This window comes from Mobula birostris, chromosome 5 (assembly GCF_030028105.1).
Source record: "Mobula birostris isolate sMobBir1 chromosome 5, sMobBir1.hap1, whole genome shotgun sequence".
NCBI lineage: Eukaryota > Metazoa > Chordata > Chondrichthyes > Myliobatiformes > Myliobatidae > Mobula > Mobula birostris.
The window spans coordinates 188113301-188401658 of record NC_092374.1 but is presented as its reverse complement, the minus strand read 5'-3'; the positions used below and the strand labels follow the sequence as shown (position 1 = coordinate 188401658).

General features: G+C 44.7%; 1 protein-coding gene across 4 annotated transcripts; it reads left to right on the top strand.

Annotated features, from left to right (window-relative positions):
* The first annotated feature begins 66967 nt into the window (after positions 1 to 66967).
* On the top strand, positions 66968 to 255406 carry LOC140198142 (uncharacterized). 4 transcript variants are annotated; one of them, XM_072259106.1, is made up of 19 exons: positions 66968 to 67133; positions 107183 to 107488; positions 112674 to 112964; positions 117700 to 117990; positions 137838 to 138098; positions 139116 to 139232; positions 145184 to 145285; positions 148171 to 148284; positions 178265 to 178366; positions 179081 to 179185; positions 190519 to 190620; positions 193331 to 193405; positions 202631 to 202744; positions 219723 to 219818; positions 225006 to 225113; positions 231160 to 231252; positions 233772 to 233867; positions 248929 to 248975; positions 253674 to 255406. In XM_072259106.1, exons 1-19 carry the CDS (start codon positions 67085 to 67087, stop codon positions 253749 to 253751), a joined length of 2547 nt encoding a protein of 848 aa, XP_072115207.1. In that variant the 5' UTR covers positions 66968 to 67084; the 3' UTR covers positions 253752 to 255406. The 4 variants fall into 4 exon arrangements, 3 of the variants coding, with proteins under 3 accessions (XP_072115207.1, XP_072115208.1, XP_072115209.1); XM_072259108.1 differs by lacking the exon at positions 66968 to 67133 and adding an exon at positions 102436 to 102587; XM_072259107.1 differs by lacking the exon at positions 179081 to 179185.
* Positions 255407 to 288358: the final 32952 nt, after the last annotated feature.

Genomic DNA, 288358 nt, shown 5'->3' with positions numbered 1-288358 from the left:
GGCGTTGCGCGGGAGTGGGGCCAGACCCATCCTTCGCAGCCAGGGCGACAAGTAGAACCTGGGCACATAGTGGTACTTGGTGCCCACATACCTGGGCTCTACACACAACCTGATGCAGCCACATACGAAGCTGGCCATCAGGGTGAGGGCGACATTGGGGACGTTCTTGCCCCCGTTGTCCAGGGACTTGTGCATGGCGGTCCGTCTCACCCGCTCCATCTTGGATCCCCAGACGAATCTGAAGACAGCTCGGGTGATTTCCGAGCTGTAGGAGCGGGGGACGGGCCAGACCTGCGCCAAGTACAGCAGCCCTGAGAGCACCTCACCCCTGATGACCAGGTTCTTGCCCGTTATCGACAGGGAGCGCCCTCCCCACAGTCCCAGTTTCTGTTTCACCTTGGCAGTCCGCTCCTGCCAGTTCTTGTTGCACGCCTCAGCCCCTCCGAACCAGATCCCCAACACCTTCACGTGGTCAGACCTGATGGTGAAGGGGACGCTGGATCGGTCGGGCCAGTTGCCAAAGAGCATGGCTTCGCTCTTCGTGCGGTTGACCCTGGCCCCCGACGCTAGCTCGAACTGTTCGCAGGTGCCAATCAACCTGCGAACTGACCTCGGATCAGAGCAGAAGACGGTGACGTCGTCCATGTACAGGGAGGTTTTCACTTGGGTCCCTCCACTGCCTGGCAGCGTCACCCCTCTTATGCCCTCATCCCTCCTGATGGCTTCCACAAAGGGTTCTATGCAACAGACAAACAAGACAGGGGAGAGGGGGCAGCCCTGCCTGACTCCAGACCTGATGGGGAAGCTGTCTGTTTCCCACCCGTTGACCTGGACTGCACTACGGATGTCTGTGTAGAGCAGTCTGATCCAATTCCGGATTCCCTCCCCAAATCCCATTTTGGAGAGCACGTCCGCCATGTACGTGTGCGATATCCTGTCGAAGGCTTTCTCCTGGTCCAAGCTGACCAGGCAGGCGTCCACCCCCCTGTCCTGCATGTAGGCGATGGTGTCCCTCAGCAGCGCGAGGCTGTCTGAGATCTTCCTGCCCGGTACAGCACAGGTTTGGTCCGGGTGGATCACCTGTCCCAGAGCAGACTTGACCCTGTTGGCGATAGCCTTGGACAGGATCTTGTAGTCCACATTCAGGAGAGAGATGGGTCTCCAATTCCTAATGTCCTCCCTTTCCCCCTTCTGCTTGTAGATGAGGGTGATGATGCCCTTCCTCATGGACTCAGACATACTGCCGGCCAGAAGCATAGCGTTGTACACTTCCAGCAGGTCTGGGCCCATCCAGTTCCACAGAGCCGAGTACAACTCGGCCGGTAAGCCGTCGCTTCCGGGAGTCTTACCCGACCCGAAGGAACGGATGGAGCCTGTCAGCTCGTCCAGGGTCAGTGGCTGATCCAGACTCTCCCGCTTGCCGTCGTCTAAGACCTGCGTGATAGACGACAGGAAGTTGCGGGAGGCTGTGGATTCTGTGGCCTTTTCCTCGTACAGACCGGCATAGAAGGACTTGCAGATCCTCAGTATGTCGGTCTGCGAGGACGCGACTGAGCCGTCCTCTTCCTTAAGGTTGTGGATCACAGAGCTCCCCCTGTGCACCTTTTGGAAGAAGAAGCGTGAGCACGTCTCGTCCTGCTCCACGGTTTGGACCCTTGATCGGAAGATGATCTTGGAGGATTCAGCGGCGAGGTGCTGGGCTTGCCGGCCCTTCACCTCTCGCAGTTCCTCCCTGACATCCACCCCCTTCGACTGCAGAAGGAGAAGTTGCTGCAACTCTGTCTGGAGTTTACGCAGTTCCCTCTGCTCCTGCCTTGCCTTCTGAATACCCTTGCGGATGAAGAACCTCTTAATGTTCTCCTTGGTGGCTTCCCACCAGTGAACCGGGGAATCAAAGAAGGCTTTCAAGGTTCTCCAACCTGTGTACTCCCTCTCTAGTTCCTCGATGTTCTCTGGGGTCAGCAGCTTTACGTTCAGCTTCCACGTCCCCCTGCCTGCCTTCTGGTCCTCCCGTAAGTGACAGGTGGCTCTCAGAAGGCAGTGGTCAGAGAAGAACACCGGCGTGACGTCGGTGGACCTGACCGTGAGGGACTCAGACAGGAAGAGGAAGTCGATCCGGGAGCGGGCTGAGCCGTCCGGTCGTGTCCAGGTGGCTTGCGGCTGTGCTCCACCTGTGGGGGTGCCAAAGGCGTCGCGCAGCTTGGCTGTCTTCACCATTTCCCTCAGGAGTCTGGAGGTACTGTCTAGCCTGCCGTCGGCACTGCCGGGTCCTCCAGCCGCATCAATGGTGCAATTGAAGTCTCCGGCCAGAACGAATGTCAATATTGCAACACAGCAGCGAGAGGCTGAATTTATGTCACAAGAGGGACAACCGATATGAGAAATGAGGCATAGTTGTTAGCACAAGGCTTTACAGTACCAGCAACATGGTTCAATTCCCACCGCCGTCCGTAAGGAGTGTACGCATTCTCCCCGTGACCATGCGGGTTTCCTCCAGGTGCTCTGGTGTCCTCCCACAGTCCAAAGATGTACCGGTTGGTAGGATAATTGGTCTTTATATGTCCTATGATTAGGCTAGCGTTAAATCGGGTGTTGCTGGCCTAGAAAGGCCCGTTCCATGCTGTATCTCAATAAATTTTAAAAAGTCTGGATGAACACACACAAAATGCAGGAGGATCTCAGCAGGTCGGACAGCATCTATGGAGAGAAATGCACAGCTGAGGTTATTTCTTCCCCTCACCTACTGCTGTCTCGATTGTCACCCATATCCACCAGGAAGGAAGTTTCAAGGTCTGTGGAGCCCATCCTATCCCCATGTAAGAGCAATGCAGCTTTTTCACTCTGTCTCAGTACATGTGGCAATGATAAACCAATTCCAGTTCTATCCTGCTGTGATGTGGAAGATGGACTCTTGACCTCAACCTATCTCATCATGCTCCTTGCGCCTTATTGTCTGTCTGCACTGTACTCTCTCTGTACCATAAGCACAAAATAATCTGCAGATGCTGGGGTCAAAGCAACACTCAAAACACGCTGGAGGAACTCAGCAGGTTGGGCAGCATCCGTGGAAATGATCAGTCAACGTTTCGGGCTGAGACTCTTCATCAGGACTGAAGAGGGAGGGGGCCAAGGCCCTATAAAGAAGGTGGGGGGGAGGGTGGGAAGGAGAAGGCTGGTAGGTTCCAGGTGAAAAACCAGTAAGAGGGAAGATAAAGAGGTGGGGGAAGGGAGGCAGGGAGGTGATAGGCAGGAAAGGTGAAGAAAGAATAGGGGAAAACACAATGGGTAGTAGAAGGGGGTGGGACCATGAGGGAGGTGGTAGGCAGCTGGGGTAGGGGGCAGAGTGAAATAGGGATAGGAGAAGGGAGGGGGAGGGAATTACCGGAAGTTGGAGAATTCTATGTTCATACCAAGGGGCTGGAGATGACCTAGACGGTATATGAGGTGTTGCTCCTCCAACCTGAGTTTAGCCCCATCATGGCAGTAGAGGAGGCCATGTATGGACATATCTGAATGGGAGTGGGAAGCAGAGTTGAAGTGGGTGGCTACTGGGAGATCCTGTCTGTTTTGGCAGACAGAGTGGAGGTGCTCGACAAAGCAGTGCCCCAATCTGCGTCAAGTTTCACCGATGTAGAGGAGACCGCACCGGGAGCACCGGATGCAATAGATGACCTCAACAGACTCACAAGCGAAGTGTTGCCTCACTTGGAAGTACTGTTTGGGCCCTGAATGGTGGCAAGAGAGGAGGTGTAGGGACAGGTGTAGCACTTGCGCTTACAGGGATAAGTGCCAGGTAGGAGATCCGTGGGGAGGGACGTGTGGACCAGGGAGTCGCGGAGGGACCGATCCCTGCGGAAGGCGGAGAGGGAAAGATGTGCTTAGTGGTGGGGTCCCTGTTGTGGTGGCGGGAGGATGGGGTGAGAGCCGAAGTGCAGGAAATGGAGGAGATGCCGGTGAGGGCATCATTGATGACAGCAGAAGGGAAACAACAATCCTTAAAGAAAGAGGACATTTGAGAGGTCCTGGAATGGAAAACCTCATCCTCGGAGCAGATGCGGTGGGGATGGAGGAATTGGGAATAGGGAATGGCATTTTTGCATGTGGCGGAGTGGGAAGAGGTATAGTTGAGGTAGTTATGAGAGTCAGTGGGCTTGTAGAAGATGTCAGTGGACAGTCTGTCTCCAGAGATGGAGACCAAGAGATCAAGAAAGGGGAGAGAAGTGTCCAAGATGGCCCAGTTAATTTGAGGGCTGGGTGGAAGTTAGAAGTAAAGTCGATGAAATTGACGAGCTCAGCATGGGTGCAGGAAGCAGCACCAATGTAGTCATCAATGTACTGAAGGAAAAGTTGGGGAGCAGTACCAGAATAGGTTTGGAGCACAGACTGTTCCACATAACCAACAAAGAGGCAGGCATAACTAGGGCCCATGCAAGTTCCCATAGCTACACCCTTGGTCTGGAGAAAGTGGGAAGAGCCAAAAGAGAAGTTATTGAGTGCGAGAACCACTTCCGCCAACTGGAGGAGGGTAGTGGTGGTGGGGAACTGGTGAGGTCTATTATCCAGAAAGTAGCAGAGGGCTTTGAGGCCTTCTTCATGGGGAATGCAGATGTATAGGGATTGGACATCCATAGTGAAAATGAAGCGGTTGGGACCGGGGAACTGGAAGTTATTGAAGAGGTGGAGGGCATGGGATGTATCCCGGATGTAGGTGAGGAGAGACTGAACCATGGGTGATAAACTATGTATCCTGGATGTAGGTGGGGAGAGACTGAACTATGGTTGTCCCCCAAAACTTCACTTGTGAGTCTGTTGGGGTCATTTACTGCATCCGGTGCTCCTGGTGCGGTCTCTTCTATATCAGTGAAACCCGACGCAGATTGGGGGGGCCGCTTCGTCGAGCACCTTCGCTCCATCCACCAAAACAGACAGGATCTCCCAGTGGCCACCCACTTCAACTCTGCTTCCCACTCCCATTCAGATATGTCCATACATGGCCTCCTCTACTGCCATGATGAGGTTAAACTCAGGTTGGAGGAGCAACACCTCATATACCGTCTGGGTAGTCTCCAGCCCCTTGGTATGAACATAGAATTCTCCAACTTCCGGTAATTCCCTCCCCCTATCCCTATTTCACTCTGCCCCCTCCCCCAGCTGCCTATCACCTCCCTCATGGTTCTGCCTCCTTCTACCACCCATTGTGTTTTCCCCTATTCTTTCTTCACCTTTCCTGCCTATCACCTCCCTGCTTCCCTTCCCCCACCCCTTTATCTTTCCCCTTACTGGTTTTTCACCTGGAACCTACCAGCCTTGGCCCCTTCCCCCTTCAGTCCTGATGAAGGGTTCCGGCCCGAAATGTCGACTCATCGTTTCCACGGATGCTGCCCGACCTGCTGAGTTCCTCCAGCGTGTTGTGAGTGTTACTTTCTCTGTACCACTTTGTGCTCCGCTCTGTTATTGATTTCCCCTTGTACTCCCTCAATGTGCTTATCAGACACAGAACATTGTAGGACAGCACAGGCCCTTCAGCCCATGATTTAGTAATCTGCTCTCAGATCAATCTAACCCTTCCTCCCGACGGAGCCCTCCATGTTTCTATCATCCAAGTGCCTACCTAAAAGTTTCCTCTCCTATTGCTGAGCAATCCTACCCTAACTCTAGCCATCCTCCTGTTTTTCACATGTGTAGAATGCCTTAGCATTTACCTTAATCCTACTCACCAAGGCCTTCGCATGTCCCTTTTTAGCTCTTCCAAATCCATTCGTAAGCACCTTCCTGGCTTCCTTGTAACTCTATAGAGACCTGCCTGATCCTTGCTTTCTAAACCATAAATAAGCTTCCTTCTTCCTCTTGATTAGATGGTCTGCATCTCTTGTCAAGTTTTATGGAAATAGTTAAGATGTTATAAAAAACTCAAGCTACCACTTAAGTGAGTAACAAATTATGTATTTAAATAAAATACAGAAGAAATTAGAACACTACCAATATAGTACTATAAACCTGTGTATTAGTTCCTGATAGCTGTTGACAGAGGAATTCATTTTAAGTATGCTATCGTGTTCTTCCGGTGAACTGTAAATGAACGAAATCAGCGCAGAGATCTAATGCAGATAATGGACTGCCTTCATGCAATACCTTCGATGGTTGCATTCTCCAATTCTTCATTTTCATTATAACATTCAAGATGGTTGTCGATACTGTCACATTTTTTGGTAGTTCTGAACCTGGTGAGGTTGTGAAATTGTTTCATTTTCACTCCCGGACATTTCAGGCATCTCCAAGCCTGAATGCTTGAAACAGCAATGAGCAAAACAGTTCTGAATTATCTTATTGCTTATTTCTCACCAACTATCAGTGTTAAAAATCACTGATGCAACTGGCACATGCAATTGACGTTATTTAAAAACTGTTCACTCTAAGCACAGTGCCACGCAATCACACGCGACTAATGTTAGTTAGAAACTGTTCAATGTCTCCTATCCTAATTCAGTGGCATAATGTCCCAAATAAATGAAGGGAATCCCAGCTACTTTCTTGATTAGTGTCCGCTCTTTAAGAGCTGTCCCAAATAAGTGGTTGTTCTGATTAACTGATGATACGATTAACCAGAATTCACTGTATTTGTTATTGAGAGCAGCCACAAGGAAACTCTGCACAGTATATATATTCGCTTTCTATCTTCTGACGGTCACCCAGCGACCTGCTTCCTGCAAATTGGGTGTGACTGTCTCCCTGTAGCCCCTATCTATCAGCTCCTCATTCTCCTGAATGATCTATAGGTCATCCAGCTCCGGCTCCAGTTGCCTAACGTTGTCTGTAAGCAATGGCACCCAAATACACATCTCACGGACGGAGCAATCGGAGAGAATGGAGGTGTTCCAGATCTCCCACATCTTGCATGAGGAGGGTACCACTTCCCTGGGATCCATTCTCACTACTCCAGCTGGGCACAAATAGACAAAGAAAGAAAAGCCTGACAGAAACTTCAAGTTAGCCTTTACTCTCCTCTCTCAAGCCTCAGCTCCCCACTCTAACCATAAAGTATCATTGTACAGTCAGTAGAAAGATTACTTTGTCAGTTTGTGAATCTAGTTCCACTGTGAACCAGCAGCCTGCAATCGCTGTCTTTGATAAACCAGTCAGTTCTCTTCATTCACCAGGTGTTTATTTATTTCATTGACAAATTCTCCAACAGCGAATATTTGTATTTCAAATTGTGCGGGAGTGATTTGAGAGTGTTTTAAGGGCAAATTACCATTCAGGACACAGGAATGGTTTACACACTCAGTCAAGACATCGTCAGCTCCTGGGTACTCAGAGGCTCCATCTTCCTCTCACCCCAACCCTCCCCTCTCCACTGACACCCCCAGCCTCCCCCCTCTGATCCCAGCTCTCATCCGTGCTGGGTCTTTACCATCCCCTCCGACCTTCAACTGTCGGAGGCAGAATGCTCTGTCCTCAGTAGGGGCCTCACCTTTCTCCCCCTTCGCCCACACCTCAGCGAGTTCCGTGTTCGCCATGATGCGGAACTCTTCTTCCACCGTCTCCGTCTCTGAGCCTACTTCTTCGGCAAGGACTCTTCCACCCCCACCGATGACCCCTTCTCCCGTCTTCAACCCTCCTCTCTGGTCTTCTGCCTGCTCTGGATCTCTTTATTGCTAACTGCTGATGGGACATCAACCGTCTTGACTTCACCGCACCTTGTTCCCATTCCAACCCATCGATAAGCGGGGTGCTGTTGTAGTCTGGCGTACTGACCTCTACCTTGCCGAGGCACAGCAACAACTCGCGGATACCTCCTCTTATTTACCCCTCGATCGTTACCCCACTAAGGAGCACCAGGCCATTGTCTCCCACACCATCACCGACTTTATCCGCTCAGGGGATCTCCCATCCACTGCTACCAACCTTATAGTTCCCACACCCCGCACTTCCCGTTTCTACCTCCTACCTAAGATCCGCAATCCTGCCTGTCCTGGCAGACCTATTGTCTCAGCTTGCTCGTGCCCCACCGAACTCGTTTCTGCATACCTCGACACGGTTTTATTACCCCTTGTTCAATCCCTTCCTACCTATGTTTGTGACACTTCTCACGCTCTTAAACTTTTCAATGATTTTAAGTTCCCTGGCCCCCACCGCTTTATTTTCACCATGGATGTCCAGTCCTTATATACTTCCATCCCCCATCAGGAAGGTCTCAAAGCTCTCCGCTTCTTTTTGGATTCCAGACCTAATCAGTCCCCGTCCCCCCCCACCACCACTCTGCTCCGTCTAGCGGAATTAGTCCTTACTCTTAATAATTTCTCCTTTGGCTCCTCCCACTTCCTCCAAACTAAAGGTGTAGCTATAGGCACCCGTATGGGTCCTAGCTATGCCTGCCTTTTTTTTGGCTTTGTGGAACAATCTATGTTCTGTGCCTATTCTGGTATCTGTCCCCCACTTTTCCTTCGCTACATCGACAACTGCATTGGTGCTGCTTCCTGCACGCATGCTGAGCTCGTTGACTTTATTAACTTTGCCTCCAACGTTCACCCTGCCCTCAAGTTTACCTGGTCCATTTCCGACACCTCCCTCCCCTTTCTAGATCTTTCTGTCTCTATCTCTGCAGACAGTTGATCCACTGATATCTACTATAAGCCTACTGACTCTCACAGCTATCTGGACTATTCCTCTTCTCACCCTGTCTCTTGCAAAAATACCATCCTCTTCTCGCAATTCCTCCGTCTCCGCGCATCTGCTCTCAGGATGAGGCTTTTCATTCCAGGACGAGGGAGATGTCCTCCTTTTTTAAAGAACGGGGCTTCCCTTTCTCCACCATCAACTCTGCTCTCAAACGCATCTCCCCCATTTCACGCACATCTGCTCTCACTCCATCCTCCCGCCACCCCACTAGGACCAGGGTTCCCCTGGTCCTCACCTACCACCCCACCAGCCTCCGGGTACAACATAATATTCTCCGTAACTTCCGCCATCTCCAACGGTATCCCACCACTAAGTGGACACGGGAACGGATAACATGGACACTCGGTCGGGACACGGGAACGGTTTACACAGACAGTCAGGTCACAGAGATGGTTTACACAGATACTCAGTCAGGACACAGGGATGGTTTACATAGAAACATAGAAAACCTACAGCACGATACAGGCCCTTCAGCCCATAAAGCTGTCCTTACCTTAGAAATTACCTCTCTTCATTCACCAGGTGTTTATTTATTTCATTGACAAATTCTCCAAGAGCAAATGTTTGTAATTCCATATATAACCATGTAACAATTACAGCACGGAAACAGGCCACCTTGGCCCTTCTAGTCCATGCCGAACTCTTACTCTCACCTAGTCCCACCGACCTGCACTCAGCCCATAACCCTCCATTCCTTTCCTGTCCATATATCTATCCAATTTAACTTTAAATGACAACATAAAATGTGCCTCGACCACTTCTGCTGGAAGCTCGTTCCACACAGCTACCACTCTCTGAGTAAAGTTCCCCCTCATGTTACCCCTAAACTTTTGCCCTTTAACTCACAACTCATGTCCTCTTGTTTGAACCTCCCCCCACTCTCAATGGAAAAAACCTATCCACGTCAACTCTATCTATCCCGCTCATAATTTTAAATACCTCTATCAAGTCCCCCCTCAACCTTCTATGCTCCAAAGAATAGAGACCCAACTTGTTCAAACTTTCTCTGTAACTTAGGTGATGAAACCCAGGTAACGTTCTAGTAAATTTTCTCTGTACTCTCTCAATTTTGTTGACATCTTTCCCATAATTCAGCGACCAAAACTGTACACAATACTTCAAATTTGGCCTCACCAATGCCTTGTACAATTTCAACATTACATCCCAACTCCTATACTCAATGCTCTGACTTACGTACGGGGTCTTTCTTTTTTCGTATGTTAAATTTAAAATGGCTTCTTTGTTATGTTATACTGGGTAATGCTTCTTTGTTATGTTAAATGCTGAGAAAGTCTCCAGCTAGACAGTTGCTTGGGTAAAAAACAGACAGCAGGGTGCTATTAGCCAATGGGTGGTCATGTATCATTTTGATTTTGGATGATAATGCTGTCTCATGACTGGGAACGGGGTTTTTGTCGGGGAGTTGGAGGAGAGACGGGGAGGACGGCGGACGTGCGGAAAGGCTCCGGTCGATCACTTCAGGTGGTCCCAAGCCGTGAGTCAACAGGATCCGGGTGGTCGTCAGGAATCGATTGACCTCCAACGGTTGCGCGCCAAGAACTTGGACTTTGATAAGTCTTGGCGCCTTTTTTCATTACTTCCTTTTCTGTATCGAATTTATATTAATGTCATAGACTTAATAATATCTATAAAGTGTACTTGGTAAAACGTACTGGGTGTGCTGGCTGATGATTGATGTTTGGGATTGATTCGGGCAGCAACCGACTCCGTGGGAAGCGTTCAGGCAGGTGCTGGGTGGGATTTCCCCTAGACATATACGAGCCAAAATAACTGAGCGTTACACTTATAAAGGCTAGCATTCCAAAAGCTTTCTTCACCACCCTATCCACATGAGAGTCCAACTTCAGGGAACTATGCACCATTATTCCTAGATCCCTCTGTTCTACTGCATTCTTCAATGCTCTATCATTTACCATGTATGTCCTATTTTGATTAGTCCTACCAAAATGTAGCACCTCACGTTTATCAGCATTAAACTCCATCTGCCATTTTCAGCCCACTCTTCTAACTGGCCTAATTCTCTCCGCGAGCTTTGAAAACCTACCTCATTATCCACAACTCCACCTATCTGCATACTTACTCATCCAATTTACCACCGCATCACCCAGATCATTAACGTACATGACAAATAACACTGGACCCGGTACAGATCCCTGAGGCATACCACTAGTCACTGGCCTCCAATCTGACAAACAGTTATCCACCACTACTCTCTGGCGTCGCCCATCCAGCCACTGCTGAATCCATTTTACTACTTCAATATTAATACCTAACGATTGAACCTTCCTAACTAACCTTCCATGTGGGACCTTGTCAAAGGCCTTACTGAAGTCCATATAAACAACATCCACTGCTTTACCCTTGTCAACTTTCCTAGCAACCTCTTCAAAAAATTCAGTAAGGTTTGTCAAACATGACCTTCCACACACAAATCCATGTTGACTGTTCCTAATCAGACCCTGTCTATCCAGATAATTATATATACCATCTCTAAGAATACTTTCCATCACTTTACCCACCACTGACGTCAAACTCACAGGCCGATAATTGCTGGGATTACAAATTGTGCAGGAGTGGATTTGTGAGTGTTTTAAGGGCAAATTACCATTCAGGACACAGGAATGGTTTACGCAGACACTCAGTCAGGACACAGGAATGGTTTACACAGACACTCAGTCAGGACACGGGAGTGATTTATACACTCAGTCAGGACACAGGAATGGTTTACAGAGACACTCAGTCGGGACACAGGAATGGTTTACGCAGACACTCAGTCAGGACACAGGAATGGTTTACACAGACACTCAGTCAGGACACGGGAATGATTTACACACTCAGTCAGGACACAGGAATGGTTTACACAGACACTCAGTCGGGACACGGGAATGGTTTACAGAGACACTCAGTCGGGACACGGGAATGGTTTACACAGACACTCAGTCGGGACACGGGAATGGTTTACAGAGACACTCAGTCGGGACACGGGAATGGTTTACACAGACACTCAGTCGGGACACGGGAATGGTTTACACAGACACTCAGTCGGGACACAGGAATGGTTTACAAAGACACTCAGTCGGGACACGGAAATGGTTTACACAGACACTCAGTCGGGACGCGGAAATGGTTTACACAGACACTCAGTCGGGACGCGGAAATGGTTTACACAGACACTCAGTCGGGACACGGGAATGGTTTACACAGACACTCAGTCGGGACGCGGGAATGGTTTACACAGACACTCAGTCGGGACACAGGAATGGTTTACAAAGACACTCAGTCGGGACACGGAAATGGTTTACACAGACACTCAGTCGGGACGCGGAAATGGTTTACACAGACACTCAGTCGGGACACGGGAATGGTTTACACAGACACTCAGTCGGGACACGGGAATGGTTTACACAGACACTCAGTCGGGACGCGGGAATGGTTTGCACAGACACTCAGTCGGGACGCGGGAATGGTTTACACAGACACTCAGTCGGGACGCGGGAATGGTTTACACAGACACTCAGTCGGGACGCGGGAATGGTTTACACAGACACTCAGTCAGGACACAGGAAAGGTTTACACCAAAACCCAGGCAGGACATTTCTGCCCCACTCTCGGTTAAAATGACATCTGCCCATCATCTCCTCGACAGACTGGCAGCCTCCTCTACTGTTACGTGGAGGCTCGACGTAGATTCGAGGAACAGCACCTCATATTCACCTTGATAGTTTCCAGCCTGATGGCATCAATATTGATTTTTCATCTGCTGGGCACCAGCCCTCTGGTTTTTTAAAGGGATGGGGTTGGCAAGCCCCATGCCAAACCCCTCCTTTTGCAGTCCCAGCTTGGGACCATCCATGGCAGAGCTTCCTGAAGGATTCTGTCTCTATTTATTTATTGTATTTACACCATTTGTCTTCTTTTGCACTAGTTTGTCAGTCTTGTAGAGTTTCTCATTGATTCTGTCGTATTTCTTTGTCCTACTGTGAGTGCCTGCTAGAAAATGAATCTGAGGATATAAAGCTTGTGACCTCCCCTCCCAATAAACCCGAGATAGCAACAGACAAATGTCAGGGGTTGACTTAGTCTTATTTAATTGTAATTTTCTTTTTTTTTGTTCTAATTGTGTTCTTTCTTGTAAAAATGATGTTTATGTTTAATATATTTTCTCCTTGTGAACACTGCTTATATCATGTATCAGTGCTGATGTTGCAAGTGAGTTTTTCATTGCAGCCGTGCACAGTTGATGATCGAATGGGTGAGAACTCAGAGTGTGGGTGAAGGTCATGAAGCAGCAAATGGCAGAAAGTATTGATAAGGTCTACTGTTAAGGACAGGGGAAAAGAAATGATAGGAACTGTAGTTGGTCATTCAGCCTGTGAAACTTACTGTCATTTAATCTGACCATGGCTGATAGGCTTCAGGCTTCATCTGATTTTTTGTATATTCTGCAATCCCTAATCATTCAGAGAATCATCTATTTCCTCTTTAAAAGGCAGAGTCTCCATTACCCTTTGGGGTAGAATATTCCAGAGAGTCCCTGCCTTCTGTGAGAAGCAATTCCTGTGTACCTCGGTGTTAGATGAATGGCCCTTAAACTTTTAACAGTGTCACTCTGTTTGAGATTCTGTCACTAGAGGAAATAACTGAACATTTTCCTTGACATGCCCAGTTCTTCTACCTCCAAGGAATATATATGCTCTGTCCACAACTGGTAGGAATTCTGGGTGGCCAAGCATTTTAATTCCACTCCCCATTCCCATTCTGACATGTTAGTCCAAGGCCTTCTGTACTGCCATGATGAGGCCACTCTCAGGTTGGAGGAACAACACCTCATATTCCGTCTGGGCAGCCTCCAACATGGGGGCATAAATATCGATTTCTATAACTTCTGTTAATTTTTCCTCCTTCCACCTACTTTCTCTTTCCATTCATCATTCTAGCCCCTTCTCCTCATCTACAGCCTCCCTCTGGCACCCCTTCTCCTTCCCTTTCTCCCACCATCCACTCTCCTCTCCTATCAGATTCCTTCTTCTTCAGCCCTTTACCATTTCCACCTACCCCTCCCCAGATATCCCACCCTGCAAAAACTCATTTCAGGGAGGTAGCACCATCAATTTGCGGGAGACTTCCGGGAGAGGTGGGATGTCTGCAATAGAGTAGCTCCTTAGCAGCTAGCCAGCTAGTTTAAATAACGTTAGCTATGCTAATGAACTAATGACATCTGTTAAACTCACCTCAACACGTCTTTTACCATGGGCAATAGAAAAGACACTGTTGCAAACAGTGCAGCGAACAACACTGTCATTATTTTTGACCCCTATTAGGCAGGGGTACACTTTAGTGTAGTCTGGGGTGACCTACGCTTTATATTTTCTATTTTTCGAACACGCTGCCATGGCGCGCGTGCTCTCTCGCTCTCGTGGTCTCTCTCATGCTCTCTCTCTCTCACTCGCTCTCAAAAAAATTGATTTCCGGGGCATTGTATAAAATTTGTGGGCATCAGGGAGCCACTGTTAATATGCAGGAGACTCCTGGAACTTCCGGGAGAGATGGGATGGCTGCCTCCCAGCTTCTCACTTCATCCCCACTCCCCCAACTTCCCCTCACCTGCCTTTGCATGTTACCTGTCAGCTTATACACTTTCCTTACTCCACCTTCTTCTTCTGGCTTCTTCCTCCTTCCTTTACATTCCCGATGAGAGTTCTCAGCCCAAAATGTCAACTGTTCATTCCTCTCCAGAGATGCTGCCTGACCTGCTGAGTTCCTCTAACACTTTATGAGTATTGCTCAGGATTTCCAGCGTCTGCAGAATCTCATGTGTTTAGAATATGGATGCAATATACAGTATTTAGCCATTGGCAATAGGATAAGCATCTCTTATCAGGAATTAGCCTAGTGAATTCCTTTTGGAATGCCTGCTATACTGAAACTGGAGGCACGGTATGAGTGAAAGGGTTATTACAGTGAACTTGGGTCTTTTGATATAGAATGGGCAAATCAAATTAGTGATAATAATACAGATCAATTCTACCAAAGGTACGGTAGTGTAGTGGTTAGCACAACGCTTTACAATACAGGCGACCCAGGTTCAATTCCTGCCACTGCCTGCAAGGAGTGTGTACGTTCTACGCGTGACTACGTGGGTTTCCTCTGGGTCCTCTGGTTTCCTCCCACAGTCCACAGCTGTGTTGGTTGGTAGGTTATTTGGTCATTGTAAATTGTCCTGTGATTAGGTGAGGATTGAATCAGGGGATTGCTAGGCGGTGTGACTCAAAAGGGCCAATTCCACGCTATATCTCAATAAATAAGTAAATAAACCCTTTGGGTATTGGTAACATGTATAATTATATAGAAACCTGTAGGTCAGAAACCTTGATAGTTTTGTACTTCATCTCTGAGGAAGTCCAGATCACCTTTTTGGTTCAGAATTTTAGAACTTTAAGGTTTATGGGCCAAAACCAGGCAAATAGTATTAGCTTTAGACAGGCAACATGTGGAGATGAGATAATATGATGAATTTATGCACATCTTGGACGAGAATTTGAAGCATTAAAAAATCCAGTATCTGCAGTACTTTATTCTTTAAATGGTTAGTGTGGAGAGAGATAAACCAAGGAGTCAGAAAGGGACCAATATTTCTGAACTGCTGAAAGGAAGAAGGGAGGATGTGCCTGATGGAATTTTGCTGGAGCTGGTGGAAATTGTGAAGGATGTGGAGACCAGTAGGTGGAAGATGAGGAGCAGGATAGTTTCAGTAGCTGCTGTCTTCATGGGTCAAGCAATATTACATGAAGACCCAATTGTTTTCAGGCCAGAGGTGATTATAGGCAATTAGTTACTCCATGTGTGACGGCGGAGGGATTGTGAATGGGGAAAATGCTTACAGATTTTCAAAGGGTACTATGAGATCGTCCTTTACTGCTGCCAGTCCTGAAAAAGAGTATTAATAGTCTCCGATTACCAAACATAGAAGGTGACTATCAGAGATTGAAAACAGAAGCTCATTCTCAGTCCTCCAACTGTTTATCACTGTCTCTTTGCCTGTACAATATATGATGGTGGCTGTTAAAATTGCAAGTGGGTGGTTCGTATTTGTTTGGAACAATGGTAGAATAAGTGAGATTTGGGAGGATAAAACAGATTAACAACCCTAGAGAATACAGAATCTTTTGAATTCTCTCTCTTGAGGGTGGTGGAGGCCAATCATTAGATATATTTGAGATGGAGATAGTCAAATATTTGAAAGCTCGAGGAATTGAGGGGAAGAATGAGGACCAGCATAGATCAGATATAATAATATTGAATGGTGCTGCAGGCTTATGTGGCCTGGTGGCCAACTCCTACTCCTGTCTTCTTGTGTCAGAGCCTCAGCATTTCATCAGTAGGGTTTGCCAATGTTCATGATGATGAAATTTCCCACTGTGATTAATAGAGAGATGAGTGGAAAATGGATCACTGGGACATTCAAAGAAGTGGTAGATCATTTTAGAAAAATCAGAGAATTTAGCAAAACTGTCAAAGAAGAAGAGATTTGAGATAGATCAAGCATAAACATGTTTAACCCTGGGCTAGGCTTGCAGGGTTGACTGGCCTACTCCTGCTCCCATATTCTTGTTAATCATTCTCTTGAAAGGTTGGTCAGAGCCACTCAAGTCTCTGGAGTGGGATTCGAACCAATACTGACCAAAAGGTAAGTGTGTTGCCGGAACCCCATCTGGTCTGCATCTTTGGTATAAAGCTGGTGCCTGTGAGAGGGTTGCAGATTGTCAGTGAGTGAACACCAACCCCGCCACCCAGGAATCCCATAAAGGTTTAAGCTCCCTCTTCTGCCGAACATTACAACTGTGAAGGAGGCCATTCACCCCATCATGTTCATGATAAAGCAATTCCATCAGTTCCATTCCACGACATATTTTCCCTGTAACTTATACCCTCTTACATGCTCCATCAACTCCCATTTGACTCTGTTGCTGATTACCTACACTAGGGTCTATTTACGGTAGCCAAATACCTATAATACGGAAGGAAATCAAAACACCCTACACAGTCACAGGAAGAACATGCAAACTCCACATTGACAGCACCAATAGTCAGTATCAAACTCAGTCCCTCAAACTGAGGCACAGCACCAACTGCTGCTCCACCATCTTCATTACCCACTGTTTAAACTCATGGACCATTATTCTTTGTTTCCTCTCGGTTACTGTTGAGGGACCTTATCAGCTTAATTAGGTGATATTTCAGAGTCAGAAACAGGTCCTTCAGCCCATCTAGTCTGTGCTGTACTGTTAATCTGCCTAGTTTTATTGACTCTTGCCTTTCATACCCCGTTGTCCATGTACTTATCCAAACTTCCCTTAAATGTTGCAATTGAACCTGCATCTACCACTTCCACTGGCAGCTCCTTCACTCTCACCACCCTCGGAGTAAAGAAATTCCCCTTAAATAGTTCACCTTTCATCCTTAACCTATGACGCCTAGTTCTTGTTTCAGCCAGCCTCAGTGGAAAAAAACCTGCTTGCATTAATCCAATCTACACCTGTCATAATTTTGAATCATCATCATCATTATGTGCCGTCGGATCTGGGCGATCATGGTCTACACGACCATGATCGTTCTTGGCGAATTTTTGTACAGAAGTGGTTTGTCATCACCTCTTCTGGACAGTGTCCTTTACAAGACGGGTGACCCCAGCCAATCTCTCTTCGGAGATCGCCAGTGGTCGCATAACCGGGTCTTGTGATATGTACCAGCTGCTCCTACGACCATCCTCCACCTGCTCCTATGGCTTCGAGCCTGGAGATGAGGGCAGAGGCTAAGCAGGTGCTGCACCAAACCCAAGCTGCAGGCTAGCGGAGGGAAGGAGCTCCTTACACCTCCTTTGGTAGAGACGTATCGCCACCCTGCCCGGCAACCTCACACTCTGGAGGAATCACTCAATAGATTGGGAGTTTCGGCGCTCGGACATGTTGTCGCTCGCAATCCATTTTGCACTTACTGTATTTAACTTGAAAGGTGAGAGGTCGAGGCGGACACGGAACAGAGACTAAGGGACGGTTCACACGGACTCGGGGAACGGAGACGAGGATACGGTTCACACGGATACGGGAACGGAGACGCGAACAGGGTTCACACGGGCTCGGGGAACGGAGACACGGACACGGCTCACACGGACTCGGGGAACAGAAACGCAGGGACGGTTCACACGGACTCGGGGAACGGAGAAGCGGACACGGTTCACACGGACTCGGGGAACGGCGACGCGGACACGGTTCACACGGACTCGGGGAACGGCGACGCGGACACGGTTCACACGGACTCGGGGAACAGAAACGCAGGGACGGTTCACACGGACTCGGGGAACGTAGACGCGGACACGGTTCACACGGACTCGGGGAACGTAGACGCGGACACGGTTCACACGGACTCGGGGAACACAGACACGGCTCACACAGACTCGGGGAACAGAGACACGGACACGGTTCATATGGACTCGGGGAACAGAGACGCGGACGCGGTTCACACGGACTCGGCGAACACAGACACGGACACGGTTCACACGGACTCGGGGAACACAGACACGGCTCACACAGACTCGGGGAACAGAGACACGGACACGGTTCATATGGACTCGGGGAACAGAGACGCGGACGCGGTTCACACGGACTCGGCGAACACAGACACGGACACGAACGGTTCTCACGGACTCACAGCAGAGAAATTCCCGGCCCAGCGCAGGGAACCACACCGCCGCCTGGGGCCAAAATGGCTCCTGAAGAAAAACGGTCGCCGCCGAGAAATTGCCAGTGCGCATGCTCCAGGGCGCTGTCGGTCAGTCGGCCCTCGCGGCTCATTTGGTGAGTCGGGGAGTGTCGCTGTAGATCGGGAGCTTCATAGAAATAGGTTTCTTTACAAATTGTGTGGCATGGAGCCCTGTCTGAATTGTGTCACGTTCGGGCACCATCGGGACCTGAGCGATGGTTTGACCAAGTCGATGTGGACCTGGTTGGTCCTCTCTCCCACCCCTGCGGTTTCACACATCTTACCATGGTGGACCGACCCACCAGGTGGCCAGAGGTTGTCCCTCCAGTGTCGACGACAGGTGCCGACACGGCTCTGGAGTTCATTAACACCTGGGTCGCTCGGTTGGGCACCCCATCTGATATTCCTTCCAACCGCGGTCCCCAAATCATGTCAGACCTCCGGGCCACAACGGGAATGTTCTCGACGGTCGGGAGTCTCTGATGATGTGGGGAGAAGCAGAAACATCTGGTGGAGAATCCCGCCCTCCTGAAATCCCGGCAGTGTCAGTCAGAGGTTGGTGTCCGTGATATTGTCCCCAATTGCCCCTGGTTTAGTGTCAGAGTCACAGGATTATGGAGCAGTGCAGTCTGTCTGTGTTTTGGGGTTTGAGGTCCCAAGGTATTTATCACTAGTAGGAAGACAACTAGATACAGTACAGGGTGGGACCAATCATAATTATATAACGTTATAGATCACTTTTTAATCGAGATTATGTAGTTGAAAGTGCTTTACAGTGGGATAGAAATACAAATATGAAAATAAACTAAAAACTAAACATGAAAGTTAAAAAAAGATGTTAGTTAAAAGCAAAGTTAAATGAATAGGTTTTGACCTGGCATTTAATAGCATCAATTGAGTCTATACCCCTTATAGTTTTAGATATTGAATTTTGCATTTTAGGAGTGTAGTTCAAAAAAAGATTATCTGACATTTATCTTTTGATTATTTAAATTAGAGACTGGCACAAGAAGATCAGAGAGGTTGAGCAGGATTATAAAACGAAAATGATTCTGCGATGTACTCTGGTCACTGACCATTGAGCGCTTTATAAACAAGTAAGAGAGCTTCAGAATCAATTCTCAAAGATACAAGAAGCCAATGCAGGGTAGGTAGTCTAGCCGTGATATGTTCCCTCCATCCTGGTTTTGGTTAAAAGTCCAGCAGCAGCATTCTGAACGAGTTGAATTTGACAAATTGCTTTTGAAGACTAGTAAAAAGTGCAATGCAGTAACCTAGTCTATTCGATATAAATGTGTGAAATAGTTTTTCAGAATCATTACATGACTACTGCATGAACCTTTGCAATATTTTCTAGGTGTAGAAATGCTTCTCTGATCACTTTCATTATATGGTATTTAAAATTCAAATCTGAACCAAGGATAAATGAGGAATCAGAATCAGGTTTAATATCACCGGTCTATGTCGTGAAATTTGTTGTTATGCGGCAGTATACATTGCAATACAAAATAAACTAAATTACAGTAAATATGTACGTATGCTAAATAAAATAAATAGTGCATAAAGAGGGAAAAAGAGCAGTGAGGTATGTTCATGGTTTCACTGTCCATTCAGAAATCAGATGTCAGAGGGGAAGAAACGATTCCTGAATTGTTGAGTGTGCCTTCAGGGTTCAGTACCTCCTCCCTGAAGGTAGAAATGAGAAGACATTATGATCTGGGTGATGGTGGTCCTTATTGCTGGATGCCACCTTTTTGACACATTTCTCCTTGAAGATGTTCTGCATGCTGGGGAGGTGAGTGCCCATGATAGAGCTGATTGAGTTCATAACTTTCTGCAGCTTGGTTCAATCCTGTGCAGTGATCCCCTGCCATATCAGACTGCGATGCAGCCTGTTAGAATGCTCTCCACAGTGCATCTATAGAAATTTGTGAATGTCTGGTGATAGAACAAATCTCCTCAAACTCCTAATGAAATATACCTGTAGCTGCTGTTATGCCTTCTTGGTAACTGTATTGATATGCTGGTCCCAGGATAGATCCTCAGAGATGCTGATGTTCAGGAACTTGAAATGGCTCACTTTTTCCTCTACCGATCCCTTGATAAGGACTGATGTGTTTGCCCTCGTCTTGCCCTTCCTGAAGTCAACGATTAATTCTTTGGTGTCACTGACTTTGAGTGCAAGGTTGTTGCTGTGACACCACTCATCCAGCTGATCTGTCTCACTTCCGTCTGCCTTCTTGTCACCATCTGAGATTCTGCCAACAATAGTTGTGTTGTCAGCAAATGTATAGATGTCATTTGAGCTGTGCCTAGCCGCACAGAAATGGGTGTAGAGAGAGAACAAGTGCTTGGAGGCAGTGGATGTGGGTGAGGTAATGAATATGTTGTGTCAGTTTTTATCAAAGAGAAGGATGTGGAGGATAGTGAGGTCGTTGTGGGACTTGTTAGTATGTAAGGACATTTTGAGATAAGGAAAGAAGTGATGCTGGGCCTCTTGAAGGGCATTCAGGTGGATAAATCCCCAGGTTATTGAGAGAGGCAGAGGAGATTGTTATGCCTTCTCTAGCCACAGGCAAAGCCCCAGAGGGCTGGTAGTAGCTAATATTCTTCCTTTGCTCAGGATGGTAAGTCGGGATCATTCTGGAAATTGTGGACTACTGACTCCCCTAGCACTGGCAGAGAAGCTATTGGAGAAGGTTCTTAGGATAGGACTTCTGAGCACTTGCAAAATTGTGGCCTAGTTAGGGACAGTCAGCATGGCTTTGTGTGGAGCAGAACATGTTTTACTAACTAAGACTGAACTCTCTGAGGTGCCACAGCTGATCAGTGAAGGTAGAATATTAAATCAAAGGTTTCAAAGGTACATTTAATGTCAGGGAAATGTATACAATGTACATCCTGAAATTCTTTTTCTTCGCAACCATCCACAAAAACGGAGGAATGCCCCAAAGAATGAATGAGAGTTAAATGTTAGAACCCCAAAGCCTTCCCCAGCTCCCCCTCCCACGCGTAAACAGCAACAAAGCAACGACCCCCCTCCCCACCAGCAAAAAAAAGCATCAGCAGCTCCCCCCACTGAGCACTCAAGCGTGCAGCAAAGCATCAATAAAGGCACAGACTTGCAGTACCCCAAAGACTACTCATTCATCCAGTAATTAGACATACCACAGGCTCTCTGTGTCCCTAATGAGGGAAAAAGTGGTGTCCCCATTTCACAGCAAGAGGGAAGACATAACAAACAACTCACTGATTTACGATGTTAAAGTCTGTTGCGTCACTTTTTCTGATCTCCATGCCCTAAGAACTTGGGTCTGTGGGCACACAGCCAGCAGTGAACTCGCTGCTTACGATCTTCCGTCTCCCATGACGCACCAGACGGTGGCACCGACTTCGAGTCCACCTGCCTCCAGGGTCATGATATCCTGAGACTCTGAAAGTACACTAGTCTTTCAGGCCATGTCCTTGGTATATCGAATAGTAGCCAGTCATGAGACCTCGAGAGTGGGTCCCGTTCCCGCGAAGAACCAAAATCAGCGTGTAACTCCAGGTTAGGGTCTTCAAAAGAACCCTGAAAGGGAAAAATAGAGATATTAAAGATAGAATTAGAGCTGAAAATGCTAGCAAAGGAGTCGCTGTTAGGCGCCATTGTCCTAAGCTCCGCCAGCTGTACATGATGTCTACGTGGAATTTACTAAGGCATTTCACTATGTCCCTCATGGTGGCTCATCTGGAAGATATGGATGCATCATATGGTGACAGTCACTTGAATTCAGAATTGGCTTGCCTATAGAAGACGGATGGCAGTGATTGTTGGTGTTCTGCGGGGATCTGTACAGGGACCTCTGATATATATAAATGACTTGGATGGGTGGATTACTAAGTTTGCAGGTGGCACAGGTTTGTGGTGTTGTGGACAGTGAAAAGATTGCCAAGAGATACAGTAAGATATTGCAGATCTGCTGTTGTGCTGCTGTGCAGACTTTACTGGCTACGTAGGGAGTTCACAGCTGTTATCATCACAGCGGTGTACATTCCAGCACAGGCCAATACTAAACTGGCTCTTCAGGTTATATAAAAACAACCAACGGAGGAACATCTGGAAAACTTCTGAAATGCCTGCTTTGCTGCCGCTGCTACTGTGTGGTAACCGGAATCTCCGGAGCAGAAGGCTCTGAATCTTCGGCTTTGCTTGTTTCAGTGGCCGAGGCTAGGTCGAAGGTTCTCAGCAGAGGATGGCGCTCGGGAGGCTGTATCGGAGGGGCTGGTCGGAGGCTTGAAGTTTTCAGATGGACGGACTCAGTGTCGGCTGCTTCCAAGGCATCGGCAAGTTGACGGTCCTGGAGGTTTATGGCAGGGAGTTTCTCCCTTTTGCTGCCTGCTATCGGGGACTCGGGAGTCGATCGACTCGGGGACTTTGAGACGTTTTTTTTACCGTGCCTATGGTTTGTTCTTCATCAAATTATGGTATTGCTTTGCACTGCTGTAACCATATGTTATAATTATGTGGTTCTGTCAGTGTCAGTCTTTGGTTTGTCCTGTTTTCTGTGATATCACTCCAGAGAAACATTGTATCATTTCTTAACGCATGTATGTGTTTCTAAATTACAATAAAAGCGGACTGAATGTTCTCATAATCTAATCTAAATGTAATGGGGAAGTACACAATTAATGGTTGGACCTTTTAGCAATATTGATAAACAGCAAGATCTTGTGGACCAAGATCATAGCTCCCTGAAAGTGGCCACAGAAGTTGATAGAATACACACAAACTGTTGGGGAACTTGGTAGGTCAGACAGCATCTCTGGAGAGGAATAAACTGTCAACGTTTCAGGCTGAAATCTTTCATCAGGGCGAGAGAGGAAGAGGGAAGAATGCAAAATAAGGAAGAGGGAAGGGAGGGGCTACAGGCTGGTAGGTGTTAGTGAAACCAGCTGAGGGGGAGGGTAGGTGGGTGATTGAGCTGGGATGAAGTGAGAAGCTGGGAGGTGGAAGAGGTAAAGGGCTGAAGAAGAAAGAATCTGATTGGAGAGAACAGTGGCCCATGGGAGAAAGGGAAGGAGGAGGGAAGAGGAGCCAGAATAGGGAATGGATAAAGAGGGAAGGGGGAGGTGAAGAAGGTGTATGCAATATTCACTTTTATTTCTTGAGGGATTGAGATCAAAGTCAGGAAGTTATGTTGCAGCCTTAGGCTGCGTGTGGAATAATGCATTCGATTCTGGTCGCACCAATATGGGAAAGACATGGAGGCATTAGAGAGAATGCAGAAGTGGTTTACCAGGATACCGCCTGGATTTGAGGGCAGGTGCTACAAGGATAGTTTGGACAACTGGAATTCTTTTCTCTGGAGTAGAAGGGGCAGAGGGAAGACCTGACAGAAGTTTGTTTATGAAATTGAGCACATAGATTGAAAGGACAGCTGGTAACGTTTTATCAGGGTTGAAATGTCTGTGAGTGCAAGCATTTGAAATGAGAGGAGGAATGTTTTAAGGAGAGTGGTGGATGTCTAGTGTTCTCTGTCAGGGTGGTGGTGAAGATGGGTAATATAGGTACATTTAAGAGACTTCTATATGGGTATATGAATATGCCGAGAATGGAGAGATAGGGATCATGTGGAGGTAGAAAGGATAAGTCTAGTCAGATGTCACAAACTTAATTAAGGGCCTGTTCCACTTCTTTACAGTTCTAGAATCTCAGTTCTATGTCTGGATGTCACCAGCAGTACCTGGATTTATTGGGAAGCTGGATTGCCATCCAACACCTTATATTCCGTCTGGGTAGTCTCCAACCTGATGGCATGAACATCGACTTCTCCAACTTCTGCTAATGCCCCACCGCCCCCTCATACCCCATCTGTTACTTATTTTTATACACACATTCTTTCTCTCACTCTCCTTTTTCTCCCTCTGTTCCTCTGAATATACCCCTTGCCCATCCTCTGGGTCCCCCCCCCACCTCCTTGTCTTTCTTCCCGGACCTCCTGTCCCATGATCCTCTTGTATCCCCTTTGCCTATCACCTGTCCAGCTCTTGGCTCCATCCCTCCCCCTCCTGTCTTCTCCTATCATTTTGGATCTCCCCCTCCCCCTCCAACTTTCAAATCCCTTAATCACTCTTCCTTCAGTTAGTCCTGACGAAGGGTCTCGGCCTGAAACGTCGACTGCACCTCTTCCTAGAGATGCTGCCTGGCCTGCTGCGTTCACCAGCAATTTTTATGTGTGTTGCTTGAATTTCCAGCATCTGCAGAATTCCTGTTGTTTGCCATCTGTAGCTGATGTCTGTTTTATACATAGAGTACAGTCGACCTTCACTAATCCGACTACCTGTAATCCAGTTCCTTTGATAACCCGGCACTGATTTCAAATTTTTTGCGCAAGTGTAATTTCAAATTTCCCGGGCCACCGTACCAATCTGCTGCACATTGTTTTGGTTGTGCTAGATCTGTTCACGTGTTGGCGCGCTCTTGTAAGCACAGACAGGGGATTCCTGGTTGTTTTCCTGAATTTATTAATATCATTGGCTCTTTTTTAGCCCCAAATATGAGCCCAGTGAGTAAAGGAAATGCATCTCATGCTGTGAAGCGAAAACACCGCACATTATTCATTAAAGGTTTAACTCTTGAAAAAACTGGACAGTGAAAAACTTGTGTGAGTGTTACAACATTGGCTCTTCCACAGTATACGATATAAAGAAACAGAAAGAAAAAACTGCTACTTTTTTTTGCTGATAGTGGCTGAAAGATGTGCGTAAGAAAAACAAGGAAAGATGGAAGAAGTTCGGAACTAGATAATGTGCTGATAACGTGGTTTAATCTTTGTGTAAGTGAAGGTGTTGAACTATCTGGAGCTAATTCCTGTACATTTACCTGTACCCTTTATTTTATCTGTGCCTGTACAGTATATCACTTTATTAAAATTTCACTTGCTACTCATTTAATATTTCTGTTTCATTATTATCTAACTTGTACTGATTTACATGATATTTTAAAGGTATGATGAGGCGGTTAGCTATTGCTTAATGTGATGCTTCTGTAATTCGGCATTTTCACTAATCCAGCCCTCCTCAGGTCCCAATGGAGTCAGATTAGTGAAGGTCGACCTGTACCTAGTAAGGCTCTGAGAACCTGTGCCAACCAACTGGCGGGAGTATTCAAGGACATTTTCAACCTCTCACTGCGATGGGCAGAAGTTCCCACATGCTTCAAAAAGGCAACAATTATACCAGTGCCTAAGAAGAATAATGTGAGCTGCCTTAATGACTGTCGCCCAGTAGCACTCACATCTACAGTGATGAAATGCTTTGAAAGGTTGGTTATAAATAGACTGAACTCCTGCCTCAGCATGGACCTGGACTCGTTGCAGTTTGCCTATCGCCGTAATAGATCAACGGCAGTTGCAATCTCAATGGCTCTTCACACCGCTTTAGACCACTGAGACAACACAAACACCTATGTCAGGATGCTGTCCATCGTCTATAGCTCGCATTTAATACCATCATTCCCATAATCCTGACTGAGAAGTTGCAGAACCTGGGCCTCTGTACCAACATCTGCAATTGGATCCTCGACTTCCTAACAGGAAGACCACAATCTGTGCAGGTTGGTGATAACATCTCTTCCTCGCTGACGGTCAACACTGGTGCACCTCAGGGGTGTGTGCTTAGCCCACTGCTCTACTCTCTATATACCCATGACTGTGTGGCTAGGCATAGCTGAAATACCATCCATAAATTGGCTGACGATACAACCATTGTTGGTAGAATCACAGGTGGTGACGAGAGGGCATACAGGGGTGAGATATGCCAACTAGTGGAGTGATATCACAGCAACAACCTGGCACTCAATGTCAATAAGACGAAAGAGCTGATTGTGGACTTCCGTAGGGGTAAGATGAAGGAACACATACCAATCCTCATAAAGGGATCAGAAATGGAGAGAGTGAGCAGTTTCAAGTTCCTGGGTGTCAAGATCTCTTAGGATCTAACCTAGTCCCGACATATCAATGCAGTTGTAAAGAAGGCAAGACAACAGCTGTACTTCATTAAGAGTTTGAAGAGATTTAGTATGTCAACAAATACATTCAAAAACTTCTACAGATGTACTGTGGAGAGCTTTCTGACAGGCTGCATCACTGTCTGGTATTTGGGGGGGGGCGCTACTGCACAGGACTGGAAGAAGCTGCAGAGGATTGTAAATTTAATCGGCTCCTTCCTGGGTACTAGCCTACAAAGTACTCAGGACACCTTCAAGGAGCAGTGTCTCAGAAAGGCAGTGTCCATTATTAAGGACCTCCAGCACCCAGGCCATGCCCTTTTCTTTCTGTTGCCATCGGGTAGGAGGTACAGAAACCTGAAGGCACACATTCAGTGATTCAGGAACAGCTTCTTCCCCTCTGCCATCCGATTCCTGAATGGACGTTGAACCCTTGGACACTACCTCACTTTTTTATTATATATCATTTCTGTTTTTTGCACAATTTTTAATCCATTCAATATATGTATACTGTAATTGATTTAGTTATGTATGATTTTTTATATTATGTATATATTGTGTATTGCATTGAGCTGCTGCTGCTGAGTTAACAAATTTCACGTCACAGGCTGGTGATAATAAACCTGATTCTGATGCTAAATGATCATGTGTTAAGGGAAGGAAAGGATCTCACTCTCTTGAGATCCATTATCAACCTGTTTTTCCCAGTCAACCTGCATGTTATAATCTCCGATGACTACCATAACATTTTCCTTTTGACACTCCTTTTCTATTTCCTGTTGTAATCTGTGGTCCACATCCCATCTACTGTTGGGAAGCCTGTATATAACTGCCACCAGGGTCCTTTTACCCTTGCAGTTTCTTAACTCAACCCACAAGGATTCAACATCTTCTGATCCTATGTCACATCTTCCCACTGATTTGATGCCATTCTTTATCAGCAGAGCCATGCCACCCCCTCTGTCTACCTTCCTATCACTCGGATACAATGTATAACCTTGGTCATTCAGCTCCCAACTACAGCCATCCTTCAGCCACAATTCAGTGATGGTCACAACATCATACCTGACAATCTGTAATAGTGCAGCAAGTTCATCCACCTTATTTCTTATATTCCACACATTGAGATATAACACTTTGGTTCAGCTTTCGCTAGCCTTTTTGATTTTGCATCCCTAATGCACTGATACTCACCCTGCTGGCTGTAATTTTGTCGTATCATCTGCCTGCCCTTCCTAACAGTTGGACTGCGTGCTACCTTTGCTCTTTTACCATCTGTCCTATCCTGACTCCTTTCATTCTGGTTCCCATCCCCTTAAACCCTCCCCAACAGTTCTAACAAACCTGCCTGTGAGAATATTGGTCCTCTGGTTCAGGTGCAACCGACCCTTTTGTACAGGTCATATCTCCCCAGAAGAGATCCCAATGATCTAAGATTCTGAATCCCTGTCCCCTACACAACGTCTCAGCCAGATCATCCTGTTTCTACCCTTACTAGCACATGTCACAGGTAGCAATCCAGAAATTACTACCCTGGAGGTCCTGCTTCTCAGCTTTCTCCCTAGCTCTCTAAGTTCTCTCTTCAGAACCTCATTGCTTTTGCTTCCTATGTCATTGGTACCAATTTGTACCAAGATATCTGGCTGCTTTCCCTCCTCTCTAAAATGCTGTGGACGTATTCCCGAGATGTCCCTGAATCTGGCATCTGCGAGGCAACATACCAGCCCGGTGTCCTGTTCACTTCCACAGAATTTCCTGTCTGTTCCTCAGTCTATTGAGTCCTTTATCACTACCACTCTCCTCTTCTTCCTCTTTACCATGGATCTATGCTTGGTGCCAACAACCTGGTCTCCGTGGCTTTCCCCACAACTGTATACTTATTCTTGCGACAGGAGGCCACAGGAGTGCTCTGCACGAGCTGTCTATTCACATTTCCTCTTCTCCAGCGACTTGCCTCCTGCAACTTCGGGGTGACTACTTCCCTGTAACTCTGATCAATTATCTCCTCACTCTCCCGTACAAGCCGAAGGTCGTCTGGCTGCTGTTCCAGAAAACCTATCAGAGCAGCTGGATGTACTTCTCACAGTTGTAGTTCCCTGGGAGAATCTGGGTCTCCCAGGACTCCAGCATTCGGCTTGAAGAACACACAACAGTCATTTACTACACTAGGCGCAGCAAGAGAGAGGATAAAAGGAAATCTTAACAGAAACTTACCCAGAGCCACCACCTCTTCCGAGCTGAAGCCTCTTTTGAACCAAAGCCTGATACTCCCACTCTCACCACTAGCCTACTCCCAACAATGGCTTGTTCTTTCTGTCTGATTGGGCCTCCAGAATGTCCAAATGCCTGCGAAGCTCTCCTTTTAAACAAATGTCGCCAACCTGCGAGAAGCCTCGTCACTGTGTTCTGCTCCTGCTGCTGATTGGACCTCCGGAATATACACAGACAAACTACAGAGTACCTGTCATTTCCACATGGGATGCCTATGGATTAGTAAGTTATCAAATATAGTGTTTCCAGAGGGAACCAGAAGATGCTTTTGGTCCCTCCCTGGTCTCTCCACTTGTTGCCAATGTGTGAGAGCTCTCTGAACCTCCTTCAGTCCAATGCTTGAATGTCTGGTCCAGTTCTGAACTGGTTGATTGCCTCATGTTAGGACACTGAATATCACAATGAACCTGACCAAGCCCGGGTTCATTTTTGTTCACTGCAGCACTTCATTGATGCAAGATTTGAATAAATTATGTAGATTGTAACTCAGGGGGATTACTACCATTACAGAGGAGGCACAGGAGCCTGAAGACACACATTCAATGACTGACGAATAGCTTCTTCCCCTCTGTTATCAGATTTCTGAACGGTCCGTAAACCCATGAAGATGTCCTTACTATTTTTGCTCTCTTTTTACACAACTACAATAGTATATTTTGTTTATTGCACTGTACAGTTGCCACAAAACAACAAATGTCACAACATATGTCAATGACAATAAACCTGATTCTGAGGATTTCAAATGGTTTTACTTTCTTTTTTTTTTTAGAATTGGTGTTCTTCCAAGCTGGTATCTTTAACCTGGTATCCTTTCTTGGCATTTCTGTCAGCAATTTGATTCCAGGTAAGTGCTTGAACATTCTGTATTTACATGAAATGATGTACTTGGTACTGAGCAGACTGATAGAACGAAAGTATCTGTCAGAAGATTGTGAGCTGCTTCATCTGCACCACAAACACATACAGTCCTTGGTCCTCAGCTGAGGACTGGGAAACCTGCTGGAGGTATCTGAATGTCCATTTCAGTTTACATCTCTGTTCAGAATAACTGGCCACATAAAATTTCAGACAATTATAAACAAGTTATGGAAAGCCAGATTATATTTCTGAACATCCAGGAGATATTTAATGAAACAAACTGAATCACATGGAAGTCATGTTAGGGTACGGTCATTTCAGTATAATTTGCAGGGTCTCTAATTAACAGGATTTGACTTGTTGAAGAATTGAATTTTAGCTGTATGTATCAGATTAGATCAAGTGATGGAATTAAAGGGTCAGGTAACCTTGTTTCCAGATGACGCAAGGATAGGTGACATTGTAAGTAGTGTAAATGGCAACATTAAATTGCAATGAAAAATAATGAATGCAGCAAATAAATAAATATCTCTGGCGAACTCAGTGGAAGCAAGTTTGAAGTCATTCACCTTGGACTTTGAGGAATAACTATTTTCTGCACCTTTCCATTCACACCTTCTTCACCTATACAGCAGGTGTCACAGTCGGAAGTGGAATTGGAATGAGTGAATCAGAGAGGAGTTGCTGCGGAGGATTTTCAGAGCCTGCCCACCTGAACCAGGAGTGAGGTTCAATCGATCTAAGTGTTGAGCCAATTTGGAAAGGTTGAAAACGGCCTTGGTCTGGGTTGTTGGGTTACAGTCCAAGAGTGCATCACTGTGGTGGGGCCTGGGTCCTAAAGCAGTGGATAACCTGGTGTTTGGGTGATTTAAACACCGGCCCAGGTAGACTGAAAAGGCAGAGTGTCAGGACCGATTGGGTCAACTTTGCTTGCTCTTGCGCAACACTTACTCCTCTCTGCGGTTCTGAGGCTGAGACACTGCTCCAGCTCCTACACGCTTTGTGTCTGTAAGCTTCGCAGTGATTGCTCCATTGTGTGCTGAACTTGGACTGAGGCTATGGTCTATCCGGCTGCTCCAGGCATATGGACTCAATTTCGTTTGAATGTAGGTGCTTGCTTTTATTGTTTGCATGATTTATGTTCTTTTTCCTCTTTCTCTGTGCACTTGGTGTTGGTCTTTTTTAAAATAGGGTTCTTTCAGGTTTCTTGCTTTGTGGCTCCCTGTAAGCAGGTGAATCTCCAGGTTGTATAATTCATGCATTCTTGGTAATGCACTTTGAATCCTTTGAACATTTTGAAGGGATTGCTATCTTCATGATTCCCTGGTCTGATTGTCTGTCCTTCACATCCACTCTTTTTCAGACATTTTCCTATCCAAACAGAGGAAATGCAAACCTTGTCCTTTCACTTCTTCCCTTTCCACCATTCAGACAGATCTTCCAGGCAAAGTAGTGATTCACTTTCACTTCTTCCAATTAATAGGACTGTATTTGGTGTTCACGATGTGATCTCCTCTACCAAACGCAAATTGAATAATCGGTTTGCAATGCACATACGTTCAGGCTGAAGGAACAACCCTGAGCTCCCCCTTGTCTGTGACTTTAGTTCTTCATCACATTCCCAGACCTGCCCTTCTTTCTGTGGCCTCCAGTAATGTTACAAGCCCAATGTAAGGTTTGAGGAACATTATCTCAGAGCATGCCATAGCTTTCTGGACTCTGTATTGAATTCACTATCTTTAGATAACTTGCTTTCTCTTTTTACCTTTGTCACAACTAACCATTTCTGCCCGTTGTCCATCTGACATTGCTCATGTTTTTTTTGTGTTTATTAACAAGGCATGTCCTACAGCCCCATTACTTGTGATGTGTGACACTGACAAAGAAGCTTTATGTGCATCTAAATGCAATAATAACTCGGCTTATCAGAGATATTCCCTTTGATCCACCCACCCCTGCCCCACTTTCTCTGCTATCAAGAAAGCTGTTCTGCCCGTTCTGATATTGTCTCGGATCTGTAACGTTAACTCTGTTTGACTTTCCACAGATGTGTCAAACTGCTGTGTGCTTCCAGCATTTTTAATTTTTATTAAAGACAGAGCTGATAGATTCTGAAACTCAGCAGTGATCCAATACCCATGGGGGAGCAGAGATTCTAATTATTGATTAATATAATGTAATGAATGGATATTGAAAGTCATCAAAACTGAAGGAAAAGCAAGTTCCGATGAAGAAATTCGGACTGTACAATAGGATATGGATAGATTCAATGAGTGATAACTCAGCACATGGAGTTTAATACAGGAAAGTGTGAGGTGAAGCCCTTGAGTAAGAGGAATTCTTATGTTAATGAGAGGAATTGTAAATGAGTGACTTGCTGAGATGTTCTTTTAAAGGAATCACCAAAGTTCTTGTGCAGCAAGTAATTAGGAACTGGAGAGACCAATTCGCCTTTATTTGAAGGGATTTGGAATTTGTTACAGTTGTGGAGAGGGAAGTATTTCTACAGTTGTGCAGTGTGCCCGGGAGTACACTTGGTACTGTGCACAGTTCTGGTCCCCTTGTTTAAGAACAATTGCACTGATACTGCAGGCAGTCCAAAAGTCCAGGGTAATTCCTGGAGTGAGTGGGTTTTCCCACCATGAAGAGCTAAGAGGTATTTGAAGCAAAGGTGAAAGACTAGGGAATTCAGGATTGTGTAGAACTGGAACAGAGGAGATGAACCCGGGGGCAGATCAGTTCCAATTGTACTGAATGGTTGGTGTTCCTCTCTGCACCTTCTGGGCCAGCTCGATTTGAACCCGAGACTACTCACCCCGAAGTCCGGTGCAGATGCCACTGCACCACCAGCTGGATTTGTCTTGAATGGTGGGATACACTTAAGGATCTGAGTGTCCTACTTTCCTCTCATTTCTTGTGTTTTTTTATCTTCTTGCAAAAATACAATAGATTATGGTCCTTAACACAAGAGATTCTGTATATACTGGGAATCCAGAGAACTACACACAAAATGCTGTAAGAACTCGGCAAGGTCTGGAGGCATCTATGGAAGGGAATAAAGAGTCAACTTTTTGGACTACCCTTCAGGACTAGAAAGGAAAAAGGAAGAAGCCAGAATAAGGTGGTGGGGAGAGGGGATAGGTGAAGCCATGTGAGGGGGAAAGTGGGTGGAGGAGGGGTGACATAAGAAGCTGAGAGGTGCTAGGTGGGAAAGGCAAATGGGTGAAGAATGAATCCAATAGGAGGGTACAGTAGTCCATGAGAAGAAGGGAAGGAGGAGGGGCACCACGGAGAAATGATAGGCAGGTAAGGAGAAGAGAAGAGATGAGAGGAAAGCCAGAATGGGGAATGGAAGAAGAGAAAAGGAGGAGGGGGAAGAAATTACCAGAAGCTGGAGGAATCGATGTTCATGCCATCAGGTTGGAGACAGTATGAACATTAATTTCTCCAGCTTCTGATAGAGGGCCATCTCAACACCAGAAGGAGCACCAGTGCAGATTATTGGCAGCAGGTAACGGAAATACTGACTGAAGAAGAGTGAGTAAGTAGTCTATTCTCATCCAGCGTAACATTTCAGTGGCTTGTTAACCCAGCACAGCAGGCAGCCATTTGGTGCAGACCAGAAGTCACAGGTTGACAAGACTGGGCAGTGATTAGCACATCCCTTCCCTGCAGGAGATAAAGGGAACAAATTGGTTGTGGTAATAATTGGCAGCTCTCTTGGTCATTTTTCTGGTGCATTGTTGCTTGTTTGCTTATTTGAATTTATTTGTAATTGCAGGTTTTTACAGGAAGGGCACTGTAACATTTGCTGTTTCAATTGCAATTGTGGTGTTGTTTCCCACCTAAAAATTGCTGGTGAATGCAGCAGGTCAGGCAGCATCTATAGGAAGAGGTACAGTCGACGTTTCGGGCCGAGACCAATTTTTATGTGTGTTGCTTGAAATTCTAGCATCTGCAGATTTTCTCGTGTTGGTGTTGTTTCCAGTGGCTTTTATTTCAAATGTGTTTTTTTGGTGGGAAAATATTTTGGTACGAAGGTAAGTGTTATTGTCTACACTTGTGTTTAAACTTTAGGCATCTCTCCAAGGAAATTGCAGTTAATTTTAAAAGAAAAATCACCCTCACTGAGACGTGAGGGATGAAATTCCCCTGTATTTTTGCCCAGTTGTGGAGTGGTGTTTCACAGTGACACCACTGCTGGGACGATTCCAGACTCACCTCTGACCTGGTGTCTGAGATGGTACTTGAGGGTAAAATGTCTCAACTCAATTGTGTTACACACATGATGTTGTCAAAGGTGCTGTGACTCATGATGTAGAGGTGAGGAGTGAGGGACCACTCCTCACTTCACACACGTGGCTCCTCCATGGAGAGAGTCAAGAGCACCAAATTTCTGGGAGTGCACATAACAGATGAGCTTACCTGGTCCCTCATCACCACCACTTTGTTCAAGAAAGTACAGCAGTGTTTCCACTTCCTGAGGAGATTGAGGTGAGTGAGTCCTCCCCACACACCCCACACGATAACCACTTTTTATAGGAACACTATCCAAGGTGTCCTGACCAGCTGCATCTCTGTCTGGTACGGGAATTGCAAGGCGTCTGACTGCAAGTCCCAACAAAGGATTGCTGAGAGGCTCATCAGGGTCTCTCTTTCACCCATTAGAGATATTTATCCAGTGTGTTGTGTGCACAGGACCTGTAGCATTGACTCTGATCCCTCCCATCTGTTCAATAAATTTTTTGACTCCGTACCATCAGGCAGGAGGTACCGTAGCATTAGAACAAAAACTGTTAAGATAAGAAACAGCTTCTTCTCTCCCAGGCCATAAGTTTTTTGATCTTCCTGCCACCACCGAGGTCTCATCATGTATGAGACACCAGTAGTATTATACTGTTTACTTTGTAACTCATATTATATAGTAGCTTTAAAAAGTATTCACCCCCTATTTGGAAGTTTCTATGATTTACAAAATTGAGTCACAGTTTATTTAATTTGACTTTTTTGATACTGACAGGAAAGAATCTTCCATGCCAACATGAAAACAAATTTCTACAAATGAGTCTAAATTCATTACATTTATTAAACACAAAATAATTGATTGCATAATTACTCACCCCATTCAAGTCAGTGTTTAATAGATGCACCATTGGCAGCAATTACAGCCTTGTCTGTGTGGATTGGTCTCTATCAGCACTGCGCATCAGGACACTGCAATTTTTCTCCATTCTTCTGTACAAAACTGCTCAAGCTCTGTCAGATTGCATGGGGATTGTGAGTGAACAGCCCTTTTCAAGTCCAGCCACAAATTTTCAATTGGATTGAGGTCTGGACTCTGACTTGGCCATATCAGGACATTAACTTTGTTGTTTTTAAGCCATTCCTGTGTAGCTTTGGCTTTATACTTGGGGTATCTTGCAAGATAACAAACCTTCTCCCAAGTCACAGTTCTCTTGCAGATTGCATCAGATTTGAATTTAGAAGCTGAGGAGTAATGTTGCAGCTATATAGGACCCTGGTCAGACCCCACTTGGAGTACTGTGCTCAGTTCTGGTCACCTCACTACAGAAAGGATGTGGAAGCCATAGGAAGGGTGCAGAAGAGATTTACAAGGATATTGCCTGGATTGGGGAGCATGCCTTATGAAAACAGGTTGAGTGAACTTGGCCTTTTCTCCTTGGAGCGACGGAGGATGAGAGGTGTATAAGATGATGGGAGGCATTAATCGTGTGGATAGTCAGAGACTTTTTCCCAGGGCTGAAATAGTTTCCACAAGTGGACACAGGTTTAAGGTGCTGGGGAGCAGGTATAGAGGAGATGTCAGAGGTAAGTTTTTTACTCAAGAGAGTGGTGCGTGCATGGAATGGGCTGCCGGCAATGGTGGTGGAGGCGAATACGATAGGGTCTTTTCAGAGACTTTTGGCTAGGTACATGGAGCTTAGAAAAATAGAGGGCTATGGGGAAGTCTAGTAATTTCTAAGGTAGGGACATGATCGGTACAACCAAAGGGCCTGTATTGTGCTGTAGGTTTTCTATGTTTCTATGTTTGTCTATGAAAGGTGCTGTGAAATTGGAGAAAGACACTGCTGCCCTTCTTCACAGGATATTGGCTGAATTTTTCAGTTCATGTGGACATTAGCCTTCTGTCCAAGAGACAGCATTCTCCCCTCTTATGACCTTGATTTGGTTACAGATACAGTTATTCAACTACTTTGAATTGGAGACTTCCAGAAGATGTAAGAATTGCCATTACATCGATCTTGGGACTGGTGCTTTCTACAGCATATGCTATTATATTCATGTGCTGGTCATGGAAAGGATCTCCAGGGACCTGATATTGTCTAATTTGCATTTCAGCAGAAATACCAAGTGACTCATGTTGACAAAATAAACTCCTCCCACACACCCCACCCCCATCCCCACAGAGTCTCTGGATTCCTGTGGCATCCAGAATGCAATTGTCCTACATGATTGACAGGTTGAGATACGAAGTGGTGACACAGAATATCTGGAGTCATTTTGGAGTCAACTCTGATCCGACTGCAGAGGGAGCTTTGGGAGAAGTGACCCTGACGAGTGAGTGTCAATTCATTCGTGATTGACATATCATGCTGTCAAATCATAATATAACACCAAGTTAGCTTCAAGGTGAGGATGAGGAAAAGGTGCCCCTTGATCCTGAGGGCTGTGAGATGGGTGACGACAGTCTACTCTAAAGTTGCAAAGAGTTGGATATGTGGGGTTCCCTCCTCACACTTGACTGGAGCTTGGTGAGTTCCTCCCTAAGCATTGGCTCTTCAAGTGACTCTGGAACAGCTGAAGAGCAAAGATGCATATATCAGGATGCTCCTTATCAATTGCAGCTCAGAACTTAATAACCATAAGACATAGGAACAGAATTAGGCCATTTGGCACATCGGGTCTTCTCCTCTGTTCAATCATGGCTGATCCTTTTTTCCCTCCTCCTCAACCCCAGTTCCCAGCCTTCTCGCTGTAACCTTTGCCATTTCTAAACAAAAACCGATTAACCTCTGCCTCAAATACACCCAATGACCTGGCCTCCACACCTGCATGTGGCAACAAATTCCACAAATTCACCATCCTCTGGCTAGTGAAATTTCTCTGCATCTCTGTCTTGAAAGGGTGCCCCTCTATCCTGAGGTTCTATCCTCTTGTTCTAGACTCTCCCACCATGGGAAACATCCTTTCCACATCTACTCTGTCAAGGCCTTTCAACATTCAAAAGGTTTCAATGAGATCCCCCCTCATCCTTCTGAATTCCATCAAGTACAGACCCAGATTCAATATTCAAAAGGTTTCAATGAGAACCCCCTCATCCTACTGAATTCCATCAAGTACAGACCCAGAACCATCAAACGTTCCTCATATGATAACCCTTCTATTCCTGAAATCATCCTTGTGAACCTTCTCTGGATCTAGACACTAGACACTAGAATACTACAGCACAGTCCGGGCCCTTCGGCCCTCGATGTTGTGCCGACCCATATATTAATTCAAAAAAACGTACTAAACCCACAGTACCCCATAACCCTCTATTTTTCTTTCATCCATGTGCCTGCCCAAGAGGCTCTTAAATACCCCTAATGTTTTAGTCTCCACCACCAGCCCTAGCAAGTCATTCCAGGCACCCACAAACCTCTGTGTAAAAAAAACTTACCCCGATGTCTCCCCTAAACTTCCCTCCCTTAACTTTGTACATATGCCCTCTGGTGTTTGCTGTTCGTGCCCTGGGAAACAGTTACTGGCTATCCACCCTATCTATGCCTCTGATAATCTTGTAGAACTCTATCAAGTTCCCTCTCATCCTTCTACGCTCCAAAGAGAAAATTCCCAGCTCTGCTAACCTTGCCTCATAAGACTTGTTTTCCAATCCAGGCAACATCCTGGTAAATCTTCTCTGCACCCTCTCCATAGCTTCCACATCCTTCCTATAATGAGGCAACCAGAACTGAACACAATACTCTAAGTGTGGTCTCACCAGAGATTTGTAGAGTTGCAACATGACCTCTCTACTCTTGAACTCAATCCCACTATTAATGAAGCCTAGCATCCCATAGGACTTCTAAACTATCCTATCAGCCAGCGCAGCGACCTTGAGGGATGTATGGATTTGAACCCCAAGGTCCCTCTGTTCATCCACACTCTTAAGTAACCGACCATTAACCCTGTACTCAGCCTTCTGGCTTGTCCTTCCAAAATGCATCACCTCACACTTATCCGGATTGAACTCCATCTGCCACTTTTCTGCCCAACTCTGCATCCTGTCTATATCCTCTTGTAACCTTTGACAACCTACAGCTCCATCCACAACTCCTCCAATCTTCGTGTTGTCCGCAAACTTACTCACCCATTCTTCCGCCTCTTCGTCCAGGTCATTTATAAAAATCACAAAGAGCAGGGGTCCCAGGACAGATCCTTGTGGCACTCCACTAGTCACCGAACTCCAGGCAGAATACTCTTCTTCCACTACTACTCTCTGCTTTCTTCCTATAAGCCAATTTTTTATCCAAACAGCCAAGGTTCCACTGATGCCATGCCTCATGACTTTCTGAATGAGTCTCTCGTGGGGGACCTTGTCAAATGCCTTGCTAAAATCCATGTAGACCACATCAACCACCCTACCCTCATCAATTTTTTTTGTTACCTCTTCAAAAAAATTCAATTAGGCTCGTGAGGCATGACCTTCCCTTCACAAAGCCATGTTGACTATCCTTGAGTAGACTGTACTTCTCCAAGTGCTCGTAGATCCTATTCTTAAGAACCCTTTCCAATAGTTTGCAGACCACCAACATAAGACTCATCGGTCTATACATCCCAGGATTCTCTCTATTAACTTTTTAAACAAGGGAACTACATTTACCATTGTCCAATCCTCCGGCACCTCTTCTGCAGCCACAGACAATTCAAAGATCATAGCTACTGCTCCAGCGATCTCTTCTCTCACTTCCCACAGCAACCTGGGGTATATCACGTCCGGCCCTGGGGACTTATCAATCTTGGTGTTTTTAAGAAGATCCAACACTTCTTCCTTAATCTCCACATTCTCCAGCACACAGGCCTGTTCTATTTCGACCTCACCCTGGTCAAGGTCCTTTTCACTTGTGGGTACTGAAGCAAAGTGTTCATTTAGGACCTCCAATTCATTTAGATCCTCTCCAATGCCAGCATATCTTCTCTAAATGAAGAGCCCAAAACTGTTCACAATACTCAAGGTGAAGCCTCACCAGTGCTTTTATAAGCCTCAACATCACATTCCTGCTCTTGTATTCTAGACCTCCCGAACTTAACCCGTTCTTTAACAGATTTGACATTGTGGCCCCTGCCCATACCCCACATGAGCCATCTGTTGTCGACTCCAACCAACACGTAATCCACTCTCCCCTCCTACCCCTCCTCACAGTCCCCCATCCTGCTCTCATGACCATACCCCTTCCCCACACGAAACCACCACAGTGGGCTTCACTTCTGAACAGGTGAGAAGATTGCTGAAATGTCTCAACCCAAGCAAGGCTGTAGGGCCGGATGGTGTCAGTACCAGGGTGCTCAAAGCCTGTGCCCTTCAGCTATGTGGAGTACTTCGCCATGTCTTCAACCTGAGCCTGAGGCTCTGAGGGTTCCTGTGCTGTGGAAGACGTCCTGCCTCGTCCCTGTGCCAAAGACGCTGCGCCCCAGCGGCCTCAGTGACTACAGACCGGTGGTATTGACCTCTCACGTCATGAAGACCCTGGAGAGACTTGTTCTGGAGCTGCTCTGGCCTATGGTCAGGCCACACTTAGATCCCCTCCAGTTTCCCTACCAGCCCTGACTAGGAATTGAGGATGTCATCGTCTACCTGCTGAACCGTGTCTAAGCCCACCTGGACAAGCCAGCGAGCACCGTGAGGGTCATGTTTTTTTGACTTCTCTAGTGCGTTCAACACCATCCGCCCTGTTCTGCTGGGGGAGAAGCTGACAGCGATACAGGTGGATGCTTTCCTGGTGACATGGATTCTTGATTACCTGACTGGCAGACCACAGTACATGTGCTTGCAACACTGTGTGTCCGACAGAGTGATCAGCAGCACTGGGGCTCCACAGAGGACTGTCTTGTCTTCCTTTCTCTTCACCATTTACACCTCAGACTTCAACTACTGCACAGAGTCTTGTCATCTTCAGAAGTTTTCGGATGACTCTGTCATAGTTGGATGCATCAGCAAGGGAGATGAGGCTGAGTACAGGGCTACGGTAGGAAACTTTGTCACATGGTGTGAGCAGAATTATCTGCAGCTTAATGTGAAAAAGACAAAGGAGCTGGTGGTAGACCTGAGGAGAGCTAAGGTACCGGTGACCCCTGTTTCCATCCAGGGGGTCAGTGTGGACATGGTGGAGAATTACAAATACCTGGGGATACGAATTGACAATAAACTGGACTGGTCAAAGAACACTGAGGCTGTCTAGAAGAAGGGTCAGAGCCGTCCTGAGGACACTGAGGTCCTTTAGTATCTGTCGGATGATGCTGAGGATGTTCTACGAGTCTGTGGTGGCCAGTGCTATCATGTTTGCTGTTGTGTGCTGGGGCAGCAGGCTGAGGGTAGCAGACACCAACAGAATCAACAAACTCATTCGTAAGGCCAGTGATGTTGTGGGGATGGAACTAGACTCTCTGATGGTGGTGTCTGAAAAGAGGATGCTGTCCAAGTTGCATGCCATCTTGGACAGTGTCTCCCATCCACTACATAATGTACTGGTTGGGCACAGGAGTACATTCAGCCAGAGACTCATTCCACCGAGATGCAGCACAGACCGTCATAGGAAGTCATTCCTGCCTGTGGCCATCAAACTTTACAACTCCTCCCTCGGAGGGTTAGACACCCTGAGCCAATAGGCTGGTCCTGGACTTACTTCCTGGCACAATTTACATATTTACATATTACTATTTAACTATTTATGGTTTTATTACTATTTATTATTTATGGTGCAACTGTAATGAAAATCAATTTCCGCCGGGATCAATAAAGTATGACTATGACTATGAATGCTAACATGGCATTTGCCTTCCTCATCACCGACTCAACCTGCAAGTTGACCTTTATGGTGTGCTGCACAAGGACTCCCACATCCCTTTGCATCTTAGATTTTTGGAATTTCTCCCCGTTTAGAAAATGGTTTGAACATTTTTTTCTACTACCAAAATGCATGACCATGCATTTTCCAACATTGTATTTAATTTGCCAATTTCTTGCCCATTCTCCAAATCTGCCTAAGTCTTTCTGCATCCTACCTGTTTCCTCAACACTACCTGTCCCTCCACCAATCTTCGCATCGTCTGGAAACTTGGCAGCAAAGCCATCTATTCCATCATCTAAATCATTTAAATACAGCATAAACAGAAGTCACTGGCAGCTAACCAACCAGGATCCTTTTATTCCCACTCGCCGCCTCCTACCAATCAGCCAATTTTCTAACCACGTTAGTAACTTTCCTGTAATACCATGGGCTCTTAACTGGGAAGCAGCCTCATGTGTGGCACCTTGTCAGAGGCCTTCTGAAAGTCCAAATATACAATGTCCACTACAACACCTTTATCTAACCTACTTGTAATCTCCTCAAAGAATTCAAACAGATTTGTCAGGCAGGATTTTCCCTTAAGAAACAATGCTGACTTTGTACTATCTTGTCCTGTGTCACCAAGTACTCCATCACCTCATCCTTGACAATTGACTCTTAACATCTCCCAACCACTGAGGTCAGGCTAACTGGTCTACAATTTCCTTTCTGCTGCCTTCCTCCTTTCTTGGAGAGTGGAATGGTATTTGCAATTTTCCAATCCTCTGGCACCATGCCGGAGTCCAATGATTTTGAAAGATCATTTCTAGTGCCGCCACAATCTCTAATTCTACCTCTTTCAGAACCCTAGAGTGCAGTTCATCTGGTCCAGGTAAATTATATACCTTTAGGTCTTTCAGATTTTTGAGCACCTTCTCTCTTGTGATAGTAACTGCATCCACTTCTCTTCCTTCACACGCTTACGACATCATGCATACTGCTGGTGTCTTCCATAGTGAAGACTGATGCAAAATTCTCATTTAGTTCAGCTGCCATCTCCTTGTGCCCCGTAATTATTTCTCCTGCCTCATTTTCTAACGGTCCTATATCCACTCTCATCTCTCTTTTATTCTTTACATACTTGATATCCACTTTGATATTATTTCCTAGCTTGCTTTCATATTTCATCTTTTCCCTTTTAATAATTCTTTTAGTTGGTTTCTGTAGGTTTTTAAAAACTTCCCAATCCTCTATCTTCCCAATAATCTTTGCTTGTTGTATGCCCTTTTTTGTTTTTACATTAACTTTGACTTCCCTTGTCAGCTACAGTTGTACTATTTTACCATTTGAGTATTTCTTCATTTTTGGAATACACATGTCCTGCACCTTCCTCATTTTTCTCAGAAACACATGCCATTGCTGCTCTGCTGCCATACCTGCCAGCAGCTCCTTCCAGTTTATTTTGGCCAGCTCCTTTCTCATACCACGATAATTTCCGTTACGCCACTGAAATACTGTTACATCAGACTTTACTTCCTCCCTGTCAAATTTTAAGTTGAACTCAGCATATTGTGATCACTGGTTCCTAAAGGTTCTTTTATCTTAAACTCCCTAATTGCCTCTGGTTCATTACATAACACCCAATCCAGTATAGCTGATCCCCTAGTGGGCTCAACGACAAACTGCTCTAAAAAGCTATCTCTTAGGCATTCAACAAACTCAGTCTCTTGAGATCCATTACCAACCTGATTTTCTCAATCAACCTGCGTGTTAAAATCTCCCATGACTACCATAACATTACCCTTTTGACTCCCCTTTTCTATTTCCTGTTGTAATCTGTGGTCCACCTCCCAGCCATTGTTGGGAGGCCTGTTTATACCTGCCATCAACGTCCTTTTATCCTTGCAGTTTCTTGACTCAACCCACAAGGATTCAACATCTTCCGATCCTATGTCACATCTTTCTACTGATTTGTTGCCGTTCTTTACCAGTACAGCCACAAAACCCTTCTGCCTACCTTCCTATCCCTCTGATATAACGTGTAACCTTGGACATTCAGCTCCCAGCTACAACCATCCTTCAGCCATGACTCAGTTATGGCCACAACATCATACCTGGCAATCTGTCATCATGCAACAAGATCATCCATCTACGCGCGTATCGATACAACACCTTGAGTACTGTATTTGCTATCCTTTTTGTTTCTGCGTCCCTAATGTTTGCAGCTTAATGCTGCAAAGTCCCATCACCTGCCTGCCCTGCCTGACAGTCTGACTGCACGCTATCTTTACTTTTTTACCATTCATCCTATCCTGAGTCCCTTCACTCTGATTTCACCCCCCCCCCCACCAAGTCAGCTTAAACTCTCCCCAACAGCTCTAACAAACCTGCCCATGAGAATATTGGAATATTGGTCCCCCTCGGGTTCAGGTACAACCTGTCACTTTTGAATAGGTCATACCTCCCCAAGAAGAGATCCCAATGATCCAAGAACCTGAAGCCCTGCCTCCCGCACCAGCTCTCAGCCACACAATTATCTGCCAAATCATCCTATTTCTACCCTCACTGGCACGTGGCACAGGCAGCACACCAGAAATTACTACCCGGGAGGTCCTGCTTCTCTAAATTCTGTTTTCAGGACCTCGTTGCTTTTCCTTCCTATGTCATTGGTATCAATATGTACCTAGACATCTGGCTGCCCCCCCTCCCTCTCCAAAATGTTGTAGACACGATCTGAGACATCCCTGACCCTGGCACCTGGAGACATCGTCCCCTCAAAACTCATCAATAAGCTCCAAGACCTTGACCTCAATACGGTCTTGTGCATTTGGATTCTGGATATCCTCACCTGTCGATCCCAGTCAGTTTGGACTGGCAAAAGCAGCTCCTCCATGATCTCCATCAACACAGGTGCACTACAGGGCTGTGTGCTTAGCCCTCTGCTCTACTTGCTTTACACCTTTGACTGTGTTGAGGCACAGCTCCAACACCATATTCAAGTTTGCTGATGACACCACTGTTGTGGGCTGTATCAAGGTGGTGATGAATCAGCATGCAGGAAAGAGATTGCAAATTTGGCATAGTGGTTTCAGAACAACAACCTCTCACTCAATATCACTAAGACTAAGGAACTGATTATAGTCCTCAGGAGAGGGAAACCAGAGGTCCATAAGCCAGGTGAAGGAAATTAGCAACTTCTACTTACTGGGTGTTACGATTTCAGAGGACCTGTCCTGGACCCAGCATGTAAATGCAATTGTGAAAAGCACGGCAGCACTTTTACTTTTGTAGGAGACTGTGGATATTCAGCATGACATCAAAAACTTTGACAAATTTCTGCAGATGTGTTATGGAGAGTGTATTGACTGGCTGCATCATGGCCTGCTATGGAATCACCAATGCCCTTGAACAGAAAGTCCTATGAAAAGTCATGGATTCGGCCCAATACATCATGGGTAAATCCCACTCAACCATTGAGCACATCTACATGAAACGCTGTAGTAGGTGTGACAACAGACCGAATTATCAGAAGATTGATGCCGATAAGAGGACAATGGGGGAACATTCAGAAATGTTAATGGGGGATGAGAGAGATTCACGAAAAGGAGACACAGTTCCGAGTATTGTCAAGACTGGTTGCTTTGAACCTGAACTGTTTGAAGTTTGATGGACAGGCGATACCCCAGCAGGGGGATAAAAGGGACAGGTTCGCTAAGGCAACGGACACACTACGACACCACGAGGTAACAAGACCCTGGAAGCAGTGTGCCCCCACAAGTTGGTGGGAGTTTTGGAGGTCTGGTCGCGGGACCAGCCATAGACGCACAGGGTGGAAAGGTACGGTTGGCGGGAACCTGGTGTGTGTGTCCGCCCTTGCCTGGGTGCCGGATTCATCGCAGAAGAATGATCGTATCTGGAATGGAGGGGGTCACAGTCGGTGCCCTCAGAAGACATTACAAAGGGCTTGCCCGAAAGCTAACTGCGAGGAATATCGAAGGTCTGTTTGGAATCCGATTTGCATATTCATTCGCTCTTTCTCCCTCCCCAATGGCACAACAGTGATTACTGCGAACTGAACTAAATTGAACTGAACTCTGTGTCACTTGAGACTGATCATTTTACCCCTAGACTGCGACAGAGCTTGATTGATCCTATTATCCTAGTTCTGTATACATGTGTGTTTTATCATTGCTAACCTGTTGCATTTATATCCTTATGATTGAGTACTGTGTTGCTTATTTCTTTAATAAAACTTTCTTAGTTCCAGTAATCCAGACTCCAACTAAGTGGTCCATTTCTGCTGGTTTGGCAACCCAGTTACGGGATACGTAACACAGGAAAGCAGCATCCATCATCAGAGATCTCCACCACCCACCCCATGCTCTTTTCTCGTAGTTGCCATCAGGTAGAAGTTACAAGAGCCTAAGGACTTGCACCACCAGATTCAAGAGCAGTTAATACCTGTTATAGCTGCTATTCTATTGATTTGTTGAGTATGCATGCAGGAAAGTGAATCTCAGGGTTGTACGTGGTGACATTTATGTGTCTGATAATAAAATTTACTTTTCACTTTGGACTTAACTGACCAGAATTTGAAGGGAGTGTTCCCTCCCACAACCCTGGCAACAATTTTTCGAATACGTATTTGCAGTTTTTTTTGATACCTCAGATCCATCTTTCTATCTGGTGTTTTCAACAGAGACAGTTAACTCATTAGAACACCACCATTTCCCAGTCCTGAGCAGGTTATAAACTGTCAGTTTTCCAGACATTGTTGCTCTTTCCTTGCTAGTTAATTCAAGGACTGTAGAAGACAAGCAGTTGTGGTGGTGGCGACTGAATATTTGTAACATTGTGGCTCTTGTCTTCATCCTCATTGCCCTCATTTGCTGGATTGTGTCTAAAGGTATGTGCACAAATATTCTTAAATTACATTAAAATGGTCTCTATGGTGCTCGGTGCAGGAATGGAATGAGTATCTCAGTCAGTACATTGTGAGCTGCTTTATATGGAACATCAGCACTTGCAGTCCTCAGCCCCACAGTCTATAGCTGGGGACTGGGAGACCTGCTGGAGGTTTGACCCAATATAGACACTGTAGGTTATAGAAGGGGTATCCAGACTTTTTGAAGGTACTTGATAAACTCCCAAAAGTGAACCTGGTGGAAGTGATCCACCAACCCTGTGTGGTCTGTGTTCATCAAACAATAATGTGTCATGGACACATACACAGTGTCAGTAAAGCAGCCAGTGGGATGTGGGTCTTTAGACCCAGAGTACCGGATACAGGGGAATAGGAGTTGTGCTACAGACATCAGAGCTCTGGTGAAACCACGTCTGCAGATCTGGGCCACACGTCACAGGAAGGACGTATTGGTCTTTGAGGGAGGACAGTGAAAATTTGCTGGAACGTTAAATTACATGCAGAGATTGCAGAAACCAGGGATGCACTGGATGGTTTGGATGTGAAGTAATTACAGTTTTCAGGATGTGAACAGTGACTGACAGCTTGATTAGAAACTGTTTCTGCTGATCAAGGTGTTCAGGACTTGGAGACTTCAGTGCACCCAACCAGCCCAACAACAACCATTGATTCTGCTGGTGTTGTTTTGTTCCCCTTCACCCAGCTCCTTCAGTTGACTCTGCTGATCTCCATTTCAGTGAGGTGTGGATTTCCCAGAGCTTCATCTGGACCCTGGGATTCCAGTCCCAGTCCCCACCCCACAAATATCAGTCACTTTATCCATGTGATGTTGTCTCACAGGTCACCCTTGGTCCTTTTGAACAGCTCAGACTCTCAGTCACCTGCTCCTGTTCCAGGTCTGTGATCATGTGCTGACCTCGAGAGCCTTCTGAGTGTGTGTCACTGGTCCAGCTATGACCAGTAAATGGAACGTCAGTCTCACCAATCACCATCTCCATGACTTTTAAATGCCTGTCACTTGGTTATAGCTTAACAATAACAAAATAGTAATGACATCGTGAACACGGGGAGGCTGGTTATTGTCATTGGGTTAGTATCCTGGAGTTCCATAGAAGTGTTACCATGAGAACAGCAGAGGTTCCCAAGGGAGACTCACCCGCACCATCTGAGGAGAAGCAGATGTGGATATGATCGAGAGAATATGGCTGGTATAAGAGAGTGGAGAGAGAAGGTGCAGATCAAACTCTGGCAGGTGATGGATGGATCCAGGTGAGGAGGGATAATGGTCAGATATAGGAGGGGAGAGTGGGGTTTGCAACAGAACGAGAAGGTGATGGGTGGAGATGACAAAGGGCAGAAGGTGATTGAATCTGATCAGGGAGAGAAAAGTGGAACATGGAATAAATAGATTGAGATGGGGAAGGCAGATGGGAAGAGTGGGAGAGGGGAACCTGTCGGGGTGGTATGTGTGTATGTGTGTGATGGACAGATGGAGGAGTGGGAGAGGGGAAAGAGTTATCTGACTGATGGAGAATGAGGAGAGAGGGAAGGACTACCAGTATTGAAGGAGGAGAGAGAAGGTAGTGTTAGCATTTGCCTTTTGCAGTGTAATTACTGCTGACTGTGTAGCTGTTATAGATGACATAACCTTGGATCTTGGTGTATGGGGAACTTTACAGGTTTTGCATGTTTACCCCTTTCTAGGAATTAGTTTTGTGTTTGCATTTGATAAATTAAATACATTTAAACCAAGTCTCTTTCACAGTCAGTTGGCAAATAAGCATCTTATTTATGGCAGAGAATGAAAATCAAAAATATAATCTGCAGATTATAGAATCTGAAAATGCTGGAAACATTCATCAGGTCAGTCGGTGTCTGTGGACAGAGTTCTGAGGAAGAGTCTTTGATCTGAAACATTGCTCTTTCCTCAGATGTCCTGCTTATTCGTGGCCCTTGCATGGTTGGTTAGGTAGCTAGCACTAACTGTGGACTAAGAGGACAAGAAAAAAGGCTGCAGAGGCTGCAACCATGACCTGTAGCCAAATAGAACTGTCATAGTTTGTACAGGCTATTCAGCCATGGTAGATATGTCCTTAACACAAAGGGTATGCTGTCTACCCTGTGCCAAGGTCAGGCAAATCTCATGGTAACTGGAGAAGGATGGGAAGGGAGGGAGTAAATCTGGTTGTTGTGGTTCATGTTGCAGCAAGTGATCAGAACCAAGTTGAAAGCAAGAATTTGAGCTTTGCAGTGTCTGGATTATAACCCAAGCCATGTGTAAATTGACAGGGAAGCAGACAGGCCAGGGAAATTGGGAAAAGGGGTACCTTTTCATATACACTGCCACCAATGTTGGGATGGTAAAAACTGTACCAACTGGATAGAGTCCACCTAAGGTGGGACCTGTGTTGTAATGGATGGGAGTGGTGGTAATTGTGGAGTTGGCAAAGGCTATAAGTAGTAAGAAACGGGAAGGGATTGACAAGAAACGAAGTATTCTAAATACAAACAGAGCAGAAGTGAAGGATTACTGGAGTTTAAAAATGGTTAAAAATAAGATGAGAGGAAATCCTGTTCTAAATGAATGAAACATTCTGTTCAGCAATGCAATGCCTGGAGAAATTCTGCACTGGGAAAAACCAGAGGTGGCAGTAAAGGAAAGGGGACATGGACTTGAACTTTGCAGAGTATAGCAAGCGTAGAGAAAGTGAAGAGGCAGAGTAGTGCTGTTTATCAAGAACAACATGAAGGGAAGATGAAAAAGTGATAGAAACGAAGAAACATAGAAAATAGGTGCAGGAGTAGGCCATTCGGCCCTTCGAGCCCGCACCGCCATTCAGTATGATCATGGCTGATCATCCAACTCAGAACCCTGTACCAGCCTTCCCCCCATACCCCATGATCCCTTTAGCCACAAGGGCCATATCTAACTCCCTCTTAAATATAGCCAACGAACTGGCCTCAACTGTGTCCTGTGGCAGAGAATTCCACAGATTCACCACTCTCTGTGTGAAGAAGTTTTTCCTAATCTCGGTCCTAAAAGGCTTCCCCTTTATCCTCAAACTGTGTCCCCTCATTCTGGACTTCCCCAACATCGGGAACAATCTTCCTGCATCTAGCCTGTCCAATCCCTTTAGGATTTTATATGTTTCAATAAGATCCCCCCTCAATCTTCTAAATTCCAATGAGTATAAGCCTAGTCGATCCAGTCTTTCATCATATGAAAGTCCTGCCATCCCAAGAATCAAACTGATGAACCTTCTTTGTACTCCCTCTATGGCAAGGATGTCTTTCCTCAGATTAGGGGACCAAAACTGCACACAATACTCCAGGTGTGGTCTACCATTCGCCTTTTTCACTGCCTGCTGTACCTGCATGCCCACTTACAATGACTGGTGTATAATGACACCCAGGTCTCGCTGCACCTCCCCTTTTCCTAATCGGCCAGCATTCAGATAGTAACCTGTTTTCCTGTTTTTGCCACCAAAGTGGATAACCTCAAATTTATCCACATTAAGCTGCATCTGCTTTGAATTTGCCCACTCACCTAACCTATCCAAGTCACCCTGCATCCTCTTAGCATCCTCCTCACAGCTGACACTGCCGCCCAGCTTCGTGTCATCCACAAACTTGGAGATGCTGCATTTAACTCCCTCATCTACGTCATTAATATATATTGTAAACAACTGGGGTCCCAGCACTGAGCCTTGCGGTACCCCACTAGTCACTGCCTGCCATTCTGAAAAGGTCCCATTTATTCCCACTCTTTGCTTCCTGTTTGCCAACCAATTCTCTATCCACATCAATACCTTACCCCCAATACCTTGTGCTTTAAGTTTGCACACTAATCTCCTGTGTGCCACACCCACTGGTTCTCCCCTATCCACTCTACTAGTTACATCTTCAAAAAATTCTATGAGATTTGTCAGACATGATTTTCCTTTCTCAAATCCATGCTAACTTTGTCCGATGATTTCACCGCTTTCCAAATGTGCTGTTATCACATCTTTGACAACTGACTCTGGCATTTTCCCCACCACCGATGTCAGGCTAACTGGTCTATAATTTCCCGGTTTCTCTATCCCTCCTTTTTTAAAAAGTGGGGTTACATTAGGCACCCTCCAATCCTCAGGAACTAGTCCAGAATCTAAAGAGTTTTGAAAAATTATCACTAATGCATCCACTATTTCTTGGGCTACTTCCTTAAGCACGCTGGGATGCAGACCATCTGGCCCTGGGGATTTATCTGCCTTTAATCCCTTCAATTTACCTAACACCACTTCCCTACTAACATGTATTTCCCTCAGTTCCTCCATCTCAGTGGACCCTCTGTTCCCTACTATTTCCGGAAGATTATTTATGTCCTCCTTAGTGAAGACAGAACCAATGTAGTTATTCAATTGGGCTGCCATGTCCTTGCTCCCCATAATCAATTCACCTGTTTCTGTCTGTAGGGGACCTACATTCGTCTTAACCAATCTTTTTCTTTTCACATATCTATAAAAGCTTTTACGGTCAGTTTTTATGTTCCCTGCCAGTTTTCTCTCATAATCTTTTTTCCCCTTCCTAATTAAGCCCATTGTCCTCCTCTGCTGGACTCTGAATTTCTCCCAGTCCTCAGGTGAGCCACTTTTTCTGGCTAATTTGTATACTTCTTCTTTGGAATTGATACTATCCCTAATTTCCCTTGTCAGCCACGGGTGCACTACCTTCCTTGATTTATTCTTTTGCCAAACTGGGATGAACAATTGTTGTAGTTCATCCATGCAATCTTTAAATGCTTGCCATTACATATCCACCGTCAACCCTTTAAGTGTCATTTGCCAGTCTATCTTAGCTAATTCACGTCTCATACCTTCAAAGTTACCCTTCTTTAAGTTCAGAACCTTTGTTTCTGAATTAACTATGTCACTCTCCATCTTAATAAAGAATTCCACCATATTATGGTCAGTCTTACTCACGGAGGCCTCTCACGACAAGATTGCTAATTAACCCTTCCTCATTGCTCAATACCTAGTCTAGAATACCCTGCTCTCTAGTTGGTTCCTCGACATGTTGGTTCAAAAAACCATCCCGCATACATTCCAAGAAATCCTCTTCCTCAGCACCCTTACCAATTTGGTTCACCCAATCTATATATAGATTGAAGTCACCCATTATAACTGCTGTTCCTTTGTTGCACACATTTCTAATTTCCTGTTTAATACCATCCCCAACCTCACTACTACTGTTAGGTGGCCTGTACACAATTCCCACCAGCGTTTTCTGCCCCTTAGTGTTATGCAGCTCTACCCATATCGATTCCACATCCCCCCGGCTAGTGTCCTTCCTTTCTATTGCGTTAATCTCCTCTCTAACCAGCAATGCTACCCCACCTCCTTTTCTTTCATGTCTATCCCTCCTGAATATTGAATATCCCTGAATGTTGAGCTCCCATCCCTGGTCACTCTGGAGCCATGTCTCTGTGATCCCAACTATATCATATTCATTAATAACAATCTGCACTTTTAATTCATCCACCTTGTTACGAATGCTCCTTGCATTGACACACAAAGCCTTCAGGCTCGCTTTTACAACACTCTTAGCCCTTATACACTTATGTTGAAAAGTGGCCCTTTTTGATTTTTGCTCTGGATTTGCCGGCCTGCCACTTTTACTTTTCACCTTTCTACTTTTTGCTTCTACCCTCATGTTACACCCCTCTGTCTCTCTGCACTTGTTCCCATCCCTCTGTTGTGAACTAACCTCCTCTCTCCTAGTCTCCTTAATTTGATTCCCACCCCCCAACCATTCTTGTTTAAAGTCACCTCAGTACCCCGCACAAATCGCCTCGCTAGGATATTGGTCCCCCTAGGATTCAAGTGTAACCTGTCCTTTTTGAACAGGTCATACCTGCGCCAAAAGAGGTCCCAATGATCCAAAAACTTGAATCCCTGCCCCCTGCTCCAATCCCTCAGCCACGCATTTATCCTCCACCTCATTGCATTCCTACTCTCACTGTCACGTGGCACAGGCAGTAATCCCGAGATTACTACCTTTGTGGTCCTTTTTCTCAACTCCCTTCCTAACTCCCTATATTCTCCTTTCAGGACCTCTTCCCTTTTCCTACCTATGTCATTGGTACCTATATGTACCACGACCTCTGGCTCCTCACCCTCCCACTTCAGGATATCTTGGATGCGATCAGAAATGTCCTGGACCCTGGCACCAGGGAGGCAAACTACCATCCGGGTCTCTGGACTGCGTCCACAGAATCGCCTATCTGACCCCCTTACTATCGAGTCCCCTATTACGACTGCCCTCCTCTTCCTTTCCCTACCCTTCTAAGCTACAGGGCCGGACTCTGTGCCGGAGGCACGGCCACTGTCGCTTCCCCCAGGTAAGCTGTCCCCCCCCCAGCAGTACTCAAACAGGAGTACCTATTGTCAAGGGGCACAGCCACCGGGGTACTCTCTATTACCTGACTCTTCCCCTTCCCCCTCCTAACCATGACCCACTTGTCTGCCTCCCGTGGCCCCGGTGTGACCACCTGCCTGTAACGCCTCTCTATCAACTCCTCACTCTCCCCGACCAGACGAAGGTCATCGAGCTGCAGCTCCAATTCCCTAACGCGGTCCCTTAGGAGCTGCATCTTGGCGCACCTGGCGCAGATGTGGACGTCCGGGAGGCTTGGAGACTCCAGGGCCTCCCACATCCGGCACCGAGAACAACAAACTGCCCTCACACTCATACTGCCCCTCTCCTCAATTAACAACAAAAAATGAATACCAAACCTTCCTCACCTCGCCGGTTTCCGCCTAAGCCCGTTGAGCCAAAGCCCTTAAGCCTTCACTCTGCTCCCGGCTCAGTCCGCTGCCCGCAAACTCCACTGCCCGCTGTCTAAGGCTCTGTTCCTTTTAAATCCTCCGTGCTTCACTGCCCGACGTCACACGCCTGCACAGTCCCGCCTCTCTGAACGCCGATGGAAAAAAACCCGAAAAATTCAAAAATGGCTTTCTCCGCACTCCCGCTCTGATTCTCAGACTTCCTTCTTCGAATTCGATGTCAGTGTTGGTGATGAGTCCAATTCCTCCCTCCTCACGATACCCTCCCCTCAGCGATAGGTGGGACTGGTGCAGGAAGGGACGTCTCCATCTCCTGCAGTGGTGGATATTGGAAGACGTCTGGGCCCAGTTGGTGCTTTTTCTGCTTCTGCCCATTGGTCACTGTAGGGCAGTGTGAAGGATTAGGGGGAGAGAGGTCTGATGGCAGGGGGAGTGTTTCCATACATCAGCACATTGTGCCAGTTTGGAAGTGGTCAAACAAAGTTATCGGGGTCATAGGTTATATGTTAATTGATTTTACAATTAATAACAGTTTTATCAGTGATAAATTGAGAGCCTGCAGTGTATTCTCACATTTGAAGGTGGAATTCTGGACCAAATGTGAATCACTAAAAGATGCTTGAGGGGTGTGACAGGGCTTGAATGCCATCACCTCCTACAAAGCAAAACCAAGCAACATAGATGATATAAGGTTATTGATGAGCTCAATGTCTTTTATTCTCGCTTTGACCAACAGAACACGTAAGCACCTTTACGAACTCCCACAGCCTCTGACAACCCTGTGAGATTATCTTCAGGAGAATGAATCTACAGAAAGCATCTGGCCCAGACAGGGTACTTGGCCAAGTACAGAAGACTTGTTCTGATCACCTGGCTTGAGTGTTTACTGTAGTTTTTAACCTCTCACTTTGGCAGTCTACTGTTTCAAGTAGGTTTCAATCACACCAGTGCCCAAGAAGAACGTGGTGACCTGCTTCAATAACTATCGTCCAGTAGCTCTTATATCCACTGTGAAGAAGTGCTTTGAGAGGCCGGTTATGAAGCATATCAGCTCTTGTCTGAGAAGTGACTTCCGACACCACCAGGTTTAAGAACAGTTATTACCCCTCAACCATCAGACTCCTGGACAGGCATGGATAGCTTCATTCACCTCAATACCAAACAGATTCCACAAACTATGGATGCACTTTCAAGCACTCTGCAACTCGTGCTTATTTCATTTGACAGTTTGTCTTCTTTTGAATTGGCTGTTTGTCTGTTTTTGTTTGCGTGTAGTCATTCATTTATTTCTTTGTTCACAAATGAATCTTAAGTTAGTAAATGGAGACATACATACTTCGATCATAAATTTACATTGAACATTAACTTGTTGCTTTATTTCATAAATACCATTGGACATATGACTGCGTTAAATGTACTTTTAAACTGGGATTGGGTGTGGGGAAGCAATGTGAAATTACTCAGTGGGTTCACTTCTGTGCATTTCAGATCAAAGCTGCAAAATCAACATTCCAATATGGATCCTATTGGCCACACCAGCGGTCACTTGTGATAACATTATCTAGATTCTTTCCAGTTTGCAGTAACTATCAAAATCAAAGCATTTTCTAAAGGACTGAATCACTGAAAACTTTCCCTAATCTCACTATATTTAAGCTTTTAAAGGGAGCAGTTGTGAGGTATTCTCCAGCACGTTATCAAGTCTGTCCCACATGGTTGCTGTCAATTGGGAATAGATCTGGCCCAGATTTTGCTGGATTCTGCTGGAGGTTCTGCACAGAGATGCTGGGATCTTGCCTTCGGCGACTTGGTGGGGTTTGGGACCCCTGCTGGACTGTGGAACTCCAGAACTTTCGGGTGGAGTTCAGATGATTTCTTTCTGTGCCTGCAGGGAAATTATTCCAAGTCATGGGAGTTGTGTATAATTTGAAAGGTCAGGATCTGATTATGGATTGTCTGTAAGGCCCTGCGTCTAATCTGAGGAGATGGCAAAGAAGACTGATGAGGGCAATGTGAAAGATGTTCTCTGTATGGACTTTAGTCAGCCATTTGAAACATAACACACATGAGATCCAAGGTGATCCAGCTAAACAGATCTAAAATCAGCTTGTTGACAGAAGGCAGAGGTCATGTTGGAAGAATTTTTTCTGATTTGAAGTCTGCACCTACTTGTGTACAGTAGTGAATAGTTGTAGTACTTCTGCACTTTGTGGTATATATTAATGAATTAGTTGTGAGGTATGATTAGTAAGTTTAGAATGAGAATTGGTGGTGTTGTGGACGGTGTGGAAATTTTCCAAGTCTGTAATAGGATATGGATCAGTTGGAAAGTCGGTTAGAGCATTAGCAACTAGAACTGAATCCTGACAAGTACAATGTCGTGAATTTTGTCGAGTAGAAACAGGTCTTGGACATCTACGCAACATGATAGAAATGTTGAGCAGAGAGTCTGAGGAACACACGAAATGCTGGAGGAACTTAGCAGGTCAGGCAGCAACTATGGAAATGAATAAACAGTTGATGTCTCAGACTGAGACCCTTCATCAGGACTGGAAAGGAAGAGGGAAGAAGCCAGAGAATGAAGTAGGGGAAGGGGAAGGAGTACATGCTAGAAGGTGATATCTGTAGCCAGGTGGGTGTAGGAGGGGGATGAAGTAAGAAGCTGGGAGATGCTAGGTGGAAAAGTCAAAAGGTTGGAGAAGGAATATGATAGGATACAAAAGGAATGACAGGTAGGAGGGAATGGCATCTTTTCTGGAGACGACGTAAGATGAGATATAGTCAAGGTAGCTGTGAGATTCGGTAGATTTATAAAAGATATCTGGAGACAGTTTATCCCCAGAGATGGAGATGGAGTGATTGAGAAAGGACAGAGGTGTCAGAAATGGACCAAGTGAATTTAACAGCAGAGTGGAAGTTGGAGGCAAAGTTCCAAGTTCTTAGTTCTCTTAAAGAGGGAACATTGGCTGATAACGTGGAGAAGCATGTACATGGTATGCTTGTCTTCATAATTTGGACCATAGAATATGAGCATTGGGACACCAAGTAAGGTCAGAAATGGACAAATAGGCCAGATGAATTCATGGCTGAGGAGCTGGAACAGGGTGCAGAGGGTCAGGTTTTTGGGTCATTAGGATCTCTTCTGTGGATGGAGGCAACCCATAGACTAAAACCAGAGAGGGTCAATATCCTTGCAAGAATGTTTGCTGGTGGGGTGGAGCTCTGAGCAGGAGCAAGACATGGGATAAATAAATCCCTCACCATCCCGTCAAAGCCAGGACATATATCCTAGAGTGACTTGTCCAGAACCAGATACAAAAATCCAGTTGGACGCAGCAAATGTGGATAAAGATTCAACACCGATTTCCTTATTATTATGCTTTAGATTTCATTTGTAAACCTCAGGTTTGTGTCTGTCATTTTAAGATCATTTTAATGAATTTCTGAGTGTTGTTGATATATTGCTAGCAAACAGCAAAAGGTAAATTTTCTTTCTAACCGTTCTTCACTGTCCAAAGCTTTATCCATTGCCGTGTTTTCATTGTGTTGTGTACAAAACCACCCGATTTCCATAACTGTACAAGGAATGCATGAGTTCCAGGGTGAATTCCTACTTGTAACAACAGGGCATAAATAATGAATCGGAATCCTTATTCAGTCATGCAAAAGTGAAAGAATGTAAAAAGTAAATGCAGAAACTGTGTTGCTGAAGCTCAAACTTCAGGCTTTCAAACATAGTTTGTTTATTGTCATTCAACCATGCTCATGTAGACAGCTAAATGAAACATCATTCCTCTGGGACCAAGGTGTAAAGCGCAGTACATATTGTCATGCACAGCACTTATCATTACAATTTATAATTTAAAGAAGTTCATATGTTTTCTCAAAGGTTGGAATCTGAAATACTAAGACAGTAAGATCTACAGGAAGACGTTTCATGCGCGGCATTGCTGCCTTCCTTACCTCCAACAGTGTGGCAGGGTTATCACCCAGGGACCACCATTCATTGACGTTTTGCTCTTGGTGGCGGAGCAGTGACCGAGACTATCTCCCTGCCATCCTCTGCAGCTTTCGGTGAGTTTAGTTGGTCCCCCAATATCAGCCAACTCTGGTGGCCCTCCTGAGCCTTGCTCCAGTCACCACCATATTGTGGAGTAATTTTGTTCTAATGCAACAATGCAGCCTTAGCATCCTACCTCCTTGGGGTAGATGATGGTCCTCCAGCCAGTTTCCTTACACTCAGCTGCCAGGTCTAAGTACTCAGCCTCTTTTTCTCCTGGGCAGCTCCACTTCTTCCTCCCATGGGATGATTAAAACAATGAGAGGAAATGCCTTGATAGCCATGGACCACAGTACTATGTCTGGGCACAGAGATGTGGTGGTGACTTCCAATGGGAACTGTAGCTGTCTGCCAAGATCTGCCCTCATGTTCCACTTCTTTCCTGTGGAGAGAAGGCCTGAAGTAGCTCTTGGGTGGGTGCATTCAGCATTCTTACTAGTTTTAATAAATGAGATGAGTTGTTGACCCACTGGGGAAAGGCTGCATCTCACATCCTGCCTTCAGGTCATTAGAATCTACACCAGCTTCTTTAGGACCTGCCACCTGTAGCACCCTTGAGACAGGACAGTCTTGCATCCTGCCAGGATGTGTTGGAGGTTGGCATTGGTGGTATCAATCAGGGGGCAGCTATCTTCACTGCCGAGCCACTGGTGAAGATTTTGGGGGCAGGGCAAGGTATCTGATGAGGAAGCTGAGTCTGGCTTGAGGGACCTTCCACAGGTCAGAGCAGCTGAATGGTGCCCTTCCATGTGTCCAACTTCCCTGGTGGCCCTGTGCCACTGCCTTCACCCTGTAGTGCTTTTGCTCTGTCCTACCATGGCTTTCCTCTCTTCCTACAAGGCCTTGGACCAATTACGTGCCGTTTTCCCCCAGCCGAGTCTTCATGTCCAGCCTGGACTCTGCTGACAACCTCTTGGTGCTGCAGCCTGCTGATAGCCTGGTCTACTTCAGCTTGAGCTTTCCATTTGTGCTGGTAGGGATTTGGACCTTGGCACTCCTCATCAGCAGGTTGGTGGACTTCTTCAGTCAAGTTTCTCCTGCTCGTACACCAGGCAGATGGATCTCAGTGGCAGCTACCGCATGTTCTTCCCAGTGTCCGAGAAACACCGCAACAGCCCCAGCATTTCCAGGTGTACGAGTTGGCTATCTCATCCATCCTACTGGCTGATGAGAGGATTTTACACATTTTCAGGGGCCCTGTCATCCAGAGTAAACTGGTAGCCCCAGTCTTTATAATTCCCGAGTAGCTGGCTCTGGTTGATTCTGACCAGGCCCTCTGTGAGCTGTTTCTGTGCTGCTTTTCCCATCCGCCTGTCAGCTCTGCAGTGTACTGCCTGCCAAGGCTCTCGATGGGCTGTCTAGCCAACAATGGGATTTCTTCCATCCCTCATCAAAGTTGATGTTGTCCCTTCTGACCCCTTTTTGGAGGGATGGGCTTCGCAACTTAGAGGGCTTGGCCTTCATCCTTGCCGATGTCACTGGCTGGTCCAGCCTCTTCGGCAGTCTTCTTGTGCATGCAGCCATCTGAAGGATACTTGTGACATCATCCATGCAGCTTCTTAATGGAGGAAGCCTCTGTGCTGATTGGTGCTTTATCCCTATAACCACCTGCCTTGCTCCAATAAGGATGATCTCGAAGGCTGCCACGAACAGGATGGGAGAGATGGAACACCCCATTGTAATGCCAACTTTGAGCTGCTGCCACCCTGTTGTAAAGTTTTGAAAAGAGAAGCCCATCCTGGAGGTCACTGAAGTATTTGGAAACCAGACCTCTAATGCATTTGGCAATGTAAAACAACACCTTTGCAAATTTGATGAGCTGGTGAGGCACAGATCCGTAGGGCATTCCCAAGATTCTGCCACACAACATGTAGGTCACCTTTCTCACACTTGACTCGTTGGATCTGGTCCCATCTCAATGATGCATGTTCCACAGAATCCGGGAAGCCTGGAACTCCTGCCTTCTGGCAGCTGGTGCTAATTTATCCATTGTGTCGTATTGTGTATTCATAATTTATAAAGGATATTTTGTTCATTACAGATTGAAACAAATCACAGAGTGAAGACAATAACCAGGTATTTTTTATAATAATTTCTCTTGCTTTTTAGTGTTGTGTTTCAAGTATGGTTTGATAAGTTCACTGATACCCTCTCCCTCTCTTACACTCACATCTCACACTGTCCATAAAATCCTCTGTAATTACAACTTGCAGACTCCTACACACTGTTGCACCCAGAGGAAACCTTTGGGGCCATTTTTGGCAATTGTGTAAGACATGGTTAGAATTTACATAATTATAATTTCTCTTCCTATTTCATTGCCTCCATGTCCGGTCATATTCTCTATATAAATTATGGACATTTATTATCCTTACCAAACCCCAGCCCCACCCCTACCCCTCAGTCTGGAGTTGCAGAGTGTGGCTGGTTTGGTGTCCTCCTTTTGCATCACTTGTTCAGTCCAACTTGCTGCCTCTGTGGTCTGTGTCACTGTGGTTTGAATCTGAAGGGTCATCATCAGGTAATTGGCACCCTCATTGCAGACAATATAAGGATGGAGGGGCAGGTGGTATTGAGGAGGCAGGGTGTCTGCAGAGAACTTGGACAGATTGGGAGAGTAGGCAAAGAAGTGGCGGGTGAGATACAGTGTTGGGAAGTGTATGGTCATGCACTTTGGCATAAAGGTGTAGACTATTTTCTAAACAGGCAGAAAATTCAAAAATCAGAGGTGCAAAGGGACTTGGGAGTCCTTGTGCAGGGTTCACTAAAGGTTAACTTGTAGTTTGAGTGGGTGGTGAGGAGGTAAGTGCATTGTTAGCATTCATCTCGAGAGAACTAGAATATAAAAATAAGGATGTAATTCTGAGGCTTTATAAGGCATTGCTCAGAACACATTTGGAATATTGTGTGGACAGTTTTGATCCCCTTATCTAAGAAAGGACGTGCTGAAAATAGAGAGGGCCCAGAAGAGGTTTGCAAGAATAATCCCAAAAATGAAAGGGTTAACACATTAAAATCATATGATGGTTCTTGGCTTGTACTTAGAAGAATGAGAGGAGAAATCATTGAAATATTGTATATTAAAAAAGCCTGGATAGAATGGATGTGGAAAGGATGTTTCTATTGTGAGAGAGATTAGGACCAGAAGGCACAGTGTCAGAATACAAGGGATCTCTTTAGGAAGAGATTTATTTAGCCAAAGGGCAGGGCATCTGTGGAATTCATTACCACAGACGGCTGTCATGAAGCTGAATCCAAAAACTTTCAGCTAGTTTAGAATGGACATGACAGCTTCGTTTGCTGATCCCACCTCAAGGGTAAGTTCTCATCACATTCTCTATCTTCCTGCTTTTCTCAAGCTTTAATTAAGCTTATCCTGGTTGAGAGGAACGTTGCCACCAATCTCTCTTTTCTTGGCTTCTGGAGAGAAATTTTCACCCTGACAATCCAGCCACACTGTCCTTAATGTTGGAATTCAAGGTCTGGGTTCCATAAATAAAGGGGCTCTGCCCACCCCAACGTCCCATTCACCCAGAGGTTACAGGAACTTACCAACACAATCCTGACCGACATTCATAAACCTGAACGAAGGAGGCTGAGGTGGCATAACTATGGGATACAAAATTATCAGTGGCACAGATAGGGTCAACAATCCACATCTTTCTTTTTTTGCCCCCAGGATAGTGATGACAAAAGCACGTTGGGATGGGTGAAGTGAAAGATTTTCACAGAGGGAACCATTCAGCCTATCGAGTCTGCCATTTTAGCATGGCAAATTTATATTCCTCTCAAACCCATTCCCTAGCCTCCTCCGCATACCATTTAACTCTCATCAGTCAAGAACTGCTTTAAGTATACTTAATGACTTGGCCTCCATAGCCATGCATAACAATGAATTCCACAGATTCGCTACCCTCTGTCTAAAGAAATTTCTCCTCATTTCTATTTTAAAGAGACGTCTTTCTGTTCTGAGGATGTGGCCTCTGGTCCTAGACTCCCCACTATAGGAAATATCCACTCTGTCAAGGCCTTTCAATATTTAATAGGTTTCAGTGAGGTCCCTCCCTCATCCTTTGAAACTCCAGTGAGTAAATCCCCAGAGCTGTGCTTGGGACATACATGCTACCATTGGAGATGGTGGAGTTGGACATGATAACTATATTTACCGAGCATCTAGGCAGGCACCTGAATAGGCAAAGCGCTGGAGGATTAGGGCAGAGCAGTAGAATGGTCAGCAGGGATGTGTCGGCCAAAGGGCCTCCTTCTTTGCTTTACTACTCTAACTCCAATAGAGGCAGTCACATGTGCCTGAACTGCTTTACCCCTGGAGGTTGAATTTCTGTCCTCAGGAGCCGCTGATCTCTGCCTCATCTTGCAGTTTGCCGTTGCCTTGTGCTCGGCCTTAAACCTGAGAGTCGCATCGGTCCCTTGCAAAAGGAGTGTGTCCTTTGCGTTGTTGTGCACCAGCCTGTCCAGGTTCTGAGCCACTGGAGATAGTCTTGCTCTCCTTTCCTATCATTTTGGCTTCCAGTCACGATGTAGAAACATTTCCAAAAAGCTGGAAGGATGCAGCTGAGAGCTGTCGACCTCTTTTCAAAGACTGGCCCCCAACATGACCATATGACCAAGCAGCTGTGAGATCTTGAATTGAATTGACTTTATTACTTGCATCCTTCACATACATGAGGACTAAAAATCTTTATGTTATGTGTCCGTCTAAATGTGCAATGTGCAATCATAGTAATTTATAATAAATAGAACAGTCAATGTAACTTAGAACTACACTCAAATCAGCATGAGTTAATCAGTCTGAAGGCCCAGTGGAAGAAGCTGTCCCGGAGCCTGTCAGTCCTCGCTTTTATGCTGCAGTACCGTTTCCTGGATGGTAGCAGCTGGAATAGATTGTGGTTGAGTGACTTGGGTCCCCAGTGATCTTTCGGGCCCTTTTTTCACACCTATCTTTGTAAAGGTCCTGAATCACGGGAAATTCACAACTACAGATGTGCTAGGCTGTCCACACCACTCTCTGCAGAAACCTACGATTAAAGGAGATACAGTTCCCATACCAGGCAGTGATGCAGCCAGTCAGAATGCTCTCAGTTGTACCGCTGCAGAAAGTTCTTAGAATATAGGGGTCCATACCAAACTTCTTCAACCATCTGAGGTGCTGTTGTGCCTTTTTCACCACACAGCTGGTATGTACAGACCATGAGATCGTCGGTGATATGGATGCTGAGGAACTTGAAGCTGTTCACCCTCTCAACCCCAGATCCATTGATGTCATTATGGGTTAGCTCCTGTAATGCTGCAAGAGCTGTTTCACTGTTTTATTGCATTCATATCTTCTAATCATTCTAATCATATGTGCATTCTGATCTTTTAAACACAGAACAGGACAGCAGAGCAACAGGGCATTCAGCCCGCAATGGTGTGCCAATCCAGGTAAAGAGCAATCAAAAACATCCAAACACTATGTTGCAAACCACTTTTTAAAATACTACTTTTTATAAGGTTTGTACTTTTTAAGAATCTTGTGTATTGTTCACACTGACTGGCAGAAAGCAGTATAGCAGCTAAACTGACGGTTTATTACCTTCAACCAACACACATCAAAGTTGCTGGTGAATGCAGCAGGCCAGGCAGCATCTCTAGGAAGAGGTACAGTCGACATTTCAGGCCGAAACCTTTCGTCAGGACTAACGAAGGGTCTCGGCCTGAAACGTTGACTGTACCTCTTCCTAGAGATGCTGCCCGGCCTGCTGCATTCACCAGCAACTTTGATGTGTGTTGCTTGAATTTCCAGCATCTGCAGAATTCCTGTTGTTTGATTTATTACCTTGTTCATTTTTCATTGGCTAAGTATTACCCATGTAATGTAATTGTTTTAATTATGTAGCCTATTAACTAACTTATCACTGTCTAATATATTTTCTTTATCTTAAGTGATAGATTTTTCAGAAGCGCTATCTTTATTCTTTATTCCTTTGTCTTACATCCCTTAACATTAATTCCCCTCTTAGCATCGTTTCTCAGCTCTTTATATAGTTTGTTTAGCACTTGTATGTTTGCTTGCACTCTAAACTAAACTGAAATCTTAAAATTAAGGATGCTCGCCATTCTTGACTCCCGGAAGAACTCTTAAGATCAGAAATTAAACAGAGATCCAATAACTAATCCCTATGACCAAGGCTAGATGGAGGGGTAGGTAGTGCTGAGGAAGCAATGCGATTGCAGCAGGACTTAGACACAATGGAATAATGGGCAAAAAGGTGGCAGATGGAATACGGTGTTGGGAAATGTATGGATAAAGCATTTGGTAAAAGGAACAATAGTGCAGAGGGACTTTGGAATCCTTGTACAAGACTCCCAGAAGGTGAATTTACAGGTTGAGTGTAGTAAAAAAGGCAAATGCAATGTTGGTATTTATTTCAAGCGGAATGGAATATAAAAGCAAGGAGATGATGCTGAGCCTTTATAAGACACAAGTCAGGCCGCACATACAAGTATTGCCAAGTTTTGGTCCCCATATCTCAGAAAGGATGTGTTGTCATTGGAGAGGTTCCAGAGGAGGTTCACGAGGATAATTCTGGGAATGCAGGGGTTAACATATGAGGAGCGTTTGGCAGCTTTGGGCCGGTACTCACAGTAACCGGCCCAAAGGGAAATCTCATTGAAACCTACTAAATGGTGAAGTAACTAGATAGGGCGGATATGAAGAGGATATTTCCTATGGTGGGGGTTTCCGGAACTAGAGGGCACAGCCTCAAATTCGAGGGTTGACCCTTTCAAACAGAGGTAAAGAGGATTTTTTTTAGGCTGAGAGTAGTATATCTGTGGAATGCTGTGCCGCAGACTGCGGTGGAGGCCAAGTCCATGCATATACTTAAGGCGGAAGTTGACAGTTTCCTGATCGGTCAGGGGACCATAATACATGGGGTTGAGTGGGATCCAGGATCAGCCATGATGGAATGGTGGAGCAGACTTGACGGACTGAATGGCCTAATTCTCCTACTATTTCTTATGGTAATATCTTCATTCTGAATGAAGGATATAGTTATAAGGGAACAGCACGGTAGCATAGCATTCAATGAGCAAGTAGTTAATTTTGTTGAAGATCTGAGTACTTATGGTGATATAAAACTGCCAAGGAAGAGGAGACCACATCAATCATACTGAATGGTGGGGCAGGCTTGATGGGCCGAAGGACTGACTCCTGCTCCTATTTTCTTGTTACTCACCAACTTGAAAAATCGACAGAGCCAATTCTGTAAAGGGTCTGTTCGTCCTCCCCATGGAATGCGTGGGTTTCCCCTGGGTGCTCCAATTTCCTCCCACGGTCCAAAGATATACGGGTAGGTTAATTGGTCATTGTAAATTATCTCATGGTCAGGTTACGGTTAAATTGGAGTTGTCAGGGGTTGCTGGGGTTGTGACGCTCGAAGGGCCTCTTCTGCGCTGCGTCACTAAATAAATAAATAAATACATCTCTCGACTGTTTCTCAAATTTACGACACTTTGACTCAGAGATGAGTGTGCTGCCCATTGAGCCACAGGTAACCGGAGCCCCATCTGGTCTGTATCATTGAGAGAAGAAAGGGGCTTGATTTGCTGTTGTTCTATTGTTGCTTGTGTTAGTCATAGAACACTACAGCACAGAAACAGCCCCTTCAGCACATCTAGTCCATGCGAAACCATTAATCTGACTAGTCCCATCGATCCGCTCCCAGACCATAGCCCGCCATACCCGTTCTATCAAGATACCTATCCAAATTTTTCTTAAATGTTGAAATTGAACCTGCATCCACCATTTGTGCTGGCAGCTCATTCCATAGTCTCACTATCCTGAGTGCAAAAGTTCCCCCTCCTGTTCCCCTTAAACATTTTTTTTCCATTTACCCTATTTAAAATCCTAACCTAATCAACCTTTCCCTATAACTCAGGTCCTCACGAACAGGAATGTCTTTGTTAATTTTTCCTGTACTCTTTCAATCTTATTTACATCTTTCTTATAGGTAGGTATCCAAAACTGCACATAATACTTAAAGTTAGGCTTCACCAATGTTTTAAACAATTTCAACATAACCCGAGTTCCTCCAGCATTGGATGTGATGCTTAGATTTCCAGCATCCGCAGATTTTCTCTTGTTTGTGATCCCAACTGCGGTACTCAATACATTGATTTATGAAGGGCATGTGCCAAAAGCTTTCTTTATGACCCTATCTACATGTGCAACCACTTTCAAGGAATTATGGATCTGTATTGATAGATGCTTGTTCTGTTGCAATCCTCAGAGTCCTACCATTCACCGTGCAGGTTCTGGATGGTCCTCACAAAGTGCAACACCTCATACTTGTCTACATTAAATTCCACCTGGCATTTTTCGGCCCACTTTCTGGTCAGATCTAGCTGCAAGTTCTGATAGTCTTCCATACAATTCACTACACCCCCAATCTTTGTGTCATCCCCAAAATTGCTGATCTAGTTAAGCACATTATCATCCAGATCGTTGATGTAGATGACGACAGCAATGGATTCAGCTCCGATCCCTGTGGCACACTGCTAGTCACAGTCAGAGACACAACCACCTACTACCACTCACTGGCTTCTCCCATGACGCAAATATCTAATCTAATTTCCCACCTCATCTTGAATGCCAAGTGACAATCTTCTTGACCAACCTCCCATGGGGGTCCTTGTCAAATACCTTGTCAAACCCACAACTTAGGGGAGATGTGAGCCTGTACCTCAACTCAGAATAAGGCAGACATTGTTGTATTTCTGGCCAGGATATTTTACTGTGGGATGCTGTCACTGAAGTCAAGAAAGTGGTTGGAGGATGTCTCTTTACGGCACATATAAGGTACAGAAATGTCCTGCCTCGAAAGGAGCAATAGCTGGCTGTCCTTCAGCAGCTCCCACCACCGCTGAAGGACACAGAGAAGTTTGGTGTAGGAAATTATTAAAACCCATTGACTTGATATTTTGTATGTACATATTCTGGATATTCAAAATATTTCATATTCTAGAATGGCTCCTGCAGACAGAATGGAAACAGACATGACCTATTTACAGAGTAGTTACTGGCATGATTAGAGCATTGGCTGATTAGAAGGATGCAGTGAGTGGGACCCTTTTCTGGTTGGCTGCCAGTGACCAATGGTGTTCCACAGAGGCTGGAGTTGGGACCGCTTCTTTATGCACTGTATATCAATGATTTAGATGATGGAATAGATGGCTTTGTTACCAAGTTTGCAGATGATACGAAGATTGGTGGAGGGGCAGGTAGTATTGAGGAAACATGTAGGATGCAGGAGGACTTAGATTAGCAGAGTAGGCAAGAGAGTGACGAATGACATACACTGTTGGAGAATTATGGTCATGCACTTTGGTAGTAGAAATAAATGTGCGGACTATTTTCTACATGGAGAAAATCCAAAAACCTGTGATTGAAAGGGACTTGGGAACCCTTGTGTAGAACACCCTCAAGGTTAACTTGCAGGTTGAGTTACTGGTGAGGAAGGCAAATGCAATGTTAGCATTTATTTCAAGAGGTCTCGCATACAAGAGCAGGGATGTGATACTGAGGGTTTATAAGGCACTGTTGAGGTCTCACCTTGAGTATTATGAACAGTTTTGAGCAATGAAAAGATATGCTGTGATTGGAGAGGGTTCAGAGGACGTTCACAAGGATGATTCCAGGAATGAAGGGGTTATACAGGAAAAGTTTGATAGCTCTGGGTCTGTACTTGCTGGAATTTAGAAGGATGGGGGTGGGAGGATCTTATTGAAAGCTTTCAAACGTTTAAAGGACTAGACAGAATAGATGTAGAAAGAATGTTTCCCTTGTTGGGGTGTGTAGGACAAGAGGACACAGACTCAGGACAGAGGGGTGTCCATTGAAAACAGATGCAGAGAAATTTCTTAGCCAGAAGAGGGGGAATTTATGGAATTTATTACCACAGACAGCTGTGGAGACCATGTTGTTGGGTATACTTAAGGCAGAGTTCGATAGGATCTTGATTGAACACAGCATCAAAAGTCAGGGGGAGAAGGCCGGGGAGTAGGGCTGAGGAGGGAATAAAAGGATCAGCCATGATTGAATGGTGAAGTAGACTCGACGGGCCTAATGGCCTAATTCTACTCTTATGTCTTAGGGTGGCGTTATTTAAGTGAGACGGAAAGTAAGGAAGTCCTGAATTGTGAACCTTGACATGAGTACTTTGGATAATGATGGGACATATCATGTACACAATATTGACATGTTGGAATTCTCTGTTTCCTGCGTTGAAGTGTGAATTTTCTAGATATTACGGGGAACTAAAGGATGTATGGCCACCGTACATCAGGCATGATATAACTGAATGGCAGAGCAGGGTCGAGATCTTTTTTTCTAATAATATACTGCACGTTGTCCGAATAAGACTGAATTTAGTATTTCAATTTCACATTGAGTGTGCACCACACCTCGAGTTTGACGTTTACCATTTCCTTTTGCTGTAGATTCCGGTTAGCTCGATCTCCGTCAGTCGGTGTCCCGGTCCTGGAGGGTTGAGGATCCCGGCTTATTCGAGGTGCCGGTCGGAGGAACCTGAGACTCTGGAAACGTCCCTCAATAGACTGGGAGTTTCGGCTCCTGCTCGGCACTCAGACATGTTGTTACTCGTTCTCCAGTTCGTGCTCGTTGTGGTTAACGCGAAAGGTGAGGGGCCGGGATTCGGGAGGGTTCACAGAGACGTGGGAAGTCGGGAATCGGGACGGTTCATAAAAACATGGGAAAGTGGGATTCAGGGACGATTTACAGAGACGTGGGAAGCTGGGACTCGGGACGGTTCATAGAAACATGAGAAACCGGGATTCAGGGACAATTCCTCGATCCTGTGCTCGGAACCGTTAACTTCCGCGATGCCCGGCGCAGTGCGTATGCTCCAGACCGCGCCAGTTCCGGGTTTGGGGGGCCGCAAACACGATGTTGGGCTACTGAATGAGGGTCTCGGCCGTGTGGCACTCGCTGTGAATGGAGTGGGGATGTTGGGGAATAGTACCGGTTCCGGTAGTGGGGAGGATAGGAGGGTTGGCGGCAGGAGGTCGGAATGAAGTTGAATTTAGATCTGGAAAACGGAAAAAAAAAGAGAAACAATATTGGAATGATTTCAAGTGGTGGAGAGGAAGGGCGGGATATTTTGGAAAATAAAGAAGACTTCAGGGTATTGTTTAAATTTGACCTGGAATAGCCTTCTATCAATAAATTTAACTAAAAAGTTAAAATCGGCCAAAGAGAATACAGGTCCGTCCGAAACCGTTCAGCAGGACTACTCTTTTTCATAGATGCCATGCCTTGCAAAAAGTTAAACCAAACTTTTATAAGTTATTACCAGAGAACAGAATGTGAAGTCAGAAGCAATACGCCAGCATCATACTTATCTTACTAAAGATACATTACTAATTGATAAAATGAAGTTTGTGATGTTCATAACAAATGTGGTGAATTGTACTGCTCAGACATCTGGTGGCACTGAGAAAATTAAACTTGTTCTGGAGGTCTCTGAAAATAACTGATAACGGATGTTACGCGGGAAACTGTAAAATGAAGCTTTGATGGGGGGTGGGGTATTTGTATTTCTCTCCTTGTGAAGTTACATAATGGGCTTAAAATATTGCAGTGGAATGCAAGAAACCTGATTTCGAATGGTTAAGACTTTAAGAAATTTATTTGATTTATCAAATTCACCTGATATATTTTTTCGGGAAATGTGATTGTTACACATTTAATTTTTCCTTCCAGGATTATATTGTAACATAGGGAAGTGATCATTTTCCTATATTTATAAGCTTGTATTTGGATCTATATAGGAGATGGAAAGCCAATTTTAGGAGGTGGAATTTTGGTAAAGTAAATTGGGAGAAGTTTAAGATTTTAAGTGATGAACGTCTGTCAGGGCTGAATGTTGAGGATGATGTGGATTTCTGCAATGAAAGGTTATGTCACATTATTCATTAAACTGCAGTGGAAGTTATACTTATTAAAAAGGGTATTTAATAGGAGAAAGGTTGTACCATGATGGATTAGAGAGTGTGCAGTGGCAATTAGGGAGAGAAGTAAGGCATTTAAGAAAGATAAGTAGTATCACTCTTCAAGTGACCTTATTAAGTATAAGCGGGCACAGGCTGTGGTGATGAAAGTAGTGAAGGCTGTGAAAAAGGTTTACTGGAGGTCTTATTGTGATAGTATTGGAAGGGATATTAAACTTGGAGATGTCTGGGGAATGATTAAAAAATGGGGCTTATTCATTGGGCTAATAACATTCCAGTATTGATTAAAGTAAGTAATATGATTGTTACTGAAATAGAATTGAATTACGGCTCAGTCATTTGCTGCAATTCATAATCAAGATAATTTAAGTGAAGTGTCTAAATAATGTAGGGATGAGGTTCCAAGTGAATACCCTGATGTGTTGGAAGCTAGCTGTAACAATGATAGTATTAGTGATGTTGTTGGTGTGAATTTAAGAAAGCTATTAATAGTACAGATCAGACAGCTCCAGGAGAGGATGATACATATTATTTAATGTTTTAAACATATGCCCGACAACTCTCAAGATAATATTAAAAATTATGAACCACATTTGGAATTTAGGCCATTTTCCCTCCTCATGGAAAATGGCAGTAATACCTATTCTAAAACCTGGAAAACTCCCGTTGGATCCTTTTGTTATAGACCAATACCACTTACATCCTACTTGTATAAATTTATGGAATGTATTTTGGAAAAAAGACGGTACAGCATTTTGTCAGAGCAAATTTTGGAAGGGTAGAATGACATTGGATTTAGTTTTATGTTTGGAAGATAATATTAGGAAAGGACAGGTAAACAAAGAAGTTGTAATAGTATTTTTTGATATAGAAAAAGCATATGATGTGTTATAGAGGGGATGGCATTTTGATTAAATTATGGAAATCAGGAGTGAGAGGAAGGCTATAATTTTTTTGAATTTTTTATTTGGACAGTCTATGCAGGTAAGGGTAGGAAAGTATAATGTTGGATTAGGTTCGCAGGTCCAGCAAGTGAGACAGGAAATGCACTGATTTTGAATTGGTATATTAATCATTTATTTACAAACAGTAAAAATTCAACCAAACGTTCATGTTCCCCAAGTTACAGATACTGCAAACCTGAATACTCAACAAACATATTTAATTAAAAGTTCACGTAGAGTATACCTTCTCAATCATCATGTGCACCTTTGCTGAAACAAAGGAAGACGAGAGAAAGCAACACACATCAAAGTTGCTGGTGAACGCAGCAGGCCAGGCAGCATCTCTAGGAAGAGGTACAGTCGACGTTTCAGGCCGAGACCCAAATCTCTTACTAGCTCTTTCTTCAGTTAGTCCCGACGAAAGGTCTCGGCCTGAAACATCGACTGTACCTCTTCCTAGAGATGCTGCCTGGCCTGTTGCATTCACCAGCAACTTTGATGTGTGTTGCTTGAATTTCCAGCATCTGCAGAATTCCTCGTGTTTGCGTTTTTAAAAAGAAGAGAGAAAGTCCCTTTCACGTTAGGGAACTGGAGCAGGAGCTAGATGACCTGTGGATCATTCGGGAGAATGAGGAGATTATAGATAGTAGCTACAGGGAGGTTGTTACTCCAAAGGAGCAGAGCACAGGAAATTGGGTCACTGTCAGGCGATGGAAGGGGAAAAGGCAGGCAGAGCAGGGTTCCCCTGTGGCCATTCCCCTCAACAACAAGTATATTGAATTGAATACTGTTGGGGGGGGAATGACTTACCTGGGACAAGCTGCAGCAGCTGGATCTCTGGCACTGAATCTGGTTCTGCAGTGCAGAAGGGAGGGTGGAAAAAGAGGAGAGCGGTAGTGATAGGGGACTCGATAGTTAGAGGTACAGATGGGAGGTTCTGTGGTCGTGACAGAGAATCCAGGATGGTTTGTTGCCTCCCGGGTGCCAGGGTCAGGGATGTCTCTGATCGCTTGCATGACTTTCTGAAGTGGGAGGGTGATCAGCCAGATGTCGTGGTGCACATCGGTACCAATGACATATCAAGGAAGAGTGAGGAGGTCCTGGAGAGTGAGTATAGAGAGCTTGGTAGGAAGTTGAAAAGCAGGACCTCGAGGGTGGTAATGTCAGGATTGCTACCTGTGCTACGTGCCAGTGAGGGTAGGAATAGGATGCTCTGGAGGATGAACAAGTGGCTGAGGAACTGGTGTAGGGGGCAGGGTTTCAGATTTCAGGATCATTGGGACCTCTTCTGGGGCAGGTGGGACCTGTACAAGAGAGACAGGTTACACTTGAACTACAAGGGGACAAATATCCTTTCAGGGAGGTTTGTTAGTGCTATTGGGGAGGCTTTAAACTAGATTTGCAGGGGATGGGAACCAGAGTGCCAGAGCTGACAATGGGGTTGGGGTGAAAATAAATGATGTTAAGAGTTCAAGCAAAGCCACAAATAGAAAGGTTGTGAGTGGTGGTAAAAATCTTCTGAGGTGTATATATTTCAATGCTAGGAGTATTGCGGGGAAGGCAGACGAGTTGAGGGCGGATTGACACGTGGAATTATGACGTTATAGCAATTAGTGAAACTTGGCTACAGGAGGGGCAGGACTAGCAGCTTAATATTCCAGGGTTCCAATGTTTCAGATGTGATAGAGGCAGAGGAATGAAAGGTGGGGGGTAGCATTGCGTGTCAGGGAAAATGTTACAGCAGTGCTCAGACAGGACAGATTAGAGGGCTTGTCTACTGAGTCCTTATGGATGGAGCTGAGACACAGGAAAGGTATGGCCACATTAGTGGGATTGTATTACAGACCACCCAATAGTCAGCGAGAATTGGAGGAGCAAATCTGCAGAGAGATAGCAGGCAACTGCAGGAAACATAAAGTTGTGGTGGTAGGGGATTTTAATTTTCCACATATTAATTGGGACTCCCATACTGTTAGGGGTCTAGATGGGTTAGAGTTCATAAAATGTGTTCAGGAAAGTTTTCTAAATCAATATATAGAGGTACCAACTAGAGAAGATGCAATATTAGATCTCCTGTTAGGAAACGAGTTAGGACAAGTGACGGAAGTGTGTTTCAACTTGATCATGGACAAGGATAGATCTGGTCCTAGGGTTGAGGTTCTAAACTGGAAGAAGGCCAAATTTGAAGAAATGAGAAAGGATCTAAAAAGCGTGGATTGGGACAGATTGTTCTCTGGTAAGGATGTGATCGGTAAGTGGGAAGCCTTCAAAGGAGAAATTTTGAGAGTGCAGAGCTTGTATGTTCCTGTCAGGATTAAAGGCAAAGTGAATAGGAATAAGGAACCTTGGTTCTCAAGGGATATTGCAACTCTGATAAAGAAAAAGAGAGAGTTGTATGACATGTATAGGAAACAGGGAGTAAATAAGGTGCTTGAGGAGTATAAAAAGTGCAAGAAAATACTTAAGGAGGAAATCAGGAAGGCTAAAAGAAGACATGGGGTTGTCTTGGCAGTCAAAGTGAAGGATAATCCAAAGAGCTTTTACAAGTATATTAAGAGTAAAAGGATTGTAAGGGATAAAATTGGTGCTCTTGAAGATCAGAGTGGTTGGCTATGTGCGGAACCAAAAGAAATGGGGGAGATCTTAAATGGGTTTTTTGCGTCTGTATTTACTAAGGAAACTGGCATGAAGTCTATGGAATTAAGGAAAGCAAGTAGCGAGATCATGGAAACTGTACGGATTGAAAAGGAGGAGGTGCTTGCTATCTTGAGGCAAATTAAAGTGGATAAATCCCTGGGACCTGACAGGGTGTTCCCTCGGACCATGAAGGAGACTAGTGTTGAAATTGCAGGGGCCCTGGCAGATATATTTAAAATATCGGTGTCTACGGGTGAGGTGCCGGAGGATTGAAGAGTGGCTCATGTTGTTCCATTGTTTAAAAAAAAATTGAAAAGTAATCCGGGAAAGTATAGGCCGGTAAGTTTGATGTCGGTGGTGGGTAAGTTATTGGAGGGATTACTAAGAGACAGAATCTACAAGCATTTGGATAGACAGGGACTTATTAGGGAGAGTCAACATGGCTTTGTGCGTGGTAGATCATGTTTGACCAATCTATTGGAGTTTTTCGAGGAGGTTACCAAGAAAGAGGATGAAGGGAAGGCAGTGGATGTTGTCTACATGGACTTCAGTAAGGCCTTTGACAAGGTCCTGCATGGGAGGTTAGTTGGAAAATTCAGTCGCTAGGTATACATGGAGAGGTGGTAAATTGGATTAGACATTGGCTCAATGGAAGAAGCCAAAGAGTGGTAGTAGAGGATTGCTTCTCAGAGCGGAGGCCTGTGACTAGTGGTATTCCACAGGGATCAGTGCTGGGTCCATTGTTATTTGTCATCTCTATCAATGATCTGGATGATAATCTGGTAAATTGGATCAGCAAATTTGCTGATGATACAAAGATTAGAGGTGTAGTAGACAGTGAGGAAGGTTTTCAAAGCTTGCAGAGGGATTTGGACCAGCTGGAAAAATGGGATGAAAAATGGCAGATGGAGTTTAATACAGACAAGTGTGAGGTATTATCAGGGAAATGCTTATCAGGGAAAGTGAAGAGGTGATAGACAGGAGCTACAGGGAGGTAGTCACCCCTAGGCTACAGGGGTCAGAAAACTGGGTCACTGTCAAGAGAGGGAAGGGAAATGCCGGATAGTGGAGAGCACACCTGTGGCTGTCCCCCTCAGCAACAAATATCTTGTTCTGGATGCTGTTGAGGGGGATGACCTGACAGGGGACGCCCACGGTGACTGGGTTTCTGGCACTGAGCCTGGCGCTGTTGTGCAGGAGAGAAGCAGGGAGAAGAGGAATGCGGTAGTCGTAGGGGATTCCATAGTCAGGGGAACAGACAGGAGATTCTGTGGGCCTGATAGAGATACCCACATGGTGTGTTGCCTCCCAGGTGCCAGGGTACGGGATGTCTCGGATCGGTTCCTGAATATTCTGAAGGGGGAGGGTGAGCAGCCAGTTGTCTTGGTACATGTTGGTACCAATGACACAGATAGGACGAAGGAGGGGGTCCTGAGGAGAGATTTTCAGGAGTTAGGAAGGAAGCTGAGAGGCAGGACCTCCAGGGTAGTAATCTCGGGATTGCTACCTGTGCCACGTGCCAGCGGGGGCAAGAATAGTAGGATCAGGTAGATGAATGCGTGGCTGAGAGACTGGTGCAGGGAGCAGGGCTTCAGATTCTTGGATAATTGGGATCTCTTCTGGGGGAAGTATGACCTGTTCAAAAAGGACAGATTACACCTGAACCCGAAGGGGACCAATATCCTGGCGGGAAAGTTTAACAGAGCTGTTAGGGAGGGTTTAAACTAATTTGGCAGGGGGATGGGAACCGGTATGACAGAGCGGAGGAAGGGGAAATCAGAAATAAATCTAAGATAGTGAGCAGTAAAGATGCCAGGAAAGACAGGCAGGTGATGGGGCAAATTTGTAGCCATTGGGATGAGTTGCAGTGCAATAAAGTTGCAGGGAAATCAAAGCGAAAAGTACCAAATACTGGTCTTAAGGTATTATACTTAAATGCACGCAGCATAAGGAATAAGGTGGATGATCTTGTTGTACAGCTACAGATTGGCAGGTATGATATTGTGGCCATCACTGAGACCTGGCTAAAGGATGCATGTCTCTGGGAGCTGAACGTCCAAGGATACACGGTGTATCGGAAGGATAGGAAGGTAGGCAGAGGGGGAGGCGTGGCTTTATTGATAAGAAATGATATTAAATCATTAGAAAGAGGTGATATAGGATTGGAAGGTGCAGAATCTTTATGGGTTGAGCTAAGAAATAGCAAGGGTAAAAGTACCCTGATGGCAGTTATTTATAGGCCTCCAAACAGCTGCAGGGATGTGGACTACAAATTACAACAGCAAATAGAAAAGGCTTGTCAGAAGGTCAATGTTATGATAATTATGGGTGATTGTAACATGCGAGTGGATTGAGAAAATCAGGTCGGCACTGGATCTCAAGAGAGAGAATTTGTAGAATGCCTGCGAGATGGCTTTTTAGAACAGCTTGTTGTTGAGCCCACTAGGGGATCGGCTGTACTGGATTGGGTATTGTGTAATGAACCGGAGGTGATTAGAGAGACTGAGGTGAAGGAACCCTTAGGAGACAGTGATCATAACATGATTGAGTTCACTGTGACATTTGAAAAAGAGAAGCCGAAATCTGATGTGTCGGTATTTCAGTGGAGTAAAGGAAATTACAGTGGCATGAGAGAGGAACTGGCCTAAGTTGACTGGAAAGGGACACTGGCGGGAAAGAAGGCAGAGCAGCAGTGGCTGGAGTTTATGCGAGAAATGAGGAAGGTGCAAGACAGGTATATTCCAGAAAAGAAGAAATTTTCGAATGGAAAAAGGATGCAACCGTGGTTGACAAGCGAAGTTAAAGCAAAGGAGAGGGCACACAAGGAAGCAAAAATTAGTGGGAAGACAGAGGATTGGGAAGTTTTTAAAACCTTACAAAAGGAAACTAAGAAGGTCATTAAGAGAGAAAAGATTAACTATGAAAGGAAGCTAGCAAATAATATCAAAGAGGATACTAAAAGCTTTTTCAAGTATATAAAGAGTAAAAGACAGGTGAGAGTAGATATATGACCGATAGAAAATAATGCTGGAGAAATTGTAGTGGGAGATAAGGAGATGGAAGAGGAACTGAACAAGTATTTTGCATCAGTCTTCACTGAGGAAGACATCAGCAGTCTACCAGTCACTCAAGGGTGTCAGGGAAGAGAAAGTACTCAGGAAGCTGAATAGTCTAAAGGTAGATAAATCTCCTGGACCAGATGGAATGCACCCGCGTGTTCTGAAGGAAGTCGCTGTGGAGATTGCGGAGGCATTAGCGATGATCTTTCAAAAGTCGATAGATTCTGGCATGGTTCTGGAGGACTGGAAGATTGCAAATGTCACTCCCCTATTTAAGAAGGGGGCAAGGAAGCAAAAAGGAAATTATATACCTGTTAGCTTGACATCGGTGGTTGGGAAGTTGTTGGAGTCGGTTGTCAAGGATGAGGTTACAGAGTACCTGGAGGCATATGACAAGATAGGCAGAACTCAGCATGGATTCCTTAAAGGAAAATCCTGCCTGACAAACCTATTACAATTTTTTGGGGAAAATACCAGTAGGCTAGACAAGGGAGATGCAGTGGATGTTGTATATTTGGATTTTCAGAAGGCCTTTTACAAGGTGCCACACATGAGGCTACTTAACAAGATAAGAGCCCATGGAATTAGGGGAAAGTTACATACGTGGATAGAGTGTTGGCTGATTGGCAGGAAACAGAGAGTGGGAATAAAGGGATCCTATTCTGGTTGGCTGCTGGTTACCAGTGGTGTTCCACAGGGGTCCGTGTTGGGGCCGCTTCTTTTTACATAAACGATTTGGATTATGGAATAGATGGCTTTGTGGCTAACAACAGGAATTCTGCAGATGCTGGAAATTCAAGCAACACACATCAAAGTTGCTGGTGAACGTAGCAGGCCAAGCAGCATCTGTAGGAAGAGGTGCAGTCGATGTTTCAGGCCGAGACCCTTCGTCAAGACTAACTGAAGGAAGAGTGAGTAAGAGATTTGAAAGTTGGAGGGGGAGAGGGAGATCCAAAATGATAGGAGAAGACAGGAGGGGGAGGGATAGAGCCAAGAGCTGGACAGGTGATAGGCAAAAGGGGATACGAGAGGATCATGGGACAGGAGGTCTGAGAAGAAAGGGGGGGGGGGACCCAGAGGATGGGCAAGAGGTATATTCAGAGGGACAGAGGGAGAAAAAGGAGAGTGAGAGAAAGAATGTGTGCATAAAAATAAGTAACAGATGGGGTACGAGGGGGAGGTGGGGCCTAGCGGAAGTTAGAGAAGTCGATGTTCATGCCATCAGGTTGGAGGCTACCCAGACGGAATATAAGGTGTTGTTCCTCCAGCCTGAGTGTGGCTTCATCTTTACAGTAGAGGAGGCCGTGGATAGACATGTCAGAATGGGAATGGGATGTGGAATTAAAATGTGTGGCCACTGGGAGATCCTGCTTTCTCTGGCGGACAGAGCGTAGATGTTCAGCAAAGCGGTCTCTCAGTCTGCGTCGGGTCTCGCTAATATATAAAAGGCCATATCGGGAGCACCGGACGCAGTATATCACCCCAGTCGACTCACAGGTGAAGTGTTGCCTCACCTGGAAGGACTGTTTGGGGCCCTGAATGGTGGTAAGGGAGGAAGTGTAAGGGCATGTGTAGCACTTGTTCCGCTTACACGGATAAGTGCCAGGAGGGAGATCAGTGGGGAGGGATGGGGGAGACGAATGGACAAGGGAGTTGTGTAGGGAGCAATCCCTGCGGAATGCGGGGGGGGGGGGGAGGAAAAGATGTGCTTAGTGGTGGGATCCCATTGGAGGTGGCGGAAGTTACGGAGAATAATATGTTGGACCCGGAGGCTGGTGGGGTGGTAGGTGAGCACCAGGGGAATCCTATTCCTAGTGGGGTGGCGGGAGGATGGAGTGAGAGCAGATGTACGTGAAATGGGGCAGATGCGTTTAAGAGCAGAGTTGATAGTGGAGGAAGGGAAGCCCCTTTCTTTAAAAAAGGAAGACATCTCCCTCATCCTACAATGAAAAGCCTCATCCTGAGAGCAGATGCGGCGGAGGCAGAGGAATTGCGAGAAGGGGATGGCGATTTTGCAAGCGACAGGGTGAGAAGTGGAATAGTCCAGATAGCTGTGAGAGTCAGTAGGCCTATAGTAGACATCAGTGGATAAGCTGTCTCCAGAGACAGAGACAGAAAGATCTAGAAAGGGGAGGGAGTTGTCGGAAATGGACCAGGTAAACTTGAGGGCAGGGTGAAAGTTGGAGGCAAAGTTAATAAAGTCAATGAGCTCTGCATGCGTGCAGGAGACAGCGCCAATGCAGTCGTCGATGTAGCGAAGGAAAAGTGGGGGACAGATACCAGAATAGGCACGGAACATAGATTGTTCCACAAACCCAACAAAAAGGCAGGCATAGCTAGGACCCATACGGGTGCCCATAGCTACACCTTTAGTTTGGAGGAAGTGGGAGGAGCCAAAGGAGAAATTATTAAGAGTAAGGACTAATTCCGCTAGACGGAGCAGAATGGTGGTAGAGGGGAACTGATTAGGTCTGGAATCCAAAAAGAAGCGTGGAGCTTTGTGGCTAAGTTTGCTGATGATGCGAAGATAGGTGGAGGGGTCGGTTGTGCTGAGGAAACGGAGAGTCTGCAGAGAGAAGTGGATAGATTGGAAGAATGGGCAAAGAAGTGGCAAATGAAGTACAATGTTGGAATGTGTATGGTTATGCACTTTGGCAGAAGTAATAAACAGGCAGACTATTATTTAAATGGGGAAAAAATTCAAAGTTCTGAGATGCAACGAGATTTGGGAGTCCTTGTACAGGATACCCTTAAAGTTAACCTCCAGGTTGAGTCAGTGGTGAAGAAGGCGAATGCAATGTTGGCATTCATTTCTAGAGGAATAGAGTATAGGAGCAGGGATGTGATGTTGAGGCTCTATAAGGCGCTGGTGAGACCTCACTTGGAGTACTGTGGGCAGTTTTCGTCTCCTTATTTAAGAAAGGAAGTGCTGACGTTGGAGAAGGTACAGAGGAGATTCACTAGAATGATTCCGGGAATGAGAGGGTTAACATATGAGGAACGTTTGTCTGCTCTTGGACTGTATTCCTTGGAGTTTCGAAGAATGAGGGGAGACCTTATTGAAACATTTCGAATGTTGAAAGGCATGGACAGAGTGGATGTGGCAAAGTTGTTTCCCATGATGGGGGAGTCTTGCACGAAAGGGCATGACTTGAGGATTGAAGGGCGCCCATTCTGAACAGAAATGCGAAGAAATTTTTTTATCCAGAGGGTGGTGAATCTATGGAATTTGTTGCCACGGGCAGCAGTGGAGGCCAAGTCATTGGGTGTATTTAAGGCAGAGATTGATAGGTATCTGAGTAGCCAGGGCATCAAAGGTTATGGTGAAAAGTTGGGGGAGTGGGACTAAATGGGAGAATGGATCAGCTCATGATAAAATGGCAGAGCAGACTCGATGGGCCGAATGGCCGACTTCTGCTCCTTTGTCTTATGGTCTTATGGTATTGCACTTTGGAAGGACAAACCGAGGTAGAACATACAGGATAAATGGTAAGGCACTGAGGAGTGCAGTAGAACAGAGGGATCTGGGAATACAGATACAAAATTCCCTAAAAGTGGCGTCACAGGTAGGTAGGGTCATAAAGAGAGCTTTTGGTACATTGGCCTTTATTAATCAAAGTATTGGGTATAACAGCTGGAATGTTATGATGAGGTTGTATCAGGCATTGGTGAGGCTGAATCTGGAGTATTGTGTTCAGTTTTGGTCACCAAATTACAGGAAGGATATAAATAAGGTTGAAAGAATGCAGAGAAGGTTTACAAGGATGTTGCCGGGACTTGAGAAACTCAGTTACAGAGAAAGGTTGAATAGGTTAGGACTTTATTCCCTGGAGCGTAGAAGAATGAGGGGAGATTTGATAGAGGTATATAAAATTATGATGGGTATAGATAGAGTGAATGCAAACAGGCTTTTTCCACTGAGGCAAGGGAAGAAAAAAAACCAGAGGACATGGGTGAAGGGGGAAAAGATTAAAAGGAACATGGGGGGGGGGCGCTTCTTCACACAGAAAGTGGTGAGAGTGTGGTATGAGCTGCCAGATGAGGTGGTAAATGCGTGTTCTTTTTTAACGTTTAAGGATAAATTGGACAGATACATGGATGGGATGTGTATGGAGGGATATGGTCCGTGTGCAGGTCAGTGGGACTAGGCAGAAAATGGGTCGGCACAGCCAAGAGGGGCCAAAAGGCCTGTTTCTGTGCTGTAGTTTTTCTATGGTTTCTACGTGCCCAGGATATTTGAAACTGGACATCAGGCATCCAATGGGAAAGCAGCTTCTGAACTAACCAATCGCTACGGAAGCGACTTTTGACAATCAGACTGAGGCGCACCCCCACAGGACACTCCACCCCTTGAAAGTTGCGAACGTGATGATCCAATTAAGGGAATTAAGGGTTATGGGGATGAGCTGAGTTTACGGACAGATCAGCCGTGATCTTATTGAATGGCGGGGCAGGCTTGATGGGCCGGATGGCCTACTCCTGCTCCTATATCTTATGTTCTTATGTTCCATCCCGCATTTTCAGCTAAAGGGACCGTATCTGGGTTTCTGTTTCTGCTATACTTGGGTGTTGACTGTTGCTACCCCTGATGCATAACCCACTCACAGTAATTCCAATGGTCCTCTTTTCCTTCTATTTTTGACCTGTTTAAACTCGCTTCTGCTTCGTTGTCTCCCAAGAAGTTGAGCAAATAATTGTTTCATTGTAGGTGAGCACCATTATTTCAGTTAGATTAAAAATTACCTGCATCTGTTGGCACCCTAGAAGTGAAGGGACAAATTCTCCCGTATTCTCTGACACTAATCCTACCCCTTTGTATTACACTGGGTCTCACTACGTTTAGACTCTAGTGTAGGTTCAATTATCTGTAGGTATGGGAGAGGGATTTTTCTAATAGTTTTGAAATCACAGAAACGGCCTGAGCTCTGACAGAAACTCTTTCACTGAGTAGTATATCCTCCTGTGGATAGTTCATAATGATGGAAGCAACCTTCCAGAAATGCTTGGTGTGGTCATCCTGATTGATAAACCTCTTGTGTAGATCATTGCCCTAATCAAAATTCACATGAGTGTAATCCCACAGAACTGTAATCTTACCGTGGCCATCATTACATGAAGGCTGCTCAATAATTGGACCTACAGGTAGACAGGGTTGTAAAGAAGGCTTTTGGCATCCTGGCATTCATAAATCAAAGTATTGAGTATAGGAGTTGGGATGTTATAATGAGGTTGTATAAGACATTGGTGAGGCCAAATTTGGAGTATTGTGTGCAGTTCTGGTCACGATACTATAGGAAGGATATCAGTAAGATTGAACGAGCGCAGAGAAGATTTACTAGGATGTTGCCGTGCCTTCAGGAGTTGAGTTACAGGGGAAAATTGAACAGGTTAGGACTTTATTCCTTGGAGCGTAGAAGAATGAGGGGGGATTTGATAGAGGTTTACAAAGTTATGAGGGGTGTAGACAGAGTAAATGCGAGTAGGCTCTTTCCACTTAGATTAGGAGAAATAAACACGAGAGGACATAGCTTAAGGGTGAAAGGGGAAAGGTTTAGGGGGAACTTCTTCGCTCAGAGAGTGGTGGGAGTGTGGAACAAGCTGCCATCAGATGTCGTAAATGCAGGCTCACTCTTAAGTTTTAAGAATAAATTGGAAAGATACATGGATGGGAGAGGGCTGGAGGGTTATGGACTGGGTGTAGGTCAATGGGACTAGCGGAATAACATTTTGGCACAGACTAGAAGGGCCGAATGGCCTGTTTTCTGTGCTGTAATGTTTATGGTTCTATGGTTCTAAAGACTGACTTATGATTATTCCTGCTGGGATACTGGATAATGTCACCTCTAGAAATTTATTGTATACGAACTGTACCTTTGTGCTTTCTGGAATACCTAAGGTTTGTCCATGCATGTCAAGCCATCTACCCCTAAGACTAAGGAGCTGGTGGTAGACCTGAGGAGAGCTGAGGTACCGGTGACCCCTGTTGCCATCCAGGGGGTCAGTGTGGACATGGTGGAGGATTACAAATACCTGGGGATACGAATTGACAATAAACTGGACTGGTCAAAGAACACTGAGGCTGTCTACAAAGAAGGGTCAGAGCTGTCTCCATTTCCTGAGGAGACTGAGGTCCTTTAACTCTTTTCTGTGCCAGGCCTGGGTTGGGCAGCGTAACTTGAAGGGCCAATTCCACACTGTATCTCAAGAAATAAATAAACCCTTTGGGTGTTGCAAGGACGTGGCTGCGGGGGGAATCCAAGTGCTGGACACAGGCACGGAGGCAGGATCGAGAGGTGTTAGCACAGTCGCGAGCGTGGAATAGGTATTCGATAGAGTCTTAACACGGAGACAATGTTCACGTAGAGAATCCAGGAAAGTGATGCAGAACTTAGAAATGACAGTCCTAAAGAACGATGAAACAAGGTTACTCATACAAGAATCGACCAACGAACTGGCAGCTCCTTGTTGTGATTACAGGGTTGTTATCCTTTTTATCTGATGGAACTGTGATTAGTGGAACTGGGAATGATTGGGAGTAGATGAGGGGATTGAGGCCCAATTGCTGAGATAATAACAAAGTGGGGGATTGCCAGACAGGGCCATGACAGTTGGTATTGGTAACATGTATTAATTACATAGAATCCTGCAGGCCAGAAGCCTAGAGAGTTTTGTACTTCATCTTTGAGGAAGCCTGGATCACCTTTTTGGTTCAGAATGTTAGAAGTTTAAGTTTTATGGGCCAAACACAGGCAAATAGTATTAGATTTAGATCAGCAACGTCTGGAGATGGGCCAATCTGGAGGATGAATTTCTGGAATGTAGACAAAATTGTTTATGAGCATTTCTGTCAATCTTCACAGAGATTACAAGAAGCTAAGGGAGTGAATAATTGAAGGAAATTTGTATTAATAAATAAAAACAAACTGGACATGTAGAAATAGCAGTCACAGTGAAGAACTGGTGCTGGCAAAAGTAGTGGAATTGAAATGTGATAAATTCTAAGACTCGATGACCTAACTTCAATAGTTTGAGAAAGGTAATTATGAAAAAGGTGGATTGTGTTTCTGGTTTTCGAGTCTTCCATGAATTCTGGATGGCTCCTGCAGAGTGGAGGGTGGGAAATGTGAACACTCAAAGAAAGAAGGGAGACATAAAGCAGGAAACGATGGAGGTGTTGACTACAGTAGAAGGAAAATGTTGGAATTTGTGACAAAGGATATGAACCATTTGGAAAGGAATAAAAACAGAGAATGTTGGTAACTTATGAGACTAAGTTTGTTAATGTGACAGTTCAAAGCAGATCATGCCTCTCTGTCTGTGTTATGTGTCACTAATCACAGGGCTAGTGCTTACCATGACCACCCGACCAAGCTGTCTTAATAGAGAGAAAAACAGAGCCAAATCATAGATGGATGACTGGTCGAAATGGCCAGTTCTGATACAGTCAGCAACAAGTTACCAAACGTTGGGGAATTCAATATTGAGTCCGGAAGGTTGCACTGTGTAACACTGTGCACTCATTGTAACAGGGCGGGAGGCTGTAGACATTGAGGTCAAAGTGGATGGAGTACTGAAGTGGTAGGCAATAGGGGGTCAGAATGGCTGCTCTCTGTGGATTGAAGACGGGTGATCCTAAAGGGATCACACAATGAGCTTTTGATTTTCCAGTGTCCAGCACTGAATGCAGTCACTCAATTGGGGGAGGTACAAGTGAATCACTGATTCACCTGAAAGATTGCTTGTGCCTCTCAATGATGGGGATGGAAGTGGGGGAAATGTACACTGCATACCCTGAGGGTGCAGAAGAAAATGTCATAAGATAGCAAGTGGTTGGTGAGATAAAAAAGCAGAAAATGCTTGAAATACTTAGCAAGTCAGGCAGCATCTCCAAGAAGAGAACGTTTCAGTTTGAAGACTGACTATTTCAAGCATTTTTTAAAGATTTCCAGCTTCTGCGGTACTATAGTATTTAAATGGTTAGTGTGAACAGAGGTAAGACAAGGAGTCAGAAAGGGACCAATATTTCTGAACTGCTGAAAGGAGGAAGAGAGGATGTGCCTGATGGAATTTTGCTGGAGCTGGAGGGAATTGTGAAGGATGTGGAGTCCAGTGGGGTGGAAGATGAGGAGCAGGATAGTTTCTGTAGTTCTGTCCTCATGGGTCAAGCAATATTACACAGAGACCCAATTGTTTTCAGGCCAGAGGTGATTATAGGCAATTAGTTACTCCATTTTTGATGGCAGAGGGATTTTGTATAGGGAAATGCTTGCAGATTTTTCAAGGGTAGTGTAAGATCGTCCTTTACTGCTGCCAGTCCTGATAAAGGGGAGTAGTAATAGAAACACAGAAAACCTACAGGACAATACAGGCCCTTGGGCCCACAAAGTTGTGCCGAACATGTCCCTACCTTAGAAATTACTAGGCTTACCCATAGCCCTCTATTTTTCTAAGCTCCATGTACCTATCCAAAAGTCTCTTACTAGACCCTATCGTATCCACCTCCACCACCGTTGCCGGCAGCCCATTCCACGCACTCACCACTCTCTGCATAAAAAACTTACCCCTGACATCTCCTCTGTATCTACTCCCCAGCACCTTAAACCTGTGTCCTGTTGTGGCAACTATTTGAGCCCTGGGAAAAAGCCTCTGGCTATCTGCACGATCAATGCCTCTCATCATCTTATACACCTCTATCAGGTCACCTTTCATCTCCGTCACTCCAAGGAGAAAAGGCCGAGTTCACTCAACCTGTTTTGATAAGGCACCTTCCCCAATCCAGGCAACATCCTTGTAAATCTCCTCTGTACCCTTTCTATGGCTTCCACATCCTTCCTGTAGTGAGGTGACCAGAACTGAGCACAGTACTCCAAATGGGGTCTGACCAGGGTCCTATATAGCTGCAACATTACCTCTGCTCCTAAATTCAATTCCACGATTAATGAAGGACAATACACCGTATGCCTTCTTAACCACAGAGTCAACCTGCACAGCTGCTTTGAGTGTCCTATGGGCTCGGATCCCAAGATCCCGCTGATCCTCTACACTGCCAAGAGTCTTACCATTAATACTATATTCTGCCCCACTCCTCCCTGTCTGATAGTGATTGGAAGTGCAGGGTGGAGACAATGGTGCTGTTGGTAGCACAGGCTCTCCTTGGTGTTATGTCAGTGGGAAATCTTCGGAGGGAAGCTCCGCATCATAACCATATCCAGTCGACTTATCTGCTAAATCATTCCAATCCCTATCTCCACATTCATCCACCTCCCCTCCTTCAGATCCAAAAGCACATATTACTCCTCTCTGTGCAGCAAGTTGGTCCCGCAGATTTTGTATTTGCTTTAAACACTTTGCATGATCCCCGCTGTTGCTTTTCTTTTCATCTACAGATTTCTCTATCACATTTTTAGCTGCTTTTAAATCACTCCACTGTTTCCTTAATTCCTCCAGCTGGATGGCTTCCTCCTGTTTACTCTTTTCTTTACCCAGTTTCTCACACTTACCTGAAACTGGTGCATACTCACCATCCATCCTTCTCTGCATCTCTACCTCAGCTTTTCTTTAACGTTTTCTACCTCCTCACAAAGCCTTTAGATTTCCTGTTCCAATATATCTCACGCGGCGTCAGATTTGTGTCGACTTTCTATCAAATCCTCAGTCAGACAGGCTACTGCTACTGGATTTTGTGATCGGTTAAATTCCTTGTTTGAAACTTTACCCTGAGCAACGTTGAAAAGTGCTTTGCCAGTGGTTTTCCCTTCAGCGCTGGTGTGACGAGCATTCTCCCTGGGTCTCTGGAGAGGGTTAGCACAGCCAGTGCACTTGAAGCGTCTGCTTTTCTATTCATTCCTTGACAACTCAAATGTTGCATTTCAGTGTTATTGGCTATGGGTCATCTGACTGACCTTCACCACCTTCTTACTGACTCTGGTCCAAGCTGGCATGCATATATTGCCCTTTTCTGTTTGGAAGAAAGGGTCCTGGCGAAGGGTTTCGGCCCAAAACGTCGACTGTACTCTTTTGCTAGATGCTGCCTGGCCTGCTGAGTTGCTCCAGCATTTTGTGTGTGTTGCTGGGGTTTCCAGCATCTGCCAATGTTCTCTTGTTAGTGAAATGTGTTGGCTACGTTCACAACCAACACAACCTCAGGATGTTCTGGGGCCGCCCACAAGGGTCACCACACATTCCGGAGCCAACACAGCATGTCCACGATATCCAGCAGAACAACACAAACAACAACAACAGTAACAGCATCAAAACAAAACTACGACAACAAAACAAGCCCCTTTCCCCCTTCCCACCCACTCATACACACCGGACAGGCTGTGTCTGGGTCTCCAACCTCCAGTCCCTGTTCTGTACTTACAGACACACAGACTATGAGTGTGTGAAAGAGAATAAACTGTGCAAATACAAAACAAAAGAAATAATAATAATAAATAAATAAAGTGTTGGCGCGTGGTGAAGTGGTTAAGGCGTTTGTCTAGTGATCTGAAGGTTGCTAGTTCGAGCTTTGGCTGAGGTAGCGTGTGTGTGCCTGAGCAAGGCACTTAACCACACATTGCTCTGCGACGACACCGGTGCCAAGCTGTATGGGTCCTAATGCCCTTCCCTTGGACAACATTGATGTCGTGGAGAGGGGAGACTTGCAGCATGGTTATTTCTTAATTATTTATTATTATTATTTCTTTTGTTTTGTATTTGCACAGTTTATTCTTTTTCACACACTCATAGTCTGTGTGTCTGTGAGTACAGAACAGGGACTGGAGGTTGGAGACCCAGACACAGCCTGTCCGGTGTGTGTGAGTGGGTGGGAAGGGGGAAAGGGGCTTGTTTTGTTGTCGTAGTTTTGTTTTGATGCTGTTACTGTTGTTGTTGTTTGTGTTGTTCTGCTGGATATCGTGGACATGCTGTGTTGGGTCCGGAATGTGTGGTGACCCTTGTGGGCTCCCCCAGAACTTCCTGAGGTTGTGTTGGTTGTGAACACAGCCAACATATTTCACTAAGAAGAGAAAATCCAACAACACACACAAAATGCTGGACCAACTCAGCAGGCCAGGCAGCATCTAGGAAAAGAGTACAGTTGACGTTTCGGGCCAAAACCCTTCCGCAGGACCCTTTCTTCCAAACAGAAAAGGGCAATAAATGGATGCCAGCTTGGACCAGAGTCAGTAAGAAGGTGGTGAAGGTCAGTCAGATGACCCATAGCCAATAACACTGAAATGCAACATTTGAGTTGTCAAGGAATGAATAGAAAAGCAGACGCTTCAAGTGCACTGGCTGTGCTAACCCTCTCCAGAGACCCAGGGAGAATGCTCGTCACACCAGCGCTGAAGGGAAAACCACTGGCAAAGCACTTTTCAACATCGCTCAGGGTCAATTTTCAAACAAGGAATTTAGCCAAAAACAAAAGCCAGTAGCAGTAGCCTGTCTGACTGAGGATTTGATAGAAAGTCGACACAAATCTGACGCCGAGTGAGATATATTGGAACAGGAAATCTAAAGGCTTTGTGAGGAGGTAGAAAACGTTAAAGAAAAGCTGAGGTAGAGATGCAGAGAAGGATGGATGGTGAGTATGAACCAGTTTCTGATGAAGTGTGAGAAACTGGTTAAAGAAAAGAGTAAACAGGAGGAAGCCATCCAGGGAGCTAAGAGCCAGGTGGAGGAATTAAAGAAACAGTGGAGTGATTTAAAAGCAGCTAAAAATGTGATAGAGAAATCAGTAGATGAAAAGAAAAGCAACAGCGGGGATCATGCAAAGTGTTTAAAGCAAATACAAAATCTGTGGGACCAACTTGCTGCACAGAGAGGAATAATATGTGCTTTTGGATCTGAAAGAGGGGAGGTGGATGAATATGGAGATATGGATTAGAATGATTTAGCAGATAAGACGATTAGATATGGTTACGATGAGGAGCTTCCCTCCGAAGATTTCCCGCTGACATAACACCAAGGAGAGCCTGTGCTACCAACAGCACCATTGTCTCCACCCCACACTTCCAATCACTATCAGACAGGGAGGAGTGGGGCGGGAAATAAAAACAGGAATATAACATACACTACACCGCTTGGGGTTCAGCAGTTGAGGGATATTGCGAAAGATATCAGGACATATATCAGAATCAGAATCAGAATCAGGTTTATTATCATTGGCATGTGATGTGAAATTTGTAAACATGGCAGAAGCAGTTCAATGCAATACATAATCCAGCAGAGAGAGAAGAAATAAAACATAGTAATAAATAAATGAGTAAATTAATTATATATATTGAATAGATTATTTAAAAAATGTGCGAAATCAGAAATACTGTATAGTAAAAAAGTGAGGTAGTGTCCAAAGCTTCAACGTCCATTTAGGAATCGGATGACAGAGGGGAAGAAGCTGTTCCTGAATCGCTGAGTGTGTGCCTTCAGGTTTCTGTATCTCCTACCCGATGGTAACAGTCAGAAAAGGGCATGCCCTGGGTGCTGGAGGTCTTTAATAATGGACACTGCCTTTCTGAGACACTGCTCCTTGAAGATGTCCTGGGTAATTGGTAGGCTAGTGCCTAAGATAGAGCTGACTAGATTTACAACCTTCTGCAGCTTTTTCGGTCCTTACAGTAGACCTTCCATACCAGACAGTGATGCAGCCTCACACATCAAAGTTGCTGGTGAACGCAGCAGGCCAGGCAGCATCTCTAGGAAGAGGTACAGTCGACGTTTCAGGCCGAGACCCTTCGTCAGGACTAACTGAAGGAAGAGTTAGTAAGAGATTTGAAAGTGGGAGGGGGAGGGGGAGGGGGAGATCCAAAATGATAGGAGAAGACAGGAGGGGGAGGGATGGAACCAAGAGCTGGACAGGTGATTGGCAAAAGGGATACGAGAGGATCATGGGACAGGAGGTCCGGGAAGAAAGACAAGGTGGAGGGGAACACAGAGGATGGGCAAGAGGTATATTCAGGGGGACAGAGGGAGAAAAAGTAGAGTGAGAGAAAGAATGTGTGTATAAAAGTAAATAACAGATGGGGTACGAGAGGGAGGTGGGGCATTAGTGGAAGTTAGAGAAGTCGATGTTCATGCCATCAGGTTGGAGGCTACCCAGACACAATATAAGGTGTTGTTCCTCCAACCTGAGTGTGGCTTCATCTTTACAGTAGAGGAGGCCGTGGATAGACATGTCAGAATGGGAATGGGATGTGGAATTAAAATGTGTGGCCACTGGGAGATCCTGCTTTCTCTGGCGGACAGAGCGTAGGTGTTCAGCAAAGCAGTCTCCCAGTCTGCGTCGGGTCTCGCCAATATATAAAAGGCCATATCGGGAGCACTGGACGCAGTATATCACCCCAGCTGACTCACAGGTGAAGTGTTGCCTCACCTGGAAGGACTGTTTGGGGCCCTGAATGGTGGTAAGGGCGGAAGTGTAAGGGCATGTGTAGCACTTGTTCCGCTTACACGGATAAGTGCCAGGAGGGAGATCAGTGGGAAGGGATGGGGGGGACGAATGGACAAGGGAGTTGCGTAGGGAGCGATCCCTGCGGAAAGCAGAGAGAGGGGGGAGGGAAAGATGTGCTTAGTGGTGGGATCCCATTGGAGGTGGTGGAAGTTACGGAGAATAATATGTTGGACCCGGAGGCTGGTGGGGTGGTAGGTGAGGACCAGGGGAACCCTATTCCTAGTGGGGTGGCAGGAGGATGGAGTGAGAGCAGATGTACGTGAAATGGGGGAGATGCGTTTAAGAGCAGAGTTGATAATGGAGGAGGGGAAGCCCCTTTCTTTAAAAAAGGAGGACATCTCTCTCGTCCTAGAATGAAAAGCCTCATCCTGAGAGCAGATGCGGTGGAGACGGAGGAATTGCGAGAAGAGGATGGCGTTTTTGCAAGAGACAGGGTGAGAAGAGGAATAGTCCAGATAGCTGTGAGAGTCAGTAGGCCTATAGTAGACATCAGTGGATAAGCTGTCTCCAGAGACAGAGACAGAAAGATCTAGAAAGGGGAGGGAGGTGTCGGAAATGGACCAGGTAAACTTGAGGGCAGGGTGAAAGTTGGAGGCAAAGTTAATAAAGTCAACGAGCTCTGCATGCGTGCAGGAAGCAGCGCCAATGCAGTCGTTGATGTAGCGAAGGAAAAGTGGGGGACAGGTACCAGAATAGGCACGGAACATAGATTGTTCCACAAAGCCAACAAAAAGGCAGGCATAGCTAGGACCCATACGGGTGCCCATAGCTACACCTTTAGTTTGGAGGAAGTGGGAGGAGCCAAAGGAGAAATTATTAAGAGTAAGGACTAATTCCGCTAGACGGAGCAGAGTGGTGGTAGAGGGGAACTGATTAGGTCTGGAATCCAAAAAGAAGCGTAGAGCTTTGAGACCTTCCTGATGGGGGATGGAAGTATATAGGGACTGGACATCCATGGTGAAAATAAAGCGGTGGGGGCCAGGGAACTTAAGCCTGTCAGAATGCTCTCCGCGGTGCATCTATAGAAGTTTTTGAATGTATTTGTTAACATGCCAAATCTCTTCAAACTCCTAATAAAGTATAGCTGCTGTCTTGCCTTCTTTATAACTACATCAATATGTTGGGACCAGGTTAGATCCTCAGAGATCTTGACACCCAGGAACTTGAAGCTGCTCAATCTCTCGACTTCTGATCCCGCTATGATAATTGGTATGTGTTCCTTTGTCTTACCCTTACTGAAGTCCACAATCAGCTCTTTCGTCTTACTGATGTTGAATGCCAGGTTGTTGCTGTGGCACTATCCTACTAGCTGGCATATCTCACTCTTGTACGTCCTCTTGTCACCGTCTCAGATTCTACCAACAATGGTTGCATCATCCACAAATCTATAGATGGTATTTGAACTATGCCAAGCAAAACAGCCGTGTGTGTACAGAGAGTAGAGCAGTGGGCTGAGCACACACCCCTGAGGTGCACCAGTGTTGATCGTCAGCGAAGAGGATATGCTATCACCAATCCCCACAGACTCTGGATCCCTGGGGATGATCCTAGGGAACTCTTCCATGAAGTTAGTTACCAGAAAGCAATACACGGTCTCAGTAATGCCAAGGAAAGGAGATTGATTACAATGTGCTTGTATCTGAACACTTTGTCAGAAAGACTGCGCCATGCTGGGGGAACAAATAAGGAGTTAGATAATGTGGTACTGACTGTTCTGGGTAATAACAACGGGGACCCAATATATGATTTGTGTAAATGTTACCAGAGGAAAGGAGAATTACGCATTTGCATCCTCTCTGTGGATGGTGTTTCAAGGGATGTATGGATCAACATTAGATCGAGATCATTTCGAACCAGAACCCTACAGACAGGTGGATAAGTACATTAGTGTCTCATATCACCAACAAATCTAGAAAGATGTTGGAACTGTTTGATCCCAGTGACCCTACACACACTGAGGCAAGGGTACTGAGGAAAATGAATGGAGCATGGCAGAAGGATGTACAGGAATAATTCAGAGGCAGCTAAAGTGTTTTCACTTCAAGAAAATACACAGGGTATCGTGTGGGGTAATGCAGTTCAGGGTAGAAGCCAGCAGAGAGATTGTAAAAGGGAAGCAACACAGTGCTGGATTTCCCCTGCACCCAACTGAGGAAGTTGCTGTTGGGGGCAGGGATATGCTGAAATCTGCTGTTTTAGATGTGGCAATGTGGGCCATTGTGCCCGGAACCCAACAGCGGACAGTTCGTATGATCAGAATCCAAACAAAATCAGTCATTGGTGTTACTGATGGGTCAGAACATGTTGGAATTTTGGTTAATGTGGGGATTTCATGCTTTAAACTTGTTGAATGTTGTTTACTTGTGCATAATTTATAACTTCAACATTTCTTTGTTTACAGTCTTAGAGTAACACAGTTCCTCAATATTGTTGGATTATAACTGAATATATTTGGTAATGATTTAACCCTCAAGAAAATAAGATTTACAGAAATGGTTTAAGCTGTCAATGGTTTGCATGTTTTAATTATGTGTAGTGTGGCCACATGTGAGTTCACTTGTGAGGGAGGGAGAGAGACTGAAAGAGAGTGAGTAAGTGTGTGTGTGTGTGTCTGTCTGTCTGTCTGTCTGTCTGTGAGAGAGAGAATGCAAAGGCTGTTTTGAAGAGGCTGTTCCTTTAAGAGGTTGCATCAATGTGTTATGTGACAGGGACACCCACCCAGCAGTTTTTCCCCCCTTTTCTCTTCGGTCCTTTGAAAAATGTGTGAAAACTTTTCATGGAGAGAATTAACTGCTTATTCTAAGATTTTCAATTTCTAGCAAAGATTCGGAGGGATGAACAGTTCAAACATGGATTCCGAATATGAGATGCCCATATTTCAGAGGGATATGGGCATTCAGGAAAACTGTTGATGAGCGGACAGTTAAATTTGGAATTAGAATTTAACATCTTGGAAAGATTGGAATACTTGAGGAGCAGCGATATAAACAAGAGAGTATTTGCAGATGCCAGAAATCAAAGGAATACACACAAAATATTGGAAGAGCTCAGCAGGCCAGGCAGCATCTATGGAGAAGCGTACGGTCGATGTTTCAGGCAGAGACCCTAGTTCAGGACTGGAAAAAAGAGATGAGAAGTCAGGGTAAGAAAGTGAGGGAGGGGGATGAAGAAATACAAGGTACTGTAACAGGTGATGGGTGAAACAGGGAGAGGGGGAAGGGTGACGTAAAGAGCTGGAAAGTCGATTGGTGAAAGAGATAAAGGGCTGGAGAAGGGGGAATCTGGTGAGAGGATGGAAAACCAGGGAAGAAAGAAAAAGGGGGAGGAGCACCAGAGGAAGGTGATGGGGAGGTAAGGTGATAAGATGAGAGAGGAAAATGGGAATGGCAGACATGCCACTTCTCCCGGAAGTTCCAGGAGTCTCCCGCATATTGATGGCAGCTCCGTGACACCCACAAATTATATACCATATCCTGGAAATTGATTTTTTTTGAGAAGGAGATCGAGAGCAAGAGCGAGAGCGAGCATCCTGATTGGTCTCTCTTTGTGCTAAGTAGACCTATCAGTTTTCTCTCTGGGTGGGCATTACAGTCGACCTCTGTCTCCCCATCAGTTCGGTTTCGTGTCCTGCACTGCCATGGCAGAGTGTTTCAAAAAAATATATAAAACACACTTCACCCCAGACTACACTAAAGTGTAGCCCTGCCTAATAGGGGTCAAAAATAATGACAGTGTTGCTCGCTGCACTGTTTGCAACAGTGACTTTTCTATTGCCCATGGTGGGTTAAAATGTAAAAGACATGTTGAGGTGAGTTTAACAGGTGTCATCCATTCACTAGCATAGCGAATGTTATTTAAACTAGCTGGCCAGCTGCTAAGGAGCTACTCTATTGATGTCCTACGTGATGACGCCAAACTCCCTGTAGACGTGCTTAAAGTTGTAATAGAATAAAAAAAAGACTCCATGATAAAGATAGCGGAGTCAAGGGATATGGGGAGAAGGCAGGAACAGGGCACTGATTGTGGATGATCAGGCATGATCACAGTGAATGGCAGTGCTGGCTCGAAGGGCCGAATGGCCTACTCCTGCACCTATTGTCTATTGATAATATAATATAATGTAAGTACAGAAATAGCAAAAAACTCTGCCTGCTCATCACCCAAGACAGCAGCTATCGTGAACGCGGCACTGGAACCTGAATGTTCAGAGGATCAGTACAAGTTCGTCCGGACAGATAAAAGGCCAGACAGTATTTTGGTTGATGAAAGCAACGATATCATGTGTGAGAAGGAATGTGCCATTTTAGCCGGGTACTAGAATGAAACACAGGATTAGGTAACAGTTGGATTTGAAGACATGTAATGATGCCAAAGCTGGAAACATATTCAACCTCATTGCATCATCCATGCATGACAACCTTGAATTGTCTACTTGTGTAGGATTTAGCAGTGACAACTGCAATGTGATGATTGGCAAAAACAACTCTGTCTTATCAAGAGTGAAAGCACAGGCCCCTCATATTTACAGAGTTGGCTGTCCAAGTCACCTGGTCAACAGCTGTGCCAAAACTGCTGCGAAGGAGTTCTCAATGCCACCTGAAGAACTGCTCGTTGACATCTACTACTACTTTGAGAAAGGTTCCAAACGAAGAGAAGAGCTAAAACAGTTTCAAGAGTTCTGCAATGTTGCCCAGCAGAGAGTACAAAAGCATTGTCCTACACACTGGCTTTCTTTAGGAAAAGGTTTGGACCATCTGCTCCACCAATGGCCAGCCTTTCTTTCACATTTTGAGTCAAAGAGTGAGAATCAGAAGTCATCTCATATTCAGAAGAGGCTGAAAGACCCCCAAATGAAAATATACACATGCTTTCTCCATAATGTCACACAACGTTTTGACAAATTCAATTTGAGTTTTCAGAACAAGGCACCTATCCTCTTCAAGTTGGATCAGAGTGTGGAAGAGCTCCTGCAGGACACAGCAAGCAGATTTATTGAGCCAAAGGTATTGAGAGAACAGAACATTCAGGAGATAGATGTGAGCAACCCTGAAATTCACCACCCAGATGAAGAGCTTTTTACTGGGTACCTGGCAAGGAGGCAGTTGCTAAGCGAGGAAGCACAAGAGATCCCCCCTTACAAGACAAAGCAGTTCTTCAAAGATGCCAGAGCATTCTATGTCAGGTGCTTTCAAAAAATCTTGGAGAAGTTCCCAATGAGAGACCAAATCTTGTGAAAAATCTGTCAGTGGTCAATACAGAGAGGTGAAACCAGACCAGATTTTGACTTTGGCAGACAGATTTCCAAATGTGATCAAGGCAGATGCTAGAGAACAGCTCCACTTGGAAGTCCTGGATTATGGCTCAACTAACCTTGAAGGACTGGTGCCAAACTACAAAAGTTTGCCAGTTGATGAGTTCTGGGGGAAGCTGTCCAAAGTAAAACCTGTGAGCACAGGGCAGCTGAGATTCAAAGAGCTCTGCTAGTTGATGAAGCTGCTTTTGGTGCTGCCAAATTCTAACTGTGATGTGGAAAGGGCATTCAGCATGGTGCGTCACATTAAGACAGAATTCAGAAGTCAGCTGCCTCACAAAACACTTGCGAATCTGATGTCTTGCAAAATTAACAAATTAATTGACACAGACTGCTCTGAGGTTGAGACTTCTGGCAAAATGCTCAAATCTGCCAAGCAAGCCACATCACAGTACAAGGAAAGTTTCCAAAAGAAATAGAAAAGCTATTTGCATTAGCGTTTAGCTATTAGCATTGAGACTGCCAACAAAATACTCAACAAGGAATATATATGTGTGTGTGTGTGTGTGTGTGTGTGTGTGTTTGTGTGTGTGTGTAAATAGATTCAATATGTGATAAAATAAATTGTTGTGTTCTTTCATAATCAAATATCCTGTATACATGCACCCTTGGAGGTCGACCCAGGGGGGGGTGCATATGGGGTTGTAGGGGGCGCGGTGCTACCTCCCTGAAATGGTGGTGATACCTCCCTGAAATGAGTTTTTGCAGGGTGGGATGTCTGGAATGGGGAATGGCGAATGGCGAAGGGGGGCAGCAGTTACCGTAAGCTCGGGAAATTGATGTTCATGCCATAAGGTGGGTGGCTACCCAGATGGAATATAAGTTGCTTCTCCAACCTACGTGTCACCTCATCGCAGCAGTAGAGGAGGCCATGGATTGACATGTCAAAATGGGAATGGACAGTTGAACTGAAATGGGTGGCCACCGGGAGAAACCACTTTTTCTTGCATAGATGCTCAGCAGAGCAATCTCCCAATCTACGTCAGGTCTCACCGATATATAGGAGGCCATGCTGGGAGCACCAAATACAGTGGATGACCCCAGCAGACTCACAGGTGAAGTGTTGCCTCACCTGGAAGGACTGTTTGGGGCTCTGAATGGTTGTGATGGAGGAGGTATAGGGGTAGCTGTAGCAATTGTTCCGCTTGCAAGGATAAGTGCCAGGAGGGAGTTCACTGGGGAGGGATGAATGGATGGAAAGCCCCTACCCATTCTGTGCTCTGTTACGGTATATACTTGCAGAAGAAAAGAGAAAAGAATATGGAGTTATAAAGGTGAAATTGAATAAATATAGAAATAATCATAAGATATTGATTACCGGTTATATTTTGGTCCATTTTGCTGAAAAGGAGGTGTTTAGTTGCTATTCTTAGACCAGGAAAAGAATAAAATAATTAAAATTCTTGTTTAGACCTTAAGAGCATAACACATAGGAGCAGAATTAGGCCATTTGGTCATCAAGTCTGCTCTGCCATTTCATCATGGCTGATCCATTTTGCTCTCAACCCCATTCTCCTGCCTTCTCCCCATAATCTTTTATGCCCTGAGAAATCAAGACCCGATCCATATCTGCTTTAAATACACCCAATGACCTAGCCTCCACAGCTCCCTATGGCAACAAGCTCCACAGATTCACCACCCTCGGGCTAAAGGAATTCCTCATCTCCATTCTAAATGTCTGTCTTTTTATTCTGAGTCTGTGCCCTGTGCTCCTAGATTCCCTCTGACTCCTAGATAGGAAACATCCTCTCCTCATCCACTCTATCTCTGCCTTATTAACCAAAGGGGAGTCATTTTTATTTATGGTTTTAACAACTGTATCTATGAAAGTTGCAGCAAGGCAAGGGTTAAAATGAGGTGCTGACAGAACAGTGTGCAGACATTGTAGAGTTACTGAGCTGAACGTGGTTCCCCAAGCAAAACTCAATCCTTGAGAGCCCAGCTCCTCTTTGCTCAGTGTCTTTGCCACACTGGGAACCAAGGCCACCAGGTATACCAAGACAAGATACAGATAAAAACAAAGGCACACCAGCAATTGGACAGTGATTTTACTAATTCTAATGTATTATTGGCCTTTAACATGTACATTTTACTGGTTATTAGTACCTGAAATATGTATTATGATTGGAATTTAAATATGCAAATAACAGGATTCAGAAGAGTATTAGGTTATTATTGGATCAATATCTGTATAAAAATCATCAATTTTGAGCTGAGACTTCAGAACAGTTTAAAGACCCTGACTGAGCTCTTCTCCTTGTGCACAAGTAAATAAAGTGTGATTGTCAAACGAGTGCAATTGTAAAATACCTGTCCAATAGCCCATGTGTGGATGTCTGAATGAATTTGACATGGGATGTGTAATCATACAATTGTTCACTATTGTCTACTCCTCAATGTGAATATTACATGCTATTTGTAAATCAATGAGATATTTTGTCATTGTGTTTATTTCCCGTTTCACTGTCAGATATAAACATTTCATTGGAACTGATTTTTCTTTTTACCAAAATAAATGCAATGTTTCACACAGATCCAATCAAAACATTGCACAGTTGTAGCGAGACCACCTTACTTTTTTCTTACGTTAAAGGTCAAAATCATTTTGCTTTTTTTATTGTTGTATTTCAAAATTCACTTTGTGTTTTGTTTCTGAGGGTGTCTGATCTCCTTCAACCTGAATATTCATTAGCCTCACTCCATTTGAAATTCCAATGTGGCTATTCTTTTATCATATTCCAAACTCAAGCCAACTGTCGTAGTTTCACAACTGATTTTTAAAACTTAAAAATAAATATTCATAATACAACATAGATACAAAAAGATTTGTTGCACAAAGAGTACTGTAATTTATTTTTAAATTCTTAGTATCATCTATTCAATGTATTCGGTAGTTTTAACTTCTCTTAAACAATAGCACCACCACGACTGATGTGGCCCTCGGTGATATTCAATGTTCGAGGGGCTTTCTCACCCAACTCTGCCCCTCCACATGTGGTGGCAGAAGGAATTTAGACTGTGATCTTTCCCCACAGAGCCTTTGCATTGTCTGCACTGATCCTCAGCACATACTCCCACAGCCTGGAATATATCAGTCAGAAGCATTCCTTTACGGAAGCATTGTTGAGGATCCTGACCACCCATCCCACAATCTCTTCGACCCACTACTGTCAGGAAGGAGGTACAGAAGCCTCAGGACTAGGACTGCCCGACTGGGTAACAGTTTTGTGGAGGACAATTAAGCTTGAGAACTAAGGGTTAACAGAATCATGAGGATGGCATAATAAGAAACAGAATGGGTTGAACTTCCTTGTACTAATTTACAATAGATCATTTCATCAATGAGACATCGATTGTATAGGTGCTAATCGTCTGAGAGGCAACGTGATTACTGGTGCTTTTGGTACTCTGGTCAATGAGAAACCGATTGGATAGGTGCTAACTTTGTGTAATTTTGCTGTGCTGGACACCAACATATTTCTTGCAGACCAAAGACAAGGATCCTTGCATCTGACTCTATCTCGCAATCGTTAAAGAGGTGGAAGACCATCTCTTCCCCACCACAGATGTCCTGAGGGCAGTGTACCATGGGGATTAGATACCATGTACCAGCCAAGCGGTGTCTCAGTACGTGGCAAGTTCTGGTGATGAGGCATTCTGTGAGATGGTGCATACAGTTTGCTTGGGAAACTGACCCACAAGTCTCTGCCCAGTAGTGTCTGTAGGACATTCCATACTGACCACCGCCTGATGGACTTGTGCTCAGAAGCGTTTCCTTGGAAGAATTCTTTCACAAAGGACAGGTCGTGCGGCAACGTCCAGCTGACTGTGACGATGTACGTCAACAGGACCAGACCAGTTCTCTGCAACATTATGGACAAATAAAACCTCAGCACAGGGTGACACTTGGTGTCCATATACTTTGCTTCTACACACACCCTGATGCAGCCACAGATGGGAACAGGTTATACCTGTGCCAAGTACCACAGCACTGACAGAACATCAGACCCTGATGGCTAATTTTTTTCAAGTTACTGACAGAGAACGCCATTTCCACAAAGCCAGTTTTTCAAGTCAAGTCGCTTTTTATTGTCATTTCGACCATAAACTGCTGGTACAGTACACAGTAAAAACGAAACAACGTTCCTCCAGGACCATGGTGCTACACTAGACTACAGACCTGCACAGGACTACCTAAAGTGCACAAAACAGTGCAGGGCAGTACAATGTATTATAAACAAGACAATAGGCACAGTAAAGGACAAATTACAATATAATAATAAATGATGTAGATGTCAGTCTAGACTCTGGGTATTAAGGAATCTGATGGCTTGGAGGAAGAAACTGTTGCCCAGTCTGGTTGTGAGAGCCCGAATGCTTTGGTACCTTTTGCCAGATGGCAGGAGGGAGATGAGTTTGTATGAGGGGTGCGTGGGGTCCTTCATAATGCTGTTGGCTTTATGGGTGCAGCATGTGGTGTAAATGTCTGTAATGGCGGGAACAGAGACTCCGATGATCTTCTCAGCTGACCCCACCATCTGCTGCAGGGTCTTGCGATCCGAGATGGTGCAATTCCCAAACCAGGCAGTGATGCAGCTGCTCAGGATGCTCTCGATACATCCTCTGTAGAATGTGGTGAGGATGGGGGGGGTGGGAGATGGACTTTTCTCAGCCTTCGCAGAACGTAGAGACACTGCTTGGCTTTCTTTGCTATGGAGCTGGTGTTGAGGGACCAGGTGAGATTCTCCGCCAGGTGAACACCAAGAAATTTGGTTCTTCTAATGATCTCTAAGGAGGAGCCGTCAATGTTCAGTGGAGAGTGGCCGCTCCGTGCTCTCCTGAAGTCAACAACCATCTCTTTTGTTTTGTTCACATTCAGAGACAGGTTGTTGGCTCTGCACCAGTCCGTTAGTCGCTGCACCTCCTCTCTGTATGCTGACTGATCGTTCTTGCTGATGAGACCCACCATGGTTGTGTTATCGGCGAACTTGATGATGTGGTTTGAGCTGTGTATTGCTGCACAGTCGTGGGTCAGCAGAGTGAACAGCAGTGGACTGAGCACACAGCCCTGGGGGGCTCACATGCTCAGTGTGATGGTGTTGGAGATGCTGCTTCCAATCCGGACTGACTGAGGTCTCCCAGTCAGGAAGTCTAGGATCCAGTTGCAGGGGGAGGTGTTCAGGCCCAGCAGTTTCAGCTTTCCGATCAGGTGCTGAGGAATGATTGTGTTGAACGCTGAACTGAAGTCTTTAAACAGCATTCGAACGTATGTGTCTTTTTTGTCCAGGTGGAGGGTGGTGGCGATGGCGTTGTCTATTGAGTGGTTGGGAAGATACACGAACTGCAGGGGATCCAGTGAGGGGGGCAGCAGGGTCTTGATGTGCCTCACGACAAGCCTCTTGAAACACTTCATGATGATGGATGTGAAAGCAATGGGACAGTAGTCATTGTGACAGGACACTGAAGACTTCTTCGGTACGGGGACGATGGTGACCTTGAAGCACGTTGGAACGACGGCGCTGCTCAGGGAGATGTTGAAGATGTCAGTGAGAACATCTGCCAGCTGGTCTGCACAACCTCTGAGCACTCTGCCAGGAATATTGTCTGGTCCAGCAGCCTTCCATGGGTTGACCCTGCATAGAGTGTTCCTCACATCGGTCACGGTAAGACACAGCACCTGGTCATTGCAAGGAGAAGTGGTCTTCCTCGCCACCACGTTATTTTCCGCCTCGATCCGAGCATAGAAGTTGTTCAACGCATCTAGGAGGGAGGCATCACCAGCACAGGCAGGTGGTGTTGTCTTGTCCTTGGTGATGTCCTGAATGCCCTCCCACATGCGCTGCATATTGCCGCTGTCCTGGAAGTGGCTGTGGGTTCGCTAGGCGTCTGCACGCTTTGCCTCTCTGATGGCCCGAGACAGATTGGCCCTCACTGTTGTTAGGGCTGCCTTTTCGCCTGCTGTGAAGGTGGAGTCACGGGTCCTCAGCAGCGCATGCATCTCCGCGGTCATCCATGGCTTCCGGTTAGTGCGTGTAGTGATGGTCTCGGACACCATGACGTCATCAATGCACTTGCTGATGTAGCTAGTCACTGATGCCGTGTACTCCTCTAAGTTGGTGGAGTCGCCATCAGTTTCAGCCTCCCTGAACGTGTGCTAGTCAGTGTGCTCAAAGCAGTCTTGAAGAGCAGAGATGGCTCCTGCTGGCCTGGTTTTCACCTGCTTCTGAATTGGTCTGGAGCGTCTGACGAGCGGTCTGTATGCTGGGATTAGCATAACTGAGTAACTGAGGTGGGGGCAGGGCTCTGCCTGGTATGCATTGGGAATGTTTGTGTAAACAAGGTCCAATGCGTTTGCCCCTCTCGTTGCAAAGTCCACATGCTGATGGAATTTGGGGAGCACTGACTTGAGATTCCCGTGGTTAAAATCTCCGGTGACAATAAACAGACCGTCAGGGTGTGCGTTCTGCAGTTCACTAATAGCTCCATACAATTCACAGTTCGCCTCCTTAGCATTAGCGCTGGGGGGAATGTACACACCGACTATAAGGACAGTGGTGAATTCCCATGGTAAATAAAATGGTCTGCATCTAACACTAGCGACGAGCAGCAACTAAAACCAGCACAGAGTTCTTGCACCATTCCCTGTTGATGTAAACACACAAGCCACCACCGCGAGCCTTACCGCACAGAGCTGCATCTCTGTCGGCCCGAAACAAGGCGAGCCCGTCTAGCTGAATGGCAGCGTCTGGAACTCTGATGCTAAGCCATGTTTCCATGAAATCAAAAGCACAGCAGACTCTGAACTCCCGCCGAGTAGTCTGCTGGAGTCGGATGTAGTCCAATTTATTGTCCGGGGAGCGGACATTGGAGAGCAGAATGGACCGGAGAGCCGGCCGGCTAGGGTTTTTTTTTAGTCTAGCTCGGACCCCTGCCCACTTGCCACGCTTCTGCTTCCTCGCACACCGCTTACGACGTCTCCACTCCCAGCCACCGGCATCAGGCGACTCCGAGGACCGTAGGCCTGGTCCCTGAAGCAAGCCAAGGTTGCGTAGCTTCTCCAGCAGGTAACCATTCCTCATGAAGGTTTGTTGTTGGGCAATTTCTGTACTGTAGCAGTGTCTGGCAATGGTAGATATGAACATCGGTTGCTCTGCTGTCCATGTGCAATTTAAAAAATTATGCCCTAGTTTTAAACAAAAATTAAATTAAAGTGACCCCAGGTCCGGAGAGGCCGCTGCTGCCTCCCGCAACATCGCCTTTTGTTTTACCGTCCCAATCTGCTCCAGCCATGTTTCAGCAACTCCAAACAAGATGCCCGGCTCCTTCAGGCCGTCAGACCTGATGGTGATTGTGACATTCGATCGGTCCAGTGACCTCGCTCTGACCAATGATGGCGATTCAAATGGTCATAGATGCCGGTGAGTTTGTGAACTGACCATGGATCTGAGCACAATACAGTGACATCATGCATGTTGAATGAGGTTTAGACCGGGGTACCTCCATTGCCTGACAACAACACCTCTCTTTTCCCTTCGTTCTTCCTGATGGTTTGCCAAAGTATTCTATACAGCTCACAAACAGGGGAGAGTGAGCACCCGTGCCTGACACCTGAATTGATGGGGACGCTCTCTGTTTCCCACCGATTGATTTGGACACACTACATATGTTTGTGTGGAGCAGTCTGATGCAAATCCCAACTACCCCAACCCATTTTGGGGAGCCTTTCTATTATGATCCACCCCGCATCAGCAGATGAAGTCCTGAGAGATCAGCAACAGAGATCTCTGAGTTTTTGATCACGGTTTCTCCCCTTCCATTGTAAACACTTGGGCTATTCTCCAGTTCATCTGGATATGCAAGATGGAGTGAGTTTGACAGGTTGCATTGCATAATTCCCCAGAGAAAGTTGCACCAAATGTTGCCTTCATCCTGATGACCACCTTTGTGTGTGGCTGCATCAAGTTGTGTGTGGATCTAAAGCACGTGGACACCGAGTGTCAATATGCTGAGGTTCTATCCGTCACTGGTGTTGTGGCGGATGGGTCTGCCCTGTTCTCCGGACACATACACACGCGAGCAGACATTCCACCCTGCAAAAACTCATTTCAGGGAGTTATCACCACCATTTCACGGAGGTAGCACCCCCCCCCCGCGCAACACCATATCCGCCCCCCCACCCCCGTCAACCTCCAAGGGTGTATGTAATAATTTGTTTAGTGATTTTGTCTAATCTGTAAACCAAGTTGGGTATATGCAGCAAATGTGACATTAAAATATGTACTGAGATCTGTCATTAATATGTTCCATTGTTCTTTCCAACTTTTGAAGTTTCTTATCCATTTTCTCCTGTCTTTTCATAGGTTTATCATAGCACATCTTCATGTCTCTAAGCTCTGTTTTTAATCCTTTTAATTCAGTCAATACTTGCAATAAAGCCTTCCCTATGTCTCCATCGCATCCTATATTTTCAGTCTCTTCTAGTTCTTCCTCCTCCTCTTCATCTGTATTCTCTGCGGAATCCAATTCTGACTCTGAGTCACTTTCCCTTGCAGTGGCTGTCAGTTCTTGTAGTTTGAGTTGTATCGATTTGCGCATGCCTACTTCTTTGCGCATGCGCAATTCCGGCATCTTCTTCCCAGGGACCGCTACCGCCGCCGTTGCTCCCTGTTCTTCTGCGCCAGAGATGAAATGTGTCTCCTCTGAAGGAGATCTAACCTGAGTCCGAGGTTCCATTACTGCAGTAGGCCCTTTTTCCTTCCCATCTTGCGGCAACTTCACAACAACAGGCTTCTTCTGTTGCGGTTTGCAAGGCATATCGTAAAATGGTCTTGAGAAGTTTATAAGTAGTTTTCGGAAAGTATTTGTTAACTTTGCTTTGTTTAAACAGTACTTTGCTGATTTTTTACGGGAGAGCTGGATTTACACATCTCAATCCCACGTCATCACGTGATGTCCCCCAGGCTATGGTCTGTTTGTATGGTGCAATGTGGCTTAATGTGCTGGATCTGAGGAGTGGATATGGCCAGATCCCGATGAGTGAAGCCGATGAGGAGAGGACAACCGTTATAGGTTCCCTAGGATTCTTTCAATCGGAAAAGATGCCCCAGGGCATATCCGGAGCCCCTGCAACCTGCCCACAGGGCCTGAGGAAGACTGTGGGGGATGTGGAGGTGTTTAGAGTTTTGGCGTATGTGGATGACCGCCTGGAGTTTGGATTTGCCTTGGGGGATGATGATGCGAGGCGAGTGGCGAAGCCCGGGCGACAAAGAGTTAAAGAATTAAAACTTTCTTTGGACGAGTGCCAGGTCTGGAGAAAGAGGCAGTTCAGGGAAAAGCGACTGAAGCGAAGTGTAAAATGTGGAGGAGTTTTTGGCCAGAGGAGTTTGGTGCAATCTGAGAAAAATGACCCGACATACCAGTTGAACTTCCTGGTGTTGGAACAGACGGTGGTGGACCTGGGGTTGGAAACCCAGGTCGTCAATCAGAATGAGACACTGGGGAGAGAGGGGATTTGCACCGCTGAACTGAGCGCTTAGAAATGCAGGCTTGGAGACTAAGTGCCGCACTTTTGGAACAAACTTTGAAGACTTAGAGTCCACGCTCGTCAACGTGGAGACGGAGAACTGGAATTTCAAGCAGAAACTGCGGCCACTTACTGATCAATTAATCCAGAAAAGATTGGAAGAATTACAAGTTGGGGAAGATCAAGGAAGTGTTCTGCCTAAGGCCAACAGAAGACTGAGAGCCCGGAGAGGGGAGTTTGACTACACTTCCGAGGAGGTGAAGCAATTGAGGACAGATCTCGGAAAAGGGAAGCGGACGCTTGAAGGGAACCTGAAGATGACCATCGACAGTTTAAATGAAGTGGAAAAACTGCAAGTTGACCTGGAAGAAGTCATCGGGAAGAAAAAGCTGGGGATAAGTTCAGTGAACACTAAACTGAAGGCTGAATATCCTTTAACTGCTGCTTTTCAGGTCGGGGTGGAAGAAGCAGGTGGGGTAACTGCGTCCCAGATTGAGATGGCCAAGAAGCGTGAGTCAGAACTGCTGAGACTGTGGCAAGAGTTGGAGGAGTCCAAGAAGAAGCTGTCGTCTCGATTACAGGAGGCTGAAGAGGCTGCAGAGCCAGCCCAGGCCAAGTGCTTCAGTTTGGAGAAAATCAAACAGCAGCTACCGATCAGGGAAATGATGAAGAATACAGATTCGAAGGATGATGTGCTGGGCATGTGGTAGATGCTGCCTTTTGCTAACTTCCCGTTGATTGAGGAAGAGACCTTTGGCCCTTCTCCCACTCTGTCAGGTGTAGTGGGAAGGGCTAGCTGTGGGCGTCCTGGGCTACAACAGGACCCGGAAGGAAAAGAGGCGGGGCCCCAGACACGGGACGGGGGCTCCAAGTTGCAGTGGAGGCATGAGTGAGGGATTGAGAGGGGAGTTGGCAAGCAGACCCGAGGTATCCCTGTAGTGTTCGAGCCTTAAGTGTTTAGGTGAGGGGGTACGGAGGTCTTGGAGGATTAGGAAACTCCCAGATAGGTTGGCCTATGTAGCACCCATGGGACCAGGCGTGAGGTCCACTGTTTGGGAAGCAATGTCACTGTGTGCACCTGGATTGGATTTTTGTGTCTGCAGGAATGGTTGGCGAGTTATTTAGAAGTCATGAGGTCATGACTTTATTTGGTGGGGGGAGGGTGTACAGGGTTTCTTCTTTTATGCTACTGGCTAGGTGTTGGTACAGCAACTGACCCAGTGGGAAGTGTCCAGGCCGGTGCCGGGCGGGATTTCCCCTCGACATATATGAGCCAATAAAGCAGAGCTTTACATTTGGGAAATTAAAATCTCCCGTCACGACAACCCTGTTAGACCATAAGATATAGGAGCAGGAGGAGGCCATTTGGCCCTTTGAGTCTGCTTCGCCATTCATTCATGAGCTGAACCAATTCTTCCAGTCATCCCCACTTCCCCTCCTTCTCCCCATAGCCCTTGATGCCCTGGCTAATCAAGAACCTATCTATCTATGCCTTAAATGCATCCAATGACTTGGCCTCCACAGCCACTCGTGGCAACAAATTCTGCAGATTTACCACCCTCTGACTAAAGTAATCTCTCCGCATCTCTGTTCAATCCTGAAGTCGTGTCTTGGACTCCTCTACCATGGGAAATCACTTTGCCACGTCTAATCTGTTCAGGCCTTTTAACATCCGAAACTGTTATTACTGGATCGTTCCAGAATCTATCTCCCTATCAGCTCTTCGATGTCCCTGTTACTATTGGATGGTCGATTAAAAAAAGACCCAGTAGATTATTGACCCATTCCTGTTTATAAATTCCACTCATGACTTGCTCCTTTTCTGCAGCTGTGACACTATCTCTGATCAGCAGTGCAAGGCCCCATCTCTTTTGTCTCCCTCCCTGTCCTTTCTGAAACAACTGAAGCCTGGCAGTCTAAGTAGCCATTCCTGACCCTGAAACATCCCAGTCTCTGCGATGGCCACGACGTTATAGCTCCAAGTACTGATCCACACTGCAAGCTCATCTGCTTTGTTCATGATGCTTCTTGTATTAAAATAGACACATCTCAAACCATCTGAACACATCCTTTCTCTATCACCTGCCTATCCTCTGTCTCACACTGCCTACAAGCTTTCTCTATTTCTGAGCCACCGCCACTTCCTCTGTCTCTTCAGTTCAGTTCCCACTCCCCAGCAATTCCAGTTTAAACTCTCCCCAATAGCCTTCGCAAACCTCGCAGCCAGGATATTAGTCCCCCGGGATTCAAATGCAACCCATCCTTTTCGTACAGGTCACACCTGCCCCAAAAGAGGTCCCAATGATCCAGAAATCGAAATCCCTATGGTCTGCTCCAGTCCCTCAGCCACGCATTTATCTTCCACCTCATTCTATTCCTATACTCAGTGTCACGTGGCACAGGCAGTAATCCCGAGATTACTACCTTTGTGGTCCCACTTCTCAGCTTTTTTCTTAACTCCCTGTAGTCTGTTTCCAGGACCTCCTCCCTTTTCCTACCTATGTCGTTGGTACCAATATGTACCACAACCTCTGGCTGTTCACCTTCCTGCTTCAGGATATCGTGGATAGATAGATAGATAGATATACTTTATTAATCCGGAGGGAAATTTGGTTTTGTTACAGCCGCACCAACCAAGAATAGAGTGTAGATATAGCAATACAAAAACCCCAAGAGTCAAACACCAAAATGCAAAACTATGCCAGATGGAAAATAAGTCCAGGACCAGTCTATTGGCTCAGGGTGTCTGACCCTCCACGGGAGGACCTCCACGGGAGGAGCTGCACGTTCCATGACCACAGGCAGGAACGACCTCCCGTGCCGCCAAGTATCGTATCACGGTGGAATGTGGCCGAAGTCCAACAGTCAAAAATTCAATATCCAGTCTGCAAACATGTTCCTCGATCATAATATACCCCGGATTGCACCATCCTTTGTTGTTGCGATCAGAAACATCCTGGATCCTGGCTCCTGGGAGGCAAACTAACATCTGTGTTTTTTTTTTTCCTACGTCCTGTGGCAAAGAATTCCATGGATTCACCACTCTCTGGGTAAAGAAATTCCTCCTCATCTTCCTTCAATCCATGGTTGAAGAAGTTTGGTATGGATCTCCAAAACCTAAGGACTTTCTGCAGGGGCACAATTGATAGCATCCTGACTGGCTGCATCACTGCCTAGTATGGAAACTGTACTTCCCTCAATCGCCAGAGTGAGTGGTGCGGACAGCCCGGCGCATCTGTAGATGTGGAGGGCACGTAGTTTTGAGGAAATAGGGAGGCTACAGAAGGACTTAGACAGGTTTGGAAAATGGGCAAAGAAATGGCAGATGGAATGTGGTGTCGGGAAGTGTATGGTCATGCACTTCAGTAGATGAAATAAAAAGGTTGATAATTTTCTAAATGGCGAGAAAATGCAAAAATCTGAGGCACCACAGGGATTTGAGAGACCTTGTGCAGGATTCCCTGAAGTTTAATTTGCAGGTTGAGTCTGTAGTGAGGAAGGCAAATGTGATGTTAGCATTCATTTTGAGAGGACTAGAATATAAAAGCAAGGTTGTAATGTTTGCAATCAGAACTGTGGGAATGATTGTACTAAACGCTGAGCTGAGGCCAATAAACAACATCCTGACAGAAATATTAGTATTGTCCAGGTGACCAAGGCTACAGATCAAGTTGCCCTACACAGCTTGGTCCTGAAACTGCAGTAAATGTCCAATAACATCTGTTCATGTAATATGACTCCTCTGCTGTAATTGTCTCACTTTCACCTGCTCTACAGTTTAAATGACTATATTTTCTTTTTATTCTAATCAGCTGAAAGGGAAGAAGTGGTTGGTGTCCTTGGTTCATCAGTTTTACTGGATCCTGAAATCACCGTTGATTCCAGCAAGAATGATATCCTTTGGACTTTCAAAGCCAGCAACAAAAGCCATGATGTTATTTTGATGCACATCCCAGGTCACGCCACATGGGAACCAAGTGAACAGTTCAAGGACCGTTTACAATTCAACGCTTTGAGTGGTGCTCTGACGATAAGCAGATTAAATGCCAGTGACCAAGGAGATTACACCTTCACTGTTGATGAGAAAGAGTTGAAAATAATGGACTTGCTTGTCATTGGTAAGAAGTTTCAGATATTTGTGATTTAGTGTGTGATTTATTAACGGCAGAATCTGCCACAGAAACTATGATTTGTGATTTTTATTTCCATCACAGTCTAAGTAGGATAACCTCTGCTGTGACTCATCAACTGAGTCATCGAGAGACATTGAAGCTGGTGATATAAAAACAGCAGAATTTCTGCAGAGAATCTGATTCTCCTCTCATCACACAGTCTTACATTTTTTTAAACACAAGTGATAAATGAATAAACACAATTTCAATCGCTATAATTACCTACCAACCTCTAACATTTTGAATATTTTTAGAATTATATATTTACAATAGTCATACATCCCACCTAGTAGAATCCTTTTGAAAGCTTCAGAGCACAAACTCCAAACACCCAAAATACATCTCTTTTGTTAAAGTGCTGAAGGATGGCTCTCTGAATACAGAACTGGCCAGTATATTAACTATTGCATTGAACTGCTGCTGCTAAATTAACAAATTTCACGTCACATGCCGGTGATAATAAACCTGATTCAGATTCTGACGAAACAGACCTGTTCTGAATGATGCATTGAGACAGGGATACACTTTGACATTGTGCTAAAGCAGACAATGGCCACTTAACAACGTCCCTGATCACACCCTGAGGATTTAAATGACCACCAATCAACATGAACATTCATGTATTGTCTTCCCCTGGGGCAGAATCAGATTGTCCCAAAAGCTTCAAAACCTGGGCCTCTATACCTCCCTTCTTGACTTCCTCACTGGGAGACCAGTCAGAGTGGATCAGAAATAACTTCTTCATCCTGCTGACAATCAACACTGGAACACGTCTGGGATGAATGCTTAGCCCACTGTTGGTGACAAGGAGGCGTACAAGAGTGAGGTAGATCAGCTGGTTGAGTGGGTGACAACAACAACCTTACACTCAACGTAAGTAAGGCCAAGGAATTGATTGTGGACTTCAGGAAGGCAAAGTCGAGGGAACACTCCCCAGTCCTCATCAATGGATCAACCGTGGAGAGGGTGATCAGTTTCAAGTTCCTGTGTGTCAACACCACTGAAGATCTGTCCTGGGCCGTACATAGTGATGCAATTACAAAGGAGGCACAATAGAGGTTATATTTCGTTATGAGTTTGTGGAGTCTTGGTATGTCATCAAAGGCTCGTGCAAATTGCTACAAATGTATGTGGAGAGGATTCGATCTGGTTACATCACCGTCTGGTATAGAGGGGCCACTGTTCAGGACTGAAAAAGCAGCAGAAGGTTGAAAACTCATAATGGGCACTAACCTCCCCGATCGAGGACACCTTCAAAAGGCGATGCCTCAAAAAGACGGTACCAATAATTAAGAAGCTCTCTTAACCCAGGACATGGCCTATTCTCATTGTTACCACCGAGGATGAGATACAGGGGGCTGAAGACACACAGTCATATTTTTTTTTAAAACAGAGAGTAGTGAATCATTATGAGTTTGTGGAGTCTTGGTATGTCATCAAAGACTCACGCAAATTTCTACAAATGTACGTGGAGAGCATTCAAACTGGTTGCATCACTGTCTGGTATGGAGGGGCCACTGCTCAGGATCAGAAAAAGCAGCAGAAAGTTGGAAACTCAGCCAGCTCCATCATGGGCACTAACCTAGTATCAAGGATCCTTCTAAAGGTGATGCTTCAAAAAAATGGTATCCATCATTAAGGAGCCCCATCACCCAGGACATGCCCTCTTCTCAATGTTACCATCAAGGAGGAGGTACAGGAGCCTGAAGATACACACTCAGCATTTCAGGAACTGTTTCTTCCCCTCTGCCATTAGCTTTCTCAATGGACAATGAATTCATGAACACTCCATTACCTTTTTTTTGCTCTCTTTTTGCACTATTTATTTAATTTATTTTTTAATATACACTTTAATTTATTGCTTTTTATTATTATGTATTATAATGTACTCCTGTAAAAGCACAAATTTCATGACCTATGTCAGTGATATTAAACATGATTCTGATTTGATTCAATGATTATTTTCAGTCGCCTTAACCTGTCAGTTGAAGGTGGAGGGGCAGGTAGTGTTGAGGAAGCAGTGAGGCTGCGGGAGGACTTTGACAGATTTGGAGAGGTGTCAGATGGAATACAGTGTCAGGAATTGTACGGTCATGCACTTTGGTAGGAGAATTAAAAACATAGATTATGTTCTAAACGGGGGAAAAAAATCAAAAATCTGAAGTGCAAAGGGATTCGGGAGTCCTCGAGGACTCCTGAAAGTTTAATTTATAGGTTGAATTGGTGGAGGGGATGTTTGCATTCATTTGAAGAGGACTAGAATATAAAAGTAAGGATGTAATGCTGGTGCTGTATAAATTACTGCTGAGGCCTCACTCTGAGTATTGTGATTACCTTTGGGCCCCACACTTAAGAAAGGATGTGCTGACGTTGGAGAGGGATCAGAGGAGTTTCACAAGAATGATTGCTGGAATGAAAGAGTTATCATATGAGTAGTGATTGAAGTTTCTGGGCCTATACTCAGAGGAATTTAGAAGAATGGCGGGGCAGGGGGGGATCTCATTGAAACCTATTGAAAGTTGAAAGGCCAAGATGGAGTGAATGTGAAGAGGATGTTTGCTTTCGTGGGCGAATCGAGGACCAGAGGACACAGCCTCAAAAGAGAGGGATGTCCTTGACGGCTCAGGCTGAGTGACCTGGACAAGAAATGTAACTCAAGAAATAATCATAGACACAAAATTGGCATCTTTGAATGTGAACAGTGTGAAGAGAACAGTGTGATGTGTCAATGCCTTACAGTAACTGGCCAATGTGAGTTTTTTACAGGAAGGTGGGCAAACACACTCTGCATCTACCAGAGTTGGTTGTGATGGTGGCCCCATGGTCTGTCTGTGTGTTTGGGGGCAACGATTGACATCCTTTTGGCTGGGAATTCTGTTACAGGGTGACACCTTCTCAATTACACCCAAGTCAGAGAGGTGGTTGGGGGGGGTGGCTCCTTGTGGCATACATAATGTACTGAAACACTCTGCTCTGGTTAATTAACACGTACACCTCACCCGTGCGGAGCGAGAGACTGGCCATCCTCGAGCCGCTCCCACCACTGCCGGTGACGTCACAGCTGGTCATTCTGGTTGGTGACTTCAACTGCATCATCGATGCAGCTGGTAGTGCCGACAGCAGGCTGGACAGCACCTCCAGATCCCTGATGAAAACAGTTAAAATAGACAAGCTGCACAATGCCTTCAGCACCCCTTCAGAAGGATGGTGATGGTTTACCGACTGAGTTGTACTCGGCTACGTGGGACTGATGGGCCCTGAACCTGCTGGAAGTGTACAATGCAATACTTCCAGCTGGCAGCACGTCAGACTCCATGAGGAAGGGCAGCATTCCCCTCACACGAGCAAAACAGGGAAAGGGGTGACATCAGAAACTGGAGACCCATTTTACTGTTGAATGTCAACTACAAGATCCTGTCCAAGGTCATCACCAATTGCGGCAAGTTTGTTCTGATTCACCTGACCAAACCTGTGCTGTACCTGGTAGGAAGATCTCCCCCACAATCTCCATCAGCACAGGAGCACCACAGGATCTGTGTGCTTCACCCCTGCTCTACTCACTTTACACTGACGACTGTGTGTCTAAGTACAGCTCCAACGCCACTTTCAAGTTCGCTGACGTAGACTGAGACAAATGTGATAAATCAGCCTCTACTTCCTCAGGGGTTGGCAAAGATTCAGCATGACATCTCAAACTCTGACAAACCTCTATATGTGTGTGGTGGAGAGTATATTGTCTGGTTGTGTCACAGCCTGGTCTAGAAACACCAATGCCTTTGAATGGAAAATCCTCCGAAAAGTATCAGATATGGTCCAGTCCATCATCAAGGAAATCCCTCCCAACCACTGAGCGCATCTACACAGAGTGCTGTTACAGGAAAGCAGCATTCATCATCAGGAACTCCCACCATCCAGGTTGTGGCCTCTTCTCACTGCTGCCATCAGGAAGAATTACAGGAGCCTCAGGACTCACACCACCAGGTTCAGGAACAGTTACTACCCCTCAACCATCATCAGTCTCTTGAACCAAAGAGGATGACTTCACTCAACTTCACTTGCCCCATCATTGAAATGTTCCCACAAACAATGGACTTGCTTTCAAAGACTGTTCATCTCATGCTCTTGATATTTATTGCTTATTTATTGCTATTATTTTTTTTTATATTTACACAGTTTTTGTCTTTTGCACATTGAATGGGGGTGGTCATTCTTTGATTCATTCGTGTTTATTGTAGTTACTGTGAATGACCACAAGAGAATAAATCTTATTGTTCTATATGGTTACATATATGTACTTTGCTAATAAATTTACTTTGTATTTTGAACTTTGAATGATTGCCTGGACTGGACTGGGAAGATAAAACTGAAATTGGGACTGTGGGGAGGGCTCTCTCTATCAATATCTGGGAAGAACCTGGTCATCAGGTGTGAGGGGCTCTCAGGCTGCTGTACTTGGTGCAAGTGTTGCCCATATCCCGCTCCTCCAGCTTGAGAATCCATCGAGTTGTTTTCAGGTTCATCTGGGGGTCTGAGATGGAGTGGGTGAGGCGCAGATCATAATACGCAAATCCCTGTATAGTGGGAGCAAAAATTTACCCGATGTCACCCTCACCCTGATGACCATCTTCATGTGTGGCTGCACCAGGCTGTGTGTGGAACCTAAATACACGGGCACCAGGTACCACAATGTGCTGAGGTTCTGCCTGTCCCCTGTGTTGCCAAGGTGATGAAACTGAGGGATGTTCCTGAAAAGGGGATGAATGAACTTCAGAGAAATCTGAAGGTGAGGCAATTCAGCTTCCTGAGAGATGGAGAATAGAGAAATTTGAAGCCAGTGAATTGACAGTTTTGGAGCCAGTGTAGATCAGAAGCACTGGGATCAGGCTTGAACAGGTATAGTGTGAGAGTGATGGATCAGCCAGAGTTGATGAGGGGTTTGAGGTGGGAGGCTGGGCCGGAAAGAATTTTCACAACAGTCTAGTCCAAAAGTCAAGTTCCTGTAACCCCAGTAAAGAGTGGCACAATATCCATTCAGTATTATGTTCTCATTTGCTGTAGTTTCACAAAGTTCACTATTTAGGTGTTTCACAGCCACCACATTTTAAATGAGTACAATTGATTTTATTAACAGATAAAGTTAAAGAAGAGGTTGGTCTCCTTGGCTCATCAGTTTTGCTGGATCCTGAACTCAAAGTTGATCCGAGCAAGAGTGAAATAGTTTGGACATTCATCAGCAGGAACATTTTGCATCATGTCCCAGGTCACGGCTCAGTGGAACTGAGTGACCAGTTCAAGTTTCGTCTGCACTTTGATACTTCTAATGGTGCTCTGACTGTGAATGGAGCAGAAGATGGTGATCAAGGAGATTACACCTTCATTGTGGATGGACAAGAGCTGAGAATAATACAACTGCGCCTCTTCGGTAGGTAGCTTTATGTTTCATAGAATGTACAACATCGTTCAGGCCATTTGGCCCACAATGTTATGCTAACCTTTTAACCTATTCCAAGAAACATAGAAAATAGGTGCAGGAGTAGGCCATTTGGACCTTCGAGCCTGCACCGCCATTCAATTGTCATCATGGCTGATCATCCAACTCAGAACCCTGTACCGGCCTTCCCTCCATACCCCCTGATCTCTTTAGCCACAAGAGCCATATCTAACTCCCTCTTAAATATAGCCAATGAACTGGCCTCAACTGTTTCCTGTGGCAGAGAATTCCACAGGTTCACCATACTCTGTGTGAAGAAGCTTTTCCTAATCTCGGTCCTAAAAGGCTTCCCCTTTATCCTCAAACTGTGACCCCTCGTTCTGGACTTCCCCAACATCGGGAATAATCTTCCTGCATCTAGCCTGTCCAATCCCTTTAGGATTTTATATGTTTCAATAAGATCCCCCCTCAGTCTTCTAAATTCCAGAGAGTGTAAGCCTAGTCGATCCAGTCTTTCATCATATGAAAGTCCTGCCATCCCAGGAATCAATCTAGTGAACCTTCTTTGTACTCTCTGTCTGGCAAGAATGTCTTTCCTCAGATTAGGGGACCAAAACTGCACACAATACTCCAAGTATGGTCTTACCAAGGCCTTGTACAACTGCAGTAGTACTTCCCTGCTCCTGTACTCGAATCCTCTTGCTATGAATGCCAGCGTACCATTCGCCTTTTTCACCACCAGCTGTACCTGCATGCTCACTTTCAATGACTGGTGTACAATGACACCCAGGTCTCATTGAACCTCCCCTTTTCCTAATCGGCCACCATTCAGATAATAATCTGTCTTTCTGTTTTTGCCACCAAAGTGGATAACCTCACATTTATCCACAGTAAATTGCATCTGCCATGACTTTGCCCACTCACCTATCCTCTTAGCATCCTCCTCACAGCTAACACTGCCGCCCAGCTTCGTGTCATCCGCAAACTTGGAGATGCTGCATTTAATTACCTCATCTAAGTCATTAATATATATTGTAAACAACTGGGGTCCCAGCACTGAGCCTTGCGGTACTCCACTAGTCACTGCCTGCCATTCTGAAAAGGTCCCGTTTATTCCCACTCTTTGCTTCCTGTCTGCCAACCAATTCTCTATCCACATCAATACCTTACCCCCAATACCATGTGCTTTAAGTTTGCACACTAATCTCCTGTGTGGGAGCTTGTCAAAAGCCTTTTGAAAATCCAAATATACCACATCCACTGGTTCTCCCCTATCCACTCTACTAGCTGCATCCTCAAAAAATTCTGTGAGATTCGTCAGACATGGTTTTCCTTTCACAAATCCATGCTGACCTTGTCCGATGATTTCATCGCTTTCCAAATGTGCTGCTATCACATCTTTGATAACTGACTCTAGCATTTTCTCCACCACCGATGTTAGGCTAACCGGTCTATAATTCCCCGGTTTCTCTCTCCCTCCTTTTTTAAAAAGTGGGGTTACATTAGCCACCCTCCAATCCTCAGTAACTAGTACAGAATCTAAAGAGTTTTGAAAAATTATCACAAATGCATCCACTATTTCTTGGGCTACTTCCTTAAGCACTCTGGGATGCAGAACATCTGGCCCTGGGGATTTATCTGCCTTTAATCCCTTCAATTTACCTAACACCACTTCCCTACTAACATGTATTTCCCTCAGTTCCTCCATCTCACTAGACCGTCGGTCCCCTACTATTTCCGGAAGATTATTTATGTCCTCCTTAGTGAAGACAGAACCAAAGTAGTTATTCAGTTGGTCTGCCATGTCCTTGTTCCACATAATCAATTCACTTTTTTCTGTCTGTAGGGGACCTACATTTGTCTTAACCAATCTTTTTCTTTTCACATATCAACAAAAGCTTTTACAGTCAGTTTTTATGTTCCCTGCCAGTTTTCTCTCATAATCTTTTTTCCCTTTCCTAATTAAGCCCTTTGTCCTCCTCTGCTAGATTCTGAATTTCTACCTGTCCTCAGGTGAGCCGCTTTTTCTGGCTAATTTGTATGCTTGTTCTTTGGAATTGATACTATCCCTAATTTCCCTTGTCAGTCACGGGTGTAATACATTCCCTGATTTATTCTTTTGCCAAACTGGGATGAACAATTGTTGTAGTTTATCCATACGATCTTTAAATGCTTGCCATTGCATATCCACCGTCAACCCTTTAAGTATCATTAGCCAGTCTATCTTAGCGAATTCACATCTCATACCTTCAAAGTTGCCCTTCTTTAAGTTCAGAACCTTTGTTTCTGAATGAACTATGTCACTCTCCATCTTAATGAAGAATTCCACCATATTATGGTCACTCTTACCCAAGGGGCCTCTCACGACAAGATTGCTAATTAACCCTTCCTCATTGCTCAATATCCAGTCTAGAATGGCCAGCTCTCTAGTTGGTTCCTCGACATGTTGGTTCCAAAAACTGTCCCGCATACATTCCAAGAAATCCTCTTCCTCAGCACCCTTACCAAATTGGTTCACCCAATCTATATGTGGATTGAAGTCACCCATTATAACTGCTGTTCCTTTATTGCACACATTTCTAATTTCCTGTTTAATGCCATCCCCAACCTCACTACTACTGTTAGGTGGCCTGTACACAACTCCCACCAGCGTTTTCTGCCCCTTAGTGTTATGCAGCTCTACCCATACTGATTCCACATCCTCCCGGCTAATGTCCTTCCTTTCTATTGCATTAATCTCCTCTCTAACCAGCAATGTTACCCCACCTCCTTTTCTTTCATGTCTATCCCTCCTGAATATTGAATATCCCTGAATGCTGAGCTCCCATCCTTGGTCACCCTGGAGCCATGTCTATGTGATCCCAACTATATCATATTCATTAATAACAATCTGCACTTTTAATTCATCCACCTTTTTACGAATGCTCCTTGCATTGACACACAAAGCCTTCAGGCTAACTCTTACAACACTCTTAGCCCTTATACAATTATGTTGAAAAGTGGGCCTTTTTGATTTTTGCCCTGGATTTGCCGGCCTGCCACTTTTACTTTTCACCTCACTACTTTTTGCTTCTACCCTCATTTTACACCCCTCTGTCTCTCTGCACTTGTTCCCATCCCCCTGTTGTGAACTAACCTCCTCTCTCCTAGTCTCTTTAATTTGATTCCCACCCCCCAACCACTCTAGTTTAAAGTCACCTCAGTAGCCCTCGCAAATCTTCCCACCAGGATATTGGTCCCCCTAGGATTCAAGTGTAATCCGTCCTTTTTGTACAGGTCACACCTGCGCCAAAAGAGGTCCCAATGATCCAAAAACTTGAATCCCTGCCCCCTGCTCCAATCCCTCAGCCACGCATTTATCCTCCACCTCATTGCATTCCTACTCTCACTGTCGCATAGCACAGGCAGTAATCCCGAGATTATTACCTTTGCAGTCCTTTTTCTCAACTCCCTTCCTAATTCCCTATATTCTCCTTTCAGGACCTCTTCCCTTTTCCTACCTATGTCATTGGTACCTATATGTACCACGACCTCTGGCTCCTCACCCTCCCACTTCAGGATATCTTGGACGCGATCAGAAATATCCTGGACCCTGGCACCGGGGAGGCAAACGACCATCCGGGTCTCTGGACTGCGTCCGCAGAATTGGCTATCTGACCCCTTACTATCGAGTCCCCTATTACTACTGCCCTCCTCTTCCTTTCCCTACCCTTCTAAGCTACAGGGCCGGACTCTGTGCCGGAGGCATGGCCACTGTCGCTTCCCCCAGGTAAGCTGTCCCCCCCAACAGTACTCAAACAGGAGTACCTGTTGTTAAGGGGCACAGCCACTGGTGTACTCTCTAGTACCTGACCCTTCCCCTTCCCCCTCCGAACTGTGACCCACTTGTCTACCTCCCGTGTCCCCGGTGTGATCACCTGCCTGTAACTCCTCTCTATCACCTCCTCACTCTCCCTGACCAGACAAAGGCCTTTGAGCTGCAGCTCCAGTTCCCTAACGCGGTCCCTTAGGAGCTGCATCTTGGCGCACCAGCGCAGATGTGGAAGTCCGGGCAGCTTGGAGACACCAGGACCTCCCACATCTGGCACCGAGAACAGCAAACTGCCCTCACACTCATACTGCCCCTCTCCTCAAACAACAACAAAAAAATGAATACCAATCCCTCTTCTCCTTGCCCGTTTCCGCCTAAGCCTGTTGAGCCGAAGCCGTTAAGCCTTCACTCTGCTCCCGGCTCAGTCCGCAGCCCGCAAACTCCACTGCCTGCTATATAAGGCTCTGTTCCTTTTAAATCCTCCGCGCTTCACTGTCCAATGTCACACGCCTGCGCAGTCCCGCCTCTCTGAACGCCGATGGAAAACAAAACGAAAAATTCAAAAATAGCTTCCTCCGCTGTCCCGCTCCAACTCTCAGACTTCCTGCTTTGAAGCCAGTGAATTGCAAGTTCTGGAGCCAGTGTAGATCAGAAGCACTGGGAACCGGCTTCAACAGGTATAGTGTGAGAGTCTTGGATCAGCCAAAGTTGATGAGGGGTCTGAGGTGGGAGGCTGGACCAGAAAGAATTTTCACAACAGTCTAGTCCAAAAGTCAAGTACCTGTAACCCCAGTAAAGAGTGGCCCAATATCTATTCAGTCGTATGTTCTCATTTGCCATAGTTTCACAAAGTTCTCTATTTAGCTGTTTCACAGCCACCACATTTTAAATGAGTTCAATTATTTTTATTAACAGGTAAAGATAAAGAAGAGATTGGTCTCCTTGGCTCATCAGTTTTACTGGATCCTGAACTCAAAGTTGATCCCAGCAAGAGTGAAATAGTTTGGACCTTCATCAGCAGGAACATTTTGCATCATGTCCCAGGTCACAGCTTAGTGGAAATGAGTGACCAGTTCAAGTTTCGTCTGCACTTTGATACTTCTAATGGTGCTCTGACTGTGGATGGAGCAGAAGATGGTGACCAAGGAGATTACACCTTCATTGTGGATGGACAAGAGCTGAGAATAATACAACTAAACCTCTTTGGTAGGTAGCTTTATGTTTCATAGAATGTACAACGTCATTCAGGCCATTTGGCCCACAATGTTATGCTAACTTTTTAACCTATTCCAAGAAAAATCTAACCCTTCCCTCCCTCATAGACATCCATTTTATTTCCATCCGTGTGTTTATTCAGGAGGTGATTGGGTACAGAATTCGCCATAGTTGTATTTTCCAGTAGAGGCTAAGTTGGGTGACTCACCTGATAGAATAAACACGGAGGTGTCAGATATTGAATGCAGCCGCCATTCAACCCCCATCACTGTGATGTACCTGTCATCCCAAGGAGGAGCCCGTTCGGGATTTGATCCAACATTCATTTCTGCACTGGTGGGATGAGAGAAGAAGAGCTGTTTGTCAAACCTGAGCTTGGGTTTTCTGATGGGGAGAACAGAAGGAAATGGTTGTGAAGTGAGAGTGTGGATGGATAGAAAAGGTGGAGAAATGGAAAAATTAGCAAGAGAAGGGATGGGAGGGGAGAGAGGTACAAAATGCTTTAGATTAGTGTGGGATTAGGCATGACATGATGAAAGAAACTTCAATAACAATGATAATAAATAAAAGATAAAATTTATTTATCGTGCACTTTTCACACAGATGATGCAGTTCAAAGTTGCTGGCAATGGGCTAAAAGTTCAAATATGAAAAATAAAATAAAAATAAATATAAATAAAAGACAAAAAGATGTTTGTTGAAAGTAAGGTTAAATAAATAGATTTTAAGCTTTCATTTAAAGGTGTCAACTGAGTCTGCATCCCCTATAGGTTTAAGTATTGAATTCCACAGTTTAGGAGTGTAGTTCAAAAAAGATGACCTGCCTATTTTCTTCTGAGGGAGATTTTTTTTTAAATTGAAGAGACCGGTGGCAGACAACCTGAGAGCCTGAGCAGGATTATGAAAGGAAAGTGATTCTGTGATGTACTCTGGTCACAAACCGTTAAGTGTTTTAAAAACAGGGAAGACAAGATTAATATTAATTTTAAAAGATACAGAAAGTTCCTGGAGCTTCCAAATTCCACCCCACCAAATTTTTATTGGCATGTTTATGTGGGATGAAGCCATTCTCCGCACAGTGAAGTCAGCGATGTATTGTAATAAACTTTCCCATTGTGTTTATGTGATAAAGCCATTGTCTGCACTGTGATGTCGGCAATGTATTGTCATAAACTTTTCCGTTCTGTTTGGTAAATCCAGGTACTGAGATAAGGACTAGAATTTTGGGAAACTGACCAGGGAGGAAGATGGAGGATATAAAAAGAATTAAGATTGGTGTCTCTGTTTATGTTTTTGAAATCCATACAATGCTCACAATGATCACATTAACCTTATTGTTTAAACTCTGATTCTGACATAAACATTCAGCCCCAGGTGAAGGTGATCAATGAGAAATATTTTGATCCTGGCTGACAAAAAGGCAACAAACCTGAGGATGTTCTCTGAAGTAACAAGAGCAGAATCTTACTGAAAATACTGAGATGTCAGGGTATCGATGTTCCCTGTGTAGATGGGTCACTGGTGGGTCAAAATGCACTAGTGGAATGAGAGGGAGGGGGTAATTCCACAGCCTATTAAATGTACACCTTCCCCTTCCTCCTGAGGTGCCGTGTCTGATGGTTTCCATGGCAGTGCCTGTTTCATTGATTTCTATGTCTGTTCCTCATGACAAAAGTCAGTAAAGTATTTCCATGTGTGGGGCTGCTCTGTCCCACTGGGAAAACAGCAAGAGTTCTTGGAGCTGGTGGTAATTCTGGGATGAAAGGTGGTGATGAATCAACATATAGGAGGGAGACTGAATATCTGTCTGAGTGGTGCCACAGCAATAACCTCTTCCTCAATGTCAGCAAGACCAAGGACCTGATTACTGACTTCAGGAGGAAACCAGAGGTCCATGAGCCATTCGCATCAGAGGATCAGAGTCGGAGAGGGTCAGCAGCTTTAAATTCCTTGGTGTTATCATTACAGAGGACTTGTGCTGGGTGCAGCAGTTAAGTGTAAAACGCAGAAGGCACAACAGAGCCTCTACTTCCTTAGGAATTTGCGGAGATTCATGTGACACCTGAAAATCTGACAGACCTCTGTAGATGTGTGGTGGAGAGTATATTGACTGGCTGCATCATAGCCTATGGAACCACCAATGCACTTCAACAGAAAATCCTACAAGAAGTACTGGATACAGCCCAGTCCATCATGGGTAAAACTCTCCCCACCATTGAGCACATCTACATGGAGAGTTGTTGCAGGAAAGCAGTCTCCATCATCAGGGACCCCCACCACACATTCAGAAACAAGTTTTGACCCTCAACCATCAGACACTTGAACCAAAGATGAAGTTATGAGGGCAGACTAGCCAAAAATATAAAGCAGAATACCAAAAGCTTTCTCAGTTATATAAAGAGTAAAAGGGAGGTGAGAGTTGATGTTGGTCCACTGGAAAGTGATGCCGGTGACATAGTAAAGGGAGACAAAGAAATGGCAGATGAACTTAATTGGTACTTTGTATCTGCCTTCACTGTGGAAGACACTAGCAGTGTGCCAGAGGTCCGTGAGTGTCACTGCTATTACAAAGGAAAAAGTGCGCGGCAAAGTGAAAGGTCTTAAGGTGGATAAATCACCTGGACCAGCCGGACTATATCCCAGAGGCCTGAGAGAGGTTGCTGAAGAGATAACAGATGCATTGGTCGTGATCTTTCAAGAATGACTTGATCCTGGCATGGTCCCAGAGGACCAGAAGATTGCAAATGTCACTCCACTCTCTAAGACCATAAGATATAGGAGCAGAAGTAGGCCATTTGGCCCCTCGAGTCTGCTCTGCCATTCAATCATGTGCTGATACAATTCATCGAGTCATCCCCACTGCCCCTGTCTTCTCCCCATACCCTTTGATGCCCTGACTAATAACGAACCTATCTATCTCTGCCTTAAATACACCCAGTGCCTTGGCCTCCACAGTTGCTCATGGCACAAAATTCCAGATTTACCACCCTCTGACTAAAGTAATTTCTCCGCATCTCTGTTCTAAATGGATGTCCTTCAAACCTGAAGACCTGCCCTTTGTCCTAGACTCCCCTACCATGGGAAATATTTGCTATATCTAATCTGTTCAGGCCTTTTAACATTCAGAATGTTTCTATAAGATAATCCCTCATTCTCCTGAACTCCAGGGAATACACCTCAAGAGCTGCCAGATGTTTCTCATACGGTAACCCTTTCATTCCTGGAATCATTTTCGTGAATCTTCTCTGAACCCTCTCCAATGCCAGTATATCCTTTTTAAAATAAGGAGCCCAAAACTGCACACAATACTCCCAAGTGTGAGGGGATCCTGAAGTACCCCTATTAACTGTGCTTTTGAAAAGAGAGAGAGAGAGTTATTTAACACCGAATTGTTTGTGTGTGAGAGAGAGAGAGAGAGAGAGAGAGACACACACAAAGACTAACTGGTTGGACTGTTACTTCAAAGCACGAGAAAGAACTGGTTAACTTTTGAATTTCTGCTGGAGTTGGAGACAGCACCGAGCAGCTCGTAAGTTGCTATGGTGACCGAAGGCAGTGCAATTTAATGGACACTCGATGTTATGATTTTTGGCAGGTTGTTGATACTTCAAGGATTTTTGCCTGCTTGCATTTCTTCACAAAGGAAGGAGGGATTACTTGAATGACAGGTGGTACCCAGTACGGTGAGATAAAATGGGAGGTCAGATGATACAGACCTCAGACACATGTTCTGGACACTGAATGAGCACTGTTGAGCCCGCAGAAAAAGTGGGCTTTGGAGGATCGATCATTTGGATCGATCCATCGCTCTTGCAGTGAAAAGAGGAAAGGGGTTGACTGGTGGGGAGTTGTCCATGTGTCCACACTCACCTGGGAGATAGCTCCACCACAGAAAACCATTCCCCTTTGTTAAAGTCACAGTCGGTGACTTTGAAAGGATTTTGAAAGACAGCGAGAAGATCGATGGCATCAGCTCACCTGAAGATTCAAATCTCTCCCTCTCTCTCTCCCTCACTACTCAACTCAATACCATGAACTGAACTGAGCTGAACTTTACTCATCATCATAAGACTGTATCTTTTTACCCCTAGAAATAAAGAAGCTTGGTTTTTCATACATATATTTCCCCACTTACTGATATACTTATATATATATATAATTATTGCTAACCTGTTTGATTTATCTACATTTATATTACTGTATTGTGCAGTTACTAATAAATATTATTAGTTTATAGCAATACTGGACTCCAAAGTGTTTTCCATCTCTGCTGGATCTTTATTCCCGTCATGGGGTTCGTGACATAAATTGGGGGCTCATCCGGGATATGAATAAATTGGTCGGGAGGCTGGTTTGAATTGATTGGGAAAAATCCCTTTTGATTTGGTTGTGTGGAAAAACAGCAGAAATGGATGTTAGGGACTTTCTGAAATCACCAGACCTGGTGACTTTGAAGTTAACTAAAAAGGATGATGTGCGGGACATTGCTAAAGAATTGAGAATTGAGGTAGAGAAGGGTATGACTAAGGTAGAAATTCAAAGAAAAATAGTTGAATATTATATTTCGACGAAGCAGTTTACTGAGGATGTGTTGAAAATGTTCGTGGAAGGCAAACCTATTGAGGATGAGCTTCAGCTTCTGTTGGAAAAATTAAAGATGGAGCAATTGAAAGTAAAACAGTTCAAGAGAGAGGCTAGAGAGGCAGCAAAACAGAGAGAAGAGGCAGAAAGCCAGAGACAGCTCGAGAGGGAGAAATGGCAACGTGAAGTTCACGTGGCAGAAAGACAGAGACAGTTGAAAAGGGAGAAGATGCAGCAAAGAGGTTAGTGTCAGACCCTGATGATCTTTGCAGCTCGGAAGGGCTAGTTTTGTGTGATGAATTTAAAAGGTGTGTTCCTGATGATGTAAGAGCAGACCCAGATGCAGAGGATGCCGCTTCCCTGCAGGGGTCTGATAAGAAAGCAGATGAAGAAGTTTTAACCCACAAGGTTGAGCTTACTCCAGAAAGAATTTGCCAGAGAATAGCTGTGAGGTTCGGGGTGACTTTTAATTTGAAACTGGGACAAGTGATGACAGCCCAGAAGAGGCAGCTGTTCCGATTGATTGTGTTCAGGTTGTGGAAGTACCCGTGAGTTCACAGGATTCTGAACCTTATGGTAAAGCTCAGTTAAAGTTGGAGGTGTCTGACTTAGTTGAAAAGGAATGCAGTTTTTGTGTGTCAGATGATCTTGATTCAGTGAATAAGGGGTTAACCTTGGTACCAGTGGAATGTGGGGATTCTCAGTTACTTGTATTAGACCGTGTTTTAAATGCTGGTGAGGTCAGTGTTGCTGAAAATAATGGGAAAAGTGGTGTTCCTGGACTTTTGGATAAAGTGCTGGAAAAGGTTGAATTGGTTGCGTGACCTTTGACCCTGCTTGCTGGACAAAGGCCTGCTGAGGAAAGATGTACTGCTCTGTTAAATTTTGTTTGGACATTTGAGCATCTGCAAGGTCATAATGTTATTCAGTGTAATGTTGTGGAGAAGAAGGACGAAGTTTGTTATGGTTTTGGAGTGGATGTTGCTATGGAAGCAAGTCATCGTGAAAGTCGGAGAAAGGTGATAAAGAGATTGTTTGGCCTCTTTCATAATGTATACATGATTCTCATCAGCCTGATGATGGTGCAGAGTTTGGTAAACGATGGAGGCACGTTGACACCTCTCCAAGATAAAAGTGTTTCAGTAATTCAGGTGATGAGTAAGCAGCCAGTTGAGGCCTATGATAGCAAAACCAGAGGTTTAGATTATAATGATGTGTCACAGACTTTTCTACCTTCCAGATTTCAGCCGGACTTAGAGGGTAGTACAGCTGATAAGAGTAAGGTATATGAGAAAGGTTTGTCTTTATTGAGGAAGGAATTTATAGAGGAACAGAAGCGAGATTCTAAAATGGTGGCTTTAAAGGAGATATCTCTCACAGGAGTGGAGGTTCAGAGAGAGTCAGTGGGATATTACCTTAAAGATGAGGTGTTGATGAGGAAGTGGAGACCAGCCACAGTGCCTGCAAGTCATGTGGTGGTTCTGAAAGTTTACAGAGCTGAGATTTTAAACATGGCTTACAGAATGCCTTTAGGTGGGCCTCATGGAGTGAGAGAGATGGTGAATAGGATTATGAAGGAATTTTACTGGCCTAGTTCAAGGAAGGATGTTGTGAATTGTAACAGGATTTGCCATACCTGTCAAGTTGAGGGGAAATCTAATATGGTTATTCAGGTAACACTACTTAAACCGATATCTGCTTTTAGTGAATCTTTTCCTAGGGTCATAGTGGATTGTGTAGGCCCATTGCAAAAGACTGCAACTGGTTATCAGTATGTGTTAACAATTGTGTGTGCTGTGTCTAGGTCCCCTGAAGCAGTGTCTTTTCAAAACACCGAGGCCAAGACTGTGGTAACAGCATTCAGTAAGTTTTTCACACTGGTTGGTCTGCCCAGAGAAATTCAATTTGACCAGGGCAGTAACTTTACTTCGGGAACATTCCAGCGGATAGTTATTGAAGTGGAAGCTAAGCACATGGTGTCATCTACATATCACACAGAGTCCAAGGGAGCCTTGGAACGGCTCAACTCAACTGTTAAGACCATGATTAAAGCACATTGTGTGAGAAGAGGAAAAATTGGGATGAATATTTCCTGTTGGAGATTCGATTCAGAAGGTATTGGAAGGTAGTTTGTTGGAACCTGTGTTCAATTACAGGCCAGAAGGACCTTTGACTCTACTCAGAGAACTATGGTCTGATTTAGAAATATGTGTCAGTGTGTTTAGTTATGTTTTCAAACTCTGGAAGAGATTTAGTAAGCTTTGCGTCCTTGCAAAGGAAAGTTTACAAGATGGTCGAGTCAAAATAAGACACTTATTTGCTAGAATTGCAGCTGGGAGAATTGCTATGGAACAAAATGGAGTCATGGAATCTGATAATGGAGTGGAAAAGCATGTTTACCCACTGAATCTAATCTCACTGAAATGTCAGAATTCCATTGTTTTGAAAAATATTACTGATAAGGTCCATCAGTTGGATCCTACACAGCGAAAACAAATGAAAGGACTAATTGGCATTCTGAAATGGTGCACAGGTGCAGTGCATCACGTCATTATGAATCCAGCCCAGCCTGTGAAACAGCATCTCCACAGAGTGAACTTTGAGGAAAGTAAAGTTGAACAAGGAATTAGAAACAAGAAAGAACAAAGAAAGAGAATAGATTACTGTATTGAAAGAGTGGGGAAGGCTAAATACCTTACTAAGATTGGCTTTGACTCGAGAGATTCTGGCAGTTTTGGCAATTGGTCTGTACAATCAAGTCAATCAAGATTTGAATAGATCAGCAGTAAGCTGTTAATTAAACAATCAAGATTTGAATAGCTCGGACTCAGCAGAAAGCAGCTGAGTGGGCCAGTGAAGGAGTGGAGCTTTGAGGCTTTGACTCGAGAGGCTTCGACAAGAAGAGGCGGAGGGCAAGCTAGCTCACAGTTAGTTTTTACAATGTCTCCTGAGACGGTGATGTGCCTCTCATGTGAGATGTGGCAGTCTTGGGGGAACGCCCCTCTCCCGCAGAGTCACATCTGCCAAAATTGCATACGGCTGGGCGATCTGGAAGACCGTGCAAAGAATCTGGAGCAGCAGCTGGATGACCTTCGACTCATAAGGGAGAATGAGGCAGTCATAGATGAGAGCTACAGGGAGGTAGTCACACCTAGGCTGCCGGAAGCAGGTCGTTGGGTGACAGTCAGAGGGGGGGAAAGCGAAGGTGAGCAGACAGGTAGTGCTGAGCACCCCTGTAGCCATTCCCCTGAATAATAAGTTTACCGTCCTGGATACTGTCAGCGGGGACGACCGACCAGGCAGGGCCTCCGGCACTAAATCTGACCCAGTGGTGCAGAAGGGTGGGACGGAGAAGAGGAGAGCCGTTGTCGTTGGAGACTCTATAGTCAGGGGAGCAGACAGGAGATTTTGTGGACGTGAGAAGGGTGCCAGGGTCCGGGATGTCTCTGACCGGGTGCACGACATTCTGGTACGAGAGGGAAAGCAACCAGAAGTCGTGATACATGTTGGGACCAACGACATAGGCAGGAAGAGGGATGAGGTCCTGAAGTGTGAGTTTCGGGAACTAGGCAGAAGGCTGAAGAACAGGACCTCAAGGGTGACGTTCTCAGGATTGCTGCCTGTGCTACGTGACAGAGATGGTAAGAATTGGAGGAGATGGCAGTTGAATGCATGGCTGAGGAGTTGGTGCAGGGAGCAGGGTTTTAGATTTTTCGATCATTGGAATCTCTTCTGGGGAAGGTGGGACCTGTACACATTGGATGGGTTGCACCTGAACTCGAGGGGGAGCAATATCCTTGCAGGTAGGTTTGCTAGCATGGTTCGGGAGGGTTTAAACGAATTTGCGAGGGGGATGGGACCCAGAGCGATAGAGCAGTGAAAGAAGTGCATGGAGTAAAGCCAGATCTAACATACAGAGAGGCTTTGAGGAAAGAGAAGCAGAATAAATGGTGTAAAGACAGTAAGGTAGAAGGGCTGAAATGTGTGTACCTCAATGCAAGAAGCATCAGGAACATAGAACATAGAATAGTACAGCACAGTACAGGTTCTTCGGCCCACAATGTTGTGCCGACCCTCAAACCCTGCTTCCCACATAAGCCCCCACCTTGGATTCCTCCATTTACCTGTCTAGTAATCTCTTAAACTTCACTAGTGTATCTGCCTCCACCACTGACTCAGGCAGTGCATTCCACGCACCAACCACTCTCTGAGTAAAAACCCTTCCTCTAATATCCCCCTTCAACTTCCCACCCCTTACCTTAAAGCCATGTCCTCTTGTATTGAGCAGTGGTGCCCTGGGGAAGAGGCGCTGGCTATCCACTCTATCTATTCCTCTTATTATCTTGTACACCTCTATCATGTCTCCTCTCATTCTCCTTCTCTCCAAAGAGTAAAGCCCTAGCTCCCTTAATCTCTGAAGATAATGCATACTTTCTAAACCAGGCAGCATCCTGGTAAATCTCCTCTGTACCTTTTCCAATGCTTCCACATCCTTCCTATAGTGAGGTGACCAGAACCGGACACAATACTCCAAGTGTGACCTAACCAGAGTTAGGAACAAAGGTGATGAACTGAGAGCTTGGATACATACATGGAATTATGATGTAGTGGCCATTACAGAGACTTGGCTGGCACCAGGGCAGGAATGGATTCTCAATATTCCTGGATTTCAGTGCTTTAAAAGGGATAGAGAGAGCGGAAAAAGGGGAGGAGGGGTGGCATTACTGGTCAGGGATACTATTACAGCTACTGAAAGGGTGGGTAATGTAGCAGGATCCTCTTTTGAGTCAATATGGGTGGAAGTCAGGAACTGGAAGGGAGCAGTTACTCTACTGGGGGTATTCTATAGGCCCCCTGGTAGCAGCAGAGATACAGAGGAGCAGATTGGGAGGCAGATTTTGGAAAGGTGCAAAAATAACAGGGTTGTTATCATGGGTGACTTTAACTTCTTTAATATTGGTTGGCACCTGATTAGTTCCAAGGGTTTAGATGGGGCAGAATTTGTTAAGTGTGTCCAGGATGCATTCCTGTCACAGTATGTGGACAGGCCGACCGGGGGAATGCCATACTAGATCTAGTACTAGGTAATGAACCGGGTAAGGTCACAGATCTCTCAGTGGGTGAGCATCTGGGGGACAGTGACCACCACTCCCTGGCCTTTATAATTATCATGGAAAAGGATAGAACCAAAGAGGACAGGGAAATTTTTAATTGGGGCAGGCGAATCATGAGGGTATAAGGCTAGAACTTGCAGGTGTGAATTGGGATGATGTTTTTGCAGGGAAATGTACTATGGACATGTGGTCAATGTTTAGAGATCTTTTGCGGGATGTAAGGGATAAATTTGTCCCGGTGAGGAAGATAAAGAATGGTAGGGTGAAGGAACCATGGGTGACAAGTGAGGTGGAAAATCTAGTCAGGAGGAAGAAGGCAGCATACATGAGGTTTAGGAAGCAGGGATCAGATAGGTCTATTGAGGAATATAGGGAAGCAAGAAAGGAGCTTAAGAAGGGGCTGAGAAGAGCAAGAAGGGGGCATGAGAAGGCCTTGGCGAGTAGGGTAAAGGAAACCCCAAGGCATTTTTCAATTATGTGAAGAAAAAAAGGATGACAGGAGTGAAGGTAGGACCAATTAGAGATAAAGGTGGGAAGATGTGCCTGGAGGCTGTGGAAGTGACCGAGGTCCTCAATGAATACTTCTCTTCGGTATTCACCAATGAGAGGGAACTTGATGACGGTGAGGACAATATGAGTGAGGTTGATGTTCTGGAGCATGCTGATATTAAGGGAGAGGAGGTGTTGGAGTTGTTAAAATATATTAGGACAGATAAGTCCCCGGGGCCTGACGGAGTATTCCCCAGGCTGCTCCACGAGGCGAGAAGAGATTGCTGAGCCTCTGGCTAGGATCTTTATGTCCTCGTTGTCCACGGGAATGGTACCGGAGGATTGGAGGGAGGCGAATGTTGTTCCCTTGTTCAAAAAAGGTAGTAGGGATAGTCCGGGTAATTATAGACCAGTGAACCTTACGTCTGTGGTGGGAAAGCTGTTGGAAAAGATTCTTAGAGATAGGATCTATAGGCGTTTAGAGAATCATGGTCTGATCAGGGACAGTCAGCATGGCTTTGTGAAGGGCAGATCATGTCTAACAAGCCTGATAGAGTTCTTTGAGGAGGTGACCAGGCATTTTGATGAGGGTAGTGCAGTGGATGTGATCTATATGGACTTTAGTAAGGCATTTGACAAGGTTCCACACGGTAGGCTTATTCAGAAAGTTAGAAGGCATGGGATCCAGGGAAGTTTGGCCGGGTGGATTCAGAATTGGCTTGCCTGCAGAAGGCAGAGGGTGGTGGTGGAGGGAGTACATTCAGATTGGAGGATTGTGACTAGTGGTGTCCCACAAGGATCTGTTCTGGGACCTCTACTTTTCGTGATTTTTATTAACGACCTGGATGTGGGGGTAGAAGGGTGGGTTGGCAAGTTTGCAGAGGACGCCAAGGTTGGTGGTGTTATAAGTAGTGTAGAGGATTGTCAAAGATTGCAGAGAGACATTGATAGGATGCAGAAGTGGGCTGAGAAGTGGCAGATGGAGTTCAACCCGGAGAAGTGTGAGGTGGTACACTTTGGAAGGACAAACTCCAAGGCAGAGTACAAAGTAAATGGCAGGATACTTGGTAGTGTGGAGGAGCAGAGGGATCTGGGGGTACATGTCCACAGATCCCTGAAAGTTGCCTCATAGGTAGAGAGGGTAGTCAAGAAAGCTTATGGGGTGTTAGCTTTCATAAGTCGAGGGATAGTGTTTAAGAGTCGCGAGGTAATGATGCAGCTCTATAAAACTCTGGTTAGGCCACACCTGGAATATTGTGTCCAGTTCTGGTCACCTCACTATAGGAAGGATGTGGAAGCATTGGAAAGGGTACAGAGGAGATTTACCAGGATGCTGCCTGGTTTAGAAAGTATGCATTATGACTAGAGATTAAGGGAACTAGGGCTTTACTCTTTGGAGAGAAGGAGGATGAGAGGAGGCATGATAGAGGTGTACAAGATAATAAGAGGAATAGATAGAGTGGATAGCCAGCGCCTCTTCCCCAGGGCACCACTGCTCAATACAAGAGGACATGGCTTTAAGGTAAGGGGTGGGAATTTGAAGGGGGATATTAGAGGAAGGTTTTTTACTCAGAGGGTGGTTGGTGTGTGGAATGCACTGCCTGAGTCAGTGGTGGAGGCAGATAAACTAGTGAAGTTTAAGAGACTACTAGACAGGTATATGGAGGAATTTAAGGTGGGGCTTATATGGGAGGCAGGGTTTGAGGGTCGGCACAACATTGTGGGCCGAAGGGCCTGTACTGTGCTGTACTATTCTATGTTAAAAAAGGATACTGGAGTGTTCCTTTAACAGGCAGGGCTAAAGAGATATCAGCATTTGTGACACTGTCTCGACTGTATGAATACAATGTTTCACACTTCGGGATGAAAAATGCTCCAGGGACATTTCAAATAATGGTCAATTCTGTGATTGGAGGGTTAGAAAACACAGTTCATAACAATGATTTAGTGGTCTGGACAGACATGTGGGAAGAGCATATTGCAGTGATAGAAAAACTGTTTGACAGAACTTTGCTGACATCGCTCTCCCCCTAATAAAACTCCTAGGGAAGACTGAAAGATTTGTATGCAGTGAGTTTTGCCAGGAGGCATTTGAACGTCTGAAAACCATCCTGTGTTATCATCCTGTGCTCAAAGCACCTGATTTTTCAAAACCATTCTCGATAGCAACAGACACTAGTGACGAAGCTGCTGGGCAGTACTGTTACAGGAGGGTGTGGGTGATATTGAACACCCAGTAGCTTATTTCTCAAAGAAATTTAATGTGCACCAGAAAAATTATTCAACTGTTGAAAAGGAGTTATTGGCACTTATTCTGGCCTTACAACATTTTGAGGTTTATACTTGTCCTGCTCAAAGGCGCCTTGTGATTTACATGGATCATAATCCATTGGTGTTTTTAACTAAAATGAAGGATAAGAATAGAAGGTTGTTAAATTGGAGTCTGATGATTTTTTACCTGTATTATTTCAAACTCTATAATTTACAGTTAGTCAATTTTTTTTTGTGTGTGACGGGATTCTGAAGTATCCCTATGAACTGTGATTTTGAAAAGAGAGAGAGAGAGTTTTCTGCTGATCAGCCAATGCTTCACCCATGTTAGTAACTTCCCTATAATTCCATGGGCTCTTATCTTGCTTAGCAGCCTCACGTGCAGCACCTTGTCAAAGGTCTTCTGAAAATCCAAGTACACCACATCCACTTCATCTCCTTTGTCTACCCTGCTTGCAGTTTCCTCAAAGAATTGCAGTAGGTTAGTCAGGCAGGATTTCCCTTTCTGAAAACCATGCTGACTTTTGCCTATCTTGTCATGTGCCCCCAGATACTCTGTAATCTCATCCCTAACAATCAATTCCAACAAACTCCCAACCACTGATGTCAGACTAACAGGTCTATAGTTTCCATTCTGCTGCCTGCCACCCTTCCTAAATAGCAGAGTAACATTTGCAATTTTTTAGTCATCCAGAACAATGCCAGAGTCGTATCAATTCCATCGGGTGCAGGAGTTCTATCCACCCTCAGACCATTAAGCTTCCTGAGCACCTTCTCAGTTGTAATTTTCACTGCACATACTTCACTTCCCCGACACTCTTGAATGTGCGGTACACTGCAGATTTCTTCCACTGTGAAGACCGATGCAAAATGCACATTCAGTTCCTCTGCCATCTCAGCATCTCTCACTGCAATAGCTTCAGTGCGTCATTTTCAATTGGTCCTATATCTCCCCTCAACTCCCTTTACCATTCTATGTACTGAAAAAAGCTTTTAGTATCTTCTTCGATGTTAGTTGCCAGCTGCCTTTCATAATTCATCTTTTCCTTCCTAATGACCTTCTTAGTTTCCTTCTCCAAGTTTTTTAAGAGCTTCCCAATCTTCTATCTTCCCACTAGCTTTGGCTTCCCTGTATGCCCTCTCTTTTGCTTTTAATAGACAGTAGACAATAGGTGCAGGAGTAGGCCATTCAGCCCTTCGAGCCAGCAGCACCATTCACTGTGATCATGGCTGAATCTAAATTGTCTACCCCATATTCTTAAACTGTGACCTCTGGTTCTGGACTCGCTCAACATCGGGAAAATGTTTCCTGCCTTTAGCATGTCCAATCCCTTAATAATCTTATATGTTTCAATAAGATCCCCTCTCATCCTTCTAAATTCCACAGTATACAACCCTAGTCGCTCCATCTTTCAACATATGACTGTCCCGCCATCCCGGGAATTAACCTCGTGAACCTACGCTGCACTCCCTCAATAGCTAGAATGTCCTTCCTCAAATTTGGAGACCAAAACGATACACAATACTCCAGGTGTGGTCTCACCAGGGCCCTGTACAACTGCAGAAGGACCTCTTTGCTCCTATACTCAACTCCCCTTGTTATGAAGGCCAACATGCCACTAGCTTTCTTCACTGCCTGCTGTACCTGCATGCTTACTTTCAGTGACTGATGTACAAGGACACCTAGATCTCGTTGTACTTCCCCTTTTCCTAACTTGACACCATTCAGTTAGTAATCTGCCTTCCTTTTCTTGGCATCAAAGTGGATAACCTCACATTTATTCACATTAAGCTGCATCTGCCATGCATCTGCCCACTCACCCAACATGTCCAAGTCACCCTGCATTCTCATAACATCCTCCTCACATTTTACACTGCCACCCAGCTTTGTGTCATCTGCAAATTTGCTAATGTTCCGTTTAATCCCTTCATCTAAATGATTAATGTATATTGTAAATATACATTAACGCGTGGGCATGTGGCCAAGTGGTTAAGCCATTGGACTAGCAACCTGAAGGTCGTGAGTTTGAGCCCCAACCGAGGCAACGTGTTGTGTCTTTGAACAAGGTACTTAATCACACATTGCTCTGCGACAACACTGGTGCTAAGGAGTTTGGACCCTAATGCCCTTCACTTGGATAACATTGGTGTCGTAAAGAGGGGAGACTTGCAGCATGGGCAACTGCTGGTCTTCCATACAACCTTGCCCAGGCCTGCACCCTGGAGAGTGAAGACTTTCCAGGTGCAGGTGCATGGTCTCGCAAGACTAACGGATGCCTTTAATTGTAAATAGCTGCCGTCCCAGCACCGAGCCTTGCGGTACCCCACTAGTCACTGCCTGCCATTCTGAAAAGGACCCAATAATCCCTACTCTTTGTTTCCTGTCTGCGACCAATTTTCTATCCATGTCAGTACCCTATCCCCAATACCATTTGCTCTAATTTTGCACACTAACCTCCTATGTGGGACCTTATCAAAGGCTTTCTGAAAGTCCAGGTACACTACATCCACTGGCTCTCCCTTGTCCATTTTCATAGTTACATTCTCAAAAAATTCCAGAAGATTAGTCAAGCATGACTTCCCCTTCGTAAATCCATGCTGACTCGGACCGATCCTGCCACTGCTATCTAAATATGTCGCCATTTCATCTTTTATAATTGATTCCAGCATCTTCCCCACCACTGATGTCAGACTAACTGGTCTATAATTGCCTGTTTTCTCTCTCCATCCTTTCTTAAAAAGTGGGATAACATTAGCTACCCTCCAATCCGCCGGAACTGATACTGAATGTATAGAATATTGGAAAATGATTACCAATGCGTCCACGATTTCTGGAGCCACCTCCTTAGGTACCCTGGGTTGCAGACCATCAGGCCCTGGGGAATTATCAGCCTTCAGTCTCATCATTTTACCCAACACCATTTTCTGCCTGATGCGAGTTTCCTTCAGAATAGGAATAAGGAACCTTGGTTCTCAAGGGATATTGCAACTCTGGTAAAGAAGAGGAGAGAGTTGTATGACATGTATAGGAAACAGGGAGTAAATAAAGTGTTTGAGGAATATAAAAAGTACAAGAAAATACTTAAGAAGGAAGCGGTGACTAGTGGGGTACCGCAAGGCTTAGTGCTGGGACCCCAGTTGTTTACAATATATATTAATGACTTGGATGAGGGAATTAAATGCAGCATCTCCAAGTTTGCGGATGACACGAAGCTGGGTGGCAGTGTTAGCTGTGAGGAGGATGCTAAGAGGATGCAGAGTGACTTGGATAGGTTGGATGAGTGGGCAAATTCATGGCAGATGCAATTTAATGTGGATAAATGTGAAGTTATCCACTTTGGTGGCAAAAATAGGAAAACAGATTATTATCTAAATGGTGGCCGATTAGGAAAAGGGGAGGTGCAACGAGACCTGGGTGTCATTGTGCACCAGTCATTGAAAGTGGGCATGCAGGTACAGCAGGCGGTGAAAAAGGCGAATGGTATGCTGGCATTTATAGCGAGAGGATTTGAGTACAGGAGCAGGGAGGTACTACTGTAGTTGTACAAGGCCTTGGTGAGACTACACCTGGAGTATTGTGTGCAGTTTTGGTCCCCTAATCTGAGGAAGGACATCCTTGCCATAGAGGGAGTACAAAGAAGGTTCACCAGATTGATTCCTGGGATGGCAGGACTTTCATATGAAGAAAGACTGGATGAACTGGGCTTGTACTCATTGGAATTTAGAAGATTGAGGGGGGATCTGATTGAAACGTATAAAATCCTAAAGGGATTGGACAGGCTAGATGCAGGAAGATTGTTCCCGATGTTGGGGAAGTCCAGAACGAGGGGTCACGGTTTGAGGATAAAGGGGAAGCCTTTTAGGACTGAGATTAGGAAAACCTTCTTCACACAGAGAGTGGTGAATCTGTGGAATTCTCTGCCACAGGAAACAGTTGAGGCCAGTTCATTGGCTATATTTAAGAGGGAGTTAGATATGGCCCTTGTGGCTACGGGGATCAGGGGGTATGGAGGGAAGGCTGGGGCGGGATTCTGAGTTGGATGATCAGCCACGATCATAATAAATGGCGGTGCAGGCTCGAAGGGCCGAATGGCCTACTCCTGCACCTATTTTCTATGTTTCTATGTTTCAATGAAATAAGGAGGGCTAACAGAAGACACGAGGTTGCTTGGCAGTCAAAGTGAAGGATAATCCAAAGAGCTTTTACAGGTATATTAAGAGTAAAAGGATTGTAAAGGATAAAATTGGTCCTCTTGAAGATCAGAGTGGCCGGCTATGTGCGGAAACGGAAGAAATGGATGAGATCTTAAATGGGTTTTTTGCGTCTGTATTTACTAAGGAAACTGGCATGTAGTCTATGGACTTAAGGGGAACAAGTAGTGAGATCATGGAAACTGTACAGATTGAAAAGGAGGAGGTGCTTGCTGTCTTGAGGAAAATTAAAGTGGATAAGTCCCCAGGACCTGACAGAGTGTCCCCTCAGACCTTGAAGGAGACTAGTGTTGAAATTGCAAGGGCCCTGGCAGATATATTTAAAATGTCGGTATCTACGCGTGAGGTGCCGGAGGATTGGAGAGTGGCTCATATTGTTCCCTTGTTTAAAAAAGGATCGAAATGTAATCCGGGAAATTATAGGCCATTAATTTGACGTTGGTGGTGGGTAAGTTGTTGGAGGGAGTACTAAGAGACAGAATCTACAAGCATTTGGATGGACAGGGACTTATTAGGGAGAGTCAACATGGCTTTGTGTGTGGTAGGTCATGTTTGACCAATCTATTGGAGTTTTTCGAGGAGGTTACCAGGAAAGTGGATGAAGGGAAGGCAGTGGATGTTGTCTACATGGACTTCAGTAAGGCCTTTGACAAGGTCCCGCATGGGAGGTTAGTTAGGAAAATTCAGTCGCTAGTTATACATGGAGAGGTGGTAAATTGTGTTACGCATTGGCTCAATGGAAAAAGCCAAAGAGTGGTAGTAGAGAATTGCTTCTCAGAGTGGAGGCCTGTGACTAGTGGTGTGCCACAGGGATCAGTGCTGGGTCCATTGTTATTTGTCATCTATATCAATGATCTGGATGATAATGTGGCAAATTAGATCAGCAAATTTGCTGATGATACAAAGATTGGAGGTGTAGTAGACAGTGAGGAAGGTTTTCAGAGCCTGCAGAGGGACTTGGACCAGCTGGAAAAATGGGCTGAAAGGTGGCAGATGGAGTTTAATACAGACAAGTGTGAGGTATTGCACTTTGGAAGGACAAACCAAGGTAGAACATACATGGTAAATGGTAAGGCACTGAGGAGTGCAGTAGAACAGAAGGATCTGGGAATACAGATACAAAATTCCCTAAAAGTGGCGTCACAGGTAGATAGGGTGGTAAAGAGAGCTTTTGGTACATTGGTCTTTATCAATGAAAGTATTGAGTATAAGAGCTGGAATGTTATGATGAGGTTGTATAAGGCATTGCTGAGGCCGAATCTGGAGTATTGTGTTCAGTTTTGGTCACCGAATTACAGGAAGGATATTAATAAGGTTGAAAGAGTGCAGGGAAGGTTTACAAGGATGTTGCCGGGACTTGAGAAACTCAGTTACAGAGAAGGGTTGAATAGGTTAGGACTTTATCAAATCCCCTCTCATTCTTCTATGGTCCAGGGAATAGAGGTATATAAAATTATGATAGGTATAGATAGAGTGAATGCAAGCAGGCTTTTTCCACTGAGGCAAGGGGAGAAAAAAACCAGAGGACATGGGTTAAGGGTGAGGGGGCAAAAGTTTAAAGGGAACATTGGGGGGAGGCTTCTTCACACAGAGAGTGGTGGGAGTATGGAATGAGCTACCAGATGAGGTGGTAAATGCAGGTTCTTTTTTAACACTTAAGAATAAATTGGGCAGATACATGAGTGGGAGGTGTATGGAGGGATATAGTCCATGTGCAGGTCAGTGGGACTAGGCAGAAAATAGTTCGGCACAGCCAAGAAGGGCCAAAAGGCCTTTTTCTGTGCTGTAGTTTTTCTGTGGTTTCTATGGAAGATTTCCCTTCACAGCTCCTTCAATTGTCACACCTCGGCTGACCTCGAACGTTAACTTGGGCTCTGACTTCACTTGTCAGCTATGGTAGTGTCCCTCATCCATTCTGATTTCGAATATATCTGCCTTGCACTTCCCTCATTTTCACAGAAACTCTAGCCATTACTGCTCTGCTGTCCTTTGTACTAGTATCCCTTTCCAGTCAATTTTGGCCAGTTCCCCTTAAGGGAGTAAGAAGGCAAAAGAAAAGGATACTGTAGTCCAGTTTGACTAACCTCAGTGGTTGGGAACGTGTTGGAGTCTATTATTAAGGATGAGGTTTTAAGGTATTTGGAGACTAATGGTAAAATAAGTCAAAGTCAGCATGGATTCTGTGAAGGGAAATCTTCCCTGATAATTTTGTTCAAGTTCCTCGAGGAAGTAACAAGCAATGTGGATAAAGGAGAGGCAGTGGATGTCATTTGCTTGGATTTTCAGAAGGCATTTGATAAGCAACCACAAATGAGGCTGTTTAACACAATAAAATCCTATGGTGTTACAGGAGAGATTCAGCAATGGATAGCAGAATGGCTGACAGGCAGGAGGCAGCGAGTGGGGAAAAAGGTGCCTTTTCTGGTTGGCTGCCAGTGATGAGTGGTGTTCCTGGGGGTGGGGGGGGGGGGTCGGTATTGGGACTGCTACTTTTCACATTGTTTGTCAGTGATTTAGATAATGGATTGATGGCTTTGTGACAACGTATGCAGATGATAGGAAGATCATTGGACGGTTAGGTAGTGCTGAAGAAGTAATGTGCAGCAGGACTTTGACAATTGGAAGAATGCGTAAAAAAGTGGCAGATGGAATACAGTGTTTGGAAATGTATGATAATGCATGTTGGTAAAAGGAACAATAGTGCAGACTATTATCTAAACAGGGAGAAGTTTCAAACATCACTTCCTGAGCCTCTCATTCATCTGTACCATTATCCCATTCCTGCTCTGACTGGCACGTCTATGAACTTGCAAATGAACATTTAAAACAGAGATGAAACAGTTTTGAGTTTTTGCTTCCACAGCTTTGAAGAAGATCATTTGGAATCTTTGAATATTTTTGAGGCAGAGGTAGATGGATCCTGGATAAACAGAAAGGTGAACTGTTATCGTGGGAGATAGGAATATCTACCATCAGGTTCGCTGTGATCTTGTACAATGACAGAGCAGGGTCGAGGTTTAAATGGCTTTTATTTCCATTGTTGTGCATATATTTGATGTGTTGAACCGACTGTACTTTCGTACCTTTATTCATATCGGGTGCAATGTCACATGGTAAGATTGCATTCTACATCAAGATAGGAATATCATGGTTTCGTATTCTCTCCTTTAGATGAGCTGTCAGAAGGTTCCATATTTACCAACGTTGAATCACTGGGTTTGACGGTCAAGCTCACCTGTGATGTCATTGGAGATTCGAATGTGTATCGGTGGCAAAAGAATGGAGGGGAAATCTCCCAGCGTCACCAACTAACAGATGAAAACAGTACACTTGTTATCCCAAGCGCTTCATTTGAAGACTGTGGAGTGTACGCCTGTATCACAACCAATCCTGTCAGCTCCATCCAGACAAACTACACCTTAATGTTGGGAGGTGAGCTTCATTCATGAATGACATTTTGCAGTTAGCATTTAGACCATATGGATGGCCTATTGAATACAGCCGATGCAAATCAGTGCAGTAGCAGAGAGAGGCAAAAGCTGAATTAATTGGGTTCACGGAATCACAGAATAGCTATCGCAGAGAAGAAAGTCATTCAGCCATTTAAGAATAGATTGGTTTGATCACCCAGCAAACAACTGAATCCTGTTGCTCTGTCCTCTCCCCACAGCTCTGTAAATTCTTTCTTTCAGTTACTTATCCAGACCTCATATGAAATTACAGTTGAATATCCCTTCACTATTCCTGACAATGAACTCTAGACCCTGTCCACTACGGTGCATAAAAAAAATCCCCAAGATATTATTTGTTCTTCTCCCGAAGGGCCTGTATTGTGCTGTAGGTTTTCACTTGGACTTTCTTCCTCTTTATGCCTTTTTTATCATGAAGGCAAAGATCCTATCTTTGTCAAACTACTTTTGTAACCCTTTCTACAAATCTCTTGTTGGTGTAACCCTTTTAGAATTGGCTCCTTTGTATGCTCTTCTCATTCTTCCGACTCTTGGGATGGGATAAATAGGCAGATAATGCACTTCACCGATCAATTAGAACAAACTGCCCACATGTGCATTTGTGTAGCAGCCCCTAACATCAGCTGGAAAGTAGCACCAGAGTGTGTGGTGACACTTGCAGTCTGCCCTGCCCTCAGCACATCCTCAGGTTGTGCTGGTTGTTAATGCAAACAATACATTTCATTGTATGTTGTGATATAGATCTGACAAATAAATGAATCTGAATAATCCATTCTTGACTGGTATAACGATGCATTGTGATTAATGATTCTCAGAGTAGAGTCATTTGGTGTCAGCCTGGGTCACAGATCAGTGAGATTAGACCGGGGTTGGAACATTCCCTTCTCAGCAGGAAATTGTGGAACATTATGGTTTTTGCATCGTTTGTCATTCACTGCCCAATAGATGTTTAATGATTTGAATTTAATTTGAATTTTAGGGCTTTCCCTCAAGGACATTATAATGATTGCTGTATTGACAGCAGGACAGGTGATTTCTGCACCATCTCTTCATTCAGCCATATTGCCGGACCAGTGGAGGTGGAAAACCCTCAGAGGTATCTGTCATTGATTAATTTGCTCTTCAATGAACTTTCAGGCACCACCCAGTAAACCTGAATGAACTTTAAAATAAACAAGGGAAAATGTGGGAAATCAATTCACCACTAACAACTTTGCCCCCACTTCCCCTCTGTCACTGTGACCTGTGGGGTGAAATTGCCCATTTTGTCCCAGTTTTGAAGTGCTTTGCAGTGACACGGAATACCTGAAACAGTCCTGGAGTCACTTCTGACCAAACTGCACAAGATATTTGGGAGAAGTGGCCATGAAAAGTGTTGTCTTCATTCACTCATGTTTTCACCAAGTCTGTTTAGGGGTGGGACTGAGGGAAAGATGCCCTTTCATCCTGATGGTGGCTGTGCCTTTGGAAACAAGGACCTCTTTCACATATGCGGCAGAGTTGTGAAAGGAGTTCTCCTCTCCATCTAGTGTCAGGGGGTTTGAGCAGTTGTATCTCAGACCTGCTGGTGAGTGTACAGTACATGTGGCTCTTTCTTTCAGATTCAGTGGCAATTTCTCTTGGGTGTTTGTAAAAGTTTATTTTCAAAGAACCTCTCTTTCCAATGTAGTTTTCCACATGGAACACCTCTGTCTCCCAGAACCAAAGAAGATGCAACACTTGCTTTATTACCTCTTCCCTTTCCCCATTCCTGGCACACATATAACCCCTCCAGGTAAAGCAGTGAGTGACTTGTACTGAAAATTCTGTGTCGTCACAGCACATTGGAGAAACCATTGCAGGTTGTATGACCACTTTGCAGAACACCAAGGATAACAGTGAGCTTCCAGTTGCCCATCACTTTAGTTTTCTCTCTGATTTCCCGTCTTTAATCTCTTCTCCAGTTCCAGCAAAGCCCATTGAGGAGCAGCATCCCTTATTCCACACTGAGTCCCAAGAGCTGCAATAATGAATTCATCAATTTCAGATAACCAGCCATTACAGTTTATGTTAGAACTGACCACTTCTGACACAAGATCAGAGTGTCTAACCATAACTCTGTTTTCCACTCTCCACAAATACAGAAATGGAAATCTAGGATTCTTTTTTCTTCCAGATTTCCAGCAACTACAGTGTATTGTACACCATTGTTTTTCTTTCTCTCTTGTATTTCTCAGGATTTCTCTCACTCCTCTCTGTGACTAGAAACATCAAGTCTCTACACAAATGCTGTTTGTACTGCTGAGTACCTACAGCATTTTCTATGATACACTCAGTTATTCCTTGTACCTAATAAAGTGGCCACTGAGTGTGTGTTCATGGTCTTCTGCTGCTGTAGCCCATCCACTTCAAGGTTCGATATGTTGTCTGTCAGAGATGTTCTCTTGCACACCGCTGTTATAACACGTGGTTAGTTGAATTACTGTCACCTTCCTGTCAGCTTGATACAGTCTGGCCATTCTCTGACAAAACATTTTCAGCCTCAGAACTGTCACTCACTGGATGTTTTATTTTGCATTTTGGACCATTCTCTGTAAACTCTAGAGACTGTTGTGCATGACAATCTCAAGAGATCAGCAGTTTCTGAGATACTCAATCCACCACATCTGGCACCAACAATCATTCCACAGTCAAAGTCACTTGGATCACATTTCTGTCCTATTCTAGTGTTTGGTCTGAACAACAGTTGAACCTCATGACAATGTTTGCATGTTATTATGCATTGAGTTACTGCCACATGATTGGCTGATTAGATATTCACATTAATGAGCAGGTATACAGGTGTACCTAATAAAGTGGCCACTGATTGTATTTCAGATTCTCAACACGTGGGGGTTTCCAGTCACTATATTGTCTCGGACATACTCAAGGCATTGTGTTCAGCTCCAGTCACCAGGCAACCGGATGGATTTGAATTACCAGACAGTGACGTTGCCATGGCTGAGCTGCAGGATTTTGCTTTTATTTAAATGCAGAGAGGTGACAATGGGAGATTCCAAAGTCGGAGGATCAATATCTGAGGAGAAGAAACCATTAACAATGTCAGTTAACATTTGCCCTGGAAGAGGAGTTGGAGTGAATAAGATTAATTGAACAAGAAGGGGCAGGATTAGAATGGGGATGGTACATCAAAGTTGAAAGTACATTTATTATCAAAGTATGTATACGATATACAACATTGAGATCTGTCTCCTTACAGGCAGCCACAAAACAAAGGAACACAACAGAACCCATTAAAAAGAAGACTGTCAAACACCCTATGTGTAGAAAAAAATGCAAACAATAAAATTAAACAAATAATATTCAGAACTGAAGTTGATGAAAGTGAGTCCACAGACACGAAGGCTGACACAGACACATAGTGGCTTTGTAGATAAACTGAAATTAGAACTGAGATGGGACAGAATCCAGTGAGAGAGAGATGCAATTTCAACACCAGGGCAACAGGAACATTTGGGAACATTGATCCAGTGGCAAAGGGATGGGTGAGAACCACAGAGGCAGGTGGACAGTCTCAGTCACACCCATCGATGGGCATCTATCATGTTGTTGGAAGCAAAATTTCAGAGACAGGAGCAAATCAGGGATTATTCTTGCAATTTTGGTTAAACTTTGAACAAATAATTTAATGATTGGGAGGAAGATCGATGATGCTGAATCAGGTGCCACTGGATCTGATGGTTTAAAACAGTTCTCACGCAGCTACTGTGCTATACAAAATGCAAACCAGCCACAGCCCTGCAGACCTGTGCACCATGCTGCCTTCATCTTATGAGAGACAGCGCACCACAAGAACAAGTTTATCTATGCCTGCTCATGCTGTTTCTATTCCTGATGCGAGAACCTGCACACTGAATAGAAGCTAGCTTCACTGTGCTATCAGAATTTGGAACAGCCTTCCAGATGCTGTGGTTGGAAACATCTGCAACGATGGGGTCCAAGCCTTCAAGAGTTGAGTGCACAAACACCTATCATCTCTGGGAGGGAAGTCTATCATGAAAGGGACCAGGATGGCAATGCTTGGTTGTTGGTAGGTAGGGTTAATACCGGACTTTCAAGAGCACTTGTGAGTTATGTTCTGGCTGGACTTAGTCCTTAAACTGCTGGAGAACAGTGCGGAAAGTACAGGCGCTGTTTTCTCCCGGTAGGGATTAGTTTTTAGTTCCAAGTGCTCCTGCCACGTTTTGTCACCCTGCAACCTTATCCTTCAATCTCTTTGAATTATGGAGGACAGTATGTGTATAATTGTCTCTCTCTAGCAGACCTCATCATCATCATTCCTACTATTGTTCAACGTTTCTTAATTGTACACATGATTTTTTTTTGTTCTATCGCTGAGCAGTAGTGAACCATTTTATTGGCCTATCAGAGTTCTCTTTGAGAACTAGTTGACTTGATCAGCATTTATGATCTGGCTATTGATCATGATTGCACTTAATTTTTTTTAAAAAAGGACATTTACTGTTAAGTCTTTTACATTTGGGGAGATAATAGACAATAGGTACAGGAGTAGGCCATTCAGCCCTTTGAGCCAGCACCACCATTCACTGTGATCATGGCTGATAATCCACTATCAGTATCCAGTTCCTGCCTTATCCCCATAACCTTTGATTCCACTATCTTTAAGAGCTCTATCCATCTCTTTTTTGAAAGCATCCAGAGACTTGGCCTCCTCAGCCTTTAGGGGCAGAGCATTCCATATATCCACCACTCTCTGGCTGAAAAAGTTTTTCCTCAACTCCGTTCTAAATGGCCTACCCCTAATTCTTAAACTGTGACCTCTGGTTCTGGACTCACCCATCAACAGGAACATGCTTCCTGCCTGCAGCGTGTCCAATCCCTAATAATCTTATATGTTTCAGTAAGATCCCCTCTCAGCCTTCTAAATTCCAGAGTACACAAGCCCAGTCGCTCCAATCTTCGACATATGACAGTCCTTGTGAACCTATGCTGCACTCCCTCAAAAGCAAGAATATCCTTCCTCAAATTTGGAGACCAAAACTGCACACAGTACTCCAGGTGTGGTCTCACCAGGGCCCTGTACAGCTGCAGAAGGACCTCTTTGCTCTTATACTCAATTCCCCTTGTTATTAAGGCCAGCATGCCATTAGCTTTTTTCACTGCCTGCTGTACTTGCATACTTGCTTTCAGTGACTGATGTACAAGAACGTGTAGATCTCGTTGTGCTTCCCCTTTTCCTAACTTGACTCCATTTAGATAATAATCTGCCTTCCCGTTCTTACCACCAAAGTCGATAACCTCACATTTATCCACATTCAACTGCACCCGCCATGCATCTGCCCACTCACCCAGCCTGTCCAAGGCACCCTGCATTCTCATAACATCCTCCTCACATTTCACACTGCCCCCCAGCTTTTTGTCATCGGCAAATCTGCTAATGTTACTTTTAATTCCCTCATCTAAATCATTAATATAAATTGTAAACAGCTGCGGTCCCAGCACTGAACCCTACAGTACCCCACTGGTCACGGCCTGCCATTCCGAAAGGGACCCATTAATCGCTACTCTTTGTTTTCTGTCAGCCAGCCAATTTTCAATCCATGTCAGTACTCTGTCCCCAATACCATGTGCCCTAATTTTGCCCACTAATCTCCTCTGTGGGACTTTTTCAAAGGCTTTCTGAAAGTCCAGGTACACTACATCAACTGGCTCTCCCTTGTCCATTTTCATAGTTACATCCTCAAAAAATTCCAGAAGATTAGTCAAGCACGATTTCCCCTTCATAAATCCATGCTGACTCGGACCAATCCTGTTACTACTATCCAGATGTGCCGTAATTTCATCTTTTATAATTGACTCCAGCATCTTTCCCACCACCGACATCAGGCTAACCGGTCTATAATTCCCTGTTTTCTCTCTTCCTCCCTTCTTGAAGAGAGGGACAACATTAGCCACTCTCCAATCCACAGAAACTGATCCTGAATCTATAGAACATTGGAAAATGATTACCAATGCGTCCACAATTTCTAAAGCTACCTCCTTAAGTACCCTGGGATGCAGACAATCAGGTTCCAGGGATTTATCAGCCTTCAGACCCAACAGCCTATCCGACACCATTTCCTGCCTAATATAAATTTCCTTCAATTCATCCATTTCCCTAGGTCTTTTGGCCACTATTACATCTGGGAGATTGTTTGTGTCTTCCCTAGTGAAGACAGATCCAAAGTACCTGTTCAACTCGTCTGCTATTTCCTTGTTCCCCATAATAAATTCACCCGCTTCTGTCTTCAAGGGCCCAATTTTGGTCTTAACTATTTTTTTCCTTTTCACATACCTAAAGAAGCCTTTACTATCCTCCTTTACATTCTTGGCTACTTTACCTTTGTACCTCATTTTTTCTCCACGTATTGCCTTTTTAGTTACCTTCTGTTGCTCTTTAAAAGTTTCCCAATCCTCCGGCTTCCCACTTGTCTTTGCTATGTTATACTTCTTCTCTTTTATTTTTATACTCTCCATTACTTCCCTTGTCAGCCACGGCCTCCCCTTACTACCCTTAGGATCTTTCTTCCTCTTTGGAACGAACTGATCCTGCACCTTCCGCATTATTCCCAGAAACACTTGCCATTGCTGTTCCACTGTCATCCCTGCTAGGGTATTGTTCCATTGAACTTTGGCCAGCTCCTTCCTCATAGCACCATAGTTTCCTTTGTTCAACTGTAATACTGGCACTTCCGAATTTCCCTTCTCCCTCTCAAATTGTAGATTAAAACAATCATATTATGGTCACTACCTCCAAATGGCTCCTTTACCTCGAGGTCCCTGATCAAATCCGGTTCATTGCACAACACTAAATCTAGAATTGAGATGAGATGGAGTGTTTGCCATTGGTAACAACTGGGGTGAGAGAGTAACAGTTAAAGTGGGTCAATGGTGGGATTGTGATTGCTCCCTGGGGAGCTAGCATTGATTGATGTCCAGAATGGCCTCCAATGTCATAATCACTGTGCATTGTTAATGGCTTTCATATTTTTTTTTATTTCTCCACAGGACGTCTGGGATACAGATTTTATTTTCTAAGCCTGTGGATCTGTAATACTTTGTCACTTATCGCCATGTACATTGTGATAATGTATTGGTTTGTGGTTGCAGGTACGTGACCAATACTCTTATGATTCACAATTGTTTAATTCAAAGTTGCTTAATATATTTTCCTTGTACACAAATGTTAAGGAGAACAGAGTAATTATTATTCTGGAATGATGCAGCTAAATAATATTTTAATAATAATAATGATGATATTCTCTTCAGAACTCGTGGTACTGAGGTGAAGACAGATCAACCCTAATCCCGAGGGGCTGCTGATGTGCTGGATTTGATTGAGGTTTAAATGATATCACAGTGTCAGCACACAGAGACCAGTAGTTTATTGTCTCTGGGTTAGTTTCCTGGAGTCTCTGCCCAGTTACCATCATGAGAAATTCCAGTGGGACGCTCAATATCACCCTCTCAGGACAAGCTGAGGGGAGTAACTACAGGACCCACGTAGCGTAAACCAGTGCGACGGAAGTGTTGCATTTTCAGAAGTCTGGTCTTGGCCATTTAAACAAGTGACGGGGATTTCAGACGGTGTTACTGAGGCTACATTTACTCACTGAGAGGAGACCATGGCAGGTAGTCAGGAGTATTTCCAAGTTCCAGTCTAATGACACTGCAGTTTCCCGACAGGAGGATGTTGCACAGGGAATGACATCACCAGTGTTGTGGATGTGGAAACCCCATTAGGGTGTGAGGATGACCACTGTACACAGCACACTATTGAATTTCTGTGGAGGGCATTTCCACTCTGGAAAAAGTAAAACACTGAATCAAAACGGTGCTTTGTAAGGGAATTTCTGTGGTAACGTTTCTCAGTCCCAACGTGTGGAAGTAGCTTCTATGTACCATTAATACCTTGAAAACTCCAATTACACCTGAGTAAACTGCAGGGAATGCAGTTCTAATCTGTGTAATCTCTCATAATTTAACACTCCAGTACACCTCTGCCTTTGGATGAGACATGAAACCAAGCAACCATTTATGTTCCCTGGGAGAACATAATGGATCACCTGGTGCTATTTCCTAAAGAGCAACAAAGTTCTCACCAGTATCGAAGAAAACAATTCTCACAACCAGCATCACTAAAGCAGATTTAGCTTGGTTGTCAGAGGCAGAGGTGGCAATGGCTGACAAATAGTGTACTGCAGTGATTGGTGCTCAGTCCTCTGTTGTTTGTCATTCACGTTAACGATTTGGACAAAAATGTAAGTGACACGATCAGTAAATCCATGGACAACAGCAAAATTGGTGCGATAGTGGACAGTGAAGAAAGTTGTTGTCTAAGTATAGAACAAGACCAAGATCATCTGTGTCAGTGGGCATAGGAATGGCAGATGGTAATTAACTTAGGACAAGTACATAGTTCCCTGGAAGTGGTGACGCAGACCGACAGGATTGTAAAGAAGGTGAACGGTGTGCTTGCCTTCATCGGTAGGGCATTGAGTACAAGGTTGGGACGTCACGTTACAACTGTACTATCTTTAGTCAGACCACACCTGGAGTATTCTGTTCCAATCTTGCAGACATAAATAAATATTACATAAATGAATATTACATAATCAGAATCAGGTTTATTATCACCAGCATGTCGTGAAATTTGTTAACTTAGCAGCGGCAGTTAAATGCAATATATAATATAGAAGAAAATTATAATTGTAATAAATAAATAACTAAATCAATTACAGTATATGTATATTGAATAGATTAAAAATCATGTAAAAAATGAAATATTATATGGTAAAAAAGTGAGTTCGTGTTCAAGGACTCAATGTCCGTTTAGGAATCGGATGACAGAGGGGAAGAAGCTGTTCCTGAATCACTGAGTGTGTGCCTTCAGGCTTCTGTACCTCCTACCTGATGGTAACAATGAGAAAAGGGCATGGCCTGGGAGCTGGAGGTCCTTAATAATGGCGCTGCCTTTCTGAGATACTGCTCCTTGAAGATGTTCTGGGTACTTTGTAGGCTAATACCCAGGATGGATCCGACTAAACTTACAACCCTCTGCGGCTTCTTTCGGTCCTGTGCAGTAGCCTATCCCCACCCCTCATACCAGACAGTGATGTAGCCTGTCAGAATGTGATTAGACTAGAAAGAGTGCAGAAAAGATTCACCAAGATGGTGAGCAGAGTTAAAGTTGATTTTCACAGTGGCTCCCATTCACAGAATTTGTCTGAATTGTTCAGTCTATGTACATCAGTGAATAGATGTGCAGAGTCAAAGCAGCTGTCAGAAACACTCCTGTTTCCTTCCTCTGTTCACCATCTGATGTTCCAACACAAACATCTGGAGTGATGGAGCTGGTGACAGTGACTGACATGTCTGAGTGTTCGATGAATGCCATGTACAGCTTTTTCTTCTCTGATGGACTGTTGACCACATCATGAAATGAGGGAAATTAGGTTGTATTCACACTGAAAGCAGCCAGTGAGGTATTTCCACCAGTGAAGAATTGGTATCGAGCTCCAGTTATGAACAGCAGACTGTACGGAAACTGGTCAGAATTGGAATGAAAATTTCAGCAACTTTCTGTGAAATTTATGGGCTTCTCCATAATCAACTGTTGTGGATGTTTTGACAAAGAAACTATGGACCATAATGAGCTCTAAGGTCTGACCATTGGAACCAGAGGGAGCAGCCAGTGCAGAAATTGGCAGCAGGTGATATGTAAAGACTGGGCTGGAGACCCACGTGGAAAATAGAGTGGGCACCGTGAATTATTCATTCATACCTGACATTGCAGTTCAGTGTCTTGTGAATCTATACAGGGTTTGCTGGTGCAGGTCTGGGTCACAGGTCGGCACACTGGGTGGGAATTGGCAAGTTCCCTTCACTGGGACATCAGTGTAAGAGTTTGGTTGTAGCAACCACTGGAAGTGTTCATTGACATTTCTCTGGAGCTTTGTTACATGTTTGCTTATTTGATTTATTTTTAATTGCAGGCCTTTCACCGCTGGACTTTGTAGTGGTTGCTGTGATGATCATAGGACTGCAGCTTTCTTCATTTTATATCAATGAACTTCCATATGAGACCGAGATTTGGGAATTACTGAAAGGTATCTGTCATTGTTTAATACACACTTGGTATGAATTTTCAAGCAAGTGAAATGTGACATATTTTCAAAAGAAAAAGATATCAAATTAAATCTCGTCTGAATTATCAACACCCTGTCCCAACTCTTCCAATCCTATACATTTGGGTGAAGTTGTCCTGTTCATTCCAGTTATGAGCTGATGTTTTGTGGTGTCACAGAATGCCTGGAGATATTTGGGAATTGTCTCTGAACTGACTCCGGAGGGTCTTTAATAGAAGGGACCCTGAGAGGGGCTGACTCAATCCATTTGTGTTTCACATTGTGTTCAACTTCAATGTCACACAAAATCAGTTTGGAGCTGAGGACCGAGGGAAAGGTTCTCTCATGATCCTGATAGTGGCAAGGTTGGGAAGGAGTAGGACTCGTCTCCCTTGTGTCTCTGTTGGATACTTACTACAACATTTTCATTCAACAGCAGCTTTCAGCTCTGTGGCTTTTACCCCCAAGTTCCTTTCCAGCTTATAAAACATCAAAATATTGTTATTCCTTCCTCATGTCCTCATTCAGGAACTTCCTGGAATTCCACTTCACAATTAAACTTTCAACACAGATTATAGTTCAAGAATAGTTGCAAATCTACATCTCCTGGCATTAATATAATGAAAAGTACTGTGAAGCTTCAGAGGCAAATTGCAAAATAATATGTCAGCAAGTCACAGGGAACAATGATGATGCAGGTGACCCTGGACTGAACATAGAGTTCGGTTTGAAAAGAGGAGCACAAGTGGAGAGTTTCAGACAGAGAAACTCAGAGTTTGGTCTTTGTGGTAAATCAAAGCACACACACCAGTGGTGGAGTGATGAAGATCAGGAGTTCACACGAAAAGAGTCAGAGAAGTGAAGAAATTTCAAATGCATCTGGACTAAACTGTTGTAGAACTGGGTCAGGGAATGTGAGGTATAAAGATTTAGCAGGTCATGAGAGCACAAATGAGATTTTAATTATTAGGCTTAATAACAGGACACCTAAAACAGTAAACGTCAATATGGTTTAGTGAGAGGGAGATCATGTTTGATCTATTTATTTGCCTCTTTTGCAGTAATAACGTGCTGTGGGTAAAGGTGGATCTGGTGTGTTTAGATTTCCAGTGAACTTTTACTATGGTGTCATCTCAGAGGTTATCGTGGAGAATGTAAAACAGGAAGAAGACAGTTGGCATAAACCATAGAAACCATAGAAACTACAGCACAGAAACAGGCCTTTTGGCCCTTCTTGGCTGTGCTGAACCATTTTCTGCCTAGTCCCACTGACCTGCAAACAGACCCTATCCCTCCATACACCTCCCATCCATGTATCTGCCCAATTTATTCTTAAGTGTTAAAAAAGAACCCGCATTTACCACCTCGTCTGGCAACTCATTCCATACTCCCACCACTCTCTGTGTGAAGAAGCCCCCCCTAATGTTCCCTTTAAACTTTCCCCCCCCTCACCCTTAACCCATGTCCTCTGGTTTTTTTCTCCCCTTTCCTCAGTGGAAAATGCCTGCTTGCATTCACTCTATCTATACCCATCATAATTTTATATACCTCTATCAAATCACCCCTCATTCTTCTACACTCCAGGGAATAAAGTCCTAACCTATTCAACCTTCCTCTGTAACTGAGTTTCTCAAGTCCCGGCAACATCCTTGTAAACCTTCTCTGCACTCTTTTAACCTTATTTATATCCTTCCTGTAATTTGGTGACCAAGACTGAACACAATACTCCAGATTCGGCCTCACCAATGCCTTATACAACCTCATCATTATATTCCAGCTTTTATACTCAATACTTTGATTAATAAAGGCCAATATACCAAAAGCTCTCTTTACGACCCTATCTACTTGTGACGCCATTTTTAGGGAATATTGTATCTGTATTCCCAGATCCCTCTGTTCTATTGCACTCCTCAGTGCCTTACCATTAACCCTGTATGTTCTACCTTGGTTTGTCCTTCCAACGTGCAATACCTCACACTTGTCTGTATTAAACTCCATTTGCCATTTTTCAGCCCATTTTTCCAGCTGGTCCAAGTCCCTCTGCAGGCTCTGAACACCTTCCTCACTGTCTACTACACCTCCAATCTTTATATCATCAGCAAATTTGCTGATCCAATTTACCACATTATCATCCAGATCATTGATATAGATGACAAATAACAATGGACCCAGCACTGATCCCTGTGGCACACCACTAGTCACAGGCCTCCACTCAGAGAAGCAATTCTCTACCAACCACTCTTTGGCTTCTTCCATTGAGCCAATATGTAATCCAATTTACCACCTCTCCATATATACCTAGCGACTGAATTTTCCTAACTAATCTCCCATGTGGGACCTTGTCAAAGGCCTTACTGAAATCCATGTAGACAATATCCACTGCCTTCCCTTCATCCACTTTCCTGGTAACCTCCTCGAAAAACTCCAATAGATTGGTCAAACATGACCTACCACGCACAAAGCCATGTTGACTCTCCCTAATAAGTCCCTGTCTATCCAAATGTTTGTAGATTCTGTCTCTTAGTACTCCCTCCAATAACTTACCTACTACCAACGTTAAACTCACCGGCCTATAATTTCCCGGATTACTTTTCGATCCTTTTTTAAACAACGGAACAACATGAGCCACTCTCCAATCCTCCGGCACTTCACCCATAGACAGCAACATTTTAAATATTTCTGCCAGGGACCCCGCAATTTCAACTCTAGTCTCCTTCAAGGTCCGAGGGAACACTCTGTCAGGTCCCGGGGATTTATCCACTTTAATTTTCCTCAAGACAGCAAGCACCTCCTCCTTTTCAATCTGTACAGTTTCCATGATCTCACTACTTGATTCCCTCAATTCCATAGACTTCATGCCAGTTTCCCTAGTAAATACAAACGCAAAAAACCTATTTATGATCTCCCCCATTTCCTTTGGTTCCGCACATAGCCGACCACTCTGATCTTCAAGAGGACCAATTTTATCCCTTACAATCCTTTTGCTCTTAATATACCTGTAAAAGCTCTTTGGATTATCCTTCACTTTGACTGCCAAGGCAACCTCATGTCTTCTTTTAGCCCTCCTGATTACTTTCTGAAGTATTTTCTTGCACTTCTTATACTCCTCAAGCACCTGATTTACTCCCTGTTTCCTATACATTTCATACAACTCCCTCTTCTTCTTTATCAGAGTTGCAATATCCCTTGAGAACCAAGGTTCCTTATTCCTATTCAATTTGCCTTTAATCCTGACAGGAACATACAAACTCTGCACTCTCAAAATTTCCCCTTTGAAGGCTTCCCACCTACCAATCACATCTTTGCCAGAGAACAACCTGTCCCAATCCACGCTTTTTAGATCCTTTCTCATTTCTTCAAATTTGGCCTTCTTCCAGTTCAGAACCTCAACCCTAGGACCAGATCTATCCTTGTCCATGATCAAATTGAAACTAATGGTGTTATGATCACTGGAACCAAAGTGCTCCCCTACACAGACTTCCATCACTTGCCCTAACTCATTTCCTAACAGGAGATCCAATATTGCATCCCCTCTAGTTGGTCCCTCTATATATTGATTTAGAAAACTTTCCTGAACACATTTTACAAACTCTAAACCATCTAGAATCCTAACAGTATGGGAGTCCCAATTAATGTATGGAAAATTAAAATCCCCTACCACCACAACTTTATGTTTCCTGCAGTTGGCTGCTATCTCTCTGCAGATTTGCTCTTCCAAGTCTCGTTGACTATTGGGTGGTCTGTAATACAATCCCACTAATGTGGCCATACCTTTCCTGTTTCTCAGCTCCACCCACAAGGACTCAGTAGACAAGCCCTCTAATCTGTCCTGCCTGAGCACTGCTGTAATATTTTCCCTAACCATCAATGCTACTGTCCCACCTTTCATTCCTCTGCCTCGATCACATCTGAAACATCGGAACCCTGGAATATTAAGCTGCCAGTCCTGCCCCTCCTGTAGCCAAGTTTCACTAATTGCTACAACATCATAATTCCACGTGTCAATCCACGCCCTCAACTCATCCGCCTTCCCCGCAATACTCCTAGCATTGAAATATATACACCTCAGAAGATTTCTACCACCACTCGCAACCTTTCTATCAGTCTTTTCTGGGTGTCAGGATGTAAAAGTGGGCTGCCACTGTGTTTGGTTCTGGGAACAGAGATTTTCATAATTTTCTGTAATGTTCCTGCTGTGGGAGATGAAGGTACCAATGATATGGTGGTTAAATTTGGCGCAAGCATAAGTAGGAAAGTAAATTGTGATAAGGACATATGGAGGGTCGAAAGTGATGAGAATGGGCAAATCATTGACAAATGGAGTTGTAAGGTGGCAGAATGTGGAATTGTTCATTTTGTCAGGGAAAACGAAGGAGCGTATAATTGAAATAGGGAGAGGCTGCAGATGCAGAGGGAGCTGGGTTTACTGGATATCATTCGCAACTGGCTCAATTTCAGGTTCAGCAAGTAATCAGAAAAGGTAACAGAATGTCACATGTATTGTAGAGTGAACTGACTCTACAAGAGTTAAAATTGTCTTCAGTTAAATAGGACACGTTCAAGTTTATTGTCATCTGACTGTACATAATACAAGCAAATGAAACAAATATTCCTCCAGACCACGGTGCACCCACAAAACACATATCACTCACAGCACAGGAAACAAAATATTACCACAAATACATTAATAAAACACAATTCAGAGTGCATGTAGTGTGCAGCACAGGTAAACAGTAAACAGCTTGCTGAGGGTGAGCAGTTTCAAGTTGCTGGGTGTCAGCATCTCTGAGGATCTATCCTGGACCAACATCTTGATACAATTACAAAGAAGGCACGACAGCTGCTATATTTCTTGAGGAATTTGAGGACAGCTGGTATGTCACCAAAGACACTCACAACTTTCTACCGATGCACTGTGAAGAGCTTTCTAACTGGGTGCTTCACCGTCTGGTGTGAGGGGTCACTGCACAGGGTCGGAATAAGCTGCAGAAAGTTGCAAACTCAGTCAGCTCCATCATGGGCACCAGCCTCCCTGGCATGCAGGACATCTTTTAAAGGCAATGCCTCAAAAAGACAGCATCGACCATTAAGGCCCCCCATCACCCAGAGTATGCCCTCCTCTCGTTAAGATCAAGGAGGAGGTAGAAGATCTGGAGACACTGACGTGAAGTTTCAAACCAAACTTGAATCAACGATGGGATCCTCGAGAGCTGTGGCAGGGTTTGAATGCTATCAGCTCTCATAAAGTTAAATCAAGCGACATGGGAGACAGCAGAGCTTCACTTCCAGATGAGCTCAGTGTTTTCTCTGCTCACGTTGACGATCAGAACATGCAGGAACCATTGCAAACTCCCACATCCCCCGATGATCCGATGATCTGAAGTGTGGGTTGCCATCAGAAGGGTGAATCCCAGGAAACTGTCTGGACTGGACTGGGTAACTGGCCATGTACTAAAATGCTGATCAACTGGCTGGTGTGTTCACTGAGTTCTTTAACCTCTTGCTTTGGCAGTGTGTGGTACCACCTGCATCAAGCAGGCTTCATTTATATTGGTGTTTAAGAAGATCATGGTAACCTGCTTCAATGTCTATCGCTCAGTTGCACTGAGATACGTCGACAGTGATGACGTGTTTTGAGAGGTTGGTGATGAAACATATCAGCTCCTGCCTGAGAGGTGACTTGGATCCACTCCAATTTGCCTTCCGGAGCAACAGGTCTACAGCAGATGCCATCTCATTGACGCTTCACTTAATCCTGGAACATCAGGACAGCAAAGATGCAGACATCAGGATGTTCATTATTATCTACAGCTCAGCATTCAATACCATCGTCCCCTCAAATCTAATCAATAAGCTACAAGACCTTGGCCTCAATACCTCCCTGTGCAATTGGACCCTTAATTTCCTCACTTGTAAACGTCAGTCAGTTCGGATTGGCAACAACATCTCCTCCAAGATCTCCATCAGCACAGGTGTACCACAGGGCTGTGAGCTTAGACCCTGCTCTACCTGCTTTACACTGATGACTGTGTGGCTGAGCACAGTTCCAATGCCACATTCAGGTTTGCTGACAACACCACTGTCACAGGCCAAATCAAAGTGTTGATGAATCAGCATACAGGAGGGAGACTGAAAATCTGGCTGAGTGGTGTCATGACAACAACCTCTCACTCAATGTCAGAAAGACCAAGGAATTGATGACAGACTTCAGGAGAGGGAAACCAGAGGTCCATGAGCCAGTCCTCATCAGAGGATCAGAGGTGGAGAGGGTCAGCAGTTTTAAATTCCTGGGTGCTACTATTTCAGAGGATCTGTCCTGGGTCCAGCATGTAAATGCAATTCTGAAGAAAGCCTGGCAGCGCCTGTACCATTTTCTCAGCAGTTGGCAGGGATTCAGAATGACATCTGAAACTTTGACAAACTTCTATTTCTAACATTTACACTCCTACAGATGTGTAGAGGAGAGTATATTGATTGGCTGCATCATAGCCTGGTATGGAAATACTAATGACTTTGAACGGAAAACTGGACAAAAAGTAACGAATTCATCCCCGTACATCATGGGAAAAGCCCTCTGAACCATTGAGCACATCTACATGAAACACTGTCGTAGGAAAGCAGCATCCATCATCAGGGATTCCCACCAACCAGGTCATGCTCCCTTCTCACTGTGGCCATCAGGTAGAAGGTACAAGAGCCTCAGGACTCGCACCACCAGGTTCAAGAACAGTTACTACCCCTCAACCATCAGGCTCTTGAACAACAGAGGATAACTACACTCAACTTCACTTGTCCCATCTTGAAATGTTCGCACAACCAATGATCTCTCTTTCAATAACTTTGTCTCATTATCTCATGTACTTGTTATTTATTTGCATTTGCACAGTTGTTGTCTTCTGCACTCTGGTTGATCTTTCATTGATCCTGTTATAGTTACTATTCTAGAGAATTGCAGGGCAGCACACAAGACAATGAATCTCAGGGTTGTATATGGTGATATTTATGTACATTGATAATAAAATTGACTTTGAACTTTGAACAAATGACACTCTGTTAAGACCCTCAGGATTTTCACGTAGAACAGTACAGCACAGGAACCGGCCCTGAGGCAGAGTGTCTGTGCTGAACATGATACCAAATCAAACTCATCCCTTCTGCCTGAACATGATCCATATTCCTTCATTCCCTGCAGATTCTTCTGCCTGCCTGAATGCCTTTTAAATGCCTCCCCCACCCCTGGCAGCCCAGACACTTGGCACTCTGTAAAATAATTTGCCCTGCACATCTCCTTTAAACTTTTACCCATTGACCTTCAAGCTACAGCCTCTAGTTTTTGACACTTCCACCCTGGGAAAAAGACTGACTGTCTACCCCATCTACTCTTCTCATAATTTTATAAACTTCTGTCAGGTACCCCCCCCCCCCCCACAACCCCCCAGCCTCTAACACTCCAGAAAAGACAATCCGAGTTTGCCCAACCTCTCTTTGTAGTTCATACAAAGATTCAAAGATTCAAAAAAACTTTATTGTCATTCTAACCGTACATCAGCTCTGCAGGGCAAAATGAGGCAACGTTTCCCAGGAGCAGTGCAATCATAACATAACAAATGCAACACTAAATAATAAACATAACAATAAATAGTAAAACACAACAGTCACATGTCAGTTAAAATCAAGTTATAAGTGTCCAGTGCAAGTTAAAAGTGTCCAAAAGCAGAGTCAGGTGGAGCAGCTATTTAGCAGTCTGACTGCCTATGGGAGGAAGCTGTTTAGTAGCCTTGTGGTTTTAGTTTTGATGCTCCTGTAATGTTTGCCTGATGGCAGAAGAACAAACAGTTCATGGAGAGGGTGTGAGGGGTCTTTAATGATGTACCGTGTCTTCTGGAGGCATTGACTCTGAAAGAGGTCTTGGACAGAAGGTAGGGAGACCCCAATAACCTTCTCTGCTCCCCTAACCACCCTCTGCAAGGCTTTTTTGTCGACAGCACTGCAGCTGGAGTACCAGGTTGTGATGCAAAAGGTCAACACACTCTCAACCACGCCTCTGTAGAATGTAGTTAAGATGTTAGTGGGGAGTGATGCTTGTTTAAGCTTCCTCAGAAAGTGCAATCTCTGCTGGGCCCGTTTCACAATCCCAGTGGTGTTCCTGGACCAGGTGAGATTGTCCGAGATCTGCAGGAAAGCTGATGAAGGCAAGGCAGTGGATGTGGATGTTATCTACATGGACCTTAGCAAGGCATTTGACATGGTCCCACATTGGAGGTTGGTCAGAAAGGTTCAGACACTTGGCTTTCAGGATGAGATAGTATATTGATTGGACATTGGCTTTGTGGGAGAAGCCAGACAGTGGTTACCTCTCTGACTGGAGGACTGTGACTAGTGGAGTGTCACAGGATCAACACTGGGTCCGTTGTTTGTCATCAATATCACTGATCAGGATGATAATGTGGTTAACTGGATCAGTAAATATGCAGATGACACCAGGATTAGGAGTGCATGGTAGGGCACTGAGAACAAAGGGATCTGGGAATACAGGTCCATAATTCATTGAAAGTGCTGTCATGGGTAGATAGGATCATAAAGAAAGCTTTTGGCACATTGGCCTTCATAAATCAATGTATTGAGTACAGGAGATGCTTAGGTTGAAGTTGTCTAAAACTTTGGTAAGGTCTAATTTGGAGTACTGTGTGCAGTTTTGGTCACCTACCTGCAGGAAAGATGTAAGTAATTTCGAAAGAGGACTTTTCATTATATTAATGCCAGGAGCTGGATGCTTTGCTACTATTTTTGAACTATAATTTGTGTTGAAAATTTATTTCCGCAGAGATCGGTGCTGGGTCTGTTGTTGTTTGTCATCTATGTCAACAATCTGGTTGATGATATGATTCACTGGATCTGTAAATTTGCGGCTGACACCAAGCGTGGGGGTGTCGTGGACAGTGAGGAAGGCTATCATTGCTTGAAGGGGGATCTGGACCAGCTGAAAAATGGCAGATGGAATTTAATACAGACAAGTGCTGGGTGATGCACTTTGGGAGGACCAACCTGGGCAGGTCTTACACAGAGAATGGTAGGGCACTGAGGAGTGTGGTAAAACAAAGGGCTCTGGGAATACAGGTCCAAAATTTATTGAAAGAGGTGTCACAGTAAGGGAGGGTCATATAGAAACCTTTTGGCACATTGGTCGTCTTAAGTCAATATATTGAGTACAGGAGTGGGATGTTAGGTTGAAGTTTTATACGAAATTGGTGAGGCCCAATTTGGAGTACTGTGTGCAGTTTTGGTCATCTACCAACAGAAAAGATGTAAATAAGGTTGAAAGAGTGCAGAGAAAATTTGCAAGGATATTGGAGGATCTGAGTTATAAGGAAAGATTGAATAAGTTAGGACTTTATTCCTTGGAACGTAGAAGTTTGGGGGGGAGATTTGACAGGTATACAAAATAATGGTGGGTATAGATAGGGTAAATACAAACAGGTTTTTTCCACTGAGGCTGGGTGGATTGACAAATAGAGATCATGGGTTAAGTTTCAAATATCAAAGTTTCAAAATGCATTTATAATCAAAGAATGTATCAATTATACAACGTTGAGATTTGTTTGCTTACAGGCAGTCACAAAGAACCCAATTGAAGAAAATGAGACCAACTCCCCAGTGCCCACAGAGAAAGAGAAAAAGAAACACCAAAACAAATCATATAAACAAGAGAAGCAAGCAACAACAACAGCATTCCCAACCAAATTGAGTCTTTAGATCCAAATCCCTGGAACAGCCCAGAGTAGACCCAAAGCCTCAGTATTCACTTCATCATTTTAACAGGGTAAATAGCTGTAAAGTTCACAGACACAAAGCACAGCAACCAGGAGCAGTCTCACAGCCTTAGCATCGCGGAGAGAGAAACCCCCAGACTATCTAAGCCGGTGTTTCAATTCAAAGTACATTTTGTTATCAAAGTATGCATACATCATACAACCTCGAAATTTGTCTCCTAACAGGCAGCCATGAAACAAAGAAACACAAACACTAACCCCATACATTTGAAAAAAGTCTAACACCCAATGTGCAGAGAATAAAAAAACACGTTCATAAGAAAGTAAAAGAATATATTAACCCACAAAAAAGTCCTTTGAACCTCTGAACCTCAGTGGTTGAAGTTGTTGGAATTAGAACCTGGGCCCTCCTACTGGTGAATCACTACGGACCTAGATTTAGTTGCCGAAGAAGCCATTCTCGACCGCTGCAATTTGGCTCAGTGCTTAGAGCGATCCATCCTCATACCCGGGTTAGTTAGATGGACATTGGAACTCCTCTGACCCGTCTTCTCCCCTCCGAATCATTCACTCCAACCAACACAGCTCCAACTCCAAGTGCGTTGATTTTACAGCGCACATCCCGTGAATTTGCTTTGCCTTCACTCACTTCCTCATTGCTTGCGGTGGTAGTTTACCACAATTTATTTAAAATAGGGTGTTATTAACAATGGTTTTAATTGAATTCCTTTGCTTTCGAACTGCTAGTGAGCTGTTTCGTGCCTTTGGTAGCACCATCTTAAACTGGAAAGGTGAAAGGTGGAAAGTTGAAGGTGAAAGTTTAAGAGGAAACTTGTTCATTCAGGGAGTCGTGAGAGTCTGCATCGAAGTGCCAGCACAAGTGGTGCATGCGAGCCCGATTTCAATGTTTAAGGGAAGTTTGGATAGATACATGGATGGTAGGGGAATGAGGGCTATGGTCCAGGTGCAGGTCAGTGGGAGTAGGCAGTTTAAATGGTTCAGCATAGACTAGATGGGCCAAAGGGCCTGTTTCTGTGCTGTACTTTTCTATGACTCTATAGGTCCTGGCAACATCCTCAATTCTCCTGTGCACACTTTCCAGTTGATGGCATCTCTCCTGTAGGAGGGTGACCAAAACTGCTTCACTACTGTAACAGGACTAGGAACCCAGACATTCAAGCATCAAATTTGCCACTGACTTAGGAGATGCTAACAAGGATTTGTGAATGGGAAAGGTAGGCTGGTGATGGAGAAACTCAATTACAATGATCGTGGGAATCTTGAAGTTGGGTGTGGGCTGTGGGGGGAGTGGTTAGTGGTTGGTCTATGAGAGGGGTAATGTTAGAGGTTTAATAGGTGGAAGATCACTCCTGTCAAATTTGCTAACATTCAGTGCTGGAAGAGAAATTGGTAATGAATGGAAGGTATGCTTCAAGGGTAAGTTTAATGTGGGGAGGTAGTGGGATAAAATCGAGACTGAGATAAAATTCCATGATGGGCAGCAAGGACAATCTGGATATCTGGATAGCAGTAACAAGATCGGTCCGAGTCAGCATGGATTTACGAAGGGGAAATCGTGCTTGACTAATCTTCTGGAATTTTTTGAGGATGTAGCTATGAAAATGGACAAGGGAGAGCCAGTGGATGTAGTGTACCTGGACTTTCAGAAAGCCTTTGATAAAGTCTCACATAGGAGATTAGTGGGCAAAATTAGAGCACATGGTATTGGGGACAGAGTACTGACATGGATTGAAAATTGACTGGCTGACAGAAAACAAAGAGTAGCGATTAACGGGTCCCTTTCGGAATGGCAGACCGTGACCAGTGGGGTACCGCAGGGTTCAGTGCTGGGACCGCAGCTGTTTACAATATATATTAATGATTTAGATGAGGGAATTAAAAGTAACATTAGCAAATTTGCCCATGACACAAAGCTGGGTGGCAGTGTGAAATGTGAGGAGGATGTTATGAGAATGCAGGGTGACTTGGACAGGCTGGGTGAGTGGGCAGATGCAGTTTAATGTGGATAAATGTGAGGTTATCCACTTTGGTGGTAAGAATGGGAAGGCTGATTGTTATCTAAATGGAGTCAAGTTAGGAAAAGGGGAAGTACAACGAGATGTAGGTGTTCTTGTACATCAGTCACTGAAAGCAAGCAAGTACAGCAGGCATTGAAGAAAGCTAATGGCATGTTGGCCTTCATAACAAGGGGAATTAAGTATAAGAGCAAAGAGGTCCTTCTGCAGTTGCACAGGGCCCTGTTGAGACCATACCTGGAGTACGGTGTGCAGTTTTGGTCTCCAAATTTGAGGAAGGACATTTTTGCTATTGAGGGAGTGCAGCATAGGTTCACAAGGTTAATTCCCGGGATGGTGGGACTGACATATGTTGAAAGATTGGAGTGACTGGGCTTGTGTACTCTGGAATTTAGAAGGCTGAGAGGGGATCTTATTGAAACATGTAAGATTATTAAGGGATTGGACATGCTGGAGGCAGGAAGCATGTTCCTGCTGATGGATGAGTCCAGAACCAGAGGCCACAGTTTAAGAATAAGGGGTAGGCCATTTAGAACGGAGTTGAGGAAAAACTTTTTCACCCAGAGAGTGGTGGATATATGGAATGCTCTGCCCCAGAAGGCTGTGGAAGCCAAATCTCTGGATGCTTTCAAGAAAGAGATGGATAGAGCTCCTAAAGATAGCGGAATCAAAGGTTATGGGGATAAGGCAGGAACTGGATACTGATTGTGGATGATCAGCCATGATCACAGTGAATGGCGGTGCTGGCTCGAAGGGCCGAATGGCCTACTCCTGCACCTATTGTCTATTGTTTATTGACAAAGAGGAAGGAGAGAGACTGATGAATAGTCTGAAGCACAAGTCTCCATAGAGACAGGAGACTGATGAATAGTCTGACCCACAAGTCCCCACGAAGCCAGGAGACTGATGTCACTGGGATCAGAACGAAAAACAAGTTGCTGGAGGAACTCAGTGGTTTGGCAGCATCTGTGAAGGTAAAGGGGTTACACACACAAAATGGTCCTGCCGAAGGGTTTCGGCCTGAAACATTGACTCTACTTTTTTCTGCCTGGCCTGCCGAGTTCCTCCATTAATTTGTGTTTATTCCTCAGATTTCCAGCATCTGCAGATTTTCTTGCAATGGTCCCCCTGGCAATTCCCCACCTTACTATTTACCTCAGGAATTGGGCCTCAATCCCCTCGTTTAATTTCCAATCATTCCCAGGTTCCACAAACTACACACCCTGCTTTCCATCAGAAAATGCAGGATAAAGGCCCTGTGATCACAACAAGGAGCTGCCAGTTTGTTGGTTGACTCTGGTGTGAGTAACTTTGTTTCATTGTTCTTAGGACGGTCAGTTCTAAGTCTACCATTGCTCCTGGATTCTCTCCAAACGCAAGAGTTTGGGTATAGACTCTCCTGGAAACAGATTCTACATTCACTACAGCAATAACACTGGGATCAGCAACACAGTCCCCTCGAGAGCCATATGTACCCAAGCCCGAACCCTAGGCTGGGGACCCAGGGAGGTGCCGGGCCTTCCTGTTACAATGCTCTCTGGTCTTTGAACTGCAGCCATGTACCTACACTTCCGATAAATCCAAGATTGCGTACATCACGGGGCTGTTACGAGGGGGTGCCATGGCTTGGGAACCACAATATGGGATAACCGACCAGAGGTTTGTTCCTCCTTCCCCTCCTTTGTTGCTGAAATGAGGAAGGTCTTCGAACAACCCATTCGCGATAAGGAAGCTGCTAAACGCTTGCTGACTCTTTGTCAGAGTTTGCGAAGCGTAGCAAGGTATCCCATCGAGTTCCGGACCTTAGTCGCAGACTCAGGGTGGAATGACGAGGCCCTACAGGAGGTGTCTTGACAGGGTCTCTCGGACAAGGTCAAGGATGAACTGGCAGCGAGGGACGACCCGGACTGTCTGGACTCTCTGATCCAGGATACAGCAGCCAAAAGGGAGGGCTCACCAGTGAAAAGGGGGCCTTGGTGAGCCAGACGATACTCCCTTCAACCCCCCCAGACTCGGATGCAGATCCCGGCTACCATGAATTACTAACGACTGTCCCTGTCCCTATCGAATTCGGTGGATTCCGGTGCTGAGGGCAACCTGCTGGACGAAGAGATAGCCAACCAGGCTGGAATTCCTTGCGAGCCGCTAACCATCCACCTGGAGGCCTGGGCCCTGGACGGAAAACTGCTGGCTCAGGTGACCCACTGTAAGCCCTGACATTGATCCTATCCGGCAACCATCGGGAGGAGGTACGATTCAGTCTCATTCATTCCCCTCAAGTCCCGGTAGTTCTAGGGTATCCATGGCTGACCTAACACAATCCCCACATCGACTGGTCTACTGGGAGGATAGCCAAATGGAGCCAGTCTTGCCATGCCAACCGTCTGAGGTCAGCCCCATCTCCCAGGGAAGCTACCACGACCCTTCCTGTCCCGGAGCCCTTCGATTTGTCCCGAGTCTTCACAGAATAGTGGGAAAAATGAGGACCGGAAGACCTTTAAAAACTTACAGAAAGAAACTAAGAAAGTCATTAGGAAAGAAAAGATGAATTGTGAAAGGAAGTTGTTGATTAACATAAAAAAGGATACTAAGAGTTTTTAAATATATGAAGAGTAAAAGAGTGACAAGGGTAGATATGGGACCGATTGAAAATGATGCTGGAGTAATTATAATGGATAACAAAGAGATGGCGGAGGAATTGAATGAGTATTTTGCATCAGTCTTCACAGTAGAAGACATGAGCAATATACCTGATAGCCAGAGGTATCAGGGAATAGAATTAGGTACAGTCAAGATAACTAGAGAGAAAGTGCTTGGGAAGCTAAGTGGACTAAGAATAGATAAGTCTCCCGGCCCGGATGAAGTGCACCCAAGGGTTCTGAAGGAGGTGGCTTTGGAGATTTTGGAAGCATTGGAAATGATCTTCCAGGAATCAATAGACTCTGGCATGGTTCCGGAGGACTGGAAGGTCGCAAATGTAGTTCCGCTATTTAAGAAAGGAAGGAGGCAGCAAAAAGAAAATTATAGACCTATTAGTCTGACATCGGTGGTTGGAAAGATATTGGAGTCAATCCTCAAGGACGAGGTTATGAAATACCTCGAGGTGCATGACAAGATAGGCCGAAGCCAGCATTGTTTCATGAAGGGAAGATCCTGCCTTACCAACTTATTGGAATTTTTTGAGGTAATCTCGAATAAGATTGACAAGGGAGAGGCTGAGAATGTTGTGTATTTGGATTTTCAAAAGGCCTTCGATAACGTGCCGCATATGAGGCTGCTTAATAAGATGAGAGCCCATGGAATTATAGGAAAGATATTGGAATGGGTGGAGCATTGGCTGATAGGCAGAAAGCAAAGGGTGGGAATAAAGGGATCCTATTCTGATTGGTTGCTGGTTATTAGTGGCGTTCCGCAGGGGTCGGTGTTGGGGCAGCTTCTTCTTACGATGTATATCGATGATTTGGATTATGGATTAAATGGTTTTGTGGCCAAGTTTGCGGATGACACCAAGATAGGTGGAGGAGCAGGAAATGTTGAAGAAACGGAAAGGTTGCAGAAAGACTTAGTCAGTTTAGGAGAGTGGGCAAAGAAATGGCAGATGAGATACAATGTTGACAAATGTACGGTTGTACATTTCGGAAGAAGAAATAATCGGGCAGATTATTATTTAGAAGGGGATAAAATTCAAAAATCGGAAGTGCAAAGGGACTTGGGGGTCCTCGTGCAGGATACCCTAAAGGTTAACCACCAAGTTGGATTGGCGGTAAGGAAAGCGAATGCTATGTTGGCATTCATTTCAAGAGGAATAGTGTATAAGAGTAAGGAGGTGTTGATGAGGCTCTATGGGGCACTGGTGAGACCTCATTTGGAATACTGTGTGCAGTTTTGGGCCCCCTATCTTAGAAAGGATATACTGATGTTGGAGAGAGTTCAGAGGAGATTTACGAGGATGATTCCTGGAATGCAGGGGCTAACATATGAGGAGCGTCTGTCGGCCCTTGGATTGTATTCATTAGAGTATAGAAGAATGAGAGGGGATCTCATAAAAACGTTTCGAATGTTGAAAGGGTTGGACAGAGTAGATGTGGAAAGGTTGTTTCCCTTGGTGGGTGAGTCCAGGACAAGAGGCCATAGTCTTAGAATTAGAGGGTACCCAGTTAAAACAGAGATGAGGAGAAATTTTTTTAGCCAGAGGGTCGTGGATTTGTGGAATTCGATGCCACATGTGGCTGTGGAGGCCCGATCATTGAGGGTGTTTAAGGAGGAAATTGACAGATATCTAATTAGTCAGGGTATCAAGGGATATGGGGAAAAAGCCGGAAATTGGAACTAGATGGGTGAATAGTTTAGCTCATGGGGGAGCTGCAGAGCAGACTCGATGGGCCGAATGGCCTACTTCTGCTCCTTTGTCTTGTGATCTTGTGAATACCATGACCTGGGACATGCATTCAGTAAACAATCGGCCCTTTCCCTACCTCCGCACCACCCATATGATTGTGCCATCGACCTTATCCCCGGGGCCTCGCTAGCCCTCAGTTGCCTTTTTTTAAAATACTTTATTTTCAAAATTTTCAAAGAACAAAACAATGAAATCAATGAAAACATACCAGCTCAGACATGTATAAAAAAGAAATAAGCAAAAAAAAAAAGACATGACATCAGAGGGATGCCTATTATACAAAGTGCTCAAAAATACTAAACATTAAATCTCAGATGAGGGCCGTGAGAAATCAGCTGGGGGGAAATTGCTCATCCGCCCCCGGTCTCATCTAGGTAGGCAAGAAATGGATCCCAGATAGCCGGAAATTTTTTAATTGAATTGGTTCTCGAGAACCTAAGTTTCTCCATCTGCATGACTGAGATCATATCAGCCATCCATCTCCGAAAGGAAGGGGGAGAAGGTGATTTCCTTTCCCTCAAGATAAGTCTTTTGGCAACAATCATCCCCAGCATCAGAGACTGTTGTATGGCTGCAGGGAAACAAATAGTAGATTGCGAGCAGCCAAATATAGCGAGACCGGCTTCCAAGGGGAAGGATCTTTTATAGGCCTTTGAGTACCAGTCGAATATTTTGGACCAAAATCCAGTCAGTAATGGGCAGAACCAAAAAGTGTGTGACAACATGGCCTCCGTCCCTTGGCATCTATCACACATTGGCGAGACAGAAGGGTAAATCCTGTTCAATCTAAGTTTAGAGTAATGGAGACGGTGGACAACTTTAAACTGGATCAGTCGGTGCCTGCTGTTAACAGAGCAAGCCTGTATCATAGACAAACACTTATCCCAGCCAGCTTCAGATAATTCAATGCCCAACTCCTTTCTCCAGGCATCTCTAATCTTCACAGTAGACGCTACAGTGCAATTATCAAACAAACATACAAACTTAGAAATGAGATGCCTGGAGTCAGGAGGGTTCTTTAAAATATCAAAAAACATATGTTTCCCTGGAAGGATTTCAAAATTACAAATCTTAGATTGAATGTAGTGTCTAATTTGCAAATAACGAAAAAAGTACAAATGAGGCAGCTCAAATTTCTCTTTCAGCAGACTAAATGTTGCAAACCGTCCCTTTATGTACAGGTCTTCAATAGAAACTTGACTCTTCTCCCTCCAAGCATGGTAGGTTTTATTTGACCATCAGGGTAGAAAGGAGTGATTCAAACAGATTGGTGTTTGTACAGAGGTCTCTTGTAAATTCAGAACGCTCCTAATCTGATTTGGAATTCCGATGGAATTTTTCAAAACAATATTCAAACTTTTTGAAGTCCCAGGCCTCTCTAACTTGGAGAACAGCATGGCTGGCAAGGAGGAATTGACAACAGAGTTAGAGTTCATACATAGCCACAAGGGAGCCCCAGGGGCTAGGTTATCCGGAGCCCCCCGTTGCCAAAACATTAAAGCCCTAGCATTGACAGCCCAATAATAGTGTCTAAATACAGGTAATCCCAGTCCTGTTTCAGACTTGGGCTTTTGTAAATGAATTTTTGAAATCCTGTGATTCTTATAATTCCAGATATAAGACAATATTATGGAGTCCAATTCTTTAAAGAAAGCTGATGTAAGAAAAATGTGGAGATTTTGACAAAGATTTAGAAATCTGGAAAGGGAAACCATTTTAATTGAATTTATATGACCATTGAGACGCTCTATTTGGGGCATGTATTGTTTCTTGAACAGAAGGAAGATATAAAGTTGCTGCAGGCTCTTTTCGCGGCAAGTAAGAAATCAATCACTAGAAAGTGGCTAAATCCAATATCACCTACATTAGAAGATTAGCACGAAATTATCTTGGAAATATTTGAAATGGAAAAGTTGACTTACTCACTGAGAATTCAAAAAGAAAAATTTTATCAAATCTGGAATAAATGGATTGAATATATAACCCCAATGCGAGCAGACTTTAGATGACTCTCCTAATGATTTATACTGTTCTTCTCATCAACACAGTAATATTGCTAACGTAAGCACCCCTGGTCTAAATGTTTACTGTTTTTGTTTTCTTTTGGAAAATAGAGAATTAATACAAGTAAAGGAAAAGATTTGGGTAAGGGATAAAAAATGATAAAATTATGTAAATAAGTACATAGGGATTGGATAATTATGTTTTGGGGCAGGAGCAAGTATGAACAAGTTAGGATATAAACACCTACAAATGGTTGTTACATAGGCTTACATACAACATTTTGGACCAGAAGAAATGATCCAGAAGAGATATATGGAAACTATTACTAATCCACTATTATTACTATTTTTCTTAACAATTAATACCATTACTTAGCCTAATAGATTAGAATTTCCATTGTACATAATTATCTATTTAAGTGTCTAATTTCTTTTTATATCATCTCAATGTGTACTTAAGAATGTATAAATAATTATAGTTTTATACATAGAAAAAAATGGAAAAGGTTACACATGTGAAAAAAGTACATGATACTTGTGAATTCCTTATCCAAATAAAAATAAAATTGGAAAAAAAAGGGAAAAAAAAGAATTTATATGACCAATCATGGACAGAGGTAGGGTTTTCCAACTTTCTATATTCTGTTTAAGTTTTGAAATAAACTGCGCCAAGTTTAATTTGAATATTGATTTAGGATCTTTGGGGATTGTCAAGCCTCAGTAAAGTGATCTTTAGCTACTTTGAACGGGACACTTTCCAAAAAACCCCGCGTGTAGTCATTAGAGAGGGGCGCAAAGTCACTTTTTGTCCAATTGATTGAGTATCCCGATAGTCTGCCAAAAGAGGTGATTAAATCTAGAAGAAGAGGGACTGACTTTTGTGAGTTTTGTAGGAAGAGTATCACATCGTCAGCATATAAACTAATAAGTGTTTCAATACCTCCCACTTTCAAACCCAGAATGTTTGGGTGACTTCTTATCTTTAAGGCAAGGGGCTGTGCCGCGACGGCACAAAGGGCCGGCGAGAGAGCGCCCCCTGCTGGACTGAACCGTGTAGGGGAAACAGAGCTGAATTGTCACCATTAGTTATGATAGAGCACATGGGGCTGGCAGATATCAGTTTTACCCAAGATACAAATGACTCGCCGAACACAAATCTGTACAGTGACTCAAACATGTAAGGCCACTCAATCTGGTCAAAAGCCTTTTGTGCATCAAGGGATAAAATTGCTGCTCCACTAGCTTTCCCATGATCAGCATATATAGTATTAAGGAGGCATCTGACATTGGAAAAGGAGAACCTACCCAGGACAAATCCTGTCTGATCAGGATGAATGATAGATGACAAATGCTTATTTAGTTGGTTAACCAGCATTTTAGTAATTATCTTTCTATCGGAATTCTGGAGTGCAGTGGCCCTATATCTGGCCGGGTCTGTTTCTTCTTTACCTTTCTTTAAAATGAGGGAAATGTTAGCCTCGTACAATGTCCTAGGCAAGGCTTTATCTCTCTTAAAGCAAGATATCATTCTGAGGAGAAGTGGGGCAAGGATGTCACAGAATTTCTTATAAAATTCACAGCCAAATCCATCTGGCCCAGCAGCTTGCCGGACAGAACAATTGATACTAGAACATACGATCATCACAGCGATATTTGATTCTATGCTTCCTGCTTGCTGGATTATAAATCGATAGTAAATATTAAAAATTTAAATTATAAATCATAAATAGAAAATAGAAAAATGGAAAGTAAGGAAGTGCGAAAAAGCCGAGAGGCCGGTCTGGATATTTGGAGGATACGGCCCAAATCTGGGTCAGGATCCGTTCAGCAGTCTTATCACAGTTGGAAAGAAGCTGTTCCCAAATCTGGCCGTATGAGTCTTCAAGTTCCTGAGCCTTCTCCTGGAGGGAAGAGGGACGAAAAGTGTATTGGCTGGGTGGGTCATGTCCTTGATTATCCTGGCAGCACTGCTTCGACAGCGTGCGGTGTAAAGTGAGTCCAAGGACGGAAGATTGGTTTGTGTGATGTGCTGTGCCGTGTTCACGATCTTCTGCAGCTTCTTCCGGTCTTGGACAGGACAACTTCCATACCAGGTTGTGATGCACCGGAGAAGAATGCTTTCTACGGCGCATCTATAAAAATTAGTGAGGATTTTAGGGGACAGGCCAAATTTCTTTAGTTTTCTCAGGAAGTAAAGGCACTGGTGGGCCTTCTTGGCAGTGAACTCTGCTTGGTTGGACCAAGTCAGGTCATTTGTGATATTGACCCCGAGGAACTTAAAGCTTTTGACCTGTTCCACTTATGCACCACCGAGGTAAATTGGGTCGTGCGGTCCGCTACTCCTTCTGAAGTCAACAGCCAATTCCTTCGTCTTGCTGATGTTGAGGGATAGGTTATTGTCTTCGCACCATGCCACCAAGTTCTTAATTTCCTCTCTGTACTCAAACTCATCATTACCCCAGATACGGCCTACAATTGTTGTGTCATCAGCAAACTTATATATTGAGTTTGATGGAAACTTGGCTACACAATCATGGGTGTACAGTGAGTACAGCAGGGGGCTGAGTACCCAGCCTTATGGGGCACCGGTGCTCAGAGTGATTGTAGAGGAGAGATTGTCCCCTATTTTTACAGCCTGGGTCCTGTCTGTGAGGAAGTTAAAGATCCAGCTGCAGATCTGAGTGCTAAGGCCCAGGTTCCGGAGCTTAGGAATCAGTTTATTTGGAATGATGGTATTAAAGGCAGAGCTGTAGTCAATGAAAAGGAGCCTTATCTATGTGTCTTTTTTCTCCAGGTGTTCTAAGGAGAAATGTAGGGCCAGAGATGTGGCATCTGCCGTTGCCCTGTTGATCCAGTAGGCGAATTGCAAAGCGTCAAGGTTGACCGTTAGGCTGTGGTTGATGTGTGCCATAACCAATCGCTCAAAGCACTTCATACCAATTGATGTCAGAGCCACAGGTCGATGGTCATTCAGGCATGCCACCTTGCTCTTCTTCGGCACTGGGATTATCGTTGCCTTCTTAAAACACGAGGGAATCTTAGACTGAAGCAAGGAGCAGTTGAAGATGTCAGCAAACACTCCAGCTAGCTCGCTTGGACAGTCCTGGAGAACCCATCCCGGGACGTCATCTGGGCCTGTCGCCTTCCCTGGATTTATCTTCAGGAAGGCCCTTCTAACGCCCTCCTTGGTGACGATGAATCTCGATGTCACCAGGTCCGGTTCATTCGGAGGGAGCGGGACGATCCTCTTCTGTTCGAATCTTGCGTAGAATACGTTAAGTTCGTCAGGAAGAGAAGTGCCACAGTTATTGATATTCCCAGCCTTTTCTTTGTGCCCAGTGATCTCACTTAGACCCTGCCATAGTCTATTGGCATGTCTCTGGTTAGCCTGGGCTTGGCGCCCTTAATGGCTTTCCGGAGTTCATTCCTGGATTCTGTGTAGCGACTGGTATCCCCAGACCTAAAAGCCGCAGCTCTAGCCTTTAAAAGGGCCTTGACCTCATAATTCATCAAGGGTTTCCGTCTAGGGAATACCTGGATCGTCTTGCGAGACACACATTCCTTCCGTGCATTTCCAAATAAAGTCCGTGACAGCTGAGGCATACTCATCGAGGTTAGCTGCCGAGTCCTTGAATACTAACCAGTCCACCGATTCAAAGCAGTCACGGAGGACCTCATCCGTCTCCTCCGTCCAACGGAACACCACTTTTGACACCGTGACCTCACGCTTCAGTTTCTGTTTGTAAGAGGGGTGGAGGAGTACGGCCTGATGGTCCGATTTTCGAAGTGAGGTCGTGGGACGGAATGGTAGGCATCCTCGACTGCTGTATAGCAGTGGTCAAGTATATTCTGGCCTCTAGTCGGGCAGGAGACATGTTGTTATCACTTTGGCAGTTCCTTTCTGAGGTTGGCCTGGTTAAAGTCCTCGGCTGTAATGAGCAAAGCCTCCGGATACCTGGTCTCAAGTTCACTGATGTTCGCATGCAGTATGTTCAGAGCACACTCCACGTCCGCCTGCGGAGGGAATGTAGACCGCTGTCAGTATGACCGAGGTGAATTCCTGTGGCAGATAGTAGGGACGACACTTCACCGACAGGTGTTCCAGGTCCGGGCTGCAGGAGCTTGTCAGTGCCACTGTGCCCGAGCACCACGCAGTGTTGATCAGTAGGCAGACACCACCTCCCCTCACCTTGCCCGAAGACGCCGCGCGGTCCATCTGATGGATCGAGAATCTCTCCGGTCGGATGGCACAGTCGGGGGTGGCAGGGGAGAGCTGGGTCTCGGTGAAACAGAATACACAGCAGTTCTTCATCTTCTGCAGTAGGTAAGTCTCCCTTTAAGATCGTCCACCTTGTTCTCTATGGCTTGCACATTTGCTAGTAGGATGGTGGGCATAGGGACCCTGAAGCCCCTCAGCTTCAATCTGGCCAGCAGTCCAGCTCTTTTCCCACGCTTCCTCGGTAAATAGTGCATCTTTCCAGGTTTCCATCGATGCAGTATGTTGTTGTCAGCTCTTTGAGGTTGGTGGACGCATCCCGCGGGGATCGATCACCAGAACTTAATGGCAGAAGTTATTTCTTCCAATGTGAAGTCAGAATCTAAGTCCTCCCTAGCAGCGTCACTAAGTTTCGGCATTACAGAGAATCAAAGACGTCATTGAGTAGCATTGCATTTAGAGGTGTAGAGTTCACTGTAAAATTCTTTAAAACAGTCATTTATCTCCCTGGGGTTAGTTAACAGGGTACCCGCCCTCGATCTAATGCAAAGAATTGACCTTAGGGCCTGGGGTCCCCCGAGCTGCCACACCAGGAGCCCCTCAGGCTTGTCACCCATTTCGAAATGCTTTTGTCTTAATTTTAAGAGGAGGTTATTTATTTGACTACCCAAGATACAATTGTACTCATATTTAAGCTTCATGATTTTATTATAATCTTCAGAGGATTTCGAAGCCTGGTATGTCGCTTCGAGGGTTGGGAGAGTATTCTCAATCTCTAATAATCGCCCTTCTCTCCCCCTTTTAGCAGCGGATTCATATGAAATTATATACCCATGAATTACAACTTCTAATGTCTCGCAGAGTGTGGAATCTGACACCTCGCTGTTATCGTTAATTTCTGTAAAATCTTTTAATCTGGTGGTGATATATTCTATAAATTTCTTATCTGCGAGTAGGGAGCAGTTAAAACGCCAGGAGTAGATTCGTTTGGAAAAGGAGAGATTTCGGGACATTGTGAAGGGGCTATGGTCAGAAATTAATCTATTATGATATTTTGTATTGGTAACATGAGATATTAAATGAGCATCAACCAAAAAATAGTCTATTCTACTATAAGATTTGTGAACATGAGAATAATAAGAATAATCCTTGTCGCTGGGATGTTGAACTCGCTAAATATCTACTAAATTCCTAGATCTAATCAAATTATTTCGGACCTGCACTGACATGATATTTGAGGGCAGGCGGGAGGACAATCTATCTAAATATGGATTCAGGTAGCAATTCAAGTCACCGCCGATTATTATATTTGAATTACTGGCATCTGGAAGTAAATCAAAAACTTTCCTAAAAAAATTTGGCTCGTCTGTGTTTGGACCATAAATATTAAGGAAGGTTAGTGGAAACGAATTAATGGTGCCAGAGATCATAATAAACCTGCCGAGAGGATCTGTGGTCATGGAAGTGAGTTGAAATGGAATATTTTTCCTAAAGAGGATAGCCACACCACAGGCATGAGAAGTAAATGGTGACTGGTAAACCTGTGATATCCAGCTAGACCTCAATCTGCGCTGCTCAGTTACTTTGATGCGGGTTTCCTGTAGAAGAATCACATCTGCAGATAGAGATTTGAGTTGTCTAAGAACTTTATCCCTCTTAACAACATGACCAAGGCCCTTAACATTCCACGAGACTATCGTAATATCTTTACCCCCCCAGCTGCTTCCTACGCAGGGCCTCTGCATATGAGAATAAAAAAGAGATTAATAGAATTGAGCACTAACACAGTAAACAATGCAAAATAACTGGCAGCCTCATAAGAACACAACATACACCAAAAAAACATGTCTGAGCCATAAACAAAAACAACACACACCCTAACCCGCCCCAACTTCGTGTCTCCCTGAACCAGACACATAGTTCCCCATTTCCATCCCAAAAGGAGCTGCTGGGCAGGTAACTAGCATTACACAATTATCACAAACCCCCTCTCCAAGAAAATTTATAACACAAACTATATAATACCATTAAATAAATGCTATTAGGGCTGGGAAGAGTTATCCAATGTCCACACCTGAAACTGAACATTCATGACACCGACTCATAACCCTTATAATAACAAAAATATTTAGAACGTTCTCTGCAATTAAATCCCAGTGCGGCATATAGCATTGCAAAGCTCCATATAACAAGCAAGTCCCTCCCCTTATCCCAATATGGAAACCGGCACAAATATAAGCTGAATAAACAGTGTCCATATATCTACTCCCTTTTTCATGCATTATTCCTTTCCAAGAATTGTGCTGCTTCTATCGGGTCATCATATACTTTATACGCTCTTCCATCTTGATGATAAATATACAGCCTAGCCGGATACCGCAGGGTGTGCTTGATTCCTCCATCACGCAGAGTTTGCAGTGCATCACGAAAGGCACAACGTTGAGTCATCACCTCTTTAGTATAGTCCGGGAAGATCAAGACCTTATTTCCCTTGTACTCCACGGGTTGTAGTCTGCTGCGGTGCAGGATCAGCTCTTTCACTTGAAAGTGATGGATACGTGCCAAGATGATGCGCGGTTTAGCGCCGGCAGCCGGCTTCGGATGGAGAGAGCAATGCACGCGATCGACTTTAACCAGATACAGGAAATACTGTTCCCCGAGCAACTTGAGAATCTGTCTGGAAACAAATTCATCCTCCTTGCCCTCTTGTATCCCTACAATCTTAATATTATGTCTCTGGGGATGAGCCTCTAGGTCATGCACTTTAGCTTCAAGCTGGCTATTTTGTCTCATTAGCTCTGAGTACTTAGCTTCAAGCTCTTGCACGCGAGCTTCAAGGTCACTGGTGGTTAGTTCTTGATTAGCCACACGGGCTTGTAAATCAGCCTGGGAGGCCACAAGCGCCTCAAACTTGGTCTCAGAAACATCAAAGCGGTTGTTAATGCCGCGCAGAACTGGCTCAGAAATCTCCTGACCCAATTCCTTGCACGTGGCGTAAGTTTTATCCGGCTGTATCTCAAACACGGAGACGATCTTTACTGACCCATTGTTAACACAAACTTCGGTAGTTTGGCAGTCGACGGTTTATTTGCCTTCGGCATTGTCAAACTTTTCCAGGCACTTAGTTTAGACATACACTGTTGGCCTATGAATGAATAAAACCCGGTATAATAGTAACTTTATCGAGGCCTCGGAGAGGAGCACTGACCAGACACGTCTAATCCATACGCATGCACACTAGCGCCCCTACCAGTTGCCTTTTTAACCTATCCCGACCAGCGGGAGAGGCCATGAAGAAGTATATTAGCGAGTCCCTCGTGGCGCGCATTATCAGACCTTCATCTTCCCTGGTAGGCGATGGTTTCTTCTTTGTAGAAAAAGGGACGTGCTGCTTCGTTCTTGCATTGATTACAGAGGCCAAAACAGTAGAACAATTAAGAATAAGTACCCTCTACCCCTCATTAGTTTGGCTTTTGAACCACTGCATGGAGCCACCATCTGCTCAAAGCTGGACCTTCGTAACGTCTACCATCTAGTCAGGGTGAGGGAGGGGGACGAGTGGAAGACTGCCTTTAATACACCTCTGGGCCACTTCGAATATTTGGTCATGCCGTTTGGCCTCACCAATGCTCACGCCATTTTTCAAGCCCTAATCAGTGACATACTGAGGGATTTTATTAATGGGTTCGTATTTGTTTACCTCGATGATATCCTGATATTTTCTAGCACCCCCCAAGAACACGTTCACCATGTCCGTCAAGTCCTCCAGAGACTGTGGGAAAACCAGTTATTTGTGAAGGCGGAGAAATGTGAGTTCCACGATCCTTCGGTCAGCTTCCTGGGTTATATCATTGAGAGCGGGCGGGTGAGAGCAGACCCCGAGAAGATCCGGGCAGTGGAAGAATGGCCTAGGCCCACGACCCACAAACAACTTCAACGATTCCTGGGGTTTGCAAACTTCTACCGCCGATTTATCAGAGACTACAGTTGAGTGGCAGCCCCCCTTACCCGGCTTTCCTTGCCTACTACCTGCTTCTGCTGGGACTCCGAAGCTGACTCGGTGTTCACCGACCTGAAGAGGCGTTTCACCACCGCTCCCATCCTGGTCCATCCGGACCCAGCCCGTCAATTCATTGTTGAGGTGGATGCCTCTGACTCCGGGATAGGAGTGGTCCTGTCCCAACGATCAAGTTCAGATGAAAAGCTTCACCCCTGCGCCTTCTATTCTTGCCGACGGTCCCCCGCCGAGCGGAATTACGACGTGGGGAATCGGGAACTGCTGGCCGTCAAACTAGCATCGGAAGAATGGAGGCACTGGCAGGAGGGGGCAGAACAACTGTTTGTGGTGTGGACTGATCATAAAAACCTGGGGGATATTCAGACCGCCGAACGTTTGAACTCTTGCCAGACCCGTTGGGCATTATTTTTTGGATGGTTCAAGTTTTCCCTCACATACCGTCCAGGGTCCAAGAACGGGAAGCTGGACGCGCTCTCCCACCAATACGACTCCAAGGCGGACACTTCCAGCCCAGGGACTATCCTCCCACCATCCTGCGTGGTTGCAACCCTCACTTGGGAGATCGAGTCCAAGGTAAAAGAAGCCCGATTGGACGACCCCGACCCAGGCAATGGACCTGGTGATCGCCTATATGTGCCTGTTTCTGTCAGGTCTCAGCTTCTCCAGTGGGGGTACACATCTCGGTTCGCCTGCCACCCCGGGAGTGATCAGACCCTAGCGCTCCTGAAGAAACACTTTTGGTGGCCGTCCATGGAGGCGGACACCCGTTCCTGTGTCTTGGCATGCTCCATCTGTGCCCAGGGAAAAGCCTCTCATCGGCCACCTGCGGGTTTACTTCATCCTCTACCTGTCCCTGGTCGCACATCGCCCTAGACTTCGTCACCAGTCTACCCCCTTCCAGCGGAAACACCACTGTCCTCACTTCTCCAAGGCGGTGCACTTCGTAGCCCTCCCTAAACTCCCTTCCTCTCAAGAAACCGCAGATCTTCTCGTCCGTCACGTCTTCCGCCTCCACGGAATCCCCGCGGATATCGTCTCCGATCGAGGTCCCCAGTTTGTCTCGCAGGTATGGAAGGCATTCTGTCAAGCTTTAGGTGCATTGGTCAGCCTGTCATCTGGCTTCCACCCCCAGACGAACGGGCAGACGGAACGGGTCAACCAGGACTTGGAGGCGATGCTAAATTGTGTAACAGCAAACAACCCGTCGACCTGGAGCGACCACCTCCCGTGGGTTGAGTACACCCACAACTCTCTGGTGAGCTCTGCCATTGGGAGGTCTCCCTTCGAGTGCTCCATGGACTACCAACCCCCGCTGTTCCCGGCGCATGAAGAGGAGATTGTGGTACTGTCGGTTCAGGACCATATCGATCAGCGCCTTAAGATTTGGGAGGAGACAAACATGCCCTACTTAGATCAGCAAATCGCAATAAAAAGACAGCTGACCGACACCGGACTCTGGCGCAGGAGTATCAACCTGGGCCGATGGTGTGACTTTCATGCAAGGATATCCCGCTCAAGAACGAGCAGAGGAAACTTGCACCTGGCTTCCTGGGACCATTCAAGGTTGAAAGTGTTATCAATCCCGCAGCAGTCAATGTAAAACTGCCAAGATCTATGTGCATCCACCCGACTTTTCATGTTCCCAGTTAAAGCCAGTTTCCGTCAGCCCCTTGTGTCCCCCGGCTGAGACTCCCCCACCTGCCCGTATCATCGACAACCATCCAGCATACACCGTCCAATGACTACTGGATGTGCGCAGTCAGGGTAGGGGTTTCCAACACCTGGTAGACTGGAAAGGGTACGGTCCAGAAGAGCGTTCCTGGATCCCCCGCTTCTTCATCCGAGACCCTTCCCTCATCCAAGACTTTCATCGGGACCATCCAGACAGGCCTGGAGGATCGCCTGGAGGCTCCCGTTGAGGGAGGGGTACAGTCATGGTCCTTCTGGCAATCCCCCACCGAGCTATTTACCTCAGGAAATGGGCCTCTATCCCCTCGTTTAATTTCTAATCGTTCCCAGGTTCCACTAACTACACACAACTGCTTTCCATCAGAAAATGCAGGATAAAGACCCTGTGATCACAACAAGGAGCTGCCAGTCTGTTGGTTGACTCTGGTGTGAGTAACCTTGTTTCATGGTTCTTAGGACTGTCAGTTCTAAGTCCAGTATCACTCCTGGATTCTCTCCAAATCCAACACTTCGGGAAAAGACTCTCCTGGAAACTCGCTATGGCAATAATGCCTTCCGTGTTCTGCACTTGGGCTTGTGTAACATTTCTCTTGTCTGAGGTAAAGGGGTTGTCAATATTTCAGGTTGAGCCCTGATACAGCTTGTTTTATTTTTACACAAGCATTCACAGTTTGGTTCATATTATTGAAAAACATCAAATTGATGACCTGGGGGACAACTTTGGATTCTAGTTCATCTTCAAGCAGTTCAGTGGGCAAGAGCTTAATCTTTTTGTGATTAGTTAAACCAGTTTATCAGACAGGGTGTTCAGGTCTGTTAATCCTGAGTGTTTAGTAATGGAAGCCCATGGGCAGTGTCTCAGGTGAATGAGTTGTAGTTATAATGGGGAAAAGGGATCTGGTGATATGAAGAGGGTTTGATTCAACACCTCAGTAATTCCTGAGATGTGGGTGATAAGCTTGGGAATGTGAAAGAGCACTTGTGAGGAAATTGAGAGAAATTCTTTTTCAGTCATGTGGGGTCTGAAGAAGGTGAGAATTTAGGTGGTGGGAGCAAAATAAGAAACCAGCTCCCCACCGCCCCACCTTTCTTGAGAGCAATTGGAAATGAACAAAAACCACTACAAGAGAGGTGTCCTTGGATCTTGTGCACTGCTCACCACTGGATGTCCTGGACAACCTCTCCCCTTATCTGTATTAAATATCCCAGCATTTGGACAGTTCAGCCTGTACCCTTGAGCTGTTTAGTTTCAATGTTGGAATAAGCCACTGCCTGATGCTGTGAGCAGCTGTTCCAGTCCTCGGCATCAGACAGGATTCACAGTCAAACAGTGTAACGTCAGTGTTACAGCTGGGGTTGGTTTTTGTTAACACTGGCAACTTGATGTCAGTCTCAGCCCTTGAGATCATGAGGGAATACAGCAGAGAATATCGACAGTGGGCTGTTGCCTTATCTGCTGGACATGTCCAGAGGGAAGCTGCAGTGTATCTGTTTCCACATGCACAGTCAGTGGCTGAGGGTTTATCTAAGTTATCAAATGTAAAACAAATCCTGGTAGCAGCCACAAACTGTGTTTTGTGTCTCTCTGAGCTCCCCATTTGCTGCAGTGGTGAGTGAACTCCTGAACCTCCTTCAATCCAAAGCTCTGACATCTGATCCATTTCAGAGTTGTTTGGATTGCTTGATGTTTAGGACATGCAATAACATCACCAATCGAAACAACCCTGAGTCAGGCTCTGTTACCTGGGACATTTGTCCATTGATGCATGTGTTAAATCATTCATATTGTTTGGATATCAAATGTTATAAATTTCTTATTATTTTTGAAAAGGTTCTCAGATGATCAGAATTTGGAGGATATTGAAAGCCGTCTGTGATACTGTCCTCATCAATTGTTTCATCGTTGCCTGGATCGTCAACGCTACGATTTTTGGTATGTGGTCAAATAAACTCATATGAAAATGATGAACTCAGTGCTCTGCAGGGTGGTTGGAATGCATTGAGTATCTCAGTCAGTACATTGTAAGATGCTTTATCAGAACCACCAGCAGCTGCAGTCCTCAGCCCCACAACTGGGTGCAGGGAAAGCTGCTGGAGGGTCAGACAGTAATGGCCAAACATCAACAGTTCAGAACCACCAGAAACACAGCACAGGTCAGTTGAACACATGCAGGTCAGATAAATCACTGGAGGGCACAGAGGTAAACCGCACTGAGTGATGGAATTTGGGTGATTCAGTGACTTTCCAGTGGAATTGTTGTGGATGTCAGGAGAGTCAAACCATGGACCGTGTGGGATGGCTGGCTGCAGTGTAGTGCACTCCTCAAGGTGTGGCCATTGGTACACCAGAAGATGCAGCCAGTGCAGAATATTGACAGCAAGAGACCAGGATAGATTAGACTGCAGGGAATAATTCAGGTCTGGAATAACAGGTCAGCATGTTGTCATCCCACATCGGAGGCCAGGCAGAGTCAGTTGGTTCAGTCACGTAGACAAAGTTCGCAAGCCTGGCCAGAGGTTGTTACGTTTCCTGCCCTGTGGAGATAAGTGGAATAGTTTGGTTCTTTGCATCAATAGGCAGTTGTTATGGTCATTTACCTGATGAATTGTTACAGGTTTACTCATTTGAATTTGTTTTTAATTACAGGCCTTTCCACCACGGGAATTGTCAGTATCGTCTTGTCAATCGTACTGCCAATTGCATTCATTTCAATTTGGATGTGTCGGTCCATTAAAGTGTTATTGGGCGCAGGTATCTGTCATTGTATTTTCACACTTGTGTATCAACTCCAGTCACATCTCCAAGTAATTTTAGACTCATTTTAATAAAAAGATAGAAAAGAAAAGAAACTGAATAATCCTCACCTCCATCAACCCCTCTGGAATCCTGTGTCCTGTGGGATGAAATTGTCTGACCTTTTTCCCAGGTATGAAATTCTGATTTACAGTGTCACCACAGTTGGAATGATTCTGGAGTCACCTCTGATCTGACTCCAGAGGGTCTTTAGAAAAAGTAGTCTTGAGAGTAACATGTCTCAGCTCACTGGTGTTTGATGCATGGTGTTGTCAAATTTCAGCATTATATCAGGTTGGTGTCAAGGCTCCCAATGATGGTGAGGTGAGTGAGTGAGTGTTTGGGGCCTTTCTCATCCTTGATACAGTTGGGTGTGGGAAGGCCTGTCCTTCAGGCTGTTAATAATCTTGCTTGGATATTTAATTAAATATTCTCATTTCAGACTGATACAGCTAAAAAGCACAACTACTTCCAAGGTCAGTACAGTCAACAAAGATGTCTTAATGCATTTAAACTAACTATCGCTGCTTAAAATTGACAGAAACAACTCTGATTGTGGATGGAAGCACCCACAGAGGAAGCGTGGCTGTAGATCGGGGTTACAAGTGCTTTTAAGAAAACAGGGTTTTAAACTCTCGATACTGATGATCTTGCTGGTGAACCTGCAGTCTCTGGTGAACAAAATTGATGATCTCAGAGCCAGGGTGCTGAATCAGAGGGACATTAGGACCACGTGTGTCCTTTGTTTCATGGAATCCTGGTTAACCCCTTCTGTACTGGATGCAGCGATTCAGATTGACAGGTTTGCTATACACCATCAGGATAGATCTATAGAGACTCTGAAAAGCAGAGGTGGAGGAGTATGCCTCATGATCAACTCCTCTTGGTGCACAAATGTATCAGTGCTGTCCCAGTTCTGCTCATCAGACCTGGAATATCCAGCAGTTAAGTGTCGTCCTTTTTACCTACCACAGATCATCTCCAGAATCATTTTGGTAGCAGTATACATTCCACCTCAGGCCAATGTCAGTCAGTCTTTAGATGATCTGAGCAATGGGATCAACATGCACAAAACAGCTCATCCTAATGCCTTCACCATTGTTTTGGGAGATTTTAACCAGACCAGTCTGAAAAAATCACTAAGCAATTACCATCAACAGATCACCTGCAATACCAGAGGAAACAACACACTGGACCATTGTTACACCACCATCAAGAATGCCTACCATGCTATTCCACGCCCTCACTTCGGGAAGTCTGATCACCTGGCTGTACTTCTACTCCCTGAGTACAGGCAGAGGCTGAAGACTGCAGCACCAGCAGTGAGGACCAAGAAGGTACGGACAAGAGAAGCACAGGAGTGCCTACAGGACTGCTTTGAATCGGTGGACTGGACTGTATTCAGGGATTCATCTTTGAACCTGGATGAGTAAGCTGCAGTTGTTAGCAACTTCATTAAAACCCGTGTGGATGAGTGTGTTCGTACAGAGACTTCCTGCACATTCTCAAACCAAAAGCCGTGGATGAACCAGGAAGTACGTTGTCTGCTGAAGACTAGATCTGTGGCATTCAAGACTGGCGATCCAGACCTGTACCAGAAAACCAGGTATGATTTGCGGAGGGTTATTTCAAGGGTGAAGAGACAATTTCGAACGAGGTTGGAAGGGACATTGGATGCATGACGTCTCTGGCAAGGTTTGCAAGATATTACTTCCTACAAAGTGAAACCCAATAGTATGTGTGGTAAACCATGTATATATGTTGTGACGGGATTAACTGCCTGGACACGCCCTCTGCTGACAGCCTCTGTGGCTCCTCCCACAGATTCCTGTATAAAGGATTCGCCTTGCTCCTCTCCCTCAGTCCGGGGGCAGGTACTCATCATGGAGGTCCTGTTTTACAGCTAATAAAAGCCTTTTGGTATTTCTCAGTCTTTGGAGTCATTGAAGGTGCTTCAATTTTATTAGCTGTATACTTTAAAGCATGGAACACACTCTGAGACCGGAAAAATTAGATCTCGATCCGCAGACACCAGAAGCTGGAAATGCTTTCGAACTCTGGCTGGCCTGCTTCGAAGCGTACCTAGAGGAGATTAAAGTGACCGACCCCGTAGCAAAGCGCAGAGTTCTACTCTCCAGGGTCAGTCCACAGGTCTATTCGCTGATCAGAGACCAGCCGAGCTACGACGGCGCTCTGAGTGCCCTCAAGAACCAATACCTGTGGCCGATAAACAGCGTCTATGCTCGGCACCGCTTAGCCACTCGGCAACAATGCTCCGGGGAATCGAGTGCTGAGTTCGTCCAGGCGTTACAGATGCTCGTGCGGGCCTGCAATTGCGAGGAGCTGACGCGGCGGAGCATGTAGACCTCCTAGTGAGACGCCTTCGTCACGGGGACCAGGTCAGTGTATGTGCGCCAGCGGCTGTTAGAAAAAGCTGATCTTACCTTAGGTTCAGCGATCAAAGTGGCCGACATACTCGAGGCCGCTCTGCATAACTCTGAGGCCCTCCAGGCACGCGATCCCCCGATGAGCTTGTGGGCCCCGCAGACCCCGCAAGCCCCTGGCAAATCGACCTTGGCTGCCGCCAGTCGCAAGTCCCCGCAACCTGCCAGCGAATCGACCTTGGCTGCTGCCAGTAGTGAGTCCGCAAAGTGCTACTTCTGCGGACTGGAGAAGCACCCCCAGAAACGCTGCCTGGCCCGAGATGCTACCTGCTCCAGCTGTGGAAAGAAGGGCCACTTCGCGAAGGTGTGTAGGTCCAAACCGCGAGCGGGATCGAGCAGCGCCGCGTGCGAAACATGGGGGTCACCTTCTGCCCTGCTGCCATCTTCCCTGCATGCCGCCACCACGTGCGAGACATGGGAGCGGCCATCTTGGTCAGCACCACCTCCCACCGCCTACGACCAACGGGTGCTCATGGGGCACCGCACCGCGCTGAACCAAGACAGCGACCCAAACCTGGCTTCTGTGACCCTCGACCAAAGCGCTCCCCACCAGCTCGCCAGGTCAATGATGGACATCCTGGTGGAGGGGCACAGGACAAGATGCCTGTTTGATACAGGCACCACGGAGAGTTTTATCCACCCGGCCACGGTGCAGCATTGCGGACTCGTGATACGGCCGGTAAGCCAGAGGGTCACCATGGCTTCCGGGTCACATACAACAGACATCCGGGGGGGTTGCGTAGCGATGCTGGTGGTACAGGGCACTGAATATCGAGACTTTACATCACTGGTTATGCCTCAACTGTGTGCCCCTGTGCTATTGGGGCTCAACTTCCAGAGCCACCTGAAAAGCGTGACAATGAAGTATGATGGGCCTCTCCCAGCAATCACTGCGGTAAATCCCCAGTTTTGTAGAGATACGTCACATACCCCGCTACTGACCACACACACACACCGACCCGCACATCCCACCCAACATCATGCCAACTGCCGTACTACTGATGCCACTTGCAGCCTCTCCACCCTCAGGATCCCTCCCCCACCGCTGTTCGCCAACCTGACCCCCGACTGTAAACCTGTGGCAACTAAAAGCAGGAGGTACAGCGCGGGGGACAGAGCTTTCATTAAGTCGGAGGTGCAGCGGCTGCTCAGGGAGGGGGTCATTGAGGCAAGCACAAGTCCTTGGAGGGCGCAGGTGGTCGTTGTTCGGAACGGGCAGAAGAATAGGATGGTCGTGGACTATAGCCAGACCATCAATAGGTTTACGCAGCTCGACGCGTACCCTCTACCCTGCATCGTGGATATGGTCAATCAGATAGCACAATACGAGGTGTACTCGACCATAGACCTAACATCCGCTTACCATCAGCTCCCCATCCGCCGGGAGGACCACTCTTACACCGCCTTCGAGGCGGACGGCAGGCTTTATCAATTCCTGTGCGTCCCCTTCAGTGTCACGAATGGTGTATCTGTCTTCCAGAGGGTGATGGACCGGATGGTGGACCAGTGCCAACTGAAGGCCACGTTCCCATATCTGGATAACATCACCATCTGCGGTCACGACTGACAGGATCATGACAACAACTTCCAAAAATTTCTCCAAGCGGCCAAAGCTTTCAATCTCACCTATACCAAGGACAAGTGTGTGTTCGGAACCACCCGACTTGCTATCCTTGGATGTGTCGTGGAGAACAGAGTCATTGGCCCTGACCCCGACCGTATGCACCCCCTGTTGGAACTCCCTCTTCCCAATACTCTCAGAGCCCTCAAAAGGTGCCTGGGCTTCTTTTCATATTACGCCCAATGGGTCTCTAAATACGCAAACAAGGCCCGCCCCCTGGTCAAGTCCACCACATTCTCCCTCTCAGCCGAAGCCTGCGCGGCCTTCAGCCGCATAAAAGGGGACATTGCCAAAGCAGCAATGCATGTGGTGGATGAGTCCATCCCCTTCCAACTGGAGAGTGACGCCTCCGACTTTGCACTGGCTGCTAACCTCAACCAGGCAGGAAGACCAGTGGCGTTCTTCTCCCGTACCCTTCAAGGCCCTGAACTTAAGCACTCCGCGGTGGAGAAATAGGCGCAGGCCATAGTGGAAGCTATTAGGCACTGGAGGCACTATCTTGCCGGCAAAAAGTTTACCCTGCTAACTGACCAGCGCTCAGTCGCATTCATGTTTAATAACCAACAGCGGGGCAAAATCAAAAACGATAAAATTCTGAGGTGGAGAATCGAACTCTCCACCTACAACTATGACATCATGTACAGGCCTGGGAAGCTCAACGAGCCCTCCGATGCCCTATCCCAGGGAACGTGCGCCAGCGCGCAGATCGACCGGCTATACGCCCTACATGTAGATCTTTGTCACCCGGCTTTTCCACTTCATGAAAGCCCGGAACCTGCCTTACTCCCTTGAGGAGATCAGGACGATGACCAGGGACTGCCAAGTCTGCGCAGAGTGCAAACCGCACTTCTACCGACCCGAAAATGCTCCACTCATCAAGGCCACCCACCCCTTTGAACGACTGAGTGTTGACTTTAAGGGCCCCCTTCCCTCCACCGACCGCAATGTGTACTTTCTTAACGTTATCGACGAGCACTCGCGGTTCCCCTTCACCATCCCCTGCCCCGATACCACTACCATGTCAGCTATAAAAGCCCTGCGCAAGCTCTTCACTCTGTTCGGATACCCATGCTATATCCACAGTGACAGAGGGTCCTCGTTTATGAGTGACAAGCTGCGCCAATACCTGCTGGCTAGGGGAATTGCAACTGGTAGGACGACAAGCTATAATCCCCGGGGGAATGGACAGGTGGAGAAGGAGAATGGCACAGTGTGGAAAGCCACACTCTTAGCCCTCAGGTCAAAGGGACTGCCGGTCTCCCGCTGGCAGGAGGTCCTTCCCGAGGCACTCTACTCCATCCGCTCCCTGTTATGCACAGCCACCAATGCCACCCCTCATGAGCGGCTCTTTTCATTTCCCAGAAAGTCGACCACTGGGACCACCCTACCAATTTGGCTGACGTCCCTGGGGCCAGTGCTGCTCCAGAAACATGCGAGAAGCAATAAATACTCCCCGATAGTCGAGAGGGTTCACTTACTTCATTCGAACCCCCAGTATGCCTATGTGGTTTTACCTGATGGGCGGGAGGACACGGTCTCCATCCGCGACCTGGCGCCCGCAGGAGCACCAGGCCCCTACCCTGAACACTCCGTGGTGACTATTGACCCCGTACCCACCGATATATGTACCCACTAGACACCGTGCACTCCAAACCCTACACAGACACCACACAACACTCCCATACCGGGCGCGACGCACACACATGAGGGATTAACAGCGCCTAACGTGCTGGCACCTCAAGTCAGGCCGGAGCCAGCACAACCACCGTCGCCGATGCAATCACCACCAGTGCTACGTAGATCACAGCGACGGACTCGACCGCCTGATAGACTAGAGCTGTAAATATATTTGTTTTAAATATTGTCAGTCACTTCACCCTGCGGGACTTTTTTTTAAAAAGGAGGGGTGAATGTGGTAAACCATGTATATATGTTGTGATGGGGTTAACTGTCTAAAAAACGCCCTCTGCTGACAGCCTCTGTGGCTCCTCCCACAGATTCCTGTATAAAGGGTTCGCCTTGCTCCTCCCCGTCAGTCTGGGGGCAGGCACTCATCATAGAGGTCCTGTTTTACAGCTAATAAAAGCCTTTTGGCATTTCTCAGTCTTTGGAGTTATTGAAGATGCTTCAGTATGAATGGCAGCAATGCTTCACTACCAGATGAACTCAACGCCTTCTATGCCTGCTTTGAAAGAGAGAACACAACTACAGCTGTAAAGATCCCTGCTGCACCTGGTGACCCTGTGATCTGTCTCAGAGGTTGATGTTAGGCTGTCTTTAAAGCAAGTTTAAACCTTTGCAAGTTGGAAGTTCCCGATGGAGTAACTGGTAAGGCTCTGTAAACCTGTGCCAACCAACTGGCGGCAGTATTCAAGGACATTTTCAATCTCTCACTGCTATGGGCAGAAGTTCCCATTTGCTTCAGAAAGGCAACAATTATACCAGTGCCTTAGAAGAATAACCTGAACTGCCTTAATGACTATTGCCCGGTAGCACTCACATCTACAGTGATGAAATACTTTGAGAGGTTGGTCATGACTCGACTGAACTCCCACCTCAGCAAGGACCCGGACCCATTGCAATGTTCCTATTGCCACAATAGGTCAACAGCAGATGCAACCTCAATGGCTCTTCACACGGCTTTAGACCACCGAGACAACACTAACACCTATGTCTGGATGCTGTTCATCGACTATAGCTCAGCATTTAATACCATCATTCCCATAATCCTGACTGAGAAGTTGCAGAACCTGGGCCTCTGTACCAACATCTGCAATTGGATCCTCGACTTCCTAACAGGAAGACCACAATCTGTGCGGATTGGTGATAACATCTCTTCCTCGCTGACGATCAACACTGGTGCACCTCGGGGATGTGTGCTTAGCCCACTGCTCTACTCTCTATATACCCATGACTGTGTGGCTAGGCATAGCTCAAATACCATCTATAAATTTGATAATGATACAACCATTGTTGGTAGAATCTCAGGTGGCGATGAGTGGGTGTACAGGAGTGAGATATGCCAACTAGTAGAGTTGTGCTGCAGCAACAGCCTGGCAGTCAATGTCAGTAAGACGAGAGAGTTGATTGTGGACTTTCGGAAGAGTAAGACGAAGGAACACATACTAATCCTTATAGAGGGATCAGAAGTGGAGAGAGTGAGCAGCTTCAAGTTCCTGGGTATCAAGATCTCTGAGGATCTAATGCGGTCCCAACATATCGATGCAGTTATAAAGAAGGCAAGACAGTGGCAATACTTCATTAGGAGTTTGAAGAGATTTGGTATGTGAACAAATAGACTCAAAAACTTCTATAGATGTACCGTGGAGAACATTCTGACAGGCTGCATCACCGTCTGGTATGGAGGGGCTACCGCACAGTACTGAAAGAAGCTGCAGAGGATTGTAAATTTATACAGCTACATCTTGGTTACTAGCCTACAAAGTACCCAGGACATCTTTAGGGAGCGGTGTCTCAGAAAGGCAGCATCCGTTATTAAGGACCCCAGCACCCAGGGCCTGCCCTTTTCTCACTGCTACCATCAGGTAGGAGGTACAGAAGCCTGAAGGCACACACTCAGCAATTCAGGAACAGCTTCTTTCCCTCTGCCATCCGATTCCTAAAAGGACATTGAACCCTTGGACACTACCTCACTTTATTTTTAATATACAGTCGGCCCTCCTTATCCGTGGGGTCCGCATGCATGGATTCAACCAACCGTGGATCCGGAAAACCCGGAAGTTCTCTCTCCAGCACTCGTTGTTTGAGCATTGTTCGCCTTGCGTCTTGTTCTGTCGCGACTTTGTTTCTGTGAAAAAATGGCTCCTAAAATGCAATTAAGTGGTCAAAGCAATTCCTCAAGGGCTTAGAGGGAGCGTAAGGTGCTATCTCTCGCCGAGAAAGTAGAAATCTTAGATCTTTTGAAAAGTGGTATGTCACTTGCTGAAGTGGGCCGTAAGGTCAGTAAGAATGAATCGAGCATTCGCACCATAAAGCAGAAAGAAGCTGAAATTCATGGAAGTGTTAGTGCTACCCCTACAATGGCAAAAATGGCCTCTCTGGTTTGTGATAAAGTGCTTGCAAAGTCTGAGAAAGCAGTAAGTGTGTGGCTAGAGGACATGTCACAGAAGCATATCGCCATTGATGGCAAAATCATACGTGAAAAGGCACTTAGTCTCTATGAGCTCTACTCTGACGGGGTTGAGGAGAGCAGGAGTAAGGGATGGCTGGCTTGCTATGTAAAGCACTACAGCCTCAAGAACTTACAGATCACGGGAGGATCGGGATCGGCTGATGCCGAGGCAGCATCAGCGTTCCCAGAAGAGCTCAAAAACCAAATTATTCCCCGAACAATCCAGTATAACAGCTATGAACATAGCAATTACATTGTATCAGGTATTATAAGTAATCTAGAGATGATTTAAAATGTACGGGACGATGTGTGTAGGTTATATGCAAATACTACACCATATTATTTAAGGGACTTGAGCATCCACATTTTTTGGTATCCGCGGGGGGTCCCGGAACCAAACCCCCGCAGACAAGGAGTATTGCATTTGTTTTTTTTTTGCACTAATTTAATCCATTCAATATAGGTATACCGTATGAAGTATACTGAATAAGATTTATTTATTATTATTTATTTTCTTCTATTTCATGTATTGCATTGAATTGCTGCTGCTAAGTTAACAAATTTCACATCAATGTCAGTGATAATAAAACTGATTCTGATTTCAATGACACCTTCCAATCAATTAATGCAAGGGAACACCACCTTCTCCCTCTTCCTCCTCAAGTTATAAACCATTCAAATTTCAAAATATTGCATTCCTTCTTCATGGCCTAACTTTTGCAAGTCCTGGCTGAGTTCACTTTGAGAATAATTTAACCACACAGACTATAGTTATCCAAGAATAGTCCCAGTAACTACTGGTGTTTGTAGTGTAAATGTTCTCTGCTGATTCACAGACTAATTACCAAATGAAGTCTGTCACTGAGAGACAGGAATCAGGAAAAGGGCAGATGACCCCAGGTTTGGTCAGGGAGTTGTGTATTTAAGAAGAGCTTAATGGATTAGGGAGGGATAGAGAGCTTTAGTGGGGGTAAATTCAAGATAAGGGTCAAGACAGCTCAAAGCACAAAGTGATGAAGATCAGGTTGTCTCAGGTGGACAGGAGGAAAGGGATGCAGAAATACAGAAAACTTGCAGACTGAGAGAGATGGGGAGGAGAAATGTAAAGTCAGAGGGTTCTGAAAGAACAGATCAGCATTTTAATAATGAACCATTATCTGAGGGAGAACCATGTGGGGCAGTAAACTGGATACATTACGATCACCAGGGAAGAGGTACTGAGCACATTGTCAGAGCTTCCATCTGCCGAGTCCCTGGTCAAGATGGACTTCATCCTGGGGTCTAAAAGAACAAACTAGAGTTATAATTTATGATCAGTATTAATTTTCTCAAGTTCTCTTGATTGGGAGAAGGTTCCATTAGATTTGAAATCCATTTGACACTCCTCAGCCCTCTTCCCTAAATGGTCTAAAATCCCCCTGCAACCCACAATAGCTGCCCTCACTATCAATGACAACACCTAATTTTGTGTAATATGCAAACTTATTGATCAAGCCTTGCATTTTTGCATCCAAATCACTGATAAAAATATCAAATAACAAGAGTCCCTACACTGATACCTGCATCACACCACTAGTCACCAGCTTCTATAATGGAAAACAATTTTCTACCTCGGAGCCAATTTTGAAACCCCCTGGAATGCCCTGGATTCATGTCAGGATCATGTCAAAATAGATAACATTCATTGTCCTATCTACCTTTTGGTTAGTTCTTCAAAAAAAAAAACTCTGAACGACTCATCAACCATGACTTCCTGTACATGAAGCTATGATGTCTCCTCCAAATCAGATTTTGTCTAATGAAATCCTGGTCGATCCCATTGCTCAGAATTCCCTCCAGTAACTTCCCCACCACTGATGTCAGGCTGATCAGGCTGTAGTTCCCTGGCTTGTCCTTGCTGCCCCTCTTAAACAATAGACCAACAACCAGCATCATCATGAGAACAACAGAGATTCCAGTGGGAGGCTCACCATCCCCCTGTCAGGATAAACGGACAGGGAATATCTGTGGCTTTACCAGCATCACCCGCATTCTCAGAACCAGTGTTGTTGAAGTGTTGCACAATGAGAGATCTCCACTTTTGGATGAGACATTAAACCAGAGTCCCATCTGCCTTCTTCAGGAAGGTGTAAATGATCCTTCGGTGTTATTTCCAAAAGAACAAAGGATTTCTCCCCAGTATCGGAAAAACGTTGCCAGCTTTTACATGACTGTTTGTTCAGCCTTACTCAGTACAAACTGAGTCTCATTCCCTCCAACAGTGACTGCACTTAAAGTACTTCATGGTCTGGGCCAGAGACTGGTAACAGATGCTGTGAGGTTACAGGTTCTGTTTCTCACGTGGAGGAGTTCACTCTGCCCCCTGCTCACAGGGGTTGGCTGAATATTTCAGTTCCTGTGTGACATCATTGAAACGATATGAAGAATGTAAAGAGCTGTCAGATATTCTCCTGTTCCTGGTACGATGCAACATCAGACCCTGATATCTGAAATAAAGTCGCTGGTGACAATCAGTCTGATGTGCAGGTGGCAGTCAGCTGTCTGGGTATCAACCTGCCCTTCACAAGGAGACTTTCTCTCCTCAAATGTGCCCCTGATCAGATTGTGGATATCAGCCAGAGCTCCTCTGTCTAAATGAGTAGGAGAACTTTTGTGACAAAATGTGGAATCGAGCCAGAGATTGAGAGTTTCAGTGACTTTCCACTGAAATTGTGGGGTAACTCCATAACCAATTATTGTGGAATTTGGGAAGATCAAATCCTGGATCATGTGGATCAGTGCAGTGCACTCCCAAAGGAGTGACCATTGCAACACCAGAAGGAGCAGTTGGTGCAGAATATTGGTAGGAGGTGACCTGGAAAGATTGGACTGGAGATCTCTGAGGACAACTGATCAGGGCTCGTGAATTGTCTGTTCTAGGTTTCCCACCTTACAGGACATGCAGTCAATAAGACAGGGCAGAGATTGGCACATGCCCATCCCTGCAGGATGAAAATGGAACAGTTTGGTTGTTTGCAACATTGTACAGCTGTTATGGTCATTTCTCTGGTGAATTGTTACATGTTTTCTCATTTGAATTTATTTTCACTTGCAGGTTATTCCATCAAGGACGTTTTAATTTATGTGTTGCAGATGTTGCCATTGGTGAATGTTATGCTTCTGGTTTACTTGATCTACAAGAAGAAGTTTTATAGAAGTATGTGACTTTACCTTTGTCTATAAGCTCCAGTTATCTCTCCAAGTAATTTGTGACAAATTTTAACAAAGACATTAATGAAATGAAAACTTGAAAATTATCCCCCTTCCCCCACAGAACCCACCCACCCTGACAAACTGTGACCTGTGGGATGAAACTGGCATCATCTTTCACCCAGTTGTGAAGTGTTGCTTCACAGTGATCCCATCTCTTACCTGACTCCAGAGGGATCTTTGGAAGAAGTCGGGTTGAGAGGAAGCTATCTCTGCTGTCTGGTGTTTGACAGGTGGTGCTGTTCAACTTCAAAATGAAATCAGCTGAGGAATGAGAGACAGAATCCCCTTTATCCCAGTGATGGTGAGGTGTTTGCATGATAGGTATCCCTCTGATTCTCGATAGAATTCAGTGTTGGGAGGCCTCTCACCGATCTTTCCTGGATATTTGCAGTAGTTTTGTTTTCAACAGCACCTTCCAGATAGTCAGCACAAAGGAACGCGTTCCTTCTCTTTCTCTCTAAGTTGTAAACTATCCAGGGTTCAAAATATTGACATTCCTTCATCATGGCCTAATTCAAGCAAAGCTTGGTTAAGTTCACTTTGAGATCTACTTCACCATACAGACTAAAGTTGTCCAAGAATAGAATCAATGTTTATACAGTAAGTGCCCCCTGCTGTTTCACAGACTAATTACCAAATGAAGTCTGTCAGCAAGCCAAGTAAAGCAAGATACGGGCAGATGACCACAGGCTTGGTCAGACAGTGGGGTATCAAAAAAAAAGCTTGAAGGATTAAGGAAACGTGGTGAGCTTTAGTGGGGTAAATTCAGAGGTAAAGAGCAATTTGCTGAAAGCACAAAGACCCTCTCTCACTGGTCCTCCTCTGTGTAGGGCCTCTGCCCCTTCCCTCTTTAGTCCTGACGAAGGGTTCCAGCCCGAAACGTTGACTGATCGTTTCCACGGATGCTGCCCGACCTGCTGAGTTCCTCCAGCGTGTTGTGAGTGCCACACAAAGATCAAGCTTGCTGAGAAGGAGAGCATTAGAACAGAAATATAAAGGTTTATAGACTGCAGAGAGGAAGGAGGAAGCAAATTGTAACGTCAAGGAGGTTTCTGAAAGTATTGATGAGCATTGAGCTGTAATCTGAGTGAGAACCAGTGTAGAGCAACAAATCTGAGAAAATTACAAACACCAGGGAAGAAACACTGAGTCAATTGTTGGAGCTGCCATCTGACAAGTTGGACATCTGGATAGACTTCATCCTGGGTTCTGAAAGAGGCAGCTAATGACACACTTCATGCAGCAATTTAAATGTTCTCCCTATTCAGAACAGTTTCCATTAAATTGGACAATAGCAAGCGTGATTGCTTTATACAAAGGTACCAAGAAACGACAGGAGAGTATGGGTGAGGGTGATGTGTGGATGTGAAACTTGGCAAGGAGATGGGGTAGAATATAGAGACAGATGAATCTGGAGACAGATACAATTTTCAGTACTGGAGTGATGTGTAACATTTCGAAGGGTTGATCCTGTGGGCAGATTGAAGGAGCAGAGACAGATGTATGATCTCAATCACAACCATCATGACATCCTAATAAGTTGCAGCAAAAGTTAAAGGATGGAACATCTGTCATTTATGCTATTTAGCGGCAGTGTCAGAGTATTTAACGACTGAGATCTTGGAACTGACCGGCAACGCAGCTCGCGACAACAAAAAGACCAGGATCATTCCCCGCCATCTCCAGCTCGCTATCCGCAACGATGAAGAACTCAACAAGCTGCTGGGTGCATTATAAAAATAATACATTATTTTTACATTCAGGATAATCTTTCAGCACGTCTACATAAAATGTTCCAGCATGTGGACTGTTCAGCCTGCACCCGTGTGGAGTTCAGTTTTCAATTTGAACCAGAACACTGTCCGATGCTATTGAACAGCTGAAACAGTGATGTTCTGATTCTCTGCATCAGAACAGGCAATACTGTCAGACATGGAACTCAGTCACTGGCAAAATGTTGTTAATTGCAGTCCTCCAGGTCACTGGGATAATTCAGCAGAACTGATTTACAGTGGCCTGATATCCCATCCACTGGATGTATACACGGACAAACTACAGAGTACCTGTCATTTCCACATGGGATGCCTGTGGGTCAGTAAGTTATTTCCAGAGGGAACCAGAAGATGCTTTTGGTCCCTCCCTGGTCTCTCCACTTGTTGCCAGTGTGTGAGAGCTCTCGGAACCTCCATCAGTCCAATGCTTGAATGTCTGGTCCAGTTCTGAGCTGGTTGATTGCCTCATGTTAGGACACTGAATATCACAATGAACCTGACCAAGCCCGGGTTCATCTCTGTTCACTGCAGCATTTCACTGATGCAAGTTTTGAATAAGTTGTGTAGATTGTAACTCAGGGGGATTACTACCATCAGGGAGGAGGCACAGGAGCCTGAAGACACACATTCAATGATTTAGGAATAGCTTCTTCCCCTCTGTCATCAGATTTCTGAACGGTCCGTGTACCCATGAGAATGATCTCACTATTGTTGCTGTCTTTTTACATAACTGTATCCTCATTGTAATTTATAGTATATTTTATTTATTGCTCTGTGCTGTTGCCACAAAGCAACAAATTTCATGACGTATATCAGTGATAATAAACCTGAGTCTGAATTCTGATTCTGAGAATTTCAAATGGTTTTAATTTCTTTTTTTAGTGTGGTGGAGCACCTCCGCTAGTTTCTTTAACCTGATATTCTTACTTGGCATTTCTGTCAGCACTGCGATTCCAGGTAAGTACTATAACATTATTCTGTATTTACATGAAATGATGTACTTGGTACTGAGCAGAGGGACAGAATGAGGTGTCTCTGTCAGAACATTGTGAGCTGCTTCATCTGGACCACAAACACACACTGACCTTGGCCCCACAGCTGAGGACTGGGAAACCTGCTGGAGGTTTAAAATATTTGAATGTCCATTTTAGTTTAAATCTCTGTCCAGAACAGCTGGCCACACAAAATTTCAGACAGGCAACAATCTACTACCTGTCGTCTGTACAGAGTCCATGAAGTTGATGCCATTTTGCCTTGCTTCTATAGCCTCTGTGTCTGTCTGCTGAGTAAATACAGATGTAAAATATGCATTTAAGATCTCCTTTATCGTTTCGGGCTCCACACATGTATTACCATTCAGATCTTCCTGAGGACCAACTTTGTCACTTGAAATCCTTTTGCTCTGAACATATCTGTAGAATCCCTCCGGATTCTCCTTCACCTCGTCTGCTAAAGCAACCTCAAGCCTTCTTTTAGCCCTCCTGGTTTCTTTCTTAACTGTTCTCTCATTTCTTATACTCCATAAGCACCTCATTTGTTCTTACCTGCCTGAACCTGCAATGTACCTCTTTCTTTTTCTTAAACAAGGCCACAATATCTCTGAAAACCAAGGTTTCCCATACCTGTTATCTTTACCTTTTATTCAGACAGGCACATACAAGCTTTGTACTTCCAAAATTTCATTTTTGAAGGCCTCCCACTGACCAAGTGCACATTTGCCAGAAAACATCCTGTCCGAATCCACACTTACTAGATCTTCTCCTTTACCATCAAAATTGGCCTTTCTCCAATTTAGAATCTTAACCTGCAGACCAGACCTATCTTTCTGCTTATTTTCTTCAAAACTAATGACATTGTGATCACAAGATGCAAAGTGTTCTCCTACACACACTTCTGTCGCCTTTCCTATCTCATTCCCTAACAGCAGATCAAGAATCACACACTTTTGTTGGGAGTTCTAATACTGATCAAGAAAGTTTCCTGAACAGATTTGACAAACTCTATCCAGTATGGTCCTTTGACACTATGGGAGTCCAAGTCAATACAGTTAAAGTTAAAATCAGCAACTATAACAACCTTATAATTTTTGCAACAGTCTACGGTCTCTCAATAAATTTGTTCCTCTAAATCCCACGGACTTTTGTATGATCTGTAATGTGCCCCATTAACGTGTTCACACTTTCCTTATTCCACAGCTCCACCATAATGCCTCACTTGATGAGTTCTCCAGTCTGGCCTGTCTAAAGACTGCCAGGATATTATCCTTGACTAGTAAAATATCCCCTCCTCCTTTAATCCCTCCCTCTCTGTTGTGTCTAAAACAATGGAACCCCAGAATATTGAGCTGCCAGTCCTGCCCCTCCTGCAACCAAGTCTCCCTAATGGCTACAATACCATATTCCCAGGTGTTGATCCATGCTGTGAGCTCATCTGCCTTTCCTACGGTGCTACTTGCATTGAAGTATACACAGCTCAGGACATCAGTTGCACCATGCTCAGCCTTTTGATTCCCGTCTGTCCCCACAACCTCTCCACTATATGTTCTGACACTCTGGTTCCCATCCAGATGCAACTCCAGTTTAACAACTCCTCCCCAACCCCGTGCAGCACTTACAAACCTTCCCACTAGGATAGAGGGCTGTAGAACAGAGGGGTCTGGGAATAATGGTGCATAGTTCCCTGAAGGTGGAATCTCATGTGGATAGGGTGGTGAAGAAAGCTTTTGGTATGCTGGCCTTTATTAATCAGAGCATTGAGTATAGGAGTTGGGGTGTAATGTTGAAAATGTATAGGGCATTGGTAAGGCCAAATTTGAAGTATTGTGTACAGTTCTGGTCACTGAATTATTGGAAAGGTGTCAATAAAATTGAGTGAGTACAGAGGAGGTTTACTAAAATGTTACCTGGGTTTCATCTCCTAAGTTACAGAGAAAGGTTGAACAAGTTAGGTCTTTATTCTTTGGAGCATAGAAGGTTGAGGGGGGACTTGATAGAGGTGTTTAAAATTATGAAGGGGATTGATAGAGTTGACATGGTTAGGCTTTTTCTATTGAGAGTGGGGAAGATTCAAACAAGAGGACATGAGTTGAGAGTTAAAGGACAAAAGTTTAGGGGTAACATGAGGGGGAACTTCTTTACTCAGAGAGTGGTAGCTGTGTGGAACGAGCTTCCAGCAGAAGTGGTTGAGGCAGGTTTGATGTTGTCATTTAAAGTTAAATTGGATAGCGATATGGACAGGAAAGGAATGGAGGGTTATGGGCTGAGTGCAGATCAGTGGGACTAGGTGAGAGTAAGAGTTTGGCACAGACTAGAAGGGCCGAGATGGCCTGTTTCCGTGCTGTAATTGTTATATGGTTACTGCATATGGTTATAGGATATTAGTTTCCCTCCAGTTCAGGTGTAAACTGTGACTTCTGTACAGGTTCCAATTTCCCTGGAAAAGAGAGCCCAATATTCCAAGAATCTGAAACCCTCCCTCCTACACCACCTCATTAGCCATGTGTTCAACTGTATAATCTTCCTATTTCTGGCCTCATTAGCACATGGCCTGAGTAGCAATCCTGAGATCACAACCCTGAAAGTTCTGCCCTTCAACTGAGCACCAAACTCCTGAACTCACTTTGCAGAACCTTTTCACTCTTCCTACCTACATGGACCACGACTTCTGGCTGTTCACCCTCCCACTTCAGAATGCTGAGGACTTAATCCAAGATGTCCTGGATCCAGGCACCCAGGAGGCACCATAACATCTGGGAATCTCGTTCTTGTCCACAGAACCTCCTTTCTGTTTCCTAACAAATGAATGCCTTATCACCCCAGAAGGCTGTGGAGGCCAAGTCTCTGGATACTTTCAAGAAAGAGATGGATAGAGCTCTTAAAGATAGTGGAATCAAAGGTTATGGGGATAAGGCAGGAACTTGTTACTGATTGTGGATGATCAGCCATGATCACAGTGAATGGCGGTGCTGGCTCGAAGGGCCAAATGGCCTACTCCTGCACCTATTGTCTATTGTCTACTGACCACAGCTCACCCCTTCTTTCCCCTTCCCTCATGAGTTACAGAGCCAGACTCAGTGCCAGAGTCCTGACCGTTGTGACTTTCCTCTGCCAGGTCATCCCCCCAAAAGTATCCAAGTGGTGTACCTGTTGTTGATGGGGATGGCCACAGGGGTACTCTGCACTGGCTGTTTAATCCCTTTCCCTGTCCTGACTGTCACCCAATTTCCTGTGTTCTCCACCTTAGGTGTAACTAATTCTCGATATGTCCTACCTGTCAACCCACTCAGACTCCCGAATGATCCGGAGCTCTTCCAGTTCCAGCTCCAAGTCCTTAACACAGAGTGTGAGAAGCGGTAGCTGGAAGTATTTCTCACAGGTGTAGCCATCAGAGAGACACTGGAGGTCTCCCTGCCTTCCCACATCCAGCAAGAGGAGCGTTCCACTATCCTGTGTGGCATTTCTACTGTTCCTAACTGTGCAACCATAAAGAAGGAAAAACAATAAAATGCGGGTGAAAAGAAAACTCTACCTGCAGCTTTGTTTTGCTTTCTTTGACTGAAGCCTCTCCTCACTGAAGCCTTGAAGAGCTAAAGCCTCAAAATCTCCACTCTAATTCTGACCACTTCAGTGATGGCCACTCCACTAGCCACTGCCTTACTCTAATTTGTTCTTGCCAATTAATCCTGAATTCAGGTTGGGTGCTGCTCAAAATACCAAACTGTCCTGAGTCACTGCATTTTCTGCACAATGGGCGAACGGGAGTGAACTATGTCTTCTCAAGCGTCCAATCTCTCCAATAGAGCGCTGCTCAAATGAATATCTAAATGTCATTCTCCCTGTTCTGAGAGTGTCTTGGACCTGCAATATTAACTCTGTTTCACCTTCCACAGATGCTACACAAACTGCTGGGTGTTTCCAACATTTTTGTTTTTATTAAACACAGAGCTGATAGATTCTAAGTTGTAAATATCTAAAAGCACCAGTGATTCAATACCCATGGGAGAGCAGAGTTTCTAATTAGTGATTAATATAATGTAATGAAACGATATTGAACTTCGTCAAAACTGGAGGAAAAGCAAGTTCCAATGAGGAAATTCGGACTGTACAATAGGACATCGATAGATTAGTGAGTGGGTGACAACTCAGCACATGGAGTTTAATACAAGAAAGTGTGAGGTGGAGCCCTTGAGTAAGAGGAATCGGACTATTATGTCAATGGAGAGGAATTGTAAATGAGTGAATTGCAGAGGGATCAAGATAAAGGATTCACAAAAGATCTGGTGCAGCAAGTAATTAGGAACAGGAGTGACATATAAGCCTTAATTGCAAGGTGTTACGTAACCGGCAACAACGAATATTAATCGAGACAGGTTTTATGAAAACAACCAAACATTTATTAAACACATATAAGCGAAAAGGGGGAAAAAACAAAGTAAAACTTTAACCGGAGGTTAAACAGGTACGCAGCCGTTCATCAACTCCACTCGGCTCTGGTTCTTAAAGCGTTAAATGCGAAAACAGTTCTTAAAGCGATACAGTCAGATACAGTTCTTAAAGCGATAACTTCAAAAGTCCAACAGTTTTACACATTCAATTGGGAGAGACTTCTCTGGAGAACGATTTCTTCACCAACGCACCTTTACTGCTGGTTCTGTCCACAGGATTCCCGATGCCAAAAATAAACAGTTTAAATCGACTGACCTTAAATTCCTTTTAGAGAGAGAGAGCCTTTGTGCATGAACTCATTGCGCTATTGCAAGAGTTATCTCAATGCAGGTTCTCTTCAATGAAGACTCAATAAGGTCGATCCTTTATTAAACTGCCAAACAATGCCGACTTCTCTCAATCCTTCACTTTGATGAATTCTTCACTCTCCCTTCAAAACTGTCGGAATTGAGTAAATTGGCACTTCCAGCCACAAATTTCCAGTTCAAATACAATATCTTGTAAGAGAACGCACCTTCCGTTTTAAAAATGAAACTGCGTCACAAAAACAAACACGCACCAGAAACAGAGGCACAACACGTTCTACCTGGAAATCTACAAACTCAAAAACCCGACTGCGTCACCGGAGACAACGCTTATATAGTCACGGGGGCACATGTCATCATGTGACCTCACATCAGCGGGAAAGTCACATCAGATGACCTCCAAAAGACCATTACAGCATTCTCACAAAAAAAAACAGATCTCCTTGAGCATGTAACAAAGGGATTTGTAGTTTAGAGATGGGGAAGTATTGTTACAGTTGTACAGAGTGTTGGAGAGTTCACTTGGTACTGTGCACAGTTCTGGTCCCCTTGTTTCAGAACAATTGCACTGACACTGCAGGCAGTCCAAAAGTGATCCATAAGGATCATTCCTGGGATGAGAGGCTTTTCCCACCACAAGCAGTTGGGATATATTTAAAGAAGAGATGGATAAATATTTGAAAGATTGGGAAATTCATGATTGTGTGGGACTGAGACAAAAGAGGAGATGAGGTCTGGGGCAGATCAGCTCCAATTGTATTGAACGGTGGGGCAGGTTTAAGGAGCTGAGTGACCGACTCCCCTCTTATTTTCTTGTGTTTTTATCTTCTCACAAAAGAACAATGGATTCTGAGGTGTATATATTTCAATGCGAGGAGTATTGCGGGGAAGGCGGATGAGTTGAGGGCGTTGATTGACATGTGGAATTATGACATTATAGCAATTAGTGAAACTTGGCTACAGGAGGACTGGCAGCTTAATATTCCAGAGTTCTAATATTTCAGATGTGATCGAGGCAGAGGAATGAAAGGTGGGGGAGTAGCATTGCTTGTTAGGGAAAATATTACAGCAGCGCTCAGGCAGGACAGATTAGAGGGCTTGTCTACTGAGTCCTTATGGGTGGAGCTGAGAAACAGGAAAGGAATGGCTACATTAGTGGGATTGTATTACGGACCACCCAGTAGTCAACGAGACTTGGAAGAGCAAACCTGCAGAGAGATAGCAGGCAACTGCAGGAAACATAAAGTTGTGGTGGTAGGGGATTTTAATTTTCCATACATTGATTGGGACTCCCATACTGCTAGGGGTCTAGATGGTTTAGAGTTTGTAAAATGTGTTCAGGAAAGTTTTCTAAATCATATATAGAGGGACCAACTAGAGGGGATGCAATATTGGATCTCCTGTTCGGAAACGAGTTAGGACAAGTGACGGAAGTCTGTGTAGGGGAGCACTTTGGTTCCAGTGATCATAACACCATTAGTCTCAACTTGATCATGGACAAGGATAGATCTGGTCCTAGGGTTGAGGTTCTGAACTGGAAGAAGGCCAAATTTGAGGAAGTGAGAAAGGATCTAAAAAGCGTGGATTGGGACAAGTTGTTCTCTGGCAAAGATGTGATTGGTAGGTGGGAAGCCTTCAAAGGGGAAATTTTGAGAGTGCAGAGTTTGTATGTTCCTGTCAGGATTAAAGGCAAATTGAATAAGAATAAGGAACCTTGGTTCTCAAGGGATATTGCAACTCTGATAAAGAAGAAGAGGGAGTTGTATGAAATGTATAGGAAACAGGGAGTAAATCAGGTGCTTGAGGAGTATAAGAAGTGCAAGAAAATACTTCAGAAAGTAATCAGGAGGGCTAAAAGAAGACATGAGGTTGCCTTGGCAGTCAAAGTGAAGGATAATCCAAAGAGTTTTTACAAGTATATTAAGAGCAAAAGGATTGTAAAGGGTAAAATTGGTCCTCTTGAAGATCAGAGTGGTCGGCTATGTGCGGAACCAAAGGAAATGGAGGAGATCTTAAATAGGTTTTTTGCATCTGTATTTACTAAGGAAACTGGCATTAAGTCTATGGAATTGAGGGAATCAAGTAGTGAGATCATGGAAACTGTACAGATTGAAAAGGAGGAGGTGCTTGCTGTCTTGAGGAAAATTAAAGTGGATAAATCCCCGGGACCTGACAGGGTTTTCCCTCGGACCTTGAAGGAGACTAGTGTTGAAATTGCGGGGGCCCTGGCTGAAATATTTAAAATGTCGCTGTCTACGGGTGAGGTGCTGGAGGATTGGAGAGTGGCTCATGTTGTTCCGTTGTTTAAAAAAGGATCGAAAAGTAATCCGGGAAATTATAGGCCGGTGAGTTTAACATCAGTAGTAGGTAAGTTATTGGAGGGGGTACTAAGAGACAGAATCTACAAGCATTTGGATAGACAGGGACTTATTAGGGAGAGTCAACATGGCTTTGTGCGTGGTAGGTCATGTTTGACCAATCTATTGGAGTTTTTCTAGGAGGTTACCAGGAAAGTGGATGAAGGGAAGGCAGTGGATGTTGTCTCTATGGACTTCAGTAAGGCCTTTGACAAGGTCCCGCATGGGAGGTTAGTTAGGAAAATTCAGTCGCTAGGTATACATGGAGAGGTGGTAAATTGGATTAGACATTGGCTCAATGGAAGAAGCCAAAGAGTGGTAGTAGAGAATTGCTTCTCAGAGTGGAGGCCTGTGACAAGTGGTGTGCCACAGGGATCAGTGCTGGGTCCATTGTTATTTGTCATCTATATCAATGATCTGGATGATAATGTGGTAAATTGGATTAGCAAATTTACTGATGATACAAAGATTGGAGGTGTCGTAGACAGTGAGGAAGGTTTTCAGAGCCTGCAGCGGGACTTGGACCAGCTGGAAATATGGGCTGAAAAATGGCAGATGGAGTTTAATACAAATAAGTGGGAGGTATTGCACGTTGGAAGGACAAATCAAGGTAGAACATACAGGGTTAATGGTAAGGCACTGAGGAGTGCAGTAAGACAGAGGGATCTGGGCATACAGGTACAAAATTCCCAAAAAGTGGCGTCACAAGTAGATAGGGTCGTAAAGAGAGGTTTTGGTACATTGGCCTTTGTTAATCAAAGTATTGAGTATAAGAGCTGGAATGTTATGATGAGGTTGTATAAGGCATTGGTGAGGCTGAATCTGGAGTATTGTGTTCAGTTTTGGTCACCAAATTACAGGAAGGATATAAATAAGGTTGAAAGTGCAGAGAAGGTTTACAAGGATGTTGCTGGGACTTGAGAAACTCAGTTACAGAGAAAGGTTGAATAGGTTAGGACTTTATTCCCTGGAGTGTAGAAGAATGAGGGGAGATTTGATAGAGGTATATAAAATTATGATGGGTATAGATAGAGTGAATGCAAGCAGGCTTTTTCCACTGAGGCAAGGGGAGAAAAAAACCAGAGGACATGGGTTAAGGGTGAGGGGGGAAAAGTTTAAAGGGAACATTAGTGGGGACTTCTTCACACAGAGTGGTGGAATGAGCTGCCAGATGAGGTGGTAAATGCGGGTTCTTTATTAACATTTAAGAGTAAATTGGACAGATACATGGATGGGAGGTGTATGGAGGGATATGGTCCGTGTGCAGGTCAGTGGGACTAGGCAGAAAATGGTTCGGCACAGCCAAGAAAGGCCAAAAGGCCTGTTTCTGTGCTGTAGTTTTCTATGGTTTCTATGGTTTCTATGATTGTGGTCCTTAACACAAGAGATTCTGCAAATACTGGGAATCCAGAGAAACACACACAAAGTGCTGGAGGAACTCAGCAAGTTTGGCAGCATCTATGGAAAGGAATAAAGAGTTGATGTTTCGGACTACACTTCATCAGGACCAGAAAGAAAGGGGAAAGAGCCAGAATAGGAATGTGGGGGGAGGGGAAAGAGTGCAAGGTGATAGGGGAAGCCATGTGGAGAGCGAGGTAGGTGGGTGGGGGAGGGGTGAAGTGAGAAGCTGGGAGGTAACAGGTGGAAAAGGCAAATGGCTGACAAATGAATCCAATCGGACAGGAGAGCAGTCCATGAGAGGAATGGATGGAGGAGAGGCAGGGGCTTCTGACAGTGAACTCATCAAGGTTTGGCCATCTCAACACCAGAAGGAGCACCCAGTGCAGAATATTGGCAGCAGGTAACAGGGAAATAGTGACTGAGGAAGACTGAGTAAGTCAGTCTATTCTTGGCCGGCGTAACATTTCAGTGGCTTGTTAACCCAGCACAGCAGGTAGAGTCAGTTGGTGCAGACCAGAAGTCACAGGTTGACAAGACTGGGCAGTGATTAGCACATCCCTTCCCTGCAGGAGATAAGGGGAACAAATTGGATGTGGCAACAATTGGGAGCTCTCCTGCTCATTTTTCTGGTGTATTGTTGCATATTTGCTTATCTGAATGTATTTGTAATTGCAGGTTTTTACAGCAAGGACACTGTAACGATTGCTGCGTCAATCACAATGGCGGTGTTGCTCCTAGTGGCTTTTATTCCATTTGTGTTTTTTTCGTGGAAAACAGTTTGGTATGAAGGTAAGTGTTATTGTCTACACTCGTGTTTAAACTTCAGGCGCCTCTCCAAGGAAATTGCTGTTAATTTTAAAAGAAAAGTTACTCCCTCCCCCCACCACCACCACTCTGTATCACTGAGACATGAGGGATGAAATTCCCCTGTATTTTTGCCCAGTTGTGGAGTGGTGTTTCACAGTGACACCACTGCTGGGACGATTCCAGACTCACCTCTGACCTGGTGTCTGAGACTGTACTTGAGGGTAAAATGTCTCAACTCAATTGTGTTACACACATGATGTTGTCAAAGGTGCTGTGACTGGTGATGTAGAGGTGAGGAGTGAGGGACCACTCCTCACTGCACACACGTGGCTCCTCCATGGAGAGAGTTAAGAGCACCAAGTTTCTGAGAGTGCACAAAATTGATGATCTTACCTGGCCCGTCATCACCACCTCTTTGGATAAGAAAGCACAGCAGCACCTCCATTCCTTGAGGAGATCGTGGCTAACCCCCACCCCCATCCCCCATGATAACCAGTTTTTACAGGACCCCAATCGAGAGTGTCCTCACCGGCTGCATCTCTGTCTGGTATGGGAATTGCAAGGCATCTGACTGCAAGTCCCAACAAAAGATCACAAGTGTTGCTGAGAGGATCACTGGGGTCTCTTTCACCCAGTAGAGATATTTATCAGGAGTGTTACATATGCAGGGCACTTAGAACTGTCAGTGATCCCTCCCATCCGTCCACTAATCTTTTTGATCCCCTACCATCAGGCAGGAGGTACCGTAGCATTAAAACAAGATCAGTTAGGATGCGGAACAGTTTCTTCCCCCAGGCCGTAAGACTATTGAACTTCCTGCCACCACCCAGGTCTCATCATGTATGAAGCACCAGCAGTGTGAGACTGTTTACTTTTCAGTTATATTATATATGCATCTTGTTATTTGTTAATTTATTTGTGGTGATATTACTTTGTGTTATGCACGTGAGTTACATGTACTGTGTTGTGCACATTAATCCAGAGGAAAGTGGTCTCATTTGATGGTATGCATGTATACGGTTGAATGACAATAACTTTAACTTGAAAGTTGCTCGTTGATCCTGATGAAGGTGAGGTGAGAGAGTGGTAAAGTCCCTCCTCATCACATGGATTTCAGCAAAGTTTTGTTAAAGATCCTCATGGCGCACTCAAGAAACTAAATGTCCATGGGATCCAGGAAAAGATGGTGTTGGAATAAAAATTGGTTCAGAGGGAGGAAGCAAACAATGAGGATCAATGGGAGTTTCAGTGTCTGGAGGGACATGTGTGGTGAGTTAAGCAGGGCTCAGTAATAGGTCCTTTGCTGTTTAAGGTACTCGTCAATGATTTGAACTTGAATTGAGGAAAACGATCAGGAAGTTTCCCGTTGATCACAATATTAGCAGTTTGGTGGACAGTGAAGAAGAAAGGTCTGGGTCACAGGAAGATATCGGTGGTCTCCTTGGATACACAAAAGAGGAAATGGAACTCAGTCTGGAAATGTTTACAGCAGTGCTTTTGGAGAGGGCAAACTAGGCAAAGGAACAAACAGTAAACAGAAGACTAAGGCATGGAGGGGAACTGACAACTCTCAATGTTCATGGGCACAGATCCCAGAAAGATGGGTTGCTAGGTTACCTGGTTTCTGTCAATTGCAGTAGCATAAGAGTGGTAGACTTGATGTAGATGTGGAGAGAAATGGTTTCAAGGAGAAGTAATCAGGAATGGACAGCTGAGAGAACTGGCATAGATGGGCTGAACGGCCTTCTTCCATGTGGTAAGGAAAGTGGGGTCTTGCCTTTTGTTTTGTGCACAGAGCTGGTGATGGGAGATGTGAAAGGGTGAGGAACAATACCTGAGGAGAGGGAACGATTAGCAATGGCATTAACATTGGAACCAGGAGAGGAGGTTGGTGATGAACAGGATCTAACAGAAGGAGGGTTGAGCATGAAAAAGAAATGGTTAGAATCCAGACTCAATGCAATTTCAACACCAGGGCATCGAGGGACATTTGGGAGGGTTGGTCCAGTGGGCAAAGGGAAGTAGGGAAACTACAGGGGCAGATGCACAGTCTGAATCCCAGCCATTCATGGGTTCAGTGCACATTGTTAGAATATTTCAGCATGGTGAATTGTGGAAACAGTGGTGAATTAGGGGTTCTCTTTGCATTTCTGCACAGTCTTTGAATGAACAATTGGTGAAGGAGAGCAGGACCTGATGATGCTGAATAGGGTGCAGCCAGATCTGACGATGGACGGTTAAAGCCATTTTTCACTAAGGACACACCCACACTTGCATCTCTCATTTGAGGGAGTGCAGATGGAGGCTCCACCACAGCAGACACTCAGATGAGGGATTAATGTAGGTTTTCAGAAATAAAATGAAGTGAGGCATTTTATGTTTAACGAAACCCGTAACACATTTTATTGAACTCCCAAACCAACACACAAAAACGTGCTAAAACTCTTTACATAATAATGTCATCTCGTCAGACCATCATCTCAAAGTGAAACCACAACTCAGTGTCGATGGTTGTGAATTATGTACATTTCTGCCAGTCATGTTACCCTACACAGGCCCCTCTGGAATTAACTAAAACCAGCATTGGGAGCCTGTCTGAAGCTGGGATCAGCAGCCCGGCTCGGGTCCTGTGCCCGTTCAGAGGTGATGGCAGGGGCATGGCCGTGGAATACTCCAAATCTCGGTGGGCTGGGTTAAGGCGATCTTCTGAAATATGTTCCGGTTTATCCCTCTTATCAATGATCGAAGTCTTTTCCCTCCATTCCAAAATGCAGAATGGGCCATTGTAAGGGGGCCTAAGGGGATGTTGGTGTGCATCATGGCGGACAAAAACAAACGAGGTGGAATGTAGGTCAACAGGAACCCAAGAGTGATTTATTTTGTAGCCTGGGAAAAATTCACACTCAGGACAACAAATACCTTTTCGGGTCTTTAATTCCTTTATCTGTTTCAGATATTTTAATGCTGAAAGAGGGTATCAAAATAAAACAACAAAATGAATTTAAAGAAATGCACAGTTCCTGCTGTTACAATCTCAGTTTAACTTCAGTCCACACACTTGTGTGTCAATGAGTTACATATGCAGTATGAAAATAAATTAAACAAAATATACAAAACCAATACGGTGGTGGCAATTCTAAAAAAAACAATGCAAACAACATCAGAATCCCACCAACGCTGTACCTTGTACATAACATTGAAAATATCAATAAATACATCTCATCATAATGAAGGTGTATACTCACTTTGGCACACACGTGCTTAACTTCTAAACATGTACAGACTGGACCCTGAAACAAATTCTCCTCACTCACACTACTCAGCCGATGAGGAACTTCGCACAACCATGCCATCCTGTGCCAATACCTTACTCACGAAAATCTGGGAAAAGCAGCTCCCAGCACTCGATATTTGTCTTTGCAGAACATTGTTAACTCTTCTTTCTACTCCACAGGTGCATAATGACGTCACTGTTTTCTCTTAAAGGCACAGGCAGCTATTTTAGTGCTACCAGAGTGAATGCACAAGTTCACTTTTAACAATACAAAATAATATTCAGCAATCACCTGGTTACATTCTCCCCTGCAAACAGGTAAGCATCCTCATTTATTCGCTCACTGCAAAGGTATTTTTAACCTCTTTAACTGCTTCTCTGAATGGAGCTGAACCTGGACGAGCCAGTATCTGTGACACTGCTGCAGGACTTATGGAGGCCACATTTCGGACTGACCTTGGTTCGTGATGTGGGTTAGAGTGCTGTCCAGCGTTTACTCTTTTACTCCTGTGGGGTACTACAACAGGAGGACCACCAACATCTGACCCTGTATCATCAGTCTCAGGCACTACAGTCTCAGTTCCAGACATTTTTACAGTCCCAGAAGATATGCTGCCAAGGCTGGAGTCAAGATTCTGTACACCCTGTTCTGACACACCTTCTACCAATATGACCTCATTCTCTAAATCCTCAGAATCTGATTCATGTCCCGAGGACATGAGTTTATCATCTCCTTCCAGGAGCTGGGGTGGGAAGGGTCTCTCAGGGCCTGATGTCTACCCTGTTCACCCTCTTGATAGGCCCTCCCTCCAAAGGTTCCACAGTGTATGTGCTGCCTAGTACCTACACCAGCCTGTAGACAGTTGATTTCCAAGCATCCTGGACCTTATTACGGCATAATGGTCTGTTCCTGAGGTAAACCGGTGTATTTATATCAATCTTAGGAAAATGAATTTTATCCTCCAGAAAGGCAATGCTGAACAGTCGGTAATAAGGGGAATATCCGGTGGTGGCGTGAGGCGTCACATTATACACATACACTAAAGGCTAATTTATACTTCTGCGTCAAATCGACGCCGTAGGTACGGCGTCACTGCAAACCCTACACAGAGCCTACGCGGATCCCTACGCCGTAGCCTGACGCACACTTCTCCCAAAATGTAACTACGCATCGCAGCAACTCACACCACTACAATCGTGATTGGTCCGCATGTAGCATTGCATTTCCTCCTACCCTGCAATAGCTTCCCATTGAGCGACTGAAGGGCAGGGAAGGAACTCCGGCTGCAATGCTTTCCATAAAGCCTTACAGACCTCCGAAATTATGGAGGACATATTTTGCTTTTACGATAAAAGACGCTCACTTTAAACTTGTTTACCCTGAGAAAGACTACCATGACCATGAAGCCTTGCACGGGCAGGTGTGTGCGCATGCGCGCGCTCCCGATCGCAGAGTGACACAGACACACTAACGCACAAGTATAAACGCTCACAACGCGCATAGGCCACTTGCGTAGGTTATGGCGTTCATTTGGCGCACAAGTATAAATCAGCCTTAACTCGGGTAGATGCTCTGGCCAACTGCGTTTCTTTTCTGGAGACAACGTAGGTAACAAGTCATGCATCATCCTGTTGAAACACTCACACTGAGTGTTGCCAGTAGGATGATGGGGTGTAGTACAGCTTTTCTTTACCACGTACAGTTTGCAGAGCTCAGCTACGCCTTCTCTTTTGAAGTTACGGCCCTGGTCAGAATGCAACCTCTCAGGAACACCGTACTTCATAAACCATTCCCTCAACAGCACCTTTGTTGTGATATCGGCCTTTTGATCCTGAGCTGGGAATGCTTGAGTGAACTTTGTAAAAATGTCTGTGACTACTTAGACAGTCTCACACCCATCAGCTGCCGGTTCAAGCACAGTGAAATCTACAGCAACAACTTTGAGCTGCTGAGAAGCAAGGAATGATTTCATGGGGGGACAGATCTTAAGGCATCTTAGTTAGCACACAATGCGGATAATTTTTCATCCACCATGTCACATCCTCATGCATGCCCACCCAAACACATCTGCTTCTCAACAAGTGTGGAGTACACTCTATGCCTTGATGGCCCATAGAGTCATGTACAGACCCAAACACTTTACTCCTCAAGCTGATAGGTAACAGAAGCTGATAACACTCCCCATGCTTCTCATCCTCAAATACACGATACAGTAACCCCTTACGCTCCTGATCAATACGTGGGAGTGGGAACGCATCATTATTGGTCTTAAGATTCAGTCTCCAATAATCTACACAGTCTTATGCTGCCATCAGTCTCCACTATGAAAGGGTGTGTGAAATTGGCAAAGCTGAGGATGGGTGAAATGGCTAGTTTTTCTTTGAGCAAGTCAAAGGCACTTTGACATTCTTCTGTCCAAGACTGTTTTAACCGCTGGTTTGTTTTACTCGGACTCCCTGCATTAAAACACAAATTCACTACATCATGCAGCGGACCTGCAATCTTTGAGAATCCCTGAATGAGCCGTCTATAAGAACTGCAAAAGCTGATAAATGATCTGAAGTCTTTGACTGTAGATGGTACTGGCCATTGCTGAACAGCCGAGACCTTCTCGGGATCTGTGCCTATCCCCTTGGTTGATACCTGGTGTCTTAAGTTCTTAACCTGCTGACTGCAGAAAATGACATTTTTCCAATTTCACCTTCAGACCAGTTTCCTTGAGGTGCTGAAGCGCAGTGTCAAGCCTCTCCAACTGTATCCCTGGAGAGTCTGTGAATACATCAGAATATCATCCAGATACACAAGCATAATTCGGAAGACTAAATTATTCATGGTTGCCTGCATGGGTCCTCGGAAAGTCACCAGCCCATTGCAGACCCAAATGTCATGTGAAGATATTCATATATGATTCTGAGATCCACCCTGCGGATGCGCTGGGACACACTATCAGTGATGTAACCTGGGGTCAGCGGGTGTTTCGGGTCTTTCAGCATCATACACCCTTACCCAGGCCACCCAGCCGGTGTTGATCAGACCCCAACTTGTGTCCCAGCAGCATTGCCCCACGGATCACCCCTCCTGATCCATAACCATCTGGAGGCTACAGGTGAGTCATACGCACTATTGCTCTCCTGAATCACACTCTTCTTTGAGCTGTGCACTTTCAGTTCACTGTACTGATTGGGCGGAACGTGACGGTGTGGCTGTGAAATGGGCTCGTTATCAATTAACTGAATTTCATGCTTCACCTTGTCAGTGTACCCAAGGCCTTCATCTTCAACAGCGAAGATATCCAGGTACTTATCCAGTAATGCTCTTAGCTGTGCTTGTTGTTCTTCATTACCCCAATGTCGAGCTTGTTTAGAATTGACTTTAACTTGTGGTTACTACCCTCCTCCTTTACACCAACTGTCACATGTTCAATGCCAGCTGAGATCCACTGAAATCTTACAGCACATTGCTGATCACTATCTACACACTCTAATTTTGACAGTATACCCAGCCGGGTCCTGGGTGAGAGCCATACATCCTCTTGAGAGAGGTTTAAAACCTGTACTGATACTGTACGACTACGAGAGTCAACGAGCATGGGAATAACTATTAGACCACCCGGTAGAGGGGTGTTAAGTGGCTGAGGTAACATCTTATGGTCACGACCAACATCTCCAGTGGCCTTCCTAGCCACAACGGTAACTACAATTCAGCAGGTATGTGCTCAGTATCTTTTCCTGATACTCGGACTACGGCTTTCTTTTCAGTAGTTCACATCTGCACTTTCTGGAAATCATCTCTCCAGCCAGAATCCAACTTTCCTTCGAGAGTGGTGTCAAATCCTGTGTAGACAAGTTGACAAGTAGACAAATTGTCTACATTGGCTTATAATGTTCATGCCTACAATGCATGGGACGGGTTGTTCAGTGCTAACAGGATCCCTGACAACTGGAGAGCCACAACTGGGTATCTTCATGGCCATCGCTTGAACCTCCAGCTCTAGATACCCAAGGTAGGGAATATCAAGACTGTCAGTGGCTGTTAACCTAAGCCAGCCAGCAGTGGACAACATATCCTCATCCTCTCCATTCAAGTGTTCTGGAAAGAACTGCTCAGTCAGGGTGCTCACTTGACTACCTGTGTCTTACAGACAATGGACAGTGACACCTGATATCTGAAGCACAACGACAGTACATGGTCCTCTGGCACGTTGCAGCGACTGGTCACGGGACGTCTGTACATTATCTGTGAGGTTGTCCCGAATTGCCCGACTCACAACGACCTGAGGGCTGGAAGATGCCGGCTCTACGTCCCTCACACTTCACTTCTGTGGGCAATTTTTGACCACATCACCCCACCTGAGACTGGAAACATATTGGTTGCCCATCCTCTGTGAATCTCGGCTGCAGCTTGGGCCTACTGCTAATAGCATATGTAACACCTCTCTGTACAGTAAGATCTTTCACTGCTTGAGTCAACTCACTAGTGGCTTTGCCCTGCTCTGCGACTACTTTAAGGACATCGTCTAGAGTGACAGACTTGGATTCCTGAGCTTCAGGAGGTGAGCACTGTGCCTGGCTACCGCCACACTTTGACTTTACAGTCTTTGCGTTTCCTGAGGACTCTTAAAAACCACAGATAGAATAAAATAGAATAGAATAGAATATCTTTATTGTCATTGTTGTGGAGCAATGAAACACAGTTTAGCAGCTCAACGTTTTGCAGCATGACAAAGAATATATACATAAAATAAACTCTAAAACCTCAGGAGTGCAGTCCAAAATTAATAATATATGGATGGGGGGGAGGGGTAGGACTATTGCACACCTGCCATTCCTGGAACTGTGATGCATTTAGCTGCCGCCGTCCTAGGAGGGGGGCAGGAGAAGGGAAGGGGGTGTTATACATTTCACTGCTTGTGGGTAGAAGCTGTTAAGGAGTCTCTTTGTTTTCATCCTTAATGCTCTGTATCTCTTCCCAGAAGGTAGAGGGGAAAACAGGTGATGTCCAGGATGAGTAGGGTCCTTTGAAATACAAGTAGCCTTCTTTTGGAGTCTGCCAGTATAAATGTCTCTGAGGGAGGGTAATGTTGTGCCAATAACCCGCTCTGCTACCCTCACCACCTGCTGCAAGTCCTTCCTGTTCTGTTCTGTGCAGCTGGCAAACCACACTGCATAGCAATACGTCAGGAGGCTCTCTATAGTTGTCCGATAGAAGTTGATCAGCAGCTGATGAGGGAGGAGAGCGTGCTTTAGCTTCCTTAGGAAGTAGAGCCTCTGTTGGGCCTTCCCCACCTGATAAGAGATATGGGCAGTCCAGGTGAGGTCAGCCGAGATGTGGACGCCGAAGAACTTGAAACTCTTTACTCTGTCCACCTCTTTCCCGTATATGTGCAGAGCAGAGTGCTCGACGCGTTTTGATTTCCTGAAGTCTACCATCAGCTCCTTGGTTTTTGTGATGTTCAAGTCCAGGTTATTATGACAACACCATTCTGTCAAATGCTGTACCTCCTCCCTATAGGCTGTCTCATCACAGTCTGATATGATACCTATTAGGGTGGTATCGTCAGCAAATTTGACAATGGTGTTGGTGGAGTGAATGGTAGAGCAGTCATGGGTGAAAAGAGAATCGAGGATGGGGCTGAGAACACATCCCTGTGGTGTACCGGTGTTCAGGATGAGAGTAGATGATGTGTGTTCTCCCATCCTGGCACTTTGGGGTCTGTTACTCAGAAAATCCAGTATCCATGAGCACAGTGAACTGCCAAGGCCCAGGTTGCTCAATTTCTGCACCAGTTTATAGGGGATGACTGTATTAAAAGCTGAGCTGTAGTCCACAAAGAGCATTCTTACATAGGTGTTATCCTGATCCAGGTTTGTAAGGGCTGTGTGGAGAGCTGTGATGACTGCATCCCCTGTCGATCTGTTTGCACGATATGCAAACTGGTATTTATCAAGGTCAGCAGGTATGGCAGACTTAATATAAGACAGTATGAGTCTCGCAAAACATTTCATGATGATAGGAGTTAGAGCAACTGGGCAATAGTCATTAAGGCAGTTCACTGTACTTTTCTTTGGTATGGGTATTATTGTGGCTGACTTAAGGCAGGTGGGGACTACAGACTGTAGTAGCGAGAGGTTAAAAATGGTAGTAAATACTCCCACTAGTTGATCTGCTCAGTCCTTACGAATCCTTCCGGTGACTCCATCTGGGCCAGCTGCTTTCCTCGCATTGATTCCGCGCAGGCGGATCTGACCTGGTGTTGGTGTAATTGTATGGGGTTATCCTTCTCTGTTAGTGCTGACTGGATGCCAACTTCTCCATTCTGGCTGTCAAAGTGAGAAAAGAACTGGTTCAGAGTGTCTGGCAGTGTCCTACCTGAGGAGTTTGTGACTGTCCTTGTAGCCAGTAAGAGTCTCCTCTTGCACTTCTAACTTCGAGGACCCAGGGTTATTCCGCACAAATCGGTGGAGCTCCCTTCAGGGGAAGGATCTCTGATCCCCTCTATAAATTGATCTCCGAGCACCACCCTTTCATTGGCCAGAGCATCGGGGGAACACTTCAGTTGGAAGTTAAGAGCTTGGGCTAGGACATGTGAAAACTCTCTATGTCTTTACCCTCACACTGTTTGTGACTATAGAAGCTATGCAACAGCTGGGGTGCACTATGCTTGTCTCTAAAAGCCTCCCTGAGATAGGTGAACAAGTCATCAGCCTGGTCTTCACTGCACATCAGTGCTTCTTCTAGAGCTGCACCCCTGAGCAGTGCCATAACAAAATCATACTGATCCTGGCCAGTCTAATTTCTAGCATGAAGTACACAATTGATTTCTTCAATAAAGTCATCAACAGACCCCCATCTTTCTCAGCCCCCCCCCCCCGGTAAATGGAGCGATGTGTCTTTCCCTTGCAACGTATACAAAGGACCTTTTGATTAATTTATCAACAGTTGCCATTGTTTCCTTGTGCCGACCATGCATCTCTCAAATTTGTTCATTGAAATCAGGTTCAGTTTGCTCATCCTCTGAGTGTAACATTATGAAAATGCAAGTCCTTAGAAGGTCTGCACAACAAGACTGGAAAAGGGGTTGCTGACATCTCCTGCAGAAAACACGATGACTTCACGGCCGCAGTTGCTCTGGATCACCGTCACAGTTCTACATCCTGGCTTCAGTCCCTGATAACCCAACCCGGCTTCAAGACTCTACCATGGTCTCCATGTGACACTGTCTCATGGGAATGACTGTCCTGTCCTTCACCACTACCCTGTTATGTATTGTATATTGTACTGCATACAAAAATCAAAAACCCTCTAAACTGGCTTGGAATTACCCCACTGCTGCTACCAAATTTTGTAGCCTGGGAAGAATACACAATCAGAACAACAAACACTTTTTCAGGTCTTTAATTTCTTTATCTGTTTGAGATACTTTAATGCAGAAAGGAACTATCAAAAGCTTAACTTCGGTCCACACACTTGTGTATCAGCTAGTTATGTATGCAGTATGAAGATAAATTAAACAAAATATACAAAACCAATACGGTAGTGACAATTCTAAAAAAAACGATACAAACAATATTGGAATCCCACCAACCCTGTACCTTGTACACAACATCAAAAATATGAATAAATACATCTCATCTTAACTAGGAGGTATATAAGCCATTGCAGTATGAATAAAAGTATAGCCTAAGACACAATTTTATACAAGACTTTGAAAAAACATTCTCTTACTAAGTGACATGATCAGGCACAAATATAGGCCTAACATGTGAAATCTGTACCTGTTTTTTTGCTGCATAAATACTCATTTCTGGGTCAAACTTGAGAGAAGCACAACACAGATTTAACTTCAACTGAAATCAAACAATCTCTATTCTTGCTCGTATTGCTTGTTAAACACGGAAAAGCTTGCTGACACATGTAAAAAGTTGAGAACTGCAGCAAAATGTTCATTGCTTTCCTATGAATGGCAGGATACTCTTCATTTCACAGAAATCCAGAACTTGTCCAGAGGCAGACCAGTAAATCTCAGCTTGAGTGCACAATCAGAAGGCATCTCACAAAATTCCTCCTCTTCTCTCAAAGTCAAGTTCTCAGGCTGAGCAGAAGATTCAGAGAAAGAGTCCCTCACCCAGTCATACACTTGTGTTGAATGGGAGGAAAAATACTGTTCAATTTTGTTATTCCAGGGGGTTTTCGTAAGACTCGAGACTTTCTGATCCTTGCTCACTCTCAAGCCCAAGCAGCATTGGAAGTATTTCAAGATTTCTGTTTGCAACATGATTTTTCCAGATTCAGTTCCTTTTAAATCCAAAATTTTTGTCAGATTAAGTCAAAACATTTTCTCCAGCACCCTGCAGAGACTTGTTCAACTGATTCATATGATGAAAAATGTCTGCTGAGTCGGTTAGTTTCTGCAGACATTCTTCATCGTCAAAGCACTCAGTAAAATCCTGCCCTACTATTTTCTTGCATGTACTCCTGTAATTCACCTTCCAGCTCAGACATCCTGTTGAGAACTCTTCCTCTGCTAAGCCACCAGATTTCTGTATGTGGAGGAGATCGGTGTGCTCCTTGTCCAGTTTTTCACACTTTTTTAAACATTCTCAAGTGAACTGGTCTTTGTTTAATAAAGTCAACCATTTTTGAAGCATCATCCAGAACTTTTTCATTTCATCTCCAAGAGTTTTTGACATCAGCGCCTCTCTGTGAAGAAAGCAGTGTGCTGTGACACCATCAGGATTGTCTTTGTTTCAAGAGAAATGAAACCCCTCCTGGAGCCATCGAGGGCACCATCAGTACAGACGCCAACACGGTTCCTCCAAGACAGACCTTTTGTTTCCAGATACGAAGACAAACATTAAATATATCTTGGCCTTTGCTTGTTTCGGGCAGCTCTTTGCAACAGAAAAAGTTTTCTTGAATTTCACCAACATTTGCAAATTTTACAAGTGCTACAACATGACATTAATTGGTTAAATCTGTTGTCTCATCACCCTGGATAGAGAAGCTGTTGTTTTTCACTTTGTCACACAAAACCTCTTCAGCATCAAGTCACATGTCATCAACACGTTGACTTATCATATTGTTTGAGGGTGGCAGCCTTCTCACCCGAACAAAATCCGTGCTAGAGCCCATTCTCGAGCTACTATTTATGGACAACTGTGCTCGTCTCACTCACACAGAGGACATGCTGCAGGCTGCAGTCACTCAGTTCACCAAGGCTGCAAGGGCTTTGGGGTTAACGGTCAGTCTGAAGAAAACAATGATCCTCCAACAGAAGCCCCCTCGTGGGGTTTACAACCCATCTCAGATTGTCATTGACGACCCCCCTCTCACCACGTTTGAGCAGTTCACCTACCTGAGCAGTGTCATATCCAGTGACGCTACGGTAGTGAGGGACGTTGACAATCGACTTGCCAGAGGTAGCAGTGCCTTCAGATGCCTCGAGAAACGTGTGGAAGAACACCAGCTGTGTCTGTCCACAAAAATCCAGGTGTACAGGGCTGCCGTCATCACAACACTGCTATACGGCTCCGAAGCCTGGGTCTTGTACCGCAGGCAAATCCAGTTGCTCAGGTACTTCCATCAGTGCTGCCTTTGCTCCATCGTGGGGATCAACTGACTGGATCGTGTCTCCAACAATGAGGTCCTGGAGATGGCTCAACTTCCAAGCATTGAAGCCACTTTGCTGCTCAGGCAGCTCTGCTGGCCAGGCCACACGTCTCACATGGACAACTCCAGGTTACCGAAAGCTGTACTCTACAGAGAACTCCCTCAGGGAAAGAGAGATCCCCGTGTCCTGCACAAGAGGTACAAAGACCAACTTAAGCAGCAGCTCTCTCAGCCAAATATCGAGGTCAATGAGTGGCGGCAGCTGGCTTGTGAGAGACCGCTGGGGAATGCTGATCCACGGTGTAGCCAAGAGTTTTCAGGAATCTAGAAGATCAACTGCTGAAGAGAAGAGGAGAGCAGGAAGGAAGCAGTAAGTTGTTTGTCACAGTCTGGGCTCAATGGAACAGGACAACGTGGATCACCGGTCCATGTAAAACCCATTGATAAATAGCTTTCATTGTAGAGACGGTTTGTGTCTGTTGTTGCACTAGTGCAGTGAAATGACTCAACAAATTGTAATTCAGAAATCACCACAATGGAACATCAGACATGTCTGTAAACCACAGGGGTTAGTAAAATATAAAAATGGGTGAGTCCATTCAATGTTCTGAAAACAAACTTCACGCTGTTCATCAACCTACCATCCTCCCCTCCATACAGTACAGGACTCAGCATTTATCAGTCTTCCGTCCTCCCCTCCGTGCAATACAACGCTCACTAATTATCAACCTACAGTCCTCCTCTCCATGCAATACAGTTCTCAACAACTGTCAATGGCCAAATAAACACAGCCCTACTCTGCACTGCCACACTGGGCTGAGAGACCTGGAATGAGATTGCTAACGTGTCTGCTCGGTCACTGCCCACCACTATGAGTGCTAGCATCACACAGTGCACGGAGTTCAAATAAACAAAGTTTATTTTTTCAATCACAAACTCTCACGGAGCCCCGGTTGAGAAAGCCTGGAATAGATGGCTTTGCTGCCAAGTTTGCAGACGATACAAAGATTGGTGGAGGGGCTGGTAGTGTTGAGGAAAAAGGAAGGGTGCAGAAGGACTTAGACAGATGAGGAGATGGACAAGAGAGCGGCAAATGAAATGCAATGTTGGAAAATGCATTGTCATACACCTTGGTAGTAGAAATAAATGTGCAGACTACTTTCGAAGCGGAGAAAATCCAAAATTCTGAGATGCAAAGACCCTTGGGAATCCCTGTGCAGAACACTCTAAAGTTTATCTTGCAGGTTGAGTCAGTGGTGAGGAAGGCAAATGCAATGTTAACATTCATTTCAGGAGGACTAGAATATAAGAGCAGGGATGTGATGCTGAGGTTTTATAAGGCACTGGTGAGGCCTCACCTTGAGTATTGTGAACAGTTTTGGGCCCATCATCTTAGAAAAGATGTGCTGGCATTTGAGAAGGTTTAGAGGAGGTTCACAAGGTTGATTCTGAGAATGAAAGGGTTATCATATGAGGAACGTTTGATGGCTCTGGGTCTGTACTCGCTGAATTTAGAAGGATTTCGAATTTTGAAAGGCCTTGACTGTCACGGTCCCGACCGTTAATTCCCCATGTTCTCCTAATTCTCGTTGATTGTGGCACACCTGATTCTCATCTCGACCTGCAGCATAAATACCCTGGCTTTGCATCCACTCATCGCCAGATCATTGTATCAGCCAGTGTGGTAATTTACGTTCCTGGCCACTTAGGATTTTGTATTCTAAGTTTTACTTCAGTACCGAGGTTTACCTGTGTAACTCTGTCTCTCTGTGCTAAGATAGGTATTGCCTGCTGCCTGTCTCCTGTTTACCGTTCAGCTCCAGCAACACCCAGTGTCAAGAGATGTTTTGCCTGCCTCCTGCTTTTCCATTCACCCTCCTGTTTGCCGTTCAGCTCCCACCACGCTCACGCCCTCGTCTGTATCCTAACTCTATCTCCGTGCCAGTGTCCTGCGTTTGGGTTCGCCCGTTCTTTGCAAAATAGACAGAGTAGATGTGGAAAGGATGTTTCCCATGGTGGGGAAGCCTAGAACAAGAGGGCACAACCCCAGGATAGAGGGGCATCCATTTGAAACAGAGATCTGGAGAAATTTCTTTGGCCAGAAGATGGTAAATTTGTGGAATTTGTTAACACAGGCAGCTGTGGAGGCCAGGTCGTTGGTTGTATTTGAAGCGGAAATTGATAAGTTGTTGATTGGTCACGGCATTAAAGGTTACAGGGAGAAGGCCAGGGAGTGGGACTGAGAAGGTTTAAAAAACACTATATGTCCGACAGAGTAAACAGCAGCACTGGGGCTCCACAGGGGACTGTCTTGTCTCCCTTTCTCTTCACCATTTACACCTTGGAGTTCAACTACTGCACAGAGTCTTGTCATCTTCAGAAGTTTCCTGATGACTCTGCCATAGTTAGATGCATCAGCAAGGGAGATGAGGCTGAGTACAGGGCTACGGTAGGAAACTTTGTCACATGGTGTGAGCAGAATAATCTGCAGCTTAATTGTGAAAGAGACTAAGGAGCTGGTGGTAGACCTGAGGAGAGCTAAGGCACTGGTGACCCCTGTTTCCATCCAGGTGCTCAGTGTGGACATGGCGGAGGATTACAAATACCTGGGGATGCGAATTGACAATAAACTGGACTGGTCAAAGAACACTGAGGCTGTCTACAAGAAGAGTCAGAGCCGTCTCTATTTCCTGAGGAGACTGAGGTCCTTTAACATCTGTCAGACGATGCTGAGGATGTTCTACGAGTCTGTGGTGGCCAGTGCAATCATGTTTGCTGTTGTGTGCTGGGGCAGCAGGCTGAGGGTAGCAGACACCAACAGAATCAACAAACTCATTCGTAAGGCCAGTGATGTTGTGGGGATGGAACTGGACTCTCTGACAGTGGTGTCTGAAAAGAGAATGCTGTCCAAGTTGCATGCCATCTTGGACAATATCTCCCATCCACTACATAATGTACTGGTTGGGCACAGGAGTATATTCAGCCAGAGACTCATTCCACCAAGATGCAACACAGAGCGTCATAGGAAGTCATTCCTGCCTGTGGCCATCAAACTTTACAACTTCTCCCTTGGAGGGTCAGAACCCTGAGCCAATAGGCTGGTCCTGGACATTTCATAATTTACTGGCATAATTTACATATTACTATTTAATTATTTATGGTGCAACTGTAACGAAAATCAATTTCCCCCGGGATCAATAAAGTATGACTCTGACTATGACTAAAAGAATTAGCCATGATCGATTGGCAGAGCAGACTCGATGGGCCAAATAGCCTAATTCTGCTGCTATGTCTTATGGTCTTGGAGCCTTCTAAACAAAAATTACTGAACACATCAGTCTGAATGAATTAAAATATCTGGGTGAAGGAAAAGTGTCCCTTGAATCTTATGGTGAACAGTCCCTCAGACGTGTATCACTGGTTCCCAATGGACTTCCTGGACAACCACTACCCTTATCCATGTTAAATGTCCCAGCATTTGGACAGTTTAGTCTGCACTCCCATTGAGTTCAGTTTTTTTCTTGGGCCAGAACACTGTTTGAAGCCTTGAGCATCTGGGTGTGGTGATGGGTCAGTCCTCAACAAGAGAACAGGCTTCACAGTGGAACCTCAGTGCTGTAGCTGGGGCTGGGTATTGTCACCACAGGCAGGACCAGATCAACTGAAACCTTCACGATCTCTAGAATAATACGAAGCTGATTTGTAGTGCATCGTTACCTCATCTTCTGGATATGTACACAGGGAGACTGCAGTGTATCTGCCAATTCTGAATGTGCAGACACTCGATAAGGGATTACAGAAGTTATCAAATATGTGCTTGTTTGTGTTTTTCTGTTGTTTCCTGGATTCTCTGCTTGCTGCCAGTGTGAGAGAGATCCCTGGACTTTCTTCAGTCCGGTGTTCTGATTTCTGCTCCATTTCTGAACTGGTTGGGTTTCCCTGTGTTTAAGAAGCCTGACTGACTCAGGGTCCATTTTCATTACCAAAAACACATTGTAAATTGATGGTTATGTGAAATAATTTGTGTAGATCAGTTACTATGGCTTTCAAACTGATTAATTTTCATTTATCCAAAGGAGATGAAGATAAATTTCAAAGATGGATGCCTCTCAGTAATATTGGTTTTCTCATTATCATCGTCATTGCTACAATTTTCTGGATGGCGTTTAAAGGTATGTACTGAAATATTATTCTGTATTTTCATATAAATGATGAACTCGGTTCTCTGGAGTTTGGTTGGAACAGAGAGAGTATCTCAGTCAGGATGTTGTGAACTGCTTTACCAGGACCACCAGCACCTGAAGTCCTCAGTCCCACAGCTGAAGTCCTTTCCCAGAGGGAGATCTGCTGGAGGTTTAGACTTTAATGGCATTTCACCGATGCTCATGGAACTGAAGACAAAATGTTGACTTGAGCAGACAGTTGCCTCAATGGAACAAGGCAGAGTGAAGGAATAATTTACAGGAGATATGTGGCTGATGTTGGGGGAATGTGACTAATGGTGTCCTGCAAGGATCTGTGTTTCGATTACAACTTGTCTCAGATTGACCGAGGAGTGACAGGTTGCATGACCACATTTCCCAATGAAGCAAGAAGAGGAAGCAGCTCTGTGGTCAACAGGGATTAATAGATGGAAATGTGACTAATGGTGTCCTGCAAGGATATGCATTTAGATTACAATTTGTCTCAGAGTGACTGAGGGTGGGGACAGGTTGCAAGACCACATTTACCAATGAAGCAAGAAGTGGTAGCAGCTCTGTGATCAACAGGGATTAATAGATGGAAGAGAGCAAAACCAGGGATACATGCCACTCTACAGCCAGACTAATTCATGTGGGCATCAGGATTCTAACATGTCCTTCATAGGTCTTGGAAACACAGAGGAATTTTGAGTCCCAAATTACAGGAAGGAGAAATTGGTGTTTAAGGATTCTGGTTTATGCTTATTGAGCAGAATTTGCAGAAACGAGGGCTGTGCTGAATGGATCTGAGACAGTTAAAGGGTGAAATAGTTAAATTTTACAAGAAGTCAAATTTTACAAGAAAAAGAGCTTTGACCAGCAGCCAATCCAGACATCAGAAGTTTGGAGAGGAGGGGACATCAATCTGGTTCACTTCTCGAGGATAAAAAGGCAGCAGCAGGTCACAGTTTCGTGACCAGTCGCCAATCAGTGTTTGGGATTGATTAGTAAGAGCAAGTTAAATGAAGGCAGGGACAAGCACAGTGTCCATCGTCTCAGTGGACATAGAGTGGTGGTCTTGAGACTTTAGCTCTTCGAGGTTTTGGCTCCTCAATGAGAGGCTTCACTCAGATAAGACAATGAAAAGTCAACCTTAAGTATTTTTTTCTTCTCTTCTTTATATATTCCCAGTTAGAACGGTATAGATGCCAGGCAGGATAGTGAAATGCTTCTCTTGCATGATGTGGGAAGGCAGGGAGACCTCCAGTGTCTCTGGTGACTACAACAGGGAGAAGTGCATCCAGCTGCAGCTTCTAACAAACCGCGTTAAGGAATTGGAGCTGGAACTGGATGAATTCCAAATCATTCATGAGGCTGAGGGGGAGAAAGGACATATCAAGAGGTAGTTACACCCAAGATGCAGGACACAGGAAACTGGGTGACAGTCAGGAAGGGGAAAGAGGTTAAGGAACCAGTGTAGAGTACCCCTGTGGCCATCCCCTTCAAGAACAGATATATCACTTTGGTGAGACAAATACAGAAGGGATGGTTTGTACCTGAACTGGAGAGGGAAGATTTGTTAATGCTTCATGGTGGGATTTAAACTAGAGTTGCAGGGAGATGGGAACCAGAGTGCTAGAACAGTTGGTGGAGAGGTTGTGGAGACAGATGTTGGCAAGACCACAGATAAAGATTTGTGTTTCAAGAAATTTCAAGAAAAAAATATATATCAAATACGTTATACTGAATCATACGTAAAAACTCCTTACCCTATATTAGAACATAGAACATAGAAAAGTACAACACAGTACAGGCCCTTCAGCCCACATTGTTGTGCCGACCCTCAAACCCTGCCTTCCATATAACCCCCCACATCAAATTCGTCCATATACCTGTCTAGTAGTCTCTTAAATTTCACTATTATGTCTGCCTCCACATATTCATACAGATTAATTAATCACAAAATTGAAATATAGTCATTATTATAGAAAAATTATCTAGCCCACTACCAAAACCGAAGCTGATTAGTGAAGAAAAAGAAGGAAGAGAAAAAAGTATATTATTAGCCATCAGCTGTGCTTCAACAGCAAATCAAAGGTTTTGAAAATAATTCAAAAAAGGGTTCCCACATTGTTTGAAAGTCTTGTTTAGGTTCAGAAGTTGAACACCGAATCTTCTCTAAATTTAAACATGACATTACATCACGTAGCCATTGAGCGTGAGTAGGCGAGACTACTTCTTTCCATTTAAGCAAAAGCGCTGTCCTAGCCATAAGAGAGATAAAAGCTGGAAGGTGCAAATCAGCTGACTCCAAAATAATATCCTTCCCTACAACAATATCAAATAGAGCAGTCAAAGGATTAGGCTTAAAGTTTACTTTGAAAAGTACTGAGAAGGTTTGAAATACTTCCTTCCAATATTTTTCAAGACTAGGGCATGTCCAAAACATATGAATGAGCAAAGCTTCTCCATTATTACATTTATCACACTGAGGAGATATATCGAAATAAAAGCGAGACAACTTATCTTTGGTCATATGGGCCCTATGGACCACTTTAAATTGTAGAAGAGAGTGGCGGGCATGTAACAATGAAGTGTTAATCAATTTGAAAATTTCTTTCCATGTTTCCTCCGAAATTGAAGTCTGTAAGTCTTGTTCCCTATGATTTTTAGTTTTATCTAAAGGGGCACTTCTCATTCCCAGCAACCAATGGATCTATATCGGTAAATATTAGATATAGATCCATTATAAAAAGGTTTCAAAGTAAAAGTTACATCTAATAGGTTCTTATCACGACTTTTAGGAGATGTACGGATTTGAGACCGTAAAAAATCTCTAATTTGTAGGTATCGAAAAAAGTGAGTTTTAGGTAAGCTATATTTAGTTGACAATTGCTCAAACAAAAGGCCACATCGGTCATGGAAGGTTTAAAAAAAATTAGAAAAAAGAGGACTTAAAGAGAAAATCTCAATGAGCCAAAGTATTTTCGGAATTGTACCCATATCCTCAAAGTATGTTTAACTACCAAATTGTCAGTTAACTTACTCAAAGACAAAGGAAGTGAGGATCCAAGAATATAACTAATCGAAAATTTATCAACAGAGATAAAGAAACCCACATCGGATAATCGTCACAATCAATGTAATATAACCAAAATGTAGTATTACATATATTAACTGCCCTATAATAAAAACGTAAAATTCGATAAAGCTAGCCCTCCATTCTTGTTAGCTTTCTGAAGATGAATTTTGTTTAGTCTAGAACACTTATTTTTCCATATATAAGAAGATAAAATAGAATCCAGAGAATCAAAAAATGGACAGAAAGTACAAAACAATGAGGTGCGATGGGACTTGAGAGTCCTTGTGCAGGATTCCCTGAAGGTTAATTTGCAGGTGGAGTCTGTGATGAGGAAGGCAACTACAATATTAGCATTTATTTCATGTGGACTAGAATAGAAAAACAAGGAGGTAATGTTGAAACCTTATGAAGCACTGATGAGTATTGTGAGCAGGTTTGGGCACCCTAGAAAGGATGTGCTGAAACTGGAGAGGATTCAAAGAAGATTCACGAAAGTGATTCCAAGATTGAATAGCTTGTCATATGAAGAACGTTTGATGGCTCCAGGCCTGTGTTCACTGGAATTCAGAAGGATGAGGGGTGACCTCATTGAAACCTATCGAATGGTGAAAGGCCTTGATGTAGTGGATATGGAGAAGATATTTCTTATAGTGGGAGAGTTGAAGACCAGAGGATACAGTTTCAGAATAGAGGGGAGTCCTTTTAGAACGGAGATGAGGAGGAATTTCTTCAGACAGAATCTGTGGAATTCTTTGCCACATGCAGCTGTAGAGGCCAAATCTTTATGTATGGCATATTTAAGGAAAAGGTTGATAGATTCTTGATTGGTCAGGGCATGAAAGGATACAGGGAGAAGGCAGAGATTGGGGCTGAGAGGAAAATTGGGTCAGCCGTGATGAAATGGCAGAGCAGACTCGATGGGCCAAATGCCTAATTCTGCTCCTATATCTTATGGTCTTATGGTCTGAATTAAAGATCACGGGGAGATAGAGAGTCCTGCTGCTACTTGAGGGCATCTGGGACTGGGAAACTTGGGGCAGGAAATTTAATTGCAGAAAATTGGTTTGTTCCAGTGTTTTCCAACTGGGAATCCCTTTTCCTGGGGTGAAAAAGGAGTAACACCCACTGTACAAATGTAACCGGGCACTGTGGGTGCTGGTCACCCTCATGCCCATCATTTCCCTGTCAGGGACACGTGATGTCATTCCCTGTGCAACACTCCCCTCTAGTGGAACTGCATGGTAACTGCATCATGTGTTTTTGGCCACCCCTGTAACAATTGGTTTCACTATCGCAGCTCTGAACTGGGGGATCTCCCGCTATTAATTACTGACCTTCATCCCTCAGGGCTCCCGAACACCCTGACAACAACCATTTATTCTGCCGGTGCTGATTTTCTTTCCTCCTCCCTCCATTCCTTCCTGTGACTCTGCTGATTCTCTCTGTTTTAGTTTTCCCATTTGAGTGAGTGCGGTGTAGATTTCCCAGATCTGTATCTGGATCCCAGGGGTTCTGGTCTCAATCCCCGTCCCCACAAAGCCTCTGTAACACTGGCCATGTGGAGCTGGGTCATTTGTCAGCCATGAACAGTTCGAGGGACTAAATCACCTGCTCCTGGAATTAAAACCTGAATCTGCTGGGAATCCTCAGCAAGTAGCAGGTGAAGCACGGACAAGAAATAGGTTGCAGGGAAATAGGGGGGTGGTTGGGAATGGGGTTGATCAGATTTGCTCTGAGAACTGACAAAGTGTCAGTGACGTCCCTCTGTATCGTGAGGAAATATGAAATCAGCATCACTCATCAGCTTGTCGGTTTCTGTCACACTGCTTTTTGTTCAGCCTTGCTCAGTATAAACCACGTTCCACATTCCCTCCAACACTGACTGCACGAGATCATTGGCAGAGATCTGCTCTTGAACAGAGTGTGATGAAAGGTGCTGTCAAATTGGAGAAGTTCACTGCTGTCCCTCTTCACAGGAAATTAGCTGAGTTTTTCAGTTCATGTGGGCATCAGCCTTCTGTTCAAGAGGCAGCATTCTCTCCTCTTATGACCTTGATCTGGTTACAGATACAGTTATTCAATGTTTTTAATTGCAGGCCTCGGACGAGAGGATGTAGGAGTTGCCGTTACATCGATGGTGGGACTGGTGTTTTCTACAGCATATGCTATTATATTCATGTGCTGGATAAGGAAAGGATCTCCAGGTACCTGTTATTGTCTAATTTGCATTTCAGCAGAAATACCAAGTGACTCATGTTGACAAAATGAACTCCTCCCACACACCCACCCTCATCCCCACAGAGTCTGAGGATTCCTGTGGCATCCGGAATGCAATTGTCCTTCATGATTGACAGGTTGAGATATGAAGTGGTGACACAGAATGTCTGGAGTTGTTCTGGAATCGGCTCTGATCCGACTGCAGAGGAGGTTTTGGGAGAAGTGGCCCTGAGGAGGGAGTGTCATAGAAAAATATGACACAGAAACAGGCCTGTCGGCCCATCTAGTCCATGCCAACCCATTTAAACTCCCATTGACCTGCACCAGCACCATAGCCCTCCATACCCCCAACCATCCGTCTACCCATCCTGACATCTCTCTAATGTTGAAATCGAGCTTGCATGCTCCACTTGTACTGACAGCTTCTTCCCTGCTCTGACGACTTTCATGTTCCCCTTAAACTTTCACCTTTCACCCTTAACCTGTAAACTCTTGATAATAATCCCACCCGACATCAGTGGAAAATGCCTGTTTGCATTTACTCTGTCTATACCCCTGATAATTGTGTGTGCCTCTGTCAAATCTCCTCTCAATACTCTACATTCCAGGGAACATAATCCTAACCTGTTCAATCTTTCCATGTCACTCAGGTCCCTCAGAGTGTAAATTTCCTTTGCACTCTTTCAACCTTGTTTACATCTTTCCTGTAGGTAGGTGACCAAAACTGCACGCAATACTCCAAATTAGTCCTCACCAACGTCTTATACAACTTCAACATAGCATCCCATCTCCAGTACTCAGCACTTTGATTTATGAAGGTCAATGTGCCAAAAACTTCTTTTTGATCCTATCTACCTGTGACTCCACTTTCAATGAATTATGGACCTGTATTCCCAGATCCCTTTGTTCTACCACACTCCTCAGTGCCCGACCGTTCACTGTGTAAGACCTACCCTGGATGGTCCAACCAAAGTGCAATACCTCACACTTGTCTGCATCAAATTCCATCTCACATTTTTCAGCACATCTTACCCCTTCCTCATGCCACCCTACCAGGGATAGGGTCCCTCTTGTCCTCACCTACCACCCCGCCAGCCTCCATGTCCAGCGCATAATTCTCTGGAACTTCCATCATCTCCAACAGGATCACACCACCAAGAACATCATTCCCACCTCCCCCCCCTGCACATTTTCTGCTTTCCGCAGGGATCGGTCCTATGCAACTCTCTTGTCCATTCATCCCTCCCCACTGATCTCCCTCTTGCCACTTATCCTTGCAAGTGGAACAAGTGCTTCATCTGCCCCTACCCCTCCTCCCTCACTACTATTCAGGGCCCCAAACAGTCTTTCCAGGTGAGGTGACACTTCACCTGTGAGTCTGTTCGGGTGATATACTGTATCCGGTGCTCCCGGTGTGGCCTCCTTTATATCGGTGAGACCAGACGTAGATTGGGAGCCCGTTTCACCGAGCATCTACGCTCCATCTTCCAGAGGAAGTGGGATCTCCCAGTGGCCACCCATTTAATTCCACTTCCCATTCCCATTCCGATATGCCAATCCATGGCCTCCTCTGGTCCATTTAATTCCACTTCCCATTCCCATTCCGATATATCAATCCATGGCCTCCTCTAGTCGTGTTGAGGCCACACTCAGGTTGGAGGAACAAGACCTTATATTCCGTCTGGATAGCCTCCAACCTGATGTCATGAACATCGATCTCAAACTTACGGTAATGTCCTCCACTCTCCTTCACCATTCCCCATCCCCTTTTCCCTCTCTCACCTTATCTCCTTGCCTGCTCACCGCCTCCCTCTGGTGCTCCTCTCCCCTTTTCGTTCTTCCCTGGCCTTCTGGTCTCTCCTATCAGACTCGCCCTTCTCCAGCCCTGTATCTCTTTCACCACTCAACTTCCCAGCTCTTTACTTCATCCCTCCCCCTCCCAGTTTCACCTATCACCTTGTGTTTCTATCTCCCCTTCCCCCACCTTTTAAATCTACTCCTCATCTCTTTTTCTCCAGTCCTGCCAAAGGGTCTTGGCATGAAACGTCAACGGTAGTTTTTTCCATAGATGCTGCCTGGCCTGCTGAGTTCCTCCAGCATTTTGTGTGTGTTGCTTGGATTTCCAGCATCTGCAGCTTCTCTCTTGTTTACACCTGCAATGAACTTCCTTTTTTTGTAACCAGGCCTCAATATGTCTAGAAAACCAAGATTCCCTACATCTGTTAACTTTACCTTTTATTCTGACAATCACATAAAAGGTTAACACTTCCAAAATTTCATTTTTGAAGGTCTCCCACTTACCAACTATGCTTTTGCCGGAAAACAGCCTGTTCCAGTCCATACTTGCCAGATCCTTTCTGATACCATCAAAGTTGGCCTTTCTCCAATTTAGAATCACATCCTGTGGACCAGTCCCATCTTTTTGCAAATTTGCTTTGAATCGAATGGCATTGTGATCACTAGATGCAAAGTGCTCACCTACACAAACTTCTATCACCTGCCCTGTCTCATTCCCTAAGAACAGATTGAGCACCGCACATTCTCTCATTGGGACTTCTACGTACTGACTAAGGAAACTTTCCTGAACACAGATGACAAACTGTAACCCATCTTGTCCTTTTACACTGTGGGAGTATCTGTCAATATGTGGAAAGTTAAAACTACTTTCTTTGCAAAAGTCAACGATCTCTCCGCAACTTTGTTCCTCTAAACAGTTTCAGAGTTTGCTTACGGTAACGTTTACCACACCCCACGTCCTCATCCTCTGAGTCCGTACAGCATTCAGTGGTTAGGTCCTTTTCAGCTCGTTCCGCTGATTGCTTCTCTGCTCTTCTCCTACTAGGTGTAGGGTCCATGTCAGGCTTTCAGTCAACACGTACCTCCTGCCCTGGAGGTAAAAGGTGATTCCAATGGAGAATGTTGACAGGGCCATTCCCGGCTTCTGGCTTCACCCGGAAAACTGGCACATTTGGCATCTGGCTGTCCGCTATGTAAAGTGTAGACACCCAGTTATCAGCCAACTTCCTCCAAATAGATCAAATGCAGGACTCTTCAACCTCAGGCTTCATTCGGGGCCAATAAAACAGATCTCGGACCAATCTGTAGGTCTTGTTGTTAAAAAAAATTACTTGTAAGGATGATTAGTGAGGCACAGAGAAATCTGTATTTACTGACAAGTACCTTTATTGTTTAAACTAACAAGAACGTGAATTCATACACTAAATAACTTGTGTGCCCACCCGCTAAGTACCCCTGACTTTCCTCAACAGTCAAAGAATAGCAAAGGTATTACCTGGCAAAGGAGTTTACGCTGGCCAGGCGTTCCTCATAGTCCTGATTCACTCACCACGTCTTTCACATAGGGTTGCTCACGCTTGTATCTGCGATGGTTGTTCTTCAAAGTTACTGCTACCAGCACACACAAAGCATCCACTTTTATATCAATTCCTATTCAATTCAAATATCACATTCCAGTGTCATTGGCCACAGGTCATGTTTCTGTTCTTTAACACCTTGTTATTGGCTGTGCTCCAAGCCAGCACCAGTTTATTCCCTCTTCCCATCAAGTGACAGTTGATAATTTATGGCTTTTTGTTCTCAATCAGCAATGAGCTCGAATCACTTCAGGCATGCATCAATGCCAACATTCAGAAACTGCATGTTATATCCAATCAAAGAACATCTCACAAATAACTTCTTATTTGGAAATGATCTCCAGTCCAGCAGATTACCTGAAGTATCATTGTGTCTTATTCAAAACATTGATCAAGCCCAGCATGTCAAACTCACAAAATGGAGAATAGAGAGTCTTCACAAAATGGCAGCCTCCATCCCCAAGCATGCGGGCAGGAACAAAGGCAAATAGTCTGTCTGATTCCACTGTCCTTGATTCCTTGAATTGACTGATTTGTAGATTGTCATTCTTTCTGGCCAACAGTCTTGTCAAACCCCAAGTAACCAGAATCATCATGAAGCGACTTCAACACAATCCTCTGATGCTTCTCAGGCAAAACCAACTAGGAATGCTGAGTCCTGTCTGGAGGAGACATGACCCTGTATAAAACCTGGTTCCTCAACTCCCTCATCAGTAGGGGTATGGTAGGGTGTTTCATCTTTTCAGCTTGGCCCATATCCCCTTCTGCAACAGATGACCAAGTGACATCTATACAAGTGTTGTCTCACTGGGTTACTGCCAATTCCACAGGACTCAAGGCAGGCAACTGCTTTGTATCCAGAGCTGTCAAGTGGCAATAAGCTTGTGGAATGGCACAACCGGAAGCTCCCAAATGATCCACAGCTCTATCCTGCCACAGCCTTGCTGCTCATTTCCCTGTGGTGGAAAGCTGGCACATTGCTTTAACACCAGAGGCAGGAACACACTCCCACCCTCTGTCCATTTCCAGCACCTCATGTGACCGTCAGGACCATGACTCCACATCAATGTTCTGACTTCCCAGCCGATATTTCAGGCTGAAATCATAAACAGAGAATGCTGCTGACCAACGGTGACCTGTGGAATCCAGCTTCGCCAAGGTCAGGATTGTTGTCTGTCCCCACCTCCGACTTGGCACCATATAGATAGTCATCTAACTTATCCACCACAACCCAATTTGTGCATAGGGTAGTTTCGTTCAGAGGTGACAGACTCCAGCTGATGAAAACAATGGGACTCAACCCTTTGCCCTGATCCTGATATAGAACACCCCCTAAACCCTCGGGGTTGGCATTGGTGTGCAGGACATATGGCAGCTGGGGCTTTGCAAAGCTCAACACAGGTGCTTTAGTCAGCAACTCCTTCAGCAGCTGAAAGGCCTCTTCATATTTTGCATCCCATCTTTCTCCAAAAGGCTCCAAGATAAACATTACCTTCTTCTCCTCTCGTTCTCTTCCCTTTATTCCCTAAGGGAGGGTAACCACACAGAAGCTGATTCAAAGGCTGGCTTACTTTGGAGTAATCCTTCACAAATCTCTGGTAGTACCCACAGAATCCATGGAATACATGTAGAGTTCTCAAATTCTTGGGCCTTCGCCATGTGGTCTCTGCCTTGACCTTGGACAGATATATAGTTATTCCATCCTGAGACACTATGTGCCCGACGTAATTGACTGACATCTTGTAGAACTGGCAATTGTCCAGTGACAGTTTTAACCCTTCAGTTTTCAGGCGGTCTAGCACCTTCAGTAGTCTCGTCTTGTGCTCCTCCAGTGTGGACTCGAGCACTATGAGATCATTCATATACACCAGTACCTCAAGCAAGTTCATGTCCCTACGGTCTTCTCCATGAAATGTGCACAGTGTTGGAGATCATATTTTCCAAACTCTGGGTGTGTCCCTTACCAACGGCACCAACTCCTCATCTCTGATCACCAGTAGAACTTCCCATTTGGACTCCTTTGAATCATGCCTTCCCGTTGGATCAAATCCTGCAGCTGCCTCTCCCGATCCTCTCCTCTCTCCATCTCCCGCCAAAAGACCAGGAACGCCACCAGTGTCCGTCACAAATCTCTCTCCACCCAGCTTTCTCCAGGACCTTCTCCTAATTCCACCATCCTGATTGGCTGACTGGCATGACCATGTCAATTGCAGCACTTGACCACTGGGATAATACGACTGAGCTTATTTACAGTGGGGTCTCGTCTCATTGGCTCAGTCTGTACACAGAGAGACTGCAGTCTTCCTGCCATTTCCATCTTCACGGCCTGAGGATAATGGATACCCAGGTTCTACAATATATTTCCAGAACTAACCACAAGGTCTTTAGTTTGTCCAGGGATCTGCACACACTGACAGTGGAGTGAACTCTCTGAACCTCCCTCACTGCATTGCTCTGACACCTGGTCCTTTTCCAACCTGGTGGGATTGTTTCATGTTTAGGACATTCATTATCACAGCCAACCTGACCAATCCCAATCCATGTCTGTTATCTGGAACACTTGTCCACTGAAACGTATGTAGAACTGTTTGTGTTGATCTGTTACTTCAGTTTTGAAACAGTTCTAATGTTGTTGTTCATTTCTCCCTGTGGACTCTAGATGACAAGCAGTGGTGGTGGCGACTGAATATTTGTAACATTGTGGTTCTTGTCTTCATCCTCATTGCCCTCATTTGCTGGATTGTGTCTAAAGGTATGTGCACAAATATTCTTAAATTACATTAAAATGGTGGCTATGGTGCTCAGTGCAGGAAGGGAATGAGTATCTCAGTCAGTACATTGTGAACTGCTTTATATGGAACACCAGCACCTGCAGTCCTCAGCCCCACAGTCTACAGCTGGGGACTGGGAGACCTGCTGGAGGTTTGACCCAGTATAGACACTGTAGGTTATACAGGGTGTGTCCAGACTTCCAGAAGCTGCTTGATAAACTCCCGAAGGTGAACCTGATGGAACTGAAAGCATGCTACTGACCAGAGTGGAGAATTGATGGTGGCAAATCTGTTGTGACTGCAACTTTTCATCAGGTTGAGTCCGGTGATGGGATTTTAAACAGTCACAAACAAGTTTCCAATGATATTGTAACAGGGCAGCAATAAATCACAGAAAGAGGTTAGAGAAGGGGAAAGAGTTATCTGATTGATGGAGAATGAGGAGCGAGGGAAGGGCTATCAGGGTTGGAGGAGGAGAGAGAAGGTGAGTTAGTGTGTTAAAGAACCAGCAGAAATAGAAAACACTTTGGAGTCTGGTATTGCTGTTAACTAATGCTATTTATTAGTAACTATGCAATACAGTAATATAAATTCAGATATATCAAACAGGTTAGCAAAGATTATATGTATATAAGTGTGGAAATATAAAGACCAAGCTTTTTCAAGCCTAGGGGTAAATGGATACAGTCTTACGGTGATGAGTAAAGTTAAGTTCAGTTCATCGTGTTGAGTTGAGTAGTGATGCAGAGAGAGAGGTTTTGTGGTTGTCCGAGTAAGCCGATGCCATCGATTCTTCCTGTTGTCCTCTGAAATCCTTTAGAAGTCACCGAATGTGACCACAACAAGGGGACCGTTCTTCTGTGGTAGAATTATCAACCCAGGTGAGGATTAGACACACGAATAACTCCCCACCGGTCACACCTTTTCCACACTGTGAGAGCCACTGATTGATTCTCCTGATCGATCCTGCAAAACCCACCTTTCTGTGGGCACAACAAAGCTCATCCAGTGTCCAAAACTGTGTGTCTCCAACAGAATCCACGTATGGATTATCACCAACAGTAGTCTATCACTGACGTACCGTCTTCAAGTGGTAAAACTGCTAACCCAGGCAAGGATTATCACACACAGGTAGTTTCCACACAAGGTTACCCCAAACACACAACTGTGATGGCCACTTATCCAGTTCCGTGACGTATGAAATAACTCCAACAGTGATTTGCCACAGGGGTGCCTTTCTTCAGTGAACTACCACACCAAAACAAGGGTAACACACAAGTGGTATTCACAAAGGTACTCCCCTCCCCAGAAAACTCATTCCTGTGGATTAACTATGTGACAATCACACTTTCATAGTCGAGTGGAATCAAACTCACCCTCATGGGCTACTTAGAGAGAGAGTCCAAACAGTGATCTCTTTGACACTCGGTTTCTTCTGTTTCAAACCTATCTTTCCTCTCTTCTCTTCCTGCAAACTTGCTCTAGTTGCAGAAAGCTTGTGAGAGTCATTTATCAATACTCAGGGTCGATCTCCACTCACCCTTTTTGGGTTACTGAAAGTTTAAACCAGCGACCCACTCACTGGTGTCTTTCATTAACCGAATCCATCTTGACTCTGAGCATGTGTTTCTGTGTCTGTAACTGTCGTTGTAAAAAGTAAACACGCTGCAGAGACACCATAACATCGATTGTCCATCAAATAACTCCACCTCTCTCTCTCTCCATGGCAACCCAGAAGCTGACAGCAGTAGTCAGTCCTTGTAAAAGTGCAAACATGAGCTGAAAGGCAGACTCTGCCCCTCTCTCTCTCAGCAGAAATCCAAAAGTTAGTCTCAGTTCTTTCTTGTGCCTTAAAGTGACAGTCCACAGCAAAAAGGAATCCCAGGGGTACATTACAAGTGAAGGAGAGAGAAGGTATTGTTAGCATTTGCCTTTTGCAGTGTAATTAGTGCTGACTGTGTAGCTGTTATGGACAACATAACCTTGGATCTTGGGTGTGTGGGGAATATTACAGGTTTCACATGTTTACCTCTTTCTAGGATTTAGTTTTGTGTTTGCATTTAATAAATCAAATACATCTGAATGAACAAGAGAAAGTCTGCAGATGCTGGGAATCCAAGCAAGACACACAAAATGCTGGAGGAACTCAGCAGGCCAGGCAGCATCTATGGAATAGAGTATAGTCGATATTTCTGGCCGAGACCGTTCAATAATCTTTTCGATTTGATTGTTTGTCTGCCTTTGTGTGTAGTTTTTCATTGTTTCTATTGTATTTCTCTGTTCTACTTTGATTTCCTGCAAGAAAGTGAATCTTAAGTTAGTAAATGGTGACATATACAGTATATATTTTGGTAATAAATTTACATTGTTTTGATTAACTTGTTGCTTCGTCTCATGAATGCCGTTGGACATATGACTGTGTTAAATGTATTTTAAACTGGGAGTGCGTGTGGAGAAGCAGTGTTAATTTACTCAGTGGGTTCACTTCTGTACATTTCAGATCAAAGCTGCAAGATCAACATTCCACTCTGGATCATATTGACAGTATCAGCAATCACATTTGTGACAGCATTATCCAGATTCTTTCCAGTTTGCAGTAAGTATCAAAAACAAAACATTTTCTAAAGAACTCAATCACTGTGAAAACTTTCCCTGATCTCACCATCACTTCAGCTTCTAAAGGGAGCAGTTGAGGGGAATTCTCCAGCACGTTATCAAATCTGTCCTGGCTGGCTGCTGTCAGTCGGGAACAGTTCTGGCTCAGATTTTGCTGGATTTTGTTGGAGGTTCTGCACAGAGGTGCTGGGATCTCTTAGCAGGTGAGCTGATGGGTTTGGGACTCCTGCTGGATTGTGGAAGTCCAGAACTTTGAATTGAATTTGAGTGATTTCCATCTGTGCCTGCATGGAAATTATTGGAGAGAATTTAAGTCATGGGAGTTGTGTATAATTGGAGAGATCAGGATCTGATTAGGGATTGTCAGTAATGCCTAGAGTCAGGAAAACTGTATCTCTCTAATCTGAGGAGATGGCAAAGAAGATTGCTGGAGGCAATGTGAAAGATGTTCTCCATGCAGACTTTCGTAAAGCATTTGACATGGTCACACATGAGAGGCTGATCCAGAAGGCTGAAACACCTGGGATCCAAGGTAATCCAACTAAATGGATCCAAAATCAGCTTGATGACAGAAGGCAGAGGTTGTGTTGGAAGAATGTTTTTTTTCTGATTTGAAGTCTGCACCTACTCATGTACAGTAGTGAATGGTTGTAGGACTTCTGCACTTTGTGATATATATTAACGACTTAGTTGTGAGTTTAGGAGGTATGATTAGTAAGTTTACAGATGAATGAGAATTGGTGGTGTTGTGGATGGTGAGGAAAGTTGTCCAAGTCTGCAATAGGATATGGGTCAGATGAAAAGCTGGGTAGAGCATTAGCAAATGGAACTTAATTCTGACAAGTACAAGGTCATCCATTTTGTCGAGTTGAAATAGGACTTGGATATCTGCAGTCCATGGTAGAAATGTTGAACAGAGAGACTGAGGATTCCAAGTGCATAGCAAGACACACAAGATGCTGGAGGAACTCAGCAGGTCAGGCAGCAACTATGAAAATTAATAAACAGTCGATGTCTCGGGCTGAGACCTTTAATCAGGACTGGAAAGAAGGGGGAAGAACCAGAACAAGGAAGGGGGAAGGGGAAGGAGAACAAGCTGGAAGCTAATACATGAAGCCAGGTGGGAGCAGGAGGGGGATGAAGGACGATGCTGGGAGGTGCTGGGTAGGAAAGGCAAAGGGCTGGAGAAGAAATAGGAGAAGGGAGTGGAATGTGGAAGAAACATAGAAAACCTACAGTACAATACAGACCCTTGGGCCCACCAAGCTGTGCTGAACATGCACTTAACTACCTAGGCTTACCCATAGCCCTCTATTTTTCTAAGCTCCATGTATCCATCCAGGAATTTCTTAAAAGGCCCTATCGTTTCCGCTTCCACCACTACCACTGGCAGCCCATTCCACACACTCACCATTCACTGCGTAAAAAAAACGTACCCCTGACATTTCCTCTGTACCTACTTCCAAGAACCTTAAAACTATGCCCTGTCGTGCTAGCCATTTCAGCCCTGGGAAAAAGCCTCTGACTATCCGCACAATCAATGCTTCTCATTATCTTGTACACCTCTATCAGGTCACCTCTCATCCTCCATCGCTCCAAGGAGAAAAGGCCGAGTTCACTCAACCTATTCTCATAAGGTATGCTCCCCAATCCAGGCAACATCTTTGTAAATCTCCTCTGCACCCTTCCTATGGTTTCCACGTCCTTCCTGTAGTGAGGCAACCAGAATTGAGCACAGTACTCCAAGTGAGGTCTGACCAGGGTCCTATATAGCTGCAACATTACCTCTCAGCTCTTAAACTCAATCCCACGATTGATGAAGGCCGATGCACCGTATGCCTTCACAGAGTCTTAACCACAGAGTCAACCTGCGTAGCAGCTTTGAGTGTCCTATGGACTCAGACCCCAAGATCCCTCTGAACCTCCACACTGCCAAGTGTCTTTCTGTCTTTTTTTATTAATCTTTTTAGTGATTTTTTTAAAAAAGCATAAATACAATCCAGAGGAGAATTAGATCAAATATATATGTATCAGTAACAATACAAACCATTGTCAAAATCATAGATATCGTTCAACTAGCATAAAATATATAATTAAAAAAAATGAAAATAACAATTCTGCTCTTACCAGTTTATGAAGAGAAAGGAAAAAAACATTGGGTTTTAAATGAAAAGAAAAAAACCCACTGCACTAAAAAAACAAAAAAAAAGGACTGGGCGGCCCATTTTGAGGATACGATCAAAAAAGAAAGAAAGACTTTCTGATCAAATCTAAAACTTTGAAAAAAAGATTGAAGGAGTAATAAATCAAATTAAATGAAAATATTGGATAAAAGGTCGCCATATTTGCTCAAATTTAAAGGATGTATCAAATGTCCGACTTCTTATTTTCTCTAAACTTAAACAGGACATAATGGAGGAGAGCCAATAAAAGACCGTAGGTGGATCAGAATCCTTCCACTTCAATAAAATGGCTCTCCTAGCCAGCAAGGTCGAAAAGGCTATCATATGTTGTGCGGAAAGAGGAATATTTCCTGCTTCCGATGGGATAATCCCAAAAATTGCCGTAAGCAAATTAGGTTGTAGATCCAGATCCAAAACTTTTGATAGTGTTTTAAAAACATTTCTCCAAAAGTTATCTAGCTTTATACGAGACCAATACATATGAGTTAAAGTGGCCAGCTCAGTATTACATCTGTCACAAGTAGGATTAATATTGGAGAAAATACGCACTAGTTTATCCTTTGACATATGAGCCCGGTGCACTACCTTGAACTGTATCAAGGAATGACGGGCACAAATAGATGAGTTGTTAACCGAATGAAGAGTTTTACTCTATTGATTATCTGAAAATGACTCTTGAAATTCCGATTCCCAAATTCGTTTAATTTTATCATTAGATATCATTCAATAACCGTTTATAGATTATAGCTATCAACCCTTTTTGAAAAGGTTTAAACTGAAAGAGAACATCTGTCATATTAGGTGGATAAGCAGAAGGGTAATTTGGTAACAAACCACGTAAAAAATTACTAATTTGTAAATATCTAAAGAAATGTACATTTGATAAATCATATTTATCCACTAACTGAGAAAAAGACATTAAACAGTCCCCTGAAAAACAAATCTGAAAAAGTTGTTATTCCCTTGGTTTTCCAAATTAAAAAGGCCTTATCCAAAATTTAAAAAATAATTGAGATAGATATTACTAGAAAGAATAAAATTATTTAACTCAAAAAACCTACAAGACTGAAACCAAGTTCTTAATGTATGTTTAATAATGGGATTAAATTCTTGTCTGCTAATCTTAGAAAACAAAAAAGGAAGAGAAACTCCCAGTAAAGAGGCCAAAGAGAATCCTTTCACCGAGTTTACCTCCAGATCCAACCACGAAGGACAATATTTGAATAGTGAATCCAAAAAGTAATATATCGAATATTATTGCCCTATAGTGCATTCTAAAGTTAGGCAAAGCCATACCACCATCCTTTTTTTAATTTCTGCAATAAGGGTTTACTCAATCTAGGATTTTTATTGTTCTAAATATAAGATAAATTTATAGAATCTATTCTGTCAAGAACTTTTTAGGAACAAAAGAAGGAACTGCCTGATATATAAAAATTTTGGTAAAACTATCATTTTAATAGCATTAATTCAACCCATTAATGATAATGTCATAGGAGACCATTTAGAAAGCATTTGTTTGGTGTCGCCAATTAATGGAAAAAAATTATATGTATAGAGATCCTTCATAGCTTTAGTAATTTTAATACCAAGATAGGTAAAGTAAATTTTAGCAATACTAAAAGGTATTTGATGATTTGGATCCGAGTAATTATTAATAGGAAATAACTCACTTTTGTGTAAATTTAATTTATACCCAGAAAAACTACTGAATTTAGAAAATATAGATCACATAGAAGGAATAGATTTCCTTGGATCTGAAATATTAACTAACAGATCATCTGCATATAATGAAACCTTGTGTACTTTGTCCCCTCTCTTAATACCTTGAACAGTGTTAGAATCTCTAAGGACAATAGCAAGGGGTTCTAAAGCCAAGTTAAATTATAAAGGGCTAAAAGGGCATCCCTGTCCAGTACCCCTATATTATCTAAAATAGGGAGATTTTTGATTGTTAGTTATAAGAGCAACCATAGGAGCATGATAGATCAATTTAATCCAGAAATAAATCCTGGGCCCAGATTAAATCTTTCCAAAACCTCAAATAAGTAAGACCACTCCACCCTATCAAAAGCTTTCTCTGCATCAAGAGAAACAACACATTCAGATTCTTTAGATGGAGAAGAGTGAATAATATTTAATAATCTTCAAATATTAAAATGTGAATATCTGTTTTTAATAAATCCAGTTTGGTCATTGGAAATGACAGTAGGTAAGATTTTCTCAAGTCTATTAGCCAAAATCTTAGAGAGGATATTAAAATCCACATTCAATAGAGAAATTGGTCTCTAAGAGGCGCATTCAGATAAATCTTTACCTTTTTTAGGAATTAAAGAGATTGAAGCTTCATAGAAAGTGTTTGGGAGAGTCCCAGAGGATATAGAGTCAGTGAACCTTTGATATAAATGAGGTATATCAGTAAAAGTCTTATAAAATTCCACTGTATATCCATCCGGTCACAGAGCCTTAGCTGATTGGAGAGAGGATATAGCCCTTGCTATTTCCTCTTGTTTAATAGGTGCATCTCATGTATTCATATCTTGAGTAGAGATTTTAGGTATATTCACTTTTTGCAAAAAACTATTCTTAAAAGTAATATTATCTGAAAATTCAGATTCATAAAGGTTAGAGTAGAAATCCATAAATATCTTATTAATTTCATAAGGATCTACCGTTACAGTTCTATCATGTCTTCTTATTTTCAGGATCTGTCTTCTAGCCATACTTGCTTTTAACTGTCCAGCTAATAATTTGCCTGATTTGTTTCAGTGTATATAAAATTGGCTTTTGGATTTAAAAAGTTGCTGTTCAATGGGAAAAGTCAAAAGCAAGTCATGTTGTGCTTGGAGTTCCACCCTTTCGTTAAAGAGATCTTCACTAGGCGTTACTGAATAGAGTTTATCTATTTCTTTAATCCTATTAGTGACCAGCAAAAGTTCTGCCTTAGTTTTCCTTCTTGAACCTACTGAATATGAAATTATCTGTCCCCGAAGAAAAGATTTCATCGTATCCCAAATAACCAAATTTGACATTTCCTCAGTTGTATTCAATTCAAAAACAGAGAAATTTGTTCTTTAATAAAATTTACAAAAGTTGAATCTTGCAACAATGAAATATTAAATCTCAGCTGAGGTATGTGAATATTATCAGAGAGTTCCAAAGTTAGTTTCATAGGTGCATGATCTGACAACGCAATCACATCATAGGCACACTCAACAACAGAGGACACCAATCGTGTATCCGAGAAAAAATAATCAATTCTAGAATATTTATAGTATACATGTGAAATAAAAGAAAAATCTTTAGGAAATTTAAATCTCCAAATATCGACCAGACCATATTCTAATAAAAAAGAATTAATACAAGTCGCAGCTTTATTAGGAAGTGACGGATTGGTGGACGATCTGTCAATCAACGGGTTAAGACAGCAGTTAAAGTTACCGCCCATAATCAACTTATATTCATTTAAATTCGGCAGTACAGAAAATAGCTTCTTAAAAAATTCAGGGTTGTCTGTACTAGGTGCGTATACACATACCAAAGCCACCTTTTGACCACACAACAAACCAGTAAGAATTAAATATCTTCCAATTAAATCAGTAACAGTATTAAAATGAACAAAAGGGATTTTAGAATTAATAAAAATAGGTACCCCTCTTATTTTGTTTACTGATAAAGAATGAAATAAGGGTCCCTTCCAAAATTTAAAAAAGCGATTTTCATCTTGTCTACAGATGTGTGTCTCCTCCACAGAAATAATATCTGCATGAAGTGTTTTTAATTTCTTAAAAATCTTTCTGCACGTAATAGGTTGCTTCATACCATTTAAATTCCAAGATATTATATTGATTTTATTAAGATCCATACTTAAAACTTAATTTAAAAATTTTATAAAGTAATCTAACGCTCAGGCGCAGCATAAATCGGAAGAAAAGGTGAAGCTTGACTCGATCAGAAAGAGAAGCAAGCTGATTGACAGAGAAAAGCCCCTCAGGACTGCCCAGTCGAGAAAAAAACTAACCTAATAGACCCACCCACCTCCCCCAAAAGCCCAGAAATCGTCCAATAGGCGAACAACATGCTAATCTATTGACCCTTAACCCGTCTCCAGTTGGCAGCTCCGTTTACAAAGTAAAATTCACCACCACAAAAAAGACATAACAAAGAATACATAAAGAAGTAAACAAATTCCAAATATTTTCATATTATGTCTAACAGTAGTTAAGACCGAATTAACAACGGCCATCTTAAATCCGCTTAATATACACAGCCATGTTTTCAAAAAAAAGATGAATCCCATCAACTAATATATACTACAACTAATATTAAAGACTTACAAATCAAAGAAAAATAAGTAAATATATATGTGTTAAATTCAGAACTACATTAACTGTTAAAGCAAACAGCAACAGATCTAAGTAAGTTAACCAAGTCTGTATCTAAACATAGATAAGACGAAAAGCGGACTTTCATCAACGGTGTTACAAACCACTCCCAGTTAAGGATCAACTGTTCAAATTGCTTCCGAAGTGGACTTAAATTCTTTTATAAATTTTCAACCATCTTCTGGAGAGTCAATTCGTTTTGGACGAGCATTGGGTGGAGTACTCATCAGACGGGCAACAGCTCATTTAAAAATTCCGCCATCACTTCCCGATATTTAATTCTTTCGGCATAAATCTCTGGGGCAAAACCTTCCACTATACGAATCTGAACTTCATTATTGATTAGTTTATCCCTTTTCCTTGTATTCGGAAGAATAGCTTCTTTGGTTGTAAAATAATGCAAACAAAGAATTACAGGATGTGGTTTAATTTTGGCTGATGATTTAAAACGCCGAATTCAGTAGGCTGTGTCCAATATCGGACAGGCTTCGAGAATGTCACAAGAAAGTGAATATAACATGTTCAAATAAAACTTTAGTAGCTCACCGGTTTCCGTATTTTCAGGCAAACCTAGTATATGTAGATTCATCCTGCGATTTCTGCTTTCCAATTCAATTGTTTTCTTCTTAATTCCTTATAATTCTGAAGTATCCTCATTAATTTTCTTTTCCACAAGAGACATCATCAAATCCTGTTCCTTAATAGATTGATCCATTAATTCAAATTCCCTTTCAATTCTGTGAGTACTCTGCTTAAGCGGCTGTTATCGATCTTCCAAATTCTTCAAAGACTCCTGAATAGCGATGTTGGTTTTTTCAAGCAATTCATTAGCTTTCGTCAATTTATCCATTTTGGTATCCAGCGTACCGATCTTCACATTAATAGCTTCCACTGAAGAAAACATTCTTTCTGAAGTAGAAACTTCCTCTGATTTCTCTGTTTGTTGCGGCTCAGAAAGGGTTTTGCCACTACGTAATTCGGTTCCAGCCATCTTAATTAATCATAAAATCCTTCAGCAAATATAATAAATCTTCAAACTTCAAATGGATCTAGCAGTGGAAAGTAAGTTATGAAAGATGGAGCTGAGACAAAAGAAGTCTTACTCCGTACGCTGCCAAATGGAGACCCAGAGTCTTGCCATTAATGCTATATTCTGCCATCATATTTGACCTACAAAAATGAACCACCTCACACTTATCTGGGTTGAACTCCATCTCCAGAAAGGGAAAGAAGAGGGGTAATAGGCAGGTGAGGAGAGGGGAACACAGTGGCAAATAGAAGAAGAAGGGACGGGAGGGAGAAAAATTACTGGAAGTTGGAAAAATCAATATTCACGCCATCAAGTTGGAGGCTACCAGATGGAATATGAGGTGTTGCTCCTCCAACCTGAGAGTTGCTTCATCATGGCAATAGAGGAGACCATGGACTGACAAGTCAGAAGGGAGACTGGAACTAAAATGGTTGGCCACCGGGATGGTGGATGGTACAGAGAATGATGTGCTGGATGCAGAGTCCCGTGGGTGGTAGGTGAAGACAAGAGGAACTCGGTCAGTGTTAGGGATGCAGAGTCCCGTGGGTGGTAGGTGAAGTCAAGAGGAACTCGGTCAGTGTTAAGGCACCGGAATGATGTGTGGAGGGCAGATGCCTGTGAATGGAGGAGATGCGATTGAGGGAAGCGTCAATAGTGGAGGAAGGGAAACGCTGTTCCTTGAAGAAGTAGGACATTTCTGATTTCCCAGAAAAGAAAGCCTCACCACACAGACACAAAGGAACTGATGGAAGGGAATGGCATTTTTACAGGAGAGAGGTTGGGAGGAGGTACAGTCAAGATAGCTGTGGGATTCAGTAGGTTTACAAAAGATAACAATAGACAGCTTATCCCCAGACATGGAGACAAAGATCAAGAAAGGAGAGAGAGAGAGAGAGATGTGTCAGAAATGGACAAAGTGAATTTAAGGGCAGGGTGGAAGTTAACCATAGCTCCAAGTTCATAGATCTCTAAGAAGGAACATCGGTTGATATTGTGGAGAAGAACATACATGGCATGCTGATATTTATAATTTGGGACAACAAGCAAGGTCAGAAATAGAAAGATAGGCCGGATGAATTCGTGGCTGAGGTGCCGGAGCAGGGGGAGAGGTTCAGGTTCTTGGGATCTCTTCTGGGGACGGAATCAACCTGTACAAGAGGGACAGGTTACACTTGAACCAGAGAGGGGCCAATATCCTTGCAAGAACATTTGGGGGTGGGATGGAACTCTGAGCAGGAACAACACACGGGATAAAGCAGTAATCTGCAAGAGCAAGTTTTGTATTCAGGATATCAGGATGAAGGGAAAGAAAAGAATACTCAGTCAAACTGCATTTAATTCACAGCATGAGCATTAAGAGGTAACGTGAGTGAGCTCAGAATGTGGATTGGCTCTGTGGACTGGGATGTTACAGCCATAACAGAAACATGGCTGAGAGAAGGGCAGGACTGGCAGCTCAATGCTCCAGAATACAGACGTGATAGTAGATAGATGATTGGGAAGCTTTTAAAAACCTAGAGAGAGCAACTAAAAAAATTAATTAGAAGGGAAAAGATGAAATATGAATGCAAGCTAGCAAATAATATCAAAGTGGATAGTAGAGGTTTTTTCAAGTATGTTAAAAATAAAAGAGAGATGAGATTGGATATAGGACCGCTAGAAGATGAGGCAGGAGAAATAATAATGGGGGACAAGGAGATGGCTGATGAACTAAATGAGTATTTTGCATCAGTCTTCACTGTGGAAGACACTAGCAGTATGCCTGATGTTGTAGTGTGTGAAGGAAGAGAAGTGGGTGCAGTTACTATTACAAGAGAGAAGGTGCTCAAAAAGCTGAGAGACCTAAAGCTACATAAGTCACCCAGACCAGATGAACTGCACCCAAGAGTTCTGAAAGATAGCATTAGAGATTGTGATGGCATTAGAAGTGATCTTTCAAAAATGATTGGACTCTGGCATGGTGCCAGAGGACTGGAAAATTGCAAATGTCACTCCACTCTTTAAGAAAGGAAGAAGGCAGCAGAAAGGAAATTATAGACCAGTTAGCCTGGTTGGGAAGATGTTAGAGTCAATTGTTAAGGATGTGGTGATGGAGTACTTGGTGACACATGACAAGACAGTACAAAGTCAGCATGGTTTCCTTCAGGGAAAATCCTGCCTGGCGAGCCAGTTGGAATTCTTTGAGGAAGTTTCAAGTAGGATGGATGTTTCAAGTAGGATAAAGTGAATGCTGTGGAAGTTGTTATTTGGACTGTCAGAAGGACTTTGACAAGGTGCCACACATGAGGCTGCTTACCAATTTAAGAGCCCATGGTATTACAGGAAAGATACTAACATGGTTAGAGCATTGGCTGATTGGTAGGAGGTAGTGAGTGGGAATAAAAAATCCTTTTCTGGTTGGCTGGCAGTGACTAGCGGTGTTGGGACCACTTCTTTTTATGCTGTATATAAATTATTCAGATGATGGAATAGATAGCTTTGTTGCCATGTTTGCAGATGATACGAAGATTGATGGAGAGGCAAGCAGTTTTGAGGAAATGGGTAGAATGCAGAAAGACTTAGACAAATTTGGAGAATGGTCAAGAAAGTGGCAAATGAAATACAATGTTGGAAAATGCATGGTTATGCACTTTGCCAGTAGAAATAAATGTGCAGACTATTTTTTAAATGGGGAGAAAATCCCAAAATCTGAGATGCAAAGGGACTTGGGAGTCCTTGTGCAGAACATCCTAAAGGTTAACTTGCAGTTAGAGTCAGTGGTGAGGAAGGCAAATGCCATTTTAGCATTCATTTCAAGAGGTCTAGAATATAAGAGCAAGGACTTGATGCTGAGGCTTTATAAGGCACTGCTGAGGCCTCAGCTTGAGTATTGTGAACAGTTTTGGGCCCCTCATCTTAGAAAAGATGTGCTGGCATTGGAGAGGGTCCAGAGGAGGTTCATGAGGATGATTCCAGGAGTGAAAGGGTTATCACACAAGGAATATTTGATATCTCCAGGTCTGTACTCACTGGAATTCAGAAGGAAGAGGGGAATCACATTGAAACCTTTCAAATGTTAGAAGGCCTAGATGGAGTAGACGTGGAAAGGATGTTTCCCATGAGTCTAGGATGAGGGCACAGCCTCAGAATAGAGAGGCGCCCTTTCAAAATAGAGATACGGAGAAACTTCTTCAGCAAAGGGTGGTAAATTTGTGGAATTTGATGCCACATACAGCTGTGAGGCCTGGTTGTTGGGTGTATTTAAGGGAGAGATTAATAAGTTCTTGATAAGACATGACATCAAATGTTGTGGGGAGAAGGCCGGGAACTGGGGTTAAGAAGGAGGAAAATAAAGGATTAGCCATGATTGAATGGCGGAGTAGGCTCGATGGGCCAGATGGCCTAATTCTGTTCCTACGTTTTATGGTCTTATGGTCTTATGGACAGAGGTACAGATAAATGAGGAGGGGATGTTGCCTTTTGATCACGGAGGACACAGCATCAGTGATTAGAGATGACATCTTTGGAGGTTCATTCTGTGAAGCTGTATGGACTGAACATCATTTCAAACTCCTGGGAGTGAACATCACACACAACTCTCATGGTCCCAGAACACATCCTACACGGCAGGAAAGCTCACCACTGCCTCATTTTTCTGAGGAGTCTGAGAGAGCGAGACTTTGCACATCCACACTCATGTCATTCCACAGATGCACAGTAGAGGGCAGCCTAACAAGCTGCATCACTGCTTGGTACGGAAACTGCACTGTGGCGAACAGGAAGGCTCCACAATGGGTAGTTAAAACTGACCAACCCATCACTGGCACCAAACTACCTGCAATTAATGACATATTGTATATAGAGTACGGTGTGGTCCATTCTCATCTCCTATCAGATTACTTCTTCTCCAGCCCTTTACCTTTCCTGCCCACCTGGCTTCACCTGTCAACTTACAGCTTGCCTCCTCCCCCTCCCCCCACCTTTTTATTCTGACATCTTCCCCCTTCTTTCTCAGTCCTGAAGGAGGCTCTCAGCCTGAAACGTCAACCGTTTATTCATTTCCAAAGATGCTGCCTGACCTGCTGAGTTCCTCCAGCATTGTGTGTGTGTCGTTTTGGACTTTCAGCATCTGCAGACTTTCTCATGTTTACGTAGCATCCACGCCAGGACCACCAGACTCAAAAGCAGTTCCTTTCCCCAAGCGGTGAGGCTGATCAACACCTCCACCCGCTAACTCCACCACTACATTATAATTTCCCATCACTGACATTATGTACAAGCCAGTGTCACTTTATGGATAGACAATCAATCTATGCATGTAAGCTGTCGTGTGTATTTATAGTTATTTTGTGATTTTTATTATTGATAATGTGTTCTTCATAGTTTGTATTTTTTGTGCTGCATTGCATCCAGAGTAATAATTATCTTGTTCTCCTTAAACTTGTGTACAGGAAATGACACTGAACGATATTTAAACTTTGAAAAGTTTCCCGAGTAGAGAGACCTAGACAGAGGGTGCAATACTGGACCTCCTCTTGGAGAATGAGGCAGGGCAAGTAACTGAGGGAGCAGTCAGGGAGAACTTTGGCTCTGGTGACCACAGTTCTTGTAGTTTTAAGATGGTGATGGAAAAGCAAGCATGGGACCCCAAGTTAGGGTTGAAAACTGGGGCTGGGCTAATTTTGTGGGAATTAGGCAGGATCAAACGGGGGATTAAATTAGATAATGTGCATTTTTATGTGGATGAATTCTCAGGGCTTGACTGAGTATATCATCAGAATACATTGGAAGCTAAAGAAGAAATTGTGGAGGCTGTTGAAGAGATATTTGCTTCATTTTTAGCCACTGGTGAAATTCCCAAAGACTGGGATGTAGCTACTGTCATTCCGTTGTTTAAGTAGAGTAACAAGGAGAAGCCAGAGAATTACTTGAAGAAGTAACTAAAACTGTTGGTGAGAGTAGGTCAGTGGATGTTGTCTTCTTTGACCTTTCCAAAGCGTTCTAGGTCCCACATGGCAGTTTAGCTCCCATGGAATCCAGGGAGAGCAATTTGGGTGAATTCAAAATGAGTTTTTTGGTAGGAATCAGAAGGTTTTTAAGGGTTATTTCTGGGAATGGAGGTCAGTGATTAGTGCTGTGCTCTATGGGTCAGTATGGGGACCCTTGTTATTTGTTAATTATAGAATGATTTAAATGTGAATACACAAGGCTTGGTCAACAAATATGCAGATGACACAAAATGAGGAGATGTTGGTGATAGTGAAAATGGTTATCGTAGATTGAACAGTGATCCTGATCATTGAGGGAAGAGGGTTGAGAAGTGGCAAATAGATTTCGATACAGATAAGTACAAGGTATTAGATGCATTTTGGAAAATGGAACTAGTTTGCAACTGGTACTCTGAATGTTCGGGCACCAGGGAGTGCAATGAAACAGAGAGACCTCGGAGTACAAGTACATCGTTCATTGAAAGTGGTGTCACAGGTAGACAGGGTGGTGAAAAGGGCATTTAGCATGCTGACTATCTTCAGTCAGGACATTGAGCAAAGGAGTTGGGGCATTATGCTGCAGTTGTACTAGTCACTGGTAAGGCTACATTTGGACTGTGTACAGTTTTGTTCAGCCTGATATAGGAAACATGTAATGAAACTAAACCAAGTGTAGAAAAGATTTACGAGGATTTTGCCAAGACTAGAATTATAGGGAGAGGTTGGCCAGGCTATGTCTTTATGGATTGGAACATGGGGGAATTTTGCCAAGACTAGAGTTATAGGGAGAGGTTGGCCAGGCTAAGTCTTTATAGATTGGAACATGGGGGAAGGAGACCTTACAGAAATGTTTAAAATAATGAGAAACATAGATAAGGTGGATGGAATCAGCCTTCCCCAGGGAGGGGATCCCAAATCTAGGGGTGGGCAGAGATTTCAGGTGAAAGTGGAAAGATTTAACAGAGATCTGAGGAGCAACTTTTTCACACAGAGGTTGGTGAGTAGATGGAACGAACTGTCAGAGGAAGTGGTTGTGGGAAGTACAATCTTTTCATGTAAGAAATACTTAAATCGATACATTCAGGGACAGTACTTGGAGGGATATGGGACAGATACAGTAAATTGGTACGAGCTCAGAGAACAATGTGGTCAGCATGGACTCGTTGGGCTGAAGGGCCTGTACCTGTGCTGTATTCTCTATGATTCTACATTGCAACTTTACAAAACACTGGATAGGCCTCACTGGGAGTACTGTGTGTAGTTCTGGTCACAACACTATAGGAAGGATATAGTTGCACTGGAGAGAGTGCAGAGGAGATGCGACGGGAAGTTGCTGGATTGGAGGAGTTTGGTTATGAGGAGAGATTGCATCGGCTGGGCTTGGTTTCCCTGGAGTGAAGGTAGCTAAGGAGTGACCCTTATAAGTATACAAGGTTGTGAAAGGCATAGATGGGGTAGAGAGTGAAAATCATTTCCCATGGTATGACAGGGGTATCAAAAACAACTTTTGGGTTTAAGCTGAGAGGAGGGAGTTTTGAAGGAGATGTGTGGGATGACCTCGGGGTTGAGGACCCCCCTGCTCGACCAAACCTTGGAATTCTCATTTGGGTGGATGCTGCACAACGTGTCCCCTGTTTCAAATCAGTACCCCGGAATAACAAACGGTACGCAATATGCAGTTAAACGACTAAGATTTTATATTTGACTGTGGGGTTAGTAGATAAACAAAATATAAAATAAAATGTACCAAGAGACTTATTAATCAGTTTGTCAGTTCGTGCACAAATCGTTGGAGCTCACGGATTCCCCTGCGCTGATCCTCCGATCGTTGTCGACCTCCGAGCTTCCGCCCAGAGCCCGGAGAGTCGGGTAGCCCACCGACTCCTCGAGCCCATCTCCTCTCTTCATTCCCCTCACGCCTTCTGCCCAAAGCCCGCAAAAAACCGATAGATTTTAGACAGACAAGAAAGAATAACCTCCCTCCCATTGGTTAACACTGAATTCCAAAGCCCCGTTATCTCTGCTTATAACCCAGACATGCTGCTACAGAGAACCCACTACCTCAGCAGTTAACATTACAGAGAAGCCATTTTATTAGCCTTAGCAGTTAGCATAGAAGTGAACCCCTCAGAGATAGATGGGGTAGAGAGTGAAAATCATTTCCCATGGTACGATAGGGGTATCAAAAAGAACTTTCGGGTTTAAACTGAGAGGAAGGAGTTTTGAAGGAGATGTGTGGGATTAGTTTTTAAAACAGAGAATGGTTGACATCTGGAACACACTGACAGAGGATGACATGTTTAGCATTACAAGAACGATTTAGAACCTCATTTAAATAGACATGGTTTAGAAGGGTATGGACCTCATGTGGACAAAATAGATTGGTGTCCATGGCCGGTTAAAATAGCAACAAGTAATCTTCACCAATGTGCATCATTCATCTAGAATTTATAAGGGATTATTTCATTCATTACAGGCAGGAACGAAAGAACTAATGAGAACAACCGTGGTGAAACAGAGCAGGTATTTTGTTCATATAAATTCCTGCAGTTTTATTGTGTTTAAATAGTTTGTAAATTCACTGTTATTTCTCCCTCTCTCAGTTCACACATGAATAAAGTCATTGGAATCTTCCTGCTCTATTTATAGACATAGAAATATAGAAAAACTATGAAGTTGTGCCGAACATGTCCCTCCGTTAGAAATTACTACGCTTACCTATAGCCCTCTATTTTTCTAAGCTCCATGTATCTATCTAAAAGTCTCTTAAAAGACCCTATTGTATCCGCCTCCACCACCATTGCTGACAGCCCATTCCATACACTCACCACTCTCTGAGTAAAAAACTTACCCCTGACATCTCTTCCGTACCTACTCCCCAGCACCTTAAACCTGTGTCCTCTTGTGGGAACCATTTCAGCCCTGGGAAAAAACCTCTGACCATCCACACGATCAATGCCTCTAATCATCTTATACACCTCTCTCAGGTCACCTCTCATCCTCCGTCGCTCCAAGGAGAAAAGGCCGAGTTCACTCAACCTATTCTCATAAGGCATGCTCCCCAATCCAGGCAACATCTTTGTAAATCTCCTCTGCACCCTTTCTATGGATTCCACGTCCTTCATGTAGTGAGGCGACCAGAAATGAGCACAGTACTCCAAGTGAGGTCTGACCAGGGTCCTATATAGCTGCAACATTACCTCTCAGCTCTTAAACTCAATCCCACGATTGATGAAGGCAATGCATCATATGCCTTCTTAATTACAGAGTCAACCTGCGTCGCAGCTTTGAGTGTCCTATGGACTTGGACCCCAAGATCCCTCTGATCCTCCACACTGCCAAGAGTCTTACTGTTAATACTATATTCTGCTGTCATATTCTACCAAAATGAAGCACTTCACACTTATCTGGGTTGAACTCCATCTGCCACTTCTCAGGCCAGATTTGCATCCCATCGATGCCCCGCTGTAACCTCTGACAGCCCTCCACACTATCCACAACACCCCCAACCTTTGTGCCATCAGCAAATTTCTAACCCATCCCTCCACTTCCTCATCCAGGTCATTTATAAAAATCACGAAGAGTAAGGGTCCCAGAACAGATCCCTGAGGCACTCCAAAGGTCACCAATCTCCATGCAGAATATGACCTGTCCACAAACACTCTTTGCCTTCTGTGGGCAAGCTGTTCTGGATCCGCAAAGCAATGTCCCCTTGGATCCCATGCCTCCTTACTTTCTCAATAAGCCTTGCATAGGGTACCTTATCAAATGCCTTGCTGAAATCCATATACACTACATCTACAGCTCTTCCTTCATCAATGTGTTTAGTCATATCCTCAAAAAATTCAGTCAGGCTCGTAAGGCACAACCTGCCCTTGACAAAGCCATGCTGACTATTCCTAATCATATTATACCTCTCCAAATGTTCATAAATCCTGCCTCTCAGGATCTTCTCCATCAACTTACCAACCACTGAGGTGAGACTCACTGGTCTATAATTTCCTGGGCTATCTCTACTCCCTTTCTTGAAAAAAGGAACAACATCCACAAACCTCCAATGCTCTGGAACCTCTCCCGTCCCCATTGATGATGAAAATATCATTGCCAGAGGCTCAGCAATCTCCTCCCTCGCCTCCCAGAGCAGCATTGGGTACATCTCATCCATTCCCAGCGACTTATCCAATTTGATGCTTTCCAAAAGCTCCAGCACATCCTCTTTCTTAAAATCTATGTGCTCAAGCTTTTCATTCTGCTGCAAGTCATCACTACAATCACCAAGATCCTTTTCCATAGTGAATACCGAAGTAACGGATTCATTAAGTACCTCTGCTTTTTCCTTTGGTTCCATACACACTTTCCCACTGTCACACTTGATACGTCCTGTTCTTTCACGTCTTATCCTCTTGCTCTTCACATACTTGTAGAATGCCTTTGGGTTTTCTTTAATCCTGCACACCAAGGCCTTCTCATGGCCCCTTCTGGCTCTCCTAATTTCCTTCTTAAGCTCCTTCCTGTTAGCCTTATAATCTTCTAGATCTCTAACATTACCTAGCTCTCTGAACCTTTTGTAATCTTTTCTTCTTGTCTAGATTTATTACAGTCTTTGTACACCACGGTTCCTGTACTCTACCATAACTTCCTTGTCTCATTGGAATGTACCTATGCAGAATTCTACACAAATATCCCCTGAACATTTGCCACATTTCTTCCATACTTTTCCCTGAGAACGTCTGCTTCCGATTTAAGGTTACAATTTCCTGCCTGATAGCCTCATAATTTCCCTTACACCAATTCAACGCTTTTCTAACTTGTCTGGTCCTATCTCTCTCCAATGCTATTGTAAAGGAGACAGAATTATGATCACTATCTCCAAAATGCTATCCCACTGAGAGATCTGACACCTGACCAGGTTCATTTCCCAATACCAAATCAATTACAGCCTCCTCTCTTGTCGGTTTTTCTACATATTGTGTCAAGAAACCATCCTGAACACACCTAACAAACTCCTCCCCATCAATATCCATTGCTCTAGGGAGATGCCAATCGATATTTGGGAAATTAAAATCTCCCATCATGACAACTCTGCTATTATTACACTTTTCCAGGATCTGTTTCCCTATCTATTCCTAGATATCCCTGTTACTATTGGGCGGCCTGTAAAAATCACGCAGTAAAGATATTGACCCCTTCCTGTTCCCGACCTCCACCCACAGAGACTCCATAGACAATTCTTCCATGGCATCCACCTTTTCTGCAGCAATGACACTATCTCTGATCCACAGTGCCACACCCCCACCTCTTTTGCCTCCCTCCTTATCCCTTCTGAAACATCTAAAACTCGGCACTTGAAGTAAGCATTCCTGTCCCTGAGTCATCCAAGTCTCTGTAATGGCCACCACATCATATCTCCAAGCTCTATGCTTCACGCTCTAAGCTCATCCGCTTTGTTCACAACACTCCTTGTATTAAAATAAACACATCTCAATTCTTCGAACAGAGCGCGTCCCTTCTCTATCACCTGCCTGTCCTCCCTCTTGCACTGTCTACTAGTTTTCTCTATTTGTGAGCCAACCTCTTCTTCCCCAGTCTCTTCGGATCAGTTGCCACCCCCCAGCAATTCTAGTTTAAACTCTCCCAGCTAGCCTTAGCAAACCTCCCCACCAGGATATTGGTCACCTTGGGATTCAAGTGCAACCTGTTCTTTTTGTACAGGTCACACCTGCCACAAAAGAGGTCCCAATGATCCAGAAATCTGAATCCCTGCCCCCTGCTCCAATCCCTCAGCCACACATTTACCCTCCACCTCATTCTATTCCTATTCTCACTGTCGCATGGCACAGGCAGTAATCCTGAGGATACTATCTTTATGGTCCTGCTTCTCAACTCCCTTCCTAACTCCCTATATTCTCCTTTCAGGACCTCTTCCCTTTTCCTACCTATGTCATTGGTACCAATATGTACCACGACCTCTGGCTGTTCTCCCTCCCAACGCGGTATATTTTGGATGCGAGCTGAAACATCCCAGACCCTGGCACCTGGGAGGCAAACTACCATCCGAGTTTTCTTCCTGCATCCGCAAAATGGCCTGTCTGACCCCCCAACTATAGAGTCCCCTATCACTACTGCCTTCCTCTTCCTTTCACTACCCTTCTGAGCTACAGGGCCAGACTCTGTGCCAGAGGCACGGCCACTGTTGCTTCCCCCAGGTAGGCCGTCTCTCCCAACAGTATTCAAACAGGAGTACTTAATGTCAAGGGGTACAGCCACAGGGGCGTTCTCTAGTACCTGACTCTTCCCCTTCCCCCTCCTGACTGTGACCCACTTGTCTGTCTCCCGTGGCCCCAGTGTGACCACCTGCCAATAACTCGTCTCTATCACCTCCTCGCTCTCCCTGACCAGGAGAAGGTCATTGAGCTGCATCTCCAGTTCCCTAACTTGGTCCTTTAAGAGCTTCAGCTCGACACACCTAGTGCAGAGAAGGCCATCCGGGAGGCTGGGAGACTCCGGGACCTTCCACATCTGACACCAAGCACAGAAAACTGGCCTCTGACACATACTTCCTCCTTTCCGCAACCAACACAAGTAAACCTACTTCACCTCGTCCCGTTACTGCCTAAGCCCGTTGAGCCAAAGCCCGATCACACTGCTTCCTCTCACTCCTCTGCCCACTGTATATGGTGGTCATCTTTTTAAATCTGTCTCGCTCTACTGGCTGACGTCAGGCACCTGCACAGTCTCTCCTCTCTTTTACCCCGAGTAGTAAAATCTGCCTCAGCTCCAGAAATCAGCCGGTCACCCACAGCCTTCTTGCTCCAAGTCAAAACCTGGGTTTGATTTATAATGCCACTCTCTCTCATTTATTGACACATGGGTTAGCAGGAATCATGACCTCTGTTATTGTCGATAATATCTGGTTAATTTTAATTTAATTGACAGTATCCCTTAGAGTTTCATTACATTCTTGTTTGGACACCATTATGGTTATTTACCATTTCTATCAGTCTGTGTCTGGTTCTGCAGAAAGTGGTTGTCTCTGTCTGAACCCTTTGTAACATCAGTTATGTCCAATTAGTCACCTCTGCCTCTCCCTCATCCCACTGCCCTCCCCTGCCCCATCCCATACCCCTCCCCCCACTGCCTGTCAGTCTGTCCCATCTTTATCTCAGTGAACAAAGTGAAGATTTGTCATCATGTATAACAAACACATTCTGTCCATTTTAGGATCCTGGAGAAATGCCGGAATTACAACCTCTCGGCCCAGGTCATGAAGCTGAACCTGAAAATCATCCGGTCAGTTAGAAGGGACACGGCAGTCTTCAGTTCCAGAGGTGACTGTGAGGGCAGGTTCTGTGTCCCTGCTGTAGACTGGAGCCTGGAAAATCCTTCCCTCCAACAGTGGGACCATGGTGCTCTGTAGCTGTAACTTGTATTACCCTGAGTGAGAACAACACTGCACTCATTTCAGCTCTCAGCTTCCGGTGAGAAATTCAATCCTGATAATCTGGCAAAATTCTCATTGGTACCGGAATCATTTTAAGGAACCATGAAAGAGGAGCCCAGAGGGGCTCGGTCCACAAGACCTTGTGAATTTATCTCTGATTTAGATCTCTTGAAGGTGCAATAACTACATAATATGTGCTTCAGAAGACAGTCCTGACTGCAATCTGGGACATCAAATGCAGGCTCCCACACACAGTTCAACTGCTTTGCCTGATGAAGACAACCACAATCAGGTTTATTGTCACTGTGTTATGAGATGAAATTTGTTGTTTTGTGACCAGATCACTGCCTCTCAGATTCTTCGCCTTGGGATCATTCATTGCTGATTTCTACCACATCTCACACTTTACTCCTTGCCGCTGCCTGGCTGTAGACCTGGAGGGTCACCAAGGCCCCCTTGTACAACAAGCACCTCTTGTGGTTAATGTTCCCCACCAGAATGACAAGGTCTCTCTGAGTCCCTCTCCTTTCCCATCATTTCCAATCTGTTTGTGAAGCAACAACACTTCCTATTGCTTGTATTTGTTTGTGCCATCAAGGCTGACTTCCCCTGTCGTAGCAGAGAGGTGAAGAGCTGGCAGCTGAGAGAGATCAAACAGAACGTCCCGATGTCACCATTTTCACTCTCGGCCATGGCATTGCTCTTCCATCACGTCGGTGTTACAGGAGTTACCCTTTGTACCCTCGCAGTAGTCAGTTGGAACTGGAGTTCCTTTGTTCACCTGTTTACTGGAATCTGCAATGAAATCAGCCGGTTACAGTTTCAGGACAATAAATCCCATTCATACACGGATCGTTAACCCTGAGCATAATAATGAGGCCGGCATCATCCAACTCGGAGTGACACATCAGTGATGAGCATTTTCTTCATCAATCTACAAACATCGAGCTATTGCTCCTGGGCCATCCTGAGAAGGGTCACAGAGTCACACAGCATAGAAACAGGCCCTTCGGCCCACCAAATCCATGCTGACCTTGTTGTCCATCTACACTGATCTCAGTTGCAATCATTGTGGGATCCATGTCAAATCTGTCATTTTCCTGTCCAAATTGTCTGCTGTTAGTCAAACTGAGGACAGTGTGTAGACTCCACCCCACCTTTGTGTTGTTGTATCAGACTAAACCAGTGAATCCAAGCCCAGAAATCCTTTCCATTTTGTACAAGTATTAAAACTGCTCTGGCTGTTGCACTAATGCTGTCCTTAGAAATCCCATAAAGATTGTGATTTCCCCAGTGCCAATACCAGGTACAGCATTTCCTCACAAACTCCCTCCCATTTTTGTACAGTGAGCAGTGAAACTGCAATAAAACTCTATGAGTTTGAATGTTGTACTGGAGGGTGATTTTGGGATATTTTAATCCTATACTGTATGTATATGTGTACATTTGTATTTTAAACGTGTTGCCTGGTGCCTTTTTATGACCATTGCTGATTAAATAAGCCACTTCTGTTTTGCTGTTGGTTACTATTCATGAATGGGATCAGCCTAATTATAGGATAATTTACAATGTCCGATTAACCTCCCACCTTTGGACTGTGGGAGGACGGTGGAGCATCCGAGGAAACCCACACAGTCACAGGGAGTGTGTACGAACTCCTTACAGACAGTGGTGGGAATTGAACCCGGGTCACTGGTACCATAAAGTGTTGTGCTGACCAATACAGTACCATGGTCCAGAAAATGCTGGAAACTCTCAGCAGTTCAGGCAGCATCTGTGGAAAGAGAAACAGAATTAATGTTTCAGGTTGAGGACGTCAGAAGTGGGAAAGATTGAAAACAGGTTGGTTTTAAATTACAAGGAGGATGGAGCGGTTCGGTAAAACAAAAGGGTCAGAGTTTCCGTGGGGTACGTTGTAGACGAGATCACTGGGTTTGTAATGAATGAAGTTATTAGGGAGGTGGAACATGAACAAAGGAACATAAAACTCTGGAGTGAGGGAGACGGAGCACACACAAAGGGATGTAAAAGTTGTGAAATGTAGAGCTGTAGGAAATGCCCAGCAGGTCTGTTAATGGAGAGAGAAAAACTGAGTCAATGTTACAGATGGGTGAGCTGCAGCAGAACTGATGGTTCTGAGAGAATTAGAGACAACAGGCTGTCTGATGTTGAATATCGAGTCTGGGAGGCTGCAGTGTGGTCAGGAGGAAGATTTTCATTTACAGTTGAGACAAAGTGAATTGAACCCACTGGCTGGAACCGCACTTTACACGAAGGAAGGTGGGTGTGGTTGTTGGAGTTTAATTATCCCAGTCCCAGGATATCGCTCTCATTTGTCGGGACCAATAAACACATCATATTACAAATATCCTGGAAAATATTAGCATGTTTCTCATGGGCCTGAACTGAGCCCACTTTGAACAGAAATCTGCATACTTGCCTGGTGGAACACAGGAAAATAAAACAACAAGCCTAACAGCTCAAACTATAACTACAGCTCCTTGTATTCCTGCCCATGTCCGTGTAACAAGGAAGCATGTAGCCATTTTCCTGGAATGGAAGGGACACTCAACATTTTCAAATCGTTCCCGTCCATCCGCCCACTGCTCCAGCTCACCCCAGTTTACTGCTATTCGCCTGACTGTCGGCTGTTTCCAACTGTGCAGTCTGCAGCTTCACTATCTTTTAAATTTAGTTGTTAAAAGCCAAATTTAAAAAGAGAGCACCAAATAGATTCTTATTCCTGTCACCCAGAGTGTAAAGGCAAAGTTTATATTCAGAGTTTTATCACTAGGTCTGTATTTCATTGAACATTTATAATGACCCACAAGTTACAAACGGCATCCTCTTAGTATTGAAGGCGCTATATAAGTGCAATCCATTTTGTTGGACCCTGAGGAGTGTTGAGGGTCAAGTCACTGGGAAATTCCCACCTCTTCCTTTTCTCATAGATCTTTGCCAGTCTCACGTGTGAGGGAGAGGCAAGCAGCTCGTTAGTACAACATTCTTCTCCGAGGATCGTCACCTTGTCGCGGAGAGGCTGGTGATGGAGATCCCAAGAGCGATGCCTTCTGGAATTTATCTCCTGGTGTGGTCACCACAGTGATGCTGTCAAGGGGAAGGTTTCAGACAAAGAACGATCCAACTAAGACCTCAATGGTGGAGCTGGCAGAAGGTGATCAAACTGCACAAAGACAGTGAAAGCTGCAGCAGTGAAGGGTCCCAGTCACTGGGCCCCGACCCTGATCTGTCAAGGAACCTGTGGTAGCTGCCCGTGCATCTGAACACAAAGGGTCCAATATCCTGGCAGGCAGGTTTAATAGAGCTGTAAGGGAGGGTTTAAACTAATTTGGTAGGGGGATGGGAACCAGAGTGATAGGGCTGAGGAAGGGAAAAACAGAAATAAGTCAAAGAAAGCGTGCAACAGAGATGATAAAAAGGACAGGCAGGAGATGAGGCATAATCACAGCTAGTGGGATGAGTTACAGAGCAATAGAGGTGTGGTGCAGTTAAAATGGAAAGCAACAAATACTGGACTGAAAGTGTTGTATTTGAATGCAAGCAGTATAAGAAATAAAATGGATGATCTTGGAAGTCAGCTACAGATTGGGAAGTATGATGTTGTTGCCATCTCTGAAACTTGGCTGAAGGATGGCTGCCATTGGGAGTTGAATGTCCAAGTATATACGGAGTATCAGAAAGATAGGTTAGTAGGCAGAGGGGCTGGTGTGTCCCTGTGTATAAGAAATAATATTAAATCATTAGAAAGGGGTGACATAGGATCGGAAGGTATAGAGTCTGTATATGTTGTGTTAAGTAATGGCAGGGTAAAAGGGGTCCAATATAGAACGTAGAACATAGCGCAGTACAGGCTCTTCGGCCCAGAATGTTGTGCCAACCCTCAAACCCTGCCTCCCATATAACCCTCCACCTTAAATTTCTCCATATACCTGTCTAGTAGTCTCATAAATTTCACTAGTGTATCTGCTTCGACCACTGACTCAGGCAGTGCATTCCACACACCAACCACTCTCTGGGTAAAAAACCTTCCTCTAATATCTCCCTTCAGATTCCCACCCCTTACCTTAAAGCCATGTCCTCTTGTATTGAGCAGTGGTGCCCTGGGGAAGAGGTGCTGGCTGTCCACTCTATCTATTCCTCTTAATATCTTGTATACCTCTATCATGTCTCCTCTCATCCTCCTTCTCTCCAAAGGGTAAAGCTTTAGCTCCCTTAATCTCTGATCATAATGCATACTCTTTAAACCAGGCAGCATTCTGGTAAATCTCTTCTGTACCCTTTCCAATGCTCCCACGTCTTTCCTATAGTGAGGTGACCAGAACTGGACACAGTACTCCAAGTGTGGCCGAACCAGAGATTTATAGAGCTGCATCATTACCACGCGACTTTTAAACTCTATCTCTCAACTTATGAAAGCTAACACTTCATAAGCTTTCTTAACTACCCTATCTGCCTGTGAGACAACTTTCAGGGTTTTGTGGACATGTACCCCCAGATCCCTCTGCTCCTCCACACTGCCAAGTATCCTGCCATTTACTTTGTACTCTGCCTTGGAGTTTGTCATTCCAAAGTGTACCACCTCACACTTCTCTGGGTTGAACTCCAACTGCCACTTCTCAGCCCACTTCTGCATCCTATCAATGTCTCTCTGCAATCTTCGACAATTCTCTACACTATCCAGAACACCACCAACCTTTGTGTTGTCTGCAAACTTGCCAACACATGCTTCTACCCCCACATACAGGTCGTTAGTAAAAATCACGAAAATTGAATGTTCCAGAACTGATCCTTGTAGGACACCACTAGGCACAACCCTCCAATCCGAATGTACTCCCTCCACCATGACCCTCTGCCTTCTGCAGGCAAGCCAATTCTGAATCCACCTGGCCAAACTTCCCTGGATCCCATGCCTTCTGACTTTCTGAATAAGCCTACCGTGTGGAACTTTGTCAAACGCCTTACTAAAATCCATGTAGATCACATCCACTGCACTACCCTCATCTATATGCCTGGTCACCTCCTCAAAGAACTCTTTCAGGATTGTTAGACATTTTCTGCCCTTCACAAAGCCATGCTGGCTGTCCCTGATCAGACCGTGATTCTCTAAATGCCTATACATCCTATCTCTAAGCATCTTTCCCAACAGCTTTCGCACCACAGACATAAGCCTCACTGGTCTATAACTACCCGGACTATCCCTACTACCTTTTTTGAACAAGGGGACAACATTCGCTTCCCTCCAATCCTCCGGTACCATTCCCGTGGACAACGAGGACATAAACATCCTAGTCAGGGGCGCAGCAATCTCTTCTCTCGCCTCGTGGAGCAGCCTGGGGAATATTCCGTCAGGCCCCCGGGACTTATCTGTCCTAATGTATTTTAATAATTCCAACACCTCCTCTCCCTTAATATCAACATGCTCCAGAACATCAACCTCATTCATATTGTCCTCACTGTCCTCAAGTTCCCTCTCATTGGTGAATACCGAAGAGAAGTATTCATTGAGGACTTCGCTCACTTCCACAGCCTCCAGGCATACCTTCCCACCTTTATCTCTAATCAGTCCTATCTTCACTCCTGTCATCCTTTTGTTCTTCACATAACTGAAGACTGCCTTGGGGTTTTCCTTTACCCTACTCGACAAGGCCTTCTCATGCCCCCTTCTTCCTCTTCTCAGCCCCTTCGTAATCTCCTTTCTTGCTGCCCTATATTCCTCAATAGACCCATCTGATCCTTGCTTCCTAAACCTCATGTATGCTGCCTTCTTCCACCTGACTAGATTCTCCACCTCACTTGTCACCCATGGTTCCTTCACCCTACCATTCTTTATCTTCCTCACTGGGACAAATTTATCCCTAACATCCTGCAAGAGATCCTTAAACATTGACCAGATGTCCATTGTATATTTCCCTGCAAAAACATTATCCCAATTAACACCCACAAGTTCTAGCCTTATAGCCTCATAATTTGCCCTTCCCCGATTAAAAATTTTCCTGTCCTCTCTGATTCTATCTTTTTCCATGATAATGCTAAAGGCCAGGGAGCGGTGGTCACTGTCCCCCAGATGCTCACCCACTGAGAGATCTGTGACCTGACCTGGTTCATTACCTAGTACTAGATCTAGTATGGCATTCCCCCGCTCGGCCTGTTCACATACTGTGACAGGAATCTGTCCTGGACACACTTAACAATCTCTGCCCCATCTAAACCCATGGAACTAATCAGGTGCCAATCAATATTAGGGAAGTTAAAGTCACCCATGATAACAACGCTGTTATTTTTGCACCTTTCTCAAAATCTGCCTCCCAATCTGCTCCTCGGTATCTCCGCTGCTACCAAAGGGTCTACAGAATACCCCCAATAGAGTAACTGCTCCCTTCCTGTTCCTGACCTCTAGCCATACTGACTCAAAAGAGGATCCTGCTACATTACCCACCCTTTCTGTAGGTGTAATAGTATCCCTGACCAGTAATGCCACCCCTCCTCCCCTCGCCCCCCTATCCCTTTTAAAGCACTGAGATCCAGGAATATTGAAAATCCATTCCTGCCCTGGTGCCAGCCAAGTCTCTGTAATGGCCACTACATCATATTTTCATGTATGTATCCAAGCTCTCAGTTCATCACCTTTGTTCCTGATGCTTCTTGCATTGAGTACACACATTTCAGCCCTTCTACCTTACTGTCTTTACACCCTTTATTCTGCTTCTCTTTCCTCAAAGCCTCTCTGTATGTTAGATCTGGCTTTACTCCATGCACTATACTTGCAGTTCTCGCATGACCTTTATCTTCCTCCACCTCACTATCTGCACTAGCACTCTGGTTCCCCTCCCCCTGCAAATCTAGTTTAAAACCCCCCCTCCCCCGAGGAGCAGCACTAACAAACCTTCCCGCAAGGATGTTAGTCCTCCTCCAGTTCAGGTGTAACCTGTCGCGTTGGAACAGGTCCCACCTTCCCTGGAACAAGGCCCAATTGTCCAGAAACATGAAGCCCTCCCTCCTTTCTTTTTTTTTAAATCTTTTTATTAATTTTCAAATTCATAAACATAGCAATAATACTAATACAAAGAGATTGGGATTGCATTATTGGTAATTGACATATGCAAGTAAAAATTACTGATAATACAAGTATATTAGGCCTCCCAAACTCTTAATATAATTAAACATGATAAAAAGAAAAATGAAAAAATATCAAGAAATAAAACCCCAAAATAAAAAAAAACTAAACTAAACTGAACTAAACAAAGCTGGGCTATTATATTACATTGAATACAATCATTAATGTCATTAACTCCGCTCCTCTGTCCGTGCATTTTAGGTCAATAAAAAGGATTCAGGAAAGGTCGAGCTATATCATGTGAAAGTGTTGAATAAATGGTCTCCAGGTCTCTTCAAATTTAACCAAAGGATCAAAAGTGACACTTCTGGATTTTTCTGAATTTAAACAAGATATAGTCTGGGAAAACCATTGCAATGTAGTAGGGGGATTGATCTCTTTCCAAATCAATAAAATGGATCTTCTTGCCATTAATTTAACAAATGCAATCATCTGACAAGCTGAAGAGGAGAAGTAAGTATGTTCCAACATTGGTAAACCAAAAATTGCGGTAATAGGATGAGGTTGTAAATCAATACGCAAAACTGTTGAAATAATATCAAAGATGTCCTTCCAAAATTTTTTCAGAAGAGGGCAAGACCAGAACATATGAGTCAAAGCCACCTCAGAATGACAACTGTCACAAACAGGACTTATTTGAGAGTAAAAACGAGCTAGTTTATCTTTAGACATGTTGGCCGTATGCACCACCTTAAATTGTATCAATGTATGCTTAGCACATGACGAACGTCGAGCTCTATAACAACCTACTGATGCTCACCACTAAAATCGAGGCGAGAAGACTGCAACTAGCGGGGCACTGTCTACACCACCCCGAGCTACCTGCCAGCCTGGTCATCATATGGGAGCCGAAGCATGGAAGGATGAACCCTGGATGCCCTCCCAAGACTATGGTCAACAGGCTCCTAGAAGACAGCGGCGCGGCTAATGTAGATGAACTGAACACACTGATGAGGGAGAGGGAGAAGTGGAGAGTCCATCATCGTGCCCGACACTGGCCCCCCCCAGGCCTGAGTTGACGTAGTAGTAGTAGTAACTAATTGAAAAATTTTCTCCCATTTTTCTATAGGTAAGTGAAGTCGAAGTTCCCTTTCCCATTCATTCTTAATTTTATCAGATATACCTGGCTGTATTTTCATAATCATATCATAAATAATTGCTGTTAAACTTTTCTGATAAGGATTTAAACCTAAAATATTTTCCGTGATATCAGTTGGATATGAAGTCGGAAAGGTAGGTAGCATAGTATTTTAAAAGTTTCTAATTTGTAAATATCTAAAAAAAATGGGATTTATTATATTTATTAGACAACTGTTCAAAAGACATGAAATAATTCCAAGAATAAACCACGAAAACATATTATACCCTTCATTTTCCATATCAAAAAGGCCAGATCCATAACAGAGGGTTGGAAAAAATTTAGATATAATAGGGCTTGATAAAATAAATTTGTTCAAACAATAAATTTACAAAATTGAAACCATATTCGTAATGTGTATTTAATTATTGGATTAACCATTTGTTTATTCAATTTAGAGAGAACAAAGGGAAGCGAAGTCCCTAAAATGGAAACCAATGAGAACCCTTGTACAGAATTACATTCAAGGTTTACCCATTGTGGACTCAGAATCATATCCAAATCTTGTGTCCTCCCTCCTGCACCAACTCCTTAGCCACGTATTTAGCTGCATTATCTTCCTATTTCTAGCCTCACTAGCACGTGGCATGGGTAGCAATCCTGATAGTGCGACCCTGGAGGTCCTGTCCTTCAACTTTCCACCTAACTCCCTCAATTCTGTTTGCAGGACCTCCTCCTTCTTCCTATCCACGTCATTGGTCCCTACATGGTCCACGACATCTGGCTGCTCACCCTCCCTCTTGAGAATACTGAGAACTCGATCCGAGATATCGCGGACCCTGGCACCAGGGAGGCAGCAGACCATCCGGGATTCTCGATCTCTCCCACAGAACCTCTAATCTGTCCCACTAACTATCGAATTCCCTATCACTACTGCTCTCCTCTTTTCCCTCCTTCCCTTCTGTGGGGATGGAACTGGACTCTCTCACGGTGGTGTCTGAAAAGAGGATGCTGTCTAAGTTGCATGCCATCTTGGTCAATGTCTCCCATCCACTACATAATGTACTGGGTGGGCAGAGGAGTACATTCAGCCAGAGACTCATTCCTCCAAGATGCAGCACAGAGCGTCATAGGAAGTCATTTCTGCCTGTGGCCATCAAACTTTACAACTCCTCCCTTGGAGGGTCAGAAACCCTGTGCCGATAGGCTGGTCCTGGACTTATTTTATAATTTACTGGCATAATTTACATATTACTATTTAACTATTTATGGTTATATTACTATTTTATTATTTGTGCAACTGTAACGAAAACCAATTTCCCCCTGGGATCAATAAAGTATGACTATGACTATGACTATGACTTCTGAGCTAAGGGTCCAGTCTTGGTGCCAGAACGCAAACACTGCAACTTGTCCCTGGTAGGTTGTCCCCACTAACAGTATCCAAAACGGTATACTTATTATTGATGGGAACGGCCACAGGGGTGTTCTGCTCATTCTGTCTATTCCCATTCCCTCTCCTGACAGTCACCCAGCTACCTGTCTCCTGACTTTTTGGGGTGACTATCTCCCTGAAACTATTGTCTGTTTCTGCCCCTGCCTCACATAAACCTGGCAGGCAGGTTTAATAGAGCTGTTGGAGCCCAATCAGAGCTCCAAACAGTCCTTCCAAGTGAGGCAACACTTCACCTGTGAGTCTGTTGGGGTCATCTATTGCATCCGGTGCTCCCGGTGCGACCTCCTCTACATCGGTGAAACCCGACGCAGATTGGGGGACCGCTTCGTCGAGCACCTCCGCTCCGTCCACCACAACAGACAGGATCTCCCAGTCACCACCCACTTCAACTCTGCTTCCCACTCCAATTCAGGTATGTCCATACATGGCCTCCTCTACTGCCATGATGAGGCTAAACTCAGGGTAGAGGAGCAACACCTCATATACTGTCTAGCCCCTAGGTAGTCTCCAGCCCCTTGGTATGAACATAGAATTCTCCAACTTCCGGTAATTCCCTCCCCCTCCCTTCCACTATCCCTATGTCACTCTGCCCCCCTCCCCCAGCTGCCTATCACCTCCCTCATGGTTCCGCCTCCTTCTACTATCCATGTGTTTTCCCCTATTCTTTCTTCACCTTTCCTGCCTATCACCTCCCTGCCTCCCTTCCCCCACCCCTTTATCTTTCCCCTTACTGGTTTATCACCTGGAACTTCCCAGCCTTCTCCTTCCCACCCTCCCCCCACCTTCTTTATAGGGCCTCTGCCGCTTCCCTCTACAGTCCTGACCCGGCCCGAAACGTCGACTGATCTTTCCCACAGATGCTGCCCGACCTGCTGAGTTCCTCCAGCGTGTTGTGAGTGTTGCTTTGATCTCAGCATCTGCAGATTATTTTGTGTTTTCGACTTCAAAGGTGTAATAAACGGTAGAAAAGGTTTCGCTGCTACCGATTACCACAAGGACTTAGGGTAGACAGTGACCCATGTGGCCCTGTGTTGCTTAGCCATTTTAGCTAACATTGTCATTAAAGTTCTGTTTATCCGTTCAACAACTCCACTGATTGGGGTCGATAAGGGATAAGAAACCTATGTTTTATCCCAAACAGTCTCATCATATTTTGCATCACTTTTACAGCGAAGTGAGGCCCTTGATCTGATTCTAAACTCCTTAGCAATCCCCAATGAGTAAAGGCTCTCTTGAACAAAATCCTAGCCGTAACCTTCGTCATGTTATTTCGAGTCGGCAAAGCCTCTATCCAATTGGTGGAGGTATCTACTATCACTCAGATATATTTAGGTGCTTCAGGGGATGGAGGTAAAGGTCCTACAAGACCATTTTGCAAGTTAACCCATGTCCTTCTCTGGACCGTGTGTCTTGAAACTGCTTTTCTAGCCAATTTATCTGGGTTATACTGGACAAAATTCAAACAATTCTCACTGTAACGTTCACCATCTCCTCACATCTTCAGCCACCAACACAGATTCTCCAACTGTCCCACAGTTCTGTCTGCTCCTTGATGCCCAGAAATGTCATGGTACCAATACATCATCTAGTTACTTTCACTTTCTGGCACCACAAATCTACCATTATCAAGTGCAATCTCATCCTTTACCTGTGTTCCTGGGTATTTCCCATCCTCTTCAGAATTTTCCCCTCCCTGCACCTTTGCCAACTCCTGATCCTGTTGCTGTACCTTAACCAGGTAATCTGTCTGTTTCTGTATCATTGTTCCTCCTAGATCCGGATTCCATTTCACCCCACATCTTGCTCCTCATTTGGCTAACTCAACCCTCCTGTACCCTTCCGGGGATGTTCTTACATGAGCCCTCACCTTCTTTACTCCGTGTGTTTCCTGTTGCCTTCTCAAATATATACTTCAGCAAGGGTGCTGATGGACGTTTACCATCTGCTGAGACATAACCTCTCGCTTCCCATAACAGTAAATATTCAGGACAACTATTACAAATATACATACTGTCTGAGTGTGTGATTGCTCCTGAAGGATATCTGGATGGCTGACAACAAAAGCTATAGTAGCCAGCTCTGCCGCTTGTACACACATTGTTGTGGGCAACTCGATTGCAATCCTTTCGATTTCTACTCCTTCCTCGTCTTCTACATATTTCCCACATCCTGTAAGTCTCTCTCCATCCTGAACTGATGATGATCTAAATAGTTATCTAAATAATCTAAATCATTCCAAATAAACTGATTCCTAAGCTCTGGAACCTGGGCCTTAGCACTCAGATCTGCAGCTGGATCTTCAACTTCCTCACAGACAGGACCCAGGCTGTAAAAATAGGGGTCAAGCTCTCCTCTACAATCACTCTGAGCACCGGGGCCCCACAAGGCTGTGTACTCAGCCCCCTGCTGTACTCACTGTACACCCATGATTGTGTAGCCAAGTTTCCATCAAACTCAATATATAAGTTTGCTGATGACACAACAATTGTAGGCCGTATCTCAGGTAATGATGAGTTTGAGTACAGAGAGGAAATTAAGAACCTGGTGGCATGGTGCAAAGACAATAACTTATCCCTCAACGTCAGCAAGACAAAGGAATTGGTTGTTGACTTCAGAAGGAGTAGCGGACCGCATGGCCCAATTTACAACGGTGGTGCGCAAGTGGAACAGGTCAAAAGCTTTAAGTTCCTCGGGGTCAATATCACAAATGACCTGACTTGGTCCAACCAAGCAGAGTTCACTGCCAAGAAGGCCCACCAGTGCCTTTACTTCCTGAGAAAACTAAAGAAATGTGGCCTGTCCCCTAAAACCCTCACTAATTTTTATAGATGCACCGTAGAAAGCATTCTTCTAGGGAGCATCACAACCTGGTATGGAAGTTGTCCTGTCCAAGACTGAAAGAAGTTGCAGAAGATCGTGAACACGGCGCAGCACATCACACAAACCAATCTTCCATCCATGGACTCACTATACACTGCATGCTGTCGGAGCAGTGCTGCCAGAATAATCAAGGACACGACCCACCCAGCCAACACACTTTTCTTCCCTCTTCCCTCCGGGAGAAGGCTCAGGAGCTTGAAGACTCGTACGGCCAGATTTGGGAACAGCTTCTTTCCAACTGTGATAAGACTGCTGAACGGATCCTGACCCGGATCTGGGCCGTACCCTCCAAATATCCGGACCTGCCTCTCGGTTTTTTTGCACTACCTTACTTTCCATTTTCTATTTATGATTTATGATTTAAATTTTTAATATTTACTAATTTTTACAATTTTTAATATTTTTAATATTTAATATTTGTAATCCAAGGAGCAGGAAGTGCAGAATCCAATATTGCTGTGATGATTGTACGTTCTAGTACCAATTGTTTGGCAACAATAAAGTATAAGTATAATTATCCATCAACAATGATCCTTAAAGAGGGACTTTCTGGACAGATTGCTTTAATTTCCTCTCCTGATTAAAAGATAGGAATGATGGTCCATTCTGTACTTGTACTACTGTCACCTGGCACTCGTGAGGTCCACCCCGATAAGTTAGATTGTCAGCAAGTGTGGTTGTACTGTTAACTCTTTTAACTGCAACATTACGACCCCGTAATAACAATGTCCATCGGACTAGCCAAGTTTGACTGACTGTTCCATCCTTGATGCGACCATCATGTAAAAGCTGAATTGCAGTGTGTTCTGTTAAAATGGCTAATGGATAAGCTCCATAATATAAGCAAAATGTTGAAATGCCCAAAATACTGCTAATAGATAATGCTTAATGAAGTTTAACACGGTTAGCTTCCGTTCCTCTGCTTCATCTAAAGTCCAAGAATTATCCTGCGCTGCTGAAAGTTCCCGAGGATCGTCTGCCAGCCCACACTTTGGTATATGCAGCTATAACACTCAATTGGGTCACATTGAGATGGATAGACTGCCGTGTCACAACCGGTCCTCCGGCTGTGGTATTTCCTGCGCTCTCCATTACTACAGGTATCACTGGGGTGGTGGGTGCTGCAGTTTTCATGCTCTCCTGGAAAAATCCACAGGGATGTGGGCCACTTCCCCAATAATCCTCACTATTGTAGAGTTCCGCCTCGGACGCCAAATTGCCCCTATCGACAACGCCATCACCGTCAGCCCTCACACCAAAAGCACATATCATTGCTCTCTGAGCTGAGAGTTGACTGCAGCTTTTCGAATTGTTTTAAACACTTGGTGTGGTCGACGCTGCCTTTGTTCTCAGCTGCCGATTTCTGCACGACGTTCATAGCCGTCCGTAAATCCTGACACCGACTTTTCCTTTTCTCCAATTCTGTACTAGCTTTTTAACATTCCTCTTCCCATTTCACCTGTGTCTCGTTACACGTTTACACTGTCTGAACCTGAGTCACGTGGATCAAATTCGCCTGACCCTGTTCCCCAGAATTTCATTTTCTTCGCTTTCCAACTCCTCCCTACACTTACTCTGCCAGTTTACTTAACTCCTCTGCAAGTTTGTTTTTCTCTCTTCACTCCAATTACAGACATCCCACCTCTCCCAGAAGTTCCGGGAGTCTCCAGCATATTGATAGGGCCTCCCTGACGCCCGCAAATTATATACAATATCCCGGAAATCGATTTTTTTGGGAGCGATGGAGAGATGGAGAGGGAGAGAGTGTGAGCGATGGACATAGAGAGAGAGAGTGACAGAGAGAGCATCCTGATTGGTCTCTCTTTGTGCTAAGTAGACCTATCAGTTTTCTCTGTGGGCGGATTTTACAGTCGACCTCTCTCTCTTTCATTGTCCATCAGTTTAGTGTCCTGCAGCGCCATGGCAAGTGTTCCAAAACAAGAAAATATAAAACGTACGTCACCCCAGACTACACTAATGTGTACCCCTGCCCTATAGGGGTCAAAAATAATGACAGTGTTGCCCGCTGCAACAGTGACATTTCTATTGCCCATGGTGGGTTAAAGACTGTAAAAGATGTGTTGAGGTGAGTTTAACAGGCGTCATTCATTCATTAGCATAGCTAACGTTATTTAAACTAGCTGGGTAGCTGCTAAGGAGCTACTCTATTGATGTCCTACGTGATGAGGCCAAACTCCCTGTAGACTTGCTTAAAGTTGTAATGGAATAAAAAAATGACTGCATGATAATATAATACAATATAACAAATTAATAAAATCACTGACACAGAATGCTTTGAGGTTGAGACCTCCCTGAAATGAGTTTTTGCAGGGTGGGATGTCTGCAATTAGACCTTCCCATATACATCGCATTAAAACAGCTTTTTAGCCGATAGTTATTTCTTTAATTTCTTTTCACTAACTGCTTTCCACAAGCATCCCCCAGGATCCCTGACCCTCTTCCCCATCCATGTCTCAGAGTCGAGCAATTATCTTGATAAACGTTTGAGAAAATGATCCGAACCCCCTGAGTTCTTCTTGTCCTCTCTTTTTCCCATTTTATTGCCCTAACCTTGTGGGTGGTTCAGCTGGAAACTCAGGTGCCAGACCTCCATTGTTTTCGAGCGCACCCCGAGATGCCAAAATATGTTGACTGATCGTCAATGGAACTAGGTGAGGAAACTCACTACACGACTCGTCAGTGATGGAAGCTTCCACTTTAGGTCGTTTTGGGTTGACAAGCCATTATAAATTGTGTGCTTCATGAAAAATCCCTGCAACCTCAATTTTGTGTAACACTTTGTGATATCTTTTCCACCTTGTTGAGGAACCTGGTGAAAGCACCAAAGGTATGGTTGCTAAATGTGATGTAGACCAGAAGATACCGTAGCAGAATTAGGCCTTTCAGCGACCATTCTGTTCCACCATTCCATTATGGCTGATTTATGTTTCCTTTCAACCCCAGTCTCCTGTCTTCCATAACCGCTGACATCCTTACTAATCAAGAATCTGTCAACCTCTGTTTTAAATATACTCATTAACATAGCCTCGACAGCTGCCTGTAGCAATGAATTCTACAGATTCACCAATCTCTGTTTAAAAAAATTCTTCTCATCTCCGTTCTAAAGGGATGTCCCTCTACTCTGAGGCTGTGCCCTGTGGTTCTAGATTCCCCCACCACAGACAGCATCCTCTCCACATCCACTCTATGTAGAGGTAGATATTATTCTAACTTGAGGAGTACATGAGGATACAGAGGAAAAGAGAATGGACAAATATCTAGCAGATGGAGTATAAAGTAGGTGAATGTGTAATTTTCTTCTTTATCAGAGAGCAGAAAAATAGCATATTGTCTATTTTGTAGGAGATTGCACTGAACTAAGGGACAGTGTGCAAATAGTAAATTGGATGTTGAAGGATCGATCCTCAGGGAGTTTCAGTTCTCATTGAGCAGGAATGGGAGCAGAAGACACTGAAGATGATTTTCCATCAATTATATAAAAAATAGAATGGAACCCAGCAAGGGCAGACATATCCAGCTGGAGAACAAAGAAAATCCTAATTAAAGCATTCAATAAGGTTAAAGATACAAGTTTATCAATGAGGAAAGCACAATTGATGTAGCGTACGTGGATCTTAGTAAGGAATGAAATTTGAACTCCTGATTTGGTCTGATACTGTCGTGTGGCCGTGTTGGAATGTGACAGATTTGAAAATCAGATTGAGAGAAAACTGAAAAACAATAAGGATTTGGAATAGAAAGAGAATGATGATGGGAGCAGGAATTTGCAAAGACAGGGGTTATCTTAGGGCTTGATTTCATACAATGGGGTGACAATGGAGATTTAATAGCAGGTATGACAATACCTGAAGAAACTATTCAAAATGTCAGTAAACATTGAGACTGAAAGGGAAATAGGTAGAATCAAATGAGTAGAGAGGATAGCGGTAGGTGTGTTTTGTGTTTATAAATGATGCACAGAGGCTTTACTGATGTTGCGCTTGGAAAGGAGGTTAGACAGAATCCCCACTATTGAGCACATCGACACAGAGCGCTGTCACAGGAAAGCAGCACACATCATCTAGGACTTGCACCACCCAGGCCATGCTCTCCTCTCGCTGCTGTCATCAGGTACAAGGTACCGGAGTTTCAGGACCCTACCTACCAGGTTCAGGAACAGTTATTACCCTTCAACTATCAGACTCTTAAACCAGAGGGGACAACTCAACATGAAAAAAATCTGCAGATGCTGGAAATTCAAGGCAACACACAAAATGGTGGAGGAACTCAGCAGGTCAGTGCCTTTTGCACCCACGCTGAGCTCATCGACTTCATCAACTTTGCCTCCAACCTCCACTCTGTCCTATTTCCAACATCTCTCTCCCCTTTCTCAATCTCTCTGTCTCTATCCCTGGAGACAGTCTATCCATCAAGATCGTTCGTAAGTGGTGGAGACGTGGAATGCACTGCCAGTGACAGTGGTGGAGGTGAATACGATAGGGTCTTTTAAGAGACTCTTAGATAGGTACATGGAACTTAGAAAAGTAGAGGCCTATGCGGTAGGGTAATTCTACGCAATTTCTAGAGTAGGTTACATGGTCAGCACAACATTGTGGGCCGAATGGCCTGTAATGTGCTGTAAATTTTGTTCTATAATCTCACTGATACACACAGCTACCTGCACTATAGCGATTTCCACTCGGTCACATAAAAATTGCCATACACTTCTCTCAGTTCTTCCATCTCCACAGTGTCTGCTCTCAGGATGAGGTTTTTCATTTCAGAACTAATGAGATGTCCTCCTTCTTCAAAGAAAGGGGCTTTCCTTCCTCAACCATCAATGTTGCCCTGACCTACATCACTTTCATTTTGTGCATGTCTGCCCTCACCCCATCCTCCCACTGCAATACCAGAGATAGGGTTCCTGTTGTCCTCTCCTACTCCCCATTAGCCTCTGCATCCAGCACATAATTGTCTGTAACTCCCACCATCTCCAATGGCACCCCACCTCCAGGCACATCTTCACCCCCCACCTCCACTTTCCGCTTTCTGCAAGGATAGCTTCCTGTGTGACTCCCTTGTCCACTCGTCCTTTCTCACTGATCTCCCTCCTGGTAATAATCCTTGCAAGCAGAACAAGTGCCACACCTGCCCCTACACCTCCTCATTCCCTGTATTCCATCATCTTCTGCCCTGTCCCATTAAATTCCCCCTCCCCAGCCCTTTATCTCTTTCACGCATCAACTTCCCAGTTCGTAACTTCACTTCGTCCCTTTCTCACCTTGTCCCTCTTCCTCCTGTCCCCCCACCTCTTTCAAGTGTAAAGTCCTGGTTCACATCTTTACTGTTATGTTGTAGGTATTTCATTCAGCAGCTCTGCTTTCAGCCTGGTTAGGTTATTGTTGAAGATAAGGGATGATGTGGAACGTGTGCCATCCAATTATCAGGAGGGTTTCTTGATGAGGGTCAATGAGGTTGCATTTGGGTTTTTTTGTTTGAGAGGAGACGAAGAGAGAAGATTCTGGGGAGAACCAGACATAGCATACGATCTGGAGGGAGACCGGTTTGTTCAAGATGAACTGTGAGCGAAGTTCAGAAGGTGTGTGTCCTTTCACGTTGACCGAGGGCCCAGCGCGGGAGTGACAGAGAAGTTCAATATGAGCTCCAACTTGTGCACATTTGACTGTTTAATTAGAATGGGCCCTTTTCTTTTTGTTATTCTTTACTAACCCTTTAGTTAAGATTGATAAATGTTTTGTAGCCTGGGGAAAAGTACACACTCAGGACAACAAATACTTTTGCGGGTTTTAATTCCTTTATCGGCTTTCGATATTTAAGTGCCAGAAGAGGGTTGCAAAACAAAACGAATGAATTTACAAACAGTTCTCGCCATTACAATCTCAGTTTAACTTTCAATCCACACCCTTGTGTACGAACAGAATTGCGTAAACAGTATAAAAATACCAGAACTAATACAGTACTAATACGGTACAAATATGGTAGTGGCAATCCTGAAGGAACACAATACAGACAACATTAGAATCCCTCCCACCCTGCACCTTATACATAACAGCGAAAAATGTAAGCGAATATATCTCATCTAAGACGTACACACGTACTGAACTTCCGAACAGAGAGTAAACATTCACGTTAGGTGTTTGCATGCAGGACCAGTCCTGATTCAATAAAGTTAGACAAAAGGTTCACTTTGGCACAACTTTTACAAGCTATTGCCTGGTAGCTAAATTACAGGAAGACTGACCTACTTGGATGGTGAGGAACTTGGTACAAGCCACGCTACCCAGCGCTGATTTCTTCACTAGTGGAAATCTAAAGCATCCACATGTAAAACATGTCAAATTACCGATACTCTCGATCCGCCAACAAGCATAAACAAATTCACATGGATATTGTCAATTAATGCTCACCTTTCCTCACCATGCCCAGCACCCTCTGGGAAGAACCCAATTCCAACGCCTTACCACGTCTTCAGCAGAAAGCAAAATGGTCTCCCCACTATCCCGCGCGTGTGTAATGACATCATCATCTCCCTTAAAGGCACAGACAGCTATTCTAGCATTACCTGGATGGATGCCTAAGTACACTTTTAACGATACTGAATTAGATCCGACGGTCACCCGGTTACATTCTCTCCTGCATTCAAGTAATCGTCCTCAATTACTCGCTCACTACAAGGGTAGTTTTAACCTCCTCAACTGCTTCTCTAAAGAGAACTGAACTGAACAGAGACTAGCCAGTATCTCAGACACTGCTGCCAGACTTATGGAAACCTCATCAAGGCCTGACCTTGGTTGGCGATGTGGGTTGGGGTGTTGTCCAGCATTTACTCGTTTACTCCTGCGGGGTGCTGCTACAAGAGGGCTTTCAATCTCTGCCCCTGCATTAGCCATTATCGGCTCCCCCGTCTCAGTTCCAGAAGGTGTCATATTTTCAGAAGATATGCTGTCTAGGCTAGGGTCAAGAGTCTGTACCCCCTGTTCTGACATGTCTTCTGCCACTATCACACCATTCTTTGAATCCTCAGAATCCAATTCTTGCCCCAGAGGTGAGCTGGCCTGGATTACTGGAGTTTGCTGTCTCCTTCGGGTAGCTGGAGGGGGATGGTTCTCACAGGGCCTGATGTCTACGCTGTTCACCCTCTTGCTAGGCCCAGACTCCCAAGGTTCCACCGTGTAGGTGTTGCCCAGTACCTCTACCAACCTGTAGACCGTTGAGTTTCAAGCATCCTGGATCTTATTATGGCCTAATGGTCTGTTCCTCAAGTAAACCAGTGCATCCACATCAACTTTGTGACAGTACACTTTGTCCTCCTGCCAGGCAATGCGTTCTGCCACTTTCTGTTCAGAGTATTCTTTTGCTCTGGCATGTGCGTCCCTCAGTCAGCTCTGGTGTACAGCTAGCCAGTCATGTTTCTGGTCCACCATCTGTTCTTGCCCCAGCAGAGCATCCACGGGCAAGTGGGGATCCACCCCAAACAACAGACAGTAAGGTGAATACCCGGTGGTGGCGTGAGGTGTCGCATTATATGCAAACACCAACTCGGGTAGATGTTCTGGCCACCTGCGTTTCTTTTCTGGAGGCAACGTACGTAACAAGTCATGCATCGCCCTGCTGAAACGCTCACACTGCGCGTTTCCAGTGGGATGATGGGGTGTAGTACGGCTTTTCTTTACCCCGTATAGTTTGCAAAGCTCCACTATGACCTCACTTTCAAAGTTACGGCCATGGTCAGAATGCAACCTCTCAGGGACACCGTAGTTCATGAACCATTCCCTCAAGAGCACCCTTGCTGTGGGATCCGCTATTTGATCCCGAGTCGGAAATGCTTGGGTACATTCAGTGAAAACTTCCGTGACCACTAAGACATTCTCACGCCCATCACTTGCCGGCTCCAACACAGTGAAATCTACCGCAGCAACTTCAAGCGGCCTAGCCAGAAATGACTTCATGGGAGGTGGGGGGGGGGGCGCAGATCGTAGGCTGCAGCATCTTAGTACACAACGTGGACAATTTTTGACCCACTGTGCCACATCCTCGTGTATGCCCACCCAAAAACATCAGCTTCTCAACAACTGCAGAGTACGTACTATGCCTTGATGGCCCATAGAGTCATGCACATACTCCAACACTTTGCTCCTCAAGCTGTTAGATACCAGAAGCTGGTAACACTCCCCAAGCTTCTCATCCTCAACTGCCATATACAGTAACCCTTTACGCTCCCTGATACTGTCCCAGTGCCTAAACAGAGACAAAACAGGTCTAGGCAGAGTTTTACGCTCCTGTCCACTCAGCTTTCTTTTCTGATCCCATAAGTCTCTTAGGACACCTAACACAGTGTCTTGCTGCTGAAAAGTATGCAAGTCCCCATTAGTGTAACCTGGGAGGGTTGGAGTTTTCCCTTGCGTCGGACCACTTACCTCACTAGTACCAGCTTCCCAGGCTCGAATTTGCTTAACCCTACAGCTGTTAAGACCAGCAGTAACCAGTGCTGGGTTACAGTGCAGTGCCATGATTGATCAAACTACAGATCGCCACAGCCCCATCAAACTCCGCATCCTCTGAGGCAGGCTCAGGCTCCCCTGCAAATGGCTACCTAGAGAGTGCGTCAGCCACGGTATCACTTTGACCCGGACGATACTGGACATCGAAGTCAAATACTGCATAGACAAGTTGCTAACACTGGCTGATAATGTTCATGCCTACAATACATGGGATAGGTGGTTCGGTGCTAACAGGATCCCTGACTACTTGAAAGCCACAATTTGGTATCTTCATGCCCACTGCTTGAACCTCTAGCTCTAGATACCCAAGGTAAGGAATATCAAGATCATTTGTAGCTGCTAGCCTAAGCCAGCCAGCAGTGGACAACATACCCTCATCCTCTCCATTCAAATGTTCGCGAAAGAACGGCTCGGTCAGGGTGCTTACCTGACTACCCGTATCCAACAGACAACGGACAGCAACACCTGATTCTTCAAGCCCCACAACTGGACATGTCCCTAAAGCGCGTTACAGCAACTGGTCGCAGGGTAGCTGTACATCATCTGTATCTATGAGGTTCCGCCGAATTGCCCAACTCCCAACCTCTTGAGGGCAGAAGGATACAGAATCCACTTCCCTTGCACCCTGCTTCTGTGAGCAATTCTTGGCCAAATGCCCTCCCACCTGACACTTGGAACATATTGATTACCCATCTTCTATGAACCTAGGCCGTAAATTACGTCTGCCACTAATAGGGCATGTAAAATCCCTCTGCGGTGAGATCTTTCACTGCTTGAGTCAATTCACAAAGGGCTTTGCCCTGCTCTGCGATCACTTTAAGGACGTAATCGAGTGTGACAGACTCAGATTCCCGAGCTGTAAGAATCGAGCACTGTGCCTGGCCACTGCTACATTTTGACTTTCCAGACCTCATATTTCCCAGGGGCTCTTCTACGAGCCACCTCCCTCACTTCTATCATTGAGGACTCAGGGTGGCCCTGCACAAATCTGTGGAGCTCCCTTCTGAGGGAAGGATCCCGGATCCCCTCTATAAATTCATCTCTTAGCACCACCCTCTTATCAGTCACGGCATCGGGGAAGCGCTTCAGTATCAAGAGCTTGGGCTAGGGGATGTGAAAATTCTCTTACATCTTCACCCTCACGCTGTTTGCGACTGTAGAAGCTATGCCACAGCTGGTGTACACTACGCTCATCTCTAAAAGCTTCCCTGAGATAGGAGAACAAGTCACCAGCGCGGTCTTCCTGAGTCTGGTTCTTATTTGTGGACACTGAACTGGGGAGGGGTTCAGCTCCTTGTGAAAATGAAAGCCAGATAGATTCATTTTGTTGAAGTGAACCGTGTATTCAGAAAGAAGGGTAGATTACACCACTCGAACCTGCTCTGTCATTCCACGAGATTGATCACAACCAAGGACTCTGCCCCGGGGTCTGCACTCCCTCACAGGCAGTCTGGGGAACGGGTTCCACAATCACACTTGGTGCAGACAATTAGTGTTTCATGGCAGCAGTAGTTAACTCCCTTCCTCTTGTTTCAGTCTTGTTGAGACTTGATCAAAACCAGAGCAACATCAATGTTCCCAACTGGTTCTGGAAATGAAAACAACCATTTAGACTGACACTGTTAGAAGTGATACTTACTTAGTATTAAACTACTACTGCTGAGCCACTGTATCCATATTGACTTTAGTTTGGAAGTTCTAGTCAACGGCCCGGTTGGCCAAGCATTTATTTTATTTCCCTTAATTCTGCACATTTCCTGTTAAAAGTCAGTGAGCTGTTTAAGAAGATTCAAGTCCTAGGCCTCAATACCTCCTTGTGCAATTGGATCCACGATTTCTTCACTTGCAGATCCCAGTCAGTCCAAATTGGCAACAAAATCTCCTCCACAATCTCCACCAATCCAGGTGTACCAGAAGGCTGTGTGATTAGCCCCCTGGTCTACTTGCTTTACACTTGTATCCCTTGTGCAGAAAAGCCTAGAAAAAGTGGTGGATACAGTCTATCACCAGTATAGCGCTCCCCACCACTGAGCACATCGACATGGAGCACCGTCACAGGAAAGCAGCATCCATTATCAAGGATCCCCATCATCTCAGCCATGCTCTTTTCTCACTGCTGACATCTGGAAGAAGATTCAGGAGCCTCAAGACCCCCCAAACATCAGGCTATTGAACCAGAGGGGATAACCTCACTTGCCCCAGCACTGAACTGTTCCCACTCAACTGGACTCTCTTTCAATGACTCTTCCATCTGATGTTCATGATATTTGTCGCTTATTTATTTGGTAGTATTATTATTGTTTCTTTTTGTTTTTGCACAGATCTGCCTTTTTTTTTTGCAATTGGTCGATGTCCATCGTGTTAGGTTGTGGTCTTTCACTGATTTTCCTGTATTTACTGTGAACACCTGCAAGACGGCAAATATCAGGGTTGTATCTGCAGGCAAATATTTACTTTGATAATAAACTTACTTTGAACTTTGATCAGCTTCAGCGTGTCTCTCGCTGTACTTGGGTCATAATTGCACATCACTGAAAAGACCATAGCTGATGTTCACAGCATCTCATGCAACAAATAACCAGGACGGAGCATTCCAATGTTCTTTTAGCAACAAAAAATTCCACTTTTGTATTAAACGACCTTTTCCGTTTTAGTGGACTGAGAGGTACTTGACAAATTGTGAAACCCTTTTTACTGAGTGTCTCTGGAAATGCAGCTTGTTAACCCCTCGTTAACAGCCATGGGACTCCATGGTGAGAAAGCAGGTTTGTGTGAATTAATGTCCTCGACAAGAAATAATAAATCGTACACTGCATACAATTATAAAGAAGTACATTTAAGAATGTTAACTTAAGCAAACATTTATTGAGGGAAAGAAAGAAAAAAAACGAAAAGGGCCCATTATACTTAAACAGTCAAACATGCACACAAGTGGAGCTCATCTGTAACTCACGCACTGGACCCTTGGTCTGCACGAAAGCACACACCACCTTCCGAATGTCGTTCAAAATCCACATTGAACAAACGGGTCTCCCACGAGAGTACTGGTCCCTGCTCCTTGAAGCCATTCATCCACACAAAGCACCTTGTGCCACAGGGACAGCATCCTCAGTCATCTTCCCTCCTGTCTTCTCCCAGTTCCCGCTAAAAAACAACCTCGACCCACACTAGTGCCCCTCACAAAACTCTCTGCCCAGCGTTCTCCAGAACCTTCTCCCAATTCCACTATCCCGATTGGCTAACATAACATTCCTAAGTTGAACAACAAAGCCTCTTATATCAGCTCAAACCCAAACAGGCTGAAAGTAGAGCAGACTGCTCTTACAGAACTGCTAAAGTGAAATACCTACAGCATTGGAGTATAAATCTGAACGAGAGCATTACATTCTCCTCCCACCAAAAACAGTCATGTCCTCATGACTTGAAACTTATCAACCGATCATTAGTAACACAGTATTCAAAAGAATTTCATGATGTCAGGACCTCCAATCCATTTAACATAGAAACATAGAAAATAGGTGCAGGAGTAGGCCATTCGGCCCTTCCAGCCTGCACCGCCATTTATTATGATCATGGCTGATCATAAAACTCAGAACCCGGCACCAGCCTTCCCTCCATACCCCCTGATCCCCATAGCCACAAGGGCCATATCTAACTCCCTCTTAAATATAGCCAATGAACTGGCCTCAACTGTTTCCTGTGGCAGAGAATTCCACAGATTCACCACTCTCTGTGTGAAGAAGTTCTTCCTAATCTCAGTCCTAAAAGGCTTCCCCTTTATCCTCAAACTGTGGCCCCTCGTTCTGGACTTCCCCAACATCGGGAACAATCTTCCTGCATCTAGCCTGTCCAATTCCTTTAGGATTTTATATGTTTCAATCAGATCCCCCCTCAATCTTCTAAATGCCAATGAGTACAAGCCTAGTTCATCCACTCTTTCTTCATATGAAAGTCCTGCCATTCCAGGAATCAATCTGGTGAACCTTCTTTGTACTCCCTCTATGGCAAGGATGTCTTTCCTCAGATTAGGGGACCAAAACTGCACACAATACTCCAGGTGTGGTCTCACCAAGGCCTTGTACAACTGCAGTAGTACCTACCTGCTCCTGTACTCAAATCCTCTTGCTATAAATGCCAGCATACCATTCGCCTTTTTCACCGTCTGCTGTACCTGCATGCCCACTTTCAATGACTGGTGTATAATGACACCCAGGTCTTGTTGCACCTCCCCTTTTCCTAATCGGCCACCATTCAGATAATAATCTGTTTTCCTCTTTTTGCCACCAAAGTGGATAACTTCACATTTATCCACATTAAATTGCATCTGCCATGAATTTGCCCACTCACCTAACCTATCCAAGTCACCCTGCATCCTCTTAGCATCCTCCTCACAGCTAACGCTGCTGCCCAGCTTCGTGTCATCCGCAGACTTGGAGATGCTGCATTTAATTCCCTCATCCAAGTCATTAATATATATTGTAAACAACTGGGGTCCCAGCACTGAGCCTTGCGGTACCCCACTAGTCACTGCCTGCCACTCTGAGAAGGTCCCGTTTATTCTCACTCTTTGCTTCCTGTCTGCCAACCAATTCTCTATCCACATCAATATCTTACCCCCAATACCGTGTGCTTTAAATTTGCACACTAATCTCCTGTGTGGGACCTTGTCAAAAGCCTTTTGAAAATCCAAATATACCACATCCACTGGTTCTCCCCTATCCACTCTACTAGTTACATCCTCAAAAAATTCTGTGAGATTCGTCAGACATGATTTTCCTTTCACATATCCATGCTGACTTTGTCTGATGATTTCACCACTTTCCAAATGTTCTGATATCACATCTTTGATAACTGACTCTAGCAGTTTCCCCACCACTGACGTTAGGCTAACCGGTCTATAATTCCTTGGTTTCTCTCTCCCTCCTTTTTTAAAAAGTGGGGTTACATTAGCCGCCCTCCAATCCTCAGGAACTAGTCCAGAATCTAAAGAGTTTTGAAAAATTATCACTAATGCATCCACTATTTCTTGGGCTACTTCCTTAAACACTCTGGGATGCAGACCATCGGGCCCTGGGGATTTACCTGCCTTTAATCCCTTCAATTTACCTAACACCACTTCCCTACTAACATGTATTTCGCTCAGCTCCTCCATCTCACTGGACCCTCTGTCCCCTACTATTTCCGGAAGATTATTTATGTCCTCCTTAGTGAAGACAGAACCAAAGTAATTATTCAATTGGTCTGCCATGTCCTTGCTCCCCATAATTAATTCACCTGTTTCTGTCTGTAGGGGACCTACATTTGTCTTAACCAGTCTTTTTCTTTTCACATATCTGTAAAAGCTTTTACAGTCAGTTTTTATGTTCCCTGCCAGTTTTCTCTCATAATCCTTTTTCCCCTTCCTAATTAAGCCCTTTGTCCTCCTCTGCTGAACTCTGAATTTCTCCCATTTGTGAATGGTACTGAAATATTTCACCAAGAGGAGAGCCGCAAGCCTCTTTTCCCCTGGTGCATTATAGACCAGACTATCTGGAGGTTTCCCGACTCCGAGACTTCCTTATCACAACTTCAGCTCCTCCACCTTCAACCAGCCCTTGTGACACTTCCTGTCTGCTAGAGGCTGCCTCTCCCTGTCTATCACCCATGTCTTCAACCATCCCTTGTGACCCTTCCTGTTTGCTAGACGGTGCCTCTCCCTGTCTTCAACCACCCCTTGTGACCCTTCCTGTCTGCTAGAGGGTGCCTCTCCCTGTCTGTCACCTGTGTCTTCAACCACCCCTTGTGAAACTTCCTGTCTGCTAGAGGGTGCCTCTCCTTGTCTATCACCCGTGTCTTCTGGCGACACAGGTGCCCCTTCTCGATGACCGAATTTAGCTACCATCAGTATAAGCCAATGCAGTCAAACATCCTCACCCTCCGCTGGTGCTATCCAGTGAGACCCCTCTCGGAAAGAGGGATCCTCATTTACTCCAATAGTGTGGCAAGTACTCTTGGAGTAACCAACATCAGCCACGTCAGTAGAAAATGCATCTTCATGTCCCAACAGCTTCTCAGTTAATCTTCTTTTCCATTTTTTGGACATTCCGGCAAATTCTGGGGTCTCTTTCACTCTAGGTACTCTTCCAGGATGTAACATGACAGATTTAGACCGGGTGCATCGCACCGTCCCTTGTTTCAGCTCATCGCCCTGCTTAGCAGAAACCTGTACCTTCTCAAATGCAGCTCTGAACACAGGGTGAATGAACAAGGTTTTCAAAAAGTTCTCCCTATTTCTCTCCTTGCATGCTCCCGGGAGCCCTCTCACAATGGCAGTATTTGTCCCCACAAGAATGGAAGCAACACCCTTTTCGATTGGATCCCGGCAGACCAATACGGGTGTGTCAATCATCTCAGTTATTCCAACATCTGCTTCCGAAAACTTCAGTTTCAACAAGTAGTAGCCATCGTATGGGTATTCATCAGTACTAGGCCCCCGAATCTCTAGGGAACAGAGTGGTGTCAATGGTAAATGCATCAAATACCGGTTGTAAAAGGATCTATAAAGCAAAGTAACCCGAGAGCCTGTGTCAAGTATGGCTCTGGCATAAACACCTTCAATCAGTATGGATACATCAGAGCTTGGGGTTTCTAAACCTTCAGGAATAATGTTTGGTACTTTAGTATTTAACTTGATACACTGATAGTAACGTATCGTCTCCAAAACATCAGTCCGTTCCTTTACTGGGTCCCTCGGTAATTTTAATTCTTTTCTTCTCTTTCTGAATAACCACTAGTTTACTTTCTAAAGATCTTCCTGTCCTTCACACTCCCACTGGAAATGTCCATCTTCTCCACAGGTGCAACAGGACATTTCTCTTGTCAAGGCACCCCACTCAGTAGCCGCCCTCGCCTTGATAATCCCACCAGTGAGTCAAGCTTCCTATTGGCCGTGTCAGTACAGTATAAACATATAAGGACAGTATAAAAATAAAAGAGAAGAAGTATAACATAGCAAAGATGAGTGGGAAGCCAGAGGATTAGGAAACTTTTAAAGAGCAACAGAAGATAACTGAAAAGGTAATACGGGAAAAAAGATGAGATACCAAGGTAAGCTAGCCAAGAATATAAAGGAGGATAGTGAAAGCTTCTTTAGGTATGTGAAGAGGAAAAAATTAGTTAAGACCAAAGTTGGGCCCTTGAAGACAGAAATGGGTGAATTTATTATGGGGAACAAGGAAATGGCAGATGAGTTGAACAGGTACTTTGAGTTGAAGACAGGCTCTGTCTTCATTAGGGAAGACACCAACAATCTCCCAGATGTAATAGTGGCCAGAAGACCTAGGATAACAAAGGAACTGAAAGAAATTCACATTAGGCAAAAAATGGAGTTGGGTAGACTGATGGAACTGAAGGCTGATAAATCCCCAGGGCCTGATGGTCTGCATCCCAGGGTACTCAAGGAGGTGGCTCTAGAAATCGTGGACTCATTGGTAATCATTTTTCAATGTTCTATAGATCAATGTTCCATAGGATCAGTTCCTGAGGACTGGAGGGTGGATAATGTTATCCCACTTTTTACGAAAGGAGGGAGAAAGAAAACGAAACTATAGACCAGTTAGCTTGACATCGGTGGTGGGGAAAATGCTGGAGTCAATTATAAAGGATGAAATAGCGGCACATTTGGATAGCAGTAACAGGATCAGTCCGAGTCAACATGGATTTACGAAGGGGAAATCATGCTTGTCTAATCTTCTGGAATTTTTTGAGGATTTAACTGTGAAAATGGACAAGGGAGAGCCAGTGGATGTAGTGTACCTGGACTTTCAGAAAGCCTTTGATAGGGTCCCACATAGGAGATTAGTGGGCAAAATTAGAGCAAATGGTATTGGGGGTAGGGTACTGACATGGATATAACATTGGTTGGCAGACAGGAAACAAAGAGTAGGGATTAACGTGTCCCTTTCAGAATGGCAGGCAGTGACTAATGGGGTACCACAAGGCTCGGTGCTGGGGCCGCAGCTATTTACAATATACGTTAATAATTTAGAAGAGATTAAAAGTAATATTAGCAAATTTACAGATGACGCAAAGCTGGGTGGCAGTGTGAAATGTAAGGAGGATGTAATGAGAATGCAGGGTGACTTGGACAGGTTGGGTGAGTGGGCAGATGCATGGCAGATGCAGTTTAATGTGGATGAATGTGAGGTTATCCACTTTGGTGGCAAGAACAGGAAGGCAGATTACTATCTGAATGGTGTCAAATTAGGAAAAGGGAAAGTACAATGAGATCTAGGTGTCCTTGTTCATCAGTCACTGAAAGTAAGCATGCAGGTACAGCAGGCAGTGAAGAAAGCTAATGGCATATTGGCCTTCATAACAAGGGGAGTTGAGTATAGGAGCAAAGAAGTCCTTCTGCAGTTGTACAGGGCCCTGGTGAGACCACGCCTGGAGTATTATGTGTAGTTTTGGTCTCCAAATTGGAGGAAGGACATTCTTGCTATTGAGGGATTGCAGCGTAGATTCACAAGGTTAATTCCCGGGATGGTGGGACTGTCATATGTTGAAAGATTGGAGCGACTGGGCTTGTATACACTGGAATTTAGAAGGATGAGAGGGGATCTGATTGAAACATATAAGATTATTAAGGGATTGGACACGCTAGAGGCAGGAAACATGTTCCCGATGTTGGGTGAGTCCAGAACCAGAGGCCACATTTTAAGAATAAGGGGTAGGCCATTTTGAATGGAGTTGAGGAAAAAGTTTTTCACCCAGAGAGTGGTGGATCTGTGGAATACTCTGTCTTAGAAGGCAGTGGAGGCCAATTCTCTGGATGTTTTCAAGAAAGAGTTAGATAGAGCTCTTAAAGATAGCGGAGTCAAGGAATATGGAGAGAAGGCAGGAACGGGGTACTGATTGTGGATGATCAGCCATGATCACAGTGAATGGTGGTGCTGGCTCGAAGGGCCAAATGGCCTACTCCTGCACCTATTGTCTATTGTCTATTGTCAAGCTTGGCGACAGCACCAACTGATATCATCCGAAATACTTCAGCCCTCAGATCTTTCCCAATTCCATGCAAAACCCCTGCTCCTGTGGTATCAGGTTTGCTTTTGCAACAGAGGCTACTACTGAGGTCTGTGCCCCACTGACGGAAGCCTCCAGCTCCTCCATTGCATTTTCCTCCTCTCTAACTTCTGTGAGCAACTCGGGAAAAGATGGCGGAGTCATTCGAATATGTAGAGCAATCACGTCATGTGACAACATGCCCTTCACAACCTGCTCCATCCTCAAACAATTTCTCCCGGACAAGTTGAATACCCTTTTGCGGCACAAACAGTGCAGCAACTTCTCCAACTTGAAAATGTAAACGCACGATTACCCTCCTTCCTCCTGAAATGTGCGCTTAAATTTCACCCAAAGGTCGGCTGCACTTCCAGCAGAGCCAAAAGCAACTTCTACAAAATGCTGGAGGAACTCAGCAGGTCAGTCAGCATCTATGGAAGATTAATGTTTGTGGCTGAAACTAAACCATTCACTGTGCTCTTTTCCATAGATGCTGCCTGGCCTGCTGAGTTCCTCCAGCATTTTCTGTGTGTTGCTCGGATTCCCAGCATCTGCAGATTTTCTTTTGTTTCCTAAAACATCCTCCAGAGCTTGTAGGTAATTGGCTGACGTGGCTAATGGATTTTCTTCCTTCAGGAACTTCACTATAAGAACATAAGAACATATGAAATAGGAGCAGGAGTAGGCCATCTGGCCCATCAAGCCTGTCCCGCCATTCGATAAGATCATGGCTGATCTATCCGTAAACTCTACTCCATCTACCTCCCTTTTCCTCATAACACTTAATTCCCTTACGATGTAAAAACCTACCTAACTGTTTCTTAATGGAAACACGAGGAAACCTGTAGATGCTGGAATTTCAAGCAACACACATAAAAGTTGCTGGTGAATGCAGCAGGCCAGGCAGCATCTCTAGGAAAAGATACAGTCGATGTTTCAGGCCGAGACGCTTCGTCAGGACTAACTGAAAAAAGAGCTAGTAAGAGATTTGAAAGTGGGAGGGGGAGGGGGAGATCCTCTACTGTCAAGGTGAAGCCACACTCAGGTTGGAGGAACAACACCTTATATTCCGTCTGGGTAGCCTCCAACCTGATGGCATGAACATTGACTTCTCTAACTTCCGCTAATGCCCCGCCCACCCCCGTACCCCATCCGTTATTTATTTATTAATTATATACACACACACACACACACACACACACACACACACACACACACACACACACACATTCTTTTTCTCTCTCTCCCCTTTTTCTCCCGCTGTCCCTCTCACTATACCCTTACTCATACTCTGGGCTTCACCCCTCCCTTTCTTTCTCCCCAGACCTCCTGTCCCATGATCCTCTCATATCCCTTTTGCCAATCACCTGTCCAGCTCTTGGCTCCATCCCTCCCCCTCCTGTCTTCTCCTATCATTTTGGATCTCCCAACTCCCCCTCACACTTTCAAATCTCTGACTAGCTCTTCTTTCACTTAGTCCTGACGAAGGGTCTCAGCCCGAAACATCGACTGTACCTCTTCCTAGAGATGCTGCCTGGCCTGCTGCGTTCACCAGCAACTTTTATGTGTGTTACTTAACTGTTTTGTTAAATATATTTAGCGAGTAAGCATCAGCTGCTCCCCTGGGCAGAGAATTCCACAGATTCACCACTCTCTGGGAAAAACAGTTTCTCCTCATCTCCATCCTAAATCTTCTCCCCTGAATCTTGAGGCAATGTCCCCTAGTTCTTGTCCCACTTACCAATGGAAACAGCTTTCCTACTTCTATCATGTCTATCCCTTTCAAAATTTTGTATGCTTCTATAAGATCCCCTCTCATTCTTCTGAACTCCAGAGAGTATTGTCCCAGGCAACTCAATCTCTCCTCATAGGTTCTCTCCTCTCTTCATCTCTGGAATCAACCTGGTGAACCTCCTCTGCACTGCCTCCAAAGCCAGTATATCCTTCCTCAAGTCATCATTCAGGTGCTTTACCGTTCGGCATGGGCGATCATGTCTCTCCACCCATCACAGTCTCTGACCCTCCGGATTGTAGCTGTTGCCTCCCCTGTTTCTAACCATGATGTTATTCCATCTATCATTTTCATTCTCTGTCTGCCTCTGATTCTTTTCCCTTCCAGCTTTCCAGTTGTAACTAAATGTTCTAATGTCTCCCTTCGCATGATGTGTCCAAAGAATTCTGATTGCTGTTCTCTGATATTTTAAAGTAATGTACGTTTTATTTTCGTTCTCTGTAGAACTTCTTCGTTGGTTATCCTGTCCGTATATGATATTGATAGCATTCTTCTGAGGAACCACATCTCTGGTGCATTGATTTTTTTTTTCCGTTGCATTTGTGATGGTCCATGACTCGCAGCCTTACATCAATATTGGAAGAATGTAACAGCTGAGGGTTCTAAGGCGGTTGTCAATTGCTAATATCTTGATCGTTAGGATGTTTCTCATTTCTGCAAATGCTGTTCTTGCCATTGTTATTCTTGCTTTTATGTCTGTTTCACATTTGCCATCAGATGTTACCCATGATCCAAGGTACTTGAAGTTGTGAACTTGTTTCAGGATTTTATTTCCCAATACGATCCTACAGTTTGGAATATAAGGTTTCTTTGATACTACTATTACTTCAGTTTTCTGTTTGCTTAAGGTTAGGCCAAGTCTTTCGCTCTCTGTGTTGATGGAAGATACTAGTTTCTGTAAATTTACTTCACTGTTTCCTATCAGTACTGTTTCATCCGCATAGCGGAGGTTGTTGATATTGTATCCTCCTGTACTTATTCACCAATCTCGTTGTCTACCCGTATGGCTGCATTTTATTGCCAGTAGAGATTCCTGATTATTCTTAGATCTCTTCCATCGATATTAATATCCTTAAGCATTTTCATGATGACTTGGTGTTTCACTGTGTCAATGGCTTTTGTGTAGTCCCTCTGCACAGAAGCAGGCTGCAATCTTTCACCATTTAAATAATAATCTGTTCTTCTATTATTCCTTCCAAAGTGGATGATCTCACATTTACCAACATTGTATTGCATCTGCCAGACCTTGGCCCACTCACTTAACCTATCTATATACCTCTGAAGACTCTCCACATCCTCCAGTGGCTAATGGATTTTCTTCTTTGAAGAACTTCACTATATCAGCCACTAGCCCCTTCAAGCACTCTACCAGTCACTGTTTTTTTCATATTATCTGAGCACTGCCACTCATCCAGTAACTGGGATGTCTGCTCATCCCAAGCCTCAAGTTTTTCTTCCCCATCGGATGTGGGCTTGGCTCCAGAGAACATTCCCAACCTACAATAACTTTGGCTCTCCACAGATATCCTTCTTCATTTATCAGCCAGTGATACAATAGCCAAAACGAGCTCAGGATTAAATCAACAGCTGAAGAAATCAGTAGACCTCTCACATCTCACATCAGACAACTCCTTCCCCTCACTCCACAGAAACAAGAACAACTTTTCTTTGAAGTCCTTGCTCTCAGCTATGAGAAACACAAATTCCAATTGGGCACCCTCACCTCCACTCCCCTCTTCTCTGAAAGTATGGACAGCCTCTCCCGGGACCCCAGTGGTAACAGGCAGATCCATTCCTGTTACGTCAGCGCTGGTCTGAACTAACACCACATCTTTCCCCTCCATTTGGTCAAATTGCCACTCCATGATCGTAACTTTCCCTCATGCTCCAACAATACTTAAAACTCTAATCAACATTCATCTGGGCTGCCAAAGCACACACGACCTTTCTGAATGTCGCGCGAAATCCACCTCGAACAAACAGGTCTCCCACGAGAGTACCGGTCCTTCCTCCTTGAAGTCATTCATCTGCACAAAGCCCCTTGTGAAACAGGGATGGTATCCTCGGTCATCTTCACTCCTGTCTTCTCCCAGCTCCCACCAAAAAAGACATCAACCCTCACCAATGTTCTTCACAAAACTTCGCCACACAGCGTTCTCCAGAACCTTCTCCCAATTCCACCAAGCTGATTGGCTGACACCACATTCCTAAGTTGAATCACAAAGCCTCTTTACTCAGCTCAAAGCCAAACAGGCTGAAAGTAGAACAGACTGCTCTTACAGAGAAAATGAAATATTTACAGCATAGCAGCAAAAGCCTTAACCAGCACGTTACATTGAAAAGAAACAATATAATTTGTTAATTTTCTCTGATATAGCTTCCACTCAATTTCAAGTGTCACAATCTTGCTCACTCATCTATATGGGAATTTATAAACAACAGCACAATTTCCCGTTCACAAATCCCATATCAATTCTGCTTAATTTCTAAGCTTTTTAATATTGCATATTCCAATATTTTCCCCAAATACTGATTTCAGGTTAACTGGGTTAGTATTTTC

What these genes read in the sequence shown, in the direction of transcription:
- LOC140198142 (XM_072259106.1), top strand. Translation starts at nt 67,085, where the DNA reads ATGTTGTTACTCGTTCTCCAGTTCGTGCTCGTTGTGGTTAACGCGAAA. An exon ending in CTACACCTTAATGTTGGGAG is followed by an intron (nt 138,099 to 139,115) that starts GTGAGCTTCATT and finishes TTTGAATTTTAG; the next exon opens with GGCTTTCCCTCAAGGACATT. An exon ending in GATAAGGAAAGGATCTCCAG is followed by an intron (nt 225,114 to 231,159) that starts GTACCTGTTATT and finishes TGTGGACTCTAG; the next exon opens with ATGACAAGCAGTGGTGGTGG.